Source organism: Phlebotomus papatasi, chromosome 3, assembly GCF_024763615.1.
Source record: "Phlebotomus papatasi isolate M1 chromosome 3, Ppap_2.1, whole genome shotgun sequence".
NCBI classification, from domain to species: Eukaryota; Metazoa; Arthropoda; class Insecta; order Diptera; family Psychodidae; genus Phlebotomus; species Phlebotomus papatasi.
This window is the reverse complement of record NC_077224.1, coordinates 28529819-28801660: the sequence shown is the minus strand read 5'-3', so window position 1 is coordinate 28801660 and position 271842 is coordinate 28529819. Positions and strand designations below refer to the sequence as shown.

Genomic DNA, 271842 nt, shown 5'->3' with positions numbered 1-271842 from the left:
GAAATAAATGAGTCGCAATTTTTTTGTATTGTTTCTGCTTCTACGCATAGAATCGAAAAATAATAATTATTCGTTTTGGATTCACGATTTTGATCACTTTTTAGAGCAATATTTTAAGCAAGTGCATCGAATCCAACATCTCTTACCAAATGTACTAAGTGTCGTCAAATTTTCATCAGGCCAAAAATACCTATTTCGGTAAATAATTTGTCTATTGAATATTTAATTGCACTTGTGGAATACATAAAATTTGTATTTAGTCAATTAATATTTCATTTTATATTATTTTTGTATAAAAATGAGGCATGGCGAGAAGTGGTAATATTCTGGAATTGATTTTACCACCTGTCGCCATATCTTTTCAATAGGCGACGCTAACTTCACTTCGTACATTCTCAGTTGTCAAATCTGCATTGTTTACTTTCTGCAAAGCCCCATAATTTGATTTCTCAAATAAAAGTGAAGAAAAATCATTTAAAGAGAGTAATAATAAAGTGATCACAAGGAAAGAGAAATGGTGAATGTATTCTTTTCATAGCTTTGCCTAAAATAACCGAGTGTGGTTCTTTTCAAGTGGGTGGCGAGAAGTGGTTACAAATTTTACAAAATTGGCGAAAAGTGGTAAAAAGTGGCGACGAAATGGTTATTTTTGCATTATTAATAAAAATCAGTTTTTTAAGTAGTCCAGCGTTATGTTCTAGGATTATTGTTTTCACGTATCTAGAGCCAATACATTTAAGTAACTTTGTGTCAAATTTGACTTATCTTGTAACAAGGATTCAAAAGTTATGATTAAATGAATTTAATTTTTTCCTACACATGGCGATAGCCGGTTATTCCACCCTATAATCTCTGAAACTTTTATAAAAATATGTTCCCAGATTACACTGCTACCTAATGGGATAAAAAAGTTTTGATTATATATATCGGTGATATAAAATACAAAGAGCAAAACTGAGACGTCAAAATATACAATTTTTAATAATTTTTAAAAAAGTGTTCATAGAATTAAAACAATAAAACTGAGGATATCCATTCTTTTAGTCAGGATACATCTTAATATTGTTTACGATTGAATAGTGGTTAAATCCCATTTATTTCAAAAATTAATGAAAAAATCGCCTTGTCCCACACTACCCCTGTCCCAAATCTCCCCGGTCTCCTCTACATATATATGTATATATGTGTGTGTAAACCATATCTACTTACATAATCGATTTACAATGCTCGAGATAAGTGACCCAATGCATCTTCTTTTTTAAAGGCTCTAAAAAAAGAAATATTTTTGTTTTTCTTTTTTCAAAAAATCCTTAAAAGCGTATCGTATATATTTGGTAGATTAAGAATTAAACTTTCAAGCAAAAAAAGTTGATTGTGATATAGAAATTAAATCATAACATATTCAATGTCTTATACAAAATTGTAAAACATTGGGTTGGGATGATCGAGATATCAGACTATGAGGCATTTCCAGGGCTTTCACCCTGAGAAATACCTAGGGAAAAATACACTCCCTTCGAAGTTCATGCCTTCGAATAATGTGAACTTTCTTTTATTTTTCCTAAGGAACTTATGCCCTAGACACACTTACGACTTAAGCCGAGAGGCGACTTAGTGGAAAATGATGGAAATGTACTTTAACCATTATTTTTAATATATTGCGCTAAACCGTCTCTCGGCTAATCCTCAGGTCTGTCAAGGCCCTCACATTTCCATTAAATATTAGATGATTATCATCAATTATTGATAATTTATGTGTAACAGCCTCTGCACACTAGAGAAATTTATGTCCATATTAAAGGAAATTGCCTATGATTATGTAAAAAAAAAACTATTAAATATGGACATAAATATCATTAGTGTGTAGTGGTCATAAGTCTCTTAAGAAAAGTAAAAGAAATTCATATTATTCGAGGGCATGAACGTTCGCAAGAAGAGTACTTTCTCCTACACTCAGTTAAACATAATTTTAAAACACAACTCCTGTCCATAAACACTCAGTTGAAATCACTGGCGTAATTGCAAAAAAAGAAAAGATAATTAAAAATTGGAAAAAAGATCTTCACCTAAGACCTCAAATGTTTTGATTCTGAAAATGCAAATGAACCATTGCACTCAAAATATTTAAAATTCATCTCTAAAATTGGTAAAGATGAAAATGATTTTAGTGGAACTTTTATCATCTGTGTGTTTTGAGATATAAGTCCTCATACAATTAATTATAATATTTCAAATGGAACTTTTTACAAGTGACGTAAGATCTTAGAGCAAGCTTGAAATACTTAATTTTACACAATTTTCTCTTTTAAAATCTTATTTTCGTTTTTATTTCTAAATTTGCTGAACATATTTTTTTCTTAATTTCCCTATACGTTATTTTCGTGTTCGAATTTAAATTTTAAATACTTTTATTCAATACAATTATATAAAGCATATCGAAAAAGGATTTGCAGGATTTTGTGAAGAAATTTAAATATTTTGATTAATATTTAAATATTAACTTTCTTCTGGCGTAAGGTGCCACTCTTATTCTTAGAAAAAACTACTATTTTTCCACTTAAAATTCTATAGGATTTGACTAAGTTTTTTCACAAACGCGACATATTCCACAAAATGATAAATTCAGTTTTTTTTTTTTTTGTAAAAATAAATACATAATTCTTAAAGAAATTGATTTTTGTGCTTAATTGTACCATCATAATATCATTATCTGAGTTGCGTACAAAATGTAATATACAATTGTTAAGAAAATCTTGAAAATGTCATTTAGGGGAGACAGGGGCAGAAGTAACCAGCAAATGCAATTTTTCATTACAAATTGTAAAAAAAATGTTTGTGTCAAGCTATTTAATATTTCAATGAATAAGAAGCGAGGTGTTTGTTTTATGGGTACAGTAGACTGATTAGCTGCAGTGCCCGGTCTTCTTTTTGGGACCACTTCAACATAAGTAGTAAGAGATGTGTTTACTTCTATCTGAGACTAATTCAGCTCCGGTCTTCCCTGTAGGGGGAAGTGGGGCACCTTTAAAATTGGAATTCTTCACCTATTAAATAAATTTGAGCCTTATCATAATCTAATTTAGGTGCACAGTGTGAGAAGCTATATTATGATATGGCTCAGTACCACTTAAACAAGGAGAAAAATCTCAATTTCAAAGGTGCCCCACTTCCCCCTACAGCAAAGAAGAGGGTTTGGAAAATCTAAAAATATGAAAAATTTTCAGCAATAACAAAAGAAGTGGCCGAAATTGCAAGCCGGCCGAAATATGATACACTTACCTTAATTTTGTAATAATTAAAAAATCCTCAAAATGCCACCAAAATAGCGGAAGTGAGATACGAATTTTTTTTGCTAATGTCCCTGAGTATACTAATTTTTATAGATAATTTTTGAGTTTTCTCACAAGTTCAATTGATTTTGAACAAGCTGAAAGTTGAAGCTAATGTTTCATAATTTTTTATGCCTATAGGACCAATAGACTCCAAAGTTTCATTGCGTAGCATTAATCTTTTCCATTCAGACGATCATTACCAATGTAATTCAAACTATTATCAGTTTTGCTACGTTACCATTAGATTTTGCTTAAAAAATTGTAGCTTCAGCGCCTCTTGCGGTGATTCTACGAACATCGCAAGTACAAACGTGTAGATTAATTTTTCAATTGTTAACTATCGTTTTAAGATTTTCCATAATTTATAATAAATCTATTCTCAACTTAAAAATAATGAAACTAATGAATGAAACATTTTTGATAAGTAAACTTGATTAAGTAAATTAGTGAAATTGGTAAGTAAAATATGAAAATGGTCATTTCGTAATTTTTGCCTTTACCAATAATATTTCACTACTTACCAATTTTGATTTTTTATTTACAAGTTTTTCATTTTTAGTTACTGGTTTTACCAAAATACCAATTTGCTATAGCCAAAAACTTATCCTAAATTAAACTTAAATTGAATAAAAAACCGCCATTTTTGTGAAATTTGGTTTTTATTTAATTTTTTTTCTAATTCGTTCCTTAATTCAATTACATAATTTATAATAATAATTTTATTTACTTTTTTTGCTTTCTCTTCGCCCGTTTCTTCCCTTTTTTTATCTCCTTCTCATTTTACTTAAAGATAATAATGAAAGTCTCTACTTGCATTTGGTATGAAAAATGATGAGTTTCTTAATTCTTCCACCTCACCTTTTATTATGCAATAATATTTTCTTTTATGACATAGGTATTTTAATGTTAATGTTTTATCAATAGAATTTCTAATGTGTGTGTATTTTTTTTTTAACTTTCTGTCTATTTGAATGAACCTTTAATTGGTCAGCCTTGAAAGGGCTTCCACTTGGAATTGTCTTTTTTTATAAATTTTCTTTTTCATGTCTATTTCTTTTTTTTATATTTAATGCATTTTGCAATTTTTCATTTTTCGAAAATCAGTCAATTCTTTTTTTTTTGGGTTAATAAAGTATAATTAATTTATTTTACTATTAGGAATAAAATAACGCTCAAATGCATTTATGCAGTCCATAAAATTATCTTTACCTTTTAGTACTTGTTTTTTTTTTTCCTTTTATTTTATAATCACTGTTTTAGGATTGAGAAAGTTCAATAATAACGCTCATTTTCTAGCTGAAAATTTACGGAATACGTATTGTGGATTTTCTTATCTATTTTCTTCACGTCATTAAATGCAAGTATTTCTAGAGTTTTTTTATGCGTCGTCTTTATTATTTTTCATGCAACAAGTGAATCAATGAAAAAGAAGTGAGTGATAAAAATTAACCAAAAAATATTAATTATTCCTCATGTTCTTCTTTCACTTCTTCCTCTTTTGAAATTCTTTTTTTTTATATTTACAACTTTTTTTTCTAGGGTTTTTTCCAGAGAATAAGTTAATATTATGCGATGATTTTTTTTCTCATTTGAGTATTAATTTTAGTGATGATTCTTCATTTTTTTAATATCCTTCACATTTTATCAGTATATCCCAGGGAAAATTACAAAAAAGAACGTGTAATTCAAGTTGATTAACAAGTGAAATAAATAATTCACTGGATTTTTTTTTACAATTTTTTTCTTAATATTTTTTGTTGGGTGTCTTTATTGCATCTCAAGGGTCTGTCTCCGTTGATCGAGATTTTCACATTCAATAAACAATTTTTTTGTACTCATTATTCTTCATGTTTTAGTCGAATTTCTTTTTTATTTTTGCAATTTGTTCTCACTGTGTTCTGAAATGAGAAACTTGAATTCTTTTTTCACTCTACATACAATTTTTTTTCACTTTTCACGGGTCACTAGAACATTTATTATAGAAACTAAAAATAGAAAATAATATTGGTTATTGTTTAATATCATTTCAGTCTTTCGTGATTTTTTTTTCATCTTCAATTTCGGAATTATTACACAAGGTTTCGTGTGTCAAATACTTTGTCAACACTCAAAGAAAGGTAATTTTTGTACAATTAAAAAAATGAAGCGAAAAAATTATATATTTGTTATACAGAATGCTCCACAAATGCCTAAAGGATTTATGATTTATTTTTTCACGGTACAATAATAAAGTTAACAAATAAATTTAAAAGTTATGGGCTACGCACAAAACTTTTTTTTTTCTTGTTTGGAAATAAACGTCTGTCTTCAACTGTGATTTCAAGTTACGAGATATGAAACAATTTTATTGTGAAATTTTGAGCATAAAGAATTTTCATATTAATACGCGATAATAAGCACATGCATTTTATTACCATTAAAACAAAATTTACAGCACAATCTACTTTCTTCCAACTATTTTATAGGATATAAAACTCATTTCTGTTAGAAGAATTTGGATTTTTTTTTAAATTATTATTAAATATTAAACAAAATACTAACTATTCCCTATACACAAATATATATTTCGTGAAATTGTTCATAAATGTTTGTGTATTCCCACTGGGGCCGTACGAAATGCTCGTAAATCGTATAACTCATAAAAAAATCATAAAAGTTTGTACTTATTTCAGCAACGTTTGTTCGTAAACACATAGCAAAATGATCGTAAAATTTTGTCATTTTCTCGAAAAGTTTTCCAAAACAAACAAAAATGTACGAACAAATTGTTTGTGAAAACACTCACTAGGGTAAGTGTGCCAGCTTCCGGCCAGCTTGCAATTTCGGCCACCTTTTTTGTTCCTCGAATTTCCATAAACTTTTAGATTTTACGTACTCTACAGATTATACAATGCAAAAGAATAACAAAAATGTACCTTCGACAAACGAGACGACGTGAAAAAGATATTTGAAGAATTCCCGAAGGGCAAGGAACTAGGAGAATGAAAGTGGCCGAAATAGGGCACCAAAGCTATGTATACATTTTTGTTCATTTTAAAATGTATTAAGAATGATTTTAGAGTAAATAAAGACGATAAACTCCTTACAAGGTTCCAAGCAACACTCTTACAAAAGAAAGAATAAAAAAATCAATTTGTATTCAAAATATTACATTTCAAACTTGAGACTTTGGCGCTTGCATGCAACTATGCCGAAATTTGGCACACTTCCCCTAATCTTTTTCTTAGGAACGCATGATTTACGTCGGATAATGGCATACAGGGAAGTGACATTAGCTCTGAAAAATGCGACCGGTTTTAGTGTAATTTTTTCCCTGTTTTCGTACACATTTCACGAGATATCTCCAAAACTACGTAGGTTGCCAATTTAGGGTTTTCGGTTGCCTCTTCGTTATTAAATTGGTTTTCATTTCGTATTAGTATTTTTTGCAAATTCATTCTACAATAACAGAAAACAGCTAATAAACTCAAAAGTTTTTTTGGCTCGTTAGAAACATATGGGAAACATAAGAAATGTCATGCCCCTGATGGCATATGTAAAAGAACAAAAAATGCTCATCAAGTGTTCATTTTGCGAACAATGTTTTTGAAAAAAGTACAAATTTTTACAAACTTCTACAAAACTTGTAAATATTCAAGTTTTATTAATCTAAGGTTAGATGGCGTTTCTAACAGAAATTTATTCACAGTTTGTTGTATTGTGAAGAGATTTATTGAGAACACCCTCTAGAGGCAAAGTAAAAGAAATAATAGGGAAACTGCCTGTAAATTGGAACATGTTGTAATTATGGACACTTTGAGTGTAAAGTTGGACATAATATTTTCTATCTGAATATTTATTCTTTTTAGAAGATGTTAACACCAATTCCTTCCAATTTTGAATATATTTTTTATAAAAAATGCTCTGTTGAAACTACAGTGTGAGCAGTTGCTTACGATAAATATACCAGTTCGGTTTTATTTAGCTGTGGTTAAGTATTAATAATTTTTCTTCGATATTTTTAAGTGTTCATTGAATATTGTGTTTATTCACAATAATAGTGATTTTTTCATTATAGAGTGAAATTTTCCTTGTGAATTCGGTTTTTCGTGTGAAATTAAACAATTTTGTCAGAGATTCACGAGTAAGGTGATGCTTGTAATTTTGGACAACCATTTTTTTTTAATGATTAGGTTGTATAAATGTCCAAAAACACAAAGGAGAATCATCTCTGAGAACGAGATCCAGTACAAAATGCTTTAAGAGTCCCAGAAAAGTAAGGGATTGCGTGAATCCGCGCATACTTGAATCCGAAATCAACTCCCATTTATGAATTGTATGGGAAGTTTCCTGACTTCTTGGGACATCCTACGGTTCATTTTCATAAACATGAAGAGGGCTTGGTAGGTTGGGTTCTTGAAATAAACAACAATGGGCATCTTATTGAAGCGGAATTGCTGTCCAAAATTACAAGCAAAATGTCCAAAATTGCATTCAAACTCATGCCTGAATTTAAAATCTATTCATTTTTAAACGTATTAAGATTAATTTCACGGAAAAGCAAAAACGATAAATTGCTTGTCAATGTTCCAAACAATACTTCTGAAAAGAAAGTACAAAAAACCGTCCGAAATTACAAGCACTGCCTCTAATAATAACTATAATTTATTCAAAATCTCATGGAGGTCACTGAAAATCGCAAACACGATTTTTGCGACTTTTAATTTTTAAAATTACCCTGCTTACATTCCCAAGAGAATTATTAAAAAAAAATTGATGGTATCAATAAAAATTTAGTTTTTTTATAAGATTGTATTGTAAATTTGATTTCAATAGAATAAAATCCTAAAGTCGCATTGATAATATTATATTATATTTTATTAAAGAGTAATGTGCTGTGCAGACTTACAGTTTAAGCCGAGAAACGATTTAACGTAATTATTCAAATTGTTCAGTTTTTCGAAACCATGCCTCGTCTTAAGCAGAAATGCCCTTGACACACTAAGGCCGGTTTCAGACTAGAAGTTTAACCCAGTTCCATAATGTCTCAAAATTTTAAATAGCGAGCAATTTTATTACTTTTTGAGAGCCTAATAGATTATTTGTTCTTAATAATCCAATCCTAAGTTAAATTTTTTCCAAAAAATCGTAATTGATAAAAAATTAGAGTAGTTAAGCCATATAGCTAAACCTTAGGTCTGAAATCCGTATAACTTAACTGACTTAAGCCGACAGACGGTTTAACATAATTATAATTAAAATAATGGTCAAATTGCATTTCCATAAGTTTCAGACTAAATCGTCTCTCAGCTTAAATCGAGACACGGCTGAGTTGGTAAGATATTGATGGGATTCAATTAACTCATTTGCTTACGTTAATCAGTCTCTCGGCTTAACTCGTAAGTGTGTCTAGGGCTTAGCATAAACTTGCATTTAGTTTTTTTTTCAATGTTTTGTTTGGCATAAAAAACTGATTTTCCAAAATCCACGAGAAAAAAGATCATTTAGATAATTATGAAGCAATCTGCAAAAGGTTAAATAAAATCGCTCCAAATGAATGCAATATTTCCCTTTTTCTTAATTTACGATTTTCTTTGCGCTTATTCTTGCACTTCAAAGAAAACTCTTTACTCTATTTTTTCCTCTCCTTGCATGTTATGTAAATATTAATAGTACATTAGATATTAGTAATAATTACTTGTTCATGTTCTTTTTTTTTAAGTGTTTAAAACTATTTCATAGTTCTATTTAGATTTTTTTTTCCAGTTTTTCATCAAGAGAGAATATCGAAAAAACGTAGTAAATGGAATTTCCGCTATCGGTTTGGGAATTTTTTTTCTTCATCATTTGCAAAAAACTATTTGATGACTCTTCTAAAAGGTTATTTTGGAGAGAACCGTTTTTTTTATCCTTTTAGTTTCTATTTTCTTTTTTTTTATAAATAATTCACTACGAGTTTAGTTTTTTTTGTTTTTGTTCATCATTACTATACAATTGACTGCATTCTTATCAATAAATCTATTCAATAATAATGTAATAATGTAAAATCCTAAAATTTAAACCACTATCATACTTTAACTTTTCATGGCTTTTTTTTTCCTTAAATTTTTTAAAAAAGATGTCAAAGGGTCTTCTATCTTCGTCAGAAGCAAAAATATCGAGTTTACCGAGATTTTTTTTTCAAAATCATTTCAAAACTATCCTCAGGAAATTGGAGGAAAAACTCAATTTGTTTGGAAGAATTAATTGAGGATGGTTTTTTTTTGGTATCGAAAATTGTGAAATGATGTAAACTTTATATTTTCAATATATTCCCTTTGTTCTTTTACTTTTGCTTGTTGAATAACTTGTACGGTAAAAATGTTTAAAATGCTAGAATTATCGCAATTTGTCTTATTATTCTGTATAATGATTCTATATTTCTATGTTTGGAGCATAAAATGAAACACTTTTTTTTTTTGAAAAACTCAAAATCAATTGTAAAATCTTTACACACCAAAACTGTCTACTCATCTAAGCAGTATCTTTTTTCATTTCTTTTTAATATATTTGTAAGAAGCACTTGCATATTATAAATGACTTATTAATTATATAAATATATGGCTTTATATAATTTATATTCTAATATTCTTAGTAAGTTTTTTTCCTCTATCCCTCATAATATATTTTTCATTTCTATATGTCAATATTTTTCACCTTTTTTTCAATAAATTAATTTTATTTTTTGCTTGTGTCTCATTTTTCATTTCTTGTTTTTTTTTTATTTCATCTCTATAAATAGCGAAAATGCTTTACAATGAATTTTCTTCCTCTCGTTATTCCACTCTTTTTTTTCTTATATTGGTAACATTTTCTCCACTGCATTTCTTTGCTTTCGCTCCTTGACTGAACTTTGAACAATATACTTTTTTTTAAATATTAAATAAAATACCTCTAAATATAGTTAATATATTTTTTCTTCATTTCTTCTTCCTCTTATCATGTTTATTTATTAAAAACTTCTACTCACTATGATTTTTTTTTCTTTAATAACTTGTTTTATCTTTTTAATTTAGTGCATGTGTTGGTTTGTTATTCGCTTTCAAAAAACCCAACGCTTATGTTCTTTCTTATTTACAAAAAAGAGCAAATGGTGAGAAAAGAATTTATGTGATTTAACCTCTTCTCATTTCTTTTTTTTTAACATTATTTTCACCTAGTTCTCCTAATTTTTTTTCTTTGCCTTTTTCTTCCTCATCGATTGAGATTTCACGGAAAAATATATTTGAAAATTACAATTTAAAAAACAATCAACAATGTTGAACTCTATCAACGGCAATGATTTGCTTTCGTATAAAATTCTCTTTTGACTTTCTTATTTTCATTTATGCTTTGTGCATGTCTTGTTCCTTTTTTTTCTTTTTCTTCTTTCTGGAGAACTTGCGAGGGAAATATATATTTTATGGCAATAAAAGAAAACAAAATACAGTGGCCGGTTCATGGGTGGACAAATTGGAGAGGAAATTTGTAATTTAGGTTTATGCACTAAACATGTCGCAAAAATTGATTCAATAATTCCAGCAATAATTCTTTCATAGTCACAGCTGTTGCAATTCTCCTGGTGAAGCTAACACCTTCGTCAATTTCACTGAAATTCGGAGGACAGAGACTTATGGTGTCTACACACTAGAATTTTTTTTTTCTAAAAATGCCTTTTTAAAAAAAATTCTGACGTTCTGCCTACAAGGATAGGGGAAATTTTCTTTAAAAAGGTATTTTTTTAAAAAAAATTTCTACTAATGTGTAGACGCCATTATGGACTCTGCACACTAATAGCATCTACATACTAGAGAAATTTATGTCCATATTTGACGGTTATTTCATGTTCATATGGACATGAATTTTTCTAGTGTGCAGACGCCATTAAAGATGTTCATGTCCATATTGAAGGAAATTGCCTACGTTTCTTAGAAAACCTGTCAAATATGGATATAAATTTCTCAAGTATGTAGAGGCCATTACACATTGTGGGATATTTTCCTCAAAATGGAGCATTTTGAAGTAAATTACTTGAAGATGTGCTCGAAGCCCTGGTCTAAAAGTGTCAAAATGCTTCATTTTGTCAAAAATTTCTTACAATGTATTGATGCCATTAAGCATCTTTATAAGTAAATGTGATGCACCTTTGAATTGGAATCTCTTTGAAAATGGGTTTTTTCTTTTATTTGTAAAACGAATTGAGGTTTTTAATAATACAATTTGGCTTAAAAAATGGTTTGTTGAGCTAAATCATATCATGGTGAAGTCCAGTTCCTTCTATAAAAAAAAAATAGGAGAAACACACCGATTAGGCGTTTTCTATATGGGGAGATTTCGAAAATGCACCTCACTGTGCTATGCACCGGTGAGTCTCGGGAAATCTCCCCTAGTGGTTCATGCCTGAGATAAATTTTCTCCACCCTCTGTTATAAATTCTCCAAGTGGGCTCTAACTAAAATAGATAGTCTGGAAGACTATCTATTTTATTTCAAAACGTTTCAAACGTCAATCACACAGTGTTTTACAATCAAAGATTTTGTTAAAGAGTGGTAAAGTTAATATTTATGCCTAGTGACAAACACTTTATAAGGAAGAGGAGATGGGGCAACCAGCCTCTATATCAAAACCGTCTTACCGCAGGATTTTATGCCAATATTGTTGCTAAATTAAGAAAATATCCTAAGTTTTCATTTTTCTATAAATCAACTTTATTTTATTTAACTATTTCTTTAATTCTATTTAAGGATGTCTATTTAACAATTCGACCATATTAAAAGAAGATTAAACGATACATTCAGAAGAGAGATCGATACCGTGTCCCTATTTCACCTGCTTTTCGATTTTTAATAACTTTGAAAATAGATCACGAGAAAAACATCTCTTGAAAAACAAAAAAAAAGATTTGAAATCGATTGAAATGTCAAAATATTCGAACATAAACAAAAGAGCTTTTGAAGAGGGAGATTTTAAGCGCCAAAAGATAGGCAAAAATGCACCGGTCTAAAGCTCAATGGGGGACTTTTGTGTCAAATATTGCGATTTCAAAATAAAATCCCCCCGTTTAGATGCTCCCTTGTCAAAAATCCCCCAATTCAAAGGTTCCCAACTTCCCTCTATATTGGCAGATGAAAAATACGTTTTTAGGAATTTCACTTTAAACTTTTCTCATAACCATAGTGTTATTATCATACACTCGACTCTTCGTTATTCGGCTGACGTGGGGACAAAATGACATTTTGGTTTTTTGAATCTGGTCAACGTTTTTTATATTTTCTGCTGTGGAAATTTGTTTTCTGTCGAAAAACAACAACATTTTCTTTGTGGTGTGTTTATGTTTCATTTTGTAGCACGATTGTGTGTCAAAAATTTTGATAAAATGAAAATAACACATTAATTCTTTCAAGACAAACTGCATGTTTCGTAAAAAAAAATCGTTTTGAATATATCAACCGCCAGCGTTCGGCAGCTGTCACCCGGATAACGAAGTGCCGGATAACGAAGAGCCATGTGTAGTCTATATTTGAGGTAAAATGTTTCTTGTGAAAGCTTCTAATGGCACCTATACTAATTCTGAGATATTTTCATCCAAATGGAGTAATTTGATACTTTTTGCCCTTATTGATGAGATTTTCATTAAAATGCTCTATTTGGACAAATATTCTCTCAATAGTGGGAAGTGGGCCACCTTTGAATAGAAGTACTTTTGAAATAGGGTTTTTTTGTCCTATTTTTTAAATGGCACTTGATAAGGCTCAGTTCTATTTAGAAATAGTACAAAAAATAGCCCCATTTTAATGGTGAACCAATTCAAAGACGCCCTACTTCCTACAATGTAGAAGCTTTAAAGCAAATCCAAAATTTTCACCGAATTGTTAGTTTAGTAAATAAAAGGCAACCAATTGTCAGTACTAAATTATGGGTCACTCCACTTGCCATATGGGTCATTGCGTTGTCAATTGCTACAATTGACATCGAATTGTTCTTAAATAAACCAAGAAGTATTTGGGGCCCAGTTCTTATATCGTTCATACACTGAGAGAAATCCGAAAAAGTTAAAATAACATTCCGGAAATGTTAATTTTACCCTGCAGTAATTGATCGAAAATCGGTGTAAATATTGCCCTTTTTAGGTGTATTAGGGGTTAAAGGTACCCTTTCTCATGTTAATTTTACCCTTAATAAGGTGTAAAATTAACATTTAAAAATGTTGATATATTTTTACACCTAAAAAGTGTTAAAGTTATGAGGAAAAAAAGTTAATCGCACCCTCTTTTTTTCTCAGTGTAATATTCTGTATTTCTCAAACCAAAATGATGGCATAATTTTTCGTCAAGTTTTTGATATATATCTGGAAATAAATTTTGAAACTACTGTCAAACAAAAATATATAATTATGCATTTATCAGAGGAATTATCACACAGACATAAGTTTTTTTTAAATTTATTATTCACTCGACAAATGCATGTGGATGGCAGTTCTAAACCGGGTATCTCTAATGGCATCTATACACTAGAACTAGAGCAATTTATGTCCATATTAAAGCAAATTCCCCTACGCTTGTGTACGAAAAACTCTTCAATATAGACATAAATTTGTCTAGTGTGTAGAGGCCATAAATTATAAAGTGCAATATTTAATCCCGGAAAATATTGTATTCACATTGTGTTCTCCGATTGGTTAAAACTTTGAATAATTTCACGTTTTTTGGCCTCTACACACTAGAGAAATGTATGTCCATATTGAAGAATTTTTCTTACACAAGCTTAGGTTATTTGCTTCAATATGGACATAAATTCTTCTAGTGTGTAGATTCCATTAGCCAATTAAAAAACAGGATGGAAGTAAAATATTCAGACAAATTCGCTTGCCATTTCCTAACGCAGCAAATTGATTATGAAAGAATCATTGCTCAAATAAGTTCAATAGGGCTTATCATTGCTTGTCTTAAATTTTTTTTAGGTGTGATTTAAATTATATTCCTTCTCTTCCTAGTATTAGAACTAGAGAGAAGTAAGATCAATCAGCGACATTTTCAGGGCAACAAACACAATTTATTTAAGAGAGAAAGAAAAGTCTTCAAAAGGTGTCACATCGTAAAAAGAAGATGCTATAAATTCTCAAATGGGTGGATGAATTGTTTCTGCACTTTGTAATTAAATTCAGTATTTACACGTAATTGTTTTTCTTTTTGCTATTCAATAGTATTAATGGGCTTGTTAATGCTGTCTTTTTTTTATATCATTTGGATTAAATATATTATCGTTCTATTTGCATTTTTTTATCATTTGCTCCTGCGCTCTTCAATATTTCAGTATAGCTTAGAATTAATTTTATTTAGCTTTGAAAAGAAAATATATGAGGTTTTCTCTCATATCAACTCGTTTCTTTGTCCTAAGTTTCTCTTTTTTTAATTTTTGTGTACAATTTTCCCCTTTTTTTGCATGTTACTTTTTCCTTCTATCTGCATCGTCCTCTTTCAATACGTATATTATTTACTTGTTTTTTTTTTCTTCTTAAATATTATTCTCGCGACTTTCTGTCTTTCTCATTCTTTTCACTAAATATTAAATTGTATCATTTTTTTTTTTCTTTCTTTCACCACTAAATATTTCTCATTATCCTTCGTTTCCACACTAAATGGCTATAAAAGAGCAAATTCTATTTAAAAGATTATTTAAATGTTTGTTTTTTTTTCACTTGTTTTCCATCCACGTCAACTTTAAACCGAAAACTTTGTGTAATTTAATGCATCAATATTGATTTTTATATTCAAAATTTTCATTTTTTTCCTAAGTGTAACAATATTATGCGTGAATATGTCTTAGAATTATTTTATATCATTTTTGTTTTCTTTTTTTTTATTTATTACTTGTGTTTCAAAAAGTTTCTTTTTACCTTGTATAATAAAATTTCTAATAAAGTTATTTCATTAATTTTTTCCCTTTTTTAGATTACTTTTCACTTGCATGTTTTTTTTTTCTTCCTTTTTTAGTGAGTCATTTATACTTTTAATATTACTTGATTTTTACCATCTTTGCTCTTTTTATTTGCCCAACAAAATTGGAAATTTAGTGTAAATGGGTATGAATAATGCAATAAGCACAATTTATTTTTGTTTTGTAAACCTTTTCGAAGATGCTTATGAAAGTGAACGAGATAACTTTACGCACCTCGAAGAAAATATTTACAAAACAACGTCAACTGTGTAGTGCCCAACGCACAATAACTTTTATTATGTAAACATGTTTTTGACATTTCAGTGAGAGTGAGTGAGACCTAAATCTAGTCATCTCTTTCACTCTCATAGACAATTTTGAAAACATGTTTCCAAACAAGTCATTGTGCGTTGGGCATAATGCCCGCCCAACGCACAATAACTTTTGTTTGTAAACATGTTTTCAAAATTGCCTATGAGAGTGAGCGAGATAACTAGATCTAGATCTCACTCACTCTCACTGAAATGTCAAAAACATGTTTACATAATAAAAGTTATTGTGCGTTGGGCATAATGCCCAACGCACAATAAGTTTTGTTTAGTAAACATGTTTTTGACATTTGAATGAGAATGAGTGAGATCTAGATCTAGTCATCTCGCTCATTCTCATGGGAAAATTTGAAAACATGTTTATAAACAAAACTTATTGTGCGCTGGTCATAATGCTCATAGTATGGAAATTATGGAGCATACCCAATTATTTTAGTCTTATAAAATGCTTTTAGACTGTGAGCACAATGTAAAATGAGCACAATGACTAGAAAAAGAAACACAAAAAATATCTTTATTCCTCAGTGCTATTGTTATCAAAACAGATAACGAGCGAATCCTAGAACTAGTCGTTTTGCTCATTCACAGTTCTAAAAACATGTTTATAAAAACAAAGCTCATTTTGTATACCTCATTTTTTTTTAATAAAATAAAAGTAATGCCTATATAAATATATTTTACAAAACATACAAAAATCGCAAATGAATTGCAAAAAAAATGTACAATCTATACAAAACTCCGGGGATTTTCTTCTATGAAGATAATTTTCTTTCAAAATAAAAAAAAATAGGTCAAAAAGTTAGTTCGAAAGAATTAATAATAAATGCACTATAAAATCTTTGGTTAAAAAAATCTATCTACACCTGCCTTTTCAAAATTAAAAAAAAAAAACTCATTTTCGCCCTCAATAAATATGCCTTTCTGCTCACTTTTTATAACTCACACTTTGTGAAAATTTTTCTTCACATTCTCACTTAATTTTGGAATTATCTCCCTTTTTTTCTTGTTAATAATATTTATATATAATAAAAGTTCATGTTAGAATTCATTTTTCGTCATCCCAGTCTGATGCTTTAACAACAAGCAACTCACACTCTCTTGGATCACATGTATTAGCTTTGTTACTCTTGCGGCGTCGATTTTTTCCCCCACATCTCCCACCACTGGCACCCTCGTGTCCACCCATCACGAACTCATCAATGGGAATGGTGGATGCTGAAGATGATGATCTCATGTCACAGTCACCAATGATATTTTCCATTAATAGATTATTGTGCGTCCATATGGATGATGATGACCTGTCCCTCTTTCTTCTCATCCACAAATTATTCCACGTGACATTGAGGGCATTTCTCAACTGTTTCGATGATGTCTTCACTGGTGACAATGATGTTGAATCGACGGCGTCACATATTAATCAATCGCGATAGATATAGCTACAGTTCTTCAGGCTGCCCTGAGGGCTTGGGCTACTCGATGGTGGTGCTGGACTCGAGCTACTGTGCGACATGACTGGTGATGAGCCTGAACTTGAATTTTGTGGACTATCGGAACGATGTTGAGTCGCTGTTGCCATCACATTCAGGAAAAAACCAAGTAAGAATATATCTCATAAATTTAATAAAATCTATATTAACTGACCAAAGAATTGCAACATAAAAAAATAAATTGATTTATCAAAAGGTTTTTTTTTCTTCTGTCCAATTCATGGTCCTCATTGTATGCACGTATTAAAAAAATTTCACAGATTTTTTTTTGCCACTGCTCGAATTTTTTAATGATTATATTATTTCATTGGCGATTTAAATTGATTTGTAAATAGCTTAAAAGATTGCAAAACTAGCGAGAGGGAAAGATTCATTAATTTTCAACCATTAGCAGCCTACGCTAATATACGATCCTCTGCCACTTCAGGAAGACATTCGGGTTCGATCCCAGGCAAGATCCTGAATTGGCCTTCTTGTAACTTACGATATTCTTTACTCCTAAAATTCAACGCAAAATCGAATTTTCACGCATTCCATGATGCAAGCACTCCAATGTCCACTGTGAGGATCTCAGTGGCGCATTAGGCAAAACCGCTGGCTCTTTGCGGATAGATCCTCGGCTTGACTCACAGTGTCGTGAATTCGAGTCCCGCCAGGTGCAAAGATCTGAATGCTTTAGAAAAACACATTTTCGCATGTGTGAAAGATGTAATAAAATGAACCGCATCTGCCCAAAAACTGCCGGAAACAATGAAGGGTATCCACTCTGCGAGGAAGGTGTTCCTGGGCGATCTACGATTAGGAGATTTTTCCAATACGAGCACGTTGTAAAGATTACATTGTAATACACATAAAGTGTCTCAATATGATTAATAATAATAATGTCCGCTATAAAGAATCTCAGCTGCCTATCTGCGTTTACTACTGGTTTTTGTGTTTTATTTAATTTCAATCTGATTTTTTTTATGCCGTATAATAAAACATTAGGGGGAAGTGGGAATACTTTGAGCTGTGATTCTACATTGATATAGGGGAAGGTTTTGCACTTTCGTAATGTTGCAGCTTCGTAAAAGTTGATTTTTTCCAAGTTACTGAATGAATTTCATCCATGGACATATAATCTAAAATCCTGTCCTACATCTCACATTTCCTGACAAACTTGGAAGCCTAGGCTTTTTTCCTGGGTCCAAAAGGCAAAAATAAAAAATGGTCCTAAAATCGTAATTCTGATGTGTAATATTTTATGCATTTTTTGCACACTGAAAATGTCTTTTCGAAAAAGCAACTATTCCAAGTTATAGAGGGTTTATTAGGGTTAATATTTACCGTGAAAATCTTTTGCTTGAAGGGGGTCGTTTTTGTGGGTGGAGGAAAATTCATAAAAATTAAGGGAAGATTTTGCACCTTCGTAACGTCGCAGGTTCGTAAATGTTGATTTTTTTCCAAGTCACTAAATAAATATCATCCATGGTCATATATTCTTATAGCTAATCCCACATCTCACATTTCCGGACAACCTTTGGAGCCTACGCCTTTTTTCCTGGGTTCTAGAAGCAAAAATAAAAAATGGGCCTAAAATCGCAATTCTGATGTGTATTATTTTATGCATTTTTTCACGCTTCAAGAGTCTTTTCGAAGAAAAACAACATACCAAGTTATAGAAGGTTTATCAGGGTTAATATTTACCGTGAAAATCTTTCGCTAGAAGGGGGTGGAATTGTGGGCGAAGAAAAGTTCACAAAAATTGCCTTCAATGCAGGTTCGTAAAAATATCATTCAAAATCATTGACTACCAACTCTGTGAATTCCAGACTGTTTTGGGACACACTGTGCACGACGCTCTGGATATTTTGACCCATCCAGAGATTCCACTGAACAAGTTGACAAGAAAATTGTGATATTACAACGATTACAACATTTTTCAAGAAAATCTCGAGGAAAAACACGCACTTCCACAGCAAAGTGAGACTTCATCAGATGTTTTTATTTCACTTCTTTCAAATTAAACATTAAGCCTGAATCTGCTTATGGTAGGTGTGATTCTTTCATTGCCCATGCGGTGCGTTTTGAAAATTTTTCATCCAATTTGCTTTGTTTCAAGCGGAATTTTTCACATTTTACTTTAAATTAATCACTGGTAATTCTAAGAATCACTGATGTTAAAAAAAATGTTCTGTAAGACAGATTCGAGACGTTAGAGAAAAAACAAGGATTACATTAGGTGTGATTACTACTTTCTGATTTGTGCAGTGATGAAACTAGACTGCTTATGGTAGATGTCATTCTTGAATTGCCACTTCGATGTATTTTGAGTATTTCTCATTCAATTTTCCTTGTTTTAAAGTGTAACTTCCCACATTTCACTTTAAATTGGTGGCTGGTCATTTTTGAAATCAGTTACGTCCGAAATATGTTCTGTAAGACCAATTGGAGGTGTTAGAGAAAATCTGAGGATTACATTAGGTGTGATTATGAGAGAATCATACTTAACCAAGCTCTTAACTGACTGTTAGAATTCAGGGAAAAAATGGTTTTCCGAGTGTCAAAAAACATGTGTTAGAAAAATAGCTTAAAATTGATTTTTAATGCGTGATACCTCCTACAAATGGTGAAAACAAGTAGATGAAAGTTCCATCTAAGTAGTGATGCCCAAATTTTTGTGTCCGGTGTAATGTTTTTGGGGAAAATGAGGCCTACAGAGGTAGGAAAAAGTGGTACGAAGCTGAGTTAACCAGGGCACATTCGTAAAAAAAGCAGCTACATTTTAATTTTCCTGTAGAGGAAAATCCAAGGACTTCCAGGAATTTTGTGAGGCAGAATTATAAACCCAATAAGTAAGAGTTTTTTTTTTGATATAGTGATATAATTGATTCGGTGTGTGTAGCATTCAGTAAAAAATCTTAAATCTTGGACTCCTTTTTTAATACGAACCTTCTAAACCTTCCCCTACTGTTTTTCGCATATTTCTAAACGAAACTGTGCTTTCACGTAGTCTAACCCTACAAAGCAATTGTGGAACTAAATGAAATAATGTTGTAAAGATCTAGCTTCTTTAGAAATGCAGAAAAAATCATAGGGAAAAGTACTTTTCCTTCGAAAGTTCATTCCAAAACCTTATATTTTTGTGGGTTGCTCGAAAACACATGTTGCGTTTTGTTGTTATATTTATTTTACTGCTCGAACTTAAAGAGCGAGAGAGAGGGAGAGCAGTATATAATCAGCTGTTTTTTTTAACTTGCTACCAAGCTAGAGAGGAAACCGTACGAGATATAAACTTCCGGTCTTCGGTGACCCCCTCTAAAAAAATAATTATCTAGAGATATTTTTCCATTTTTTCCCTTACCCTCTCCTCCTCAGAAAAATAATGTTTTTTTTTTAAGTTTTTTTCGAAAACGGCTCCATCGATTTCTTGCATTTTTGTATATGTTTTGGAGGTAGCCTAGATGAATATTTCGGCGGACCGGAAAACGCGATGACCGGAAGATTCTCCATTTTGAATTTTTGAAGATCAAAGTTTAATCATGCTGAGGCGCCTATTTTTCAACTGATTTGCTTAAATTTCGATATTTTGGAAAGGTCTTGAAATTTCCAACTCGGCTACATTTGTCTCAATCACTGATAAATTGGTAAAGTACTCGTAAATAATCTTGGTTGAATGTTTTTTTATTTGTAGATCGTATATATTTTTTCTATCTGGCAATTAAACGGTTATAGAGATATTAACTTCTGTTCTTCAAGATCAAATATTAAAAGAGGCTCCAGATGGTGCTTTTTTTAAATGAATGGGGATATCCTTTAGCTCGATGGAAAGGTCTTGGATTTTTTTTATCAAATCTAATCCGCTTCCAATAAGTTACTCCTAATATATTTTAAGCGTTTTTTGAGTGAACTACACTCAGTCCCGGGATTATGCACATTTTCGGGACTGAAAAAAAAAACGCGCGAAATGGCATTATGCATCGAGAAAAATTGCATACCCGCAGGGGCATTCTTTTGAATAAATCGGCCGTAGGACGAATTTCGTGCGGAGTAAAAGTAGTCAAAACAAAAAGATTCAACTGTTTAATAGAAATTCATTAACAAATAGTACTTTTTGGCCAGACTTCTCCAATAAATGGTTAGATTATTTAAAAATTTTACTTTAATAAAAGAAATTAAAGTTTTATTCTGAAAAAGAAGCAGTGTTTTCAAATTTCCCGCGTTGCAATACAGTATACATTCAGGCGTATTTCAAAAATGATTTAATAAATTGACTCCCAAAATTAGGCAAACTTGCATAATTGTATACGTGCATAATCCCGAAAGACTTAATGCCGGGACTGAGTGTAATCTGTTCAAATCGGTTGTGAACCGTTGAATGCTAAGTGATGCGAAGGTACTTATAAGGCAACATCGCGAGTTTAAGTATTTTGCAAAACATGGGACACGTTGCCACCTATTTTTTTTTAGAAATCTGACTAAAAATTTCTCAAAGAGCTTCTTGCGGTTATTATTATTAATCTTATCGGAATATTTGTTACAATGTAATCATGTTTATATGTTACTGTTGTTTTATCCCGGGTTAGAAGAATATGCTAGTCCCTTTGTAGACTCGCCCAGGGAGGAGCGCCTTCCCCGCATTGTGGATGCTTCTTCTATGCTCCCGGAATTGTTGAAAAGAAGTGGTGCATGTTTTTATTACGTTTTATTCCATGTAAAAATGTATTTTTCTAAATATTCTGTTGTTTGCACCGGACGGGAGTCGAGCTCACAACTGTGAGAGCCGAGTCAGAGATCTCATCCGCTCAATCCGGTTTTGCCTATTACGCCACTGAGATCCCCAATTGCGGTAATTTTACGACCAATGAATGTTTGAAAATTTAGTTTCAATAACTTTCCAAAATTTTATTTTAGAAAAATATGTCACAATATTAGTAGGGGAAAGTGGGACCCCTTTGAAAGTGGGGCACCTTTGAAATTGGGATTTTTCTCCTATGTTTAAGTGGAATTGAGCTATATCACAAGATACTTTAGCTTCTCAATCTGTTTGTGCAGCTAAACTGTAAAACTCAACTTTATTTAAAAATTGGTGAAAAATCTGAATTTCAAAGGTACCCGCCTTTCAAAGGTGCCCCACTTCCCCCTAACTAATCATAAAAAATTTTTACCAAAAAATTAAACCTGGTCACTTTCATTCCTACTTCCTTAATTTTGGCAACTTCTGCATAATAAAATTATTGTACGCTACAAGTGTTACGAAATGATAGGTAAATGTTTGCAATTCTTCGATAAAGATCTGTATATATTAGAAATATGAAGACTTACCAATTCCATGTCGGGGCGGCTGCCTCCTTAGTCGACCGAGACTTCTGTTTCTTGCATTTGTATTTAAGCCCTAAATTATTACGAGTGTTTTGTTATAAATAATTTAAAAGCAAAATAACAAAATACTAAACAAAGGTTTCATCGTTGTCAAGAGATAGTGGGGAGAAAATTTGTTCTACAAATGTCTCTTCGTCAAAATGTTTCTTTTTTTTTTCTAGCATGTGACTTGGAACATTGGTGACAATGTGAATAAGTGAAAGAGAGTGAGAGAGAATAGGATAGGAAAAGGAAGCAACAAAATTGGTCTTCTAATTGCTCTCAATTGTTCTCTCTTTTTTTTTGCTCAATATGTTTCTATACTTTATATTTCAGTCTAAGATTACTAATGTGCTTCCTCTATTCTAGATTTTTATTTAGAAATACATTTTCATTATTATTGCAATATGTGTAGAAAATAAATAAAAAAAAAGATAATGTGTAATATGAAGTAAGAATTAGCAAGTTTTTTTTCAAGACTTTTTTTTCAATAGTTTTTGTGAAAAAAATTAGGAGCGAAGAAACATGAAGCAAACTTAAATTTTTGACCACAAAAATATATAATAATGTGATTCAACAAAATTAAAAAAAAAGAACTATAATGAAATCAATTGTGGTGATATGGAAGGGTGTAATTGGTAAAACAATTGAAATGATTAGGAGCAACACAAGAAATTACCATATTTTGATTTATGAGTCCCTGACTAGTTTCAACCGCCCCACTCCCGTCTCAAAGATACACCTGTAAAACACGAAAAGGAAAGAAAAACGAAAAGAGCATAAGAACTAATTCATCATAAGCAGTTTAGGAGGAGAAAATTTTGTGTGCCACTAAGGAAAATTAACACTTACTTTTTTCACACTTCGAGTCGTGGAAAAACCATCGCCACGGCGGTAATTGTCGCCTTGATGTGATCGCAAAGTTCCAAAATTATCTCGTCCCCGATACGTGTCGCGTGTATTGTAGCCATCAGGTTGGAACTGAAATAAGGATTTGAAAAAATTTGTTATAGAAAATGAGAATCATGCTGTGTAGCTATTGAAGCCAGGGTTGAATAGAAAAAGCTCCATCCATTGAGTTTTCGCAGTTTTCTATTTCTTTTTCTTTTTTTTTTTCTTTTTTTCTGGTGCAGTGCTAAACTTTTGTAATAAATGGTGTTTGTGAAACGTTTTATAAGATTCTCTATATAATTAAAATGACTTTAATAGCAAAGCAAATCTTTAACAAGAACACCTAAATTCCTCATAAGTATAAAATGTATTCTGAAAATATTTATTAATATTCGAATTCAGTTGTCAACATTTCTAAATATTTACCGGAGTCTCAAGTACATTTATTTTGAAAAACTACATTTTAAAAAATAATATAACTGCTCTGTCTTTGAGTTCGAGCAGTAAAATGAGAGACGGAAATTTCTAATTGTTATCTTAATCTTCATGAACCTCCTTAATCCATTCATTCAATGTACCATTCAATCAATGTATCAGTTTCTTACAGTTTAATAGATATTTTTTGTTAAGAAAAAAATTTACTGAATTTAAATTCTTTATACTTTAATTCATTGCAAACTTATTTATAAAGTAACTATCCAAGAAACCCAATTAACAACCAAAAATCAAATCAGCAGAGGATGAAGAAAAATTTTAACAAATTCGACGTAATGCCAAACTTGTCGTGCATCACTTCAAGAAAAAAAAACTCGATGACTTTCTACGAAACAAGAAAAAAACCCAAATGTATTAATGTATATAATTGGAGGACTAAAGTAAAGTACCTTAAAATCCATTTCTGACAGAGATTCTAATATCAATTGCGCAAAAATAAATTATAAAAAAAACGCTCAAATTGAGTATAATGAGTAATGCTATTGTAAAGAATGGGTTAAAAGTCCAAAGTTTCAAAGTATTCGATTACACTGTGCAACGATGATTTTGTCCCTGGGTTTTAATGCTATTTTTTCTATTGCTAGGGTCAGATGATTTACGAAAATACTTATCATTTTGATTTCATTTGGATTTTGCGCCTGGTATTTAGGAAAAACCGTTTTTGCCGTTTTTTGATACTTGGGTGCCTATATCTCCGATTCTGCTGAACCGATTTATTTCTCACTATGGAATAATTTGGTCTCCTTTACATGCCCGATAAATCCTCTGAACAGATGAAGTTCGTACAACTGACACGAGGGGCGCTGTAGTCTCAAATATGTCAGAAAACATGGAAAAATCGAACTTTTTAGCAACTTTGATCAAAAATATCTCTGTTTTCTGGGTTTGATAGAGAATTTAATCAGCTATATTTTCGTCCATGTACAACTTTTCTCTCAGATTTTTTTTAACCTCGATATTGAGGTTCAAATGAAAAATGAGCATTCAGCCAACTATTTTCAGTATTTTCGTAAATCATTTGACCCTAGCAATAGAAAAAACAGCATGAGAACCCAGGGACAAAAAAAAAGTTCAAAATTGTTGCACAGTGTTATGGAAAATACTAAATCGACGACTCGGAATATAAGTCGAACAACTCGATTTTTTGCATAAATCGTTTTATTCGTTTTTCGGATATTTCTTTATACCCTCTACCTTCTCTGTGAATACTATAGGAGAGACTGGGGCAAAAAGTCACAAATCGAAAAATTCAAAATTCAATATCTTCCAAGGTAAAAAAGATAGCAGCTCAAATTTTTTTTTTATAGATAGCCTCCATAGACCTTCTTCAATGTCGTAAGTCTCTTAGAATTCAAACAAGAAATCTAGAAAATAAAATATATCGAAATATTTAGCCCTACTTTTTAAATATTTTCCTTGCAGAAGATAACGATTTATTTTCCATAACGATAACCTACTTATTTTCCAAAATTGATGCACTGGTGAATATTTTCTAAATAATTTGGATTTTTTGAATACGAATCCACTATCTATTTTAGAATTTCACAAAAGTTCTTTTCTCCAGAAATTCTTTTATTAAAAATGGCCACTTGAGGTAAAAAGTAACAAAACGTATAGAGCAAAAGGTAACAAAAGAGCGAAGCAATTTCTGATGTTTCACGGCGAAAAGAAACATCATTATCATATCTCGCCGCTTGTTGTTTGCATTGGTCAAACGATTTGCAGTCTTTTGTGTGTTTTTTTTTCTAAAATAGCTTGAAAAGCGTTTTTCTCGCTTTTCACTTTTCTCGCAGAGAAAACGGTGTTTTACAAAGGTGTAGATGAATAAATTATCTATGAAAATATGTCCTCTAGGTATTTTTTCAAATTTACGGAAGCCCGTAATGAAGCGAATCAAAATATGAAAATACCCAATGTCTGGTACTATTTGCCCCAGCATTTTTTAAAATAGTCACAAAATTACCTTTTAGAAATTGGCTCGATAAACGTATTTCCTTAAAAAATAGAGGAAAATTACTTTCACAAAGTTGTAGAGCGGTAAATTTCCTAAAAAACTGCGCTAATTAGAAAATATCCGTATTGTGACTTTTTGCCCCAGTCTCCCCTACTTGAAAGATAATTATTTTCAAAGTTATAGAGATTTTAAATCTCAAAAATCCTCTACTCTGCATGTAATATCTCAGCTTCAAATCGCTTGAAGCTGAGCTTGAACGAAAGATTGAAATTTTGAGTTCACTTTTCAAAGTATTCATTAAATTTCGACCAACTTATTTTCCAAAATGTATGCACTAGTATTTCTAGAAAATTTTTATATGCTCTAAATAAACTTGTTTGCATCTTCGAAACAAACAAGTAAATTTGTGAATTTATTTTCTTATTTATTCAAAAGTAAATAAAGATTTATGTATGATTTTTTTTTTAATTTGTATAAAAAAACAAGTATCATTTCATTTTTTCCAGCCAAATGCAGATCCGAAAAAAAATTCTTTAATCTTATGCCATCTAAATCTACGAAAAACGAACATGTTGTAAATTGACAAAATATAAAATACCAAAAATACAAAAAAGGTTATAAAAAGAATACTCAAGTCGCTCAAGTCATTAACACCATTTACAGAATACGGAAACTCTTCTCAAGCAGTGGCGGATATAGGGGGAAGGAAAGAATCAATGCTCACAGGGTGCCTACCCCAAGTGGACCCCCTGAACAGCTCTTTTAAATATTTTGTATGTTTTTCTGAGTTAATAAAACCATTAATTTCAGCCATTCAGCCACTTTTAATACTGCAGGTTTAAAAGTTTGAATTTACTTTTCGATTCTACAGGGTGGCTGAAAAAAATGCAACAAACTAAAGCGCTATATTATCCTCATTTTTTGTGCAATTTTTTTTTTAAATATAGAAAAAAATGGTAGTAAAAACATCAAAATTTTAAAATATTATCGGTTTTGTTTAATACGATCTTATTTTGATTTAATTATGGTCTTAAGTTTGTTGGAAGTGTTATGGCAGTTTGCACGAATGTCAGCCTTTTGAATGTCCTGCTATTCACGAGGAAGGGCTCATTGATACTTTGCTACTTTTTAGTCCTAACCTTGACCAACAAATTGCCTCTTTTGGAAAAGTCAAACGATTTTGCATCCTAGAATTGCGGAGGTCATTGTTTTCCCAAAATGAAGTGCGAAACGTTTTTTTTTTTTAGCCAAATTTTGTTCGGTGCGTGATTTCTGCGACGTTGTCGAGTCTTGATCGAACTTCCATTACTTCCTTCGAGTTATGTCGTTATGACTGACGTTATGTAGAATTTTAAAGACTCAGGGAGATCACCTCCTTCCTGGTGCGTCAGTGGTGTTTCTCTTTTCAGGGACTCGAAAAACACACAGGATTCTTTGCCAAAGCTTCGGAGTTGGCCTCTGACCAATGTCCAGTGAAGTGCTCCCGCAGAGAGATCCCAAAATTCCCTGTATACGCTTATTAGGAGTAGTGGAGATAATTTCAAGACAATTTTCAGAGACAATATCACAGTTTGGCCACTGAGGAAGGCGCACTGAAGCGCCGAAAGCTTTGGCAAAGAATCCTGTGCGTTTTTCGTGTACTTAAAAAGAGAAACACCACTGACGCACCCGGAAGGAGGTGATCTCTCTGAGTCTTTAAAATTCCATTACAATTTCCAGAAACACATTGAAATTCGTTTTGACGGTAAAGCCTAAAAAATCCCAATGAAAAGTGATAATTTGTCTTCAAAGAAGTCCAGACCTTCAAATAAGGTGGTCCTTGACTTCCGGTGGTCATTCTAACATCTAGATTATCGTATGATCTTTCCTTCAGATATACACAATCATTTTGTTTGCACATCAATTGCTCAATTGAAAATTTTTCTTATCATAATTTATGATATTCGAGAACTGACCAGGAACGTGCAAGCGAATTTACTCCTTCGTCGATCGAGCATAACTTCTTTATGAGGATCGACGATGTCTCTTCCTTTTCAGGATTTTTAAGGCTTCATATAGAGGTCCTTTGACAATATTTATTTCATTGTTATTTGTGATCTATGCGTCTCAGAGATCGTTTGTTTGCAGATGTGACGCAGATTTTGTTCAATTTGCTTCTTCACTTTAAGAACGATAACTAGCGATGAAGCAATTTTTTAGACCTCCACCAAAGCATTTTAAAATGCTACTAGTATCCCTGTACCAAGTTATGTTTCGAAAAACATAACTTGGTTGAAAAACATAAGGATTTTATTGATTTTGAAATAGTTAAATCAGAAAAGTGGACTTTTTTCAAATTCTTGAGAAAACTCATTAGGGGGAAAAGGGGCACCTTTGAATGTGAGGTAGCTTTGAAATTGGAACTTTTCTCCTAATGTTTAAATGGAACTGAACCATATCATTAGATACTTTAGCTTCTTAATCTGTGCAGCTTAATTATATCATGATAAGGCTTAATTTTATTTAAAATTAGGTAAAAAAAAATCACAATTACAAAGCTGCCCCACTTCCCCCTATCTTTTTCTTAGTGTTCCAAAAATGATTTCTGGGGATAATCCTCCAATTTGGTCCCGTCTTACTAAATTCCTGGCTATACCCTCTATACACTGTACACTATAATTGTTTTGACTATGACGCTATACTCCTATTCTGTACACTAAATAGAGCCTCTTTTCAATCCTGAATGATGGGCACCGAAATCTGTCTATATACAATATTGAACAATAGACAAGATGTAACGCTCCCCCGTTCACATTTTTTTTGTTCTTGGTATTATTCCGTTGCCATTTTAACCATTTGCTGGGGATTTCATCCTGTATCCAGGGCCGGATTTAGAAATGTGGAGGCCCAATGCCCATTTGTGGGGCCCCAAAAATCTGACGTTTTCCAACAGTGTCGCCGCTTTAATATTTTACATAAAATAACGGCATTCCGTGGTACAGGTAAATTTAAGCAACTTTAAATTTACATGAGACCTGAGACCTTGCTTTTACTACTCGAACAGACTCAAAGTCTATAAAAAAAAGCAGTAGGGGTATGTTGGCATGGTTCGCACAGAGTGAACCTTCAAACAACGCAAATTTTCTCTTTATTTGCAAAGAGCTAGTTCGTCCTTTCTCAAAAAACCCTGCTCGAAACCGTCGCAGAAATCACGCTCCAAATAAGATTTTGGACAAAAAACAACGTTTAGCCTTTCGATTTTGGAACACAATGACCTCAACGATTCCTGGATGCAAAACTGCTTGACTTCTCCAAAAGGGGTATTTTGTTGGTCAAGGACAGGACTAAAAATTAGCTAAATGTTGATGAGCTGAAGACAGTCCTTCCTTCGTCGTAAATGGCAGGGCATTCGTGCAACAATGCATTTTCTGACAGACTTAAGACCATAGTCCAGTCAAAATAAGATTGTACTGAACAAAACCGATATAGTATTTTAAAATTTTGATGTATTTACTACCATTTTATTCAAAAAAGTTAAACAGAAAATGAGGATAATGACCAACGCACAATAACTTTTGTTTGTAAACACGTTTTCAGAATTTTCCATGAGAATGAGCGAGATGACTAGATCTAGATCTCACTTACTCTCATTGCAATGTCAAAAACATGTTTATAAACAAAAGTTATTGTGCGCTGGGCATTATGCCCAACGCACAATAACTTTTGTTTAGTCAATAACTTTCAAATCTAGTCATCTCGCTCATTCTCATATGTAATTTTGAAAACATGGTTACAAACAAAACTTATTGTGCGCTGGGCATAATACAGCGTCTTAGTTTGTTGCACTTTTTTATTTTGAACAACCTATATAAGGCAGCTATTTTACTTCATGGATTTCTTGGGTGGTAATTCCGATAAAGAAAATATGTTCTTTTATGCGTTTAAAATTAAAAACATAAATTAAATCCAATCTTTCGGAGGATTTCGTAAGCTGAAAGCTTGATAAAACCACCAAGAAAAATTTTTCCTTGACGAAAATTACAGGGAATTGATTAAAAATGGAATGGTAAAAGCTCTTTTCTTTTTTTTTGTTATAATTTATATTTTGTGACCATAATAAACTTTTTAAATGTGGAGGCCCGGTGCCATGGCCTCCACTAAATCCGGCACTGCCTGTATCCGTTACTGTTCTTAAGTGAGTTGTATATTTTGCAGGGAAATGATAAAGAAAAAGTCTTCCTTACTAAGATTCATCCAAAAGAAATTTTAGATACAAAGTTTCTTTTAAAAAAATTAGCCACGCCTCTTCTATAAGGCTGCTGCTAAAAGCAAAATCAATTTAAAATTTCTTAAATTCTCTTTATGATTATAATTAAATCACGAAATTGAAAAAACAAGTTTGTCGCCTGTAATTTTCAAAAAGTAATATACTATGAAAATTATTTTATTTTAGTCTAAATAATTTTTTTAAAGTTGTAAACAGAGTAAAGGGTAAAAAGAGCAAGAAGTATTGCTTTAATTTTTTTTTAAATGCGACACTTTTTAAAATGTCCAAAAAATATTTTTCTTCAACAATTATATTGGTGTAATAAAAGAAAATAGGACAAATTCGAAAAGAAGAATCAAATTTCTTTAAAAATCATTTTGGTGAATTAATGCAACACAAAAAAAAATAAATAAAATAAAAATACTTACTTGGAAAAGAGCATCAGAATTGCCACCATGATGAAGGCTCATTGGCTTCCGGAGAGTGCTCTTGGGAGAATTTTGCATCTTATTCTGACTGGATGTTTGAGGTAGCAGCACTGGCTCAGCATATGTCACCTCATCAACTTGTGGCAGAAGTTTTGGTTCTGTCTGAATCCGATTGACATTTTGACGTTGCTCAAAGTATTCATATTCAGTATCCGGATATGGAAGATTATCATCCTCATCTTTGTGACACCGTCGACCACAGAAGTAACCAGTGAGAAAGCCAACAAGCAGAGCAAAAATCGATCCAGCCAGAACAGCCATTACAAGTGTCTCCACTGAATACTGAGCTGTCATAATGTCTGGAGTTATTTGTGGTCCAGTACCATCGAAGCTCTTACTGTCCTGCATAATATTGATCACCTCCCCACTCGGTTGATTCTTCATCAGACGATTGTGTGAGTCCATCATGTCCATGTCATTGCGGTATCCTTTCTGTTCACCTGCATTTGCATCTTTGGATGTCATTTTACCCGATGGACATGCTGCATGCTGCCCTGTGGCCACACTCTGGTAGTAATAATTCTCTTCCATCCACCTAGGTGCCCCATGAGACCGACACTTGCCCTGAATCTTATCCCACGCACAGTAGGGATCTTGTAGAGCCACACACTCACTGCAACTCGTTATTTTATCGCTATTGCACCTGTGCAACCTCACAGCAATCACCTGACTGTCTGTCACAATCACTAACTTCCCATCATCATAATTCCCATCCTTGGGTTGATCTGAAATTTAAAGACCAATTTGTCACTCTACAGCTTCTTTTTGTACAATCTTTCGATTTACGCCCTTATCTGAAGACAAAAAAATTAAATAACCAAATTCCGAAACAATTTTACTGTTTTTCTGAATATATTTTACGAATTAAATTTTATAATTTTCAAATTGAAAAAAAAACATTCAATTTAAAAAAAACTATAACTGGAGGAAAATCTACAAAATGCTCGAATCCAGAAGATTTCGCCGCAGTTGTTATTTTTTGGTGTAGGGGAAAGGCTCATAATTTTGTCCAGTTTCTTATTTTGAACACTTTGAGGATAAAATTGGACACTAAAAATAAGTTGATTAAAATTATGGATTTTTATTCCAATATTTGATGAAAAATGAATTCTATCTAAATATTTGTTCTTTTTGGAAGATTTTAACACTAAATACGTTAAATTTTGAATATGATTTGAGTTAAAATTGCTTTGTTGAAAATTCAATGTGAGCAATTGCTTACGAGAAATATGACAGAACATCGTGTTTATTTCAGTCTTATTTAGCTGTGGTGAAGTACTAACAATGTTTCTTCGCTTTTTTGAGTGATATTATTGAATATTCATTTAATATTGTGTTGATTCACGTTAGTAGTGATTTGTACATTTGACCTGAAGTGAGATTTTCCTTGTGAATTAGATTTTTCGTGTGAAAAATGGGAAATTTTTTAAGACATTTACCAGTGAGGTGATACTCCTTATTTTGGACAGGTGTTTTTCTCACGAAATTTCGTGAAGTTTTAGCTTTTGTGATGACTAGGTTGGACAAATGCCTGGAGAAACAAAGGAGCATCATCTCTACGAAAGAGATGTAGCGAGAAAAGCCTTGAAAGGCTCCCGGAAAGGCCAGGGAATGAGCGAATCCGTACGTACTTGGAGTACCGAAGTCAACTTACTTTAATGAATGATATGGAAAGTTTCCAGGCTTCTTGTGTCATTCTACGTTTCCCTTACATGAAGAGGAATAGGACTTGGTAAGATTGGTTCATGAAATGAAGAACAATGGGCATCCTGTTGAGGCGGATTAACTGTCCATTATTTACAGCCAAGTTGTCCAAATTAATAACCAAGTTGTCCAAAATAAGAGCCAAATTCACCTCTATATATCAATTCATTTTTAAACGTATTAAAAGGAATTTTAGTAAAAATAAGACGATAAATAGCTTGCTAAGTTTCTAAACAAGCCTTCTGAAAAGAGAATAACAAAAAAAGTTTTGAAAATATCGCACTTCAAACTTGGAACATCGATGCTTAGAAGCAGACTGGTCAAAATTATGAGCCCTTACCCTAAATCAGTTTATAGTCACTATATAAATCAACTTAAAACTTCACAGCTTTGAGTACAAATCGAAAAAATTAATTTGTGATAATAATATTTATTGTTCACTTGCTTCCTGGATCCAAACGAATTTCAGAACCTTTCAAAATAATCAAATTTTTGACAATATTGATTCCAGAACCTAATAAAAATAAATTCGAAAAAAACAGATTGTAGGAGTCAGTCGTTTTGGCCATAAAATAAAACAACTAATAAAAGACATTTAAAGTGTTACTTCAACACTCGTAATATACTCTATTAAAATTTAAAAATTTACGAGACCATTAAAACTTCAAAGGTGGCCAAAAGTGCTTACTCAACCCTGTATACTGCTTTCTCTTTAAATTCGAGCAGTAAATAAAAAGAACCAATAAAGTCTATTACTAAATTTATATCAATTAATTTTGAAACATTTTAATGCGTGCTTTAGAAGTAAACAGAAATAAAACATCTGTAAAAATTTCGGTTTTTAATACAGGGTGAGATTACGACTTAAATGAAAAGGGGTAGCAAAACGTCCCGTGCTTTGCGGAATGTTCAAATTCTTGATTTAGATGCTGTACCTCAAAAGTACTTTACCATTTATCGATTCTTTACCGATTTGAACTTATTCATAAAGCATTCGAAAGATCACTCAAAATAGTTTTAAGAGTAATAATATTGATTTTCGTCCAAAAATTGCTGATCGGTTCATAACCGATTGGAACTAGTTCATACTTGTTAGAAATTCCAAGACCTTTCTAATAAGTCGAAACATGACTCCATTCTGTTGAAAAATACTCTCTCGAGGTTTTCAAACGTTTAACTTTAAAAACCCGTTATAAGCCCATATGGACAAAATGTACACCTACGCATCTGGAAATTTTTTTTTTGATAGCATCTTTGGAATAAGGACAAATACAAAGTTCATGGTGGCCTCCGCAATTGTCTGGCAACAGCTATACGTCAAGAGCATCAATCAAACAATGTTCCCGATGGGGGACTACAACTTTGATATTGTTAACTCCTTCGGGGTTAGCAATCACAGCCGACAACAACATCTCAACAGAAAGTCGCGCAGAGCTACTAAAAGCCAACAGGGCCTATTTCAGTCTATCAAGGGTTTTCCGGTCTAAAAACTTAGGTATAAAGACTAAGTTACTACTGTATAGGACTATGATCCTGCTAGTCCTCACGTATTCGTCTGAAACATAGGTCTTCAGCAAACAAAATTGCGAACCTTTAGCTACACTTGAGAGGAGGATTCTACGACGGATTTTTGGCTCCCGTATGTGAGGAAGGACGATTCCGGTCCGGAGCCTACAAAACCATGAGGTGCATGATCGCTACTGAGAGGTAAATGTCGTCAAGAAAGGATCCGGTGACCTGATCATCTGATTCGCAAAGATGAGGGCGACCCAGCCTGGAATATCTTTAGAGGCAGACTCTATGCTTCGAGGAAATGAGACCGACCCAGTCTCCGATGGACCGACGGTGTGGACCAGGCAGTAAATTATCTAACTTTGTGAGAACGTGAGAAGTGCTAAAAATGAGAAAATTCCGAAACTTTCTCTATTCTCTATGCTCATTTTTGTACTTCTCACAAAATGATGGTCCACTACTCAAAAATAATTCGGAGAACAAAGTGGTCGATTTTTTCGTGAGTTGGTCACTGGTGACCAACTCACGAAAATTAGCAAGGGGGAGATATTAGGATCGGAAGTGGTGTACAGGTAAAAATGAAATGCTTGGAAGTCTTTGGAAGTGGAAGTGCTCAAATATAAAGTTTTTTTTAAATCTAATTACATATTTTTCAGACTACGTTACTTTTAGGTAAGATTTTTAATTCGAGCGACAAACTGAAAAGGTTAGTTGAAATTTTCCAGTTCGCCTATTAAAATGAAATGGAGCAAATACACTCAAATTTATTATAGCTTAATTGTGTTGTAATTTTTCCGAGGAAATATTCAGTTATACAATGATTTTCTTTAATTTTTACAGGAATTTCAAATTCATGTAATGACTCGCAAAAAATTACACAAGTATTGCAGTTCTCGACTTTGAATTGATATATTTTTTTTTCTAATTTATAGTAAATATATATGTATATTGGATGATTGCATGAATTCGTGGGAGTTTTTCGCGAATGTCGTTAAGGAGTGTCCCCATAGGTCACCTCAACCATTTTTTCTTCACCTGTTTACATATACTGGAAAGGTTTTAGTGTATTACATCTCTTTAATTCCAAAAGTATTCTTCAAAAAAGTCGATTTATGTTTTTAAGGACTTTTACGAAATTAAGGACGAAAAGGTCTAATAACAATTGAATAAATTGGTAAAATGTTAGAAAACAATAATTATATCGTATTACGCCATCATTTATAGAAAAGCTTGGATGTGTTTAGAAACTCGTTACATGGGTGCCACATTCCTCCACTTCAAGGAATTAGGGGAACTTTATAAATGTGGCCATTTTTCTCCTAATGAGGTACCAGCGATCGTTAGTGTTCCTCGGATCGAAAGGCTATCCCGCGTACTGGAATCCCGAAATAAAATGTATATTTGAAAATTATTCGCTGCATTTTAGCAATGATTTTTAACTAAATGGCTTATTTTGGTTCATATTTAATCTATAGAACCAATTTTCTCTTCCAGTTTCTAAGAAAATTGTTCTCATTTATTAAACCACTGTATTTGAGCCTTAGCCAAAAATTCGCCAATCATCACTTTTTTTTAAAATTTCACATTTTGTGAGAATATGATAAATTATGTTTGATTAAAATGATTTACAAAGCCGTGTTAATTTAAAAAAATTAATACTTAGTGATTCTAATTTCACTATCAGTGCACCTTTTTATTTATGTCGATAATAAAAATTGAAAATAATTTTTTTTTTTGCGAACAAGTACGTTTTGTTCCATTTGTTCCTCAGATCGGCATACTTCACAAGCTTCAATGAAGCCTTGTAGAGTGTAGAGTGATTTGGATGCCAAGAAAGCAGAAGAATCTTTATCGAAAACATCTGCCGATCCATGGCACACCCCTTCCGATCCGCGTAGAACACACTAATCCTTGCATTTAAATTTAAACCTATATTAGTAATTTCCGTAAATAACAAAAGTGTAAACACTCGGAAACAGTTAAATGGTTCACTAATGTATTAACTGTCATATGAAAAACTACCAAATAGTATTTTGGGTCTCATATTTTCAGCTTAAATATGGAGCATTTTTCCTGAAGAACTTTTTTCTGGATCGATTGTTGATAGGTGATGAGAAATTGATCTAATATAACAATAGCAAAAAAAAAAAGATCCAGAAAAAATAGCTAAGACTGTTGCAAAAATTCATTAATATATCATCAAAAACCGTTCCTCTTGATTTTAAAGTATTTTGAAACCAGAGTGAGAATCAAGCTTAATAAAAAGTGAAGATACGTGTGAAGTGCTGAATTAGTTGTTGCACTCGTACTTTTCGACTCTTGCAGACATTTCGGTACTTCAATAATTACAAGCGAAATTACGTTTTTTTTTTAGAGATTCTATTTTCCAAAAGTAGCTTCACTAATTTCTTAGGAAAATTCAAAATATATTTATACCCGTACATCTGGTGCTAGAAAATCAAAATATAAGAAAAATTTTAAAAATATGTGTAAAAATTATTTTTATATTTTTTAAAAGTTTTCCTAATTAGTTTGTTCATCAAATTAAATAAATTACTTATTTCTAGGTATGAGAAGTGTATGAAGTGCAAGAAGTGCTGGAAGTATTGTCACATTTTCGAGAGTGTTGCGAAGTTTTGGAAGTGCGAAGGCCTCTTCCATACAAATTGTGGAAGTGCCTGGAGGAAGTGGTGTACGCATTTTCACCCAAATATCTCCTCCTTGAAAATTAGAGAATTTACCCCAAGGACGCCAGCTCAATAGGGATGCGGAATTGGAGAACAGTGGCGCGTAACAGGCTCGAGTGGCTATGGGTCCTGAGTCAGGCCAAGTCAGCAATTGGTTGTAGTGCCGGTTAAAAACGATGCATCTTTGGATCATATCCAAATATAATCCACAACAATAGAACATATTCAAAAAAAACCAAGGACATAACAATGATCCTTAGGGTCCCCTAAAGCGGTCTTCAGAACAGAGGTTTAGCTCATTTCCTAAAGGTCTCAAAATCTTTAATAACAACCAATATAATAGGCTTTTCGGAATTTAATAAAACATTTTCCCTTAATAACCAACAAACAATGTGACATTATTTCTGAGAAACCGTCTGAAACACTGTGAAAAGTAATACCGTGGAGGTTGAATGTGGAAATTTTGATAGGTAAAGAAAATTGAGGGGTTATAAATATACTGCTCTCGTTGTAAAGTTCCATCCATAATAAGTGTAACTCTTCTAGATCATGGATTATGATATGAAAACAAATTTCGAAAAATTGTAAGAAGAAGAAGTCCTAAATCGCCTTGCAACGACGGAAAATGTGTGTGGGCCGTTATAATAATAACAGGACATTGAAAGTGAAAGAGTTCAGGGAACTTACATAGGAAAAATATTTCGTAAATACTTGTGAATTTCTACTGGGGACCTGCAAAACGCTCGTAAAACGTATAGGCGACAAACAAGTTCGTAAAGATATGTACCTTTTTCACAACAAAATTTTGTAACATGATCACTTGATATTCATTCAAGGGGGAGATATTAGGGTCGGAAGTGGTGTACAGCTGAAGATGAAGTGCTTAGAAGTCTTTGGAAGTGGGAGTACTCGTATAATGTCTTTTCTGTCTAATTCCGTTTTTTTCAGACTACGTTGCTTTTAGTTGAGATTTTTAATTCTGGCGGCACTATAAAATTTGAAAAGGTTTGTTGAAATTTTCCAGTTCGCATATTAAAATGAAATGGAGCAAATACGCTCAAATTTATTATAGCTTAATTTGTGTCGTAATTTTTCCGAGGAAAATATTCAGTTAAATAATAATTTTCCTTAATTTTTGCAGGAATTACAAATTCATGTAGTGGCTCGCAAATAATGACATAAGCTATTGCAGTTGACTTTCAATCAAATTGATATAATTTTCTTTTCTGATTTATCGTATTCGTGGGACTTTTTTCGCGAATATCGTTAAGGGGTATCCCATATGTTACCTCCACCATTTTTTGTTTACCTTTTTGCATATACAGGAAAGATTTTAGTGTATTACATTACTTCAATGCCAAAAGTATTCGATAAAAAAAATAGATTTGTGCTTTTGAGGACTATTATGAGGAAAACGAAAAGAGCATTTGTAATATTTAATGCTAGACTAATTTTGGAAAGGTCCAAGTCATGAACTTCCATTAAAGAAACATTTAGGGGGTTAATTTAGATCGCGTCCTTGCTCTAAGGATGATTATAAAGTAGCTTTGAAAATTTAGAAATAAGGATTTATTTTAAAAACTTATTTTAATATTAAAATATTGAAAGTATGCAAGAATATCTGGAGGTAGAAATTCCAAATATAAGCAAAATATTAAAACTATGTCTAAAAATAAATTTCTTGAGATTTTTTAAGAATTTTCCTAATTAGATTTTTCATCAGATTAAGTAAATTAGTGATTTCTAAGAATAAAAAGTGCATGAAGTACTGGAAGTATTGCAACATCTTTCATACAAATATTGGAAGTGCCTGGAAGTGGTGTACACATTTTCACCCAAATATCTCCCACTTGCATTTATTTTTTTGTTTTTTTACAAATATTTGTTCGTACTTTTTTATGGAAAACATTTATAAACCAATGTCAAAATTTTACGAATATTTTTCTGTGTTTACGAACATTTATGAACAAATGTTCATAAAAGAACAAATAAATGCTCGTCAAATGATTATGTTACGAACAATGACCACCTAGGCTCTTTTGAGCCCTTTAGTCTACCCGGCCAACTCAACTCCAGGCATATCAGTATTGCTGTTTGAGTTTTTAGATTGAAAATTTTAACCTGATATGTACAAATTAAATAAAATTGAATTAAATAATTGCACAATAAACATCATTCACTAAGTTCTTCCACTGAGAAAAAACGGGGATGCGATTAACTTTTTTTCCTCATAACTTTAACATTTTTTAGGTGTAAAAATATATCGACATTTTTTAATGTTAATTTTACGCCTTTTTAAGTGTAAAATTAACATGGAAAAGGGTAACTTTAATCCATAATACACCTTAAAAGCATAATATTTACACACATTTCGGATCAATTCTGCAGGGTAAAATAAACATTTCCGGAATGTTATTTTAACTTTTTCGGATTTCTCTGAGTGTCTCTACGCAGCAAAATCAACTTTTTGAGGGGGTCGCAGGAAACCAAACATTGATATCTTAAACTGAATAGTCTAAACAGTAAAGTGAAGCAAATCTTTGACTGACCTCAAAATCATTAAAAAGGGCGGTCATATTTTCTTCTTTATTTGAATTGGTTTTGGTGAAAAAACTTGACAGCCGATTGGAAAATTATTATTCGTTTCTATGAAGTTAAGCTCTATCTTTATCGGTTGAAGGAACACATACCAAAAATTGCTATCTCTTCTTAACCTTTCAGAAAAATAAGAAATTAAAAAAAATATATATAAAAAACTCTAAGCAAAACTTTCACAAATTTTAGTTTTTTGAAGTACAAGGGAGGGTCTTCATTTTCTTCAAATTCAGTAAAATACATAATTTTCCTTAAAATCTTTTGCATTCGAGCATTTAAAAAAGAACCTTAAAGCATAAAAAAATAAACAAATGACAAATAAAACCATGCCAAACTTCAACAAAAAGTTTTAAATTTTTTCTGTCGTGGTAAATTTACGACAGAAAGTTTTGATGGGATTTTTTTTTTATCTGGGTGGTTTATCAACTTGAAATTAAATGAATAAAGTGCACTTACCATACTGAACAGTTCTCACGATTTCCATATTCCTAATTGGTTCACTTTTTGCCAAAACATCAAGTTCTTCGATAACAACAGATGTTGCCTTCTTGCTTGAATCTGCTGAATCAGCATTAACTGCCTTTATTATCTTTCCATGATCAGTTCCAACGAAGATCACATCGTATGTCTTTCCGCCTGGTGTCTTAATTTGCGGATCAACCGCAATTTGGGTAAATCTGTACATTGTGCTTGTGCGTATTAGAATTGGCTGCCCAAAGAAGGCTGGCACATTTTCGTCCATCAGCGAATGCGTCTTGATGAAATTGAGCGTAAGATCAGGCAGCGTGCGTGAATCATTGTGACAAGATCCAGGACGTGGATCTGGTACTTTTGCACTATTCACTGGCAACCAGTTGGAATTTATGCCGCTCTGCTCCTTAAAATTCCCCTCAAAAGTATCCGCAATGTCTTGCAGTGAGAAAGCACAAACAGCCGAACCAGGAATTGAATTTGGTGGTGTTGTAAAAACTCCATAAATCAATTTTGAATTTGTATGTCCATATCGACCCTCAATCAAATTACTTGCAGATTCTATTACCAAAGGGAAAATTGGATGTTAAATGTCAAAAAAAAAATGTTTTGACTAGGATATTTTTTAGAGAAAAAAAAATCACTCACGTATTTCATTAAAGTAAAATGGAAAATCTCCGGGCATCGAGCAATTTAGCCGTGACTTTAAGAATGAAGTCCATCGATTTCTAAATCGATGTGGTCCACCCTTGTCCCACTTGCAAACCCGGGCAACACGTGAATATACAGATTTTCCACAATTTATATATTCCACAGCTGTTTCACGGAAAAAGAAGTACACAAAATCACCCTGCGTGAACGAACTAACAAAATTTGGTGCTGCAAAACAAAATATCACGTTATTCACAACGTCAATTAAGAAGAAAAGACATTATTGTGCAGGATAAATTGAGGCACAATTTCTCTATAGTATACACACCATTCAAGCTGAGACTGTCGTATTGTTCCGTCTGAAGAGGTTCGCGATAAATTATTGGATCACTGCCACTGAAATCAGCTACGGTGCCCGAATACAGTTCATTGTCTGAAAGGAAAATCACACAAATTGCAGAAAAAAAATCAATATCAATTTTTCTTCAAAAGCAAATCTTTCCACATTCCCACACAATCACTGTATCTCTCTTTTACACTTTTCCTTTTGCTATAAACTTAACTAAGTTCTTTTTGCTTTTTAATTTGTTTCCCCTTATCGAAGTCAAAAAAATAAAAAAAAAAAAACATAAATGAGAAACATACATAAAATAAAATCTAAAAGAGAAACTATCTTTCCACCATCGAGACACAATATTTACAAAAGAAAGGAATGATTTACCGGCAAATACTGCTGTAGAATTGTGCTGCGGATCATACGGACATACCGCTTGACCGGGTTTCTCCATTTCCAATGTATAATTGTTTGCATTTATCTGATACAAATGACACATAGGTCGAAATGAATTTGTGCCACAAACTTGCAACTTTCCTGGACTCGGAACCACGAGGACACGAATGTAGTTCTGGCAAGCTTCCTGCAAGCGACAAGGCAACAATAAAAATCAATTTTCTTCAGCTATCAAATAACATTTAGGAATAGAGATAAAGGAAGAGATACATCTTTTATATATTTTTAATCAACTTGTTTCTGGATTGACTTTATTCTATTCATATAAGCTATTTTTAGAATATTAATACAATAAACCACTAGGACTAGAGAATTTTATGCTATGCCCTAAATGTTAGTTGCGCATCATTTGTTTCGAAGAGCACAGTCATTTTGCAAAATAAACTCACTTAATCACACTGACACGTTTTTTTTTTATTTCATCTGTTATACTTATTTTACATTTTATACTGTTCTATTAGAAAATGACACGAAGACTGTTTCTCAGTAAATCAGCAAATTAAATATAGTGAATTTAGTAAGAAACCCTATTTATAATAATTTAATTAATTTTTGTGGGCCAAGCCCAGCTTTTTCTTCCTTGACATAAACTTGGTCTTCTGGACTGGATGTTTAATCCCATTACTCAATATCACTAATTTCTAAATAACAAGTAGGATCATTGAATTTTAAAAGCCACCGTGTCCCGAGTAGATTTTCTTTCCAAGAAACATAGGGTAAGTGTGCCAAATTCCGGCCAGCTTGCAATTTCGGCCACCTTTTTTGTTCCTCGAAATTCCATGAACTTTTAGATTTTACGTACTCTACAGATTATACAATGCAAAAGAATAACAAAAAATGTAGCTTCGATAAACGAGATGACGTGAAAAAGATATTGAAAGAATTCCCGAAGGGCAAGGAACTATGAAAATGAAGGTGGCCGAAATAGGGCACCAAAGCTATGTCCGCTATGTCTATATTTTTATTCATTTTAAAATGTAGACTGATTTTAGAGTAAATAAAGACGGTAAACTCTTTACAAGGTTCCAAGCAACACTCTTTTTAGAAGAAAGAATAAAAAAAATCAATTTGTATTTAAAATATTACTTTTGAAACTTGAAACTTGCCGAAATTTGGCAAACTTATCCTATATCAATATTAAAAAGATAAAACTTAACCCCTTCGTATCTTTTGAGATTTTGAGTATCCAAGGAAAAATATTGATATTCTGGAGAAAACAATTTTTTAATGAATGATTATAAACTAGGACATTTTTACAGTAATTTCATTAAATCCTGAGCTAAATCGTAAAATTGACTCACTCGATATGTTACATTTTCAAACCAGTGATAGGCCCAGATAAGCTTATGGTAGCTAAGATTCTTTACAGGCGACCTCGAAATGCGTGCAACTCGGGACGTTTGCAATCCGGAATACTTGAAAATTCGATTGTGAGTTAAATTTTAGGGGTAAAGAATCGCATAGAGTTAAACTGTTTTTTTTTAATTAGGGGTCCATCTGGAATATGATTGCCCCGTAAATTGTTTTTGTCGGTCGAAATGAATTAAATTGGCTCGACGCGATTCTTTACCCCCAAATGATTTTTCCAAAAAAAAATTGGTTTGGATCTTCGACCTTTCTAATCTTTTGTAAAATTTCAATAAAATCTTTAAATAATATTTAGAACGATCCTCATATAGCTAATTGTAAGTACATACAGTTGTTTTTTTTTATTCTTCTACCTAGCAAATTGATAATTCGATAAATTACGCGATGTACTTTCATCGCTTTTAAAAATTTGTTGAGGATTTTCATTCGGCACTCTAGATAAGCAATTTATACTACAATAATACTACTTAATAAAGAATAGAATTTTTTATTGAAAAAAAAAGATATCAAAAGTAAAAAACCAGACGTAGTCAGAGATCGAACCCGCGGCAGTCCCGTTGAATGTCCTGCGCTGCATCGGTGAGCCACCGCTGCATGCAGTCTTATTCAAATTTTCTTTACTATGTGCAGCGTAAAGTACGTAAAGTGTTATTTTCAACTTTGGGGAATTTAAAAAAAAACAAATTTCGCACTTTTTGAATATAACCACGTTTAATTTGATGCCTTTCTGCGTAGTTGAGCAAAGCCCCAGATTTTTCTGAATTTGATGACTCGAGTACTTCCCTTGTGAGATTCTTTACAATCTCAGCTTTTGTGGTCCGATGTGAAATGCGACATCGTCAGATCGGGCCCAAATTTTGGATTTACACGTTTTGACACTCATAGATCCCAAATATCTTATGCGCCAACAATTGATTTTTGTGGACGTCCCTTCCCTCCGTCCGTGAATCACTCGACGTGATTCTTTACCCTCAAAATTCAACTCACAATAAAGTCTTCACGCATTCCGAGTTGACGCATTTCGAGATCACATGTAAAGAATCTCAGCTATCATAAACTTATCTGGGCTTATCACCGATTTATATAAAGAATGAAGGATGAATGTCAGTTGAGCACAACTAGCTGAGATTTTTTACAATCTCAGCTTCTTGGAAATCAAATTGTAGTATGTTATGGCTGGGCTTAAGAGTTTTCGATTAAAAAAAAGTTTGGTCCTTCGACCCCCCTGACCCGAGCTATAAGCCATAAAATTTAATTTTCAAAAGGCCACATTTCCGGTTCCAATTGAATCAGAATTGAAAAATGTTTTCCAAAGGTGTTTTGGAAAACTGTCGTGGAGTACTACAACCATACTGACACCGCAATTTCTTTCGATGTAATAGAAGATTCGATTAATCGAAAAATCGATTTTCGAAATTTTGATGTCGAATATTTAGAAAAGTAGACAATGCTTTTTCTTTACATTTAAGTATATTATAGATAAGGTCGAGACCTTTCCAACAGTGAGTCGCACTCCTCCCTCGATGTTCCCTGACCCGAGCTATAATCAAAAATGTCTTAACCGGACTGCATTTTCGGTGTATATGAGGCGATTTCGATGAAATTTTAGTATATTGTATTTAAAAATATACATCTTTCCAATGGTGGATCCCATCCGACTCCAACCCACTGTACTCCCAAAATTCAACTTTCAATCGAATTTTCATGCATTCCGAGTTGCAAACACCTAAAGTTACATGCATTTCCAGATCACCTGTGAAGAATCTCAGCTACCATAAGCCTATATGTGTTTATCACTGGCCATTTTGAATTATAATTATTATATATATAAATGGTGATACGAGAAGAGAAATCAAGACCAAATTTTTAATCAGGGGACAAGGTTCTCTCAAACACAATATAAATGTGTTAAAAAATGTAAATGCGGAAAAAAACTAAATTTGCTATCTTATTTGATCCGTTTCTTCTAATCGATTTATTCAAGCCAGTTTCTTTATTTAATTAATGACTTCTTCAGTTATTTAATGAATAGGGCGTTTTTTAAACTTCTAAATACAAAAAGGCAGCTAAAATTGAATTATATGAAAAAATATCAAAAGTTTCTATTTCTGAGAGATATTTCATTATTTGCAAAATTTTTGAAAATATGTATAGGAGTTTTTTTTCACATTTACAATGCAAATTATCTGGACAAAATTATACAGGTCATTGTATTCTATTATTCTCATTTTTATTAAATCAGAAAAAATAGTTTTGAATCATTTGAACAAATAAACAATTTCAAAATATTTTATTTGCATTTGAAATTCAAAACAACTAGTGTATTGAATTGTAAAATAAGCGTGCAGCATTCTTTGACTTTAAATATGGTTCAAGTATTGTTGGGTAAAATAAATACTTTTTGGGATGTTTGATATGAATTAATTTAGAAACATTTCCAATATTTGTGGTTGATAAATAGCGAGGATTTCTATATGTATAGTTGTCATACTATTATTCATTCATGTATTAAGCCACTCACATCGTTGGATAATCCCATACACAAATGATTTCTATTAAATTGCAATTTCTATATGATATATACATTTGTGCAAATAGATGGATGTTCGACAGGATTTTTTTTTTAAATTTTGCAATTTAATGTTCAATGTTAGTGCATCATTTATCAATAAATGTACACGTTTGTAATGATATTAAAAAATGAAACCTTTTAAAATTGTCTCAAATTGAAAGGCGCATTGTTCAAAACATTTTGAATAGTAAATTAAAATTCATTTTATGTTACTTTGAAGCTACAAAAGTGTCATGAATATACTTTCGAAAACGGGCTGATTGTAGCCAAAGAAGAGGAAAAGGGAGAGAAATTGAATTTCGGATAAAATGTGCATTATCAATTCAATTGTATATCTTTTCTATTGAAATTAGGTATTTGCATTGCATTGCACTTTGGTGTTTTCTTTAATTCAAAGCTAAAGAAAAAACTTTTTTCATACCCAGCTTTTCTTAAATTCTTGCAAGTGAGTTAAAATTAGTGGAAATGAGTATATGCGATATTGATACGGGTATATGAGATTACAAGACAATGTTAATTACGTTCTTAAAGTATCAGTATATTTTTCTTCGATATTTATCTAGAAAGTTTTACACTGTGAAAATGCTTAATTAATTTCAACTGTAACTTTTAAATGAAAAACTTATACTTTTACTTGTACTTTTACTGCACTCTAACTTTCTCTGAATAAATCCATTATCACTTTCTGCTACTAAATTAAGCATTAATGATTTTATCTGTCAAAATATGGGTAGGGTAAGACGGGGTAAATTGTAATCATGTCTAATTCGGAACTTTAAGATATCCTAACAGTTTAAAAGACAAAAGGAAAAAAACAACGAAGAAGTACTCTCTCATGTAAAGTCTTGTACTCTCTGATTATCTGAAACTGTGAGAAAATCTCAAAATTCCAAAATAGACATGATTCCGAATTACCCCAACTTACACTGTTTAGCCAAAATTCACATTGTAGGTTACATTATTTCGATTTAGTAGTAAAATATTCGATTTTACATTATTGAAATACTTATGACATTATTCAATTATTTGTAAAGCTCATCTTTTAACCCTTTAACGACGAGACACTTTTTACGGACTGAAAATCAACAATAAAAATTAAACTGAGAAACATAATCAATGGTAGGTCTTACTTCTAAACTTGGAAATGTCCAACAGAGTCTGATTCGGTGTATTTTGTGCTTCTATGAACGATAGGGACAAAAATAGCCAAAAAATTTAAGTATTTTTTCTGACATGAAATGAAAAATATTACGTATGAGTATTGTAGTTTTTATTACCAAAAAAGTTTTGCTTAAGAAAACTTGGAAGTATAAAAAATAAATAAAATCAATTATGATGGCGCTGGCACATCCTTTCAATTTAGTGAAATTCAATCGATTGAAATTTTACCTCTTGCTCTTTTAAACTGAAATAAGATATGTTTGTCTCTTTCTGTCAAATGAAAATTGAAATTTCAATTTCAATTTGAAATTTCATTTGACAGAAAGAGACAGCTGTATCTGATTTCAGTTTGAAAAGGCAAGAGGTAAAACTTCAATCGATTGAATTTTGCTCAATTGAAAAGGTGTGCCAGCGCCATGAACTTAAAAATTCGCCATTTTTGAGCTTAAATATTTACTATATAGCAAATAGCTACAGACTTGCAAAAAATATTCTAGATTCCTTAAATCTTCTACCATACAATTATGTACAGACATAAGAAAAAAATAACTTTAGGTAGTCAGGAAAAATTATTTTCTTTATGGGACACCGGTGTTCCAATCATCCTTAAAGGGCTAAGTTTAATTTCTGCAATATATTTTATAAGCTTTAAAATAAATTTCAGTGTATGATTTTCTTCTTTTTGGATGTAGAAGTTCCCTAGTTCTTACCATAAATGTGAATATCTGTACAGAATGTCACGTCAGGATTCTTTTAAATATGCATAACACACAACACACTTATAAAGTATAACGGTACATATTGTTTGAATTGAGGCAGAAACGGAGTAGAATTTTTAATTTTTTAAATTTGTTTAGTTTTTGAAAGTCGTACTAAATTGTCTCAGTTTAGTATATCATATTAAAAATTTATTAAAATGTAACATGAAATTTTTTTTCTTTTTTATAAACAAAATTATTGATCTTTAGTAGATAATTTTTAATCTTTATCAAAATTGTGCTACTGACTGTTTCATTAAAAACCGGCACTGGTAAATTATTTTTTGCGCAATAATCGATTCTTTAATTTTCTGTTTGAATAAAGAAACAAATATTGGACTAAAATGCATAAAATTTATAAGAAAAATAAGTTAGGGGAGGGTGGGGCAATTTAACTCTAAATTGCAAAATGGATTTTGGGACCATTTTGCAAAAAGATGATAAACAGAAGTAAAACTTTGTATATTCTGTGAATTACAGTTGGGTTTAGGGTTAATAAAAATAATAACAATAATCCTTTAATTTCATTAGTCTATTGTGGATAAATTCATTTGACTTGAAAGGCAGAATGTGTGAAAGTCCCCCATAGCGGGGCAATATCAAGATAAATATGAGGCAATTTTTGAGAAAAATAAAACGTGTTTATAAGAAACTTGTGATACTAGAATTAACTAAAATTACTTTGAAGTCTCTTTTTTTGATTTTGAAGACTTTAAAATCTAAAAATATAATCGAACAAGAACTTTATAACAGAATTTGAACACTAATTGATCATACAGAAAAAATATAATATCGTCAAAGATTTCCAAGTCTATTTTTGAATTTTTATATTACTAAAAATATTTTACAATATCTTGCTGAACACATTCTGAAAAGATATTATATAAGAATTAAATTCATCATTTTTGAGCACTTAAAAAATACTGAGATTATTTTTTGTTTTATTTTTTTTATGAACTTTTAGGAAATACTACTTTCCATAATTTCGAACTTTATCGACAAAAACAGCTACAAAATGTTTTCAATTATCATTTTAAGTTAATTTTGATTAAGAAAAGTAAATTGTTACGACACTGGAAACTTCTCCGTGCGCTTGCATGAAACTGCCCCTCATGAACGTTCGGAACTCAAATCAAAATTGTCAGAATCGTCTTAGATTTCATTCAACGCTAAATGCCTTATAATAATCATAATACTACTGGTAATTTAATAACAATTATGTTACTTCATTTCATTTTATTCATTTTAATGCAGTTTTATAAAATCAATTACAGAATTCAAACGAGAAGCGTCACGAAATTAATTATTTTTAGGAACATGGGTTTCACTTATCTCTTCAATAACATAAAGGTTTTATCCCATTCCTTTCAAAGGGATAAGAAGAATATGCAAAAAATTGAAACTGCCCCGTCGTTAATCATCCCCACCCTCCCCTATATTGATTAATTTTGATAATTTTGTGCAGACTTTATGAAGCATTTCTTATTTTATTATTATTACTGCTCGAACTCCACGGATTTTTCACCCCCCAAAATGTCCACCTTCCACTTCCCAGAGACCACTTGGGTCAAGAAATCTTCACGTTTCAGAAGATTTCTGAGAAACGTCGTCACGCTGTTTGTCCGTCTGTCCGTCCGACTGTCGCCAGCTTTAGAGGCCAAACCCTGCCCTTCCCCTCCAAAACCATTTTTTTGGGATTGCTCGAAAACGCGTCGTGCGATTTTTGTCATTTTTCCATATGTTTTAGAGATTACCCAGGCGATAATTTAGATTATAAGATTACCTTAGACGAAAATACCGTTGAATCATTCCTAATAACGGTTTTTCAAGGTCAAAGGTTAAAAAGACTATAGAGCGCATTTATCAAGCGAATGGGATCATGTTTGGGCTCGTTGGAAAACTCTTGCAATTTCCGACATAACTGAACCAGTTCCAAACGGTTTTGAATCGGTAATAACCCGGTTCATAACCGATAAATAATTTTTATAAGAAATTCAATTAAATTACTCTTGAGGTGTATTTTAAGAAATATTTTGAGTGATTTATAAGTCAGTGTAAATTGGTTGTGAACCGGTAATGAACCGGTTATTTACCGATAAGTAATTTTTGTTTGAATATAATTTTTATTACTCTTCAAACTATTTTGTTGAATCTATTGAGTGATTTATGAATCGATTCTAATCGGTTGATTACCGGTGAATTATTAAATGATGCGAAAGTACTTTTGAGGTACAGCATCTGAGTCACGAGTTCGAGCATTTCGCAAAGCCTGGAACGCTTTGCCACCCTTTTTTTTAATATCGTCTTTGGTTTTATGGTCTTAATGAAATCAGTATTTTTTTTTTTGCTTTTGTGCATGCAAGGTCTTGTTTATTTACATTTTTGTGTATATTTAAAATTGTTCAGATTTTATGAGAAATTTAATTAATTATTGTTATTATTTGAGTTATTTTGTTATTTGAATTATTTTCAATTAAGTTCGGTGGCCAATGACCACCCTATCAACCCGTAGGAATAGTCTGAGGAATTTAATTTTTTAGTTCTTTTTGTAAACTAATAGTTTGTAAAAATTTTATATATTATTTTACTGTGGTATTAAATAAAGTACGTACAGATTCGCTTTCTAGAATATTATTTCTCGAACCAATAAATTTTCGGCAAATCTTTAGAATATGGGGAATGTCTAATGCTCCATTTCAGAATTAACATATAGGTGGATTATTAGTTCCATTGTGTATGCATGGATTAATCTTTTGTGTCCAATTTTCTTGTTTTATGGCGCCTATACACTAGAAGCAATTTTCGTCAAAAGTTGCTTTTAAAAAAAAAAATGATGTTTCTGTCCACTATGATAGAGAAAATTAGCTTTAAAAATCATTTTTGAATACTTCTAGTGTGTAGAAACCTTTAAGAACGAAAGAAGATTTTTTACCGCATGCCTTTGGACACATAATGGATTTACTTTCAGCGGATACAAGAGACGTACACGGATACGGAGTGTTCTTAAAACACTCAATTATGCATAAATTTCAAGAAATGAGTTTGTCAAAATACGGATTTATGCTCAACGCACAATAACTTTTGTTTGTAAACAGTTTTTGAAAATTTCCTATGAGAAAGAGCGAGATGACTAGATCTATATTATGCCCAACGCACAATAACTTTTGTTTTGTAAACATGTTTTTAACATTTTAATGAGAGTAACTGAGATCTAGATCTTGTCATCTCGTTCACTCTCATAGGCAATTTTGAAAACATGTTTACAAACAAAAGTTATTTTGCACCAGGCATTATATGCCCAACGTACCATAACTTTTGTTTTTAAACATGTTTTCAAAATTTTCTATGAGAATGAACGAGATGACTAGATCTAGATCTCACTCATTCTCATTATTATAGTTCCTTAATTGTAAAATGCTTTGCTTGGAGCATGAATAAATGTTTATTATTATTATAAACAAAAGTTATTGTGCGTTGGGCATTATTGTAAAGAAAACATTAAAAAAGCATGCAAAAACTTTACTAGATTTCTTTAATTTTCCTTGTCCAAATACCCTTAAATTTGGAAAACTTTGAGTTTTTTAGAGCATATCTGGTTATGGCAAAAGATTAAAGTTTATTTACTTTTAATGATACCGAATCTAGAAACTTTCAGTAGGGTAACGTGCGGTATTTCGGGACACTTTTTAGTACTTTCAAGTTTCAAACAGCTTAACGACTTCTCACATAATTTTTTTCTTTGTTGATACAGATATTTATGTTCCTTATGCTATCCAGAATAAGATTCTTATCGAAAAATGTTGAAAAATGCATAATTTTTTATACAAAATAGCAAAAAATGTAAAGAAGTAAGAGTGGTATATTTCGGGACAGTTGGGTATTTCGGAACTGACAAAAGTCGCTACTATGCAAATAAATTTCACAGAGCCTGATAATTTACCTTTAAGTAGAAGGTCCAAACTTCACTCTTTCACAAAAAAATTTGTTTAAATTTCACTTTTAAAGTGACTTAAATCGAAAAAAAATCAAGCACTGTTTGTGTTGACATCTGTAAAATTGGCCACACTGAAGGTTTTGTAAAAAGTGAAATGTGACACTCACAATTCACGCGTATTTCACGCTTTAAATTAAATAAAATCTCAGAAGTTTTATGTTTATCTAATATGCAAAGAGCTAAATATTTCATATAGAACTTAAAAATAATTAGAAAACAAATATTTATAGGATTTTTAATGTGTCCCTAAATATAATTTAAATACCCATATTATGTCCCGAAAAGCACGTTGTTCAGAAATACCACACGTTACCACGTTAGGTTAAAAAGACTCTAGGCAGCGTATTTTTCAACCGAATGTTATCACATTCTTGCTCCTTGGAAAGGTCTTGGAATTTCTGACAAGTCTGAACCGGGTCTAATCGATAATTTAATAAACTAACAATTTAATATCTAATTTCAATCCGAAATTCAATTATATTACACCTAATGTATTTCGAGCAATGTTTTGGGTGATTTATTTTTATTTATTTGAGTTCAAATCGATTATGAACCGGTTATGAAATGATAACTAATTTTTGTCCTAAAATCAATTTTATTACTCCTAAAACTACTTTTGGGGATTTTTTGAGTGATCCGAGTGACTCGTAAGTGATGCGAAAGTATTTTTGACGTATAGCATCTAAATCACGTGATCGAGCACTTCACGAAGCCTGGAATGTTTTGCCACCCCTTTTCTTAGCTAAGAATATTTAAAAATATTTTTGGGCATTTTCAATGTATTCTGTGCTGCTTTAATACTAACCTAATTTTATTTTTTTAAACATTATTACCAAATGACACAGAGACTTCCACCAGGATTTGAACAAAAACAAAAATTATGGACTTAAGGGGGTTTCCCTAATTACAAAGTCAAATGAGGTCTGTATTATTTATTGCTAAAATAGAAAGATAAACTACCTATGAATATGCTAAAAAATCAGAAGGTAGTTCAAAACATTTCCGAAGATTACAATAGCTTCTCAATCTTACAATTTTGTCAAATTGCCGTGAAAGATTAAGAAAAAAAAACTTGTTGACCGAATGAAATGAATAAAAGCTTATTCTCTTCAAAATTAAATTCTCTTCTAAACCAAAAGAATAGTAAGCTTATTTTACTATCAGGTTAAAGTCAGAATTTTGCAAAAAATGTTTTCTTTTTATAAATAGCAAAATAAAGTTAAGATTTCAAGATTTCCTTAGTTTAAATATGAAATATACATTATGAGAATTGAATTTTTAATTATTTTTTCTCAGACAATAATTACGAGCTGCAGCTTTCTCGTCAATTAAGGAGTGCTGCGACGAGGCGCTCCAGTGAATTATTCATTATTCCGCGATTTTGTAATATTTTTCTTTTGAACAAATTTGTTTAAGGACTTCAAATATGTACACTGAGAAAAAAACGGGGGTGCGATTAACTTTTTTTCCTCATAACTTTTTAGCTGTAAAAATATATCAACATTTTTTTATGTTAATTTTACACCTTTTTAAGGGCAAAATTAACATGAAAAGGGTAACTTTAACCCCTAATATACCTAAAAACATAATATTTACACCGATTTCGGATCAATACTGCAGGGTGAAATTAATATTTCCGGACTGTTATTTTAACTTTTTCGGATTTCTCTCAGTGTATAAACCTTAAATATATACCAAAAATTTCAAGAAGATTGGTCACTTTTTTGTCCTTCAAAAAAATCGAGAAAAACAGCTCGTTTTTAGCTTTTTAATTGGGGAAACCACCTTAACTCTTTTCAGGCTATTTATAGAACCAATATCGTGTTTTTTTTAATAAAAAATATCTTAGCTCAGGAATTAATTAGGCTGCTGGAAAAAATATCTCAAGATTTAGACATCCTAAAATCGGATTTTTATCGATTTTACAAAAAAAATGTTTTCCTTGGTTCCACATTTTCCTTGAGTACCCATCAGAGCGAAATCCTTTAATAGGTTGATTGTAAAGCCGAAATAAAAATATGATTCTATATAAATACGCAATCTACGTGGCAGGACTCTTCAAAACCTAAAACGGTATACATTAAGCCGAGAGACGGCTTAATGTAATTATATATAATATAATCAAAATAATGATTTGACTAAATTCTCATCAGGTTCCCACTAAGCAGTTTTCGGCTTAAGCAGAGAGACGGATTAATCAGAAACTGATGGAAATGTAATCTGGGGTAGAATGATAACTTTTCGACACTATCGAATCGATAGTATCGTTAAATCTATATTAGTTAGATTAAGTGAATGTTGAATTATTACGGATTGTTGGGCCATTCATTCCGACCATTTCGACATTTTTAAAAGCATGTGACTATTGATAAATATCTATATTAATTCAGGAAGTGCAGCTATCGTTTAAAGTTTTCAGAATCGACAGTCGATAGTACCGAAAATAAGTTATCATGCCATCCCTGATCTTTATTTCGATTAAAAAAAATTATTTTAAACCGTTTCTCGGCTTAAATCGTAAGTATGTCTAGGGCATTAACCTCTCTAATTTTTTATCTGGGAAGATTTATGGTAAAATTTTGGCTTAGGATTGTATATTATGAGCAGTAATCTTATTAAATTTTGAATAGTTACAATTGGTTATTATTGAGGAGATCTTAATTCTAAACTTTCGGGAATGGGGTTAAACTCGTGTAGGGCCTTGATGAGAAGGGAAATTTATAATAAGTACTGAATCTTACCTCATCTTTCCCCTTTACGACGCACATCTTCACATCATCTTCTGGTGAATACCAAATCAATCTCTGCTGCTCTCCCAGATCCGATATACTCAAATTGTAAACAATATTCCTGGATGAGGGAAGATAGGGGAAGAATTAGTGGAAAAAAATCTAGGGACAATATAGAGATTGGTGATGTCTCACCTGGCACCAATGAGCAAACTATTCCCATCACGGAGCATCAATTTGAAATTATCAATTGTCGTGTCATTGCCCTGAAACCTGAGTATTTCCTCAGATCCCAGTTCAACGTACAGCTTGGGCCTCACATTCTCCTGCCATACACCCTGAATACTCTGAACAGTACTGGACAGGACTATGAGAGACAATATCAGTGGAATTGTGGAAGCACTGAGCTGATTGCGAGGGAAAGACATTTTTTTCTATATCAGTCGATTGAAGACGTCCAACTCTCTCCCCTCGTGTTCCACACTCTTGTCAATTGATGCAGTAGCCAAAGCGACAGAATCAGCAGCCCGGAACCTCCTCTTCTCAACACGCGAACACCAAAAGAGACCGAGACTGGGGAGGGTAGAAGAGGACCCAAAGAAAACTTTTAATATCAACTCATTGATGTTAATTAACTCATTTTTTTTCTTCACATCACTCGCATCTAATTAGATATTTACTTGATATTCTTCGCTGTGTGCTCAACAATTCGAGTTGGATATTTTCTTGGGACCAGGAATAGTTAAGAGAATCTATTTGGCTGATTAACAATTTTGCTGAGGACCAATTTGATTCAATTCACTGCCATTTCCTCAAGCAACTCTTTACTATTTTATTCGCCCCTGGAATAAATGTTAGAGAAACCTTGTGAAACTAATTGGAAAATCCCAAGATGTCAGGGAAGAATTTCCTTGCCAAAAGGGTACATTTTAGAGGAAAATTGTGCAACCTCACAGAATTATCAGCAAGGACAACAGCTAGTTTTGTGGAAAAGAAATCAACGGGAAAGAATCGAAGAGTTGCAATTGTGATTTTTCACTACAATTGGGGGTAAGGACAGGGGGTGGGGAACTAAAGTTTCCCTTCAGGATGCAGAAAGTGTGAGGATGGGGTAGAATAAGAAAAAAATTCCTATAAGGACAAACTATTCATCCCACGCAATTTTTTCCCATAAAACAAATTTTCCAAATTTTCCAAAAACAAAATAATTTTTACTCACTTGGCTAGATTTTTCCAACTCAGTACGAGTTTGTGGTTTACTTTCTTGGTAGAGAATAATAAAAAGAAAATATTCACAGAATTTTCTCTCGTCTCGAATACTCCGCCATTATTTTCTTGTACACAACACAAAAACACTTCCATGCAAAGTGAAAATTTTCATACTGGGAGGAAATTTTGTTGATTTTCTATCCGATACTTCAGCAGCCAAAAGCCTTTGCCCACAGTGTTTAGCTCCACAATATACAGAAATTTCTCTATTAATTCAATTTATGGAGAAAATTTATAATTTTCTTTAATAAATAATACGCAGATCCATTTGAGACTTTCTGCACACAAAAATTTTTCTCGTTATTTGGATTTTGGGTGCCACACAACATTTACACACAAACAATGATGCTGGAATAATCACATTTGAAACAAATTATATCACACGCATTATTTGGAATATAAACGTGCGTCCACTTTTCACACCACACGGCACATTTTTGATTTGGAAAAATCGCTGTAACTTTTCTTCCATTAAAATGTATTTTTCCTTTCTATTTGCAATCGATCGATTTTCCTCTCATACTAAAATTTCTCCATTCTAATGACGCTAGAGGCGCCACTGTTACTGACATTTCCACACTGAAAAAAATTCTTAGAGATACAGCACAGCTAAGCAGTGGTGAATTTTTAAAATAGCCAACTGCTTTTATTTATATAAAATAAAACTGGCAATCTCGCTGGTAATTCATTATAAAGACTATAAAAGAACGTAAATACAAGCATTAGTTATATTTAAAAAGAACAAAAAACAAATAATCAAAAAGACATGAATCAAAACAAATTATATTCTTTTGAGGATAAACATTAAAAACTGAAAAAATTATATGAAAAAAATATTCATGTGATGTAAAAGGATTTAAAGATCTCTCAAAAAAATCATTTATTTTTATATAAATATGGAAACCGTAGATACGAGTGACTTTGTCATTTTTTCGCATTTTTTAACTTAACTCTATAAAAAAAATCATAAGATAAAGTGAAAGAAGGGGAGCGGGGTTAATCCGCTCAAAAACGCTGTAACCATGTAATCGCATAATTTAGACTGGATCATTGATGTGTTCTCAAGACCCTTACGTACCCAATCAGTCTTTGGGAATTCAAAATAACGGCAGGGACTTTAGCTCCGGGCGCGGAACCGATTAGTCTTACGAACAGCAAGGGACAATCACCCACATCTACGGAATCTGGAATCTAATCTAGTAGATTCAAGCGGATTCAACTCTGATAAAAATTCGTTGATTTTGAAAGAGAAACACCTAAAAGATGGCGCAAAAGCTGATGTGGTGAGTTTCTAATGGTGAAATTGCAACCACTGCATTGCATTGTCAGAGGACGAACGTCGGTGTTTGAGATGAAAAGTGCCGTCAGCTTTTTATTTTCCCCAAAAAAAGTCTACAAACCTTGAATTTTTTGCCTTGAAAACTATCCCAATTCTTTGAATTTAAAATCTTCGACATGGAATCACAGGAACGTTCCGGTAAGTTGCAATAAGTCATGGAATTTTGTTCACAAAAATCATTGGTTAGGTTATGTTCATACGGTACTCTTATATTTGTGCATTTTAGAAATATTACCAATTGGATCAGAAAATCAATTAGTAACATCAAATATTGAGATTGGGGAGAAACATGATAACATCAGTATTGAGAATGAAAATTCAAAGTCGCCCCATTCTGATCAGGACGGTGAAGGTGATCAAGCTGACCAGGAAGTAGCATCAATGGAGGAAACTACGGACGCTTGTCCAAAATCACCTGAAGACCCTCAATCTCCACAATCACACGGCTCAAAACCCGATAGTCCAACCCCTCAGGATGTATCCAGTGAGAATGCGGAGATTGAGAATGAAAGACAAAGTCGCTCGAGAAGCCGTTCAGCTTCCCCAAAGAGTTCCCAAGGTGATGATATTCAAGAGGTGGTAAGGGAGGATGTAGTGGATGATAATGAGTCTGTGAGATCAGGAAGTCGCTCGAGAAGTGGCAGCAGGATGTCCAATCGTTCTCGAAGTGGCAGTAGGGCTTCGGAAGTGTCTAGGACTTCTGTTAGGTCACGCAGTGGAAGTGCAGCTTCAAGGCAGTCCAGAAGCTCCAATAAGGACCGTGGAGATTCACGATCACGATGTGGAAGTAGGATGTCTATGAGATCGCGTAGTGGAAGTGCCAAATCGGGCAGATCCAGAAGTGGAAGTGCTAAATCTGAAAAATCTCGCGGTGGAAGTGTTGGATCGCACAGATCTAGGAGTGGAAGTGTCAAGTCTGGTAGATCTCGGAGTAGAAGTGTTAGGTCACACAAATCCCGGAGTGGAAGTGCAAAGTCTGCACGATCCCGGAGTGGAAGTGCAAAGTCTGCACGATCCCGAAGTGGAAGTGCAAAGTCTGCACGATCCCGGAGTGGAAGTGCAAAGTCTGCACGATCCCGGAGTGGAAGTGCAAAATCTGGAAGATCCCGCAGTGGTAGTGTTAGGTCTCGCAGATCTCTGAGTGGGAGTGTAAAGTCAGGAAGGTCTCGGAGTGGTAGTGCTAAATCGGGCAGATCCAGGAGTGGAAGTCGAGCTTCCGTGAGATCACGCAGTGGTAGCCGCCATTCATCACGCAAATCCAGGAGTCCCCGTAAATCCAGAAGTGTTTCCCGTAGTCGCTCGCGCAGCGGGAGTGCCCGAATGTCCCGTTCCAGGAGCCGTTCCCGGGCTTCTTCGCGATCACGCAGTGGCTCTAGATCCAGATCACGATCCGGATCACGCAGTGTGAGCCGATCCCGTAGTAGGAGCTACTCCAGTCGTTCCCGGAGTAGGTCCCGCAGTCGTAAGCGATCACGCAGTCGATCATCCAGTCGAAGTACTTCCCGATCCAGATCGAGATCGAGATCGAGATCTGGATCTCCGGTCAGGAAGCGCCGAGCGGCCCTGATCTCAGGCTCAGAGGACGAAGGGGATGAGGCTCAACAGAAGAAACCCGAAGATGGAGCAGAAGCAGCTGGGCTTGTGGCGGACGGGGCTCAAAATCAAGATGGTAATGGAGCATTGTACAGTTCCGGGGATGAGGGCATTGAGGAGAAGGGAGGTGGTGGTGGAAGTGAATTTGTGTCAGATTTCGATGCGATGCTGGCTAAAAAGCGCGAAGAGAAATCCCGTAGACGAAAGAAACGCGATATCGACATCATCAATGACAATGATGACCTGATTGATCAGCTAATTCGGAACATGAAGATAGCTGCTGAGGAAGATAGAGAATTAAATAAGGATAATCAGCCTGCCACTAAGAAAATATCAATGCTGAAGCCTGTCATGTCGCAATTGATAAAGAAAGACTTGCAGCTGGCTTTTCTTGAGCACAACATTCTCAATGTGCTGACAGACTGGCTGGCACCGATGCCCAATAAGAGTCTCCCTTGCCTGCAAATCCGCGAGAGCATCCTAAAGCTTCTCTCCGATGTGAGTTTTTTTTTATATATTTCTTTTTCGCAATTTAAAAATCAATCCGGATGTTTTTTTTTTTAAGTTTCCAACAATCGATAAGAGCTATCTGAAGCATTCGGGCATTGGTAAGGCCGTCATGTATCTCTACAAGCATCCCAGGGAGACCAAAGCTAACCGTGATCGAGCTGGGCGTCTCATATCGGAATGGGCACGTCCGATTTTCAACTTGAGCGCTGATTTTAAAGGTAAGTCTTCTTATCGTTTACTTATCGTGTCGATTCAGCAAATTAATCCATTTATCTCTTATCATTTCCGCGCTTTTCTTTCTAAAAATTATGAAATTAAAAATAGAAATAAAATGTAGGAAGTTCTCTGTTAGAAAATTGGTTATTATGGGATTTGAGGTTATGTATAACCTAACCTATTTTACTAATTTTGATCTATAACCTAAGATGCAAATTTTTTTCAATTTAAGTTAAATTTTGTTTTTTATGTCATTGATTATTTTATAATTTAAAGAAATTTAACTTCGGTTTTATTTATTTGTCGTGGCTAAATTAATGTTTTTAATATTATTTTGGATGACAGATTGAGAAATTCTGCCAAACAAAATGATTAAGTGACTATCAGGCTGAACCTGAACAAATCTATTTTTCTCTTTCTCCTTTAATAAATTTAAAGTGAATGGTGGAAAGCGAGACACTTAAGAAAAAATTCAATTTCAAATGCATTTATAAACTGAATAAATAATTATTTTTTACCATTTTTTTGTATCATGGGATTCTTTGACAAATATTTTAACAGTTGTTATTAAATATTGAAACCGAATAATCGGAAAATTCACGGAAATTAAAAAAAATAACACATTTTGAAAAGATGGACAAAATTTTGGAAAGTTGGACAAAAACTTTTGGAAAGTTGGACATAGTGATATTAATGACAAAATATCATACAAATGTAGAAAATCAAATTTTGAGGGTTTTCTCTGTATACTTGCACATTTGATGGTTATGCTAATCCCTCCTTTATGTCCGGGTAACAGTTGAGGAAAGTTAATTACCAAGAACTTCCTTGACGTCCAACCAAAAAGAAGTTCTGTAAATTTCACAGACGCCTCGCGCTGTCCAGCAGTTGTAGTTTTAAAACGGATGCAATTTTTAGCACATTTCAATTCCCCATCCGCCCAAATCCTTTTCCACTTGCTTTGGGAGTTCTGTAGAGGCTCCTATTTGTTTTTCTCCAGGTATTCTTGCGATTTTTACTATCCATTCTGTCAGAAAAAGTGGTCTTCGGAATCTGGAAATCTTGGCAGCTTTTCTCCACGAGATTTTCTCCTTATCAGCTGCTAACTGATACTGCAACTATTTCTCCGGATACTTAAGGATCTTTGTCGTTCTTGTTAACATGATTTCACTGCACAAAACCACCAAATTCATTCACAAAATCAACTTGTCCAAGATTTCATAAAACTTGTTTTGAAAGCAACACGAAATTAAATCACTTTTCTATCCTTTTTAAATGTAATATTTCATAAATTATGCCGAAAAATCAAACTTTGATATTTTCCTAGTAACTTCCATAAGAAACAGAGAAAATGACAACTACCGTGTGAAGGTTGTGAATATAACGCATGTAATACATTTTTAAATTCTTCTTGCAAGTCACCCTTTGAGTGTTTAATAACGACTTTTGCATTTTTAACTTCTCAAATAATCACAATATTAGGCCTAATAATCTTTTTATCGAAAATCGAATTTTTTAATTGATTTATTAACAAGTTTTTAAGGAGATGTCTCACATTCCACACTGCTTTGTCCAACATTCCAAACTGTCTCGCTTTAGGCAAATAACCCTACTTTCTGTTTCCTGTCATTTGCTAATTGTTTTGTTATCCTTAATATGTTTTAAGTTCATATTTGTAAAGGTGACAACCCTGTCTAGCCTGACTATAATAAGGTCAAAACGCCAAAATCCCGATAAGTCCAAAATGCCGCACTCCAAAATTCCGGAAACCAAAATCTAGAATAGTTAGAAACGTTGGAAATCCCGAAAAGGGCCGAAAGCCAAAATCCTGGTCCGAAAGCCAAAAGTGTTATAAGTTACCACGATTCCATCCGTGGTTGTTGGAAGTAAAAGAAAATTTTCTGTCGTGAATAATTTTCTCCCTCTCAGGGTTTTGACAATTCGGGATTTTGGCTCATACGGGATTTTGATTTTCGGGATTTCGACCCATCCGGAATTTTGAACTATTTGGAATTTTAACCCATTGTATTGGGGATTTCGGTACAGTCGGGATTTCGATTCATTCAGTCTCTTAAAAATTTGCGTTAGAATTTGAGGTTATGATGAACCTAACCAAAGAAGACTTTTAAGGCTTTGGTTTTTTAATCCATAAATTTTTTTCAAGCAATCATTTTCACAAATTTGACTAAAAAAGCAATTTTAAAAAATAGATTTTTATGTTATTTGGTTTTCTTGGAGATTTTTTTAATACGATTTTTTAATCTTATTATTCTTATATTAATTTTAAATTAATAGCCAAATAAAATAGTCTAAAGATCTCCAATTTTTTTATACAAAAAAAACGACAATAATAAACAGATTTTAAATAGTTAAATTAGATCTATTGTATGAAGTTATAGTTTGATTGGTTTAATTTATTACTATAATTTAAATAAAATCTTGAAATTATTTAAGGTGGTTACTGAACAACTTCTGCACTAAATAACGGCTTAATTTTTTAAGGTTGCAATAGCCGTAATCTAGAACTTTTCATATTGATTTATTTAGACAAAGAAAAAATAACACCCCTCTTGTTAATAATATTAATAAAAAGAAAAAAAACAAATTTGGTAAATAAAATATAATATTACATTTTGAAAGTAAAAACCGTAAAAATGATGAGAAATGCTTTAGTTAAATCATATCTGAGATATAAATATGGTTCTTAACTTCCTAATTTTACAGAATGTAGTCTTTTGAATCCCCAATTACTCCATTTCCAACAATATTTTACTACTTTCATGCGCTGAAAATGGTTTTTTAACTTCTTTGAAGTTAAGTCGTATGAAAAAAAAACAAAATTGCAAAGAAATTGAGAAACAAACTGGATTTTTAAATCCAATTGGAATGACTTTTTTGTATAAAAAGCTTAATTTATTATTGCTCGAACTCAAAGAGAGAGCAGTTATATAATTGTCTTTTTTCACCTTGTCATCGGTCCTATGTAGAGCTTAAACGGTAAGAGATATCGACTTTCGGTCTTCGATGACCTTCAATAAAAACAATATCTCTTATAGACGTTTCCCTCACATCCCTTCCCCTCCATCCGCAATAAAACCATGTTTTTATGTTTTTTTTCTCAAAATTGGCCCAAGCTTTTTCAATGATTTTCGGATATGTTTTAGAGAGGTAGTCCAGGCGAACATTTCGTCCAAACATACCTATGACCGGAAAATTCGCCATTTTGAATTATTGAAAGTCAAAGGTCAATAATTTTGGAGAGCTCATTTTAAACCGATTTGGATTTTATGGACAGAGGGGCAATTCACGAAATTAACCAGTCAAAATTTTGACTGGTTACTGCATGTTTTCTGTGAAGCGAATTTCGCCATTCTCTGAAAAGGTGCGTATCCTCGCTAAATATGGGGGGTGTACAAGGTTTTGGGTCTTGTACTTGCTGGAATTTCGGGATATACCCAAGCAATTTCACCCGCCAGCTCGAGACCGGAGGGTACAATTTTTTTTTACTAAAATCTTATGAAAAAGTTATTTATTTGCATTATTTCATTTAAGTAAAGATACCCAGACACAACAATAAGAAGAAAATATTGGATTTTATAAACGTTAAATACTTCATGCGCTCTGAAAAATAGGTTTTGGGAAAGTTCAGTGATTAAAGGAATTACTATTTAGGGATTTTCTAGGTCTCAAATTGTTTATTATTAAATTTTACATACAATATTTCACCAAGCTAAGACTTCTACAAAGATATTAAAAAAAAATTGTGATATCAAATTAACCTTCTCAAGACCACTACGTGTCAATAAATACACGCATCAAATATATTATATTTGCAACGTTTGATTGAAGTACCATTTACCACGTTTGAATGAATAAAATTTTTATTATCAGAGTAAATACAATTTTTCCGATGCTACTACTGACTCTAGAGAGCTAATTGGTCTTTACAGACTTACAACATTTATCATAATTCTTAGAAAATATATGTGACGACATCTACAATACCCAAATAATATTTTAACATTCTAATATTTAAAGTTTAAATTGTATTTAGAATTTAAAACGAACTCAAATTTATTTTAGAAAAATGGATTAAAATATAAACATTTATATTTGCACTAAACCAATATTGCGATATTTATTTTATTTGATATGAAGGATATGAAGCAATATAAGTACACCATTCAATCTTCAACAAACTATACCAAAATATAAATTATATTGGTATTTGAATTAGAATTAGAATGTTTCTTCAAATTCTTAAAATATTATAACGACTCCTAATTTTAAATACGCGCCATAAATGACCTGCCGCGTTTTGTCTACTTTTCGGCGAATAAAGATAGGGCTGACATGATGACTTATTTTCGATACTATCGACGGTCGATACTGAAATATTTAAACGATAGCTGTACTTCCTGTGACTAATATAGATATTTATCAACAGCCACAACAGATTCTTTTAAGAATGTCACAATGAATGGCTTGGCAATACGCAAAAAGTCGACATTCACTTAATCTCACAGATATAGATTTATCAATACTATCGATTCGATAGTGTCGAAAAGTTATCATTCCACCCCAGACTGAAAAGTGCATTAATTAGGGTTATTTCACTTTTCGCCACACCAAATATGTCTCCGCCATATTCGCCATCCAGTCAATTTTGACTGGTTATTTCGTGAATTGCCCCTCTGGTATTGAAATTTTAAACCCGGCTGCATCGATCTTCATCGACAATGAATCTTTTAACTACCGAGTTATTTTGATGTTCAAATGCTTGTATTGATTTATGAATCAATTTGATCTCTAGTAGACCAGTAAGCATCAAAAGATCATGTGAAAAACGAATTCACGGAAAGCTCTATCTCGTGAGCTCGAGTATTCTACAAAGCCATCTTTTTTTTGCTTATTAGATTCATAATTTTTCCAAGTTGAACTTTTTAGAAAATTTGATTAATCGAAAATCATGACCATTCATTTAAGACTATTAACTCGAAAAAATATCATTACTCTTATCTTTTCTGATAAAAATTTATATTCGTTTTTTTTCCTTCTTCAATTGAAATAAAAGCAATGATTTTCGGACTTATTTTTAAATTTTTTGTATGAGTCTTGTATGATTGTTTCATGGTGAATTAATGTGAAAAAAAAATTTGAAGTGTTTTATATTTCAATAGGAAAAAAATAATAACTAAAATTTCTTTACTACAAAGCTATGTCTCGTGAGGAACGTCAACAGAGAGATCTAGATCAAATGCCTAAGCGTCGTAAGACAAGTCCTGAACCAGGATCATCAGGTTCTAAGAAAGACTTAAATGCTTTTGCTACAGAAGAGAAGTATGATTTAAAATTATTTTTTTCTCAAGCCCAATGAAAAATATTGATTTCAATTTTAAACAAAACAGAGCTCTTCGGCCAGGAGATAAGGGTTGGGTGGGACGTGCACGAGTACCCATGCCATCAAACAGGGATTATGTGTTACGGCCACCGTCAAGTTCGGACGTTGATATGAGTCGCGTGAGTAATGAAGTTTAATTCCTCAGATTTTTCACCTTAGCTCAAAATATAAAATTAATTTTCTTAATTGATATAGACCACAAAGAGGAAGCCCAACAGGTATGAGCAACATTTGAAGAAGTTTATTGAGGCAAAGAGGCAGAAGAAGTCACGTCGAGCTGTTGAAATATCTATTGAGGGACGCAAAATGGCACTGTAGCGACATTAATAAAAAAAATATAATGAATTAAACAAATGTCTAAACCTTAAATTATATCTTTTTATTGATTGAATTCAAGAGGGAACAATCGGCGAATTGAATGAGGCACGAAATTCTCTGTCTTTTTTCACCTATTATTAATGTATTCATTGAGCATGAACAAAGTATTTTTGGATAATTAAAAGTCAGGATCTAATGATAAGATGTTGGAATAGTAATGTAAACGCTTCTACACATTTCGGAGCAAGTTTTGTCAAAAATTGATTTTTCTTGGTTTGTGATTCAAAATTGCCTTAATGCAATATAATGCTTATTTATTAAAGAGATGGCAGTATAAGCGAAATGGGGTAGCGACCCCCTCTGAAACAACGTTATCTAGAAATGTTTTGTTCTCCACCGCTCCTTCCCCTCGAAAACAGTACCAAACCTACCTACCCCGGAAAATTCTCCATTTTTTTAATTTTGAAGGTTAAGCTTTAACTCCGTTGTAGTGCTATTTTTCAACCGATTTGCTTGAATTTGGATATTTTGGAAAGGTCTTGAAATTTCCAACCCAGCTGCATTGGTCTCAATCGTAATGAAAAGTACTCATAAGTGATATACACTCGGCTCTTCGTTATCCGGCTGACTGGGGGACAAAATGACATTTAGGTTTTTTGAATGAGCAACGGTTTTTATATTTTGTGCTGTGTGAATTTATTTTCTGTCTGACAAAGAACAAGAGAATTTTCTTCATGGTGTGCTTATATTTAATTTTTTATCACAATTATTCATTAAAAACTTCGATACAATGATAATAATACTTTAATTCACACTGAAGAAACTTCATGTTTACTAAAAATAATTTTGAATACATCAACCGCCTACGTTTGGCAGCTGTCACCCAAGATAAAATAGTTTTTTGTTAATAAAATCAATGAAAACTCATTTTAAGATTTTTCTTGTTTTTTCTTAGTTTAATACAAAACAAAAAATGTGGAAATCTTAATTTGGAAATGGATTTATGAGTCCTTAGAATTGCTGTAGAAGTCTTACGAAATTAAAGAAAATTTAATTTGCTTTTTGTTTAGAATATCTGAACTCGACATTTTATATCAATTTGGTATTCTACGTGATTTATACTTTGAATTCTGTGTTATTTTACTTATTCTGAGTTTTTTTCCAAAGAACATAATATTAGTATTGAATGTTGTGACACATTTGTGATTTGCTCATATGGTGTATGGTCTGCCGGGTTTCGTGCAAATAAGTTTTGTCCAGTGAAACTTTTTTGCAAAAAAGTATGAGAAACACTGAAACAACATCAAATATTAGTTTAATTGATAATAATAGTCATTCCTATTAACAACTAAACTAATAATTTTGATATATTCCTAACATTTTATAGAAATGTATTCGCATGAGATTTTGGCGCGAATCACGAACAGATGATTTTTAACATAACCTCCAAAAAGTATCTACGTCATCACCAGCCCGATCTGGCCCACCTTATTACTTTGTTATTTGTTTTTATTCATCTTGGCTGTCACCCGGATAACGAAGAGCCGTGTGTATTTTGTTGTAGAGGGCGAACCGAAAGAGATATCTACTTCCGTTTTTCGGTGACCCTCTGTCTAAAATCTAAAAGAAACATTGTCTAGAAGTTTTTTCCCCTACTTCTCTCTTCTCCCCTTCAAATCCATGTTTTTCAGGTTTTCTAGAAAACAGCTCCAACACGATAAAGTTCCCATTTCAATTGAGATTCTTTTCAGTTTCATTTTATCCACTCACTTACGAGATTATTATGAAAATTCATTGCAACATACTGCGAAAGATTTGGAAATTAATTTATAAAATTTAGAATTATTTTTATATTTCATACAAGTCTCATTTTGAGTGTGGCGTTCACTAGAGTGTGGCGTTATAACCTGAGAAATTCAGATTATGCTCATTTCACTTTCAAACAAAGTGATCATATTTGAATTTCAAGGGGTGTAGTGTTATAATACCACTAAAATATTTCAAATATAGGTAATCGTACAACTTTTTAGAAGCGAGTACCTACACTGAGAGAAATCCGAAAAATTAAAAATAATATTCCGGAAATGTTTATTTTACCCTGCAGTATTGATCCGAAATCGGTGTAAATATTATGCTTTTTGGGTGTATTAGGGATTAGACTTACCCTTCTTCATGTTAATTTTATCCTTATAAAGGTGTAAAATTAACATTAAGAAATGTTGATATATATTTACACCTAAAAAGTGTTAAAGTTATCAGAAAAAAATGTTAATCGCACCCCCGTTTTTTCTCAGTGTAATTTTGAATAGTTTAGGAATTGAATAAAATTTGAAAGAAAAAGTTTAGGTAATGTCCAATGCACTGACTATAACTTTTGTTTGTAAACACATATTTTCAAAATTCTCTATGAGAGCAAGCAAGATAACGATTTAGGTTTAATTTATGTTTACAAAATAAAAGTTATTGTGCGCTGGGCATAATAGTGAAGATTTGCCAAAATAAATATTGCGATTTATGTTCAATTGATCTAGCTATAATCACAATAATTCATCATGGAATTCTTGGTAAGACTATTATTAAAAAAAAAATTAAAAAAAGACCCTTGTAGTTTCAAATAGTATTATTTTTCTAAGCTACACTTGCATTTCTTTTTATAAAGTTCTACACACTTAAATATTATGTGTTGTTCCCTTTTAAATCCCTGCATTTGGTGATTTTTTGATAAATCTTCAAGCTGCTGCGTGGTCTACAATTTGGCCTTCACGTTGATGCAATTTCGCACGAAAACAACTCGTGGATTGTGCCGTGGGCGTTGAACATCGCGGAAATTATTTATAATCTTTTTAGTTTGATCCTCTTTGCTGCAACATAAGTTCCTGAACACCTCAATTTGGCGTCTAGATACATAAACCTTGGTGCAAAATTTTAATTATTGTTAAATTTTCTATTCAATGAATTTTCAAATTTCCTTACCGGGCTCTTATAGACAATCCAAGTAACGGATTCGTAGTAAGGTGGAGTTGTTAAGGATCCTTTGTAAGTGTAGTAATGTCTGGAAAGGTCTTGAAGGCTCATCCAAGTAAGACAATCTGCGAAATCACACATTGCGTGTTAATATTTAAATAAAATTCTTTTTTTTTAAATACTATAGTTATAAGTTGCGTGATTCAATCAAAAAACAACTCTTCTGGGTTAAAAGTATTTTTCATGCAATTAAACTACCTTTCATGCAATTTTCAAGCATACTTATACATATTAAATAATTAAATATTAAATAAGAATTCATATTGAAAAATTAATGTCAAAAAGAGTAAAAGAAAAATAGAAATATCAAAGTTCTTTTAAAATGTATTTATGGTATTTATGATTCTCACGTGAAAAACAAAAACATAATTTATTACAGGTATAAAAGGAAAAGATAATTTTAAATCAGCGCACTACTTTAAAAGGTTGTTTTCTTTAAATCACATGCTTATAGCTTATCAAATGTTGATAAGATCTGTGTATAAATAAATCTAGGCTCAGATCATTAGGCAAGCATCTGAGATTGATTTTTTTTACCAACAGATATTTTATGTTGTTTTATAGAATTTTGTCAAAATAATATTTTAACAAAAATATTTAAGTATTTAAAATATTTAATATTTAAATATTTTAAATAATATTTTGACAAAATTATAAAAAATATATTTGATATAGAAGCATTGGAGCATTTATAAGTGTATTAAATATTCTGGTTCAATTATGAGTTATGCATTGCTCGAAGAAAAAGAGTAGGATATTTGGCTAAATTTCCATTTGTTCCATTTATTTAAAGAGTGTGAGAAGACATCGGAATGCAAATTTTTGTGAAAGTTTTTAATATGAATTTTGAAGATATAATACTTAATCTATATGAATGGTCGAACTTCTCACCGATTTACGGACAATTTTGGTTTCATTTCAATTTAAAATGTTTTGAAACTTGAAATTTTCGAGAGCCCTTGAGCAGCTTTCATTTGGTAATGGGGCGTTTAATTTTTTTACTGTATATTTAATTGTGCTCTAAATACTTTGAAAAGTTTTTAGATGACATATTAACAAGCTTAAACGGGTTAAAACTTTTTTCACTCACTATTTTTTGTATTTATTTACTTTATTTACGATTTTATTAGTTATTCTGTTTAAAAATTTTACTTCTTAAAGTTTGTTTTCTTGTTTATGCAACTTTAGTGAGTTATGAAAGCAAAATCACGAGAAACACGCTTAAAGTCCATAGGTACTATTTTAAACAATCCAAAGAAAGAAATTCATCAGTAAATGTATAAAACACTTTTATAAATTTAAGGGGTTACGTGGGTCACACAGACTAAAGTAAAAGCATATTTCCATGGAAAAGATGTCATGGAAAACGGTGGCAGCCATAATCCCGAAAGCCAAAATCCCGAATGGGCCAAAATCCTGAAAGCCAAAATCTCGAATTCTTAAAAGTGTCATAGCTACTCCCGCGATTTCACTCGCGCTTGCTGGAGGCAAAGGGAAATCTTCTGTGTCTTGGAAAATTATTCTAAACATTTTCCTCAATATAATTTCATCCCTTTCAGGATTTTGAAAATTCGGGATTTTGGCTTTCGGGATTTTGGCCTTTTCGGGATTTTGGCGTTCGGGATTTTGGCTTTCGGGATTTTGGCTTCCGGGATTTTGGCTTCCGGGATTATGGCTGCCACCGTTTTCCATGACATCTTTTGTCAACATAATAAAAAAAAAAATTTAAATTGAACCTCTTAAGCATAACATTTTAATTATATTTTCTGAAATTTTGGAGATCTGATCTTTGAAGACGGTTTTTGAAAAAAAAATGTTTCAGTAGACGAGATTTTCAGAGTATATTCATCTGACGTCAAAAAACTAAATATTTTCTGTTACATAATAATCACAACTTGATGTGCTGGATCACATATTATTTTACAAGACAAAACGTGGTACGAATTACGCCGAAAATTGTATTTTTTTATAAAATTCCGCAAAAACCCAAATTTCATTTATTAAATATGTACCGTTCAAGTATGAGTTTAACTCATCTGCTAGAAAATATTTAGTTTTTTGATGTCAAATGAATATACTTTGAAAAATCTTGTCCACCGAAAAGTATGTTTTTTCAAAAAAAAAATCTCTGAAAAATTAGGTCCAAACGACTGAATTTTTAAGATTTTGAAAATGAAAATGTCAGATAATAAAGTTTAAATGTTGTGCTTTTATATGCTTAAGAAATTAAATAAAAATAAAAATGTATTATGTTGAAAAAAATTTGAGTTAAAATGGTGTTTTCTAGTCTTTTTGATACGTAACCCCTTATGGCAAAGGAATCATTAAATAAAAAAAAAATAGAATATAAAAAGATTACGATAGTACTTTTAGAGACAGTCACTTACCTGGGTCGATTTGTGTTTTACTCTTGGGTTCGGTCACTTTAGAGATGCCATGAGTAATTTTGTTAAATTCCGGCAGATCGGTATCTCCCATAGCCTGAATGAAGAACCCTGTCACGGCGATTCCATCTGGTTTCGTAACAGCTTCTTGGAAGTCACGGTACTTGGCGTTGTAATGCACAGCATGTCCTTCCATGGAGTATCGGCATCCTTCGAGTGTGTGCTCGCAGCCCAAGTGATCATGATCACCCCAGTGAAAATGCAATTGCTCAAAGATGTATTTTTGCGATCCTAAAGGACCACCAATAATAAAAGGCTTCTGGGTGCGATCAAGAGTAATCTGAGCAGAAGTTTGGGTGTTTTCCAAATAAGCCCGACCGGTTAGATCAAAATGCCCATGGTATTCCAGGGCACCCAAATTATCCGTCAGGTTGACTTCCCTGATATCCAGGCCAATTGGAGATTGAACTGCCATGTCTTGCCTTCACGAAAGAAGTTACTTGAATAAGAAGTTTTTTTTTCGAGTCGAAGTTGTCTTTACGCACTCACCGAACTTTAGGCCGCTGTGGAGGTGGTCTCTTTATCATGAGGTTGACCAGAAATAAAGACTACTAAATCCACCACGATTGATAATCCTGATAAAGAATTTGATGGATTTTCCCGATAAATGGTCTGTTTTCGGCCGTGACCACAAACACACCTGTGATCTGGAGTGCAACTTGTGGATGAATGCCGCAATAACATATTCCTGAGAATTGTTTAATAATTCCATTGTTTCACATTATTAAATTTTTATTTGACCTTGCAACACCTTCAACATCACGCACGATCGACAATTTATTAGTGATTATATTTTCATCATTGCTTTCAGTCTCGAATATCGCGAAAATCATCCTCAAAAGATCCAATTCTGCGATTCATTTTTTTCCACAGTCGTGTCGCGTTTGTGTGAAAAACTCAAATGAATCAATTGCGCGAAACGCTGGAAGCACTTTGATATTGCTTCGTCTATTACCCATCAATTGCTGGAATTAATAATTTAGCGGTGTTTATTATTTGAGCAACACACGTGACATTGAGGATATTGATTTCCCAGTACATCTTTTCTTCATTGATCATTTCCCGCCTTTTTTTTTTGGCGCCAAATTCCTTTTTACGCCGCTCAACTGCTTTATTATTTATTCAAGCAAACGGCTATTCGACTCAAGTGACGATTTTAGTAATTCATCAATTTCTATTCTTAGCTGTACCTCACTAACATTCTTATTTAGGTCTTTTCCCTCCTTGTCTACACAAAGTTCCAATGTTAAACGGTTCAATTTTTACTAATCGATCACCTAATTAACCCTATCATTTATATCGACTATTAGAATTTTATGAACTAAAATCGAAAACATTAACACTAATTATTTTCTTTGCCATTTTCAGTCTCACACCTTTACTCCTTTAAGTTTTTTTTTCCCAGAATAGAATAATTTTATTTATTAGCACGATTTTAAAATTGCTTTGTGTTACCTATTTGTAAATATTGCTTTACCGGTTAATGCACCAAGAATAAAGATTATGCGACCATCGTACTTCTTTGTCGTTTTCTAAAAAGACATTTTGTTTATTTTTTTCTTTTAAAATATTAAAGTAGCAAATTCCATTCGTTACTGATGAAAAATGCAAACTATAGAGTGAAGTGGGGTATCTTTGAATTGGGACATTTTTAAAAGGATTTAAGGCCTAATGCAATACAGCTTCACGGTAGGGTTGTAAAGCTAAACAATAGCATGGTAATGTCCAGGTCCGTTTAAAAATAGGAGAAAACAGCCCATTTTTAAAGCTGTCCCAATTCAAAGGTACTTACTTTCACCATATCGATTAACTAGAGTTTATTGCAACAATTTTGAAAAGGTTTTAAAAACTCTTATCCAATTAATATTTACTTGACTATTCATAGCAAAATTCCTAATTTCAAAGAGAGGCTATAATAAATACTTTTATTTCCACAGAGAGAGCAAGATAGGGGAGATCCGGCATGTTTAAGACACTTTTTAATGTTTTCAATTTATGCCTTATTTCCAAAAATAACTGCAAATACAACAAGAGTCGATGCAACCGTAGGAATATCAAAGTTTAATTACTCCAAAGGGATTATTCCAACTATTTTTAATCATTTTCGTCAAACTCATATTTAAGGGATTACGTGGGTGAAGATTATTACAAATACACAATATTTTCTTTATTTCTATTTTTTTAATACGATAAAAAATATATTTAATTCACACTCTTAATAAAAGTACAAATAGAGGAAAGGTATTAAAAGGAAACATAAAATCCTTCGTTCAAGGACTAGTTTAACTCATCTGCTAAGAAGAAATATTTAGTTTTTGATTTCAGAATATTCTACTCTGAGTAATCCTGTAAACAAAAAAGTGAGTTTTTTCTAAAAAAAATTCTCTGATAATCAAATTAAATATCCAGCAGGCACACACCGGTCAGCAGTTTTCGAACAGAAGGTGCTAACCAAATATATTGAAATGGTACTGCCTCACGGATGTTGTTTTAGGTTAGCAGAATTCAGCTGAAAACAAAATTGGTGGGCATTTGGTGCTCGCTGGGTACCCAGCAGTACCATTTTCATATATTTGGTTAGCACTTTTTGTTTGAGAATTGCTGATTAGTTACGAGTAGTATATTTTTGCTGATCGAAGCAGCAAAGGTAGGTGTGATTATGAAAGAATCACACCTAAAGTATGCTAAAGAAACACTCTGCATTTCTCCGCTAACTGTGCTCGCTGGGGTGAAAATTTCAGAAGTTTAAATATTTTCTGATTTTCATATTTTCATATTTACTCTTATATGCCTAAAAGCTTAAACTAAATAAATTTTTCATTATGTTGCAAAAAAACTTAGAGAAAACAATGTTTTTTTCAAGTTTTTATATGCCTAAAATCTTGAATTATTTTTTTATTATGTTGGGAAAACATGATTTTTTTTTTAGTTCTTTGGACCCACGTTAATGCCCTAATTTATTTGTTTGGAAACTTTCAACGCATTTGCATAGGTCCCAATCAGTAATGAAACTTTCAATTACATTTTTAATTATTGTACACTTCCTTAAAAACTTATTTTTTTATTGATTCATCATTATACATAACTTCAAGAATCTCCAGAATTCTCTATTTATTATTCAATTTCACAATCTCTACTGTCTCTATTCCCTATTTTTCTAAGATATTCTTACACTCCAGATTTAGAGTACTCCATAGTAAATTTTAAAACGAACAATGTACCTATTCGTCTTCAATGTAACTGGAAACACTCAGAAAAATTCTTATATTCTTTTTTGGAAAACGAAGAATTCAGAAATTTTTGATTTGACACAGGTTCCACTAAAAAGTAGGGACTTTGAAGAAAATCAGGCTTAAATCATTCTATATCAGGGTCTTTTATTAAAAACATATCTGTGTAATAATTGTAGTCTTCGCGTGTGTTAAAATATTCAGTGCTTACATCACTAAGAATAGAAATGTTTATATGGGATCGGGATAGGGGGAAGTGGGGCACCTTTGAATGTGGGGCAGCTTTGAAATTGGGATATTTCTTCTATGTTTAAATGGAACTAAGCTATATCATAATGTAATTAAGTTTCTCAATCTACAGCTAAATTATATCATGATAAGGCTGAATTTTATTTAAAAATAGGTGAAAATCCCAATTTCAAAGCTGCACCACATTCAAATGCGCCTAACTTCCCCCAAGTATCCTTTTAATTTATTTATATTAACAATATTATATGATTAAGGTGGAATGTTAACGGTGCCAGGAGGCCAAAATTGATCTGTAATGAAGAAAAGAGGTTTTTAAATAATAATAATTTATTATTATAAACTCACTGCAATAGTAAATTTTTCTTATATAAATTAAAAATTGATACCAATGAACATATCTTCTAATTTATAAGGATCAGCATTGGGTGTACATTCAAATCTCTGGATACGCTTATTCAATAAGTATATTATTTATGCTTAAGGTCATAAATAACTATGACTAACTTCACCTGCTAATAAAAGCATCAGAGTAAGATTTAGTGTCAATAAACACCCCTTTGTACTTAAATGACTGAAACATGATTAGTTTGAATTAGCTTTTATACCCAGAATCTTAATTAAAAATAATTTTAATAACTCAAATAAGGAAACAAAGAAATCAGAATTGTAATTGATTGGTATTCAAAAGAGTTTGAATTGATATAAAAACACTGAAGTCATTAGTTTTTTTTTCTTGGGGGAGAGTTGGATAAATTTGTCAAGACGAATATTTTTTTATTTATACAAGCTCTCCGCAAATTTGATGTATTATATTTACAATGCGTATTTTTGTACGAAATTTACCTCACTAGCTTTTCTGCAGATCACTTTCGTCTATTTCCAAGGATAATATGCTTTTTGAACCATTTTATAAAAGTTATAAAAGTAATTTTTGTGGATATTCTCAAAATTTCTGGAGAAATTTTTTTTGGGTAAATGTCAGTGATTTCTTTTCTATTTTAACTAAGAGGAAATATTTGCATTTTTTATACTATCAGATTACCCTACTCTGAAAACTCTTGTCCACCGGAAAGTATTTTTTTTTTCAAAAAAAAAATCTCCAAAAATCACGTCTCAATGACAGCATTTTAAATGAATATTTCAGAATTAATTTTTAAATGAATATTTCAGAAAATATAGTTTAAATATTGTACTTTTATATTTCTAAGAGTTACAATTAAATGAATTTTTTGCTGAAAAGGATTTGAGAAAATATTCAGATTTTTAATTTACACAAAATTCCAATGTTTTTCATTTTCCACATTTATTGCACGCATCTTTCAACATTTTCTATGCTTAAATCTATAAGGACGAGAAGGTCAAAAATTCGGGATCAGAAAAAGTCATTTTTTTTTGACTTCTTAGAGCAAAATATAACTTTAGAAAACCGTAGGAAAAAAATTATTTGGGATACCGGTGTCCCTATCGTCCTTAAATGGTTAACTCTTTCCGGACCGCAGCATATGCTGCAAGCCAATTTCACAATTTTCAATCAAAAATATCTAAGCTCAGGAATTAATTGAGGTCCTACAAAAAATATCTCACATTTGGACATCCTTATAGTTTGTAATCATATACAAGAATCGGATTTATATCAGTTCTAAATAATTAAAAAACATTGTTTTTCATAGAATATGCATATGCTGCTTTGGGTACTCTCGTCCCAAAAGAGACGAAAGAGTTAAGGATGTTCAAGACATCGAACTTTTAAATTTTCTCCGTGACAAACTCTGTCCCAACCACCCCTTCTTATTTTTTTTTTACTTCGAGTTGTTTAAACTAGCACAAATTTATTATTAATTTATTATATTTTTTTTATAAATTAATAATAAATGTAAGTACAAAATGGAATGACTGTCCCATTGCCACCAAAAACAATTTTGAATCAATTTATAGGATTAATACATTTGTTTAGCGTTTCATACGTTCTAAAAAGTGTGTTTGAACTTTGAACTTGAAATATAGGTATTAGACAAGGGGTAACTCATTTCGGAGAACTCGAGTCCATCCTACCAGGCAACCTGGTAGCTCATACATTTTTGAGATAACTTTTTCAGGGGAACCCGGGATACTCATAAATTTTTCCGGGAACCCGGGAAATCCATATATTTTTTAGGGAAGCCACGGAGAACTCTGGGAACCCATATATAATTTCGGGAAACCGGGAACTAAAAGCACTCTGATTGCTTTTGAGTTACCCCTTGGGTGTTAGGAATAATTTACATGAGAGAATTCTCTGTAAGATTGGTTTCAATTTATTGACATCCTAAATGAAATGATATTATTACAATATTATAGTTACGGTAGTTCCGGAGGAAGGTAATATCCAGGAAGCCATGTTCCATCTACAAGAAAAGAAGATTTATTTTATAGTTTTTTTTTACAAAAGAAAATTTAAAGAAAGTAAGTCCTATAAATTAAATATTTCATTGGTTTTTTCTATTTAAATTGGAAATTTTAATTACAAGGAAGTTGGGCTTTGCACTCAAGTCTCTGGATGGCTTCTAAAATGGAAAAAATAAAACAAAATTAACATCTAAATATTTTCAAAACTTTAAAAATTAAATTAAATTTGTAAAATATTTATGATTTTACCAGCTAGCAATAGCAATAGAGTAAGTTTCAATGTCAATAACCACCCCATTCTATTTTGAAAAGACTGATACATATTTAGTTTGAATCAAGTATTTTATACTCAAAATCTTGATTGAAATATAATTTTAATCACTCTAAGTAATAAAATCGGTACGGATAATTGATTAAAGAGAGCATCAAATTGGCATAAAACTACATCAAGTCATTAGGTTTTAATGATTTTCATTTATTTGTAGTGTTTGAAGGGGTGGGTAACGTGTGTCAAAAAGGTTACAAAAACAGTATAAGTTTAAGTTTATTGAAAAACCACGAAATAGGTTACAATAATATATATTTTTTTCTATTTTTGTATATTTTTTTTCTATTTTTTTTATCGTAATAAATAAAATTATCGAAAACCCAATTTTAATATTACATAACCTCAATTATCTCGACACGTGCTTAACCGATCTTGATGATTACTGCGGCATAATTGTAGAGGACATTTATGTATATATTTCGTCCATACATCATTTTTTTGGTCAGATTAATTAAGCAAAATTTTTGTGAAAGGGTGAACTTTAGAACTTCTACATTAAGGCAAATAATCAGGCTCTGTGAAATTTATTTGCATAGTAGCGACTTTTGTCTGTCCCGAAATGCCCAACTGTCCCGAAATATACCACTCTTACTTTTTTACATTTTTTGCTATTTTATATAAAAAATGATGCATTTTTCAACATTTTTCGATAAGAATCTTATTCTGGATAGCATAAGGAACATAACTATCTGTATCAACAAAGAAAAAAAATTATTTGTGAAGTCGTTAAGCTGTTTGAAAGTTCTAAAAAGTGTCCCGAAATACCACACATTACCCTATATATAATTTCGGGGAACCGGGAACTAAAAGCTCTCTGATTGCTTTTGTGTGACCCCTTGGTGTTAGAAATAATTCATATCAGAGAATTCTTTTTAAGATTGGTTTTAATTCATTGACATCCTAAATCAAATGATATACAAAGGAGGGTGATATCCAGGAGGCCATAATTCGTCTATAAGAAAAGAAAATTTATATTACAGTTTTTTTCACAAAAGAAAAGTTAAAGAAAGTAAGCGCTATAAATTAAATATTTCATTAGTTTTTCTAATTAAATTGAAAATCTTAATTACAAGGAGGAGGTTGGGCTTTGCACTCAAGTCTCTGGATGGCTTCTAAAATGGAAAAAATAAAACAAAATAGACATCTAAATATTTGCAAAACTTTAAAAATTAAATTAAATTCGTAATATAGCTATGATTTTACCAGGTAGCAATAGCAATAGAGTAAGTTTCAATGTCAATAACCACCCCATTCTATTTTGAAAAGACTGATACATAATTAGTTTGAATCAAGTATTTTATACTCAAAATCTTGATTGAAATATAATTTTAATCACTCTAAGTAATAAACAAACAAATAATGGATACGGATAATTGATTAATATTTAAGAGAGCATCAAATTGGCATAAAACTACATCAAGTCATTAGGTTTTAATGATTTTCATTTATTTGTAGTGTTGAAGGGGTGGGTAACGTGTGTCAAAAAGGTTACAAAAACAGTATATTTTTTCTCTATTTTTTTTCATCGTAATAAATAAAATTATCGAAAACCAATTTCAATATCACATAACTTAAATTATCTCGACACGTGCTTAACAGATTTTTTGATGATTACTGCGGCATAATTGTAGAGGACATTTATGTATATATTTCGTCCATACATCATTTTTCGATCAGACAATGCGATCTGTTCGGTTTTGTCGTTTAAGTGTGAAAAAAAAAATTTTTTTTCCTATAATAACGCTTTGAAACCACTGAGATGCCAATTTGACTGCTTCTACTCGACCAAGACACTTAAGATAGGGTTTTAAATGGAAAGTTAAATTGGAAAGAAATACAACAATTCTTTGATATAGTTGAAGTTCATCAAATGAATACTTGCGGCGCTCTGGTCGAAAAAACGAGTTCAAAAACAAACAACGTCGATTATCTTGGCTTCTGAGTAATCGATGAGATCTAGTGCTACAGCAAAATTATAGAAAACATTCTGGTCTACATTTCACCTATATATCACTTTTCTGCCAGTCCATCCAAATCCTTGAATAAAAAAATTGTATAATTTCATGAATTTTATTCAAAATAATTGAATGGCGTCCCCTAACTTCAGTTCTGAATCGAATTTGTATGCATTCCGAGTTAGCTCACATTAAGAATCTCACCCATATAAGCCGGTTAGGATTATCTGTCCTTTTTATTTTTACTAGCTCTCCGCAAATTTGATGTATTATATTTACAATGCGTATTTTTTTGTACGAAATTTACCTCACTAGCTTTACTGTAGAACATTTTCGTCTATTTCAAAAGATAATGTGCTTTTTGAGCCATTTTATAAAAGTTATAAAAGTAATTTTTGTGGATATTCTCAAAATTCCTGGTGCAAATTTTTTTGGGTAAATGTCAATGATCTTTTTTCTATTTTAACTCATTAGCTAAGAGGAAATATTTGCATTTTTTATACGACAAAAACGACATTTTGTTGTTTTTTCTCTGACCTGTCACACAAAACTGAAGATGGTAAGAAAACGAAAGGACAAAATGAGTTCAGCTTTAGAAAATAAGTTAGTAAGACTATAACTGAGGACACTGTAGATATTTCAACTTCAAATGAGTAATATTATCGCAGTAAACGCGATTTATAGAATGACCGCCTGGAGGCGGTCTTACCCGTTAGAGGGTTAAGGTAAATAATCAGGCTCTTTGAAATTTACTTGCATAGTAGCGACTTTTGTCTGTCCCGAAATACCCAACTGTCCCGAAATATACCACTCTTACTTCTTTACATTTTTTGCTATTTTGTATAAAAAATTATGCATTTTTCAACATTTTTCGATAAGAATCTTATTCTGGATAGCATAAGGAACATAAATATCTGTATCAACAAATAAAAAAATTATTTGAGAAGTTATTAAGCTGTTTGAAACTTGAAAGTTCTAAAAAGTGTCCCGAAATACCACACATTACCCTATATATAATTTCGGGGAACCGGGAACTAAAAGCGCTCTGATTGCTTTTACCCCTTGTTATCAAGTGTTACCCCTTGGTGTTAGAAATAATTCAAATCAGAGAATTCTCTTTAAGATTAGTTTTAATTTATTGACATCCTAAATCAAATGACATACGATTACCAAGGAGGGTAATATCCAATAGGCCATAAATCGTCTATAAGAAAAGATAGAAAAGAAAATTTATATTACAGTTTTTTCACAAAAGAAAATTTAAAGAAAGTAAACGCTATAAATTAAATATTTCATTAGTTTTTCTAATTAAATTGAAAATTTTAATTACAAGGAGGAGGTTGGGCTTTGCACTCAAGTCTCTGGATGGCTTCTAAAATGGAAAAAATAAAACAAAATTAACATCTAAATATTTTCAAAGCTTTAAAAATTAAATTAAATTCGTAAAATATTTATGATTTTACCAGCTAGCAATAGCAATAGAGTAAGTTTCAATGTCAATAACCACCCCATTCTGTTTTGAAAAGACTGATACATAATTAGTTTGAATCAAGTATTAGGTGAGATTCTTAACAATCTCACCTACTATTTTATTTTCAAGATCTTGATTGAAATACAATTTTAATCACTCTAAGTAATAAGCTAACAAAGAAATCGATATGAGCTAATTGATTAATATTCAAGACAGCATCAAATTGGAATAAAACTACATTAAGTCATTAGGTTTTTATTACATTCATTTATTTGTAGTCTTTGAAGGGGTAACGTGTATCAAAAAGCTTACAAAGACATAGTATATTTTTTCTATATTTTTCATCGTAATAAAAAAATTATCTAGGTCTTAGAGACATAGGGGAAACTGGGGCACCACCAAACACGGGGTACCACCAAACACTGCGATTTATTAATCGGATATTCGTCTTCAGAGGATAAGACCTATAGGAATTTATAGGCACTATAGGGATGCTTGTCCACTGAAGAAATGATCGAGATAGTCCAGAAATAAAAATTACTGTTTGGTGGTACCCCGTGTTTGGTGGTGCCCCAGTTTCCCCTGTTTGATTGAGCGTGGTTTTTAGAGTTTTTTTTTTAAAGACTTAGTTTCGGTGGACAAGGGTTTGTCTGAAGCAAAAAAATCAAATATTTTCTGTTATAAGATGAGTTAATCTAACTGGAACGTCTATTAAGTAATGTTTCAAGGTTATTAGCATGTATGAACAAAATGTCCACCTGGATAAATTCAAAAATATACAAAAATTTACGAATTCAGCTATGTTTAGTGTACCTTAAAAAACGTTTTCGAAGGAGAAGGAGAGGATTGGAGAGAAAAATCAGCTAATAAAATAAAGCATTGCAGACGATGAATTTCCCCATTGTAAAATGGCTCTTAAACATTAACCACAGCAAATTTAAAAAAAAAAATTTCGGAAAGATAATTTATTCTGGAACTTTGGCTTTTGTTTTAGTCCAATGCGGCTTCTCGCAGAATTCTCGTACCTTCTTCTTAATTCATTATTAATTAATTCATTAAGGAGTTCACAAACCCATATCCACAGTATCGGATGGCTTTCTTCCACTTCCTCTCGAAATCCGGGAAGTGTTGGGCTTCTGGCCCTTTTTTCTGAGATTTGTCTTCAAAATTCTTCAGTGTTTCTTGATCTTCCGGAGTGCAAGACGGGTTAAACATCTTTCCCATAGCCTTGGAATCCTTTGAAAAGATTATGGTTGAGTTTCCGCGACCTTGTTTTTGGCATTTTGACGGTGTTTGTGGGTCCGATGGGCTTCAGCCTGAGCTTTGTAAGTTATCAAACCATTCCTCGTTTTGATTTTATGAATAAAGATTCAACGTATTCACATCTTTTTTGCCAACATCACAAATGGAAAGATCGGGTTGCTTCTCGAAAAGCTCAAGCAATTTCTTTTTCATCCTTTTTTCCTGAATTCCAGGCTTCTCGCCACTTCCTTCTGGCTTCTGAGCACCAATATCGAGTTTCTTGAGTCGTATTATAATCTTCCTGAAGGTGGAGCAGCACACTTCCCGTTCAACTTCGTGATCTCAGCATAAATCATATCTAGATTTTTGATTATTGTCAACTTGTAATCTTTGCATACTCTCCATCTTTTTGCAATAACTTAGTCAAAAATCAATATTTTTTAACAATAATTTCACCAAAGCTGATTAAATTCTCTTGAAACGAAACCGAAGGAAAGAAAAACTAAATCCTAAGGGTCTCGACAGACCTGAGGATTAGCCGAGAGACGGCTTAATGTAATTATATTCGAAATAATGTTTAAAGTACATTTCCATCATTTTCCACTAAGTCGTCTCTCGGCTTAAGTCGTAAGTGTGTCTAGGGCATAAGTCTAGTGTGACTGACTTTTTCAAGCGTTGGGTAATTTTTTCATCTATACGCTTTAACCCTTTAAGGAGACGATTGGAACACCGGTGTCCCATAAAGAAAATAATTTTTCCTGACTACCTAAAGTTATTTTTTTTTCTTATGTCTGTACATAATTGTAAAGTAGACGGTTGAAAGAATCTAGAATATTTTTTGCAAGTCTCTAGCTATTTGCTAATGTAGTAAATATGCCCAAAAATTGTGAATTTTTAAATTCTCAAAATCATAATTGATTTTATTTATTTTTTATACTTTCTTTTTTTTTAAGCAAAACCCTTTTGGCAATAAAAACTACAATAATCATACGTAATATTTTACTTTAAAGCGAAAAATATTATTCTGTTAATTTTCGAATTGTGGGACTATGACCACTGAATTCCTTGAACCGAATTAGGGAGTATAATGAAGTTTCATTAAAAAATTTTTTTTCGAATTGGAGGGCTTTCCTTGTAAAATAAAGATTAATTTATCGGAGTTCAGAACAGGTTCAAACTTGAGCATGTTTGTTAGGATTCCCAAGATCTTTTCAATGAACTCGAACTGCCTTTGGTTGACAAAGTGAGATTGATCTTTGAACTTAAAAACTGATGAAATGAATATTTCAGGACAGAAAATACTCTTTGGAAATTGTTTTAATTTATTGATATTTTAAAATCTGGTATAAAAATATTATACAATTAACTCCATTCTGGAAAGAAATGTCCAGGAGGCCATATGTCATCTTTAAAAAATAATATACGTTTTTTTTTTTGAAAAAAAAAAATAAAAAAGTGAAATATAAATAAAATATTTCATTCGTTTTTTTTTAATTAAATTGAAAATTGTACTAACAAGGAGGAGATTCTCTGTATTCTCTGTATTCTCTGCAGTAGGGTATCATGAAGATGACTGCTAAAATGCGAAAATAAAACGAAATAGTTGCCTAATTAGTCAAATTGTCTTTCAAAGTTTTACACATTTTAAAAATTGAATTCATAAAACAGCAATGACTTTACCAGCTAACAAAAGTATTGGAGTAAATTCAAGAGCTAAGAACCACTTCATTCTATTTTGAAAATTAGTTTGAATCAGGCATTTTATAATCAAAATCTTAATCGAAAAATCATTTGAATGAATCTAATTAGGAAACAACTGAATACATATTGGTAAATGATTAATATTCAAGAGCGTATCGAATTGCTATAAAGACTGTAGTTATAATCATTATTTTTTTAGTTTATGTAAAATATAGGCATATAAATTAAATTAATTTAAGTGGTCTAATCCAATTATTAGTTTCGACTATGATATGTCATTTTATTGGGTGGTTTATCATTCGTTTCTATCCTTAGTTGTTCAGTTTATTAAAAATATTAAAAATAGGAGTTGTGTTACGAGCAGTAAATAAAATCGATTTTTCGATTAATTATACCTTCGATTAAATCGGATGTAGTTGGTGTGTCAGAAGGGTTGTAATAGTACTTCATGAGAGCTTTCCAAAACACTAACATTTTTCAAACTCTGACAATTAGAATTGACCAAATTACCATTTGAAAATTCAATTTTTGACCATAATAGCTCGAGTCAGCGGGGGGGGCTTATTTTTTTTAATCGAAAGTTCTTAGGCTCAGCTATAACATATTAAATTTTGAGTTGGGTGGGGGAATGATCTGACATCACCAACTTGTAGCCGTCCATCCACATTTAATCTTTGTCGAAAACCACTTGACGATATCTCTCTTCGTTCTCTCTCCAAAAGTGTTTATGCTGTTGTGAAACGAAAAATAAATATCGTTATTAGGTCAGATTCTTAACAATCTCACTTACCACTTTATTATAAATCCAGAATGGACGTAGCTCGATCGTCATAATTAGGTCACGAAGTATTATTAGTGAGCGCGCCACCGATATTCTAAGAAGTTACTTTGTAGTTACTGACCAATAAAGTTAAATTCATTACTATATTACGAACGGAGTGTCACAACGTCTAGATCCAAAATTTGGATCCCGATCTCACGAGATCGGATTTCACCTAGGACCATAAGATTGTAAAGAATCTCAGCTAAGAGTATATTTTCTTTAAATTTTTAAAAACATTAAAAAAAATTTAATTCAAATTCTTGGGCATATTATAAAAGAACAAATGTTCATTTAAAAATTTTTATTCATCCGTTGGAACCCGATTTTTGAAGACCTTTTAGAAAAAACTTACTTTTCAGAGTTAGTTTTTCTTATTTTTTTTTTTACTATTTATCAGTATCATTGAGTACTATTATAATATTCCTTGAAAAATTTAACTTTTAATTTTGAAAATGTAGTGAAATTTTAATTATTTTTAATAAAATTTAAACGCAAAAGTGGAAGTTCTCCTTTTCAAAGAATGTAGTATTAAATGTTGATCAACAATAAAGAATCAAAATTTTGAAGAATGGTATTTTGATTAGGATTGTTTTGAAAACATGCACAGCTTAAGCATGACATGCTTGAGATTGTGCTGAAAACATGAACAGCGGTTAGACTTCTTAAAACAGATGGTGCTCGTCAAAACCGGTACAGCCGAGCACAGCTCAAGAATAAAATGGATAAAATTGAGCATAGTCCTGCATAGCTTAAACAAAATTGAATCTAAATTTTTATCAGTTTTCTTAATCTTAATCGTTTTATGTTTATCAGCTGTGCTCGTTTTCAGCACAATATAAACAATTTTGTGCTTGAGCTATGCAGATTCCATGCACAATATCTGTGAAGTACCAGTTTTATACTCAATCTGAACCATCTTATACTTAAGCTATGCGTATTTTCAGCACAATTTAATTCAATATTTTGAAGTTTTTTTTTATTTTAACTCGAAATCTTGAAAGAATATAAGGACAAAATGCGTTTCAGGAGCCAAGAGGAGCGCCAAGAAAGCTCTGTAAGAAATTAGACCCTCAAAAAGCACCTGAAAGAATTTAAAGTGTCCCTTTTTATCTCAACATGCAATATTGCAAAAATATAAGGACAAAATGCTTTTTGAGAGCTTTATAGGCGCCAAGAAAGCCTTTAAAACAATTGGACGCTCCAGAAAGTGAGAGAATTAAAAAAGCTTTTTCTTTACTTCAACGCGAAATTTTGCTAGAAGGACAAAATGCACTTTAGAAGCAAGTGGAGCGCCCTAGAAAGTCTCGTGAAGAAATTAAAAGTTTTTATTTATAAGAACAAAAGATTATAAGAACAAAATGCAACTTAAGAACCAGAAGGTGTCCCAGAAAGTTTTTTGAGAATATTAAGTTTTTTCTTTTAATTTCGACGGGAAATTTTGCAGAATTATAAGGAAAAAATGCATTTTAAAAACTAGAGAGGCGCTCCAAAAAGTCTCTGAGAAAATTATAAGAAATAAAGCAAATTTTGGTAGATTATAAGTACAAAAGGCATTATAAGAACTAGAGGACCACTCCAGAAAGACTCGGAGTCTATTTTATTAAAATCTTTTTTACTTGAATATGCCAATCATAAAGGGTAAGGGTTCAGATGTCTAAAATGAAAAAGATCATCGGCGCCCCTGGAGGCTCGCGCTCCGGGCGAACCGCCCCTCCCGCACCCCCTTAGGTACACTACTGTACTACCCTATGGACAGATCTTTATTACGTTATTATGGACCAAAATAGACGAAGTCGGATTTCACCTCAGACCACAGAAGCTGAGAATGGTAAAAAAGAGTAGGGGAGACCGGGGTAGAATTAGCCAGCAAATGAAGCTTTTTTTCGCGTGTGGTTTGTGAAATAATGATAAGGTTTGTCTAATGTTTTTGTGTTTCATAAGTAGCATTAGGATATTGGCTATATGAAACAGTGTAGTTCAAAGCTCTAAAATCCTTGAGTTTTTCTAGAAAGGATAATGAAAAAAGTATGACACATTGGCTACACTTGCCCCGGCCTGGGTAGATATAGCCACTTTTGGGGTGCTAATTGCCACCAGTTTTCCAGACGAAATTTGAAACTGGAGATACCAAATCAGGGGCATGACATTTCCTATGTTTCCCATATGTTTCTAGCGAGCCGAAAAAAAAATTTGAGTTTATTAGCTGTTTTCTGTCATTTTAGAATGAATTAGTAAAAAATACTAATACAAAATAAAAGCCAATTTAATAACGAAGAGACAACCGAAAACCCTAAATTGGCAAACAATGTATTTTTGGCGATATCTCGTGAAATGTGTACGAAAACAGGGAAAAAATTACACTAAAACTGGTCGCATTTTTCAGAGCTAATGTCACCCCCCTGTACCAAATATTGTTTCGCTTGATACTTTGAAGCCCACTGATGCTAAATATGTCATTTAAACCTAAAGAAAAAGGCTTTAGCAGACTTTTTATGACATTTTTGTAATTGCGGCAAAATTGATGAAAATATCCTGAAAAAATCTATTTCACAAATTTTTCATCCGAATGGCAATATTGCTTGGAATATCAACAATACTTTTTCAGGGCTGTTTCAGTGTTTAAAATCTTATATAAAAAATTGGATAATTATCATCCAATTGAAAAATATTTTTAATTAGGTTTATTAAACCAAAAACGAGGTAAAGCTATGAAATCTTGACTAGAAACTCAGAAAACCAAATGCTGGTCCAAAAACTGTACCATCAAAATTACAATTTTATACCCATTTTATAAAAATGCTTCTAAATTGTAGGATAACTGGATTAGACTTATAAATATTTCTAGCAATATGGGGATATGTTCCTACTTTCATTAAAAAATACTTTGCTCGATGTACATTTTAAGAAAAACGAGAAAAATCCACTGACTAATTCTACCCCTGGCTATAGGTACCCCGGTCTCCCCTATCCCAGCTAATGCACTGGAGATCCACAAATACAAAACGCCGAAATTTAGACTAATTAATCAATTTGCGTGATTATTTTGATGAAATGAAACACAAAATTGTTCTACTAAACTGTCGTATCTTTTTTTATTGAGACATTACGTTGTAGTTTTCTCATCCAAGTATTTTGCATCATTTTTTTTACAACTCATATAAATTAATCTCCTTGATTTTTTTTCCTCAACCGAGGTTCACTAAAAAGATAATTCTGTCTCTGTTAATTCACCTGTGCGAACAAAAAGTCTTCACAAGAATATTATGGGGAATTTTTAGGGAATTTGTAAATTAACGAAAATGCACTGCAAAGCAAAATTACGGAATAGGGGAGATTATGAAAAAGAAGGGACAATGGAGCAAAAAAATTAAGCACTGAAGGAGTTTTCCAGTCTTTTTCTTGTCACACAACACACGCTTTCCCGACTATCGGGACACACTTCTCCATGACGATGATGTGCCTTGAGATGCCTTGAGAATTATAGATGATATCTAATCATCAGATCCAGCTGCACGTTTCGCCTTTCGCTGCTTGGGACTTTGCTGATTGTGTGGCTTATTGGAACCCTTCTTAGGCGACAATTTCGAATTTGGAGATTTCTCTGAAAAACGTAAAAAATATAAATATTAAAAAATAATTCGTAATTCAAATGTCAAATACTTTTTATTTAATTATTTTTCAAATAATATTTCTCTAGGTACTCCTCGCAAAGTTTTAGACGTGTTTAGATATAAAAGAATTAATCAATCTGTACATTTTCCTGAGTTTTTAGAACCTTTTAAGAGAATTTTTCGTCAAAATGGAATATTTTAAGAAAAATTTTCAAAATGCGCAGCTGGCCTTAAAAAACATTGTAAAACACGAAATGAAACAAGTTGGAATTTCAAAGAAATTTTATAAATTAGTGAAGTTCCATTGAAACAAGTGGAGTTGTTATAATTTCTAATATCTCAGTGTGTTATGGTGGTGTTAGGGTGGTTACGAGGAAGCTTGGCAGACGCTTGGTGAGGAAGGCTGAGCTTAGTCTTTTTTCTGCAAGGGGGAGATATTAGGGTCGGAAGTGGTGTACAGGTGAAAATGAAGTGCTTGGAAGTCTTTGGAAGTGGGAGTGCTAAAATATAAAGTTTTTTTTTGTCTAATTACGTATTTTTCACACTATATATGTTACTTTTAGTTAAAATTTTTAATTCGGGCGGAAAACTGAAAGGGTTTGTTGAAATTTTTAAGTTCAATTATGACTTAAAAATTCCTTGACTTAAATTTCCTTAATTTTTACTGGAATTTCAAATTCATGTAATGGCTCGCAAATAATGATATAGCTATTGCAGTTGACTTTGAATATATTTGATATATTTTTTCCTATTTATCGTAAATATGTATGTATAGGGGAGATTGGGGCAAAAAGTCACAAATCGACAAAATTTAAAATTCAATATCTTCCAAGGTAAAAAAAATAGTCGCTCAATTTTTTTCTATAGATAGCCTCCATAGACCTTCTTCAATGTCGTAAGTTTCTTAGAATTCGAACAAGGAATTGTAGGCATATTGTCCCAACTCCCGTGAAATTCCCTGCGTGGAGAAGTAGTTTCCACTTCGGTCCAGAACCAGGCCTAGGTGGGGTACGGCAGAGTATGACAGTGTAGGAACGGCAAGTAGGTAGAAGAGTAGTGTAGCGTGCAAAAGGGTTCAAAAGGGTCGCCCCACATTGGTCGGAACCGGTTCTTCAAATTTAGGTTTATAGAGTATCAATAAACCTGCCGGGGTTTATTTGTGCAACAGAATTTAGAAAATAAAAAATATCGAAATTTTTAGCCCTATTTTTCAAATATTTTCCTTGCACAAGATAACAATTATTACCTACTTATTTTCCAAAATTGAAGCACTGGTGAATATCTTCCCAATAATTTGGATTTTTTGAATACGAATCCGCTATCTATTTTAGAATTTCACAAAAGTTCTTTTCTCCAGAAATTCTTTTATTAAAAATGGCCACTCGGGGTAAAAAGTAACAAAAGGTATAGAGCAAAAAGTAACAAAACAGCGAAGCAATTTCTGATGTCTCACGGCGAAAAGAAACCTCATTATCATGTCTCGCCGCTTGTTGTTTGCATTGGTCAAACGATTTGCAGTCATTTGTGTGTTTTTTTCTAAAGTAGCTTGAAAAGCGCTTTACTCGTTTTCTCACTTTTCTCGCAGAGAAAACGGTGTTTTACAAAGGTGTAGATGAATAAATTTTCTATGAAAATATGTTTTCTAGGTATTTTTTTCAAATTTACGGAAGCCCGTAATCAAGCGAATCAAAATATTATAATACCCAATGTCTGGTACTTTTTGCCCCAGCATTTTTTAAAATAGTCACAAAATTACCTTTTAGAAATTCGCTCGATAAACGTATTTCCTTACAAAATAGAGGAAAATTACTTTCACAAATTTGTAGAGCGGTAAATTTCCTATAAAACTACGCTAATTAGAAATTTTGGAAGCGCTCGAGTAGCTTATAAAAAAATAAAATATCCTTTTTGTGACTTTTTGCCCCAGTCTCCCCTAAGGACACTGGTAAAAATAAAAGGGTCAAATTGACCCTTTTCAGAAGGATGGATCGTATTTGACCCTTTGAAAGGTTCACTTTTGTATCTCTTGAAATTTAGTATGCACATTTATCACGAATAATCATGTTTTATTGTAAACTTATTACTGATATCATATTTCTCTCATCTGAGCGAACACCAAAGATCACTTTTTCATTGTTTTTTTATTCGTTTATTCCGGAATTAAATAGATGTCAAAACCGTGACCCTTTCGAAGGGTACCTGGTGACCCTTTCAAAGAGTCAAATATGATCCATCCTTTGGAAAAGGGTCAATTTGACCCTTTTATTTTTACCAGTGGATGATTGCATAAATTCGTGGGAATTTTTCGCGAATGTCGTTAACGGTTGTCCCATATGTTGGAAATGTTAGAAAACAATAATTTTATCGTATTACGCTATTTAGAAAAGCTTGGATGTGTAAAAAAGCTCGTTACATGGGTACCACATTCTTTCACTGAAAGACCACTGACCACTTTTCTCCTGATAAGGGAAAGGTACCAGCGATCGTCAGTGTTCCTCGGATCGAATGGCTATTCACGCTATTCAGCGTATCGGAATCCCAAAATAAAATGTATTTTTGAAAATTATTCGCTGCATTTTAGCAATGATTTTTAACTAAATGCATTATGTTGGTTCATATTCAATCTACAGAACCAATTTTCTCTTCCAGTTTCTGAGAAAATTGTTATTGCCTCATGTATTAAACCACTGTATCAGAATCTTAGCAATAAATACGTCAATCATCACTTTCTTAAAATTTCACATGAGAATTTGTGAAAATATGAGAAATTATTTTTGATTAAAATTATTTACAAAATTGTGTTAATTAAAGAATTAATACTTAATAATTCTAATTTCACTATCAGTGCACCTTTTTATTTATGTCGACAAAAAAAATGGAAAATAAATTATTTTTGCGAATAAATACGTTTTATCTCTTTCCGGACCGCAGCATATGCTGCAAGACAAATGCGCCATTTTTTAATCAAAAATATCCAAGCTCAGGAATTAATTGAGGTCCTACAAAACATATCTTATATTTGGACATCCTTATAGTTTGTAATCATCCACAAGAATCGGAATTTTATCTGTCCTGAATAATTAAAAAAATAGTTTTTCACTCAATATTCATATGCTACTTTGGGTACTCAGAGTCCCAAAAGAGACGAAAGAGTTATTCCTCGGATCGGAACACTTGGCCATTATCATGGCCATTATTGGATATTTTTGTTGTGAAAGAACTATTTACCAGTGAGAATTTCATTAAGTTAGGCAATTTTAGAAATTTTATCGTGTGAATATACAATACACGGTGTAAGGGTGACGAAAAAACTTCACTGAAGCCTTATATAGTGAGTTGGATGCCAAGAAAACACAAAAATCCTCATCAAAAACGCCTGACGATCCGTGGCTTACCCCCTTCCGATCCGTGGAACACACTGCATCCTTGCATTTAATTAGTAATTTCAGTAAATAACTAAAGTGTAAATACACGGAAATAGTTAAATTGATAACTAATGTATCAATTGGCATACGAAAAACTACCAAATAGTATTTTGGATCTTATATTTTCAGCTGAATATGGAGCATATCTCTTAACATTCCTTTCCGTGGTGCACTTCCTTTATGTTGCGATGAAGAACCTTTTCTGGATAGATTGTCGACAGGTGATGAGAAATTGATCTAATGTAACAATAGCGAAAAGATTCAGAAAAAATAGCCAAGCTTGTTGCAAGAATCGATTATTAGTAAATCATCAAAAACCGTTCCTTTTAATTTTAAAGTATTTTGAAACCAGAGTGAGAATCAAGCTTAATAAAAAGTGAAGATACGTGTGAAGTCAAGATGAATAAAAACAAATAACAAAGTAATAAGGTGGGCCAGATCGGACTGGTGATGACGTAGATACTTTTTGGAGGTTATGTCAAAAGTCATCGGTTCTTGCCTCGCGCCAAAATCTCATACGAAAATATTTCAGTAAAATGTTGGGAATGTATCAAAATTTCTAATTTAATTGTTAACATTAATAATTGTTCTTATCAATTAAACGGATATTCAATGTTTTTTTCTCCTTTTCTTATACTATTTTTCCACAAAATTCTACTTGACAAAAATTATTTGCACGAAACCCGGTGGACCATACATCATATGAGCACATCACAAATGTGTCAGAACATTCAATACTCATAAATGTTTTTTTGGAGAAACTTAAAAATAAATTAAATAAAGAAAAATGTAAAGTACAATCTTATGGCGCTGGCACACCTTTTCAATTGAGTGAAATTCAATCGTTAGAAATTTTACCTCTTACTCTTTCAAACTTTAATTAGATATAGTTGTCTCTTTCTGCCAAATGAAATTTAAAATTAAAATTGAAAATGACATTGAAATTTAATATCCATTTGACAGAAAGAGATAGCTATATCTGATTTTAGTTTGAAAGAGTAAGAGAGGTAAAATTTCAATCGTTTGAAATTCACTCAATTGAAAAAATGTGTCAGCACCATTAAAAATTAAATAAAATTTAACCTTTTTCGAAATATTTAAGTTTTGATAAAACGAAGGACACTACTACAAAGAGTCTCTCCCAATTTTACAGTATGCTAAAACTCACGAGATGTAGCTCTCCGTGAATTAAAATGTTACACAGTTTTTGGGTACGTAAGCGTACTAAATTTAATAACAATTTAAAATATATTTCATAAAAATTATCAGAAAATTATAGAATCAGAAAATTATTATATAAATTGAGAAATAACGAGAATAATATTTTAAAATTATTCAATTCTTATTTTTCTATTACAAATATTTCATAAATCTGAGTTGTCAACACTGTACTAGTCGGGTAAAAGTATCTACGTCACTGGCAGTTCGAATTGGCCCACCTTATACTTGAAACTCCTTGGTGTGAAGTGCTGAATTAGTTGTTGCACTCGTAATTTTCGACTCTTGCAGACATTTCGGTACTTCAATAATTACAAGCGAAATTACGTTTTTTTTAGAGATTCTATTTTCCAAAAGTAGTTTCACTAGTCTCTTAGGAAAATTCAAAATATGTTTATACCTTTTCATCTGGCGCTACAAAATGAAAACGGCCGGGAACGTAAAATAGCCACATATATATTCGTGATCAGGAAGTGGCGAAACACATTTTGGCCAAGTTTGAGGTCGATCGGACGACATGAAATTTTGTTAGGATTATAGTAGGTGAGATTGTTAAGAATCTCACCTAATATAAGAAAAATTTTAAAAAATATGTGTAAAAATAAATTCCTTCAGATTTTTAAAAAGTTTTCCTAATTAGATTGTTCATCAGATTAAATAAATTTCTGATTTCTTATTATGAGAAGTGCGTGGGAGTGCAAGAAGTGCTGGAAGTATTGCCACATTTTCGAGAGTGTTGCGAATTTACGGAAGTTTGAAGGCGTCTTCCATACAAATTGTGGAAGTGCCTGGAAGTGGTGTACACATTTTCAACCAAATATCTCCCCCTTGGGCTACTGTCTATTTCGTTTAGCGATTGCCTGGTGAATCGGAAATTTAGCCATAGTCTGAACCAATTATCTCGTACAACACTCTTTTTTGTATTAATCCGAGACACTTTTTCTTCTTTTAAGCAATGCGACAAAATTATCTTTAAAAAAATATATTAACGGGTAACCAGTCAAAACCTTATCTGGGAGGTAATTCACGAGCACTACCAGTACCAGATAAGTTTCTGACTGGTTACTGGTTAATATATTTTATAAAGATAATTTTGCTTCACTGCTCAAAAGAGAAAGTGTCTCGGATTAACACGTAATGGAGTGTTGTACGAGATAATTGCTTTTGGCCATGGTTAAAATTTCGATTAACCAGGCAAGACGATCGAAATAGATAGTAGCCAGTTGTGACTGGTTATTTTCAAGAATTTAACCTCTGGTTGCGTTTGTGAATTTGGTTTTTGATTTCGAAACATGACACTACCGTATACCGAGCTTAGCCATTCTGCTAAGTTATCGATCAAAGCTGTTTTCTTTCCTATTCTCACATATATGCTCATGAGATTTGGGTAAGAACCGAAAGTATAAGATCTCGAGTACAAGCTACCGAGAATTAGGTCCCTCCGGGCTGTCAAGGGAATCATTCGTTGAAATCGAGTGAGTTGCTTCTTCTTCGTGTTGAAAGATCACAACCATCATATCTTCGATGATAATAATCATGTTCAACGCATGACTGATGAAAGATTCCCCAGAAAAGCTATGCAAGCCGCATTGTAAGGAGGCATCGACCTCGGGGGCCCCGGGGCAGACCTTGAACAAGGTGGCTGAATCAAATTCAGGATCTTGCCTGAAAGCGCCTTGGGATTGACCGTGAACATCCTCTTGAAGTGGTGGAAGATCGACAAGCGTTAGCTGCTAACCTAAATGTCCTAAGCCCGCGAATCGTGTAAAAATTTAGGCCTTGTGTAGACTAAAAGATTAGTCGAAAATTGTTTACCGTAATTGTAATCGAAATCATAAATAAAATTCATTTCCATCAATTTTCAACTAATGCCCTAGACAGACTTACGACTTAAGCCAAGAAATGGCTTAGTGGAAAATTACGGAAATGTAGTTTAACCATTATTGCAAATATAATTGCACTAAGCCGTCCCTCGACTAATCCTCAGGTCTGCCGAGGCCCTAAGCCTGCTCTCGGCTTAAGCCATATAGGTCTGTCGAGCGTATTAGGTATTAGGTATTAAACCGTTTAGCCCATTCTCCTTTAAAACAAAATTTGACATTTTAATTTAAAGTTAAAGACTTCCGATTAAAATGCTTCTCAAAATTGAAGAAACATGAAGGATAAATTTTATAAGAGAACATTATCTAAGTATAGATTGAAACTTGGGACCTTCAGAAGCCCCCCATAATAATAAAGGTCTCCTTCTCCAAAGAAACATCATTTTTAGGATTAGTCGAAAACGCGTTCTATTTTTTCTATATTTTTTACTGCTCGAACTCAAAGAGAGAGCAGTTATATAATCGACTTTTTTTTAACTTTGCACTGTTCTGGAGCTTAAACGGTAAGAGATATCGTCTTCCGGTCTTCGGTGACCTTTCCTCAAATGACATTATCTCGTACCCAACCTCTTTATTTTCCCCCCTCCCCTTTCATACGTTCCCTATCCTTCAAAAATAGGTCAAAAATGAGGTTTTTCCAATTTTGTAAAAAATTGGCCCAAGCTTTTTCAATTATTTTCGGATATGTTTTAGAGCTAGTCCAGATGAACATTTCGCCCAAACATACTTATGACCGGAAAATTCGCCATTTTTGAAGGTCAAAGGTCAACTACTTTGGAGGGCCCATTGGTTAACCGATTATATAACCGATTTGGTTAAATTTGGGTTTTTTGGAAAGATATTGTAATTTCGAACCCGTCTGCATTGGTCTTCATCGGTAATGAACCGGTTAATAACCGATTTTAGAATAATTTTACATCCCCTTTTTAGTAATATTCCCTAAGAAAAATGTTTTTCGATTTTTCTCAAAATTGGCCCAAGCTTTTTCAATGATTTTCGGATATGTTTTAGAGCTAGTCCAGATGAACATTTCGCCCAAACATACTTATGACCGGAAAATTCGCCATTTTGAATTATTGAAGGTCAAAGGTCAACTACTTTGGAAGGCTCATTTTTCTTCTTGCTTAAAATTTGATTTTTTAGAAAAGTATTGCAAATTAGAATCCGGCTGCATCGGTTTTCATCGGTAATGAATCGGTTAAGTACCGATTTTTTGATTTTCAAATGCTTTTGTGATTGATTTATGAATCAATTTAATCTCTAGTAGATCAGTGATTCCAAAAGATTATGCAAAAAGCTAATTCACAGTGAGCCCTGTCTCGTGAGTTCGAGCATTCCGCAAAGCTGGGACGCTTTGCCATCTCTTTTTTTTAATTTTTGGATCTAGTTACTTTCTCCATATTCTAAAATACAGTTGAATCATTCCTAATAACGTGTTTTCAAGGCCAAAAATTAGAAAAGCTCTAAATTAGGGTCGAAGAAACACCTCTGCGACAGGGAACCCCTATTGACACTTTTGTCAAAATGTTTAAATTTATTTAATGCATTCAATAAAATCTAAGTAATATAACGTTTTTTCATTAATCTGCGTTTTTCGATAATTATAAGTGTTCTAATTTCATATTGCAAATGGTACAGAGTAGGGTGTCAATAAGTTCTGGCACGAGTTCTTAAAGTGTCAATAGGTATTTCTTAAACCCTCATTGCGTATTTCTCAACCGAATATAGAATTACGTTTGCTCTTGTTAGAAAGGTCTTAGAATTACATACAGATAAGTTCAAACCGATTCCAATCGGTTATGAGCACCGAAAATCAATTGAGGTGGCGAAAGTAGGGGAACTCTTTCAGGCTTCGCATATACTTTGGCTTTGAATAATTCATTTGTTTCCATAACTTATTCAAAAGAAGCATCCTGAAAGTATGCAAAATTTCTGTATAGGGGAGACCGGAGAGGTTGGGACAGGGGTAGTGTGGGACAAGGCGATTTTTTCATTATTTTTTTAAATAAATGGGATTTAACCATTTATTAAAATTTAAATTTTAACATTTAAATGTCTTGAGAATCAATAATTCCTTCTCAGAGGATATTCGATCTTTGCCCAATCTCGTTAAAAGCTATTTTCTCGAGAATTTCTCGAACAATATCCTCTACAATTTTTACAAGTTCTCCAGAAAAGGCAAGGTATGAGCTTATTCAGAGAAATAAGAAAAAAATAGGTACCATGCAGTTGTCGTAAAATTAAACACAAATCTGTCAATGAGTTCAAAACTAAAAGTTGCAAGAAAATCTACTCGCCTGAGGAATTTGATGATCATGATTGCAATATTTAGAATAAAAAAAGCAAAGAAAGGTAAATGGAAAATCAGAAGAAACTACTTTAAATAATTGATTGACAATAAATGACTCTACTGTACAAAAAAAAATTGATATTAATTTCTAAGTATAAAATAAAATATGAAATATTTTTATTTCTATCAGAAATATTTTTAATCTAGTATTTAAAATTAATTAACGTGCTCTATTAATGACTAAATTAATTTCTAAATATGAAAAAAAAGATTAAATATTTTTATTTCTATTAGAAATATTTTTTATTTAGTACTTAAAATTAATTAACATGCTCCAATAATGCAAATTATGCGATAAAAAATGCGTCCCATATTGCCCCATATCAGGGAGGCTTGGGACAAAGCGTCAAGTTAAATGTTTTATCTTCTCCAAGAAAACTAATTTGTTTTCCAAGTTCTATCGAGTACTTTTCAAAAAGTCAATACCCATAAGTATCCTATAGACCGCATAAAAAAAAGTCAAAACATGAAAAAGTGTCCCAAACCTACTCGGTCTCCCCTATATAGATAGAACCGTTTCGCGCGTTTTTTTTTCGGACCCGAAAATATGCATAATCCCGGGACCCCCTGTAATAAAATAAATTGCCAAAAGTCAGCTTCGTTAAAGGGGTCTGGGAAAAAATTAAAAAAAATGTTCGAAGCCGTGTATACGAAGTCCGAAAGCCTTCATCTAAGTTCATAAAATTTGACAAATTGAAAAGAGAGACTTCACTGCCCAGAATTGCCCCAATTGTCCCTAATTTTTAACCCTGAAATGTGAAAATAACGCAGACAATCGGAAAAAATGTATTATTTCTGCGAAATTTTTCGACTGCAAGGTAAAATAAAATTTCTCAAACGCATTTTTGGGATAGCTATTAAAAGAATATTCTAATGAAAACGTCGGAAATATCAAGATTTTAGAATAGAATTTTAGATGGAATTTTAATTTCCTTCTAAATTAAATTCAAGCCCAAAACGGATTCAAAAAAATCTATTAAAAGTCGAAAAGTACTTACGAAGAGCCCTCAGCGTTTCTTCTGGAAGCCAATCATAATCTACGTCATTGCTGTTGGTGCCCGTTTCGATGGTCTTTCGCTGAACATTGCCCCTCTTCCGCTTGCCCACGGATCCAGCCAGGAACTGCTGCCCCACTACAAGCAAGAGTACCACAATTCCGGCAAGGAATACGTACAGGAAGAATGTCTCCCCATCGAGGCCCTCGTCGACCTCATAGATCATCACAGTCTCATTGAAGACGGCTTCGGAGAACTGCTGCCCACTGGCATCTCGGTAGCCAAGGGCGATGTTGAGACCGAAGGGTCGTCCGCCAAAATGTTCAGAGGGAATGAATGTGTACAAAACTGTGGCCTCACTGCGTGGTTTCACTTCGCGATTGTAGGCAATGGCGGAGAAGTTCTGGATGAAATAGTTGAAATCCATTGGATACCTGAAGGATGCCTCCACAGTCTCAATCACAAAGTCGTCTGATCCCTTATTGAGGAAGCCTACAAGGAAATCTACTGGATGTCCAGCAGGGAGTTCCAACTGATTCCCTGGGCTGTGCGTAGGTTGTGTGAATAGGAGGTAGGTATCGGCATCCGGAGAGGCTGTGGAATCTCCTTCTTCTTCCGGCTCAACGTCATCACCAACAACTGCTGCATCCTCACCTTCAACATCCACCACTTCATCCTCGAGCTCATCTTCTGCCCATGTCATCAATTTATTTCCTGCACAAGAAAGTCAGCCTCAGTGCCACGTTGTGTATTGAGCCCCAAAAATTGTTGCCTAAGGGAAATTTTCAAGATTTCTTACCACTGTCCACTGTAAAAAGGATTGCTGGAAGCACCAGCAATACCACAAGGAGAAGCTTCTTCATTTTAACACACAATTTTTCTGTCTACTTCAACCGGGAAAGAACACAATCTGATCCAACTTGCGATGTGGCTGTGAAAGCCGTCTATTTTTCACTTACTCCTCACTCCAACTCATTTGACGTGGCCAGAGTGCCAGAGACATCAGCGCCATCAAATTTAAGCGGCCGATATGCTATAAATAACCTCACATTTGTGTGCTATAAAAATGTCATGCAAGGAACCGGCAACATATTTTTTCAAAAACTTGTTCACAGCTCTTGCAATCTATTGAAAAGTTGAAGTGCTGAAGATTGAGTTTTGAGCCAAGTACTAAAAAAATATTTCGAAAAATGTACTTAAAATATTTGATATTCAGGAATTATTTTTTATAGAATAATATATAAATAAAGGAAAAAAAGAAAAAAATATTAAAAGGATGGAGGTTACACTGAGAGAAATCCGAAAAAGTTAAAATAACATTCCGGAAATGTTAATTTTACCCTGCAGTATTGATCCGAAATCGGTGCAAATACTATGCTTTTTAGGTGTATTGTGGGTTAAAGTTACAATTTTTCAAGTTAATTTTACACTTAAAAAGGTGTAAAATTAACATAAAAAAATGTTGATATATTTTTACACCTAAAAAGTGTTAAATTTCTGAGGAAAAAATGTTAATCGCACCCTCTTTTTTCTCAGTGTAGGAACATGGCGTGAGAAAGCCGTAACACACATCTTAACTTTTGCCAGACACTGATTATCAATTTCTTAGTTTATTTTTTTTTAGAGATGTTTCCGCAAAAAAAAGTCCAATGAAAATTTAAGAAAATATTCAAGTGTTATTTTTTATATGATTAAAAATTTAAATGAAATATACTTTCATTATATAATTAAAATAAAATAAGGAATTAACGAATTTTATAAGCGAATTTAAACATTGCGAATCTTTATCAGAATGAAAATATACAATAAAAATTTCAGAAAAAATTCAAAGTATTTACGAATATATACAGAGGATTAAAGGAGCGCCGGGTAGATTTGCAAACACCATACATTTTTTTTTTGGGGTGAAAGTTGCATTTTTTTCTTCGTAATTGATAAATTATTCATTGACAGATTTTTTTTTAGAATTCCTATTTTCAATTAAAAATTTTCCAAGAATTCTTTTTATGAGACAGTAATAAGATGGTCAGACCATCACAGCTCTTCGAGAGCAATTATTAAAGCTATCTGATATTGTCTCTCGGTTCATATTTTCAGTAAAGAAGATCTTCAATATTTCAATGCATTCAACACCTCAAGATGACAAACGAGAACGAGCATCCAAATTGAGCACGTGTGACAAGCTCAATATTATACGCAAGGTCGAAACAGTTCATTTTTCCACATGCAAAGACACTGTAAAGGTGTCAGGATCTGGACTCGATGTCTGTGATAGAATCGTTACAAGTGTGATACAAAATAATAATTTGCACAGTCTATATTTTAATTATACACAGTTTATATTTTAATTTTCTCTTTTATTTTTTGTTCAGCTCCAGGAAAGAGTGACTTTTCACTTAGAACCCAAAATGAAAATCATTAGAATAACTAAGAAAAAAAAAGAGGTGCGATTAACAATTTTTTTCTCAGAAATTTAACACTTTTTAGATGTAAAAATATATCAACATTTTTTAATGTTAATTTTACATCTTATTAAGGATAAAATTAGCATGAAAAAGTGTACCTTTAACCTCTAATACACCTAAAAAGGGTAATATTTACTCCGCTTTTGGATCAAAACTGCAGGGTTAACACTTGGAAGGACCCTAGTGGCAGCCGCTGCCAATTTAGTTTTCAATGTTATTTTTTATAGTGAAGAATATATCATTTCGCCTGGACGCCTGATTGAATGCGTGCAGAATTTATCTGGCTATTTTTTCGTTATAAAATTTTTAATAAAAATTAAATATTAATGTAAATATATTGCAAAAACAAAAAACTGCACTCGGAAGGACCAAGTGGCAGTTGCTGCCATTTGCATTTTATATGGGAGTTTGACGTTCTGCAGATGTAATTTTCTTGATTGTTAGTGTATAAAAGCCCTAAAAGAACAGTTTGAAAGATGGTTTTTGCTAATTATTGAGATGAAATATAGGGAAAAGTGACATACCTTTAAATGCGTCAAAATCAGAATGCTTCAATTTTTCTCTTATTTCCCAAAGCTAAAAATCCATTTTGTTAAGCGAAGTTAATAGAAAATAGTTAATAGTATTAACTATTGTTCATAAAGTAGAATTTTTGCTTTGAAAAATAAGAGGAAAATTAAAAATTCAAAGGCTGCCGCATCCAAAGGCACACCACTTTCCCTGACTCCATGATTCTGATAAAGATGAAAACATCGAATGGTTAAAAATCTTTAGATACAGTACCCAAAGAAATGAAATTTCTGGTTCAGACACCAGAAAAGAACTGACTAAAGCTCCGAATGTTAAAATGTAATTAAAAATATCAAAATATTATGTAAAATTCGATAAGTGGCAGCGGCTGCCACTTGGTCCTTCCGTGACACTTTTAGTTAGGGTTCTACGAAGTGTTAAATAACATTTTTCCGGAATGTTATTTTAACTTTTTCGGATTTCTCCGTGTATAAACCTTATAACTTTTTACTTGAACTAAAAAAATCGAGTTCTGTCCATTTGTAAAAAAGTTTTATACAAAAAGTATTCTTTTTCTATTTCTTATTTATAGCTGTGTATTAATAAATATTATTTTTTTTAACTAGACTACTGATTAAGCAGCACTAAACTGAGTCAATTAATTCGCTAATTTGTAATAGTAATTTCTTTCGAATAATAAGCATTTTAAATATGTATAAATGTATATATAAAAAAACCAATAATCTCGGTCGTTTCTTTGTTTTCCAAAAAAAATCACAAAAATAGTTCTAATACAGGCACGGCCTTATGAGTCAGGGACATGTAATGTGGATTACATTAGAATCACTTGAATTTTCATAAGATTTTAGCCTTATCCGAATTGTTCTTATTTTTGTTTTGCGCAAATTTGGGAAAATATTTCCTGTAAAACACTCGTGAAGAGCCCCGTAATCATGGTGTTCAAGTGTCAGGAGGATAGTTTTCTTCGAGAGGTTGAGGAATATTCCTTAAATCAACATAATCATCCGATAACAGATGTTTTTTTTTTGTAGTTTACGTCTAAAGTTCTCTTGTGCGAAGAAGCAGAGCTAGCTCCGGCGTCCGGAAAGGGGGACACCTTAAAAGGATACAATGTTGTATGTCAAGACACCATTCTCTTCCCTGAGGGAGGTGGCCAGCCTTGTGACTTTGGATATTTAGGTGGCAAAAGAGTACTGAATGTTGTCCGGAAGGGTGACACGGCGGTTCATTTTGTAGAATCCACTGAACCTTTGGCGCCTGGCGCTGAAGTTCGCCAGGAAGTTGACTGGGAACGTCGTAAGGATCATATGCAGCAACATTCGGGTCAACATTTGGTTACAGCTCTCTTTGAGAGGGAATACAACATGGAGACTAAGGCTTGGTGGCTGGGAAGTGATACTACTTACATTGAATTGGGAGCTAAGGATGTTACTCAGGAACAATTGGATAATGTGGAGAAATTAGCAAATGATCTAATAGCATCTGCAAAGAATGTTTCTGTATCTGTCTTTGAGAGTGTGGATAAATTGTCCGATGAAGTTACCAGAGCCACTCGAGGACTGCCTAAGGATCACGTGGGATCCATCCGGGTGGTGACTATTGAGGACGTTGAGGGGAATATGTGCTGTGGAACTCACGTGAGCAACTTATCTCAACTCCAGGTGATAAAGATGCTGAATGTGGAAAAAGCAAAGAATAAACTATTGGTGCACTTCTTGGTTGGTGATCGAGTCATTAAGAAACTGGCCACGAGCTACAAGAGAGAGCTCGAAATGAACACTATACTCAAGTGAGTAAGCTTAAATTCCTAGGGGAAGTCACATTGTAACAGCTCTGATACTTTCAGTGGAGGACCTGCTTCGCACCTGGATCTAGTGGGAAAGCTCCAGGGGAATCTGAAAAAGTATCAGAGGCTCGTCAAGACTCTGCTGAAGGATATTGCCATCAATGAGGGTGAAAAACTAAAGAACACATCACCGAAACCCAAGTATTTTTTCATGCATCGCACTGACGGAAGTGACATGGATTTCTTCACAAACTTTCTCCGGGCAGCTGGTGATCTTCCTGAAACATTTTTGTTTCTAACAACTGTCGACGACACTGCCAATGGGCAAATGATTCTTCAGGGCCAAGAACAAGATATCACAAAACTCGGTAATGAAATCTGTGAGCTGCTGGTTGGCAAAGGTAATGGCAAGGGAAAGACTTTCCGGGCAAAGATCACAAACACCAAGAACATCAAGAAAGCTGAAACGTTGATTGTCAGTCACTTTGAAAATTAAATCACCTAGTATTTTGATCCAGATGACATTTATTCTCTTATCCATTGGCATCAAACATCCCACTCTGCAACTTTTGGTCATCGTCCTGGGAATTTTTCAGCCAAAAAACATCCTCCGGAGACATAACCTACAAATCAAAACAATGTCAGTAGAGGCGTTTTGCGGACATTAGAGCTGCAATTTCTAAACAGAAAATTACTTACTTAGGAATATAGAGATGTGGAGGGTCTATCTCAATCTTCTGGCCTCCCTCTCAGATTCCAGGAGTGTAAGAATATCTCCTTCCCGGACGGGACCTTTGACGTTTCTGATGATTTGTCGGTTCACCTCTCCGATAAACTCCACTTTTACTTGTGTACATTGTCCCTGGGAGCCAGTGCGACCCAGAACTTTGATAACACGAGCCAAAACCACAGGTTTTTCCATGATTTTTCCTAAAAATCAGCGAGATTTTCACACGTGTGACTGTCTGACAACAGAAACGCCGGAAGAAAGGAGGTTCAAGATGGCTGAAACTCACAGCATAATGACTTTTACATTGACGTCGCAAAATACACCATAAAAATAAAAATAAATTTATTTAGAAATAGAATTGATAAGTAAATGTATATCTCACATGCCCAATAGCGATAACAAGTGGTAAAATGTAAAGTTCTACGATATTCTTCAGTTATTTAATTGGCAATTGAATATTTTACATGATTTTTTTACTCCATATTTGCTCAATGCTGTGAGTTTAAAGTTACATGGCTGCCAACATTTGAATATGAAAAGTGGCATGGAAAACCAAAACAAACCAATTTTCTTGCGAAATGTTATAAATAAAACAGTGAATAAATTGGAATAAGTAATAAAAAAAATGGGTAAATTTACTAAGATTCCTCAACAAAGGCCTAGTTGGAGTACTGATGAATTAAAATCGATTGATGCAGCACGAGTTTTGGTTCATAGAATAGAAAAACATGAAAGTTTGGTTAGAAACTCTGAGCTAAAGATGAAAAGTTGTTCCAGAAAGCTCAAGGATCTCATGATCCGTAGGAACATTATGAAGGAGTAAGAGAATTGTGAATCCTAACTATTCTTCATTAATGAATCTTCACATTTTCAGCTACAATCCTGAGGCGAATGTTTTTCCCGCCTTTATCAATTCCCATGTACAGGAGAGTCTCAATTGGGAAATTGTCCAGAAACGGAATGAACTTGAGGACATTGTGTAAAGAAATTTAGTACATTTTCCTTGGCTCTATATAATTTTCTATATTAATTTAATTTGTTTTTCAGAGACAATCTTTCAAAATCCCTGAAGTCTACAGAAACAGCTATTCAAGATGTTGAAAAGGATCTGCAGACGGTGCTCTTGGAAGAAGAAAATTTGTCTAACCATCAGAAGGATCTGATAAATCTTCTCAACTACATTTTAGATGCTTCTCTGAGCATACATGCTTATTATACGACTTATCAGATGAATATGGAATTAAATAACGAGATGACACGAGAAGAAAATTCTGCTCAAGAAGACTTTCATAGAAAAGATGATTCAAGAGAGTTTTCCCACTTTATCAGAGACTTTCTCTGTCGGTGTCGACTGGAGAAAATATTGAACATGCCAGAGGATGCGTGTGAAGGAAACGAATCGTGATTTAGCTTATTAATTCAAAATTTTTCAAATAAATACGAACGAAAAGTTAATTTACTGCATTTTTAATCGTTATCCTAGAAGAAAACTTGCAACAACTCTCGATAGGAATCAAAGAGTAAGAGCTACAGTTTTTGATGATCATGATCGATCATAGGCCCCTACTCAATGTACAGAGGGTACAGGGATTAAGCATAATTTTGGGATCAAGGCAAAACGCACGAAATAGCTTTTATGAGAAAAAGCCTGCGTGTCCGTAGGAGACATAAGAGTGTTCTTTCGAATAAATTACAGAAACGCCGTAATGCAAAATATTTTTGGCACTAAATTCCTCGGGCTACACTCAGTCCCGGCATTATTCACTTCGGGATTATGCACCTAACGAGATTATGCACATATGTACAATAATGTAACTTTGCCTACCATTGGGAGTCAATCTATGAAATCATTTTTGAAATACGCCTAAATGTATACTATGTTGCGACGCGGGAAATTTGAAAACATTTTGCTACTTTTTCAGAATAAAACTTTAATTTCTTTTATTAAGGTAAAATTTTTAAATAATCTAACCATTTATTGAAAAAGTCTGGCCAAAAAGTATTATCTGTTTCTGTAAATGCATTTTTTTATTAAACAGTTGAATCTTTTTGTTTTGACTATTTTTACTCCGCGCGAAATTCGTTGTACGGCCGACTTATTCAAAAGAATGCCCCTGCTGGTATGCTATTTTTTCTCGATGCATAATGACATTTCGCGCCTTTTTTTCGGTCCCGAAAATGTGCATAATCCCGAGACTGAGTGTATTACACTAGATCCCGGCATTATGCACATTTTCGGGACCGAAAAAAACGCGCGAAATGGCATTATGCATCGAGAAAATTTGCATACCTACAGGGGCTTTCTTTTGAATAAATTGACCGTTGAACGAATTTCGCGCAGAGTAAAAGTCGGTAAAAGTAGTTCAAACAAAAAGATTCAAATGTTTCAACTAATTCAACAATATAAAAATGCATTAACAAACAGTACATGGCCAGAGTTCTTCAATAAATGGTTAGAATAATAAAAAAAATACCTTAAAAAAAGAAATTAAAATTTTGTTCTGAAAAAGTAGCAAAATGTTTTCAAATTTCCCGCGTCGCAACATAGTATGCATTCAGGCGTATTTCAAAAATGATTTCATAAATTGACCCCCGATGGTAGGCAAATTTGCATAATTGTGTGTGCATAATTCTATCAGGTGCATAATCCCGAAGGACTTAATGCCGGGACTGAGTGTATCAGAGCTAACAGCTAACCGCTAACCTCTTCAAAAGAAATGTTATTCAAATTTGTCTTAAAAATTTGCATACATTTAGGGGTATTTGAAAAATGATGTCACAAATTAGCCCCTAATGGTAGGCAAAAATGCATAAAGAAATTTGCGTAATTACACGGGATTCCGGGAGTATACCTGACGGGATTTTGCACGCAGCACACATAATTGTGCAATTTGCCTACCATTATTAGGAGCTAACTTGTAAAATAATTTTGGAAATCCCCTGTCCTAAATCCATATAATTTTTCTTACGCGGTAAATTTTAAATGCACTTCATATCAATCGTTGGCGCTGAAAATTTGTGCCAACTATATTTTGCCTACATCACAGCGTTCCTGCAACTTTTTGCAAAAGAAATCTCCAAGAGCTTATAGGGTGAGGTGGGGCTAGTTTGAGATGTGGGGCTACATTGTTATACGACTTTTTCGCCTATTTCTAAATGAAGCTGGAACTTAGAATTATTTTATTTATATCCACAATTATTTTGTCTATCCAAATTACATCATGTTAAAACCCAGTATCCATTAGAAATATTCGAAAAAATCGTATAACAATGTAGCCCCACAGCTCAAAGTACGCCCCACCTCCCCCTAATAAGTTTCTGGATGCATAAAGCCATTTAGGTCCGGGAAATGTGCATAATCCCGATATGCATAATCCTGGGATCTTCGGTAGTTTCTGTATCTGGTTATCCAGAAATTTTTAATCAAAAAATTCAGAGGAAACACATACGAGATAGTGTAGGAAGGTTAATCGAAAATCAAGGTTTAGCTGAGATTTAGAGTATAGGGGAAAGGCTCATATTTTTGTCCAGTTTCTTATTTTGGACACTTTGAGGATAAAATTGGACACTAAAAATAAATTGATTTTTTTGAAATGATTTTTTTTTTGAAAATAAATTGATTGTTGGATTTTTATTCCAATATTTGATGAATAATGAATTCTATCTAAATATTTGTTCTTTTTGGAAGATTTTAACACCATAGGGTAAATGTCCTAATTCAAAACCATTTCCAGACGCTTTAACTTTGACAGAAGATTTAACACATTAAATTCATATTTTTTCTGAAGAGAATTGTATAAGTTTGCTCCTTGACTCTTCTAGAATGTTACTGTTTAGTAAAAATTCTTTAGATATATTTTGAAAACTTCTTAAATACAAGAAAAACACGCGAGTGCAAAATGCTTCTATTGGAAACAAATTAATCCAAATGGAGACAAGGGAAAGTTTCTAATTGGAGACAAACAGTGTAAGTGAAACCGCGACGAAAGGCTTCCAAAACCTTGTTGAGTTGCTCTTGAGTGCATGATTTGTTTTCATTCCTGGTCTTTTCTCCTTTCCCATCTAAAACAATAAGAAAATCTCTCCAACAGAAATCATATTTCCCGGGCTTCCTATTGAAGCATTTGCAGACACTTCAGAAAACCCCTTTTTGTTCACTAAATAGGCAATTATTTCGTTTAAAAACTTCACGTACCATTAAAAATAAAGATTAGCACTTAATTTAACTAAAATTAGCCAGGAATAAGACATAAATGTTAAACAAAACGAATAAACAAAAATCACCCTATTGTGTTTTTCATTGGAAAACATGGTCGATCTATGAAAAATTCAATGGTGAAATGGTACACTTTTAATTTTTCTGAGAAATTAACAAATTAAAATTTGTGAATATGAATGGTTTTTCGCTTTATTTGGAGCAAAATTAACTAAATAATGAAACTGTTGTATAAAAATATATAAATATAATAATTTAGTACTGTATTTATCGTGAAAACAGTAACGTTTCCATTTGGAGTAGCGAAAAATTTCCATTTGGAGCAGGTTTTGAATTAGCTTAATTTACCCTATACGTTAAATTTTGAATATGATTTGAGTTGAAATTGCTTTGTTGAAAATTCAGTGTGAGCAATTGCTTACGAGAAATATGACAGAACTATCGTGTTTACTTCAGTCTTATTTAGTTGTGGTGAAGTACTAACAATGTTTCTTCGCTTTTTTTGAGTGATATTATTGAATATTCATTGAATATTGTCTTGATTCACGTTAATGGTGATTTGTACATTTGACCTGAAGTGAGATTTGCCTTGTGAATTAGATTTTTCGTGTGAAAAATGGGAAATTTTTTAAGACATTTACCAGTGAAGTGATGGTTCTTATTTTGGACAGGTGTTTTTCTAACGAAATTTCGTGAAGTTTTAGTTTTTGTGATGACTAGGTTGGACAAATGCCTGGAGAAACAAAGGAGCAGCATCTCTACGAAAGAGATGTAGCGAGAAATGCCTTGAAAGGCTCCCGGAAAGGCCAGGGAATGAGCGAATCCGTACGTACTTGGAGTATCGAAGTCAACTCACTTTAATGAATGATATGGAAAGTTTCTGGGCTTCTTGTGACATTCTTCGTTTCCCTTACATGAACAGGAAGAGGACTTGGTAAGATTGGTTCATGAAATGAAGAACAATGGGCATCCTGTTGAGGCGGATTAGCTGTCCAAATTTACAGCCAAGTTGGCCAAATTAATAAACAAGTTGTCCAAAATAAGAGTCAAATTCACCTCTACATATCAATTCATTTTTAAACGTATTAAAACTAATTTTAGTAAAAATAAGACGATAAATAGCTTGCTAAGTTTCTAAACAACCCTTCTGAAAAGAGAGAAATAAAAAAAGTAAATTAGTATTGAAAATATCGCACTTCAAACTTGGAACATCGATGCTTATAAGCAGACTGTCCAAAATTATGAGCCCTTACCCTATGTATACACAGAAAAAAATATTTTGTAAAATTGTTCGTAAATGTTTGTATAATCCTATGGAAGAGTTACGAAATGTTCGTGAATCGTATAATCCACACATAAGTTCGTAAAATTTTGTACTATTTTCACAAACATTGTTCGTAAAATGATCATTTGACGAACATTTTTTTTGTACTTTTAAAAACATTTGTTCGTAAATGTTCGTAAACACACCAAAAAATGTTCGTAAATTTTTGTCATTTGATCGTATTTTTTTGCCAGTCAAACAAAAAATTACGAACAAATACGAACAAATGTATGTAAAAGTACAAAAAATGTTCGTCAAATCATCATTTAACGAACAATGATTGTGAAAAAAGTACAAAATTTTACGAGCTTGTTTGTGGGTTATATGATTCATGAGTATTTCGTAACTCCTCCATAGGATATTACAAACATTTACGAACAATTTTACAAAATATTTTTTCTGTGTAGGAAAACAATAAAACCTCGATCTCTTGTATCTTGAAAGGTAACGATTTATAAAATCAGTCTCTGGCATTTAAAATGGAAATCAAGTACCAAATAATCCAATAGAAGTAATTTAGAATTAATCCTGCTTATAATAAACTTTTTCAGTCCCTTTGAATGAATGAAAAGAGAATGAATGAAAGACAAAGTTAAAAATATGTCTCTAGCGCACTCAATGTGCGATTTATCGATCCATCAGGAGCTTTTCTGCGCGGCCATTCTTAAAACTTGCTGGTATTGAGGGTATTTTCCACATTCTCACGCAATTTTCAGAATTATTTTGGCCTCCGTACCTGTTGGTTCTCAATAATTTTTATCACCAAATCAATGGTGAATTTATCAATTGATCAGGACAATTGGCCAAAGTGTTCTCTTGGTGTTAATTTTCCCTTTGAATAAGTCTTGCAAAGTTTCAGTTTTTCCTTGGTCTGTATAGTGAATGTGTTTGTAGTGAAAGAATGTAGAAAAAGTTCCAGTCTCAGTGAAGTGGATAGAACAAGTCTAAGAAAATGTATGAAAGATTATTAATTGATTTTATTCTTTCTGTGAGAAATTCGTAAAAATTGTGTAGGAGTTTCGATGAGATAGCAAGTTAGAGAAAGAAGAGAGAAGTCCAGAATAGAGCTTTTTCCATGCTTTTTCGAGCTTTCTCCGTGGGTTTCATTACATAACTCCCTCTCGACAACTGAAAATGTGCTCCCTGTGAAATTCTTGTGTTATTTGGCATCGCAATTGATCTCATAAAATCCAAATAATGATTCTTTTACGAGCACACAGTGTGTTGTGATTTTCCATGCAATAGTTTACAAGTGAAGAACACCCTTGACTCCTGAAAGAGGCATCAAAGACTCAGAAAGGGAATGAGGAAGTAAAGTAATATAATGCCACTGAAATGTAATTAGGAGAAAAGTTATTCATAGAAACTCACATCAAAAACGTTAATAAAAGTGTGTCAAAAGTGTCTCAAAAGTGCTAAGAAAAAAAAAGGATAATTAGAATTCAAGCAACATTGTAATCGTAAATTGAGGAGGACAATGTGAAATGATGAAGACGAAAAGCTCCACTTTTCCACACAAATGTACATATAGCTCATTCTGAAATTATGAAATATTCATTGTGTTCATATAGAGGAAATATGTAACATCTTTTATTGATTTTTTACATCAATTCGATTTAGTCTTCTTAAAAATTTTCCTCTTGCGCGCTTCATTTTTTTTCTGTTAAATATTCTTATATATATACATATCACTCCATATCGTTGTAAGGATTATTGTATCGCCATGAGCACAATGGGACCTGATTTTTCTAGATTAAGACGTTTCTATGTCTAAAACCCGAGGTGAAGAATGAACCAACCTCGATAAAATAGATAGACAGATAGTATATCAAAGACTCTTCTCTCAGTGTACAATGGTTCAATCTTTAGAATCGAAAGTGCCACTGAGGCTAAGGATACCAAGCCAAGCCAGGATAAAAATAATATACATGGATTTTTTTTTCAATAATTCCAAAATACGTAATCCTTATTCCTTTCTCGAAGATAATTTTTCCTTTAATTTTGGACATAACCTCAATGGAATTACAGCGAAATTCGTCGAAAATAGCTTTGTTAAAGAAAAATGTCACTAAAGGTTACACTACGAAGTCATATAAGTCTTTCACTCAATTATTAATTACTAACAAAAATTACATTCACATACATAGAAGCACAAGATTTTTTCCAATATGCTGTTCTAGTCATGTTGTTGCACATAACCTCAAACTCTAATGTAACCTCAGTAAAATATTTCAAAGATATGATATCGCGTTTAAGTAAGAGGTTATATAAGTTTAAAATCTCATAATTTCTATTTTATTTTGTTTCAAGAAGATAAATAAGTGAAAATAATAGCTTATTTACAGAAAAGCTTCAAAACTTCACCAGTCTTTTACATGAGAGTTTGAAAAGCATTTTGAAGGTTATATTCATTTTCAATTTTCAATCAAATTTCAAATAGTAAAAAAATAAGAGAATTGGGCTTCCAGAGATTCCTCTAAGTACAAAGTCGAAAGAGATCTATTTTTTTATTGCCTAAATTTAAAATGTATCGAGAATGATTTTAGAGAAAACAAAGACGATAAACTGTCTACATAAGGCTCCAAACAACACTTGTTTATTAAGAAGTAACATAAAATATCAATTTGTATTAAAAATATTACATTTCAAATTTGAGACTTTAGTGCTTACATGCAACTATGCCGAAATTTGGCACACTTACCCTACCTCAGGTAGTTTATCTTTATATTTTAAAGTGAATAAAAATGTAAACACAGCTTTGGTGGCCTATTTCGGCCACCTTCATTCTCATAGTTTCTTGCCCTTCCGGAATTCTTTCAATGTCTTTTTCACATCATCTTGTTCGTCGAAGCGATATATTTTGTTATTTTCTTGCATTGTATAATCTTTAGAGTATACAGAAGCTCAAAATTCATGGAAATTTGAAGAATAAAAAAGAGTGGCCGAAATTGCAAGCTGTCCGAAATTTGGTACACTTACCCTAATTTGAAGTATTTCCGAAGATATAGAGATGAAATTAAATGAGTGTCGTGCAGATTTGGAAGCGTTCGAGCGAATATTCAAGATTTTGAAGCTCGTTTTCTCCACTTCTCAATTTAACAATTTTATCGAATAGACAGGAAAGATAAAAATTCATGGGCCGATCGTAATGAATAAAGGCTTATTTTCTTCAGCATTAAATTCTCTTCTAGTTGAACTAAAAGAATTATTAAAATCCTATTTTTTACAGCATATTGAAATCAAAATGATATTTAAGTACTTTAAGTGTATAAACATTCCAAAAATTTCAAGAGTTTTTTTTTATCCTTTTTATTCTGGTTATTTTGTTACCCTAAAAAAATCGCGAAAACTATCCCGTTTTTAGCATTAATAAGGGAAACCGCCTTAATAATCTAAATTCAATTGATTTACAAACCTTTTTCTATTGTATTTTTCTAGACTCTTACGACTTAAGCTGGAAGAGAGCTTATCGTAATTATAATCAAAATAATGATCAGATTATATATCCATAAGTTTCTGACTAATCTATCTCTCGTCTTAAGCCCAGAAACGGTTTAGTTAGTGGGAAACTGATCGGAATTTAGTGAAATAATTATTTTGATTATAATTACGTTATGCCGTCTCTCGGCTTAAGTCGTAGTATGTCTAGGGCCGGTGGGCGGTGGCAGCCAAAATCCCGAAAGCCAAAATCTCGAAAACCAAAATCCCGAACGTCAAAATCGCGAAAAGGCCAAAATCCCGAAAGCCAAAATCCCTAATGTTCAAAATCCTGAAAGAGATGAAATTATATGTAGGAAAATGTTTAGAATAATTTTCCAAGACACAGAAGATTTCCCTTTGCCTCCAGCAAGACCGGGTGCAATCGCGGAAGTAGCTATGACACTTTTAAAAATTCGGGATTTTGGCTTTCGGGATTTTGGCGTTCGGGATTTTGACTTTCGGGATTTTGACCGGGACCCGTCTAGGGAATATCGGAGGGGGTTATTGTAGGAATAATGTGTACATAATTTCCATTTTATTATCTGGCTCCTTGGTAATAGCCTTACAACTGTTCAAGTTCATAAATTTTAATAAAATTAAATTTCAATTAAATGACTAATAATTTAAATATTTCGATTTTAGGGTATAAAGTCTTTTTATAGATCTCCTCTTGAGATCCATACCAATGAAATATATATATTATATTTAATTTATGTATAGTTCGAATGTTTAATTTTTTCGACAAGTACAAAAATCACATGTCACAAAAATCAATACATTTAAAAATTCATGAAAGTTTTGCTTAAGTTAAAAAAATTTAATAATAATAAAAGTGTTGCATATTTCTTTACAACTATTGGTATTTTCTATAAATTATTTTATTTATTTTTTCTCTCTCAACTTTTCTTTCAAGAGCACAAAAGCATTCGCTGCAGATGATACTATTTATACTTGTATAGAGCACTTTCAATGGTTGATTCGAGCGAGAAAAAGCCACCTCATTTAGAAATTCTTGTGTGAAAGAGCACCAATGTTTTAAAGCAAAGTTCATCATAGAAAAAGCTTTTCATTGAAACTGCACGCTGTTTTCACATTGCACAAGAACTTTTCTCTAGCACTCTGTGCACAATTGAGCGGATTGAACGACAAATTGCGGCATCTCTTTAGTTTATTCCTCTTTTTCTCCTGTCACGTCTCAAAAATAGCAGACATTTACTTGCTAGAAAAGAGTCCAAAGTATCGCTAAAGAATGGCCAACACAGCACATTTATTTCGTAGACAAAGCTCACGCGATTTGGCTCCATCATCGCCTAGAACTCTGGATAATTTAGAACTCAAGGTATGATTGTTATGCATCATTTCTCACCATTTTCCTAATTATTTATTTATAATTTATATCTCACAGAAATATTTGTTCTTTGAAATTTTTTAAATATTTTATAAATACAATAATTATTCTTTTTTGTTATGATATTAAATATTTAATACTTGACATATTTTTCACCTTAAAACTTACTACAGTGCCCTATTTAATACCACCCTGAACCCCTGAACACAATGGTGTTTTTGCTTTTTTTTAATATTGCGTTACAATTTAAATTTCTATATGGGTATTTTACATCTTGTAATTATCAAATATCGTATTATTTAAAGAAAAAGACCAATTTATATATGGTCAGATCAAATAGTGCACTACCCTTATAATGGGGATAATTTTAAAAGAAGAATTTTAAATAAAAAATATCGGCTTTGAGTCAATTACTTAATGTATTTCACATTTATTTTAACCTCATTTTAGGGATTTTATTCCATATACAAATGGGAACTAATTAATAAGATTTATTAGATTAATTAAATGCTTTAAATCCACTCAATTTTTTGCACCTTTCTATTTAAAATCCTATTTAAAATTCATAATGCATTATGTGGTATGGAAAATTAACCATAATTTTTCAGTATATAACAAAAGACAAAATATAGGTTCTCGCACGCTACATGTTTAATTTTGATTAAACATCACGTTTTATTCACAATTGTATCAAACTTAATTAAATCGAGTGTCACCCATTGTTTTTTGAAAATTGCTAATTTAAATTGAAAATTTGTCAATTTTGAAGTTTTGTGAAATATAGAACTATACAATCTGGACGGAAGAGCTTTAGAAAAATTAATTAAAAATGCATTTTTCTGTTATTTTTTAATAATAAAAGATTATTCAAATTTCACATGCAATCAAACAGTTAGTCATAAAATATTTTGGCCACATGATTGTGTATTATTCCACAGGGCATGGGACTGACAACCCCATCCTTGTATAAGAAAAAATAATAATCAGTGAGAAAAAAAGAGGCTGCGATTAACTTTTTTCCTCATAACTTTAACACCCTTTAGGTGTAAAAATATATCAACATTTTTTAATGTTAATTTTACACCTTTTTGAGGGTAAATTTAACATGAAAAAGGGTAACTCTAACCCATAATACACCTAAAAAGGGTAATATTTACACTGATTTCGGATCAATACTGCAGGGTATAATTGACTTTTCCGGAATGTTATTTTGACTTTTTCGGATTTCTCTCACAGTGATGGATGTCCCGAACTCTCCTTGTGGGAAGGCCTAGTTCCTCTATGAAACGTTGTGCCATCATTATTATTATTGCGTATTATTGGCTAGAGCTTGAAAATTTTTTAGAACTTCTAAAGGTTTAGTTAATGATAGAGCATGATGAGACTAAAATATTTTATGGAATTAAATACTCGCATTTAACTGGTTCTTGAAATAAAAAAAGATAATAAAGAATAATAAATACTTATTATAAGTATGTTTTCAGAGTTTCTTTACAATATCAGCCTCTGTGGTCAGGGTGATTAATCGTTCAACTTGCCTTCCACTGTTGTAATGAAGAAGTTTATGAAGAAGTTTCGGGAAACTTTAAAAGTTTTCCGGAAAATGTTCTTGCAAACTAATTGGTCCTGACATAGGGTTATTCTACAGAAATAAGTCTCTGACTGCAGCAGTTTATGCAGTTTTTTGATAAAAATTAAATTTGATCAGTAAATGCATAAAAATTGTGAAACATTCTTGGAAAATTGGAAAAATGGAGTTATGAACCATCTCGATATTGTGGGTTTGATTGAAAGAAATTCATGAAAGCTTTTTGTAACTACTGACCAAATAAGAAGACGGATTTTCTCTCAGGTCTAGTATGGAAAAGTACACTAAAAATTGCGTAATTTCTGGAGAAGTAGGACATCTTTTAATTCGAGCAGCTTTAAAATCAAGCCTTTTTCACCCATTTCTAAATGAAATTGAGCTTTATCATCATGTGATTCAGCTTCACAATTAATTTGTGGAACTAAATTATATTAAGATAAGGTCCAGTTGCATTTAAAAATAGGTGAAAAAAGTTCTATTTTAAAGGTCCTCCATTTGCCTTTAATACAAATAATAATGGGTCAATCCATCTCAAGACGACCGAAAAAATCGCAAATCGCGGGTTTATGGTCTCAGATGTTTTTGAATTTTACATATGTTAAAATATACGATAAAATAATATACCCCTATTTTTTTTTCACCCAAAAAAAATTCCTGGCCGGAGATACATGACGCCAAAGATGGCGTCTCGCGCTTCATTGGTCAACTGAGATTTTTAGCAAATATTTCAAAATGCTCTGTCTCGCGAACGGGTTGAGATTTCTTCTTATTCTTTTTTTTTATTTGAAAGATAATTTTATACTCTTTAAAACAATATACTAGTTTTCGTATTATCTGCTCAAGTTTTTTTGTAACGGTCTTTTGATTTTTGATCAGTAACATTGAGTACTAAATTCCCTGAAAAGACGAGCTTTCACTTTTGCGCTTATTTTTTTTTTAATATTCAAAATTTCATAACATTTTCAAAAAAGAAAAAATATCAGTTAAACTCAAAATTTTGAGTTCAACTTTTCAGGGAATACAGTACTCCATAACACTTATAAACAGATAAAAAATTAAAATTTTTCGAAATCGCGTTTTTGAATAATTTTTTTTTTGATTTTTCAAATGAAAATGTATTTTATTGACATACATTGTTTTTAGATTTATTTTAGGTTTTTTACTGTGAGATGTTGAAATTGAAAACCCTAGTAATGATGTATGAACATTTATTTTCTTTGTGGATTTCGCAAAAAAAGTGTTATTAATTTGTAAAAGAAAATGTGTATTCGTTTTTTGTAACATATGATCCCTCTGGAATTTTCTACACTAATATTTGATAAAAAAAAGTAATGAATAGTCAGAAAATATTATAAAGCAGGATCAGAATAAACGCAGAATTTGAAAATATTGATAAATTAATTGAAGGAATTATTAAATCTTTGGATAGATAAAAATCAGTGCTTAATGCTCAAAAGGAAAAAAAAACAAAATTGAAAAAATAGAGGAGAAAACAGACGAAAATTTACAAAAATTACAATAAATATAATTTATAAGTAGAAATCTCTCCATTATTTCTCGAATGAAGTCAATGTGTTCACTAAATCTTTAAAAAAAAAACTCTTAAAATCAAAACCCCTTTGGAATATGTACAATTAATTGCCATTGCCTCCTTTTCCTCACAGTCCCAGGTTATTTTCATTTGATTTAAAAAAATAAAATTTTTTAAAGTTTCTCATCAAAAATGTTTTACTTGATTTTAAGGTAATTACCTGTAAAACTGTATAAGGTCACATAAATCGTAATTTATTTCGTGAATTATATCAATTCTCAATATATCAAAATTATCTATTATGGGGGCGCGGGGAGCCGCTGTCAAACATACGTCTTAACGGTCACTGAATTTAAATTTTGTGCATTAATTCATTACAAACTCTACTGCTTTAGATAGGATAACTATCCAAGAAAACAAATTGGCAACTCGAATTCAAATCAGAAAAGAGGAAAGAGGCTTATTTTAACAAATTCGACGGGATGTCGTATTTTTCGTCCGCCATTTTGAGCAAAAATTTTGCATGACCTTCCGCGAAGCAAGAAAGCAATAACAAAATGTAATTTCATCTCTGTCGGACTATTATAAGTAATTGAAGAACCAAAGTTACTAAAAATCCATTCCCGACAGCAATTCGAATAAAAATTTCCCAGGAATAAATCATCAAAAATCACTCAATTTGCGTATGATGTATAATACCATGGTAAAGAATGAGTTATCGAATTAATAAGTAAACTGGTTACTGTGCATACCTCCTTAAATTATATTAAGATAAGGACTAGTTGCATTTAAAAATAGGAGAAAAAACTCTTATTTTAAAGGTCCTCCACTTGTCTTTAATACAAATAATAATAAAAAATACACTTTTTTTGTAATTTTATTTTTAATGAAATAAATTCTTAGTCATTTTGAAAGAGGAACATGTGATGATCAAGATTACTTTTTAAGTTAATAAATAATGTTGAATTTTCAATTTAAAATTTTATTTTTGTTTTTCAAAGATCTACTGTGAGGGAGAAAATTGTAATAAAAGAACTTGTCAATTGATAATTTTTATAAAAAAAAAGATTTTGAAACCAACATAAAAATCACAAGTCATCGTCTATTGAGTAAAGTTTTATGTGAAAATTTTCTGAAACTTTTTGAGACTTGCTTGTGGGAAACATGAAAAAGGAGGATGATTGTCTTGCTGTTTTCTAAAGGAAATCCCACATGAAACATTTGATTTTGCCTTTCTCACTCTCTCACTCTTTTACTCTCTCCTTTATTTTCTGCCATAGGATATGAAAGAAAATGAAAAACAATTGAGAGGGTACAGGGGTAGAATTGAAAATTAAACCATTTCAAATGTTAAAACATTCATTTATGAGTCTATATGGAAATTCATAAACAGAAATGTCTGCCATGAAAAGGTTCTTCACAATTCTCATCAAAAATTTAATCAAAAAAAAATGTATTTATTTTTTATTTCAATTTTTTTTTCAATTATCATTCTTGGAGGGATTCAATTGACTTTCATCATAATGGTTTTTATATTTCATTGACTGTAGGAGTTACGCGGAAGACTGGTCAGGGCTGAAAATGGTTCTAGGATCTCAATGTATGGTGCCACAAATCAGGCATTTCAGTCAGACACAAATGATCCTCAGCCAATACTGCCTGAAATTAAAGAAGCACCCGTGGATGGTGCCGTGGAGCAGGACATTTGTCCTGAGAGACCGGAGGATGAACGTGAGAGCTGGGACAGTAAAGTCACCTTCCTTTTGGCCACCATAGGCTATGCCGTTGGCCTGGGAAATGTTTGGCGTTTTCCTTATTTGGCGCAGAAAAATGGTGGTGGTGCCTTTCTCGTGCCCTACTTCATCATGCTTGCTATCCAGGGAGTTCCCATCTTCTATCTAGAATTGGCCATTGGACAGAGATTGCGTAAGGGAGCAATTGGTGTCTGGCAGCAGGTATCACCTTATTTGGGCGGTATTGGAATATCATCGGCTGTGGTGAGCTATGTTGTGGCGCTCTATTACAACACAATCATTGCCTGGTGCCTCATTTACTTCCTGCACAGCTTCGAGTCACCACTGCCATGGGCAGAATGTCCTAAGCGCTTATATAAGAATTTCACCTACGACTTAGAGCCTGAATGTGTGGTAAGTTTCTTCATATGCAAATAATTTTAGCATTTCAAACTTAAATGGTCTGCAGACCGAAATCCGTGCTAGCTATTGTAAAGAGGAAGCGATCTCGAGGAAGACACAGGATAAAGTGGCTGAAACAATTTCAGAACCTAGCCTGGAGTCATCTTGGGATCGACTCCGAATCCGGTTTTCAAGTGGCGGAGGATCGACAGGCGTGGGCTGCTAAACTGCGTGTCCTAACCCTGCGACCCCGATAGGGATAAGCGTTTGAAAATGAATAGCTTTGAGACCCAAGATTTATCTAAAAAGTGCTTGAATCTCTTTCATTTACGGGAAAAAGGGGAAGTGTGCCAAATTCCGGCCAGCTTGCAATTTCGGCCACCTTTTTGTTCCTCGAATTTCCATGAACTTTTAGACTTTACGTACTCTTCTAGAGATTATACAATGCAAAAGAATAACAAAAAAATGTAGCTTCGACAAGCGACATGACGTGAAAAAGATATTGGAAAAATTCTGGAAAGGCAAGGAACTATGAGAATGAAGGTGGCCGAAATAGGGCACCAAAGCTATGGCTATATTTTTATTCATTTTAAAATGTATTAGGAATCTTTATAGAGTAAAGGGACAGATAATCCTAACCGGCTTATGTAGGTGAGATTCTTAACGTGAGCTAACTCGGAGTGCATGCAAATTCGATTTGATGCTGAAGTAGGGAGACGCCATTCAGTTATCTTGAACCAAATTCGTGAAATTATACAAGTTTTGTATTTGAACCAAAATATCAAGGATTTGGATGAACTGGCAGAAAAGTGATATATGGGTGAAATGTAGACCAGAATGTTCTCTATAATTTTCCCATAGAACATGAACTCATCGATTACTCAGAAGCCAAGATAAGCGAGGTTTTTTGTTTCTTAACTCGTTTTTTCATCCAGAGTGCCCCAAGTGTTCATTTGTTGAACTTCAACTAAATCAATGAATTGTTGTATTTTGCGGGACTTTCCATTTAAAACCCTATTTTAAGTGTCTTGGTGGAGTAGAGGCAGTCAAATTGGCATCTGAGTGATTTCAAAGCGTTATTATGGGAAAAATCAATTTTTTCACACTTAAACGGCAAAATCGGAGTGATAGCGTAGTCTGAGCGGAAAATGATGTATGGACGAAATGTAGAGACAAATGTCCTCTACAATTATGTTGAAGTAATCATCAAAATCGGTTCAGCGACAGTCGAGATAATTGAGGTTATGTGATATTGAAATTGGTTTTTCGACTGTGGCGCCCCTGGTGTTGGTCCCACGAAGTTCAAACATTCTAGAAAGTTGTAGCAATTGGTTAGATCTTTCGTTTAAGCCCTCATTCATCAAAATCGGTCACATAGAACCGGATATGATTTTTTGAATTTTGTGAACTTTGACCCCTCATATCTCCGGTTCTATTGAAACCACAGCGCGCATACGCACCATTTTGGAAACGTCCTAGACTGGACTACAACATACTAAAATTTCATTAACTTGCACAATGCCGTTTTTGAGAAAAGTGACTTTGAATTTCGATGAATTTTGACGCTATCACAGCGCCACCTGTGGTGACTTTTTGAACTTCCATCTGAAAGTGCTCATCGAGACGAAACCAAAAAGGTAAAATTTAGGTCGCTATGTTAATTAGAACCGGAGATAGAGGCCGGTCAATGTTCGAACTTTGACCCCTTATAGCTCGGGTCAGGGGTTATGGATCGACTTAAGGTTTTTTTTTGTTTGATAGGTATAATCAACGGCTACAACATACTAAATTTTCAGCCCGATGCACAATGGAATTTTTGAGTTATTTAACTTTAAAGATTTAAAAATTTTCTTTTTAAAAAAAGCGCCCCTAGCGGTGGTTTTATGAACTTGCGATGTTAGAAGGGGAAGTGGCATTTCACGAGAGCTTTCCAAAAAGCCCTCACTTTTTAAATTCTGACAATTAGAACCGGAGTTATGGCCATTTTAAGAAATTTTTTTTGGACCCTTATAGGTCGGGACAGGGGGGTCGGGGGACCTTAAGTTTGGTATTGATGGAAAGCTCTAAGGCCCAGCTATAACATACTAAAATTTGAGTCCGCTGAATGCCATAGGGGCGGACCTATTGAGAAAACAAAAAAAGGGGGGTCTTCAAAATGGCGGAAGGAGGGGTGGGGGGTGGGGGGTCTATGCACCAAGTTGCAATTTTCACCCGATATATAACCTTTGCCGAAAACCGCAAGTCGATATCTTTTTTAGTTTAGGAGCTATTAAGCTCCAAAGAGCGGCCGGCCGGCCGGGAACGTAAATTAGCCACATATATATTCGTGATCAGGAAGTGCTGAAACACATTTTGGCCAAATTTGAGGTCGATCGGACGACATGAAATTTTGTTAGGATTATAGTAGGTGAGATTGTTAAGAATCTCACCTAATAAAGACGGTAAACTCTTTACAAGGTTCCCAGCAACACTTTTCAAGAAGAAAGAATAAAAAAAAATCAATTTGAATTTAAAATATTATATTTCAAACTTGAGACTTTGACGCTTGCATGCAACTATGCCGAAATTTGGCACACTTACCCTATTTCGGAGTTGTTGCTTAGAAATATTCGGAATTAAGAATTAATATAATAATTTAGAAAGATAAACTAGAAAAACAGTCCTTAGATCTAAGGTTTAGCCACATGGTTTAACGTTTAACCCTTTAGGGATGATTGGTCATTCGCTGTCGTAACCCATAGAGAAAATACTTTTTTCCTGACTACCTAAAATTATTTATTTCTTATGTTTCTGTTTGTATGTAATCTTAATGCCCAACGCACAATAACTTTTGTTTAGTAAACATGTTTTTGACATTTCAATGAGAGTGAGTGAGATCTAGATCTAGTCATCTCGCTTATTCTCATGGGAAATTTTGAAAACATGTTTACAAACAAAAGTTATCGTGCGCTGGTCATAAAGTAGAAGGTTTTGGAAGTCTAGAATATTTTTTGCAAATCTCCCAAATCGCCTGGTTCTAAATTAGAGCACTTTAACCATATGGATAAAATTTTGATTTTTTGACCATTTAAGTCATCAAAAATGCTTTATCTAAATATGCAGCTATAGTTTTTATATTTTCGACGCATTTCAATCCAATTTTATTAATCTTGAATAAAAATAAAAAACAATAGGGTATGTGTGCCAAATTTCAGCATAGTTGCATGCAAGCACCAAAGTCTCAAGTTTAAAATGTAATATTTTTAATAAGAATTGAATATTTTTGTTACTTTTTTATAAAGTGTGTTGCTTGGAATCTTGTAGACAGTTTATCATCTTTATTTTCTCTAAAATCATTCATAAAACATTTTAAAATGAATAAAAATTTAGACATAGCATTGGTGGCCTATTCCGGCCATCTTCATTCTCATAGTTCCTTGCCCTTCAGGAATTCTTCTAATGTCTTTTTCAGATCATCTTGTTCGTCGAAGCTACATTTTTTGTTATTTCTTTGCATAGAGTATGCAAATACTAAAAAATCATGGTAATTCGAGGAACAAAAAATGTGGCCAAAATTGCAAGCTGGCCGGAATTTGGCACACTTACCCTAGTTTGTTTTGAATATTACCAGTTAGAATATTACAAATACAGCGTTGAAATCAAAAATCAAATACAGTTGGGCTGCTGGTGATAGCTTTAAGCACTTAAGAGTTAGCAGATGTATTATGAAAACTTAACAAATTGGTTAAAAATGTTATATGAACTACATCCGAAATGTGTTTAATTATGTCTTGCGGCCTCTAACAGGGTGCGGGAAAACCTGATGGCGAGAGCTCAGTCTAACCAGCTCCCCAGCCCGCTTTTTTAAGCCCCCTTGCACAGGTCTTTGGCCTTAGGCCTCTTTTGACCGTTATCTTGGTAAATAAAATAATTTAATAAAACCATAGTATCAATAATTTAAAAGATAAAAAAAAAGAATCAAAACATGATTGATAAAAAGACCATTAAACTAGAGCAAGTTAAAATAAGGAATGATGACGTAAAGTGAAAAGAATATTAAAGAAGAATGATTTATTGAAGATTGGGGCAAACTTTTATCATACCAAACTTCGAAAAAACCTGCATTGTTTCCAGAATTTGACCAATTATCTTGTTTATGCTTTGAAGTTTTTTTTTAAACATCTCTTTAATGTTTCTTTAATTTCCAGCAATTTCAATCAAAATTTGCGACATTATTAAATATTTGAGATTATATTAAAAACAATTCCATTTGAAGTATTTATACGATCCAGTAAGATCTAACGCTGAATTAAACTCCAAGCAAAATAAGTTCATTTTTTAAACGAATAGATACCAAAAGCCCTACTTACCCCTAAATTAAATTACACTCTCATCGACTCAAATTTGTCACACCCTTCCTTTTCATTGATTTTATGTTGAATAGAAAGTTTACAGAAATGTTTTTAAGTTGTCTTTACGATTGAATAAATTTAATTGTTTCAAATGGTCAAGATTTTGCTGAAGTAGTTCTTAAAGTAGGGAACACGGTTCTCAAATAAATACTGCTCAACTTTGGTGTCTATTTTTAAATTTAATAATAATTTAAGCAAAATTCTAATATTGTGAAAGATAAAATTATATTGACCTATTCTTACCTTTCAGAGCTCATCACCAACTCAGTATTATTGGTACCGATCAACTCTCATGTCCTCTCCAAGTGTCAATGAACCGGAAGTGTTCAATTACAATATAGCTATTGCTCTGATCGTGGCCTGGTTTCTGGTGTACATGTGCATGGTGCAGGGAATAACTGAATCTCCTAAAGTCGTATACATTACTGCAATCTTTCCCTACGTTGTCCTCATCATCTTCTTCTTTCGCGGGATCACTCTCAAAGGAGCCAGTGATGGACTTAAGCATCTCTTTACACCACGATGGGAGACTTTAGCTGATCCTGTTGTCTGGTTAGAGGCGGGAACGCAGATTTTCTTCTCACTGGGGCTCGCTTTTGGGGGATTGATTGCTTTCAGTTCCTACAATCCGGCCAAGTAAGTGCATTTGTTAGAGCTACGGATTATAATCTTTTTGATCACTTTCTTATAAGAAAACAATCATATACAGTGAGTGTCAATAGTTTGTTGCCTAATGGATGTTTGAGAAATCAAGTGAAAAAAATGATAGAAAAAAATACTTTTCCAAATTTTTCTTTTTGCAGGTGAGTTCCTTGTAATCCGTAGATATTATTTATAGTTTTCAAAAAAAATAATTAATTTTATTTCATATCAAAAATAATTGTTTTCCAAAAGTTGGTCATTTTTGAAAAATCAAAAGTTTGTTGCCTCATTAAAAAAACTAATTCAAAATGGTGAAAACGCGCAATCAACTTTATGTAAACCGGTTACATTTTGAGCTTATGACATTTGATAGGCAAATGGTGAATTTGTACATTTTTAAGGCTGTCAATGTTAAATATATAGGTGTAAGAGTGATGATAAATAACAAGAAATAATCAGTTTTTTGATAATTCATAATTTAGGTTATAATGGCAAATTACAAAAAGTTGAAAGGTGGGATATTGTCCAGAGATACTGCTGGAAGGAATCGGCGTCGCTTAATTGCCAAATTTTATGGAAATTCATGAAAAGTTATACATAAAATAGTCAAATATTATAGTTATGAGGCACGAGTACATCTGAAAAACGCTACTGGTAGACTCAGGGTTTCGACTCAGAAAGTCGATAACCGCATTCTAGGTATCTCTGATAGTAACCCCATGATGTTTGCTTCAAAAATTCAAAGTCGGCTGGTTACAGAAGGCATACAGGCTTCAAAACCAACCGCAATTTAATGAAAGTGGTAAGAATAATTACTTGGTTTGCAGGTTTCCATTGGTAAACAAAACCAATCTGGTTAAAAGGTTGTAAATTCACTTGGAGCATGCTAAAAACGTAAAAATACAACCTCTTACGCAGTTTGGTTTTGCTTACCAATGGAATCTTGCGAGCCAAGTACCTATTCTTATATTTTCTTTCATTTTGAGTTTGATTTTCGAAGCATTTGAAGCCTGTATGCCTTCTGTAACCAGCCGACTTTGAATTTTTGAAGCAAACATCATGGGGTTACTATCAGAGATACCTAGAATGCGGTTATCGACTTTCTGAGTCGAAACCCTGGGTCTACCAGTAGCGTTTTTCAGATGTACTCGTGCCTCATAACTATAATATTTGACTATTTTATGTATAACTTTTCATGAATTTCCATAAAATTTGGCAATTAAGCGACGCCGATTCCTTCCAGCAGTATCTCTGGACAATATCCCACCTTTCAACTTTTTGTAATTTGCCATTATAACCTAAATTATGAATTATCAAAAAACTGATTATTTCTTGTTATTTATCCTCACTTTTACACCTATATATTTAACATTGACAGCCTTAAAAATGTACAAATCCACCATTTGCCTATCAAATGACATAAGCTCAAAATGTAACCGGTTTACATAAAGTTGGTTGCACGTTTTCACCATTTTGAATTAGTTTTTTTTAATGAGGCAACAAACTTTTGATTTTTCAAAAATGACCAACTTTTGGAAAACAATTATTTTTGATATGAAATAAAATTAATTATTTTTTTTGAAAACTATAAATAATATCTACGGATTACAAGGAACTCATCTGCAAAAAGAAAAATTTGGAAAAATATTTTTTTCTATCATTTTTTTCACTTGATTTCTCAAACATCCATTAGGCAACAAACTATTGACACTCACTGTACATAATATTCATTAATTTTATCATACAATAAAGTCACTGGAACAACAAGAATCTCTTGTTTAGCATTTTAATATTCTAAGATTCTCAAGAAGATTCTTAAGGTTTTTGAAAGTTTTTTTTTTACTTTAGTAAAAACATTTAAAAATGATTTAGGGCAGAATCACATTGACAGTAAAATGCTCGCCGTAGCTTCACCGTATTTCGTTAATTTACGCATTTTCATTGCAATTCTCCATTACCGTATTACGTTATCTCATACTCGGTGGAATTAGGTGAAAATAATATTAGAAAATTGAAGAAATAAAGCGAAAATGCGATACGGTGAGCAAAAAAAACGTACGATTCATTTCTCTTACAGATTTTTTTGCTCACCGTTTATCGAATTTTCGTTTTATTTCTTCAATTTTCTTATATTATTTTCTCCTAGTGCCACCGAGTACCGCAGTCCCAGCATTATGCACTTCGGGATTATGCACCTGACGAAATTATGCACATACAAGACATACAATTATGCACACTTGCATATCATTGGGAGTCAATCTATGAAATCATTTTTGAAATACGCCTGAATGTATACTAGTGGAAAGTACTCTCCGTTCGAACGTTCATGCTTTCGAATAATGTGAATTTCTTCTACTTTTCTTAAGAGATTTCCAAATAATTATCAATAATTGATGATAAGCTAACCAGTATTTAATAGAAATGTGAAAGTCAATTAGGAAAACTAAAAGTAAATTCATATTATTCGAAGGCATGAACGTTCGAAGGGAGAGTACTTTCCCCTGCTATGTTGCGCCGCGAGAAATTTGAAGACACTGTGCTTATTTTTCAGTATAAAACTTTAATTTATTTTAATTAAGGTAAAATTTTTGAATATTCTAACCATTCATTGAAGAACTCTGTCCAAAAAGTACAGTTTGTTAATGCATTTCTATTAAACAGTTGAATCTTTTTGTTTTGATTACTTTTACACCGCGCGAAATTCGTTCTACGGTCGATTTATTCTAAAGAAAGCCCCTGCGGGTATGCAAATTTTTTCGATGCATAATGCCATTTCGCGCGTTTTTTTCGGTCCCGGGACTGAGTGTATGAGATAAGGTAATACGGTAATCGAGAATTTGCGTAAGAATTGCAATGAAAATATGTAAATAAACGAAATACGGTGAGCATTTTACTGTCAATGTGTGAGCATTTACTGTCAAAAACTTCAAAATGGATTTTGGGAAAGCTCTTGATGAACTTTTCTTGGAGAAGCTACAAATGTTGCCTCAGAAGAATTCTTACTTAGAAGAATCTCTTAAGCTTTCCACATTTTCCCAAAATAATCAAAATCGTTTTAGCATTGAATCTTTGGCGTATTTTTGAAAGAAGCTTTGCACAAAAGCTTTTGAGTTTCTAAAGAGCATTTCCCTATGGTTAGAGATATGAACTTTCAATCTTTAGTGATCCCCTCGCATAAATCTATTCTGCCTATTTCCTCATTTTCCCTTAATACCCTTCCATACCTCTCCAAAACAATGTTTCTTTGGGATTTTCTTGAAAATTCTCTCCAGTGATTTCTTTTATTTTCGGCTAGGTTTTGGAATTAGTTCTTGCAAACTTTTCGTCCATAGACACCTAACTCCGAAAAAATGTTCGATATAGAATTTTCGTAGGTCAGACTTAAATTATACTTTGGAAAGCCTATTTCTCAATTGATTTGTTTAAATCTGCAAAATAAACGCAAGGTAGAGTGAGATGGGGTATTTCAGAATCATGTCTATTTGGGAATTTTGAGATTTTCTCACTGTTTCACATGGTCAAAAAGAAAAAGGATATCACGAAGAAGTACAAGACTTTACATTCGAGAGTACTTTTTCGTTGTTTTTGCTTTTGCCATCTAAATATGTTAGGAAATCTCAAGGTCCCAAATTGTACATGATAAAAAAGGCGCGTTAATTCGAGCATTCCACAAAGCTGAGATGCTTTGCCGTCTCTTTTTTTCGGTTTTTTTTTTTTTTTCAAGAAAAAATCTTCTTGGTGTCTTTAGCAAGCTTTTTGCTTATGAAATCCATAAAGTTAATAAAGATTTGGTTTAAATTAGATTTTTAAACGTATAATTAACATTTTTTCTTTAAGCGGAATTTTCATCAAGAAAAGCTCAATTGGAAATGTTCCAGAGAATTTTTGATGAAAGTGAAAATGCTCTCGTGTTTGTAAATCATCTAATTGGGTGAATTTTAAACAGAAAGCTTGTTTGAAAACCTTGAAAGGAAGTTTCAAAGGAAAATTTAAGGTACTATCTTTTTAGGATCTAGATCCCTTTCCCTTCACTGAGAGAAATCCGAAGAAGTTAAAATAACATTCCGGAAATGTTAATTTTACCCTGCAGTATTGATCTGAAATCGGTGTAAATATTATGCTTTTTGGGTGTATTAGGGGTTAAAGTTACCCTTTTTCATGTAATTTTTATCCTTAAAAAGGTGTAAAATTAACATTAAAAAATGTTGATATATTTTTACACCTAAAAGCTGTTAAAGTTATGAGGAAAAAAAGTTAATCGCACCCTGTTTTTTCTCAGTGTATTAACTTTAAAAAAAATCAATAATTGTTATGTGCAATCTTCATAAAAAGCGTGGTTTACTTTTAATTAAGTTGGACTTTAGGAGATCGGCTAAAAGATTCAACTAATGATGGTTACGGTAAAACTTTTCATCTGTCTTGAAGGGGTGTGGCCTAAAAAGTCTTTAAAGGTGGAGCTTACAAAATTTTTGAATATCGACTTTCCCTGAATAATCAAATTTTACTTGCATAAATCAGAATATTGATTGATTTTATGCTCTCTACTATTTTTTCTAACATTAGTAACAACTGCTACCGTGATGCCCTTCTCGTTTCCATCACTAACTGCTGCACATCGATGTTTGCCGGAGTTGTAGTATTCTCAGTGATTGGATTCAAAGCTACAGCAATTTTCGACAAGTGCATGGAAGATAAAAACAGTTTAATTGCTCTCAATAAAACAACGGATTTGCCTGTATGTGATTTGCAGAAGGAGTTGGACAATGTAAGACAATGATGAAGAAATTTCCCTTTTACAAATTAATGAGCCTTTTGCTTTTTTTAAAGAGCGCATCTGGAACTGGATTAGCATTTATCATCTTTACGGAAGCCATCAACCAATTTCCAGGAGCACAACTTTGGGCAGTATTATTTTTCCTTATGCTCTTTACTTTGGGCATTGATTCGCAATTTGGCACACTCGAAGGAGTCGCAACTTCTTTGGTTGACATGAAACTCTTTCCCAAAGCCTCGAAAGAAGTTATCGTCGGGGTGAGTTAATTGTTCTAGCCATCATTCATATTTTATAAGCTTTCCATTTACTTGGGGCCTTTTCTGACGCAGGCTCTCTGCTTCACGTGCAGCATCTTTTCTATGATGTTCGCTCACGGAGCCGGAAGTTATATCTTTCAACTTATGGATAGTTTCGCTGGCAATTTTCCACTCCTTATTATTGCCTTCTTTGAGTGTCTCTCCGTGAGCTATGTGTATGGGATTAAGCGTTTTGCCGATGATATTGAATTAATGACAGGATCTCGCCCAGGACTGTACTGGATGATATGTTGGAAATACATATCTCCTTTGGCTATGACTACCATTCTTACGGCATCTTTCTTCGACCTAGCAATACGTGGAAGCAACTATCCTGCCTGGAATAGTCTCAAAGGCGCCACAGATTCTCTGGAATGGCCTCATTGGTGTATCGCCATAGCCATAATAATGATTCTTTCCTCGGTCTTGTGGATACCTGGAGTAGCTATTTGTCGGTGAGTGTGCTAAAATCCTCTTTTTAATAGCAAATGTATAGACTAAACCAAACATTCACGGAATTTCAATAGAGGAGGGAAGTTGATGAAATTACCATGAGATTTTATCACTGACTTTACACGTTGCTCAGACAAGAGTTTGTTGGAAATTTTTTCTAGGTCAGGATTACGGAAAATTTGCATACCCATTCACAAGCTTCGAGAAGGAAGGGATTTAACGTGTGCAGTGTGCACCCTTCTTTTAATGTTTTTTTGTTGGACTATAAAATCCAAAAGTGTTCAAAATTTTTTAAATTTTAGAAAATCATTCAAAAGAGATGGCAAAGCGTCCCAGCTTTGCGGAATGCTCGAACTCACGAGATAGAGCTCTCCTTGAATTAGTTTTTCGCATGATTTTTTGGTGCTTACTGATCTACTAGAGATCAAATTGATTCATAAATCACGAAAGAATTTCAAAATCAAAAATTGGTAAATAAATGATCATTTAGGTTCTGGCATGAGTTACAAATATACAAACAAAAAATGTAAACATGAGAAAGATAAGTCACTCACGGATATTTAACCGATTCAACTGATTTCAAGATCAGTAAAACTTTAACTTTCGAAAATTCAATATGGCGATTTTTTCAGGTCATAGGTATGTTTGGACGGAATGTTTGCCTGGACCACCTCCAAAATATATCCAAAAGTAAAAGAAATCGTAGAAGCCATTTTCAAGAACCAAAAAAAACATGGTTTTGGAGGGGATGCAGGGGGGGTGGGGGAAAAGAAAAAAAACCTCTAGAGATATCGTTTTCTTTTATTATTGATCATTGAAGACCGGAAGTCGATATCTCTTACCGTTAAAACTCTAGGACGGTAACAAGTTAAAAAAAAGTCGATTAGGGTAAGTGTGCCAAATTCCGGCCAGCTTGCAATTTCGGGCACTTTTTCTGTTCCCCGAATTTCCATGAACTTTTAGATTTTACATACTCTAGAGCTAGAGATTATACAATGCAAAAGAATAACAAAAAATGTAGCTTCGACAAACGAGATGACGTGAAAAAGATATTGGAAGAATTCCTGAAGGGCAAGGAACTATGAGAATGAAAGTGGCCGAAATAGGGCACTAAAGCTATGGCTATATTTATTCATTTTAAAATGTATTAAGAATGATTTTAGAGTAAATAAAGACGGTAAACTCTTTACAAGGTCCCAAGCAACACTCTTACAAAAGAAAGAATAAAAAAATCAATTTGTATTTAAAATATTACATTTCAAACTTGAGACTTTGACGCTTACATGCAACTATTCCGAAATTTGGCACACTTACCCTATATATCTGCTCTCCCTTTGAGTTCGAGCAGTAAAATTGAATAAATATCAAACCTAGAGATAAACTTTGAAAATTTCTATAAAGTAAACAACATGACTTTTAATCTGTCTTGAGATATATTTTAAAATTATATAATTTTTTTTCTTGTAAAATATTAGGGGAAAGTGGTATGCCTTTGAATGTGGCAGCCTTTGAACATTTATTTTTTCCTCTTATTTCCCAAAGCAAAAATTCTATTTTGTTAAACAAAGTTAATAGAAAATAGTTAGTTGTATTGACTATTGTTTAGAGAATAGGGTTTTGCTTTGGAAAATAAGAGAAAAATTGAAATATTCAAAAGCTGCCGTATTCAAAGGCCAGGCCACTTTCCCCTATATTTGAAAGTTTTCGTAAACTCCAATGCAAATTCACGGAATTTTCGTGAATCTTGAATTTAAATTCGTGAAGCATCTTGCTTGCAAGTAATAGTAAAGTCGGTTTATTTTTTCTTTGCCAAAAATTGCTTGAGAATTTTTCTGGTTTTGAAGTTCATCATTGAGTTACTGCTCAAATTTGGTATTTTACTAATTAATTTTTTTTCCGCTCATTTATAGAAACTTAGACCGCAAAAGAAATCCTAATATTCTTTTTAAGCTATGTAATACAGTTGGAATTTGATAAAGATAGAACTTAAAGACAGGTCAGGTTTTATTTCCCAGCATCCTCTAGAATTAGGGTAAACCCTGAGAAGACAATGACTATTTCTAGTCATGATTTTTCTCATACTCGCAAGGATTTCCGGTTCTAATTGTCAGAACTTGAAAAATTTTGGTGTCTTGGAAAGCTCTCGTGAAGTACTGCAAACCCAATTTTATCAGATTTAATCTAAGGTCCGAAAAATCGATTTTCGATTTTGAAAACAGACGATGTTTCTTCTTTAAATTTTATAATGTTGTAGCTGGGATCGAGAACTTTTCAACGGTGGGTCACACTTCTCCTTCGATGTTCCCTGACCCGAGCTAATTAAAAATATCTTAACCAGATCATATTTTTCTTCTGCTTCCTTCTCTGTTACCTTGTAGATGGAACAAAATCTGACAATTTCTCATAAAATAATGAGGAAGAAACAGAAAAATTTTATTTTTTAACGGTTTGTTTTTCTTTTTCGATTAAATTTTAACGGTTTTGAGTTGTTCTTTTGACAATTCCACAACTTCACAACTAGAAATATGTGTTAAGATTTATTTTGTTGACTAATTTTCTATAGACTCTTTTTATGACCCCAAATTCTTTGTACTTGTTTTAGGATGAACGCCTCATATGTACCTATATCGATAATTATCTATGTCGCTTACATCTCCGGTTCTAGTAAAAGAATTTGTTCCCTGCTTGGTTCGGTTTCCTGAGTATTTGGTTGGGAAAGTAAAAAAAAAATGCCTGATAACTCTTTGAGGGTGAAAAAGCCAGTTTTTGCAAAAATTAAATATAGAAAACTAGGGTGACGGCATTACTAGTGGCCTGTCTTTAGGGGAGACTGGGGCAAAAGTCACAAATCGAAAAATTCAAAATTCAATATCTTCCAAGGTAAAAAAGATAGCAGCTCAAATTTTTTTCTATTGATAGCCTCCATAGACCTTCTTCAATGTCGTAAGTTTCTTAAAATTCGAACAAGGAATTTAGAAAATAAAAAAAATATCGAAATTTCTAGCCCTATTTTTCAAATATTTTCTTTGCAGAAGATAACGATTATTACCTACTTATTTTCCAAAATTTTTTTTCCAAAAAAGATGCACTGGTGAATATTTTCTAAATAATTTGGATTTTTTGAATACGAATCCGCTACACTCAGCTCTTCGTTATCCGGCACTTCGTTATCCGGGTGACAGCTGCCAAACACTGGCGGTTGATGTATTCAAATACGATTTTTTACGAAGCATGCAGTTTGTCCAGAGTGAATTAATGTGTTATTTTCATTTTATCAAAGTTTTTGACACACAATCGTGCTACAAAATGAAACATAAACACACCACAAAGAAAATTCTGTTGTTTTTCGACAAAAAACAAATTCCCACAGCAGAAAATAGAAAAAACGTTGACCAGATTCAAAAAACCAAAATGTCATTTTGTCCCCACGTCAGCCGGATAACGAAGAGTCGAGTGTATCTATTTTAGAATTTCACAAAAGTTCTTTTCTCCAGATATCCTTTTATTAAAAATGGCCACTTGGGGTAAAAAGTAATAAAAGGTATAGAGCAAAAAGTAGCAAAAAAGCGAAGCAATTTCTGATGTCTCACGGCGAAAAGAAACGTCATTATCAAGTCTCGCCGCTTGTTGTTTGCATTGGTCAAACGATTTGCAGTCTTTTGTGTTTTTTTTTTCTAAAATAGCTTGAAAAGCGCTTTTCTCGTTTTCTCACTCTTCTCGCAGAGAAAACGGTATTTTACAAAGGTGTAGATGAATAAATTTTCTATGAAAATATGTCCTCTAGGTAATTTTTTTTTAATTTACAGAAGCTTGTAATGAAGCGAATCAAAATATGATAATACCCAATGTAGGGTACTATTTGCCTCAGCATTTTTGAGAATAGTCTCAAAATTACCTTATAGAAATTGGCTCGATAAACGTATTTCCTTACAAAATAGAGGAAAATTACTTTCACAAAGTTGTAGAGCGGTAAATTTCCTATAAAACTGCGCTAATTAAAAATTTTTGAAGCGCCTGGAGTAGCTTGTAAAAAAATAGAATATCCGTTTTGTTACTTTTTGCCCCAGTCTCCCCTACTTTTCTGTAGAACTGTACGATTTCTCTAAATGTTAGATTTATATAGTTATTATAGTATTTTTTAATAATAAAAAAAAAAACAAGTTAGATTGTTTTTGAGAATTTATATTAAAACATTTTAAAGATGCATCAAATGACTAGGGCTTCTGCGAGATACCACTTGAATTGATCAAAATGATCAGCAACATGAGCTTCATTTTCACCCTCCCCCCTCAGCTATCAAAACCTATCCATTAAACTCGTCTAAATAACATTTTTTTAAGATATAAATATGATAATAAAACTAATAAAAGAATAAAGCATGGAAAACACCTTAAACGCAAAATTTAACAAAATATTTGAAACACCTTTGTTATAAATGAATTTATGTAGCATATATGTTAACGATGAAGGCTTAGGTGTCAGTGTAAACGATGAAACTTTAGCTGTTAATTATATAAAATACTCTGATTAAACAATATGACTGTGATAGTATCTGATAGTTTAAGTAAACTGAAATAGGATATACCCATTAAATTCTAATTACATTGAACTAATTGCAAATTGCAAAGTTCTAGATAGCTGTAATATATTTCAATTAAACTAATCAATATCTTGTCCTATTTTAGGCTTCTGGGAATCAATATAATTGAGGACACAGATCCCGCCTGGTTTCCTGTCAATGAACTCCGTGAGGTGCACGGAATTGTTCCTGTGGAGCCCACAGAGGTGGAAAGGACACTGTTCTGCATTCAACCCGATGGCTCCGAAGGACTCTGTTGTCCAACGTATTCACTGCGGGAAGAAGCTCTCGAGGAAGAAGAGTAAGCATAATTGACAATTCCCTTTCACAGCAATTTCTTCTGTGATTCTCGACATTGAATGGTATAATTAGGTTGAAATAGGAGAGACAATGGAGCAAGATTGGGAAATGGGAAAATGTGTTATTCGTTAGTGTGAAAGGAAAGACGCGCGCAGAAAAAAGTCAGGAATTCGAGTGAAAAATAAAAAGAAACTTCAGCCATATCAAATAATTCCATATCTAGCACTTTTCTTGTGACTTTAGTTCGGGACAAGCAGAATTAAAAAAAAAACTCTTTTTCGTCACTTCCTCTTCAAAGACTGAACAAAATGTTAATAGTAAGAGCGAAAAAAACTCACCGAAAGTGTGATGGAGATGGCAAAGAAGCCACTTTTTCTCCAAGCACCCGTCAACTTTCCCCCATCGTCAATATTCCATGAGTAATAATTTAATTTCGTTGGAAAATTAATTAAATTAAATTGATGCCGTCTCGAAAATTATTTATGAATAGTAGTGCTGATAAATTATTAGATACATACACAAAGTGCATAGTGACACAGAAGATTAATAATAATTTTCAAATGTGATGAGAGTTGTTTATTAACTACTAATAGGGTACTAAGGTAAATTGGGAAGTACATTAATCGAAAAAAAATGGAAGCACAAAAAAATATGCCGTTAACAGACAACACAAAAAAAATTAAAATCTAAGACACTTTTAACAACAAACAACAAAAAAAAACATTACTAGCATAGATTTACAACAATCATAACCAACGGCTTGAGAAGACAAAAAAAAAAGGTGGAAGAAAGTTTATGAGGAAAATACCCTAATGATATAAATGTGTGTTGTAATAGACATTATTTAGTCAAAATAAAATTAACATATTGTAGCTAAAGAAGTTAAACTTCTTACCCTAATTACCTCTTTTTCGTTAACAGTAAATTTCGTATGAGAACAAAAACTTTTGTTAAGAGTTCCTTTTATTATTTACATTGAATGGTGGAAAGCCTAATTATCTTGTCTATCTATTTAAAAGTAAAATAATTGCAGAGCAAACGCTAAAAGGACTAATCATGTCTTATATATGGCGCAATCTCATAAACTTTTGAAAGCATTTCAAAATTTGTTATACGACTACATTTTTTTAATAATTCAATTATTTTTTTGAAATTGTTGACTATGTAGAGGCCTAACGATAAAATATCGACTTTTAGTATTCAATGATCCCTCCTATAAGTTAATATTGATTAAAGAAATTTTTCTTCTGTCTTGGCCTCTTTATATAAAAATAAAAGATTTTTTAAGTTTTTTAAATATTCTTGTTTTTAAGTTGAGTTATGCCCAACGAACAATAACTTTTGTTTAGTAAACATCTTTTTGACATTTCAATGAGAGTGAATGAAACATAGGTCTAGTCGTCTCGCTCATTCTCATGGGAAATTTTGAAAACATGTTTACAAACAAAAGTTATTTTGCGCTGGCCATTATACCGGTCAAAAGATGATTTTTAATGTTTTAATAGGGGAATGTTGGCATGGTTCGCACAGAGTGAACCTTCAAAAACGCAAATTTTCTCTATGTTTGCAATTTTCTCTATATATATAAATATATATAGTAATAAAAAGATATTCAAATTTTCAATAGGATTGGATTGGCCTCAATTTGCAATGCATTCGTACAATAGAAGAAAGAGGCTATCTTTCAAATTTTGCTTTTTTTTGCTTTTACTACGATAAGGTTAAGTTTCATTTCTAAAGTAGGAGAAAATGCCCTATTTCAAAGGTGCCCAACTTCCTCCTACCGGAAATTGATTCTCCATTCTTTCAAAACTTCTTTTTATTGGTTTGTAGGTGCATGATATAGACTTAGAGGCTTAATGGCCTAGACACACTTACGACTTAACGGATATACGGCTTAAGGTTATAATCAAAATAACGATTACCTGATTTTCAATAGTTTCTGACTATTGAAACTAGAGAAAACTGATACTAGAGAAATTCAAGTCCATATTGAACCATTTTCCTACACAAGCGTAGCGAATTCGCTTCAATATGGACATAAATTAGTCTAGTGTGTAGAGGCCATAAGGCGTATTTCGGCTTTAGCAGAGAAACAGTTTAGTTAGTAGGAAACTGTTTCTAATTTAGTCAAATCATAATTTTGATTATAGTTACGTTAAGCCGTCTCTCGGCTCAAATAGAAGTGTATTTAAAATATAACGGTGAAAAATTTCGACTTTTGGTTTTCGATGATCGTTTATAAGTTATGTCATTTTTTTTAGATAGTTTTATCCTATAAGAACCATATTTTAGGTTTATTTTGAAAATGGCCTAAGTGGTACTTTCATTTTCGGATTTGCTCTGTGTTAACGGTAATATAACCATGAAAGATCTACGAGAGATTATACTTATCTGTTTTAGCTGAGGTTCTTTACAAGCTCTTTAGAATTATACTTTCTGATAAACTTCACAAATTCACAAATTTTGCAAAATGTTTTGTTACTTAGTAAATGCTTTTTTTTGTCAACATAATTCTATCACAGTATTTTGAAATTTATAAAATTTTGGTCAAATAGTAATTAATTTAATGATAAGAACATTTTTGGTCAGTAAAATATTCCATTAAACAATGTCTACGATATCAAGACCATTTATGACTAATTTTTTCTTTACCAACTATATTTCACTATTTTTATGCACTGAAAATGCCTTATTAAACATTTAATAATAAATACATATGAACTATTTTTACCAATATACTGAAGCTTTATTTTCTAAGTTATTAAATTTATAATTTGATTTTAATCCACGATTTTCAATAGTTTATGAGAAGTGCTAGCTCCGATAAGTTGAATGATAGCAATATAATAAATTATTCAGAAGTTTTATTTTTTTTAAACGGTTTAATTGTCATTTTGCCTTACAAAAAAAAAATGATGAATAAAAAATAATTTGCCTAAGAGATACTCTAAATATGATATGGACTTACTTCTAACCACGAATAATTTGAGTGATGGCCCAAAAGAAAATTATACATAATAATTTCTTAATCAATATTACATATATGTATTAAATATTTATCAAAAATGGTGAAATGCATCTTTAAAATGTTATTAATTCAAATGTGCGTAAGTAAAAAAAACAAGGTTATTAAAATTCAGAGATGAAATATCCATGTTCTTATAAAATGACAATAAAATGTTGCTTCTGTATTTCCTGTTCCAATGAGAACACGCATTATTTACAGAATGGTATGAGAATATTTATTGCTGTTTTTTTTTAGATAAGCGAGAATAAAGAAAAAAAAAGATATTATCCCAACAGGACAATAACAATTAATGCATTAAATATTAAATTAAAAAATTGTTGAAGAAAAACATGCAAGAAAAGAACGAATTATAAATAAACGACGATATTAACTGTAATAATAAATCGTGGATCCATGCAAGATAATGAATAACTATCGCAGAGAAAGAACAATAATTTTGCGTAGAATGAAGAGAATATTCTATATTTAAAAAAGAAACTCATGATACGTGCGAAGAAATATTAATAAATTATTATAGTTACGACTATGCATTTCTTATACGACAGACTCTTGATTCACGTCTTTTTCGTTTTATCGCTTTTTTTCAGTTTAACTACGATTTCTTATCGTAACCACTTTCCTAATCTAAACTTCTTTCTAAAACAACCCAAATACTTTACAAATGATCCAACTGTTCATTGAATTGCAAAAAAAATGTCTTGGAAGTATACACATAATGTACATATATATAGTGTGAAAGATAGAGAAAAAAAACATATATTAAAAAAAATATAATTGTTGTTGGTTAATTACTTTCATGAAAGGAAACCTGAACTATAAAAATGTTATAGCTGTAAATTAAACATAAAACTATAATGTAAAAAGACAAAAGGATGAAAAAAAATATAAGAAAATAAAGAGAAATTTACCACGAGAAATTTTGGGCATTGCTGTTTATTTGTCACTTTTTGCCTTCTTGATCTGAATCCTTTTGTGCTTTTTGGATTCCAGATGAATTTTCCACTGAAATTCACCAACGAAAGTCCGTTGACAGACTTCACAGAAGTTGGTCACCTGTGAAAGATAAGACAACAAAAAAACATAATGTAAAAATGCAAAATTAGCCGTGATAAGCCTTATACATTTATTGTAACTATGACTAGTATTAACTTAACAAAACGGTGTTCGGCAGAAAAATGTGGAAAAACCAAAACGACAACACGGTTCGACGGTGCAATCATGTTTTTCTTGAATTTTCTAAATAAAAAAAAAAAACAAAACGAAAACATGCCTTATTTATTTAAATCAGAAAATATTGATTAGGGATTATTCGCGCGATTTTAATATTTTTATGCACAAGTAAAAAGTCTTTTGAAGTTTTTTATAAAACTCATATGAATATTAAAGGATCATTATTCACTTTTGAAATTTTGAAATGCTCTTGCATTTGCGATTTTAAAACTCGGAAATATTTAAAAATATCAAGTTAATTAAGTGAATTTTTCAAATTCGAAAATTACTTTTCTATGAAGTCTATTTTTTGATAAGATAATCAGTTTACTCAGGTTTTAAATGAGCACTATGAGTTCTTTTGAAATGTAAATCTAATATATTGGACATAGAAAATAGTTCCGTGAACTATTTCGTCCTAAAGTCATTATTAACTATTTCGGCCTAAGTCAATATTTCGTCCTAAAATATGCTTTTTTTTAAGCTTTTGAAAACTAATTTCCTATTTTACAATTTTCTCCGTTTTTTCTGGTTAGTTCGCCTTTTCTTTTATTAAAAAAAAATAATTGAAGCACTTATTGGTCTTTTCCTTCTCCTTTAAAGAAAATCGCGAAAAACAGCTGAGTTTTGGCCTCCTAATTCAAGCTTTCGCCTAAATGTCCTTTCAGTTTTTTAAGCAACATTTCACGGAACATCTTTAGAATTCATTTAGCACAATATACAATACTATTTTCATGGAAATACTAAAGCATTGTAGCATTGTACTAAAGAAGAAGAGTCAGACATCTGCTGAATACTAGCCTGATTTCGAGAGAAAGTGGAACAAAGCCTTCCGAGATCGTAGAGATGGATTTGTCAAGTCCTTAATGAAGGGAATTACGAAAAAGGTACAAGAATTCGACGAGAAGGGCGAGAAGTCATTGGACTAAAAAAAGAAGAATTATTTTTCCGAAAATACATTTGCTTTTTCCACATAGGGTAAGTGTGGTTAATTCAGGCCAGTTTGCAATTTCGGCCACCTTTTTTGTTCCTCGAATTTCCATGAACTTTTAGATTTTACGTACTCTAGAGATTATACAATGCAAAAGAATAACAAAAAATGTAGCTTCGATAAACGAGATGACGTGAAAAAGATATTGGAAGAATTCCCGAAGCGCAAGGAACTATGAGAATGAAGGTGGCCGAAATAGGGCACCAAAGCTATGTTTACAATTTTAATAATTTTAAAATATATTAAGAATGGTTTTAGAGTAAATAATGACGATAAACTGTCTAGAAGGTTCCAAGCAATACTCCTTAAGAAGAAGGAATGAAAAAATCAATTTCTTTAAAAAATATTACATTTCAAACTTGAGACTTTGGCGCTTGCATGCAACTATGCCGAAATTTGGCACACTGACCCTATACCGTGTTTAACATGTGACAGAAATTTCTCAATGGAGAAAATTTATCATCATCATTGTTTTCAAAAGTATTACAATTATATTATTGCGATAGATAAATTTCATTAATTCAGGAATTGCTAAAAATTAGAATTCACGGAAAGCTTCCTTTACATTTAGTTTTATAAAATCAATTGTAAAAGTCCAACTCTAAGTAAGTGCTGTGAAGCTTATTTTGATCATTAAAAGAAGTTCAGGTAAGATGCAAGTTTCAGCGCTTTAGAAAAAAAAGGGACAGATAATCCTAACCGGCTTATGTAGGTGAGATTCTTCATGTGAGCTAACTCGGAATGTACACAAATTCGATTTAGTGCTGAAGTTGGGTTGGGGGACGCCGTTTAGTTATATTAAATCAAATTCGTTAAATTATACAAATTTTGTATTGAAACCAAAATATCAAAGACTTGCATGGAGTGACAGAAAAGTGATATATGGGTGAAATGTAGACCAGAATGTTCTCTATAATTTTGCCATAGAACTTGATCTCATCGATTAATCAGAAGCCGAGATAATCGAGGTTCCATTTACAACTCCATTTTAAGTGTCTTGGTCGAGTAGAAGCAGTCAAATTGGAATCTTATTGGTATCACAGCATTATGGGAAACATCAGTTTTTTCAAACTTAAACGGCCAAATCGGACAGACCGCATTATCTGATTGAAAAATGGTGTATGGACGAAATATAGACACAAATGTCCTCTATAATTATGTCGAAGTAATCGTCAAAATTGGTTCAGCGACAGTCAAGATAATTGAGGTTATGTGATATTGAAATTGGTTTTTCGACTGTAGCGCCCCTGGTATTAGTCCCACGAAGTTCAAATGTTCTAGAAAATTGTAGCATTTGGTGAGATCTTTCGTTTGATCATCAAAATCGGTCAAATAGAACCGGAGATATGATTTTTTGAATTTCGTGAACTTTGACCCATCATATCTCTGGTTCTATTATAACCACAGCGCACCTACGCCGCATTTTGGAAACGTTCTGGACTGGACTATAACTTGTTTGATAGGTATAATCAAGGGCTACAACATACTAAAATTTCAGCCCGATGCACAAAGGAATTTTTGAGTTATTTAACTTAGAAAATTGAAAAATCTTCTTTTTAAAAATAGCGCCCCTAGCGGTGATTTTATGAACTTCCGATGTTAGAAGGGGAAGTGACATTTCATGAGAGCTTTTCCAAAACGATCTCAATTTTTAAATTCTATTAATTATAACCGGAGTTATGGCCATTTTAATAAAATTTTTCTAGACCCTTATAGCTCGGGTCAGGGGGGTCGGGGGACCTTAAGTTTGGTATTGATCGAAAGCTATAAGGCCCAGCTATAACATACCAAAATTTGAGCCCGATCGATGCCATAGGGGCGGAGCCATTAAGAAAACAAAAAAAGGGGGTATTCAAAATGGCGGAAGGAGGGGTGGGGGGTGGGGGGTCAATGCACCAAGTTGCAATTTTCATACGATATATAACCTTTGCCGAAAACCGCAAGTCGATATCTCTTTTAGTTTAGGAGCTATTAAGCTCCAAAGACCGGACGGACGGACGGGAACGGTTTTTAGCCACCCATATATTCGGGATCAGGAAGTGATGAAACACATTTTGGCCAAATTTGAACTCGATCGGACGACATGAAATTTTGTTAGGATTATAGTAGGTGAAATTGTTAAGAATCTCACGTAATATGACGTTATGAAAAAAATTCTTGTGGTCGATCAAACTTGGTAGGTTTGACCTTAGGTCACAGAAGCTGTGATTGCAAAGAATGACAGGTAACAATAAATATAAAAAGGTGTGATTAGAAGGAATCACACACCTAATAGCACAGATTCACTTCATACCTCATCATTGAGTCCCTCTTTAGGTCCAGGAAATCGTTTCTCTGGCTCTATTTTGGGCATTCTATCGCCAATGAAGGCCTCAATTACATCTTCCGCCCGTCCATAGACATCTTCTTGCCATTTTGATGGATCTGTTGTGTCCAATTTGTACAAAGGTGGAACCTTTAATAAATCACAAACAAAAGATTTGATGCTGAATCAACGGAGGAAATACTCAAGATGACTTTCTATGTTAAAATAATATAAGAACACTCAAAAAGAAATGTTATTCTTTCAACTTACATCTCGAGAGAGATTCCCAAGAAATCGATTTCGTACCCATTTACTCTGTTTCTTCGAGTAACGCCTCGTTACTAATTTTAATTCTTCCAGACACTTGGTTAAAATCTCAAGCCCTTGCGGAATATCCACTGGAAAAATTAAAAAGAAAAAAACATAAATCCTGTTTTGAAGAAATTGTGAATAAGTACTTTTTTTTTACTTTTATCATCCTTGAGATTGGTGTATTGCAAAATTTTGTCATCTTCATCACGAGAAAATTTCTCCAAATATGGCACAAATTCTTTGAAACCTATTGTTTGCAGGATGCCTTTTGTATAGTCCTTATCACTGAAATATTGAGAAATATTATAAAGTCTTACCCGTGGGAAACGCCCCAAAAAAGCCAAGAAAATAGACTTACGTGAACGGTTTTACGAAATTCTCATGGAAGTTTCGTATTTCTGCCAAAAGACCATTTTCCAACATAGAATCAACTCGTGAGTCAAGTCGTCTATTAAGAATTTCCTGAAATATATGGAAGGATGCAATTTTGCAGAAGATACAACAAGAAGCTAGAAATGCTGTTGCGAAATCACGGTAATTTCCGTTCAGACTGAAAATATCCATTATAGACAAAGTCAAAGAGAAATAATTTCTCTTCTCAAACATGTGGGTGGTTAAATAAAGAAAAAAAACGTGAAAAATTATATCAAATCACTTTCAATGAAATGCAACGGTATATTTTGTATTAAGTGAATTTAAAACCCAGTTTACAGAAAAGGTAAAGGGAGTCATTAGGTTTAATATTATACAGCTAAAAATATTTCCGTTGAAACAACCTACACATTAAAATACATATTGTCAGACATACAATGTGGATTGTTCTGGATGTCTCTTTTATTAGAAATTGTTCTTATAGGGAGACATGTGACAATTTATAAAAATTCTGCCAAGATTTAAAAATATATTGAGATAATAAATATACATTTTAATAATGTTTCACATCTGAAAAATTCAAGTTGGCTGGTTTTATGTTCTCTATGTTTTGGATTTGGATTCCGTTACCATTGGGCAATTTCTTCTTAAATTTATTGGTTCAGAACTGATTTGCACCTATTTACAAATCACTCAAAACATCGACCAGAATAGCCTAAGAGTAATATAATTGAATTTCGGATAAAAATTAGTTATCGATTATAAATAGGTTTATTACTGGTTTAGAACCAATTGGAATCGGTTCAGGGTTGTCAAGAATTCTAACACCTTACCAACGTGCCTAAACATGATACCACTCGGTTGAGAAATACGTTCTCTAGAGCCTTTTTAACCTTTGACCTTGAAAAACCGTTATTAGGAATGATTCAATGTTATTTTCGTATATAGACGAATGCCCGCCTAAGCATATAAAGTTATAACATTTTAACTATATAGTCATTCGAGGAGAGTTGGAACAGTAGTGGGAGAGATGGACCACTTCGCCTCCTGCCTACACCCTATACACGATCTCCACCTCATTTGGTCTATTTGTGGCCTTCAACATTCTAATGAAAATCCCTAAGTTAGTTGAGGGTGGGGCAGTTTCACCCCTAAATTGCAAAATGGATTTTAGGACTATTTTGCAAAAAGATGATAAACAGAAGTAAAACTTTGTATATTCTGTGAATTACAGTTGGGTTTAGGGTTAATAAAAATAATAATAATAATCCTTTAATTTCATTGGTCTATTGTGGAGAAGATGATTTTACTTGAATGGCAGAATGCGTGAAAGTCCCCCGTTGCGGGGCAATTTCAAGATAAATATGAGCCAATTTTTGAGAAAGATAAAACGTGTTTATAGGAACCTTGCGATACCAGAATTGGTTAAAATTACTATTTTGAAGTCTTCTTAGACTCTAAAACCTAAAATATATAATCAAACAAAAACTTTATAACAGAATTTGAACACTAATTAATGATACAGAGAAAATAAAATATCGCCAAAGATTTTGAAACCTATTTCTCATTGAATGAGCAATTTTCTTTGAATTTTTATACGAAAGAAATGTCTTTTATAGTGCTAGGCCAATTCTGTACATTATTGGATCATTATATCGCCTTAGAACATGTATTTTTTAGTATAACAATTTTATAATATTATTTTAAAGTCTTGAATTTTTATAATACTAAAAAAAAAATTACAATATCTTGCTGAAAACATTCTGAAAAGATATTATAACAATTAAATTTATCATTTTCAAGCACTTAAAAAACACTGAAAGATTATTTTTTAATTTTTTTTTTATGAACTTTTAGGAAATATACTATTTTCCATAATTTCGAACTTTATCGACAAAAACAGCTACAAAACGTTTTCAATGATCATTTTAAGTTAATTTTGATTAAGAAAAGTTAATTGTTACGACACTGGAAACTTCTCCGTGCGCTTGCATGAAACTGCCCCTCACGAACGTTCGGAACTCAAATCAAAATTGTCAGAATCGTCTTAGATTTCATTCAACGCTAAATGCCTTATAATAATCATAATACTACTGGTAATTTAATAACAATTATGTTACTTCATTTCATTTTCATCATTTTAATGCAGTTTTATAAAATCAATTACAGAATTCAAACGAGAAGCGTCACGAAATTAATTATTTTTAGGAACATGGGTTTCAGTTATCTTTTCAATAACATAAAGGTTTTATCCCATTCCTTTCAAAGGGATAAGAAGAATATGCAAAAATTGAAACTGCCTCGTCGTTAAACTGCCCCACCCTCCCCTACAGCTTTCTACCCTTAAAATTGTACGAGAAAATTGAAATTTAATTTTTTGGATGTCTGAAAAATGGCCAAAAATTTTTATTTCGCCATAAGAATACGTGTATTTGGGGGTTGAGGAGAGATGGAACTTAATAGTTTTTGCAACACTTCCGGCGTGAATTTTGGTCAATGTTCTTCAAAATCTTTTCAAGTAAATCTTAGAAATTATTTTCAATAAATTTATGGCAAGACTGACTTGATACATTCACCGAAATTGCTATCGAAGTATATGAGCCACATATTCCACAAAATAAAACATTTATACTGAAAAAAAATAAAATAAACTCCAATAAATTCAATGAAATAGTGTTCATGTCTAAAATCACTTCCCTCCTATTCTAAATTAATAAAATAAACTATAAATATTTTGCTAAAATTAGGGGTGTTCCATCTCACCCTCACTTTTTTTGAGTGCCTCAAAATGCAACTTTTTTTAAATCCTATTTTTCGAAGTGACTATTTTCATCTAGGCTTTTCTAAAATTGATATCTTAAATTTAGTTTAGAGTCTTCAAATGATAAACCAGTGAGATTCGTCTTTGTCTCGCACTCGAAACGTATCCGCAATATTGAATATAAAAAAGGTCTTCCATCTCTCCTCGAATGACTATATTTTCTGAAATTTTGATTTTAAAATTTTAAAAATTCAGTCACTGGGACCCGATTTTTGGAAACGGTTTTTGAAAAAAAACATGCTTTTTCGGTGGACTAGATTTTTCAGAGAATATTCAACTGACTTGAAATTAAACTCGTACTTGAACGTTAGACTTTTTTTTTACCTTAATCACAACTTATTTTACAAGACAAAACGTTGTGTAAAATACGTCGAAAATTCTATTTTTGTATATAATTCTTTAAAAAATCTAAATTTCATTAAAAAATATATCCTTCAAATACGAGTTTAACTCAGCAGTTAACAGAAAGTATTTAATTTTTTGACTTCAGATACTCTGAGATATCTTGTCCACTGAAAAGTATGTTTTTCTTTTCAAAAAATCGCCTCTAAAAATTGGGTACAACTGTTTTTTTTTTTAAATTTGGAAATGAAAATTTCAGAAAATGTAGTTTAAATCTTGTACTTTTATATGCTTAAAAATTTAAATAAAAATAAAGACAATTAAAATAAAAAACATAGTTTTTTCCAGTCTATTGACCCAATTTTCAAAAACAGAACTTCACGAAATGCAGGAGTGCAAGTTACCAGTATCTAGGGGAAAAGTGGGGCACCTTTGAAATTGGGATTTTTCCCTTATGTTTAAGTGGAAATGAGCCATATCATAATGTAATTTAGCTTCGCAATCTGTTTTTGCAGCTGAATTATATCACGATAACGTTCAATTTTATTTAAAAATAGGTCAAAAATCCCAATTTCAAAGATGCCCCACTTTCCCCTACGGTACCAACGAATTACAATTTTTTTTGAGTAGGTCAGAAAGAAGAGAAGAAACTTCTCCAGAATTAATTAGATATTACAATTTAATTCGCCAAAAACTGTAATTGATAAATGAACATAAAAATTATTAATCTGTCATAGAAATGCAAAAACAATGTAAATTTAATTATTGATAAGATATATTTTTCATTATTTAAAACGATAAAATCTCTTAAAACAAGAAATTTTAAGCAGGGAAAAGTTTCAAACAGGAAAAAAAAAACCAAAATTGTGTTGCAATTCTAAGCGAATGAGGCAGATATCTTTAACACCAAGTCACATATAACAAAAATAATGAAATTAAAATAGACTTCTAGAAAGTCACACATTTTTCTCAATTTTTTTTCCATCCATTTTTAGTTTCAAATGCATACGGAAAAAAGAAAGCGGTGAAGAAAATCTTCCGTTGGTATTTTCCAACTTGAGCTAATTTTACTGACAATTTCTGTTCCATTTTAGATTATATTCTCTTCATGGGAAATTCCTCTGACGCATATTGTGTAGTTCAAGATTGGTGAAATGTATTGAAACAACAAGAATGATACGTTGCGCGACAATTCATCCTGCAAGGATGGAGGTCAAGTGATAATTTTGCATAGTACGCAAAAAGGATGAAGCAAATTGCAGGAGAAAGCAGCATGATAAATTGTTCTGAAAATGTCGGGGAAAGAAGAGTGGAGAGCTTTTTAGAGAGTAAATACAACATCACAATAACACGCCTTTTCACTATTAATATTTGTAGCATATTGCGACGTGATTCGAAAAGGTAGGATTTATGTGTGGGCCGATGATGCTTTTATGAATGGACTACGAATGAATGAATCATTCACACTAGCAGACTATAGCCAAATGCTGGATTATTAATTCGTCTATGCTGCTCCATTGCGTCACATGAATTAGTGGCTCAATTTTAGACAAGCTTGCAAATTGAACAATTAATTGGCTCTAGAGTCACTCGTCTTCTCATCACTATATTATTGTGAATATTATACAACTAAAAAGGGGAAAGAGCGTGAGAGAGAAAATCATTCATTGTCACGAAAATGATCACATTGATAAAAATTGCAAACTATCCGGTGACACAGAATGAAATTCATTTTACCAAATAGGAATGAATCACACAATTTATAATTGGGTAACGTGATTCATACTTTCGATTACTTGCATCTTCTTCAAATACAAATAGTCACTCACAACAGTTTATTTTCAAACAACAAAATGTCACGAAAAGTGAGAGAATTATTAACAAAATACAATCTCCTCAAAAGATCATTCACGTTTTGTTTGGGATTTTTACTGCTCGAACTCCTCAGAAAGAGTGGTATGCAGATGATTCCTCAACTTTGAATTCTATATAAATTTCGATTGCTTACCCTCAAGGGGTCATATTTTGGTACAATTCTGGAAATCTCAAGTTTTGAGTCTTTTAACTTCAAGCTGTTTACCCGTTTGATCCGTCTGTCCTTCCATATGTTACCATTTGTTTTCGTTACAGAACAAACGGTTTGAGATAGAGATTTTATCCCAAAATATTGTTTTTTTGGGATTGTTCGGAAACACGTAGTACAACTTTTTCGTTTTTGAATGTTTTTTTCCGGAGATTTCGTTTATATACAAAAATAACCTTGAATCATTTCTAATAACTGTTTCTCAAGGATAAATCAAAGATTAAAACAGTTTTAAAAACGTGTTTCTCAACCGAATAGTGTCATATTTGGGCTTGTTGGAAAGGTCTTGAAATTATGATAAATGAACCGGTTCCAAATAATTATAAACCGATTATAAATAGATAATGTAAAGCCTGATGGGGCTCACTTGAAGAACATTACTAAAGCTGAATGGGGAACTGAAGGTGCCACCCATCTTTCAACTTCCTCAGAGTGAACTGTCCACGGCGACTGATGTTCACTCACTGAAGTACTAGTGGTAATTGCCATAAGCAACAAGAGCACCATATAGCAACCTTCAGCACCCGCCTAGGGATGATTTGTTGGGTGTGTCATAGGAATGAGGGATCAGGATTTGTAGGTTTGGCCGTCGACTGGGTTAACAACTGTCGAATGGGCCGTACGCTCTACAATAAGTAATTTTTATCCGAAATTCATGCTTTTTTGGCCGACCTTTTGAGTTATTTTATAATCGTGTCAAATCGGTTGTGAGACTTAAAAACAAGTTGCGCAATGATGAAATCTTTGCGAAATTCTAAAACTCGTTAACACCATGATTTTCCCCATAAAATAGACCCCTAAAGAACTTCACTAATAGAATAATGGTACAAAAGCACCCAGAGAGCACAATTAACTAAGAAAGCATCGTTATTTTTGCTGAGTCTACCGATTGACCGGTCAGCAATTCTTGAACAAAAACTGCTAACCAAATACATGGAAATGGCACTGCCTTGCGAGCTCGCGAATATCGTTTTAAGGGTAGCAGAATTCAGTTGAAAATACATGTTTTCAGCTGAATTGAGATCAGTTAGCATTTGGTGTTCGTTGGGTATTTTCGTGGCGAAGCATCTAAGATCGAGCATTCTGCAAACCAAGCTTTGCCTCCCTCTTTTCTGTAGGGGAGACTGGGGCAAAAAGTCACAAAACTGTGAAAGACATTTTCTTCTATTTTGTAAGGAAATATATTTAACGAGCCGTTTTTTTTAAAAGGTAATTTTGTGATCATTCTCAAAAATGCTGGGGCAAATAGTATCAGGCATAAGATACTATCACATTTTGATTCGCTTTATTACGGGATTCCGTAAATTTAAGTAAAATAGCTAGATTACATATTTTCATAGGAAATTTATTCTTCTACACCTTTGTAAAACATCGTTTTCTCTATCTGAGCGAGAAAAGCGTATTTTAAGCTATTTTACAAAAAACTCACAAAAGACTGCAAATCGTTTGACCAATGCAAATAATAAGCGGCCGAACATAGCATTGACGTTTCTTTTCACCGTGGGACATCAGAAATTGTTTCGGTTTTGTTACTTTTTGCTCCATTGCTTTTGTTACTTTTTACCCCAAGTGGTCGTTTTTAATAAAAGGATTTCTGGAGAAAATAATCTTTGTAAAATTCTAAAATAGATAGCGGATTCCTATTCAAAGAATATCCAGATAATTTGGGAAATATTCACCAGTGCATCAATTTAATATAAGTAGCTAATAATTGATATCTTCTGCACGGAAAATATTTCAAAAATTGGACTAAAAATTTCGATATTTTTTATTTTCTAAATTCATTGTTCAAATTCTAAAAAACTTACGACATTAAAGAAGACCTATGGAGGCTATCTATGGAAAAAATTTAAGCCCCTATCTTATTTATCTTGGAAGATATTGAATTTTAATATTTTCGATTTGTGACTTTTGCCCCAGTCTCCCCTACTCTCAGCACTTCATCACAAATAAATTCATAAAAATTTATATTCTTATATAAAAGTTTTCTTATTTAGAAATGAAACCAAGTGTATAATTTTCAATCAAATTAATTATTGTAGAATTGATTTTTGGTCTCAACTGAATAATTCAGGAACAAAAGAGCATGAGGGTGTGATTGAGAGCTCAAAATTTGAGCAAATCAAATTGATTAGATCGCTTTGTATAACACCCGCGAAACAATCTTTTTTTACAATTTCAGTATTCTAAAAGAGATTTCACTAAAAAAAAAAACAAAAGAATCTGCAAGTTTCGATGACCCAAAATAAAAACACAAAAGCTAACGAAGAAGAAAAAAATCAAAGACAAAAAGCTCTTTCGTGAGAAAGAGAATGAAGAAAAATGGAGTACAATAAAAGAAGAATACGATTATAGGAAATGGCACATAATAAAATGATGTGTGGTGTAAATGTATAGATCTACTAAAGCTACACACATTGAATTTAATCAATTTCAATGGCATTGACAATGTCCGATTTACGTGCGGTTCAAGGAAATTCATCAAATGCGCAAAAAAATGAGGGGTTTGTTAGTGTCAAACTATTTTGAGATAGACAAAAAATAAATTGTTGCAATAAATTTACCCCTAGATGAAAGTCTGGTTCAACTTTTTGTCTTGTGTTATTTTTAAAAAGAGACTATTTTTAAAGAAGAATTTTTTCTACGATTTTCTTTTTAATAGAATTATCACTTTATGAAATCAAAATTCAGTGAAGCAGGAACCTATTTTTGTATGGTAAAAACTAGTATTTAAGTTAATAATACATGTTAATGAGTAAAAAATAGAAGAGTTCGCAAAAGTACACAAGGCGGATAAGGGATTATGGGAGACCGGGGTACAATTAGCCAGGGGTAGAAGAAGACAGTGGATTTTTCTCGTTTCCTTTAAAATGTACATTGAGCAAAGTATTTTTTAATGAAAGCAGGAACACATCCCCATATTCCCAGAAATATTTGTAAGTCTGATCCTGTTATCCTACAATTTAAAAGTATTTTTTTAAAATGGGTATAAAATTGTAGTTTTGATGTTACAGTTTTTGGCCCAGCATTTGGTTTTCTAAGTTGTTAGTCAAAATCTCATAGTTTTACTTTGTTTCTGGTTTAATAAAGTTAATTAAGAGATATTTTCACTTGGACAATAATTATCTATTTTATTGTATAAGATGATAAACACTGAAACAGCCCTCGGGGCAGATGTAGCCACTCTTCCGTGGTGGGATAAAACTATTGACGATTTTTCACTAATACATGGATAATTGTTAGATGAAAAAGTACTATTGATATTCCATGCAATATTGCCATTCGGATGAGCAATTTGTGAAATAGATTTTTTCAGGATGTTTGCATTAATTTTGCAGTAATTGTAAAAATGTCATAAAAAAGTCGGCTAAAGCCTTTTAAAAGTGTGTCAAGGATCTTAGAGCTTTGAATTACCCTGTTTCATATAGCCAATATTCTAATGCTACTTATGAAACATAAAAATATTAGACAAACCTTATCATTTTTTCACAAATCATGAGCGAAAAAAGCCTCATTTGCTGGCTATGGTACCCCGGTCTCCCCTACACAGTAATTTCTTTATTCTTCCTATTTTGTCATGATCAATAATCCCCATGTCCCGTTTTCTGATTTCAAAGCTAATCTCAGACAAATTAGAACTTATTGAGCTATATTCTATATGCTATGTTATATAGCAAAATTAGAGATATTGATAAATTATGAACTAATTCATTCCAGGGTTGACTTATGGAGGGTCCCCTAAGGTCCCAAATCTCTATCTCTGACCATTTGTACTTTGGTAATGGCCGGACAGTCAGACGGATGGATAGAATTACTATTGTTGAATTCAAAATGTAGTTCTTGCTTCCAATTTATTTCAAATGTTATGCTTAAAAAAGCATCTTTTTGGTTCTTAAGTATTTTGTAACTGACTCGAATTCCTATTTACTTAGAATGTTGAAACCATAAAAAATGTATATCTAATGGATTAACTCTTTCGCGTCATTAGGGTCATATATGACCCGGGGAAAAAACAATTTCTTTTGACTATTTACATTAATTGAAATCTATCGGTTTGTGCACGACATCATAATAGAAGGATGTAAGATTCTTGGCTAATTTTCTCAAGACTCCAGATATTCAGGAAAAGAAAATATATGAGATCAAAAGTCACTAATTTCGAACTTTGTGAAATGACTTTTCTTTTTCAAAATTTTTTATATTCATTTATTTTTTTCAGCAAAAAGTTCTTTAGAAATACAAAATAGAATATCCAAAGATTGTATATTGCATATTTTGATATAATAAATTACTCTCAATTTTCCAGAAAAGCGTGTAGAATTTTCCGGGTCATATATGACCCTATAGTCCCCAAGGGTAACAGTGTTTTCGTCCCAAACCTGCAGCGAAATGTAGTTGGGACATTGTTTTTCTTTGTGAAATGCAGGTGGGACATCTTGCTCCTGGACATTTCATCTTATATATGATGAATTATAACATATTTTGCAATATTTTAGAGTATTCTGCAAGCGTCTCATATTGTGCAATTGTATTGTGTGTGAGTAAATACGTAGATAAGTTTATTTTTGCCAAATACCACTCAAAATATTGTGACAGTGACTGTTCAAGGGATTACCAGGAAGATTCCTTGAACACCAGGAGTACAGTGTTCATCAAGACAATCCAGTTTGCCATGGTTTTGGCCAAATTAGTGACTTCAAGCAAAAAAAACTCTTAAAAAGCCCGTGATATAGATTTTGAAAATGGTAAATACACTTCCCTTGAGGACAATAGGGTCATATATGACCCGGGGTTTTTCCGAGTTTTCACGCAATGGAAAATTTTTTTCCTCTCTGAACTATTATATTTGATCATAAAGCATTAGGAAAAACTCAATTTTGCATGAATTCATCTGCTGAATAAAAGTGGGACGCGAAAGAGTTAAGATTCGATATTCTATACAGTAGAGTCTCCTAAATTCGAACGCTCGGGGGGTATTTTTGACAATTCTCACCTCTCAAATTCGAACGATTTTTTCAAAACTAACGAAATTTGTGTAAGATTAAATTGTACTTTGAATCAAATTCTCGCACTTTTTCGCAAGTTTTAGTGGTAACATACTTCCTTTTCATTTTATACGATAATAATGTATGTAAACATTAAGGAAGAAGCACATAAATATGATTTTCATTCACCTAGAATACGAACTTTCTAACATAACCTCACAATTGACATTTTGAATCCAAGCGGCGTTCGAATTTGAGAGATTCAGATTTGAGAGACTCTACTGTATTTTTCTTTGGGTTTTGAATTTCTAAAATAAACTTGTGAATGTGAGAAAAAACAGAATTTTACTACTATTTCCTATTATTATAAATTTCATAGGAATACCTAATTTTAAGAGAGCTTTTTAATGTGGTCTTTACACAAGAAATGCATTTTCTTTTTGAGTCTAATTAAAAAATATGACCAGAAATTTATAATCCTTAAGAGAGTGATTAACAGCATATGTATATGAGGTCAATTACATCCCAATAATGCTGAACGATCCTTTATAATTTAATTCAATGCAGTATTTTCATGTACTAAATAAAATTCTAGCTGTACCTTGAGTTGTGATTGGAATTTAAGAAATATGGGTGGTGGTAAGAAAAAAGTCATATAAAAGCATTATTATGCTCAAGAGAAACTTTTGAATGCAACGTTAAATTTCCACTGAAATACTTTTACTCTCCATCACTTGACATTTAAATTAATGTTGGAAAGGTGGTTTCGTTAAATTTGGTGCATCGAATACGAAACTAAGTAGAAGAAAGGTACCGAGAATCATGTGACATCATAAAAGTAATCCATCGAAGTAAATCACCACTGATGGTTAAATATTTGCATACCAAGTGAATTTATTTAATTCATTTCCAATAATTCATACGTTTTAATCTTCATCACTTCAACACTACTGGAGCATTGCTTTATAAATTCAATTATGAGATCAATTTAGGTTATGATATACTTTTCATATTAGATAATATCTAACAAATAGAAGCCAATTATTATAATTTAACCCAGAATAATTAAATAAAATATTAAGAAATATTTATCAAGTTTTACTGCTTGACCTATGTATCTAGATCTAGAGAGCAGTTATGGATCATTTTACATATTGTAAATAGATGCATGACATAAAAATTTTATACTTCTAAATATTATATTTGAAATTATTTTTTGTATATGAGTAGCTTTTATATAGTACGTTCTCCAATAAATATAAAAAAAATAATTGGTTTAACTCATATATTTTAGGTATTTACAGGAAAATATGGTCGTACTAGGAAAAACTTTCTTTTTAATTATTTAGAATCATAAAATGTAATTTAAAATTATTGTAATTTGTAATGTAAAATTTAATTACAAGAATCATAAAATGTGAAAAATTACAAAGTAAAACAATATCCAAATCTATGATATATTTTTTTTAAGGAATTTGATTAATTCCTGAGCTAAAAAATTTTATTAAAAAAATCATAAAATAAGCTTGCTCCATTATGCTGTGGATCCGGAAGAGTTAAAAAATACAAAATTGAAGTATAACAGAAATAAATTTTAATTTGATCCGAACCGGTAATGAATCGGTAGAATTCAGTAATTGCTTAATTTATTTAAAATATTTTTATTTATATGTCGTAGAGGAGACCGGGGTAGAATTAGCCACCAAATGAAATCTTTGATTGTGTATAATTTGTACAAAAAATGTATGTATGAGGCTGATAAATACTTCAATGAATAGTAAGGGCAGTATATATTAAGAATAGGGGAGACTGGGGCAAAAAGTCACAAAACGGATATTTTATTTTTTTACAAGCTACCCGACCACCTCCAAAATTTCCAATTAGCACAGTTTTATAGGAAATTTACCGCACTATAACTCTGTGAAAGTCATTTTCTTCTATTTTGTAAGGAAATATATTTATCGAGCCGTTTGTTTGGGGCCAATAGTGTCAGGCATAAGATACTATCACATTTTGATTCGCTTTATTACGGGATTCCGTAAATTTAAGTAAAATACCTAGACTACATATTTTCATAGGAAATTTATTCTTCTACGCCTTTGTAAAACATCGTTTTCTCTATCTAAGCGAGAAAAGCGCATTTTAAGCTATTTTACAAAAAACACACAAAAGACTGCAAATCTTTGACCAATGCAAACAACAAGCGGTCGAACATAGCATTGACGTTTCTTTTCACCGTGGGACATCAGAAATTGTTTCGGTTTTGTTACTTTTTGCTCCATTGCTTTTGTTACTTTTTACCCCAAGTGGTCGTTTTTAATAAAAGGATTTCTGGAGAAAAGAATCTTTGTAAAATTCTAAAATAGATAGCGGATTCGTATTCAAAGAATATCCAGATAATTTGGGAAATATTCACCAGTGCATCATATTTAATATAAGTAGCTAATAATTGATATCTTGTGCAAGGAAAATATTTCAAAAATAGGGCTAAAAATTTCGATATTTTTTTTATTTTCAAAATTCCTTGTTTGAATTCTAAGAAACTTACGACATTGAAGAAGACCTATGGAGGCTATCTATGGAAAAAAATTTAAGCCCCTATCTTATTTATCTTGGAAGATATTTAATTTTAATATTTTCGATTTGTGACTTTTGCCCCAATCTCCCCTAAAGAGTGGTTTCCTCAATATTCCTTCGAAGGCAAATTATAAGATAACCCTATCTAATACTATACGTGGCTAATTCTACCCCGGTCTCCCCTACGGCTTGAGACTTATATCGGTTACCACCCTTCCCCCAGACCCATAAGTCGATATTAATTAGGAGCTTCCTTATTCTTTTAGCTGTTTATCTTTTCTATCCCCAACAAAATCATGTGCATAGTTTAATTTTAAAACATCTAAGGATGTAAAAACTATCTGATTCTAAAATTTAGGCGAAAATATCGCCAATAGAATAACCTATAATTCAGAATCTGAGCTAATTAGAATATTTTCAGACCAAATAGGAATAAAAAATATTTTTTTAATAAACACGGAACAAATTTTTTACTTATGTCACAGCCTTATTATATTCTTAGCGCTCCAGATAAATCGCAAATCCATTCGTATTGATAACTTTTAATTAAAAAAAAATCTTTCATATGGTGCAGGTTCTGAATTAGGTTATTCTATTTTATGTCAATGAGTTTAATAAATTTATTATATCTATTTTTCAATGTGAAAATGTTTTAAAATCTTTAAAAAAATTTCACGGCCGATATAGTTTAAAGTTTTTTTTTACAAAATTTTCAAGACTGGAGTTTTTGTTTTTTATGGTTTATGAAACAGTCTCAATCGATATAAAACTGGGATATACCCAAGGGATCTTCTATTCTAGGAGTTCGAGCACTCCTCAAAGCTAATACCCTAGATAAACTTACAACTTAAGCCGAGACACGGCTTAACGTAGTTAGGGCCTTGACAGACATGAGGATTAGCCGAAAGACGGCTTAGCGTAATTATATTAGAAATGATGGTTAAACTACATTTCTATCATTTTCCACTAAGTCGTCTCACGGCTTAAGTCGTAAGTGTGTCTAGGGTATTATAATCTAAATAATGATTTGACTAAATTCCAATCAGTTTTCCACGAACTAAACTGTTTCTTGACTTAAGAAACTGATGGAAATGTAATATGATCGTCATTTTGATTACAATTATATTAAGCCGTCTCTCGGTTTAAGTCGTAAGTATGTTTAGAGCATAAAGCGGTCTTCAGACTACAGGTTTAGCCCAGTTCCCGTAGGTCTCAGAATCCTAAATGGCAACCAAATTGATTGCTTTTTCAGAATCTAATAGATCATTCGTTCTTAATAAACCAATCCTAAGTTAAATTTTCCAAAATATCTTCACTGATAAGGAATTATAACAGTGAAGCCATATGGCTAAGCCTAAGGTCTGAAACCCGTATAAGACGCTTTGACACGATTTTGTGTAATCCATTTAATTACATAAGATTTCTTATCATCTTTAAAGAGTTATCTAATTAATAGAAATTTACCTGTTCACATTGAAGCCAGAAGAGAATGACATTTTTATAGCGAAGTGGTCCACCAAGATTAGAGCCACCATCCTGACTTCTCTGTTCCTCTAACAGGGAACTCATAGACTTCCCACTTGAATTGAATATCTCAATTGCCCTGGAAGTGAGATAAGATAATATTTTAGTTAGCGGATCGAGTTTCTTTAAACATGAGTAATGCAAAAACTACTATGAAAATTTTTCAGATAAAATAATAAAAAATAAATTCGTGGAAATCTATCTAAAAGATTATTATGAGTAAGAATGATAAAAAAAAATCACAGATGAATGCTGAGAAATTCCAAAGTTTATCGAAGATGTTTCGTGGAAATTCCCCTCACAACGTTTTTTTGCTTTTTCAATTCCCGTTTCAGTTTTGAAAGTGTAATTCTCCGTCAATTTACGCAAAATGAACTGGGATTCTTTACAATATTATGTTTTTTAAAACAGAAGAGCCAAAAACTGGTTTTTGCATTGCAGTTTGCATTATACAAATTCAACATATGTTACTAAATCAATCAATTAATAGACAGAGTATTGTGCAAATTTCTCAACTTTCATTAAAATCTTTCGAACTGATCAAACAATGATCTTTAATGACAATCGAATTTCACCATTTTCCGCATCGAACCAAACCGAAAAATATTTTATCGGTAGATATCGCAGCTTCTGCCTCGATCACCTCTTTCGTCTGTCTTCCTGTCCCACTGATCAGAGAAAAATTCCATGATACATGCGGAAAAAAGCGTCTAGAGATAACATTTTGGAATCAGTTGCTGAGCAGAAAAGATCGTCACAGAAGTTGTGTGATCGCGAGTTTATTGTGATCATATGCTGTAGATCACTAAAGGAATGGTCTGGAATGGTCCACAGATATTTGGTTTCCTGGCTTTTTGCGGTTTTCAACCTCAGCAGTTTCTCTCATTTTTTTTCTTTAAATTTCCGATAGCTCTGTGGCGAACAAGTTTTGGGTGCTCTCGCAAATGTGAGAAGCAAATGATGAAAAGAAACAAAGAATTTCGAGACTTGCCATGCCATACGTTTTTAGGATGATTCTGCCCGGCGTTTTTTCTTTTCTTATGCCTGTATTTGTACTATCATCTTTCTCACTCTCTTCAATCACATACTATCGCATGAAAATACTTTATGTGTGGGATTTTTTCCAATGTGGGTCTGTATAGGAGAGCGTGGTAAGCCGTTTTGGCGCCAATTTTGCCGCGGAGCCTTACACTTTTGACTTTGCGATCACTAATCCCAAAATTTATTTTGCAATCTCATTGCCTAAATTGTATTTTCAAACACATGACACTTGAAAAGTTTGAAACAATGAAAATTTTCAAACAAGTCAATTTCTTTTGAGTCACTTTTTCATCAGAATAATATAAAACTGTAAACAGTTGTTTAACTAATTTTTAGAATTAGTCAAAATCTGAGATATAGAATTTGTGGAAATTGACTAAAACATAAGATAGCGCAGTGAAAAAAAAAAACAATGGCACAACAGAAAAGACCAAATGAAAACATTTTAGAATTTAATCCACCTTCTTTGGGCACCCACGCCAACAATCACGAAGAATTACCCAAGATAGGTGACCAAATATCCCAACAAGACAGAAAATCTGCCTTAATTAATTTGCCTCAGCACTGGAAGCGACCAAAATGGTCAACGAGTCTCACAATAGAAGCTAATAGAGAACAACAAAGTCTGTTTGAGGATGCTCTCATAAATAAAATCGAAAAGAAGATTTCTCTAAAAACGGGATATGATTTAGAAGATAATCGACCTGGTAACCAACAATCCACTCATTCATATGGATCGTATGGTAAATTAGAAGAGTTTTTAAAAAGTAGTCATAATGATAACAAAAATAAGAAGAGTTAGAAAATAAAAGTCAAATTATTATGAAATTCGAAAATTGAATTAGACAGGAAATACATGATCTCATCCAGTTGATATAAAAAATACAAACAACTGATAATTACTTTAATCATTAGTTTTATTAAAATATATATAATTTTTCTTTCAACACGGTGTACCAACTCCTTGTCCCCTTTCCCTTCAAACACGATACTTCATAATGATACGTGTAATGATTAATTTGTAGTCATTGATCACTGTTAGTTATGAGATTCGAAAAGCTGTACAATAATTGGTATAATTTCACTAATTTATCGTCAAAGTTCTAGGACATCTGCTTTTCGATTAAAATCTTCATTGAATAAAGAATTTTAACCCTCAACTAGCGTCTTTTGAAAGATTTTTGATCATGATAACTGATGACCTAGTACGTTTTGATATCAATTTTGATATTCAGTTTATATCAAAAATTCTGTTCATTTCTCCTAAGATCATATCGACCACTCAGAATAAGAAGCGAACAACTCGCAGTAGGCAAATTTTACAGGAGAGCGATTTGAAGCTGAGATTTTACATGCAGAGTATAGGATTTTTGAGATTTAAAATCTCTATAACTTTGAAAATAATTATCTTTCAAGTATAATATTCACAGGGAAGGTGGAGGGTATAAAGAAGTATCCAAAAAGCGAATAAAACGATTTTTGTAAAAAATCGAGTTGTTCGACTTATATTCTGAGTGGTCGATATAAGGGAAGAGTACCCCGCCCGGATCGGAATGTTAAGATACATGCTCCATATTTAGTTGAAAATATAATTCTCAAAATGTAATGGCAAACTTGCACTCTGTACCTCGGATCGTCAGGAATTTAATCAGGTGTCTCAGCGAAAATTGGTTTTATAAATTAAATCTGAGTTAATGCACTGTATTCTTGTGAGAGTTAAATGGTAAAAAGTAGCTAATAATTTTTAAAAAATCATTTAATTTGGAGCAACAATGTGGTATTAACCTGACGATCCGAGGAACACTGTCGATCGCTGGTGATCTTCCCTTATGGCGGTCTGCCAATCTGTTGAGAAGATTATGGAGATGTGTCATTTTTTTTTACAAAATTGACGACGATTTGACATTCGTACAAATACGTTGTGTACACCTTTTTGATCAGGAAATTTTATGAAATCGAAATTCACATTACTTTCTCCCTCAAATTTTTATATAAGTCTATTTCACTCTTTCACACTCTTCTTTTTCTTTTGAGCATCACACCAAATTCGATTTAGTTCAATAAGAGGATGGAAAGGAGAGTGAATTTTAATTTCATGAAATTTTCTTGATCTAAAAAGTGTGCTATTGAGATTTAATTTCGACTATGATCAAGATCAAAATTTCAAGTTGTCAAATATTTTCAAGATCGAGATTTCATATTTTGACTTCATTTGTGCAATTTACAGTCTCTTAACAAAGAATCAAAATTTTAAGATTTTCCGCACTTAATGCAACTTCACTTGGAACAAAAATTGATTTGCCTGTAGAATTTGTAACACAAAAATTAGGAAAATGAGTTATAGTCTTAAATATTTATAAGAAATCATGATAATCAATACGTAAAATTACAACAAAAATTGTAAACAGTGAGTGGTAAACCTTGAAATGTTTTTACTAGATGTGATTCTTTTGCAAGCAATTTTGTATGGACCTTTTTAAACAGTTTTTGAAAATTGCAAGCACTTTTGATAGGTTCTTGGAATTATTTAGAGAAAATAAGACATTTGACGTCTTCATAATGGTTCTAGAATGTTGTTCTTGATTTTTTGATTTCAGAATACCAAAATGAACGTTTATTTTATTCTGACCTCAGAAATTAGACCCTTATTAGAGAGAAAAAAACTGCAGTATTTGAAGTCTAGCGCGTTAGGACCCTGACCACCTTTTTGTAATAAGGCGTTTGGATAACTTAATAAACAATTATTTTTTATTTTAACTGATCAAAATAGGGGAAAGCGCTCTACCTTAAGACGATTCAAGCTTCGAACAACTCATATTAGTGCTCGAACTCGACAGAGAGAACAGTTATACCTAAATCCCTCGTCTTTTTCACCCCCAAAAATTCCCACCTTCCATCCCCGGGGACCACTTTACTCAACAAATCTTAGCGTTTCAGAAGTTTTCTAAGGAATGATGCCACGCTATTTTTCCGTTTATCCGTTTGTTCAACTGACTGTCGCCAGTCGCCAGTTCTAGAGGCCAAACTAAACTATGTTTCTTGGGACTACTCGAAAACGCGTCAAGTGATTTTTTTCATTCTTGGATATGTTTTAGAGAGATTATCCAGCCGGAAATTTCGTCCTTATGCGAAAATACCATTTAATCATTCTAAATAAAGATTTTTTCTAGCTTAAAGGTTAAAAAGGCTCAGATTAAAGTATTAAGATTGATTTTTTAAGAAATAGGATTTTTTCTGATAAAATTTAATATTTCACTGATCAAAGGTAATTTTATACTGAGCAAAAGAATTTAAGAATTTTTGTTGCAAAGCCATTAAGTGTTAAGAAAGAATTGTATTGAGAACCTTGTTCGTGCATTAATAAGCATTTCACATAATGAGCATGTTTCTTGTTCTTCTGGTCATAATTTATTTAAAATAATGTGTATAAATGAAAATCTTTAAAATAAGTCTTCCTCTAGAGATATCATTTCTAATTTACTCGTGGGATCAGGAAGAAGATGTTGCGAGCAATAAATATAAAGTGAGAAAATCAGGCATTTGCGAATTTTCCCGCATAATCTAAAATGAGCATTACGTTGGCAAGAATGTTTGCGAATATTTCCATCGTCTCATCTGCCACATATTTAAATAAAAGCGAAAATTTTTAATGTGTGTGCGAATGGGCCTCGAAGAAGGTGAACATTTTGTCTGAAGGTCGCTATGGCCATAAAACACTCCAACGAACCACCTAAAAATTTTGAAAAGTCTGCCAGAAATGACACAGAATTTCTACACATGTGTATAGTATAGAATGTGTTAAAGAATATCTGGCAATATAAATATTTCTGCAGAATTGATTTATTTCTTCCTGGTTTGCATTAGAAGAAAGATTGCTGATTGGGAAGTTAAATTGTGATAGAACTTTGGATAATATGGAGAAATTTGATGAGAGGAATATACTTGAGAAATATTTGCACAATATATTTCTCATCTTTGCATATCACTTGAAGACTAATCTCTACTATATCTTCATCTTCACCACACAAAGAGGTCACAATGTCTCACCCATTTTCTCACTGTGTGGGGTACGATTGTAGGTTCTGGCTTTTGTGTCTGATCTCTCATCTTTCTTCTTATTTTGTCCGACGAGCCAAGTGATGTCAGCTGAATTTCCTGGAAGTGTCGTCTTAATGTAATCTTACCATCATGATCGTTATAATTTCATTCATGCCTTTTTTTTTTGATACTATCATATAAAATACTTATTTCTACATTACTTTCGAATCGCATTCATTAAATTTCCTCTAAAAAAAATTGCAAATAATAATGGAAAATTGGTAAAGAAGCGGAAAATTCCGGCAGACACATAATTTTTGGGAATTGCTTACATATTATACTTTTACTATGTCGCCAATTAAGCTAGCGACAGTTGTCGTCATGATATCGTTAAGGTTTCTTCGCATTTTTCTTTATTCATGATACAGACACACATTTGCACACGTAATTGACCTTGGCTAACAATTTATTTGAAAAAATAAAAATCCCACGAAAATTTATGTGACATGTTATACTGTGATACTCATACAGACGTCTCCTTTTTTTTCTTATATACCTGTTGTGACTGTTATAAATTTGCAACAAAGTTGCGTAGTAGTACCGTAGATTATGTCAAACACACACGCAATTAGCTTTTCCTGGTGGTAAATTTAAAGAGCTACGTGGATTATTGGTCTGCTAGAGAGAAAAATATACTATACAGCAATTTTTCAGACAAAGACGCAGAAAATAGAAAGAATTTATGTATACTTTAGAGGAGCATCACCCGCGGCTTTAGTCATTGACAATTAGCAAGTGGCACGTGGAACATTAGAGCGCGGGAAAGTATGTTCGGTATGACGCGAGCGGGGATATATAGCAAAAGTTCAACATGAACCACTTTTTTCACAGAACATTTAGGCTCTTGAGTAAAGAATAATTATTAAAAAGTCTGCTTTAATAGTTGTTGATTTAAATTTTTTTTTTTAAATTTTTGACTTAGAACCAACTATTATAAGCAAATTTATATAACATGTTCTATAGCATATTATTATAAATATATACATATTTATTTCTTATTTCTCTCTTTCACTCACCAAAAGTTTTTTAAAGGATCAGCCTTAAAAGACCAAAAAATGCATAAGTTAGGTCAAATTTTAGGTTTGATTTTCCTGCGAAATATATCCGCTTATAATTCCGGTTTTAGCATAAAGTTTACTGGGGATTATGAGAAACAGTCAAAGTAATCTCACACTCACAATGTTGTACGATGATTAAGTAAGACGTAAAATTGGACATTTTCACTTTTAAATCATAAAATTTTTGTCCTAGTCTGGGTCTGGAAGTACCTTAGAAGCATTAGGTAGGGGAAAGTGCCCATGCTTGATACGATCCAAGCTTGATAATAACTATTTTTTTCCTACGTTAATCAATAATTGTGACTCATAGTAATATATTCTAATAGCTGGTCCTAAGACTCACATTTCCTAAAAAAATTAGGATCATAGCTCTTTTTTCCTAGTTTCACGAAGCAAAAATCAAAAATAGGTCCAAAACTGTAATTTTGATACATAATATTTTATAAGTATTTCTTAATTAATGTCGCTTTTCAGGAAAACTACTATCATAGGCACATAGAGTGTTCATCAGTATTAATATTTATGTAAAAATATTTTTACTTGGGGACACTATTTTTGAGGGTGGTGACAAATTCATAAATTCTACCTGTGTCCATCCTATATTTTAAGAAGTGTCCATGAATGATATTTTAATGTGGCAACTCTATCATTAGATGTGATTCTTTCATAATTACACCTATTGTAATCCTCCAATTTTATCGACAATTGACATAGCCTTCAATCCTGTTGCCTGAATTTTAAGGTTGCAGAGTGACATTTTCATGGACTCAAACTGAAAAACTGGTTTTCGCTAGCGCCCTAATTTCGTAAAAACATGGCTTAGAAAAATTACATAAAAGTGATTTTAAAACTAATAACTAGTCGTACAAACGATTTAAGCAGATAGATTAGAGTTCCGTCTAAATATTGATGTGCAATTTTTTGTATCCGGTGAAATTTATACAGTGAAAATGGGCCTCCGAATTGTCGAATCAATTATTATACAGGAAGGCCCCGGACCCAACTTGTATAAAAATCGCCACTGAATTTCCATTTTCTTCTTGAGGAAAATCTAAGGATTTCCAGGAACTATTTGAGGTGGGATTATGAACCTAATAAGTGAGACATTTTTGTAACATAGTGGAAGAATCGCTTCGGTTTGTGTGTTAATCAGAAAAAAATCACAAATCTTGGACATCATTTTACAGTATCAAGCATGGTAGCTTTCCCCTACATATCTGCGTTATCGAAAAATTTGACAATCATTTTAACAAGTTTAACTGGTTAAAATGATAAAGATATGCGATAATAACTTTAACAGGTAAAAAATATTCGATATGATATTTCATCAAACCAAAAAGAAATACTTTTTCGTTAAATTCCCGAAGCTCCAAAATCTCAAAAGTCAAAATTTCGCAAAGCTAAAATCTCATAATGCTAAAATCTCAAAAAAGAAAAAAATCTCAAAAGCCAAAATTCCTCATGGGTCAAAATCTTGATGGCCTATTCCAAAAAAAAAAAAAAATCGCGAAAAGTCAAAATCCAAAAAACCAAAATCTCGAAAAGATAAAATCCAGAAAGGAAAATTTCGAATGGTCAGAATCCTGAGAGGAATGAAATGACACGGAGAATATTTTGTGGATTAATTTTCCAAATTACAGAAATTCCCTTTGCTTCCAACAAGCACGAGTGCAATCGTCTGAGTAGCTTTGCCATTTTTATGAATTCGAGAGTTTGGCGTTCGAGATTTTAGCTTTCAAGATTTTGACTTTTCGAATTTTTGGCTTTATGTAATTTTGGCCTTTGGGCTTATTGCTTTTGGGATTTTAGCATTCGGGATTTTGGCTATTCGGGATTTTGGCTTTCGGGATTGTGAATGAATGAAAAAAAAAATGGATTTATGGGAGTTCACAAGTCCGCTGAAAGCTCCAAGTTACTATCTCTAACCGTTTGACTTATAACTCTGGTAACATGAAAAATAACTAACGAATTGATGTCATAATATCAAAAATTGTTTGATTCGCAAATGTATAGTGAGAGAACTGATACCTGGGGGTAAAGGTTGGAAATTTTGACAATCTAACCGGATTTAGTTAGTTTCAAAATGGTTCATATTCGTTTAACGACAGATTTTTGTATTGCCATATTGTCAGGAGTGTATAATATAATTTATGATATATAGTGAGGAAAACGCCGAATTGTATTATACTTTTGCAAAACATACTTTAAAAACAATAGGGGAGACCGGAACACAATTAGCCCGCAAATGAGAGTTTTCTTTGCCTATAAATTGTAGAAAAATGTTTGAATCTATTTGATGGGAGTTAATTACTTTGCATAAATAGTAGTTTACTGAATAGTCGTTCTAAGAAAAACTATTACACACAAGTATTCAATTCTAATACTGACTAATTCTGCCCCGCTCTCCCGTATTTCGTAAGTTCATGCAAGGTTAACCAAACTCTAAGCTACTAAGCTTAATATAAAAAAAAGATGAAATAGTCAAATGTGTATGAGATATAGCGAATTATGGTCACAATCAAAGGTCAATCAATATTAGTAATCTTGGAGAACTTTTTCGACACGTTTCATCTGATATGTCTTATCAACACACAAAATTCGGTTTATGCGACGTAAGGCCATTTCGCATTTTTCTCTCGTTGAAGGCGCGTTTTAGAAAAAATAGCCCTTGAGAATTTGTAATAAATAAAAATTACTATTTCAACAAAAATCTTTTTAAAAGAATAAAAAAATACTTTAGATTAAAAGTTATTTTATATACAACTAAACAAAAAATGTTTCTGTTATGTTATCTTGCGGAGACCTAATTTTCGCTTCCCGGCCAATTTATTTCTGTACCTAATTCTTTGTCTGTTTCCTAAGCAAATGTCAATGAGGCAAAAAAAAATGTAATTGACGTCTAAAAAAGACGTAATTAAGTAGTTTTATTAGTCTGAGATTCTTTCTGAAAGTGAGCAAGACAGCATATTAAACAACCAATGAAGACGCAATATGAATTGTGCGTTGTGAGAATTTTCACGAGCCAAATTGAGGATAGATATAGCTCTCACCTCAAGAAGTGTGGGAGATCTTTCAATTGATTGTGGGGGCAGCCTTTTCCTCCTCCTTTTCTTTCTCTTACATTCTTATACAAATGTTTTAATGTGGGATGCAAGTGAAACAGAGAAAGTGTTTCTTTTTTTTTAATTTTGACATGATTGTCAAAACTCATTATTATTCAAAATTATTAATTTGTCTTAGGTTTTTTTTTTCTCAATCTTCCTATTATTTTCTTTTAAAGTATTTAGCATAAGATATTTTTTATCCTCTTTCACTCTTGGCACAAATAAATATTAATCAGGAATTGCAATTTTGTTCGTTTTTGAATCATCCTAAGTTTTACTAAAAGTTTCTGAGAAATAAGTTGAACAAAAAATACTCTACTTTCGTAGTGATTTTTTGGAATGTCTAACTTAAGTGTAACTATTTAGACAACTTTTATGAATTAGTTGACATTTATCCTCATTATTTTTATTATATGGGAATAATCCAAATTAATACTTTTTTGTTTCCCGTTTAACACCTAATTTACATTAAAGGCCAAAGTTATAAAAATTCTACAAAAGTGTGTAGTTTACTAGTTTTAAGTGATTTTGAAAACTGTTACATATTATCTATTTTGCATTTTTCTTATACGAATTTTTTGTATATTCGCATATTGTGTATTATGAGTACTCATTCTGCCATGAACATACCTGGATATTTTGAGGAGCAGACCCAGACGTTCTACAATCATAATTATGACTTCGGAATATTGTAGTAATTATCGCAAGGCATTATAATTTATAAGATTCCTAAATTATTCTTTTAGACCACACAAAAGAAGAACCTTCAGAAGGCTTATTTACATACTTGAGCACGTTGAATGTGTGATCAATTTCCACCTGATCAAATTGTTAATTTTGCTTTCGAGGGAGATAAAGATAGAAAAGGTATTTAAAATGCTAGAAGCACCATTAAAAACTCACGCTAAGTGGTAAAATATGTATACAAAAAAAAACTCCTTCGAGACAAGAAATTCACTGTCACTCGTAAGAGGAAAGTCTATGTGAGTTTTTTTTTGGGTAAATTTCCATAAATTAAATAAAATTCCACGAGATTAATTTGCAAGTGACACTCTCTATCCGAGTATATACCCATGGAACATTCTAAACATGGATAAATTGTATCGGTTAATGATTACATTAATGGTAATTGGGTCAGTAACTTCATAATAAAAATTCTTTCATATATACAACGATATCGGTCCATAGCAACAGCCTCAACTTGATTGATACACAAATATTGCTGGTTTATTATCATAAATGCAATACTACGGAGCAACGAAGTCTTTTCCAAAGTGCTCGGTGTTTAATACAAGCCACAGCTATATGAAACTCTGTATTATTTAATATTTCTAAAAAATGTATTAAAATAAAAAATTTTACTAGATTTTTTAGTGAATCACCTTTAAGGCAGAATCACATTTTGACAATAAAATGCTCGCCGTAGCCTCACCGTATTTCGTTAATTTACGCATTTTCATTGCAATTCTTACACAAATTTTCCATTACCGTATTACCTTATCTCATACTCGGTGGCACTAGGTAAAAATAATATAAGAAAATTGAAGAAATAAAACGAAAATGAGATAAACGGTGAGCAAAAAAAACTGTACGATTAATTTCTCTTACAGTTTTGTTTTGCTCACTGTTTATCGAGTTTTCATTTTATTTCTTCAATTTTCTTATATTATTTTCACCTAGTGCCACCGAGTATGAGATAAGGTAATACGGTAATGGAAAATTTGCGTAAGAATTGCAATGAAAATTCGTAAATTTACGAAATACGGTGAGGATACGCTGAGCATTTTATTGTCAATGTGATTCTGCCCTTATTCAAGAAGAAATATTTCACGTGTTTCAGTTGTATCTTGTAGGGCAAAATAAATTTACTAGATCAGAGGTGTGCAAAAACCGTTGAAACCGAATAAACGTCAAAATAAGCTTGTTTAGATAGCGTTTTAACCATTGCTGTACAAGTTTCATTTGACGCTTGTTCGGTTTCAAACGGTCGTTGCACACCTCTGTAACTAGATTATAAAACTTAGGACTTTCCTTTAATCAACAAAGGAAATGGTAACCTTTCTTTTTACATTATTGTATGGTTTATTACAGTTCAGATAAAAGAAAAACACTTCTTCCCTAAGTGTTTTCCAACAAGAATTTTCCATGATTTAAGAAACTCTACAATTACTACACTACAATGAAAAAAAAATTAAAAGATGTGTTGGGTGATTATTATGCTATTGAATGTGCTGATTTCGAAAATGTTCTTAATTTTTAACTGCTCGAACTCCAAAAGAGAGCAGTTTTCACAATCCTATTTTAATCACGTTACAATTCTGTAAGAATTTGTATTTTTTGTCTTTTCGCTATTTTGCTTTATTATCTCCCGTTCTAGTGAACAGAATTTAATTTTCAAATATCCATTGGGAAGTTGAAGAGTTATGCTATAACTTTATACTAATACATGAATTCTGTAAACCACCCCTGGTGAAATAATGAGTTTTTCTTAAAAATACCCAAAAAAAAACCTTGGAATGAGGTTTTAAATTTTAAAAGACCATAAACTAAACCAATTATTTAGGTTCTCTCTTTGGGAAAGAATAGCTGATACTGAACATTAACCCTACCAACCGTTTATGGTCGTTTTTCAGTCAAATGAGAAACCGCGATAGGGTAGGGTACTTAACAAATTTTTCTTGGAAAAGAGCCAAAAATTAAAATTTAAACACTGAAAAATATATTACATGCATATTTTAAGAAATTCATAAGGTTTGATAGTGACATTGTACCGTTTAAATTTGTGTTAATATTTTAAACCGGTCAATTTTACCGGGTCTTAGTAGGTTTAGTGTTAGGGCTATATATTTTGTCTATAAATGACATCTCCTTTGATTTATCTAAATGTCGAATTTATTACACTTATAGTCATTTTTAGGGATCTCAGTGGCGCAATAGGCAAGATCGTTGGATCTTGAGCGGATGAGATCTCTGACTCGCTTCACACAGTTGTGAGTTCGAGTCTCGCCCGATGTAAACAACTGAATATTAGAAAAAGACATTATAGGAAATATAGCAACAAAGTATTCCGAACAAAGTAACAAAGTAACAAAGTATTCCGATACGATTAATAATAGTAATTTTTCGAGATGGCGAAAACTCTATAGTGAAAATTTCCTAGATTTTATTGAGAAATTTATCTTGAATTAGTAGGTAAAATTACCATAAGATGTATTTTTACATTAATTCAGAGAAATTTCTTAAAAATCTAATCGTTTATTTATCAACTGTTAACATCAATTTCAGGTACAATGAAAAAATCATTATTTATTTATTTATTTATTTATTATTAGAACCGTTCAGAGAATCTGTAAGTAATCTGGATTAGCGCCTTGACTGCTAGAGGTTTCTCCAGAATTCTCAGAGTTTCTCTTAACGATCTGTTCCTTTCGACGAACCAACATGAGCTAAGATAAAAGATTTGATCTGATAAGATCAAACTTTAAAGATTAAAGATAAAATTTTGAAGTTTTGATTTGATAACATCTTAAAATAAGACTAAATTGCTTGTCATTTCCTGATAACCGTCACATTCTCAGAAATATCAAAAAATCTAGAAATTGTAAACATTGCTCTCTTTTCGAAGTTCAAGCAATAAAAGTAAAAAACAATCCAAAATTTTTAATCTCAAACATCAAGATTTTTTCAATATTCTTCTTAAGATTTCCATATGAATCTGATAGCTTATAAAGTTATCAACCTCAATTATTTTTTTTTGTGGTTAAATTCTTGCGACGTGTACGTAAGAGGAGACACATTATCACTGGATGGAGTACTATATGTATTTCATTTTTACGTCGCAGAGCTGCGAAAGGGAGGGGAAAAATTGAAGGAAATATGAAGAAAAAAAATGGAAACACGCGTATTGCTATACAACGATAGGGCATCGAGAAACTTTATCAATAATACCGGTTTTAGCGGCAACAATTTCCATTCGGAAATACTTTATTGAAATAAGATTACCAGCAACTGTGTAAATCATGATAATGATGATGTAAGGCAAAGATGCTCATGAAACCGGATTAGAGACGTGCCTGTTCAATGAATGAATATTTCTCATGCACTACACCACATTCTAGACACCTCCAAAGGAACCACCATTGAAACAAGAAAATGCACACAGAGAGAAGAGAATGGATATCATCGCTTTGCATTCGTGAAGAATGTTCTGCAGAAATGGGTCACGAAATACACCGATGAAAACGAACTAAAGAGAAACACTTGAAATCGTCATATGATTAACATTTTCTACTTGGACAAGTGCGTTATTCAAATTTTTCCACTCAACAACTCTTGTCCATTTCTTCTTCCCGCCAAAGACACAAACGACTGTCTGAAAAGCCACAGTATTCCCGATTGTTATGAGATAAAAATTCAATAAGAACCTAAATCCAACTTGCTCCATTCGAACTACTCAAGAAGTAAAATGATGATGTACCTTCTCATAAGATTACACTATGTCATACCATTAGAAGAACTAAATATATTGCCTTATGTATTCTCTCTATGCCATAAGATTATCATATTAATATCCAGCACAATTCTTCCTCTTCTGTACCATTCAAATATTTCACTTTAACACTCTGAATATGTATGATGGGAAACTTCCAGTTTCACCCCAAACCAAGTTGAAGAATTTCTAACCAAATAACCATATGAAACTGATATCAACTGATTCTTAGTTTATATTTTAAAAAGAACAACATAAAGTCAATCTTTTTTGTTTCTATAAGAATTGTTAGTGTTTTATTCAATTTGGGCAATAACAATATTTATTAAAAGAAAATTGAAAAAGAAAATTTGCTGTGTTTTTAAAATTAAAAGAATTAGAACACTTTGAATTTGAAATTTAAACTCGATAGAAAGAGGTTCTGATGGATCTTAAAATCATCTAAAAATGGCAATATTATAGAGGAGAGTACTAAGCTTGGTACAATCCCAAGCTTCTTATTAGAAACATAGAAAAGAATTGTCATTGCGAAACTTGGGATCTTACGAAGAATGAGAACTTTCCTGTACAGATAAATTTTAATAAAATGGGAAGTAACATGATTCAGACTTTGCAGAATTTTTGGTTTCATGACGTCGATTCTTATGCCCTTAAAATTGATTTTACATTTTTTATTCAGTTTAAATGATTATTTTAGCTCACGATAAAAAATAAATTAGAATGCGTGCAAATTTGATTGTATGTTGTATTTTAAGAGTAAAGACTTCGGCATACACTTTAGATCAGAAAAATTTCGTGTGATCAAACTTCACATAATCTTTCCTTTTCAAAAATGTTGGATATCCCATTTAAACATCACAAATAATTCAAGATAGTTTCATAAAATGTTGAGTGCGAACGATTAAGACAAATTATGTAAAACCTTTGGAAAAGAAAGCGGTGTGAATTTTGGTGTCCAAAAGCTAAGTTTGCATGTCGAGAATCCCATCTACAATAAAGTTATCTGAGCAGGGAAAGTCTTTCAGGCTTCGCACACACTCTGGCTTCGAACACTCCCTATTTTTTCCCATATTTCTTTAATAAATCTGACCTTTAACAATATATTTTAATATCTAGTATTAAGCCACATATTTCTTTAAAAAAATTTTTAGAGTTTGTTTTTAAAAAAGGGGTGACAAAGTGTCCTAGTCCTAGGCTTTGCGAACTTCTCGAACTTGTTACTTAAATGAAATACATCAAAAGTACTTTCCCATCTTTTACTGTTTACTCAAAAGATTTCACAAAATACTTTTAAGAGTAATAAAATTTATTTTCGGTCAAAAATTACTTATCAGTTCATAAACGGTTCATTGGCCGTTCACAACCGGTATGAATCAATTTATAAATCTAAATAATTTCTAGATAATTTCTAAATGATTTTAAAGGAGAACGGGAGGAATGGCGAGAAAATGAGGGACATATTAACAATCCTTGAGTTGACTTATGGGAGGGTCCCATGAAGGTGTTGAATCTCTATTTCCAATCGTTTGAGCTCTAGGTGTGTCAACGGCCTGATGGACAAACGTACAGACGAATAGACGGACAAACAGCGTGACATCATCTCAGATATATTTGAAACGCGAAGATATGTTGAGAAAAGTACTCCCCAGGGGGTGGAAGAAAAAAGTTTTGGGGGGTGACAAAATCGAGGGATTATATACTGCTCTCTCTGTGAAGTTTGACTACTCAAATGAAAAAAATAAACAAAAATAAAATGACAGAGTAGTCGTTTAGGTAAATTCGCAATAGATGTGAGTTAAGTATGTGTTTATTGCCATCCTAATATGATACTCAAAATATTTATTGAAGAAAAGATGAAGAATCATAAGACACTATAGACACTATAATGTACACAAAATTTAAATGTTATTAAGAGAGACTCGAAGAGAGAGAAGAATTAAAAAAAAAATCGAGATAAGTCAATGAACTTGACTTTTCTTCCTCGAATAAATAGACAAGATTAGTATAGAAATATTTAAAGGTACACCAAGCACGTTTTAAATGTACTGCAGTGTGGGAAAAAGAACGACAGAGACAAACTTCTGGAGAAGAATATTTTCTCCTCACTCTATGTCTCTTCTTTTGAATCATCTCCACAACTTTATAAATTTAACAAATCATTGACCATTTGAAGACGGTAAATTTATGAAATTCTAAAAAAAAGTGGATGATAAAACCTTTTCGCAGCTTTTAAGAATAGTTTTGCAATTCTTAATAAATGTAAATGGATTTTTATATTGATAATGAAATAGAGAAGAGGAACATAAACGGTACGAATATTTCGAAATTCATTGTAGGTGGTAAAGTGGAAAATGTCGATTATACGATGATGAATAGTATTCAAAGAGTGGGAAGTATCAACCATAATCGGTGAATGATCATCACCATACAAGGTATTACTTCCTAAAAATATGATCAATAGATTACCCCTTTTCTTCGTCTCCAGACTTAATATTTCATCCGTGCTGTGAATACAATTATTCCCCTAATTTATAAGAAATCACAAGATAAATTTGAAAATAAGATAAAATTAGACATGACACTTCTTTTACAAATTGAAATAACAGAGATATACATATATATATATATAGTATAATATTAAGAAACAGGCGCATAAATTAATGTAAAAATATTCTAATGGAAAATTCCTTGAACGCGGAAAATCTAATCTCAAATAGTTTAAGATAACGTGGTGAAAAGTTAGTTGAAATTACACAGTCTCAACAGCTTAATAGACTTCTTTTTAGTTTAAATAGACGAGATACGTCACTCACAAAATTCTGTATACTGTGCCTATTAGATATATAAAATTTGGCAAAGAGTACACAAGAACTTGCCACAGAGAACCAGGGCAATAACCTTAATTTTAAGGGAAAAAAAAATACAGAACTATTTCTTCAATATAGTAAATTGGAAAAGGAAATTTTGGGTCATTTGTAGCACTTCCTGTAGTCTCAAGAATATGGGTCAAGTACTACCTAAATTAACAACCAGGCAGAAACGGTTGAAGCTTATCTATCAAGTGAAACAGTTCGATAAGATTATCATCTTTAATAGCCTTTCTAAATAGTCGCCGAAATTGAAATTGAGTACATAAAACTGCCTATTCTGTCATTGTCCAAATCACTCTTGCGTCGCCACTGCTTATCGATGTCTCTTGCTACTAAATCATAAAATACTTATGACGACTTTTTACTCAACTAAGGCATTTTGAAATTTTCAGTTATTTGCAAAATTTAATAAAATTGTATCGTCATAAAATGAATTAAGTTCGCAACTGATAACGTTCATTAAAAAAAAAAAAATTAACAAAGTAAAAGCATTTGGCACTTTTGACCGAAAGAAACTCTTGTTTTTTTGGCTTTCTAAAAGAAATCAAAAAAAAAAAGAAAGAAATAATCTTACCTTATCTAACTAGGTTACACACATTTTACCTGCACGTCATAAAAAAAAGCTTTTCATTTTACGAAATCATCATGGGTATAAATTACGTAAGAACTCCCCAGAAAAAAGACCACTTAATCAGCTGTAATTACTGGATAACTCTTGTAATCTCCCGAGGGATAAGTCTAGTCGAATATTAAATATTTAACTTTCAATTTTACTGTTTTTTTTTACTCCATACGAGTAATTTATGATCATTTCTTGTGTGTGAGTTTCTATTTGACAAAGATTACTCAGAAAAACCAAGTTGAATTTGTAGGAAGGAAAAAAGACCTCAACTTGGGGAATAGCCGAAGGAAAAACCTAGCACTAAATCATTGAGAATTCATTGAGACTCACACGATTTGATAACAAATCAATATTCCCCCACATTTCTTATGTATTCCACGAATGCGATATTAATTTTATTGTATCTAATTCGGTATTCAAATAGAATTGCTTTCTCAAACTATATAATTCTCCTCATTTTCTCTTATTGTTATGGAGCTGTAAAATATCCAATTGTACATTTTTTTTTCGGGAAGAGGGTCATTGGCCCAAAATCTGTTTCTGATACGCTTCTTCAGTGTGTATGTTTTTCTTTTTACTCTATCTCACTACTTAAACTCTTTTCTCCCATATACCTGTCTTATTTCACACATCGCAATTTTGTCTTCTCTTCATTCCAGATTTTTGGGAGTAATAAACCTTGCATGCTTTTTTTTTCCTTAACAGTCCTTCAATTTATCAGAGACATTACACAATTTTTCGCCTAATCGTATTAAAAAAATATCGCTATGTGTATGTTTATTTGAGATTTAACCAAAAGCCAAGCCTGTAATTTATTTAAAAGCGATAAAAACTCTTTACAGCAAATATAATTGATTTATGATAAAAAAAAATCCGCGTTCCGAAGCATTACACAAATAAAGTGTTAACGTGTTAACAAACTTTAGAACTTCAAATTCCTGTGATCAATTCCGTATAAGTCCTTCATGATCACCATACAAATAAGAGTAATTGAATAATTTTTGTTTTGTAAACATGTTTTTTTCATTGCAGTGGGAATGAATGAATTCTAGATATATAATATCTCCCTCATTCTCATGAACAGTTTCGAAAACATATTTACAAAACAAAAGTTATTGTGTATATGCTATTGTATTATGTGAGATTCCTCCACTGAGAAAAAAAGGAGGTGCGATTAACTTTTTTTCCTCATAACTTTAACGCCTTTTAGGTGTAAAAATATATCAACATTTTTAATGTTAATTTTACACCTTTTTAAGTGAAAAATTAACGTAAAAAAAAGCAACTTTAACCCATTATACACCTAAAAAGCATAATATTTACACCGGTTTCGGATCAATAATGCAGGGTAAAATTAAAATTTCCGGAATGTTATTTTAACTTTTTCGTATTTCTCTCAGTGTAATAATCTCACCTATTATAATCATAACACATTATAATCATCATCCTCCGAACGGCCCCAAAAATGTCTTTTACTACTTCCTGATCAGGAATATGGATGGCCTAAAAAAATTCTTGTCCGTCCGGCCGCACTTCGGAGCTTAATTTCCTAAACTAAGAAAGATATCGACTTGCGGTTTCGGCAAAGGTTATATACAATAGGGCGTTTCAACTAGGAAAAAAAATTTTTGGCACTATTCTCACGGTGCTGTATTTGATGATACAAGAAAGTTTTTCTTCTACGACCATATGATCAGACGCTGTTTAGAAGTGGCTGAACGACCCTCTCTGTCTGTAGTGTAAAATCCGGTAAAATCAGAAATTTGTTCTACAGAGAGGATCGTTTAGCCACCTCTAAACAGCGTCTGATCATATAGTCGTAGAAAAAAAACTTTCTTGTCTCATCAAATACAGCACCGTGAGAATAGTGCCAAAAAAATTTTTTCCTAGTTGAAACGACCTAATATACAAGGTTATTTATTGGGTAAAAATTGCAACTTGGTGCATTGAATCTCCACCCACCACCCCTCCTTCCGCCATTTTGGATACGTCCTTTTTTGTTTTCTCAGTAGTTCAGCCCATATGGCATCCATCGGGCTCAAATTTCAGTATGTTATAGCTGTGCATTTCAACTTTCGATAAAAAAAAAACTTAAGACCTACCAACCTCCCTGACCCGAGTTATAAGGGGTCAAATTTTTATTCTTGAAATAACTCTAGCTCTGATTCTAATTATCAGAATTTAAAAAGTAAGGGCGTTTTGGAAAATTTCATTAAGTGCCTGTTTTCTTTTGACATCAGAAGTTCGTAAAACCACTGTGATAACAGAAAAATTACACAGTGTTTGGGGCTCAAATTTTATTATGTTTTAGTTACAAATTATACCTATTATCAAACGAAAAAAAAAACTTAAGTCGCTCCGACAACCCTAACCCGAGATGTAAGGGATCAAAGTTGAAAAATTGACCGGCCTATATCTCCGGTTATAATTAATATTTTGACCTATTTTTGGATTTGTGCGTCTTAATGAGTTCTTTTAGATGACATTTACTATGGAATATGTAATATGTTTCAGAAAAAAGGCATGGATATTTTAGTTTTATAAAATTTAGTGATAGCAAAAGTTTGATGTAAATGCTTCATGGTGATATGACCTTTGATGTGTGATCCTACTGATTCCATTCATTCTGATCTAGCCCCTTCAAGATGTGATCTTTCACCAAAACTACACGTTTTATAATATGGTTTTATGAAAAGCAATTGAAAGTATTTGACCTGTGAATAGGGGAACAGCTCATAATTTTAGACAGGATGCTTACAAGCATCAATATTCTAAGTTTGAAGTGTGATATTTTCAATACTAAATGATTTTTTTGTTACTCTCTCTATAGAACGGTTGTTTATAAACTTGGCAAGCTGTTTATGGTCTTTGTTTTTACTAAAATTAGTTTTAATACATTTAAAAATGATTTGATACGTGGAGGTGATTTGACTCAAATTTTGAACACCTTAGTTGTAATTTTGGACAGCTAATCCACCTCAATAGGATGCCCATTGTTCTACATTTCAAAAACCTATCTTACCAAGTCCTCTTCCTGTTTATGTAAGTGAACCGTAGAATATCACAAGAAGCCCGGAAACTTTCTATATCATTCATTAAAGTGAGTTAACTTCGGTACTCCAAGTAGGCGCGGATTCGCGCATTCCCTGGCCTTTCCGGGAGCCTTTTAAGGTTTTTCTCACTACATCTTGTTCGTAGTGATGATGCTTCTTTGGTTTTCCAGGCATTCATACAACCTAGTCAGCTAAAACTTCACGAAATCTCGAGAAAAAAAACACCTGTCCAAAATAAGAAGTATCACACCACTACTGGTGAGTATCATTATTCATCAAATACTGAAATACAAATCCATAATTTTAATCAATTTATTTTTAGTGTCCAATTTTACCGTCAAAGTGTCCAAATTTAGAAACTGTCTAAAATTATGAACTTTTCCCCTATGTTGGAATTCTATCCAGTAAAATGTTTAGGGCTGCTGTCAATGTTTTTGAGGTATAGCATTTAAGTCACAAGTTCGAGCATTTTGCAAAGCATGTGATGCTTTTAAACCCTTTTTCTGATTGTTTTTGTATTACCTATGTGCCCTATGTGTAATGAACAATAATAGATACAGATGAGCTTAAGGTATGAGATTCAAGTTTAAACGATATCTGAGCTTTTATAACTCAAAATAAATGCAAAAACATCTGATTAATTTTATTTATTTGTCCTTAAAATTTGTCTCGTAATAGAGTTTAAATGCAAGCACCGTCTTCTGGGGTTATTGCGCGAAAAAAATCTTATAGTTACGGGGAAGTGGAGAGTCTTTGAATTGGGACAGCTTTGAAATTGGGCTTTTTTTCCTACTTTTAAATGAAATTCAACTTTATTGTGATATAATTTAGGTTAACAAACCAATTGCAAAGCTAAATTACACATCATGATAAGGCTCAATTCCATTTAAAAATAGGTGACAAAAACTCATTATCAAAATTGCCCCACTTCCCCCTACATTGAGCATGGGCTTTTAATAACAGACTGCTACAACTAAGATTTGTAAGTTAAATATCTCTCATAATCTTAAGCATTGAGATCTTCTGCAAAATCGTAATTTGTACTATAGAATTTTTATATGACCGTTCATGCTTCAGTTAATAGGATGGGTTCATTATGTTTCTTTTGCATGTGCCAGAGCATCAACTATAAAAAAATCCTTGAGAATGTCAATTTCAATAAAATTACCCACACTGAGGAAGACTGGAAAAAAGATGAAATTTGTAGTAAATCGCTACAACTTCCTCCGGCATGTTGCATGACAATGAATGAAGCGATATAACAACAGCTAAATTAATCCAAACGAATAAGAAGTGGATTTTTCATTCATAAAATCTGTGCCGATTCGTCGTATTTGTCATCGCACACATAGAAAAGGTGCTACTGTTTCTTGAATCTTTTATTTTTTTTTACGATTTTCATTGCATTTTTTAACAGCACACAGAGACAAAACAACATCAACATTATTTGTACGAGACACTCATTATTTTTGCACTTTGCATTTTAAATATTTACACATGTTGTCTCATAGTGTACCCTTTAAATCGAATATCTGCGAGAAAATCACAGAGGATATTTGCGATATGTGCTGTTTTGCACTCTAAGAAGTATCTGGTGGTGAAAAAAGAACACTTCTGTCTATATAGAATAAAATGCAAGAGTTCATCTTACCAGAGTGCACATGTCTCCACTGAAATGGAAGAGGAGTGTGAAGAATGAGAAAAAGAAGAACTAGATGCGGAGGAAGCAAAAATTCCATGAGAATATTCTCTTCTTGGAATAAGTGATTCAACACCATATTAATTCAAAGACGAATACATTGCATAGGGTAAAAAATGTAGCATTTGCCATTTAATTTACAATATGATTCCCTTGTAATTCAATTCCTTCAGCAGTCTCCTTGTCTGCAGTTTTTCTCACATAATTGCTTTTGGGAAATATTGTAATTTATTTTGGCACAAAATTCACAAAAATGCATTTTTTGTTTGTTTGTTGAAATGCCTGAACATTTTAACTCAAATATTAACCTGTTTTCAACATTCTTCAGTTTACATTCACTTCTTGCCTCTTCCCATTAAACACTCCAGTCACAAAATATCGAAATGATGAAGCGTTCTCTCATTGAAATGTTAAAAGAAGAAGAACGAAAAAAAAACTGGCGAAGAGTTCATTCTTAACGCTTTAGTGCACTTTTAAATTATAACTCCTTCTTAATTGCATCTTATTTGTCCATTCTAATTTTGTTATTATTTACAATCACTGTTATGCAACCTTTTATTTATGAAAAAGATATGTATATCAACAAAAATAATTTTCACTAATTGCTAGCTTTTGCACACTATTTAGGATTGTTTTTTTTTAACTAATTGTCTTGTTTCATGTAAGCTATACTCGTATACCTTTTTAAATGATAAATTTAAAGGAGATAGTATAGCCATCAGTATCAGGCATATTTTTAAATATTTAATCCACTTTACACTTCATTAAGCATATTTTTTTAGTTTAGATGAACTAGCTTTATCGCAAGTGAGATTTTTATAATCATGTATTAGGGTATATAATAATGAGGAGATTCGGATTAATTTCTAATTCAGGATTTTCAGATCTTCTCACTATTTCTGATGGGCAAAGGAAAAATGGAGACCATGAAGAAGCACAAGACTTACACTCCAAGAGTAACTTCTTCGTGTTTTTTGTTCTCATCTAAAGCGATATGAAATATCGAACTAGAAATGATTCCAAATTAGCCCGATTTACCCTTTAAGTATCTTTTACCTTAACAAGATTAGAAAGTGCTTTAGTCTTGAGATGAATTAGATTTCACTAATCTTTAGCAGTAATTCACCATCGTACTGTAATTCGTACTAAATTATTTCGTACCATTTACTTATTCTAATAAAATTCTTTACAACCCCAATTCACAGTGAACAGCATAATGTTCACGAATTGGAAAATTCATCAAAATTTTATCCCTTGAGCAATTTTTGAAATTTACTACCTTGTAACTAACCGAAGTCATTTAAAGAATAATCCAAAATACAACTGATTTTCGGAACCAGTTCAGATTCAGACCCGTCAGCGATCTTAAGACCTTTCCAACCAGCCCAAACATGACCCTATTTGACTCTGAAGAGTATTTTTTTTTAACTTTTTAACGAAATGTCCATTTACGCCACTTAGATAATCCCTAAAACATAAATCTAAAAATTAAAAAAAAATCGAACAAACGTATTTTCGTGCTTTAGTGTCAAAATCCGGAAAATTCTGCTTTTTTTAATTTACGACAAAATAATTATCGGAAATGAACTAAATTTTTGAAAAGCTTTCAAAAAGAAAAATAATTCAAACTATGTAACAATATAACAATTAGTCAATATAGAAATCGCAGTTCTTCTTTGATTTCAGACAATATTCTTTACATTCTATAAATTTCTGTACATATATTGATTCTAACAATATAAAAATATTTTTTTTCAGTAATTTTCATGTGGTTCTTAAAAGGGGTTTCAAATTAAAAAAATAATTCAAACTTCAAAGTGTATACCATTTGAACAATATTATCTGAAATTTTCATTTAAAAATTTAACAGTTTGACACTGATTTTTAGAGACTTAGAGTAGATTTAACTTAAATCAAAAAACTGAATATTTTCTATTAGCGAATTAATTAAATTACTCCTGAGGTGTATTTTGAGTGATTTATAAGTCGGTTCAAATCGGTTGTGAATCAGTAATAAACCGGTTATTTAACGATAAGTAATTTTTGTTCGAATATAATTTTTATTACTCTTTAAACTATTTTGTGGCATCCATTGAGTGCGATTTATGAATCGATTCAAACCGGTTGAGTACCGGAAAACGGTAACTGATGCGAAAGTATACTTTTGAGGTATAGCATCTAAGTCACGAGTTTTGAGCATTTCGCAAAGCCTGGGATCCCTGGGATGCTGTGCTACCCCTTTTTATGACTATGTTTTAATTTCTACTGACCATTGTTTATTTTTTTCTGCAAATTTTTAATTTTTTACTGATCAAATCGATTTGAAGTTTTTACTGACTATTTTTAACTTTTTATTGACACAACCTTACTTTTTACTGACCAAACTGACTATTTTTACTGATCATTTTGAATTATTTGCAGATAAAATTAAATTTTTAATTGTTTCCTATCTCGACCGTTTTCCTTAGGCTTTGCCGTGTTCTAAAAGCACCAAACAGTCATGGCAGGAACAAATACAAAGATATGTCGATTATATAGAACCACTTGAGAACAGGAAAAGTTCTAGAAAAAAAATTATTCATTTTTTATTGGAATATCATCGTAAGAGAGCAAAATGAATTATGTAAACTGACGTAGTGTCTTAAACTTGAAGGCAGGACACAAATGTCCCTTCCGGATGCGTCAGTGGAAATGGATTCAATCCAGAGTAAAAATACTCAGTTTCCCACTGAGTATTGGGAAACTGAGTATTTTTACTCCAGATTGAATCCATTTCCACTGACGCTTCCGAAAGGGACATTTGTGTCCTGCCTTCAAGTTTAAGAGAGCAAAATTTCAAAAAAAAAATTGTTTATATAATTATTTATTTTAATATTGCGTTTTGAAAAAACGATTTAAATTGATGCTTAATGCTTGGCCGAATATAATGACAGAAATGTCTAAAGTCTCTACGGTAGGGTGGAGCAGTTTCATGCAACTAAACTTTTTTACTACCTTTTTGCTAAACGAATATGAACCATATTCAAAATAACAAAGTTCCATTAGATCTTTTGAGTATGAACTATCTGATAATATACAGGACAATGCTAAATAATTATTTCTTGTATTACAAATGCTTATTTTCGAAAGTAATGCATGTGTGATACTGCCCCACCCTCCCCCATTTCATAATTTTATACCCAATTACATAAAACTATAAAAAAAATTCTGACTATACAAGGAAAAAATCTATTAAAAATTGTAAAAAAAAGATATACGGAGGAAGTGAAGTGGGACAGCTTTGAATTAGGGTACCTTTGAAAATGAACTTTTTTCTCCTATTTTTAAATGAGTCTGGTTTGTAAAGCTGAATAATATATCACGGTAAAATCCATTTCCATTTAGAAATAGGAGAAAAAATCCCATTTTTAAGGCTGCCCCACTTCCTCCGCATTTAAGAACTTCAGGAAGTATTTACGATCGCTTTTTTAAGCACTTAAGCTGTGAATTATTTCAACTTAAGTGTTCAAAATTATTCATAAGAAAAAAATTTCATGATAAAATTGAAAAGAAATTGGCATTAAATTGACGATAATATGGAATATACTGAGAGAAATCCGAAAAAGTTAAAATAACATTCCGGAAATGTTTATGTATTGATTGATTTTATGTATTTATTATGTATTTTATTATGTATGATTTTTTTTTGATTGGTTGATGTATTGATTGATTTTATGTATTGATCCAAAATCGGTGTAAATATTACCCTTTTTAGGTGTATTGGGGGTTAAAGTTACCCTTTTTCATGTTAATTTTACCCTTAAAAAGGTGTAAAATTAACATTAAAAAATGTTGATATATTTTTACACCCAAAAAGTTATAAGGAAAAAATGTTAATCGCACCCTCTTTTTTCTCAGTGTACGAGTGTATGTTTAATTTCTTCAAATGTAAATCGAAAGGAAAAATTTGAATCACTAAATTTACAAATAAATGGGAGTAAGAGTTTATAATTACAGAAATAGTAATACACATTACAAAAGTTTTGTAGTAGCTAAGATTGAAATTGCCTAATACATTTTCTTCAATTTTCTAAGAAGTGTTGACGTAAAGCTCAAATAAATTGCATATACAATGTGTGGCAATATTTGCTCTATCGAAAGTTGCGCAATATTCTAGTGCAGTTTATTATCAATTCTAATAAATAACAACAATGTAGATTATTTGTATGTAACAATGATTAACTGAAAGTGATGGGTTTATCATACTAGTCTGTTTAAATACTTCCTGTACAATGTGTTCAGAAACTGCAATATAGTCAATTCAATATGAAAAATGTGTGTCTGTATGTTAAAAATGGAAAAGAGGTTCTCATACACTTGACATTGGCACAAATAATATTTAACTAATGAATACTTACTCTTTCCTTGGCGTAGAAAGAAAACAATAAAATAAATATACTTGCCGGCTGGAGTGAAAAATAAATTGTGGATATGCAGTTTTTATTGCTCAATCTCACGTGTGAAACCTAATGTGAGAATAGCAAAACTACAAATTTATTGACTTCAATGGGCTCCACATGGAGTTTATTTTTTATTTAATATTATAAGTATATAAAATTATTTGTACAATAATTTTACAAATAATCCTTGCTAATCTGCTTTAGTTTGAACGAAATGGTTGACTAAAAACAATTTGTTAGTTGTATCTTTGCCATCTAAAATATTTATTAACTTTTTTTCCTCATAACTTTAACACTTTTTAGGTTTAAAAATATATCAACATTTTCTAATGTTAATTTTACACCTTTTAGGGTAAAATTAACATGAAAAAGGGTAACTTTAACCCCTAATACACCTAAAAAGCATAATATTTACACCGATTTCGGTTTAATACTGCAGGGTAAAATAAACATTTCCGGAATATTATTTTAACTTTTTCGGATTTCTCTAAGTGTAGGAACTTGGTTGAAAATTTTCATATTATAAAAGTGTTTTCTCTTATTATTTAGATTTTCTTTTAAATTGAATTAACGAAAGAGATTTTTAGATGTTAAACTATTTGTTTTATTGGAGTAAAGTAACCTGTTTATCTTGGAGAAACGGGGGCATTACCGCATATGGGGTAGCACTAAACAATGATTTATATTTCTAAACTACTTGGACTTGAAGATCATTATTTAAGTAGATAAGCATCCCTATAGTACCGTCGTTGCGGGTGACTTTGCACTCGGGGGGTGACTTTGCACTCTGCTGTCCGTAAGACTTTCATAAATTCTAGCACTTATTGATGGTCTTCGCCGATCCGGTCTACCATGTCAAAGTATATAGGGATATGTTATGTACCAAGTAAGGTACAATGATCCCCAAAAGGATTCTTGTAGTTTCAGTAATAGTCAATGAAATGCTAGTATAGGTATTTTGTCAAAAAACGCCTCCGTAAAAAAGTTATCTGAAGGCGCAATTCCAAAATCGATTTCAGAGTAGTAAATTGCCCAGATCCAATCTAAATTTATCTGGCTAGAATAATCCACTTCGATTTTGTTCATTATTTTTATTAAAATACTTTATTTTCACTATAATTTTCCTAAGAACGCATGATTTATGTTATAAAATTGCATATAATGGCCTTTCTAAAGGTTTATTATAGAAGTATTTGGCTAAAAATTATCCAATTTTGTGGGAACTCAAGATAAAATAACCGAGATCTACAAGATGGTATGGTCGCCATTTTGATTTGACGTTTCTGTCCGCCATTTTGAATAACTGTCAAAACAAAAATCTCATCCGATTGAGCTGAAATTTTAGTATGTTCTAGCTGATACCAAGGCCTTTTCAGAACATATAAAAATCCGACCTAGGTCAAGTTATAGTCTGGATATAGGGGCTCCAAGTTCAAAATTTTGACATTTTCATGAATACAGAACTATAGGGCGCTTCTTTTATCAAAACTATCACGAAAAAGACAGCGCTATCGTTAGGCGGTGAGATCAAACAAACAAAAAAAAGAAAAGTAATGTTTTTGTTTATAACAGTGCATTATTTAATAATCTTGAAAACTGTGTTCGGAAAGATGAAAAATAAAAAAATTAATTAAATGCACTTTTCGTTTATTTTTTTTTAAATTATGTTAGAGTAAATAAATATATAAAATTAAAGCCTCAACCATTTTTAATGGTTTCTGAGGCATTTCCTTTAGGTTTCAAATATTGAAGATTAAAAAATAAAGACCACCAAAACATGAGTATTACAAAATTTTAAACTTTGAGCCTCTATATCTAGGTAAATACTTAACGTAGACTGGAACATAGATACGTTTTGAAAAGGTCTTGACATCAGCTGCAACATACTAAAATTTCAACCCAATCGGACCAGTTTTAGGGTTTGACAGTTATTCAAAATGGCGGAGAGAAACGTCAAATCAAGATGGCGACCATACCATCTTGTAGATCATCTCGTGCATCTTACCCTTAGATATGAAGATCTTCATTGTCGTTTATTATCAGAAATTGTTGATTTTTTAGTATTTATTAAAAAGTGCAAAGTCACCCGCACCTTATCCCCAGTGCAAGCCTTTTTTCTTGATTTTTTTAAACATAGTAAAATTTTATAAAATTAATGCTACTGGCACAAAATCCATTCATTAACAACTGAATACAAATAATTTTACCCATTCACCCCCCTCCTTTCACTTTAACTATCCACTTTTAGAGGGTAAAGTTGAAAAACAGCGAAAAAACGTGCAAAGTCACCCGCAACGACGGTACCTATGAATTCATGCATAGGAACTATACTACTCTGAAGTCGCATATTTAACCAAAAAATTGCAGTGTTCCGTGCTACCTCGTGTTCGACGGTGCCCCAATTTCTGCTAATTGTAAGTAACTGCAACGGATTATGAACGGGTTGATTCCATGCAGCCAGATAATGCAACTGTACTGTAACTGAATTTTGAATATTTCAATTTATCTCTTGTTTCTGAAAACAAAAATTCTATTCTATAAAATACAGAGAATATTCTTGACTCTTTCCTATTAACAAAATTGAATTTTTGCTCCAGGAAATATAGGAGGAAAAATATATTCAAAGGCAGACCACCTTCCCCTACATATATCTTCCATTTCTCCATCATATATAGAATTGTACAGTAGGACCTCGATAGAGTCAACCCCCGATCTCTAATAGAGTCAACAGGAAATTTTTTACTCTACCAACCTCGATAGAGTCAACTTGGACCGAAATTGACTCCGATAGAGTCAACTTTTCCTTTATTATTGAACTAATAATTTTATATGATTTTATTATAATTTTTTCGAAATTAAAATCAATGTTTTGGTGTAGCAATGTAATGTTTTTAACACAAGAAAAACATTTATGTAAGTACATGGTAATATTATGATAAAATTCGTATATTAACGGTGTAAGCATTTTTCAAGGAAATAATTTTCTTTTCATGATTCTAAGCAGTTTGACCGATAGAAAGTTCTCTTGTATGTTCTCTCTTGTCTTAAGATTTTTTTTTAAAAAAATACATATGATCACAATGTAATGAGTTTTGAGCCGATATTAATTTGGAAGTGAATTATATTAAACATTAATGAATTATATTACATGAATTATATGAAACAAACAAAAAATATGAACTCGAATCACAAAAAGAAATATGTACAGGTTGCTAGATTTCTTGAGTATAACATACTGTAGAAACTTTTCCTAAATTTATTCAAATTGTTTAAAGAACTTACTTTTTTTAAAAAAAAATGTACATGATAAACGATATTAAAAATTACCCTTATAAGAAAAAAACGTGTAAATTTATTTTAAGTTACATTTATAATTTAAAAGATTAGTATGCGAAAAGAAAATTTGGATCACAAACCAACAAGCAACAGAAAATTAAAATTGGTCATCAAAAAACGGTTAAAAGTTCCTTCTTTTGTGCGTTTAAGATTTATGTGTCGAATAGTTAAAGATATTGATTTAAAGTCTTCGGATGACCCCCCCATAAGTCAACTTGAAGATTATTAATAAAACCCTCATTTCCAATCCATCCCTCTCTTTCATCTTCCAAAAAAAAAACCGTACGACGTGTTTTCTTGTAATCAGAAAAAATACGTTTTTGTCGGTGAAGGGGAGGGGTGGGGAGGAAATGAAGGTCATATTAATAATCCTCAGGTTGACTTATTAGGGGGTCATCTGAAGACTCCAATCCGATATCTCTATCCATTACAGCGCTTATATTACAGAACAAGAAGAAAATGAGAAAAATTGGTTTTATTGCTCTTTTTGTGAAGTATAGAGCCATAGTTATGTCATAACGAAAAGAACAAGTGTCAATATCTTTTTTAATACACTAAAAGTTTAAAAGAAATTCTAGTTAATAAGGTAAATTGCATCAGAATTTTCAATACTAAATATCTTTCGGAGTTCTTCTAAAAAAAATTTAAAAAAATCATCAGGACACCATTTCCTTATCTTAACATAGTGTGTGGACCTCAATATTACCACATGGAGAGTAATTTATACTCAAGACATTTACTAAAAAAATTCCGTAAAATCATTTCTTACTCCAACTTTTGCCCAAACATGTAACTTTTTTGGGCCAGAGGGTGTAAAATTTATGAGTTAGTTAAATAATATTCGATAATATATAGTTTTTAATTTATCAATGATCTAGTACAAACATAAAATAATACACCTTTCTATCAAAATTTCACATTATAAATTGATTTTTTTCGGACTCCAATAGAGTCAACAGGCCTGGAAATAATTAGTTGACTCTATCGAGGTCCCACTGTATTTAAAATCCTAGCAATAGTACACTTATACTTTATCAAGTATTTTACCATTAACATATAGTGGTTTTGGAAATGATTCATTACATCGGAAATACCCAGTTCCTATTAGTTACTTTCTTTTCAGGTATTATGGTACTACTCAAAATAAAAAAAATGTAAATAACACATTTTAGACAAGACTCATTCAGCAAATAATACTGAAAAAAAACGCGTTTATCGCAATTTGCATGCATATAAAATTTAATATTTTGCGCAAGTTACTATTTACTGATAACAGAATTTGCTGTACATTGTATTAATTCACAGTGTTTAAACTTCGTGTTACACATGTCACACAATTTCGCGCAATTTTTTCCCGCCTTAATGTGCAATTCAATGTTAGACATTAGTCCGCTTTTTTTTCTCAATAAAGTACCACCTCTTGGCCTCAAACTGAAACATTGTACTTAATTTTAAATGCAATTGGAGTATTTATTGGACAATTAGGCATGACAAAATTATTTGTCGAAGCGATAAGACAAGATATTAATTCACTATTTGCTACTTGACAATGCTATCTGGTATCACTGGTTGCGCATCTAACCTTAAACTATCTGGTATCATCCAGTAGATTTTACAAATATTATATACTCAATGTGATAATCACGCAAGTCATGGGTTAGATTTTATTGCAACACTAGAACTAGGTATACTTAAAAGTATATGATTGCTGAAGAAGCGTCCCACATGAGTTCCGACACGTGTAACATGAATTCTATTTGACTGTCGACACGTGGGAATATAAGAAATGGAGCATTTCTGCGACATAAAACATGCATTTTCTCAACACATTCTTACATAAGAGTTTCTTTAAGGTAGACGAATCTATAATTTCTGTGGAATTCGCTCAGAAATATTTCCATTAATTTAAAGCTTCTTAAATATCTTCTTTCGGTGTCAATAGCTGTTATTCATGTGATGTATCATCTATAAGAAAATTATATTTTTCATACTTTATAATTTTCTTTTTTTCTAAACTGTTTTGAAAATGAAGGAAAAATACTCAGACAATTGATGTCTAATTTTGGAACTTACAATTTTTTGGCGGGAAAAATATCAGTAAGAGGTTCATACTCATTTTTCATTAAAGCATTCTAGAAGAGTTGAAACTTCAAACAAACTAAATTTATATTTTCTTTTACTCCATCCATTCACATCTATCGTAATACTAATACATACGAAATGCAAATTTAAAATAATTTATTTCTGCGCAATTGATTTCCGATTTTTTACAGTCCTTTAATATTTTGAGGACGATAGGGACACCAGTCCGATGTCCCAAAAAAAAAATGGGACACCGGTACCAAACAGACTGTCTCACATTTGAGAAGTCGGAAGAAGTGATTTTTTCTGATCCTCAATCTTTAACCCTTTCATCCTTAAAAGGTTTCTGACATGGAAAAAAAACCCCAACAGAGATAGAAATACTTTTTTGTAAGCTCACATGGGGTTTACTAAAATATTACTATGAATAGAGATGGTAAAATTTCAGAAATTTCACAGCAGTCTCCACCTACTTTAGGCGGAAATTCATGAAAATTCTTGAAATTTACCAACTCTAACTATGAACTTATAGATAATTAGATTACACTGTGCAACGATGATTTTGTCCCTGGGTTCTCATGCTATTTTTTCTATTGCTAGGGTCAAATGATTTACGAAAATACTTATCATTTTGATTTCATTTGGATTTTGTGCCTGGTATTTAGGAAAAACTGTTTTTGCCGTTTTTTGATACTTGGGTGCCTATATCTCCGATTCTGCTGAACCGATTTATTTCTCACTATGGAATAATTTGTTCTTCTTTACATGCCCGATAAATCCTCTGAACAGATGAAGTTCGTACAACTGACACCAGGGGCGCTATAGTCTCAAATACGTCAAAAAACATGGTAAAATCGAACTTTCAGCAACTTTTATCCAAAAATATCTCGGAAACTAGGACTGTCCTTAACAATCTGTTTTGTGGGTTTGATAGAGAATTTAATCAGCTACATTTTCGTCCATGCGCAACTTTTCTCTCAGATTATTTTTTAACCTCGATATTGAGGTTCAAACGAAAAATGAGCATTCAGCCAACTAAATAAAACCTTCACAATTTCGAGTGTTATTGTTTTTTCCTCGCAATTAGGCAGTACAAGCTTATATTATATTATTTAATACTTAATTATCGATATTATGGTGATTTTTATATGACATTTTAAATGTTTAAATATTATTTTATTTATGAAAATGTAGCTGATTAAATTCTCTATCAAACCCACAAAACAGATTGTTAGGGACAGTCCTAGTTTTCGAGATATTTTTGATTAAAGTTGCCAAAAAGTTCGATTTTCCCATGTTTTCTGACATTTATGAGACTACAGCGCCCCTGGTGTCAGTTGTACGAACTTCATCTGTTCAGAGAATTTATCGGGCATGTAAAGGACAACAAATTGTTCCAAAGTAAGAAATAAATCAGTTAATCAGAATCGGAGATATAGGAACCCAAGTATCAAAAAACGGTAAAAACGGTCTTGCCTAGATTCCAGGCACAAAATCCAAATGAAATCAAAATGATAAGTATTTTCGTAAATCATTTGACCCTAGCAATAGAAAAAATAGCATGAGAACCCAGAGACAAAAAAAAAGTTCAAAATTGTTGCACAGTGTTATTTTAATTTCCATGACCAACAAGATCGCCAAATAATAGCCATAAGACAGCATCCGTAGGGATGATAGGGATTAGACATGTGAAACGAAGATATGATTTGGATAGGCAGATTTGACCGTCGTCGACTGGGTTGATATGTGTCGAAAAGGTCGTATACGCTCTACGTTTTGTTATTCTTTACATGTTTCGCGGAAAATTTAACATTTATTGTGGCGATTTTAAAAATATTTTCCTGCATTCTCATTCTTGATTTCAACTCTAAATGACATTTTTTTTAAATAAAAAAAATTAAATAATATTTTAAAAAATTGAAATTCAGTGAAATGCTGTCTTTCTGAACTCTCTTAAGCTCTTAAAAAAAAATGTCAATACGACTATGATCAAAACAATTTGAATCCTTTAAGGACGAATGAAACACTCTCCAGTATTTCTAGTAATTAGTGTGAATGAGTTAATTAATAAATTTAGAAGCAATTAAACTTAAAAAGAGAAACATTAAAAATGTCACGTACGACGAATATATTCTAGATTTAGATTTTGGTTAAGGAAATTTGAATTTACCCTGTTAAAGGTGCGTCACGTGAGTCGTGATCCGTGATACATATAATTAACATATTGCATTATAATCAAAAGAAAAACTTTTTATTATTACTCTGTCCCAAAAGGGTGAACCCTTTAAGGACGAGACGGTCAAAAATCGGTGGTCAGAAAAATCACTTTTTCTGAGTTTTTAGAGCAAAACATAACTTTAGACGACCGTATAGTAAGGCCATGTAACTCCGACGATTGCAAAACTCGGATGCCGCGACCGATTTAACTCGGATACATCCACTTAAAATATAATTTATATTTTTATTTCTGTAATTAATTACTGAAGTATCATAATATAACTATTCTACTTTAAGAAAAACCAAAAATTATATTTTTATCGGTTTAATAAGTGGGTAAAAGAAATATTTTTTAAGCTCGGGTCAGCTGGGTTGTGTACTAAAAATTTAATTTCTGAAAAAATTTTGCTGTTGACAGCTCGTCGCTGGAAAAAGTTTACTGTTTTTTCTATATAATAAAACATTATTTGCAATCAAAATTATTAATAAAAGTTAGTGTAGTTATTGATCTACAAGGTGAGTAAGAGTTTATTGATAATATATTAATAATTCATACAGAAATAAGTGATTTTTGTGAATGTTTACATTTCGATGCAAGTCGGATGCGGTGAAAGTCAATGTTTTGGTTCAGAATTTGCATTGTTCAGGACTCTTTTTCTGTTTCAGATGCCAAAGGGAACAAAAGAAAAGACATATAAGGACAAGCCCTACTCTAAGGAAGGTCTTAGGAATGCCTTGCAGTGTGTACGAGATGGTTCTACCATAGCATATGCATCCAAAACATTCAATGTCCCAAGAACAACACTGTACAACAAATTGTCTGACAGATACCCGGAAGAGTGCCCCAATGGCAGGCCAACAATTCTTTCAAAAGAACAGGAAAAAGAACTTGTCAAATGGATCCTGGGATGTGCGGATGGCTGGCATCCCATCGGGAAGGAACAAGTTCTGGACAGCGTTAAACTCATCTGTGAGGTCTACAAAATTCCAAACCATTTTACAGCTGGAAGACCCGGAGACGTTTTGTTCAGGAATTTTCTTAAGCGTCATCCAGAGCTCAGCATGCGCAAGCCAAAATCCTTCTCATTGGAAAGAGCTACTGTTACTGCTGAAGACCTCACGGAATGGTTTCAGAATTGTCTTGGATATTTCACAGAACACAACCTTCTGAGCATTTCACCAGACCGTGTTTTTAATTGCAACGAAAGTGCCTTCTTTTTGACACCGGAAGATGGAAATGTCCTGTCCAGGAGAGGTTTACGTGTAGTTCCATCTCTTAAAAATTCAGGACCGAAGCAATGTATCACAGTACTCTGCATGGTGTCAGCTACTGGCGAACTTGCTCCTCCAATGGCTGTTCATAAAACTGACATTACTCCAAAAATTGCCATTCACAACGCAGAAGGATGGAAAATGGGAACGTCACCACAGAGTGGCTGGATGGATGGGCCACTTTTCTATGCTGGTCTTTATTTCCCGAAAATTGTTTTCCAACATTCAGAGGAGTCCATTATCAATAACCAGCACGATCAGGCCACCGACAATAATCCTTCAAATGATCCAGTCATCCCTGGAAACCAACTCTCTGCAACTTCTGAGACTCAACCGATCTTCGACACACTAAAACAATGCTATTTCTGGCCAGGAGAAATTCCAAAACGTCGTCAGAAGAAGAGGGTCAAAGCCAGCAATGTCGAACACCAGTATATTGTATCTTCCGAGGAAATTATCGCGGAACAGGAGGAAAAATTGAGGCAGGATTTACAAAAAAAGAAAGAAATTGCTGAACGGAAGTTGACCAGAGAGAGGAACAAAAAAATAAGGGCAGAAGAAAAGGAGATAAAACTAAAGGAGAAACACATGGTAAAGGAAAAGGCTCAAATGCCAATTGAAGCTGAAAAGAAAAAACGTGGAAGAAACTCAGCCAAGAAAACCGAGGAAAAATCAAAGAATTGAGTGCAATCTTAAAATAAATAAAAATATATATAATTAAATAATAAATTAATGAAATAAATTGATGGAATAAAACTCTAAAAAAATGTTTTTGAAATAATATTTTCTCATTTTTATGCATTAAACTTTTCCTTAAAATGAGCATCCGAGTTTCATCGAATTCAACGGAGTTACAAAAAAGCATCGCAGTAACATTCTTGCGCATATATTAATATTATCGTAATTTTATTAATTTTCATCAATATTATTGCTAAAATTCTATTTGTATTATGATTCTAAATTAAACAAAGAATAATTCTATTGATTTGGAATGGCGAAAAAAATATTTCATCAGTCCAAAAACAAGCATTAAAGTCGCACTCTATGAAAAGTATCCGGATTACCTCTCTTTACTATACACTGAGAAAAATCCGAAAAAGTTAAAATAATATTCCGGAAATGTTAATTTTACCCTGCAGTATTAAACCGAAATCGGTGCAAATATTATGCTTCTTAGGTGTATTGTATTGGGGGTTAAAGTTACCCTTTTTCATGTTAATTTTACCCTGCATTATTGATCCAAAATCGGTGTAAATATTATGCTTTTTAGGTGTATTATGGCTTAAAGTTGCCCTTTTTCATGTTAATTTTACCCTTAAAAAGGTGTAAAATTAACATTAAAAAATGTTGATATATTTTTACACCTAAAAAGTGTTAAAGTTATGAGGAAAAAAAGTTAATCGCACCCTCTTTTTTTCTCGGTGTAGGAAAAATTTCATTTTTGGGTCACATGTGAGTCAATCGTCCTTAAAGGGTTAAAACAGAATTTCACCAAATTCACAAGAAGTCTTTTGATTTTAACATTTGTGGAAAATTTAATGGAGTGGAGAGCAGTGAGTGTTCTGGTATAGAAATAGATACAGTTCAATTGTTCTAACATCGTACCTTTAGAAAAAAGCTAATATGTTTAAATTTAAGTGCGTGTGTTCCAAGTCTCGTGAAATTTGAATACATAACGAAAATGTTGTATGGCTTCTTGCTATTTTTAGGAAATTGTCGCTTAGTAACAAAGTCTGCGACACAACTTCATATGAATAAATTCTCTACCTCACAGTGTGGACGATCAAGTGATAATGTATTACTGAGCCACAAAAAATTTTCTCAAAATCCCAACTTACACAGTCACAATTTTTATTTTACTCCAATGAGCGATAGAGGATTTTTTTTCTTTAAATAATTTTCCAGTGTGAAACACCTCTGCTATCTAACATAAAATATTTACGTACGTTAATACGACGTATACATTGGCATATTCTATATTATATCGCTCTTTACACTTTGGCGGGAAAAATTACGCGTGTTACTCTCTTTCAGCTTTCATTGTGATTGATAACCAATATGTTTACAATTGTATTTAAAATTTTCATATAATAAATTATCTTTATATACATTTAGGATTGTGTGTAATTTATAAATGAAAGTTGATGAATTCTAAAACTGTAACAATTGATAAACTGTTACATTAACAATCATCATCAGTCTGATTAATTGACAGACAAAAGAACATTATTATTTTCCTGTGTCTATTTTCAATGATTTCACTATCATAATATTTTCGTTATAGAAATTTTCATTTACCAAAAGTTGGAAAATTGCTGATATAAAACTTCATCGAATTTTAGGCATAAGGATCTACCTAAAATACAAACGGTAAGAGATGTCGACTTCCGATCTTCGTTTATCTCCCCCCCCCCCCCCCTGAAATGATATTATCTTGAAACTAAGCTCTTTCTGTTCCCCTCTCCTTACTCATGCGTTTCCTCATTCCCCTAAAATACGTCGAAAATGAAATTTTTCTATTTTTTCGCAAAGTTGGTCCTAGCGATGTTGTTAATTTTCGGATATGTTTTGGAAGTAGTAGAACTGAACATTTCGTTTATAGACACCTTTTACCGGAAAATCGTCGCCTTAAACTTAAACCATTTAAGATAGTTCAACCACCCTGGAGGAACTAATTTTCATCCGATTTGGTCAATTAAAATTTTAACATTTTAATTGATTAATATTTAAATATATATTTAATATTTATATATATTTAATAAATATATGGTATTTTTTAAGTATCTTTTTTCTTGAACAATTTCCAAGAAATGATTTATGATAGTTCATAGACAAATTTATATAGGCATTAACCCTTTAAGGACGAAAGGCTCAAAAATTGGGGGTCAGAAAAAATATTTTTTTCCGACTTGTTTGAGCAAAACATAACCGTATGTAACCGTAGGAAAAAAATTTTGGGTCACCGGTGACCCAATTGGCCTCAAAAGGTTAATCTTATATGCACTCAAAAAATTTGCAAAAAAGAATATAACGTAGAGCTCCTTCTCGAGAGTTCGAGCAGCTCATAAACAAAGCCTTTGCCACACCTTTTATTCGATATTGTTCTTTTATTCGGGTTGATCAAATTTGGATTTATTTGAAAGGTCCTGGAATGCTAAACCCGACTGCATCGGTCACATCACAATCGATAATGAATCGGTAAAGTATCGGTAATAGATTTATTTTGAATATACTGCTTTTTCTCCTTTTTCCGTCTTCTGACCCATATAACATAAATTGATTTAAATCAGTTAGAATCTGGTAAATACAAAACCGACAAAGTGGAAATGCGAAAAATTAAGCTCATGATCACGATTACTCTTTCCATTAGTTAGGTCTGGAAATAACTTTAGGCAAACGCGCGAGAATTTCGCAAAGCTTTGAACGCTCAGCCATATCGTTTTTTTTCCTAATTAGAGATTTATAAACTAACAAAACAAGTGAATATGATGTTCTTTTTTTAAGCATTTCTCACCCAAATTATAAATAGTTATTGTCATTGAAAACTTATTGTGACAGTTTATGCTATCACAGCGTCACACATTTAAAGTGATATCGTATTAGAATTATTGCAAAATTATGGAAATTCACACAATACCTTTTTTTTCAATTCAGCATTATGTTGTAGGGACATTTGACAAAATGGAAATTACATGGGTGAATTAAAAAGAGCCAATTGAATAATATAAAGGGAAAAAATGGGCAGGAAATTGCTTTTTGTGACTGATAATTTTGACGACATACATTTTAACGATTTTACTCATTTGCACTCTAAATTATATGTATTTCATAATCTTTTTAATTTAATATACATATCGTGCACAACAATGGTAATTATCTTACAATTCTTAATAACCTTTTTGTACGTCATGTCAAGTTAATGTCTTTTTTTCTAGCTGATTTTAAATTATTAATTCAGTAATACGTAACTTATGCATAAACTAACGCATACACAGTATAAATTTGTAAATGACGTATTAACAAAAATAAAAAAAAAACTTTTCTTTAATGTGATAACATGGGCAACTTAATGCAAATTATCTTGTACTTTGGACTTCATTCTTTCTTGACCCGAGTAGACTTATTTCTTGTAGGGGAAACTAGGGCGCCACTGGACATGGGGTAGCACCGAAAATTTGATTTTTATTTCTAGAGTATTTGGACTATAACGATCACTTCTTAAAAAGACAAGAATCCCTATAATGAATTCATACGAGTCTCGTCCTCTGAAGTATAATATTTAACCAAAATTCGCAGTGTTCCGTGCTACCCCGTGTTCGACAGTGCCTCAGTTTCCCCTAATTGTAAATAACTGTAACGGATTATAAACGGGTTGATTTCATGCAGCCAGACAATACAACTGTTCTAATTTACCTCTCATTCATCAACTTGAGATCACAGACCAGTCTTTTGATATAAACGCTTTAGATAAAGTACAACCTTGATAAGCATAAGAATTCACTGGTCCACCAGAATTTGCGGAAGATTATTCCCAATCGGGCATCGGTCAATCTAATATTCGCCATCTTCAGTTTAGTCTAGCACATGTCCTTCTATCAAGATGATCAGGATCATATTCAGAAAAGTGCTTAACTTATGTAAATCATCAGTTCACTACGTCAGTGACGGGGACCGTTAGTGGGCAACCATCCCGGCCTACCAATTTGCCCTAGATTTGGTCTGGGAGCACTTCGCACCTAACTTAGGCTCCGGCAACCCTAATATGGCACTTTTTCTGTGTCTTAAAGTTTTTTTTTGCATGTACCGTCGTTGCGGGTGACTGCACGTTTTTTCGCTGTTTTTAAACTTTACCCTCTAAAAGTGGATAGTTATGCCCAACGCACAATAACTTTTGTTTAGTAAACATGTTTTTGACATTTCAATGAGAGTGAGTGAAATCTAGATCTAGTCATCTAGCTCATTCTTATAGGAAATTTTGAAAACATGTTTACAAACAAAAGTTATCGTGCGCTGGGCATTAAAGTGAACGAAGGGGGTGAATGGGTAAAATTATTTGTATTCAGTTGTTAATGAATGGATTTTGTGCCAGTAGCATTAATATTATAAAATTTTACTATGTTAAAAAATCAAGAAAAAAGGTTTGCATTTGGGTTAAGGTGCGGGTGACTTTGTACTTTTTAATAAATACTAAGAAATCAACAATTTCTGATATTAAACGACAATGAAGATCTTCATATCTAAGGGTAAGATGCACGAGATCTACAAGATGACGTGGTCGCCATATTGATTTGACGTATGTCTCCGCCATTTTGAATAACTGTCAAACCCTTAAACTGGTCCGATTGGGTTGAAAATTTAGTATGTTGTAGCTGACGTCAAGACCTTTTCAAAACGTGTCTATGTTCCAGTCTACGTCAAGTATTTACCTAGATACAGTGGCTCAAAGTTTAAAATTTTGTAATACTCATATTTTGGCGGTCTTTATTTTTTAATCTTCAATATTTGAAACATAAACGAAATGCCTCAGTAACCATTAAAAATGGTTGAGACTTTTATTTTATATATTTATTTACTCTAACATAATTAAAAAAATAAATAAACGAAAAGTGTATTTAAATTTTTTTTCAGCTTTGCGAAAACAGTTTTTAAGATTCTCAAATAATGCGCTGTTATAAACAAAAACATTACTTTTCTTTTTGTTTGTTAGATCTCATCGCCTAACGATAGCGTTGCCTTTTTTGTGATGGTTTTGATAAAAGAAGCTCCCTGTAGTTCTGTATTCATGAAAATGTCAAAATTTTGAACTTTGAGCCCCTATATCCAGATAATCACTTGACGTTGGTCGGATTTTATATATGTTCTGAAAAGGCCTTGACATCAGCTACAACATACTAAAATTTCAGCTCAATCGGATGAGAATTTTGTTTTGACAGTTATTCAAAATGGCGGACAGAAACGTCAAATCAAGATGGCGACCATACCATCTTGTAGATCTCGGTTATTTTATCTTAAGTTCCCACAAAATTGGATAATTTTTAGCCAAATACTTCTATAATAAAGCTTTAGAAAGACCAATATATACAATTTTATAACATAAATCATGCGGTCTTATGAAGATAATAGGGAAAAAAATATTTTAATAAAAATAATCAACAAAATCGAAGTGGATTATTCTAGCCAGATAAATTTAGATTGGATTTGGGCAATTTACTACTCTGAAATCGATTTTGGAATTGCACCTTCAGATAACTTTTTCACGGAGCCGCTTTTTGACAAAATACCTATATTAGCAACTCATTTAACTATTACTGAAACTACAAGAATCCTTTTGGGTATCATTGTACCTTACTTGGTACATAACATATACCTATATACTTTGACATGGTAGACCGGATCAGCGAAGACCATCAATAAGTGCTAGAATTTATGAAAGTCTTACGGACAGCAAAGTGCAAAGTCACCCGCAACGACGATACGTATAGATTGAATTCTATAATTTAATTCGCAATGTACAACAATTTGTGATTAATCAAAAATATTATTTTAAAACCTGTAGCAGTGGAGCACCTTTCAAATGGGGCACCTTTAAAATTGAATTATTTTTCTCATATTTTTAAATGGAACTGGACCTTACCGTAATATAATTAAGCTTTAATTATAATTAAAGGTGCCTCACTTCCCTCCTATTGCTACAATTTAGAAGTATTTACAGTCTCGCAGAATTAATTAAAAATAATATTATATGCAGTAAATTTCCATAAGGTATTTATATCCTATTAGTCGTACGGACAAAAAGTAATTATTAAGAAACCTTTGTTTATTATTAACTGATATTTGAATGCATTTTCTAATTGAAAGAATTTTAACATGAAAACCTCTAATGACAACTTTACGTTAAAATCATAAAGATTTAATTTCTTACACTATTTTTTTTTGCTAAAGTGAGAGCAGTAAAATAAATATGATAAAACAGACAGACACCTTTTCACATCAAACCAAGTTTATATTCAAGCAGGAACATAATTTTGTGTATAATCATAATGGGAATAAATTAATGAAAAAAATACATGGCATATATATAGGGTGAAAAAGACAGAGACAATAAAAAAAGAAGTCTGGCTGGACTAAGCTACACAATTAGTCATTTTGCATATATATAAAATTCCATAGAAAATCGTCGTGAAGAAGACACAAAGCTTTTTATATAATTTACACTATATATATATATTTTTCTTTGAGACACACGAGAATAAAAACCATAATCAAAATGATTTTGATAAATTTGGATGCCGGAAGAGCTATTTCGTGCTAAGAAGCACTTTATATGCTAAACCAGCAGAAATGTACGGCCTTGACTCAGAAAAGTTGAAAATTTCGTTGTTAGCCGCTAAAGACTCCAATGAATACATTATGATTCCCCAACACAGACACATTATGCGAATAAATTCTTCCATTTGTGCTCCATCAGTGTCTTTGTCAAAATTCTAATCATTCACCATCAATATTAACTTTAAATTACATTTAATATAATATTGGGAAATATTTTCAAGGTAAGAAATCAACCGCGTGTCAGAGTTCTCTGACCCCGTTTGTTAAAATAGAAGCAATTTTAGTGTGGTGATTTTATTTGAGGAGTATTTCAATTAGACATAGCCATAAAGAGGTTAATTCTCTAAACGTGTAATTCCCTACTAGTTTGTTAAATCATATCCTATAATAATACCACAAATTTAATTACATAAAAAATTCACTTTTATGCATCAGATAGTAGATATATTGTAAATTTGATAATTTAAGTTTAGATCTTTTCCCGAGATATTATTCATTGTTTAACACCGTCTTCATTCACATTTTCAAAATGTGTAATAATTTTTTTGAACTCAAAAAAAATCTTGTAGAATTCTTCGTGTGTGTGTTTTTTTTGGAGTTGTTGGAATTGAAAACCTCATAAATATGCGGCTGGATTACTATTATTTAGAGTTAATACCATCAACATAAGAGAATGTAGAACATATAGAAGAAATACTCAGCCTATCAAAGACTTTTCAGGTACTTCACGCGCTGTTATGTTGTTCTTAATTTTTCACCAAATTAGCCATCATCAAAAGTTTAATGAACTTTTGTGTGGAGGTGCCAAAAAACTGTATAATTAACAAATGATTAGCAAATCTGATTAGAACGATATTTTTAGATTTCTTGACGTTAATCAGCAGTTCCTTAACATTCCCATATATTAAAATTGCTAAAAAGGGATATAGGACCACTCAGGTATTAATTGTAAAGTGGATTTTTAGGCTTTTCTATAAAACAAAAATAAAAAAAAAAATAAAAGAAAGACCCAATAGGGGAAAGGCTCATAATTTTGTCCAGTTTCTTATTTTGGACACTTTGAGGATAAAATTGAACACTAAAAATAAATTGATTAAAATTATGGATTTTTAATCCAATATTTGATGAATAATGAATTCTCTCTAAATATTTGTTCTTTTTGGAAGATTTTAACAACATATACCTTAAATTTTGAATATGATTTGAGTTGAAATTGCTTTGTTGAAAATTCAGTGTGAGCAATTGCTTACGAGAAATATGACAGAACTTCGTGGCTTACTTTAGTCTTATTTAGCTGTGGTGAAGTACTAACAATGTTTCTTCGCTTTTTTTGAGTGACATTATTGAATATTCATTGAATATTGTGTTGATTCACGTTAGTAGTAATTTGTACATTTGACCTGAAGTGAGATTTGCCTTGTGAATTAAATTTTTCGTGTGAAAAATGGGAAATTTTTTAAGACATTCACCAGTGAGGTGATACTCCTTATTTTGGATAGGTGTTTTTCTCACGAAATTTCGTGAAGTTTTAGCTTTTGTGATGACTAGGTTGGACAAATTCCTGGAGAAACAAAGGACCGTCATCTCTACGAACGAGATGTAGCGAGATATGCTTTAAAAGGCTCCCGGAAAGACCAGGGAACGAGCGAATCCGCGCCTACTTGGAGTATCGAAGTCAACTCACTTTAATGAATGATATGGAAAGTTTCTGGGCTTCTTGTGACATTCTTCGTTTCCCTTACATGAACAGGAAGAGGACTTGGTAAGATTGGTTCATGAAATGAAGAACAATGGGCATCCTGTTGAGGCGGATTATCTGTCCAAATTTACAGACAAGTTGTAAAAATTAATAACCAAGTTGTCCAAAATAAGAGTCAAATTCAGCTCTACATATCAATTCATTTTTAAACGTATTAAAGCTAATTTTAGTAAAAATAAGACGATAAATAGCTTGCCAAGTTTCTAAGCAACCCTTTTGAAGAGAGAGTAACAAAAAAATCAATTATTATTGAAAATATCGCACTTCAAACTTGAAACATTGATGCTTATAAGCAGACTGGTCAAAATTATGAGCCCTTACCCTATATCATGTCAGTTCCATTCTAGTTAAAAGTTAATAAAAAAAAATAAGAATTCTTGAAAATTTTACAGAAATGTGATGAAAAAAATGAGATTTCATTTGCATGGCAAAATTCTTAAAATAATGTGAGGAATTTTGAGGAAAAAAAGTTGAGGTTCCTTCCAAAATGATTTACTACAAAAATGTTTATAAATTAAAGGCCATAAGATTTGTGTCATAACTGTCACATTAATTGCTTAATAATTGTGATAACTTTATGCAAAGAAAAGATCTTTTGAAGTGTTAAAACTCATCTGAATGATAAAAGATGAATATTTTCTTTTGGAACTTTTTTGTTGTTAGTATAATAATGACATTCTGAAATTAAAATTGCCAATATTATCAAAGAGCATTATGCCCAGCGCACAATAACTTTTGTTTGTAAACATGTTTTCAAAATTTTCTATGAGAGTGAGCGAGATGACTAGATCTAGATCTCACTCACTCTCATTGAAATGTCAAAAACATGTTTACAAAACAAAAGTTAGTGTGCATTGGGCATAAATTTTGTTGTTTTAAGTTCACTACATAGAAATAAAATATTTCGTAAATGTTTGTAAATTCCTACTGGGAACATAAGAAATGCTCGTAAATCGTATGACTTACAAAAATGTTCGTAAAAATTTGTACTTTTTTTTCATAAACATTATTCGTAATACGATCACTTAACAAGCATTGTTTGTTCTTTTAGAAATACATTTGTTCGTCTATTTTTGTTTGTCTGGCAGAGAATTAAAAAAAAAAACATTTTCTGTGTGCTTACGAACATTTACAACAAATGTTTATAAAAGAACAAACAATGCTCGTCAAGTGATCATGTTACAAATATTGTTTGTGAAAAACCTCACTTTCACGAATTTTAGTGGTGTTTAACAGTTTTTTGACTTTATCAATTAGGTATTTTAGTAGAATAGTTAATTATGAAGCTGTCCCATGAGCCTACCTAAAACCTAATAACGGCTTTGACCTTAAGTTAAGGCATATGGCTTAACTTCTCTAATTACTTATAAAAGGCAAGATTTTTTTTCGAAAACGTCGAAAACTATGACATGTATAGGACAAAATAGGTGAGATTGTTAAGAATCTCACATAATATTAAGAATAAATAATAATTCATTATATTAAGAACAAAAACACTGAAATTGGTTGTTATTTAGAATTTTGAGTTCTTCGGGAACTAAGCCAAACCTACAATGTAAAATTTGAGTTTGTTCTCAGATTTTAAATCAAATTTTTTTAAGACTTTATCTAGTTTCAGATATTCAATTATTATATCATTAAAAAACGGCATTGAATAAATGAGCAGTAAAAAGTTAAAATTGATCAGTAACAAAAAATTTTGAAACAGTGATATTATCGTCCAAATTTTGGCAAAGGGAAAATAAAGGGCTTTTCACTCTATATGGAACTATTTTAAATGTTAAATATATAAAATAGACCCATTTTTGTAAAGATTTAAGTTTTTTACTGACCATAATCAGATATTTTACTGCTCATTTTTAATTTTTTACTGCCCATTTTGAATTTTTTACTGCTCGTTTGTTTTTTGCCTTAAAAAACTAATAAGAGATTGCAATTACGCTATTTTGAGTGAATGAAATTAATTATATCTGTGAACAAATTATTAATTTTATAACATAATAACAGCCCTTTCATTTAGAAAGGGTAAGAAAGAATCACAAAAGATGGAACCATTCCACCCAACTCTATTTTTTTCTGTGCCTGAGAAAAAAGAATGAGCAATAAGAGAGGCATTTTCTATGAAGAGAGATAAGAGTTAGAAATTCCCAAGATTAAGAAGGAAGTCTCATTGATCACAGAATCAACGGAAAGTACACACGCATTGAGTAGTTCCTTGATAGTGAAAACTTAAACCACAATGTTGCTGCCCGATGTTTAACCGCGAAAATTACACAGAGAGCAAAAAAAGATAAGGCGAATCTTTAACCTAGGCCCAGACCATGAAATGATAAAAATAATGTCACAACTCTTTCATAAAGTCACACGCATATTTCCTTATTTGTGCAAACTAAACAAATTGACATGTGTGTTTGACGATTGCCATTAATATTATAGTTTGTGGCAATATTTATTAAAAAAAAAACGATTATTTTTTGCACGTTTTCTTAACATATATGCCTTCTTTCTGCTGTCAAAAAATGTGAATCACTTTTATCTTATGGCGTCAAGACGTAATCTTATGGGGCTCCAGAGAGCCTCTTTACATATACACATGCATTTGTCATTCAATTTAATGACGAAATATATGGGAAAGTCATTCAAATGCCGATTAAAAACTTTTGATATCATGTATAGAATGATTGTACAGGTTTTTGCCAATCACGTGAGAATTTAATTGGAAAAATGGCAAATCGGTTTAAATAATCAGTAAATATTGGTAAATTGGCGCCAAAAGCCTTTGTCAGATTTTATAGGGTTTTTTTTTATACTAAAAATACTCACTACACATATAGTTCTATGGATTTTATATACTGAATAAGAAATTCCAGGAATGACCAAGTCATTTAGAATTTCTGGAAAAGTTATCTTAAGCATACAGTTTGTTAAACATTTACACTTAAGAACTTTTTATAGAAGCCGGTATTACTTCAGTTTGACCTTCTTGCTGCAATCTTACTCGTAATTTAATTTTGATTAGAAACTTAAGAGATTTTATTGAAGTTATAGCTGATGTATCATTTCCCTTAAAAGATGATATTTTTTCCAAAAAAAATTAAGGAAATTTAGCAAATGAAACAATCCGCTGAGATACTTCATTAAATTAATAATAATTTTCCTTTAAAATATTGCAAGAGACATCAACGAAATTGGTTCAAAAGTAATCGAATTTGAGAAGATTTGGTTATATATAGAAGCTTCAAATGGGTTGTAGAAGATTAGGCAGTTATTTTGGTAAAAATGGTCAGTATAAATGAAAATTGGGAAGTAGGAAAATTTAACTGCCAAAGAAAAACTTAATAAATTATAACTTAACCAAATTTTTCTACCCACGACAATGGATTTTTTTTACTAAACAAATGATACTTATCAAATTTGCTGACTTGTTGATGAAACGAAAATGGCAATGCATCTCATCTTTTGCGAAATGCAAGAATTCGTAATTTATATGCTATAGGATAAGTGTGCCAAATTTCGGCATAGTTGCATGCAAGCGCCAAAGTCTCAAGTTTTAAATGCAACATCTTTAGTACAAATTAATTTTTTTATTCCATCTACTTAAGGTGTGTTGCTTAGAACCTTGTAGACAGTTTATCGTCCTTATTTACTCTAAAATCATTCTTAATACATTTTAAAATGAACAAAAATGTAGACATAGCTTTGGTGCCCTATTTCGACCACCTTCATTCTCATAGTTCCTTGCCCTTCGGGAATTCTTCCAATGCCTTTTTCACGTCATCTCGTTTGTCGAAGCTACGTTTTTTGTTATTCTTTTGCATTGTATAATCTCTAGAGTATGTAAAAACTAAAAATTCATGGAAATTCGAGGAATAAAAAAGGTGGCCGAAATTGCAAGCTGGCCGGAATTTGGCACACATACCCTACCTTAAAAGTACTTTAACGTCTTTCATTATTTACTAGTTCTTCTGCAGATTTGAACTGATATATGAATCACTCGAAAATAGTCTAAAGAGCATCTGAAGAGTAATATAATTAATTTTCGGACAAAAATTGCTTATCGATTCATTACCAAGGAAGCAGTAGAATATTTTTCCTTTTTAAATGCTTTAGAAAGTTAAAATATTCTGCGAAATTCCTCGTTTTCTCCAAAGCTGTTAACATCGCTTAGATAGAATCACAGTATCTAGTCACAGTTATAACTTTTTTAAGGTCAGAAATATTAGAAGTTTCATTGTATTTCCGAAATGATTAAGCTTAAGAATTTTGAAATAGTTATATTAGAGTCAACGTACAGATACTCGAACACGTTACGGAAATTATTAGTTTATAAATAAATTATTTATATATCAGAATACCATTGTGCATCGCCGTCTTCACCTTTCCATCGTCTTAATTTACATCATATTCTAATAATTCGAGTCGAAAATCAAAAAAGTGATGTGTCTAGTTCGACTTATTTACGTGTCACCTTGTAGTGCTCGCAACTGCCAAGACTTTTAGATAAATCACTTAAAAGAATCAGTAAAAGTGACATGCTAAAGAATAACTAAAAACTTTTGAAATAAAGAATTTAGAAGTATTGTACTAATTACATTAAGTTGTATAGATTTTAGCCATGATAGCTTAAGAAAAACGGATGAGAAACAGGAATGTCTCTTAGTAATTGAGGTCACCCTGCATTCAGTCGGTGTAAATTTATCACCAAAATTTTTGAACGGAAAAGCCCTCATTCCCGATGAGAAAATAGAATATCTGAAACACACTTTTGTGCAATCACAGTGATAGAATTCAAAATATTTCCGCTTGTCTTTCTCCCACTAACTATTCCTCCTCAGTTTTTTTTTTAATGGTTATTTCAGAAAATTTCAGTTTTCTCACACACAATGTTGTCCCTCTGTGTGGAAAATTATGCCCGCTTGTGATAATTTGTTCATTTTCCTCAATGGTTTTCATCCATTTCATTTTCAAATATCTGCATGTATAAATGATCCGTGGAAAAGTCACTCATACATTTACATTTGGCCCACTTTCCCTCCCAAACGCAGGAGTGATGTTAGAGAAATTTTACGTATCACTTGTATTTTTATCTTAAAAAAAAAAACAAGCGGAAGACATGAGAAGTCATTGGAAGTGCCAAATGAGATTAGAAGATACACGGCACGATATTGCCATAAATAAAGCATTAGAAGTGTTTGTTTTCCAACATATAAATTCAATTAAAGATAAATAAGCAAGATTCTATACTCAAGATTCAAGATGAAAGAAGCTGAAGAAGAAATAGAATCTGAAGGTGAGCAATAGAATGTAATTTTTCAATTGTTCTACACATACACAGTAGCAGACTGTTATAATATTTTTTCATGATTTTCGTTATAAATTTACATAAAAAAAAATTGTTGACACTTAAACGTTCGTGCAATTTATAAAACATACAAAGAAATATTGTTTAAATTTACACAAAATGCCGTAATTATATAACGTAGGGTAAGTGTGCCAAATTCCGGCCAACTTGCAATTCCGTCCACCTTTTATGTTCCTCAAATTTCCATGAATTTTTAGTTTTTACATACTCTAGAGATTATACAATGCAAAAAATAACAAAAATATCGCTTCGACGAGGAAGATGATTTGAAAAAGGCATTGGAAGAATTCCTGAAGGGCAAGGTACTATGAGAATGAAGGTGGCCGAAATAGGCCACCAAAGCTATGTCTACATTTTTGTTCATTTTAAAATGTATTAAGAATCATTTTAGAGCAAATAAAGACGGTAAACTGTCTAGAAGGTTCCAAGCAACACTCCTTAACAAGAAGGAATAAAAAAGATCAATTTATATTAAAAATATTACATTTCAAACCTGAGACTTTGGCGCTTGCATGCAACTATGCCGAAATTTGGCACACTTACCCCTATATTTATAAGAAATTGTGTAAGTCGTGTGAACAATTTATTTTTTAATCCTTAAAGGATGTACTAGATATAAACTTTACACAAAAATTGAAAGAAACAAATAGATTACACTTTTTTACAATAAATTTTTGTAATTACAACAACGAAATTGTATAAATGAATTCTAAATTAAAACAAATACAATCTCAATATTTATTTTTTAAATAAGGAAACCTTGGGCAAAATACGATTTGATGTGAAATTTAAAATTCAGCTTCCGAGTTTAAAAAAAAGATCGGGGCTTTAATTTTTACTACAGATATCCTACGTGGACCTCTTAACACACTTAATGTTTTAAAATAATATATTGGAGGTTATTCGAGAAAGTATGCAGATATAAAATATAATACAATTAATACAGACATAAAATTTGACAGACAAAATTTATGCATAAGGGAAGACTGGGGCAAAGTCACAAAACAGATATTTTATTTTTTACAAGTTTCTCGAGCGCCCCAGACATTTCTAATTATTGCAGTCTTATAGGAAATTTACTGTTCTACAACTTTGTGAAAGAAATTTTCCTCTATTGTGTAAAGAAATACATTTATCGAGCCAATTTCTAAAAGGTAATTTTGTGACCATTCTCAAAAATGCTGGGGCAAATAGTACCAGGTATGGAATGTTATCACATTTGATTTGCTTTATTACGAGCTTTCGTAAATTTAAAAAAAAATAGCTAAGGTGACATATTTTCATAGAAAATTTATTCCTCTACACCTTTTTAAAACACAGTTTTCTCTATCTGAACGAGAAAAGTGCTTTTCAAGCTATTTTAGAAAAAAAAAACACACAAAAGACTGCAAATCGTTTGACCAATGCAAACAAAAAGCGGCGATACATGGACATGACGTTTCTTCTTGCCGAGAGACATAAGAAATTGCTTCGGTCTTTGTTACTTTTTGCTCCATTGCTTTTGTTACTTTTTACCCCAAATAGTCATTTTTAATAAAAGGATTTGGGGAGAAAAGAACTCTTGTGAAATTCTAAAATAGATAGCGGATTCGTATTCAAAGAATCCAAATCATTTAGGAAATATTTACCAGTGCATCAATTTTGGAAAATAAGTAGGTAATAATTTGTTATCTTCTGCAAGGAAAATATTTCAAAAACAGGCCTAAAAATTTCAATATTTTTTTATTTTCTAAATTCCTTGTTCGAATTCTAAGAAACTCACGACATTGAAGACGGTCTATGGAGGCCATCTATGGAAAAAAAATAAGCCTCTATCTCTTTTATCTTGGAAGATATTGAATTTTCAAATTTTCAATTTGTGACTTTTTGCCCCAGTCTCCCCTACTGAATGTTCCGAAATAATATCGATAATTGGAAAAGTCGAAAAAATCGTGGCCTAAGTAACCCAGTTCGCCTTATCTGCTTTCAATAATCCATCAGACATCTTTTACCGAAAGAATAATTTCTTTCTAAATTCTTTTCAATTACGAGAGTCCCCATAAAAGGGAATGCAAATGTCACAAATTACCTCGTACTTGTCAAAATTTGGCCTAGAATTATAAAACTGTTCTTTAATGTTCGAACAATTAATTTTTTTTCAATATGTTTTTAATGAATTTCATTCGTTATAATATTATATTTTAATATCTAAACAAATGCCTCAAATTTTCTGAAAAGATCCATGAATTAAATTCATTAAGAATATAGAAAAAAAATTGAGCTGTCCGAATCTTAAGTCATCTGAAGATAGTGCGCTTTTCCCTATAAGGGAAAGTGCCCATACTTGATACCATTGGAAGCTTCGTACTGACTAAATTTTCTATGTTTCACAATATATATGTGACTCATCGCAACCATATTTTAAAAACTATGGGAAAGTGGCCAGTTTTTAAAATATATTGCGGAGTCACGTTTATTCAGTAACATAGGAAAAATTTAGTCATTACGAGGCTTCCAATGGTATCAAGCATGGGCACTTTCCCCTATTTACTTTTTAACTCCGATTTCCCTAAATTTAGCATTTCATGATAAATGTCTAAAGTATTCTTATTTATGTATAATTTACTATTATTATAATTACATAAAAAGTCATGTGTCCATTTCGCTCCTTGGAAATTACAAGGGGCCAACTCAATCTGAGCCATTTTTCAGGAGACAGCATGAAAGATTCAACTTTGTATAAATAATTATCTCAACTAAGTATGTTAATAAAAACAATTTAATTATTTTCTATTTGTATGAGCATTATTATAAACATCGAAACATACATATTTTTACCTTTCAAAATATGTTTTTTTATGAGTTAGCTCTTTGTCATTCTAAATGATGTGGAAATTTTCATGAAATTAGAATGACACGGGATCAACTTGCTTGAGTTAGTCCCTTGTTTCACAAAAATTTGAACGATAAATCTATTTTGTTCCCCTTAACTTCAAACAAAACCGCGCAAGCAATCATAAAGAGTAAAATTTTGAAAAACTTTTCTAATAACAAAATTTATTGACTCATATCATCTGAAATTTTAATAAATTCTCTGTCTGAGTGCATTAAAACCTCAAAATCGCCAAAAAGTGAGTTGGCCCCTTGTAATTTCCAAGGAGCGATTTGTGAAACGAAAAACGATTTTCCTCAATCAGACTGAGGTGAAAACAAAACATCTGAAGTGTGATATGATTTTTTTTAATTAAGCACGACTACAGAAAAAAAATTATCTTAATATTATATATATTTATTATTTAAATTATAAATTGCATTTTCAGATTGAAAAATTGTTTAAGCATATTATTCCTCCTTATGCTAGAATATAAAATATTACATTGTGATAAATATAGTAAAAAGATTTTTATGTACCTAATGGGTAATTAAAGGATTAGAGAGCAAGAGAATAATCCAGGCAGAAAGGGTATCATGGAATAACGAGGGGTATAGTATATTGTAAATTGATTGCCCGAATAATATCACATTAAGAGTTAAGGCTGAGGTGAAAAAAAAGCAGTACAAGAACCGACAGCACGAACAGAATATGTTCAACTTAGAGAATGACTCGTGTGTAGCTTAGAAGAATATTTATTTAATATACAATATGATGGTCATGCCCAGTGAATTTAATTAAACTCTTATTAATTATGTTCAATTTTTTTTTGCGTAGAGGCGCAAATTCAACTTAAAGAACTTACACCAGGAGAGAAATACATTCAAATATTGAGGTATAGTAACACATACTCACAACAATTAAAATACAATTAAGGTGAAAAAAATGGTAATTAAAAGATAGATATAAATGAATATAAAAAAAGATAGTGACTTGGAGAACACGACAAAGACATAACTCTATTTTTTTTCTCCTAAAGTATGTATATTCCTTCATTTATCAATTGTTAATTACTCCAGAATATCATTGGAGGGAGAATAAGGAGCTCCACCTCCAAAAGTTAGCTCATGCGACAAATTAATTTGCACAGTAATCTCGGTGGGTGATAAAACAGTCATCCGGTGCAAAAAGTTAAAAATTCCATGACGATTATCTTGAGCAAATTTTCTGCGAAACTTCCTGTGTCAGTGTGAATAAACCTGCTCTGATTTATTAGATATACAACCCAAGTCGAATTATACAATTTAAAATCACTCTCTTAATTTGCCAATTTAAGTATTTTTGACCATATCCACTTCCATTTATTCTTTCCATCTTTTCCTCTACTTCCTTCACATCACCCTTCTAGTTGGATGAGTGTGAAGAATACAGTTATATAGTAATAATTTAAAGAATGTCTTATGGTTGCAGCATTAGTCTTGTGTTTTGCATCATTTAAGAGTACATAAATAAAATTACATTTTAAATTATTTTACCAATGTTATCTCTTAAGTGTCTCTTATGTCTCCTCCTATCGGTTCTTTCTGTGCCTTTTTTTTTGACCAAAATACCCTTCTATGGTTATATCTCTTAATCCATTTGAAGGGAAAGAGCGCCGACGAAATTTGGGATGGATAATAAAAACAGGAGAACGGTTTCACAGGATAGAACGTGAACATGAAATTGAATATAAAACGCCTTGGGTTGTTTTTAAAATGCCAAGTGATATTGTTTGTATGTCGCCTTGAAAGTGCAACGTAAAATCTGGAGATATCCATAAATAAATTTTACCATCCCCAGTCACCATTTAACCGTTTAATTTTTAAATACATTAAAGGACAACGAACTTTTCAACACATGAGAATGTCACAAGGCTACAAATAGAAATGAATAGTGCGATAGTAGAAGAAATAAGGCCTAAGAGACTTACGTGACAAAAAAAAACAAATGGTTATACAACCTGTAACAAATGATGATCATAGATCTGTCTATATTTTTATATTCTTTATTCAATTAATATCTATCAATTTCTTTAACTTCTTAAGTTGTGAGGCATATATATAGCATGGATTATTACGGATTTCTGTCAATAATGTAAAATGTAGTATTTTTGGACTGACATTCTCCCAGTGAGAGGAAATATCGTAATTCCCGATGCCCTACTGTGGAATTTATGCCAAATGCATAGAACTTTATTATCGAATATAAATTTAATAAATTTTAAAAGCGCCATTTGCGGAATGCTAAAACTCGTAACTTACATATTACACAAATTAGTTTTATATAATTTATAAAGCAACTCATAAGAACGATCATTGTGCTTTCGGCTTTAAGCCTTTCACTGATAAAAAATAAAAGGATCAAATTGATCCAAATTTGATCCTTTTGCAAAGGATGGATCAAATTCCAAACACTGAATGCACTTTACAAATACTTTAACACAAACATTACAAACACTTTACGATTAATATAATAATAATAATAATAATAATAATAATAATTATTATTATTATTATTGTTATATATTAATTCAGGTTGTTAACAATCTGGAATATTTTTAGCAAATCTCCAGATGTTTGCTATAAAAGTAAATATTTAAGATCAAAAGTAACGAAATTGCAAATTACCGCATTGATAACGGAATTTATTGCTTTTTGGTTTTTCCAATTTTTTGTAAACATTTTCACTGCAATATTGTAACGTTTGATACAAGTAAAGACATCATTTACAGAAAACTATCTACAAGAGAATGTCAATTTTTAAATATAAAGTTTTACCCATCTTGTATGTGTAATTTAAATTAAACAATGTAAGATAGGGTAACGTGTGGTATTTCGGGACACTTTTCAGCACTTTCAAGTTTCAAAAAACTTAATTCTGTAGGGGAAAGTAATCTCCCTTCGAACGTTCATGCCTTCGTATAATGTGAATTTTCTTTTGGTTTTCCTAAGAGACTTACACATTTCTATTAAATATTAGTTGCCTTATCATCAATTGTTGATAATTCCATGATAATTTAGTGTAAATCTCATGCGAAAAACAAAAGAAATTCACATTATTCGTGGGCATGAACGTTCAAAGGGAGAGCACTTTCCCCTAATGACTTCTTAAATTAGGTTTTTCCCTTGTTGATATGTTGATATAAATATTTATCTTTCTTAAGTAAGAATGGTATATTTCGGGACACTCACTTGGGTATTTCGGGACAAGCAAAAGTGGCTATCATGCAAATAAATTTCACTGAGCCTGATTTTATTTAACTTTGAGTAGAAGGTCCAAACTTCACTCTTTCTTATAAATTGTGTTTAAATTTCACTTGTAAAGTAGCTGAAATAAAAAAAAACTCAGCACTGTTTGTGTTGACATCTGCAAAATTGAACGCACTGAAGATTTTGCAAAATGTGGAATGTGACACTCACAATTCACGCGTATTTCACACTTTAAATAAAATAAAATTTTTATTTTATTTAAAATAAGTTTTATGTTTATCTGATACTTAAAGTGCTTAATATTTCTATAAGAACTTAAAAATAATAAGTTTATAATTTATAAGTTTTTGATGTGTCCAAAAATACCAATATTATATCCCGAAAACCACCTTGTCCGGAAATACTATTACTTTACCCGACTCGTTTACCTTTCGGAAGAAATAATATCAATTATTACAACGTGAAGAAATTAACATTTCACCAAAACCATAAATTAAATTCATTTATGTATATTTCAAAAGCAAGGTTATTAATATTCACATTAATAAGATTTCTTTGTGTGCTCACTTATTAAAAGATTCCAAGGACTATTTTCAAAAGAAATTTGTTAACGAATTAATGGAGATTTCTTAGCATTTCTGTTATAGAAAATAATTTCATAAATTCGAGAAGATGTAAGGCGCAAATCATTTCAAATGTAGGGGAATCTGGGCATGGTTCGCACAAAGTGAACCATCAAACGATGCGAATTTTCTCTCTATAAAAATATAAGCATAACACTTTGTGTTAATAAAGTATTGGCATTCATACACTGAGAAAATAGGAGGGTGCGATTAACTTTTTTTCTTCATAACTTTAATACTTTTTAGGTGTAAAAATATATTAACATTTTTTAATGTTAATTTTACACCTTTTTAAGGGTAAAATTAACATGGAAAAGGGAAACTTTAACCCCCAATACACCTAAAAAGGGTGATATTTACACCGATTTCGGATCAAAACTGCAGGGTAAAATTAACATTTCCGGAATGTTATTTAAACTTTTTCGGATTTCTTTCAGTGTAAGGTTTTTTTAACACATTTAACATTATATGAAAGCACGATTATCGGATAAGAATAAATTATAAAAATGGATTTTCATGAAATATTTCAATCCAAAATCAAATTTTCAAAATTCTCACAAGCTTAGTCTCATCTTGCGTGTTTTTTTTTCACAGTCTATCCTCAAGCTTTCTTGGCATTTATTAGAAAGGTCCAAACAGAAAGAAACACTGAGTATGTGTGAGGATGAAGAATGATTTGCATGAAATGGACAATCTCTTACAGTGGGTTCTTTCTCGTCTTTCACACATCTATCACTGGGTGGAGTGAGAGACATCGGGGGCGTGTGAAGATTGCCGTAAGAATTTTCATTATCTCTGGCAGCCGTCGACAAATCACCCGTAAATCCATACGTCGGAAATATTTATGTGACTGACCGAAGATCATTTGACACAGTTTCAGTGTCTGCCAAAAAGCCCACAAGAGCGCATGGTGATTGGATAAGAAAAGATGATGATTTTCTCCCTGTGGTGAGAATGATCAGCAGACAGAGAAGCATGTGATTCCGGCAAGATTCCCAGATCACATTCATGTAATTTAACTTAAGTTACTATATCTCAATGTGGGGGTGGATTCCCACTCTTCCTACTAGCGTAATTTTTTTTTTTTTGAATCACAAGGACGCTGATCGCGTGTCAATTTATTGCTTTTCTATTTTAGTGGTCTTTTTTTTTGCAAAATGCCGAAAAAAAAATCCCTCTCCCCTCAAAAGGCGCGAGTGTGCGAAAAAAGAACACCAACTGAGCGTGTCTGATGGTAATCTTTGACTCTATTCTTGACTCTCTATGCCACATTCCGACTTCCCTGTTACCAATTAGTTTGTCATTTTTCATGTCAATGTCCTTTTTCATCTTTTCGCGACATTTTGAGATCTCGCAGGAAGGGTAGTATAACAAAAAAAAATATGAAAGTAACATTCTTCACAAGGAAATATTATTAAAGAGATACTATTTCATTTTACGCAGAAATTTTGCATGGGCGTATGAGCTTCCGGAGAGGAAATAATTAAAATATTCTTAATGATCATCTTCAATATTTTTATCCTAAAGATAAAACTTGGTGCAAAATGAAAAATGGGAGCATGATAAATGTATTAGAATGCCCATGTGAAAATATGAAGGCGAAATTTCGGCGCCAGTGTCAATAGAAATCTTTGAGTAGTTAATCAGTATTTAATGCAGTGACTCTACTTGCCTCAATTGACTGAAGGACAACTTCAAACACTCACTGATAAGATAGCAAATCGATAGGAAATTCCCAATTAAAAATCACAATATTTCATCTCCAATCATTAATACGGAAAACTACCTTGATGTGCCAATTGAGAATGATTCCTCCGAAAATATCCTAAAATTAGTACAGGCCAAACATTTGGACGGGACAAGAGGAAACTAGAAAAAAAAGTGAGGTTGAAGTGTATTCAAAAATAGATAAATTTTTCCTACGATGTATAATTCTGGCTATAATATAAAATGATATTGGCTGGTCGACGAGACAACCACAACTTTTACTCTTTAATATTGTTGAAGACCCGGAACATTTTACACAATGTTGGGTAGTATAGAGAGAATCGCCTTAATGACATAAACACATCACTGACCTAAATTCCCCATTTTCAATATGTATGGATTTTCTACCAATTTGATCATATGGCATGAGGGATTCCAACAGACACCCATTCACTTGTTCTATTTTAAAATGTGGAGAACATTGAGGATAATGAATAGAAACCACCTTTTTCGGGCCAACCACATCATGTAAAGATTTACACCCATACAATTAATAAGAATTTATATCGCTGGAAAAACTATTGAGAAGCAATTTTCCATTTATATTCAGAAAATCTTTGTAAATAATAAACAATAACAACTTTAAATAAATGAGTCTATTCATGAAAAAAATGTAATTAGAATATGTAATGTAAAGAATTTACACTTAATCTTGACCTCATCAAAATTGACTTTTCCCGTTTCTATTTTCATACCCCAGGCCCAATGCACATAAAGTGGCAACAAAAACAGATCAATCAATATTGAACATTTGAAAATTGTAACACAGTTGTAAATTTTACACTAGGTCAACAGTAACATTTTTACTAAAATTGCAGTCTCAAATATAGCAATGCACAGAGTCATATATATTTTATTGAATTGAAAGATATTTTCTAGGTCACATTCAAAACTTTGTTGCATAGGGGAGACTGGGGCAAAAATCGCAAATCGAAAAATTCAAAATTCAATATCTTCCAAGGTAAAAAAGATAGCGGCTGAAATTTTTCTCTATAGATAGCCTCCATAGCCCTTCTTCAATGTCATAAGTTTCTTAGAATTCGAACAAGGAATTTAGAAAATAAAAAATAGGGGAGACCGGGGTCCTTTTAGCCAGCATATGAAGCTTTTTTTTCGCGCATGATTTGTGAAAAAATGATAAGGTTTGTCTAATATTTTTGTATTTCATAAGTAGCATTAGGGTATTGGCTATATAAAACCGTGTAGTTCAAAGCTCTAAAATCCTTGACTTTATCTAAGGACAAGACTTTTTCATGACATTTTTGTAATTGCGGCAAAATTGATGAAAATATCCTGAAAAAATCTATTTCACAAATTTTTCATCCGAATGGCAATATTTCTTGGAATATCAATAGTACTTTTTCATCTAGCAATTATCCATGTATTAGTGAAAAATCATCAATAGTTTTAACCCGGCACGGAAAAGTGGCTACATCTGCCCCGAGGGCTGTTTCAGTGTTTATCATCTTATATATAAAAAAGTAGATCATTATTGTCCAAGTGAAAAATATTTCTTAATTAACTTTATTAAACCAGAAATAAAGTAAAACAATGAGATTTTGACTGACAACTTAGAAAACCAAATGCTGGGCCAAAAACTATAACATCAAAACTACAATTTTATACCCATTTTAAAAAAAATGCTTCTAAAAATTGTAGGATAAGAGGATCAGACTTATAAATATTTCTGGGAATATGGAGATATGTTCCTGCTTTCATTAAAAAATACTTTGCTCAATGTACATTTTAAAAGAAACGAGAAAAATCCACTGTCTACTTCTACCCCTGGCTAATTGTACCCCGGTCTCACCTATGGAAATTTTTAGCCCTATTTTTGAAATATTTTCCTTGCAGAAGATAACAATTATTACCTACTTATTTTCCAAAATTGATTCACTGGTGAATATTTTCTAAATAATTTGGATATTTTGAATACGAATCCGCTATATATTTTAGAATTTCACAAAAGTTCTTTTCTCCAGAAATCCTTTTATTAAAAATGGTCACTTGGGGTAAAAAGTAACAAAAGGTATAGAGCAAAAAGTAACAATAAAGCGAAGCAATTTCTCATGTCTCTCGGCGAAGAGAAACGTCATTATCATGTCTCGCCGCTTGTTGTTTGCATTGGTCAAACGATTTGCAGTCTTTTGTGTGTGTTTTTTTTTGTCTAAAACAGCTTGAAAAGCGCTTTTCTCGTTTTCTCACTTTTCTCGCAGAGAAAACGGTGTTTTACAAAGGTGTAGATGAATAAATTTTCTATGAAAATATGTCCTCTAGCTGTTTTTTTCAAATTTACAAAAGCTTGTAATGAAGCGAATCAAAATATGATAATACCCAATGTCTGGTACTATTTGCCCCTGCATTTTTGAGAATAGTCATAAAATTACCTTTTAGAAATTGGCTCGATAAACGTAGGGCAAGTGTGCCAAATTTCGGCATAGTTGCATGCAACAAGCGTCAAAGTCTCAAGTTTGAAATGTAATATTTTAAATACAAATTGATTTTTTTATTCTTTCTTTTGTAGGAATGTTGCTTGGAACCGTCTTTATTTACCGTCTTTATTTACTGTAAAATTATTCTTAATACATTTTAAAATGAATAAAAATATAGACAGAGCTTTGGTGCCCTATTTCGGCCACCTTCATTCTCATAGTACCTTGCCCTTCGGGAATTCTTACAATATCTTTTTCACGTCATCTCGTTTGTCGAAGCTACATTTTTTGTTATTCTTTTGCATTGTATAATCTCTAGAGTACGTAAAATCTAAAAGTTCATGGAAATTCGAGGAACAAAAAAGGTGGCCGAAATTGCAAGCTGACCGGAATTTGGCACACTTACCCTATTTCCTTACAAAATAGAGGAAAATTTCTTTCACAAAGTTGTAGAGCGGTAAATTTCCTAAAAAACTGCGCTAAATAGAAATTTATGAAGCGCTCGAGTAGCTTGTAAAAAAATAAAATATCCATTTTGTGACTTTTTGCCCCAGTCTCCCCTACGCAAAAAAATTTAATAATTTTTTTTCAATAAATTCATAACACAAGAAATTTAGATTACAAAAATCGCTATCATCGCAGGGAATTCGAATCCTGGGCACTTGCATAATACTCTACCACTTTATCCATTTACTGCCATGAAATTCAAATAGGTTCACCACTATTTTAACTGCCCAAACTCCACGAGAGATAGCAATTTTCACAATAAAAATTTCCTTCCACTTCTCACCATTCTGGCTTCCAAACGGTAAGAGATATTGACTTCTGGTCTTCAGTAACTACCCCCCCCCTCACCAACAAGTCAACATTCTTCTGCAAAGTAATGTATTCAAATTACCCCCACCTCTACCACCCTCTCCCTTCAAAAACATCTTTTTATTGACTTATCTAAAAATTGGGTCGAGCTATTTCGTTCATCATTTCTGAATATATTTTGGAGGTAGTCTAGCTGAACATTTAATTTATAGACATCTTTCACCGGAAAAATCGCCACTTTCAATTACCCGGAGATCTATTTTTCTACCGGTTTGTTTAAGTTTGGATTTTTTTCAAAAGGCTATGAAATTCCAAACCCGACTGAATCGGTAAAGTATCGGTAATAGATTCATTTTGAAAATATTGTTTTTCGCGTTTCTTCAGTCTTTTGACCCATATAAATTCAATCAGTCTTATCGACTTCCGGTCTTCGATGACCTCTCTTCAAAAGTCATTATCTCAAAATTAATTTCTTTGTTTTCTCCTCTTTCTCTTTCATTCATATATGTAATTTAATATTGATGATGTATTTTAATACGTCAAAAATTAAGTTCTTCAATTTTTTCTCAAAATTATCCCTGGCGATTTCGTTAATTTTTGAATATTTTGGAGGCTTTTGGAGCTAGCTGAACAATTTGTCCATAGACTTTACCCTTAGCCGAAAAAATTGCTATCTTAAATTATTCAAGGTCAAAGTTCAATCACCCTGAAGGACCTAATTTTTTTTACTGATTTGGACATAATTAAAATTGTAATGAATTTTTAAAGTAGGGGAAAGCACGCTACCTTCGGACGATTCAAACTTCGGACAATTCAATTTTTTCTCTATGTTTCTTAAGGATTTCACTCATAGCTTTTTTTCTGAAAATTTAAGGCATTGGACCAGCTATTAAGATATAAAATTATAATGGCCAAAATTCATTTATAACACATTGAAAAAAAAAGTGATTTGTGCGGAGCATAAATCGTCCGAAGGTAGCGCGCTTTCCCCTACCTGCGTTCTTGAACAATTTGAAACTTCAAAATGGTTTATGATTCTGGAGTTTGAGCAGCTTGGAAAACCTCGGACGCTTTGCCATCCCTGTTTTGTGGGGAGGGGTCACCTAACACTCGAAGCTGATATCCCTTACCGTTTAAGCTCCAGGTCGGTGACAAGTTAAAAAAAAAGAGACAGTTTATATATACTGATCTCTCTTAGCGTTCGAGCAGTAATAAAACTCAACTTTCTGATTTTTAAGCTTGCGAGATTAACTCTAGTGGTTGCATGTAAGTTAAAACTAGCGATTTGAATCACTTTAAACTAATGAAAACGCAAATGTATCACCTTTTTAACACTAAACTTACCAAGACCCGGTCAAATTGACCGGTTTAAAATTAACACATATTTAAACGGTAAAATGTCACTATCAAACTTTATGAATTTCTTAAAATAAGCATGTAATATATTTTTCAGTGTTTAAATTTTAATTTTTTGCTCTTTTCCAAGACAAATTTGTTGAGTATCCTATCCTAACGCGGGTTGTGATCTGACAGAAAAACGACCAAAAACGCTTGGTAGATTTAGTGTTAATAAAAAATTTACCTAATCTTTAGTAACAATTTAGAAGACATTTAAATCTAAATACTTTGCATTTTCATATACATTTTCAGTTAGTGAATTTAAAATCTTGTGCAAAAATATTTTACAAATTTTATTATTAATTATTTTGTTATGTCAATCAAATGGCTTCTATTTAAATTTACAAATATATTTACTTCGAGATCTCTCACGATAAGAATTTGATCTACAATAAAGTACTAATCTATTGATATCTTTTGCATTCGAATTATGCAAATACGTGTGTTATGTGGGAGTTTGAAAATTTATATTTATACACGGCTGTAAAGTATTAGGGTAAGTGTGCCAAATTTCGGCCAGATTGCAATTCCGGCCACCTTTTTTGTTCCTCGAATTTCCCCGAACTTTTAGATTTTACGTACTCTAGAGATTATACAATGCAAATTAATAACAAAAAATGTCGCTTCGACAAACGAGATGACGTGAAAAAGACATTGGAAGAATTCCGGAAGGGCAAGGTACTATGAGAATGAAGGTGGCCGAAATAGGGCACCAAAGTCATGTCTACATTTTTTTTCATTCTAAAATGTATTAATAATGATTTTAGAGCAAATAAAAACGGTAAACTGTCTAGAAGGATCCAAGCAACACTCCTTAACAAGAAGGAATAAAAAAAATCAATTTGTTTTAAAAATATTACATTTCAAACTTGAGACTTTGGCGCTTGCATGCAACTATGCCGAAATTTGGCACACTTACCCTAAAGTCGAAAAGTTACAATTGAATTTTTGTAAAAGAAAAAGAATCCTATTATTTAATTCTATTGCTGATAGGCAGAATAAAGAAAAACGAAATCCCAAGACATTTTGCGTTCTAACCATCTCTATTTTATTGCATTTAGAGAGTTCTTTAGTGCGCAACAATCTTTGCACACATGCACTTTTCTCACCCATTCACGAGACAAAATACGCGACGAACCAGAAATTGGCGGCACGAGACGCCGATCCGGAATTGTGATTAATTATTACAGTAATATCCAACACTCATATGCACGATGATGCACTTTTTCTGCCTCTTCCATTCTTTACATATACATCTCGCTTTGGCATTGGCTCTATTTATTTTTGCTATATAGGTAGATATGTATGTAAAATCAGGGAGTGAAAAAAAGCACAACACACCCAAGATTCATGGGATGAAAGGAAAAGAAAGAGGTGAAAAACCACAACAAGAGGAGAATCTACAGGTGTACGTGCCTTCTAGCAATGTCTTAAGAACACACTCCATTCGATGAGTCGCATTTAAAGGGCTCTCTACCAGACATGTTAAATTACACCATTTCTTTTATCTTATACGGTTAGTCATATAAATAATAAGTAAATTTACCGTGTAATTAAATAAATAATTAATTTAAGAGGATTATAAATATGTTTTTAAATGATAATATTGAATTCAATTCAATTAATTTATTCAATGTCCTATTTTCCGACTGCCGACCGACTTCACAATGATCACTATTAGTACCAGTATTTAAATAAAATAAAAGAAACGGGGTAATATGAGACAAATCGAAAACTTCAAAATTCGATATCTTCAAAAGCAAAAGACAGCCAAACTTTAAATTTTGACTATAGATAGCCTCCATAATCCACGTTTGAAGTTACAGCCGGTGATCCAAACAATGAATATGGAAACTAAAAAAAAATATTAAAATTTAAGTCCCCTTTTTAAAATAATTTTCTCTTTAGGAAACATAAATTTTCCTAAAGAATGTTTTTGTATTCCTAAAGAATGTTCCTAAAGAATCTTTTTGTTATGTTCCAAAATTAATGAATGAGTGAATTTTTCCAGAGTAACTTGAACCTATAAAGCACGAATCAGTTTTCCGTATAAGGATTTTTTTCAGTTTTCTCTTTAGAAAATCTTTTATCGATAATGAATTAGGGTAAGTATGCCAAATTTCGACATAGTTGCATGCAACAAGCGTCAAAGTCTCAAGTTTGAAATGTAATAATTTTAAATACAAATGGATTTTTTTTTATTTTTCTTCTTAAAGAGTGTTGCTTAGAACCTTGTAAAAAGTTTATCGTCTTTATTTACTCTAAAATCATTCTTAAAATACATTTTAAAATGAATAAAAATATAGACATAGCTTTGGTAACCTATTTCGGACACCTTCATTCTCATAGTTCCTTGTTCTTCGGGAATTCTTCCAATATCTTTTTCACGTCATCTCGTTTGTCGAAGCTACATTTTTTGTTATTCTTTTGCATTGTATAATCTCTAGAGTACGTAAAATCTAAAAGTTCAGGGAAATTCGAGGAACAAAAAAGGGGGCCGAAATTGCAAGCTGGCCGAAATTTGGCACACTTACCCTACACGGACTAAAAGGGGGCAAACGTGCCAATAGGAGTGAGATAAAATATGACAAATATCTTCACTGGTAATGAAACTACCCTACTTGTCTCCATTTTGTCTATTAAGCCTTTTCGAAAACAACGAATAGACTCTTCACAGAATATTAGACGAGTACACTATTCACAGTATAGTAATATTATATGAAAAACATATTTCTAGTTTAGATAGAAAAAAGTCTCTGACACAATTGTAGAAAAATAAACTTAAAAAAAATCAAATTGGATATATCTTTAATTTACTAGAATTTACAATAAAAAAAATAATTCAAAATGTCACAAGTTACCCCATGCCTGTCAGTCCTGTCAATATTTGTCGTAGAATTTTAAGAAACTGTACAAACTTAAATATTGAATTTATTTGTGAATTTTAATTATTATGTAATATGGAGAGGTTGGGCTAGGGTAAATTTAGCTAATTCAAAACCTGTTCCAAATGGAAACTTTTCGCTACTCCAAATGGAAACATCATTGTTTTCATGATAAATACAGTATGATAATTTAAGTATGATATATTTTCTATACCTCAATTTCATTATTTAGTTAATTTTGCTCCAATTAAAGCGAAAATCCATTCATATTCACAAATTTAATTTGGTAATTTCACAGAAAAATTAAAAGTGTACCTTTTCACCATCGAATTTTTAATCAATCAACCATGTTTTCTAATGAAAAACACAATAAAGTGACTGTTGTTTATTCGTCTTGCTCAACATTTATGTCATATTTCTGGCTAATTTTAGTTAAATTAAGTGTTAATTTTTATTGTTAACGGTACGTGAAATTTTCAACTGAAATAATTACCTTTTTCGTGAACAAAAAGGGTTTTTCTGAAGTGTCTGCAAATGCTTCAATAGGAAACCCCGGAAATATGATTTTTTGAATTATTTTCATATTGTTTTAGATGGAAAATGAGAAAAGACCAGGAATAAGAACAAGTCCTGCACTCAAGAGCAAATCAGCAAGGTTTTAGAAGCTTTTCGTCGCGGTTTCACTTACACGATTTGTCTGCAATTAGAAAATTTCCCAATTGGAAATTTGTTTCCAGTTAGAAAAAATGGATTAAATTGTTTCCAATAGCAACATTTTACACTTGTGCATTTTTCTTGTATTTAAGAAGTTTTCAAAATATATTTAAAGAATTTTCACTAAACAGTAACATTCTAGAAGAGTCTAGAAGCAAATTTATGTAATTGTCTTCAAAAAATAATTGAACTTAATGTGTTGAATTTTCTGTCAAAGTTAAAGCGTATGGAAATGGTTTTGAATTAGGACATTTACCCTACATTGAAAACGTTATTTTTAGGTATATTTCTAAAGGAAGCTGGACCTGGCCATAGAATAATTTAGATGCACTTGTATTGCTTATTTAAATAATGGGGATCTCAGTGGCGCAATAAGCAAGACCGTTGATTCTTAAACGAACCGATCACCGGCTTGACTCACAGTTGTTGTGAGTTTGAGTCTCGTCCGGTGCAAAGACCTGAATGTCTGACTTAGACAGTTTCCTCACGTAATAATAACATAATATAATGCATCGCCTTCGTCCAACAACTCCAGGAGCATGAAAGAAACATTCACATTATGGGAAGGCGCTCCTGGGCGGTTTACAACGGACTTAGCAGACTCTTCCAATACGAGAATTCACATTGTAAAAATGATTATCTTGTAATACAATGTCTCGATACGATTAATAAATTTGAATAATATTACGTTTAACCATATAGCTTTCCTTATACGTAAAAATTTGCTTTTTCAATGCAGTCCCAACTCAATGTTATGTAGTCTCGCTTCTCCTTACCAAAATGTTCTAATAATAATGATAAAATTGTTTTAATATTCTTTATGATCTTTTGAAACTTTAGATATTTAAGAAGGTGTCTATTGAGAAAATTTGAAACCTAGACCTCTTTACCTTGGAAGATATCACTATTTAAGATTTTAAACTTGTCAGTTTTTCCCCAGGTTACCCTAATGCTTTAATGTTAACTTTTAAACTACTTTACAAATAAACCCTTAAGTTAATAACATTAAATGAATTTTATACATTTCCAGTGTATTTTAATACCTGTGCTTTCTACTCTGAATAAGTTTAATGTTAACCACTTGCTTTTTATCATTAAACGTAAAAAAGGGAGGGAAGTACATAATGAAGTAAGCTTACAATACCGAACTATCACACATTGTGATGCAAAAAAAAAGAGCTGCACACCGCAGTGAATCCGCCAAGAATGTTCTTGATGTGTTACAACAAACATTTATGCTTAGAAGATGCCCAAGAGTGTGTACAGCGCGGAATTATGATTATTAAAAATGCGTAATATTGCGCAAAACCCTCTATGCACACATTCCATAATACCAGTATATGTGAGTGAACTAATTTTTCATGAAATCATTTCATTCCATTTTCCTTCAGTCATTTTTTGTTCTTTTACTCAATTTAAAATTATAAGATCCTAATTATCATAATTAGTCTCCACTGCCGCCAGCTAATTATAACAAGGGAGTCTGGCTCGTGTTTATGTTTATGTTTGCATTTCCGTCTCTCTTACTCCACCATACATCAACTTCATCTTCTTCCACATAAACTACATTTCATACTCTCTTGTTATTTACCGATAAAAACGAATTTACATAATTATTGCACACAACTGTCTCTCGCACTGCACAAACACAGGAAAGACTTATGCTTGGTAATTTTACTTTCATGATAGGAAATAGCTTGCAATGTAATAAAAAAAAGAGGTAGAATGAAATAGTTTGTGATGCAGTGTAACCACACAATATTTTCTTTATTTTGAAATAATTGCTTAACTTCTTTTCTTTTGATTGAGAATACTTTCATGTCAATAGTCACGGAAAAATATAATTCTTTTCATCTCCATATAATATTTATATATAAATCTATAACAATTTATTTTAATGAAAAAAATGTTATTTCAATTATTTAAGTTTTAAGTATTTTAAATTTATCACAATTTATTTTGATTTTTACCGAGAAAATTTACTTAGATTGACTCTCAAATATAAGATATTGGTAAAGATTGTTGTACAACGAATCTATAACGTTGTCTACGAATCTACAACTGTTGTACAACGAAATTGTTGTGAAACGAAATTGAAGAGAAGTGGCCCTTAGGGCCTCGACAGACCTGAGGATTAGCCGAGGGACGGCTTAGCGTAATTTTATTAGAAATAATCGTCAAATTACATTTCTATCATTTTCCACTAAGTCGTCTCTCGGCTTAAGTCGTAAGTATGTCTAGGGCATTATCCGTTCTTGTAACAGATTCTACTGATATTGGCAATTGAGGGAAATTCCTTATTTTCTCGTTAACTGAACGGTGCTCCTTTAATGGAATCTCCCTTATTGGCATGATCAGATGAACGAGGGATGATCAGATGGGACCCATCGCTAAGATTCAGATCTTCGCTACTGGTCCCATGAAGAAGCTTTAAGAAGCTTTCGAAGAGAACGTATACTCTCACTTCACAACAAAAAAAAAGCACGACAGCAGGAGACGTATGTGCCACTTATTGTATACACGTTTTGGGGACTAAAATAACAATGAGCTTCGGATGGCGAAAATTTGGTGTTGAGCAATCTGAGCAGCACACAAAATTTCACACATATTGCAATAAATTAATCAGGATGATTCCCGAATAAATTGGAAGGAGAAAAGACCAATCTCCTAAGTTCGAGAAAAGTCAGAGAATACATCTTAATTGAGATGATCGCTATACATCTAAGAAGTCATGTCTTTGTATAAGAGATTTTAAGTAAATATAAACCATTTGCAATATGACAAAAATTACAATATATAATACCATTTCCGGAGAAAAATTATTTGAAGTTTCTGCTAGACTATATGTACATTTTTTTTTTAATTTTAATTCTGGGATAAAACTTAACTGTCCCCAAACGGTTATAAACGTATTAATAAACTACTAAATAATTTTTATCCAAAATTCAATTTGATTCATTTTTTTTAGATATTGTGGGCAATCTTTTCAAAGATTTACAAATCAGTTTAAAGCGGCAAATATTTAATTAAAAAAATAACAACACTTATAATTACAAAATGTTCGAATTTTCGAATACGATGCGTTTTTTCACGAGATAGAGCGCTTAAGAACTTTATTAACATAGGTAAAATGATGTAAAACTTCTTTGAAAGTACAGCATCTAAACTACAAATCAGGGCATTTCGCGAAGCTAACACGTTTTGCCATCCCCTTGAAGAAGTTAAAAAATCAACCAATCTAAAATTGATTTATGAGCCCATTTAAATAAATAGTAAACCGACAAATATTGAAAGGTAATGATGACGGAAAATTTGCAAATTCGCTCAAAAGACTAAGCTCAATTAATTAAGATAAAAAAAAAACTAATTATAAAATTTAAGCTCATGGGAGATTGTTTATTATTTTTTTTTAAAATGAGAATCTAACTGAGTACAATCAAGTTGCTCAAATATCTACTTTGCGATTTATAGATGACCTCCTCAAATGTGAGCAATATTTTCAAAAACGTAATAGAATTCGTGTGAAATGCATTTACTCTAAATTGTGAAAAAAAAAACTCATCATTATAATTTATTGATTAACACTAAACCTACCAAGACCCGGTCAAATTGACCGGTTTAAAATTAACACATATTTAAACGGTACAATGTCACTATCAAACTTTATGAATTTCTTAAAAAAAATGCATGTAATATATTTTTCAGTGTTTAAATTTTAATTTTTTTGCTCTTTTCCAAAACAAACTTTTTGAATATCTTACCTTACAGCGGTTTGTCATTTGACCGAAAAACGACCAAAAACAGTCGGTAGGTTTGGTGTTAATTAGTTTGTTAAGAAAGTTAACATCAGACGATAATTTTGAGAAAACAGGAGAGAAAGAGATCGCAAACCGTCCCGCGGAATGCTCGAACTCACGAGATAGATCTCATCATGAATTAGTTTCTCGCATGATCTTTTGGTGCTTACTGAGCTTTTAGAGATCAAATTGATTCGTAAATCACAAAAAAAAATTTGCAAATAAAAAAAGGCGGTACTTAAAAGATTCATCACCAATGAAGACCAATGCAGATCCCGTTCAAAATTTCAATACCTTTCCAAAAAATCCAAATTTAAGCAAATCGGTTGAAAAATGGGCCCTCCAAAGTGGTTGATCTTTGACCTTCGGTAATTCAAAATGGCGAACTTTCCGGTCATAGGTATAATTGAGCTAAATGTTCGCCTAGACTACCTCTAAAACATATCCGAAAATCATTGAAAAAGCTTGGGGCAATTTTGAGAAAAACCAAAAAAACAAACATGGATTTGGTTGGTATAGAGGGGGTGGGTTGGGGAGCGGGGAAAAACGTCCAGAGATATTGTTTTTTTTTATTGGGGGTCATCGAAAACTGGAAGTCGATATCTCTCACCGTTTAAACTCCAAAACGGTGACAAGGTGAAAAAATACAATTATATAACTGTTCTCTCTTTGAATTCGAGCAGTAAACTGGTTCTAATTAAGAGATTGCCGTAAAATTTTATTCACATAACCCTAAATTTTACATTTTGAATTTAACCGTTGTCGTTTATATTTGAGGAACTTTACTATATTATTGTGGAGCGAAATTGAATTGAATGGCTTGTTTAGTCCTCTCCTAACTCATTCAGCTTATTCTATTCTATATCGACCGCTCAGAATAAGAAACGAATAACTCGCAGTAGGTAAATTTTACAGGAGAGCGATTTGAGGAGAGCGATCACTATAACTGTGAAAATAATTATCTTTCAAGTGTAATATTCACAGAGAAGGTAGAGGGTATTAAGAAGTATCCAAAAAGCGAATAAAACATTTTTTGTAAAAAATCAAGTTGATCGACTTATATTCAAATTGTTATATTGTTTATATTCAAATGTTATATTCAAATGTTCAAGACTTATATTCATGTCCAAAAAATTTTTCCTAAAATGGCCATAAGGTTTTAATTGACAGTATTTAAAAAGTGATGGCGTTTTGGAAAGCTCTCGTGAAGGTCCATTTCCCTTTCTAACATCGCAAGTTCATAAAACCACCGCTAGAGGTGCTATTATTAAAAAGAAACATTTTCACTTTTCCTAAGTTAAATAATTCCAAAATTCCTTTGTGCATCGGACTAAAATTTTAGTATGTTGTAGCCGCTGATTATACCTATCAAACAAAAAATACTTAAGTCGATCCATAACCCCTGACCCGAGCTATAAGGGGTCAAAGTTCGAAAATTGACCGGCCTCTATCTCCGGTTCTAGTTAACATTTTGAGCCAAATTTTAGGTTTTTGGTTTCGTCTCGATGAGCACTTTCAGATGGAAGTTCAAACAGTCATCGCAGGTGGCGCTGCGATACCGTCAGAATTCAAACTCATTTTTTTTCTCAAAAACGGCATTGTGCAAGGTAATCAAATTTTAGAGTGTGTAGTTACTTTTCAAATTTTAGTATTATCTTACTGAAGAATTAGGGGAGACTGGGGCAAAATTTGTCAAAACGAAAATTTCAATATTCACTATTTTCTAAAATAAAATAGACTGAGGCTTGAAATTTTTTATTATAGATAGCCTTCATGAACCTTCTTAAACTTACAAAGTTTCAAGAAATTCGAGGAAGGATTATGTAAAATAAAAAAAATATTGAAATTTTGAGCCCTATTTTTGGAATATTTGGCTACAGAAAATATCAAAATTTACTGCTCTACAATATTGCAGAAGACTATTATTGTCCTCTATAGCGAAAGAAATGTGATTTTCGAATCATTTTCTAAAAGTCGATTTTGTGGAGATTCTCAAAATTGCTGGGGTAAATTTTGTCAGTCTTTGGATAATTTGTGACGTTTTACTCTCGCAAACGTTAAAAATATCAAATAGACATATTTTTATAGGAAATTTATTCCTCTACAACTTTGTCGAAGATAATTTTTCTCTAACTTAACGAAAAATGTGCTTTAATTGAGCTAATCAGTATTGATAATAATAATAATTATAATAATAATAATAATATATTTATTCACAAAAATAGGGTCATCCCTTTTTTGTGAATAAATATATTATTAATTATTATTATTATTATTATCAATACTGATTAGCACAATTAAAGCACATTTTTCGTTAAGTTAGAGAAAAATTATCTTCGACAAAGTTGTAGAGGAATAAATTTCCTATAAAAATATGTCTATTTGATATTTTTAACGTTTGCGAGAGTAAAACGTCACAAATTATCCAAAGACTGACAAAATTTACCCCAGCAATTTTGAGAATCTCCACAAAATCGACTTTTAGAAAATGATTCGAAAATCACATTTCTTTCGAGATAGAGGACAATAATAGTCTTCTGCAATATTGTAGAGCAGTAAATTTCCTATAAGAATATGCTCATTATAAAACGTTTAAGCTTTCTCAGAGCTCGTGTAAGAATTAAATATGCATTTTGACAAGTTTTGCCCCAGTCTCCCCTACTATCATGAAATGTTGATCTGTTGGTCAATGACCTATGTTTATTAAATTATTATATTTGTTGCGGAACGCGGATATACCCTAATTTAAATGTAGAATTAAAATATTTGTATTTACTGCAACGTCCCGATTCAGTCAGCGATATTTATCAATAATGTTAAGTCATAAATAGCACCGCAAGCGACTGAATCGGGGAGTTCGGCTAATATTGTGCCCAAATAAAGTCTAGTGCCTGTGAAGCATTGTGTTTTTTGAGCTTAAGAAGCTACATTGGTGTCAGAAGTGTAAAGTAGTGAATTAAATAAATGAACTGAGTGAAAAGTGCTGTAGATGAGCGCAAACAATCGGACCAGCATTAACTTGAGGAATAAAATCATCAAGATCACCCAACCTGCGCCAAAGAACAAACCTACAAAGCCAAAACTGACGATCCCAGTATCACAAGACACCGAAACAGCTGGGCCATCCACAAAAGTTCAAGCCTTTAAAAGAAGCACTCTTCTAAAACGAACGCCACCGCCAACTCCACATCCAAGAGAAAATCAACCGATTGCTGAACAAGGGCAATCTGATTTTGAGCAAGGAAATAACCAGATTTCCATTCCGATTACTCCATTAAACTTGCCTCCATTGAACTTGGGAGTTACACCAATATTACATCAGATCGAAGCACTGGACGATTGGCAATCATACAGAATCCAACATCAACAGCATCGTAATCCTCGGGATATCACTTTCAACTTTGACCAGTTGGACGAGCCATCCACACCAACATCTCAGCCATTACCGTCACCGGAGTCCCAGAGCAACACCGTAGAAACACCATCGTCTCAGGAATCATCGTCATCGGCATCCCAGACCACCGTAGAAACACCGACATCAAGACTTCAACGTCCATCAAACCCAGCATCTCTGCCGCCTGCATCAACACAGAGAAATATGGCAACAACACCGCTAATCCCGTTTCAAGAAGTGTACAAGAGCCTGCCAAAATGCACAGGTGAGCTTAGTGTAGCATCCCAATTTTTGTCCCTTTGTGACGGAATTTATGAGGACTACTTTAGTGCAGAAAATGGGCGCAGAGATAAAGAATATATCCGCTTATTAACTGTAAAATTGAGTCCCGAAATTTATTCTAATATTAGAGGCCAATCTTTTACTACTTACACAGAATTTAAAACCGCCCTTACCTCTATTATTAATCCGGAAATCCCTCTAGAAGACGCAATTATTTCCTTACAAAAATTAACGCTAAACCCTAAAGAGACAATAAAAGAATTCGGTGCAAGAGTCGAAGATGCTTTGCAAACGTTAAATGCAGCATATTCGGCTCATCTTGAAGGGGCTCTCCCTTTGTCTCTGAAGAAATCGAACACACATATGGCTATAGAGACATTCGCGAACTCTATACGCCATAATGAAACAAGAATTTTAGTATTATCAAGATCTTTCGATAATCTAAATGCAGCTGTTGTGTTCGCTGAAAACCGCCTGAAAACTCGCACATCCTACTCCGAGGATCACATCACCAAAAATTCTCAAAAATCCACAAATGATTCTTCGGGTAATCCATCCCAACCAAATCCTTCCCAATCGTCGCAACAAAATTTTAATCGCTCACGGACATTCACATCCAATTCACAACAGGGAAATCAATCAATGACCCAAAACACTTCAAACTTTTCTCGTCAAGGAAATTCATTGCAAAATCAAACTGGTAGTAACAATCAACGTAGCAATAACACCTTAAATAACACGACTTTTTCGAACGCCAATCGATCTTTCCAGCGAAATCGCCAAGATAATCGGCGAAATTTCAATCCTAATGAAACCACTATTTTTAATCCCCCAGGGGGAGACTTCAACTCCACGGCTATGTTCAATTCTCAAGAACAAAATGAGCCGTGTGAGGAAGAAAATTTTTCGGAAAACTGGGCGGGGTCGGCAGATCAGATGTAACAGCTGCCGACCAGAATCAAAACCCTGTACCTGCTACCTCCATTACGAGCTATACCGTAATTTCAGAATATGACCCACACATTATTCAATTAGTGGCATCCGTATCTCCGTACATGTTACATTTCCTTGTTGACACCGGATCACCATACTCGTTTATAAAACAGAATTGCCTTCACGGATATACGACAATTCATACTAAGAATAGTATTCGTATCCGAGGTATTTCTGATGAGGGGATGGTACAGACTCTCGGAACTGTTGCCACCCTGATAAGATTTGTTCCCAATAAAACAGACTTTACTGCCAAATTAAACGTTTTTCCAAACAATAAATTTCCATTCGATGGAATATTAGGTCGCGACCTATTATGCGCACTTGATGCTGTAATATTTGTCCAAGATCGGAAAATTTTGCTTAATAATATGAATTTAATGGTGCCATTCGTTATTTCACCACAAAAAATTGAAATGGAAACAGAGCAACTTTGCCCAAGAAGTTGTAAACAAGGAATTGCGAACGTTGCAAATTTAGTGGATGGCAAGAAAAGCGATCAAATACCAAAATATGAATGCAGCGACCTTGCTGAATGTGCCGTTGAAAAGAATGCTGATACGAATAATATTTCTGTCGCGTTGTTTTACAACCGTACCATTGACCTTACACCGAAAGCAGAAACATATTTTGAAATAGAAACCCCAAGTGACGATACTTATTATTGCAAAGCCAATAAACTAATTTCAAATGTAATTATGCCGGAATGCATAATAACTCCTAGCGAGAGGAAAGCCAAAATTTGCCTTATTAATAACAATGACTATCATGTTCAATTAACTAGTTTCTCACTAGAATTTGATGAGATATCTGCCTATGAAGTCCATTCACTGGATCATGTTTATAAGGCCAAATGCACTGAAGACGATCGTAGAATTAACGAAATCATGCAAAGATTGAGAATAAATCAATATTTAACTCCGGAATCCTCCCAAAAATTGCAAAGACTTTGTCAAAAATACAAGAATTTGTTCCACCTGCCAGGTGATAAACTGAGCTATTCTTTGACCAATGAATATAGAATTGACACCACTCAAGAAGGTGGGATTGTTAATGTGAAACCTTATCGCATCCCTTTCCACCAAAGAGAAGAAGTAAAGAAACAAATAGAAGAAATGTTGCAGAGCGGTATAATCCGTCCAAGTTTTAGCCCCTATAATTCTCCCCTCCTTGTAGTACCCAAAAAGCCCGATGCTTCAGGGAATAAACGGTGGAGAATTGTGATAGATTTCAGGAAGCTCAATAGCATTACCATTAAAGACCAACACCCTATTGGTAACATAGATGATATCTTTGACCAGTTAGGTAATTCAAAAATTTTTACAACATTGGACCTAGCATCAGGTTACTTTCAGATGAGAATTTGTGAAGAATCAAAACACAAGACTGCATTCAATGCACTTGGAACACACTTCGAGTTTGAAAGACTTCCCCAAGGTCTCTGTTCGGCTCCCGCGGCTTTCTCGCGAATGATAAGAAACGTGCTCAGCGATCTACTGGAAAATGATTGCATGGCGTATCTGGACGATATTATCGTTCATTCTGATACCCTTGAATCACATTTGGAAAAATTGGACAGAGTATTCCAAAGACTAGGCGAATACAATCTTCAACTGCACCCAGATAAATGTGAATTTTTAAAGACCGAAATTGCTTACCTAGGATATAGAATTTCAAGTAATGGTCTCTTGCCAGACCCTTCCAAAATCTCAGCCATAACTGAATACCCAACCCCGTTGAATGTAAAGGAGGTCAAATCCTTCTTAGGCCTTGCGTCCTATTACAGGAGATTCATCCCGAATTTTTCCAAAATCTCAAATTGTTTGTCCAATCTAACTAAGAAGAATGTTCCATTCAAATGGACAAAGGACTGTCAGGACAGTTTTACCTTACTAAAGACAAAACTCATTACCCAACCTATTTTAACATTCCCAAACTTCGACTTGCCTTTCACGCTTACAACTGATGCGAGTGAGTTTGCTATCGGAGCTGTACTCTCGCAAAATGATCAAGTTATCTCATACGGAAGCAGAGTCCTTAATAAAGCAGAGAAAAACTACTCTACCATAGAGAAAGAGGCTCTTGCTGTTTATTATTTTTGCAAATATTACCGGACATATCTTCTCGGGAGAGAATTTACAATAATAACTGATCATAAACCATTACAATGGCTCTACAGCATCAAGGATCCAACAAGTCGAATATTGCGTTGGAGACTTAAGCTGGAGGAATTCAATTTCAAAATAGTCCATAAGCCAGGAATACAAAATTCAAATGCAGATGCCCTCTCGCGTATTCCACAACAAATAGAAAAGAATTCAGAAACTATTCAAACCGTAGTCTGTAGCCTTACAGATAATGAAGTTAACGAATATCATGATTCGCAAATTATTCTTGGTGCTATAACACGAGCACAAGCTCGTAGAAATAAACAAGATACTGTAGAAAATACTTTGGAAGATATATCCGATATATCTATAGATAACCAACAGAAAGGTGAAATCGGTGACAGTTCCGTCTCAGACATGCCTGGAGATAAACCCCATAATGTTGACTACCAAATCTTGCAAGATTACGATACATTCTTAAAATTAAGAGAACGTGATGTAGAACCAATTATTATTGAAGTTGAGGATGAATATTTTTTTGCGAAGAAAAATGGTTCCAACTTTTTAATTATTCCCGAAGATGTAGGTCCTCAAGATTTACCTCATGTTGAAAAAGCGATAATTAAAGAAGTCAAAGAGAACTTGAAACTCTACGATATCATAACTCACCGAATGAATAGTTCCAATGGCTCCAATAGTACCGATCTCATAATCCTGAAAGCTCCAGAGTATCGCAAAATTGACTATCTGTCTCTTTTTAATACATTTTCCCAACTAAAATTATTTGCTATTGAGAAAGGAATAAGGGAATTAAAAATAGATCGAAGTAATGTCACTCCATCACACTTAGAGAGCTCAATAGTTAAACGAATGCTGAACGTAATTTTTCGAGAATCCGATATCACCATAAAGTTTTATCGAAATAAGATAGAACGTCTCCAAGACCCCGAAGATATTATAAAGGTGATTAAACATTACCATGAGAACCCGCTTTCTGGTCATAAAGGTGTGACCTCAACACAGAAAAGAATCAAAGAGAAATTTTCCTTTAAAAATATGCGACGTCTAATCGGAAGATATATTGGTCGTTGCGAAAGTTGCCAGAAGAATAAGATCATGAGGAACACTAAAATGCCCATGATGCTCACGACCACACCGCCGTATCCTTTCTTTAAAGTCGCAATGGATATTGTAGGGCCTCTTGCAGAAACTGAAAAAGGGAATCGTTATATTTTAACGATATATGACGAATTGACCAAGTACTTAGTCGCAGTTCCCATTCCTAATCAGAGTGCTCCTACCGTTGCTGAAGCGTTTGTTGATAAATTTGTCTGTATTTTCGGATCACCTATTCAAATATGCACAGATCAAGGTGGGTGCTTCATAGCAGACCTTTTTAAACAAGTATGCAAAATTTTAAAAATCACGAAAATTCAAGCATCCCCATTCCATCCGCAGACATCAGGTGGTATTGAAAGAGTCCATCGCACTCTGGGTGAATTCCTTAGAATATTCACACAAAATGGTAAACACGATTGGGATGAATGGATCCCAAAAGCCATAGCCTCATACAATTCCTCAGTACACCATTCTCATAATTACACACCCCATGAACTGATATTTGGAGAAAAACTTGACATAACTTCCCTTGCCCAACATTATAATGATCCCATATATACATTAGACGATTACGCGACTGATCTTAGGCGGAAATTAGCAACCACACAACATCTTGCAATGGAAATTTTAAAAACCCGAAAAGAAAAGACCAAAAATTATTACGACAAAAATTTAAATCCTACTACATTTAAAGTGGGAGACAAGGTTCTCTTAATAAATAAATCCTTGCCTAAGATTGGAGAATCATCGAAGCTCATGGAAAAACGGAAAGGACCCTACACTGTCACGAGAATTGATTCCCCTCTCAATACCACGATAAAGATAGGGTCAAAAGAAAAGACCTACCACAATAATCTACTAAAACTTTTCAATGAATAGTAAGAAAAGAGCGAATTTTGAAAATACTTCCAATTTCCAGCTAAAACTGCGATCATTATCATCCTACTGTGGGGATTGTGTATAACCATTACCTCTGCTGCCATCAATATGCCATACGAGATACTACCCTTAAATGAAAGTGAAAATGCCTATATCGAAGACCTAGGAGATGTCTGTCTAACAGGTGCACATTGGACAATAGCTGCTTCCATCGAGCTTCCCAATTTCATCGAAAATATAGTAATCTTGAAGAAACACATTGAAAGCGTAAGCACGACCTGTAAACGAATGATAATCAACAGCACATTGGAAGGAACCCGATGTTTAGAAATTGTTTCGCGAATGAAGTCTAATTTTCAAGCATGCCAAAACACTTTCAACGTGGTGGACCATCTGCTGAATCCCAAACCAAAAAGGAGACGTCAAAAAAGGGCATGGTTCAACATCATCGGATATGCCTCAAAATTTCTTTTTGGCACCGCCACTGAGGAAGATGTCCAAGAAATAGACCAAAAGATGAAGATTATCCAAGGTCAAAATCATCGTTTACAAGACTTAATGCATCTACATACTTCTCTAATAAACGCAACACTTTCACAAATTAACGAGACCCAATACGACCTAGATAATAGTAAGACTAGAATTAACGAAATAATAAATCGAATAAACATTTTGGAAGGAAAAGAAAACCATATGGCATTACTGCGTCATTTGGAGGATATAATAATTCTAGAGATTACTAAAATTCAACATGATCTCGATCAACTGTTAGTTATTACACATTCTGCTACAGTAGGAAAATGTCATCCTCTTCTTTTGCATCCTGATGATCTTGAAGAAGAGATCAAAAATCTTAGCCCCACACTCCCAGATGGAACTGATTTTCCTCCATTAACAACATCCGAAATGTATGATATCGCGAAAGTAATTATTATAGGATCTTTAGATAGAATCACTGCCTTTATCCAAATTCCTCTGTGTAGAAAACCATCTTTCAAAATGTATTTTATCACTGCTTTGCCGAAGATCAATCAAAATTCTTATGTGATGATAAATATACAACACCCATACATTGCAGTAGACAGAAGACAAGATTTCTATGCCTTATTGAGCACACATGAGTTTAAGGAATGTAGGCGAGTTAGAGAGATTCCCATTTGCCCTGTGAAAGTTTTGCGAACATCTTCAGTATCTTCCTGCGAATTTTCAATTATTCGTAATAACGCAGAAAGTTGTACGCTAGTTCCAAGTAAAGCTAATCTAAATATCTGGTTACATTTGAAAAATGACGCATTTCTCTTCATACTAACTCACGAAAGAAAAGTTCAAATAAGCTGTTTGAATACCCCTAAAATCATAGATTTGGGCCTCCCTACACACGGTATAATACAACTTAGTAAAAATTGTCGTATAAACGATAATGGCATGCATGTCTTGTCCGAAATCATGTTAAATTCACTGACTCAAACCAAAACAGTCGCAAGGTTCGGTGAAGTAAGGTCTTTGAACATGACATTAGAAACGGTACCTGCATTAACGCCCCTAACAATTGATTCAAACACGCATACAAAACATATAAATGACTTACTACAAGAGACCCAAAATTTACAAAACCTCCAGAGTTCCCAAAATTCCGAAATTATTGAGAATATAGTACCTCATATTCCAGGCTATATATCACTAATAGTCGTAGCAACTCTCGGGTTGTACATCTATATTAGAATAAAGAACTTCAGAAATAGACAGGCGGAACGAAAATCGGGAAATAAAGGGCGACCTGTCATTCAATACATTACCCAACAACCTCAGTATCCAGCACCCCTACCTCCTATGTCTCGAGAACAAATTATTACACCTACAATAACAAATCCCATCCCCACTGTGACCTACCCAGACTCTGAAACAGAGGAAGAGCCTACATTTTCAAATGCCAGACAATCAATAATAATTGCCTAAATATATTTACATTCGGATACATGCCTATCTCTGCGCCATATTTTAAGAGGGGAGGGAAGCATAATGCTAATAATAATTATAAGGATAAATACAAATTCAAAAAAAATTTATACAAAACAAAACAAAAGACACTAAAGTAATACTAAAATAAATTAGACAACGATAAAACCAATAAAACTTTATCAATTTTAAGTTATAGTAATTTTATAGATTGAAATAATATATTAAATTATTTTATATTATTATTGTATTATCATTGTATTGTTATTAGTCTTAATTTAACCAAATAACGTATATTGTAATCCGCCACTTTCTCCTCAAACAATAAAGCCTAGGTATCCTGCCATTCACTTAAGGGAGGAGGAGTGTTGCGGAACGCGGATATACCCTAATTTAAATGTAGAATTAAAATATTTGTATTTACTGCAACGTCCCGATTCAGTCAGCGATATTTATCAATAATGTTAAGTCATAAATAGCACCGCAAGCGACTGAATCGGGGAGTTCGGCTAATATTGTGCCCAAATAAAGTCTAGTGTCTGTGAAGCATTGTGTTTTTTGAGCTTAAGAAGCTACATATTGTTAGGATAACATTAAGTTTAGTAATTAACAAAACACTGTTGGGAGCGATTAAAAGTGAGAAAACATAGTTGATAAGACCAAAGAGCATTACTAGGCTTAAAAGTGAGTGATTTTTCTCCAATGTTGCCCAATTAACTTCCCACAGGTAAGAAACATTAGGGCGTTAATTAATGTGTAGAGAAACTCTTGTATGAAATTTCATCACGTTATGTCTCTCTTTTCTTCCCAAAGTGGCGGGAATTTCAGTGAGATGGAACGATTTTTTTTTTGTAACGAAAAAAATACCATGGCCCGAGACAAAATTATAAAGTAATGAAAATAAAGGGAGATGACGGGAAAGACACGAAAAATAGCATTATTGCCGCCATATGAGCGTTCATTGAGCACGAAATCAAAAATGTTCCGCTTTGGTGTCAGAGGTGATTTGCCTCTGAATGGAGTGTAAATTGAGATTTGCAAATTAACCATTTGAGAATAATTGAGCATAATAGGAAGAGACTCACCTAATTATTTTCCTCTTATTGTTGGGATGCAATCTATTGGCTGTAATTGGGTCAATCTGCTGGAGACATTTGTGAAGATCACACGATTCCATCTCATTCATTTGTTGCGTTGTAAATCTTTTGATGGTGTCTATGTGGAACATATCATCAGATTCACTGTCACTGTTGTCCAATTTTCTCTTCACACCACACTCTTGGTTTGTTGATGCCGAACTGGATGTTGGAGCCATAAGAACATTCCACAGTAGACTTTCTATGTAATAATTCGTTCCACCAACAACAATTGGCATTTTATTGCGTCCCAATAAATCATTTATCTGCCACGAATTGAGGAAAATTTCATAATTATGCAATTTTAGAAAATTTCATAAGAATTTTGCTGTTAATGGAAAATGTCCTGTGGTGTGATTTAAAATTACACCAGAAGAAATGTTAATTCCTTAAATAAACTCCATGCTCTCACGTGTAACAACAAATCGCACAAATTTACATTGCGCGTTATATAATTCAATGTCAACATTATCAGAACATTTTATGATAAAATCTGAAAACACGTGCTATTTATTTTCATATCCTTACCCTACAGCTCTCCTTGCAAAGCATGCAAACCTATTTTTAACACTTTCTAATCCCAAGTCATTACAGCAAATATCCGATAGGGATATAATCAATGCAACCGGGAACATGTTTAAAAAAAAAGTGGATAAGAAAATAATCCCACCGTTTTTTCCTTCTCCAATAGAAATGTCATTGAAGAAGAACGTAGAACCACACACGAAAATACAATTCAAAAAAAAAATTAGTCGGTGTCGTTGTACAACCTTCAAAGAGTCAGAAGAAAAACGAAAGGTTATTGCTCCATATCGAAGATGTTTCTACCAAAAACTAATATACCCTCACCAACTGGCTATGCTCAGTTTTAATAATGGTGTAATTATGTATTTGGCAATGAGAACAATGTGGCTTGCCAACGAGATTAAATCACACCTTTGACAAATATTCTAAAGTAAAACGTAAAAAAAAGGAAAAATCACCAAGTTAATCATCAACCATCTCAATGAACTGCTCCATTGATGATATTCCCACGAAAAAGTCCCCAAATATACATTGTCCAGTGAAACACTTTTTTTTTCTTTAAATTCTCGCATCCGCGAAGATGAAACATTTAGTATTTTTGTTTATTTAGCTTAAAAGTCTCTTTTTATTGTTCTAAAGTAAACAGTATTTTACTTTTTTTCATACTAAATTAATAGCAAATCAATGATTCATAAGAATATACGTAGAACAACGTTTGTTTTCTAAACATGTTATTAGAACTTTAACTGCCAAATGTGTTTAACATTTCAATGTAAATGAATAAAAACTAGATCTATTCGCTCAATCTCCTATGCCCAACGCATAATAACTTTTGTTTATAAACATGTTTTCAAAATTTCCCATGAGAATAAGCGAGATGACTAGATCTAGATCTCACTCACTCTCATTTAAATGTCAAAAACATGTAAACAAAAGTTATTGTGCGTTGAGCAGTAGGCAGTTTCTGAAACATGTTTACAAAACAAAACCAGTGATAAGCCTAGATAAGCTTATGGTAGCTGAGATTCTTTACAGGTGACCTCGGATTGTGTGCAACTCGGAGTGCTTGCAACTCGGAATGCGTGAAAATTCGATTGTGAGTTGAATTTTGGGGTAAAAGAATTCAATTCAATTTATTGATAAATAAATAGGACAAGCTGTCCTCTGTACAAAGAAGTTTCCCTAAACAATTGGTTGTGCGGGATTTAAAGAGTGCGTGGTAGCCACAAATCTGAGGATAAGCTCCCTCTTCCGCTCACGAGGTAAGCTATTCCATAAAATAATTCCCTCTACAAAAAGGGAGTTGCGGAGAATGCGACACCCCGAACGCGGCACACGGAGACACGAAGCCCTACTGGACGATCCAGCATCCAGCTATCACAAACTCCGCGAGATACCGTGGCCCACCAGTGTACAATAATCGAGAGACAAAGTCAACAGCACGAGTCTGCAGATAAGGGACAAGAGAAAGGCCAAGGATTGAGTCAACCCAAGGAGAAGTATGATCGTATTTGCGCAACCCAAAAACGTAACGCACACAAGAATTAAATGCCCTGCTCAGGCGATCCTTCGTCTCAACACTGGCGCTGAGAAATAATTCAGCCTCATAGGTGAAGAAAGGAATAATTAGAGACCTAATGAGCCTAAACACAAGTAGATTTTGATTCTCCAATAGTGTCTTGGATAAAAGGTAAATGGGACTTTATTTGCACAAAAAGTCGTTGATGATTGAAGAATTCAAATTCAATTTCGAAATTTCATACTATATTTTCGAACAAGGTGGGAAAAATTTATCAAATATCACACTAAAAAGCTCGCATAAGAGTTACTCAGTGATTATGGAATGTGTAAGTAATGGGACAAGAACAGTAAGCGTCGTTGTTCTGTTTTATTACTCACAACAATATGAAGACCGTCACATTTTGACACTTGAGCACTTCGGAAAGTCTCTTTTTTGGATCTTCAAATAGATTTTCGAATTTTTCAAGATCTACTTCTGTACGGAAAGAATAAGTAGGAGCCTGGTACCTTGTGGTGTGAAAGCTTGGAAACGTCAAAGAGTGCGCAAGGTATAGAAAACCTTTCTAGAAATCTCAGCCGCATGGTCAGTCCAAGTAAGAGTTTCATTCAAGAAGAATCGTGTCGAATTAACTGTCCTTGTCGGTCGAAATGGATTAGATTGCCTCGACATGATTCTTTACCCCCAAAATACAACTCACAATCGAATTTTCAAGCATTGCGAGTTGCATGCATTCCGAGGTCACCTGTAAAGAATCACAGCTACCATAAGCTTATCTGGGCTTATCACTGGTCATTTTCTATTTTAAAAAGTTTGTCTGGGGAAGGGCAACCTAAGAAAAAAAAGTTCATTGAAATCGGTTAATAAACATAAGAGATAGAGTCCGGTCAATTTCGATATAGTAAGGGTCAGCGTACAGTGGGTTGGGGTAGGGACGGTTGCGACCTATCGTCAAAAAAGTCTTGATCTAAGATACAAAGTAATAAAATTTCATCGAAATCGTTTCATAAACACTGAAGATATGGTCCGGTCAGGTTATTTTCCCTTATAGCTCGGGTCAGGGTAGAGCTAGGGCAAAGTGCGACCCACCGTTGGAAAGCTCTTGACCTCAGCTACAACATACTAAAATTTCATCAAAATTGAAGATGGAACTTCCGAGATATTCGACATCGATTAATCGAAAATCGATTTTTCGATTAATCCGTTTGTCGATTTAATCGGATCAAAATTCGATGTTCAAATACTTATTGTAGCATTTAATGAGAACTTTCGAAATTACCAAAATTTTTCAAATTTTGACAATTGGAACCGGAGATATGGCCATTTGAAAGTTCAATTTTTGACCCCTTATAGCTCGGGTCAGGGGGGCCGGGGGACTTAAATTTGTTTTTAATCAAAAGCTCTTAGGTCTAGCTATAACTTACTAAAATTTGAGCCCGATCGCTGCCATAGGGGCTGAGCTATTAAAAAAACAAAATTTGGGGGTATTCCAAAATGGCGGAAGGGGGGGTGGGGGGATGGATCTTATATTACAATCGAATGTCGTCCATCTGATATTTAACCTTTGCCGAAAAGCGCTTGTCGATATCTCTTTCCATTCTCTCGCTAGAAGCGTTTGTACTACGTAGAATCCTACCTATTGTGTTGTCCTACCACAAAAGTATTTAACTTCCTTATGAAGGACAAGTTCATATACAAATCGTCTGGGTGCTCAGAATTCTTTCAGTTTCATTTTTTGAAAATGGTTAGTACACTTTTTAGTTTATAAAACTTTAGCCGCAGTGTTATTAACATTACTCTAGCTAAATATTGATTAGATTTTCTGAATAAACATCGCCTGGAAATTTTTCACCACGCCCCTTGAAAAAGTTCGTGGTTTAAAGTTACCTGAATAAAATTAGTCGGTGGTTATGTATAACTTCATGTGATAACTCCCAGAAGCATCTACCTTCCTACAAGGACCTAAATAACAAGACTGTTTCTGAATTTTAATACAACTAAATTAACGTTTAATATTAACAAAAAAATAAAAAAATTAATAAAATAAAAAATAAAAATTATTAAAAAAAATAAAAGATTCCCCAGAAAAGTTATGCAAGCCATTGTGAGAAGGCGTCGACCTGGAGGCAGACCTAGGACAAGGTGGCTGAATCAAATTCAGAATCTTGCCTTGGAACGCCTTGGGATCGAACCCGAATATCTTCTTGAAGTGGCGGAGGATCGACAAGCATGGGCTGCTAATTTGGATATCATGGGCCCGCGACCCCAATAAGCGGTTTGAATTAATTAACAAAATCAAACGAAATAAATTAATTTTCCAGCGATCTATTTAATACTTAAATAATACACATAAAATAATAAGGAAAATAAGACGCAATTTATGACGATATAATACCTAAACCATAATTTTATTTTGCGTAAAAAATCGTCAAAATACCAATAAAACTATTCCATGACCACTAGAATATACCCGATTAACATAGAAGCAGGTAAAGTCTTTAATAGAGCAAGAAAAAAAATTGTCAATCCAGTGATCGAAGAAAATCAATTCCGTCTCATCGAAATGTTTCGTATATCTACGTTTCAGTATGGAGAATATCTTAGTATTCTAAAATATGTTAATGTTTCAGATGGCAAAGACTTAGACTTATGTATATATATAGTTATAGATAAATAAGGTATGTAAAGTTAGTAAATAAAATATTTCCGCATTCTCTATTCTAAATATCGATGGAGTTGACGGTATATAAAAGGCGATGACGATTGTCAACTTTGGTATGTGTTAATGAACTGGTCAACTTACGTAGATGCTCTCCCCCAATAATCTCCTTATATATATATATTTATACATATATATTTGCCAATTTTTTTTTTACATTCCGGTGAGAGATACGACTAGAAAAAGCATGTTTAAATTGCGCGTTTCATTGTCCACATGAGAGTCACAGAGATCATTCATGGAAATGCCCATTAAATGCCAAGTCAAATACGCACAAAATTATTTGGAGATAAGATTTTTTCCCATGCTCCCAATGCGTATTCAAGTTTATTGATAGAGCTTATCATTCTGCGATAAGCAAAATTAATTGAAAAAAGGATACAATTGGATGTGCAGAATTTCGAAAGTCGACTACGGTATAGGGTATTCCAGGTTGGGCTACATCAAGCAGATGATGAGGTGCAACTTGTTGTTCAGCCGTCGTAGCTTTTGCAGTGGCAATATTCAGACCTTTGTACACCTGTGATATGGAACTTCCTCATATATCAATTTTTATATTCATACAATTAATAAAAATAACAACAAACATGCCAGAAAAGAGAAATATTCTTCAAGAAAAATACGCAACATTGCTGCTGGATATTTAATTATGTAGTTTTTGTATGGTTAATCCAACCCACTCGTGATATGTTTCCCTTTATATTAAAAAAAAAAAGTACAACAATGTTACCATGTGCTACACTTGCCAACAAACATTTTTTCTTCTATCCAGTAATAATAATAAAAAAAAAGAAGGTTGAGGAAAGATGTATAAAAATACTATGTACTTAGAACAAGATACTCTCAATTTCGACACGCTGTACGACTTTCAACAGGACGTAAATTGCTTCAATTATAATTATTTTATATTTATAAATTGTTGGATATAACGATGCACGCTATATACAATTTATTATTCTTAATCATTATCATTACAAATATTATGTACAAAAAAAAAGTTATTTTTATTTTTATTTGTATATTATGAAGAACTATTTTAATAAGCATTTCCAATGCGCACTCTGGCTGCACTGAACCCGAAATACATTGCCTTCCATTCCAAATATGATTTACAATTTACCAAATTAGTATTAATATGAAAACTTGAATTCCTAATTAAGTCACGAAATCTCCCTCCCGCGCACTACACAAGCTTATGTTCTATAAAGACTTGAGCAAGAGATAAATACACCGAATATACTACTAACTTAGGGAGAAAAAAAATCATCATTCAAAAATTTATATACAATGAACTCATTTTCTCATCGAGCCTAAAGACAACTTTTTTTTCTAACGTATGAAAAATATTTTAAAGTTGAACAAGAATTATTCTTCACACAGGTCAATCACACTGTTTTTCTACTTTTAAAATTTAAAAAAAAAGTGAAAACACACGAAGGAATTATTAAGTATAGTTGAGCCTATATAATTTAACTTGTATACAAGTTATTGAAGACACCTATAATAAAGTTTAGGAGACATTTATGATAATATAATTAAAGTTGTTGAATTTGCCGAGTGCTACTATACAAAATATATCAAACGCTATGGATAAAAATGATGATCTTTAATTGCCTCTTAGGGCCCCTTTTTTACATGTAAGTCACACGCCTTACTAAACCCAGAGGTGCCAGTGTTTCAAGCCTCGGGCATTGAATGTCATCATGTGATGAGTGCTGAACAAATTCCTGGGGAGCTCCTAAGGAAACTGGGTACGTTAGCATATATATATATATATATATATATTATATATATATATATATATAAGTAGCTCCCGATGAGGGTGCTCCATCCCACAAAATCCCACCCGGTGCAAGCAACCGAATGTCAAGAAAAAGACATTTTTCACTGTAATAAAACGTAATAAAATGCACCGCCTCTGCCCAAAAACCTGCAGGAGCACGGAAGAAGCATTTACTACGGCGAAGGCGTTCCTCGACGATCTACGATCAATAGATTCTTCCAAAATGAGGCACATTGCAATGATTACATTGTAATATCAAATAAAGTGCCTCGATACGATTCATACACTAAGAGAAATCCGAAAAAGTTAAAATAACATTCCGGAAATGTTAATTTTACCCTGCATAATTGATCCGAAATCGGTGTAAATATTATGCTTTTTAGGTGATTAGTGGTTAAAGTTACCCTTTTAAATTTTACCTTTAAAAAGATGTAAAATTAACATTAAAAAATGTTGATATATTTTTGCACTTTAAAAGTGTTAAAGTTACGAGGAAAAAATGTTACACACAGAAAAATTTTAACTCTAAATTTAAGAATATATAAGATCCTGGGAACTTAAATTGGGCGTGAATCCCCGAGGCGTTTAAGTTTAAAAGCTCTGAGCGAAATAAATGGGCTAGAATCTCTACCTCTTTCAAGTTAAGAGATCGGGAACTTAAGTTCTGCATTAGCTGGAAAATGAAAAATGTCTACAGACTTGCAAATTGCAACTAAAACTAAATAATCAAGGATTTAGAATTAGGGCATTGGCATTCATTGGATGGGATTTGAAATTAAATTCCTGGGTGTTTCTGTTTAAGAATTTTCCATTTTTCTGTGTGTAATCGCACCCCCGTTTTTCTCTCAAATAACCGGAAAAATCGCCTTCTTGATTTATCCCAGGTCAAAGTTCAACCACCCTGAAGGGTATAAATTTCAACGGATTTGGTAAAATTTGTATCTTTTTGAAAGGTCTTGTAATTCTGAACCCGACTGTATCGGCCACAATCGGTGATGGATCGGTAAAGTAACGCTAATAGATCAATTTTGAAAATACTGTTTTTCACGTTTTTTTCAGTCTTTGTACAAACGGTAAATTCCGGTCTTCGATGACTCCTTTTAAAATAATATTATCTCGAAACTAATTCTTTTCTTATTCCCTCTCTCCCTTCTTGTGTTCCCCATCACACTAAAATAATATATCAAAAGTATCTTTTTCTAATTTTCTCAAAATTGGCCCTGGAGATTTTGTTCACTTGATTCTGTTCATGACACAAAGTAAATACATTACTGTTGCTGATACAACCGACGACATGTTTTGGAGGTTGTCCTTCTGAACATTTCTCGCCTTTCTCGACCATACACATTCCACTAGGAAAAATCGCCATATTGATTTGTTCAAGGTTAAAGGGCCTAATTTTAACCGTGTTTCGTCAATTAATTAATTAAAATGTTAATGATTGTTTTTATTAATTTTAATCTAATCTTTTTTATCTAATCATTATTTTGATTATAATTATGTTAAGCCATATCCCGGTTTAAGCCGTGGGTCTGTTCAACACATAAGCCTAACACAGGTAGCATACAATATAACCTTTAAGGAAAAGCATCGCACACTCACGAGTTCGAATATTTTGTAAAATTTTGTTTTCCGTACTGCACCATTTATTTACCGATTCATTATCAATTTATAAATATTCAAAAAAATTAACTAAAATAGCTTAGGGGTAATAAAATTCAATCTACGTAAATGTTGAAGCTTTAGAAGGTTAGAAGACAGAACTCTAGAGAACACAATGAATGTTGAATTTTTTAATTCTTATTTAAAAAAAATTCAATAATAGGATATAATTAATTTTTACAAACTTATTTCCCAAATTTATGTATCATAGGTTGTATCTCCACAATATTTTGGATCTACTAAAGAGTAATCTAAAATAAAGTGTTCAACAGTTTTTATTTAGAGATTTCCATTTTAAACCAATATTTTTTTTTACTAAAAAGACCAAAAAAAAAATTAAAACCCGGGGTTAAATGTGTCAGAAGGACTCTGTTCAGTAATACCCTTTCGAAGAGACAAAGCCAAGCCACACCTATTCGAAAATCTACCGAAAGACTAAACTGCAAGTTCACGTACTCGCGCTAAATGTACTTCCATTTCGAATTTCGGTATATTCTTGTCACTTCAATCGTCAAAAATGTCATCAACAGTATGTAAACGTTTGCTGCGAAAAGTGTTTTTGTGTAGTTTTGTGAAAATTCAGGATAAAAAGACGTTTAATTTGCAATTTCATTAAAATAAATGTACTTTTTATGGACATGCTGGACTTTGTGTAATCCGTCGGTTTAAATATTCGAACTTCCAACAGGTTTTTAGGTATAAGTTCTCTCTGATATACCTTCGAATCGGTAAAGGAAAAACCTCAACCGGAGAGAGCTCTCAAATGGGGTAGGCTATTACTGAACGAGAGGATTGAGAATCGTGTATTAGACCCGTTGGTTTCCAGTTCGCCTACTGGACCTTTTCTAAACCCGGTATTCGATTTATCACTTATTATCTCATACTCCCCTATTATTATCTACAAACATTTAATAGTGCTAAGATATGAAATTGGTTCAATTTCATATTTAACAGCTATGATTCTTTACAATATAAGATTTTGTAATAGAAAGTAAATTATGCAAAAGTGATTATGAATTACGTATGGTACCTTATGGTATCCTTTAAAACCTTTACCTGGTTTTAATGTAAAATTTTTCCTCTAACACTGTACATAGTTTACATTTTAGATTAGACTAGCACTCTGTGAATAATCTCTAGTTAATCAGCTATTTAGCATTCTTTTCTTCATATCTTAAAAATCATAGCAATAAAAGTATGTTAATTTCGAGCATAATAGAATGAAATGTCATGGAAAAAAACTCATAAACAGTCAGTATTAAATAAAAGTTTTGTTTATATTCCCTTTAACTAACCATATAACCTATCTACAATGCGCATCTGAATAATTTCAAACAAATATGTAAATCCATTTTTACATAATTAAATGCACATAATTGTAAATAAATAAATAATTTTAAAAAAAATCTGTTAAAATGCTCTTAATTGACTCTCCCCCAATGAATTTTTGTGTAATATGTAGTTTCCTTTCCCCCTATGAGAAGTATTATTATAAGACCAACTTCTTTGATCATAATCGCGCAATGAAATTTTCAATACTAATTATACGTAAGGCTCTCACAAAGACCCCTCAGCTTCATCGACAGTTCTTTTTTTCCCTTAAATATTGAAGATATTTTTAAGCAAAAACACTTGTAAGAAAATACACCAGAAGGTATGGGAAAGAGGTAAAGAAAAAAAAAAGAATGAAAATTGAATCCAGGGATTGGATATTGCGGCAGGAATCGTGAACGGGAGAGCTAATTCAATTAGACCCATTGAAAGTCCGAGCAAAGTAAAAATTTTTACGTGCTTCAGAGTCCAACTCGTGACTAATACCTGCAATTCGTACAATTTACTTAATTGAATATGTAAACTGACTAAAATATGAATTGTATAGAGCTTCAATTCTTTACACATACCTCGTGCCCTCCCACCATTACGTTTTTGCTCTCATATTATTTACAACACAGAAATATTCAACATAAATTTATCATATGTTATGTATAGTCAATATTTGTAGTTAAATTTTCCATGAAATCTTCTTCAGTAAATGAACATTTTAATGGAGCTTAATTTTTTAATTCAAATAATAATACATCAGATTGACGATATTTAATTTGCAGGTAAATAAAACATTTCTGCATCAATCCGCTAGACATTTACTTCATTCATATTTTGCGCTCTTATTTCAAACAAACAAGCTTTTACGATAAGTTGATATGAGATGATTCACTAGAATAATAAAAATTCTGGTAAAACACTTTTTTGACTTTCTTCTAAATAGGTTGATTTCACCTACGTTAAAGCATGTTTGCAGATAATTTTTAAAATTATAACAAATATTCGATTTAGGGCGATAAGAGACTTTTTTTTCGTATAGAAAGAAATCATTGGGGATCTGCGTCAGGGAAAGCAAGCTAATGATGGTAATTGCATATGTGCAAGGTTAACAGACACCTTCGTCCGCATAACATCTTGGGGGAAGAGTTCAACATGTTACATCAGAAGTAAATAAACTTTTGTCAGAGGGTATTAATTCAGTTTAAAAAAGTCCAAAGATCATAATAATTGAGAATTTGAAACTCTAGTGTAATTTATTTCAATTTAAGTTCTATTTGGATTAAGAATATAAATTTAGGTCACGCCTCTTTAAAAAATCTATACATTTATGAGAATATTCTGAATGTATTAACAAAGATCAACTAAAAATATTTTAAATACAGTGCCCGCTTTCTAATCCGGATCGGCGTAATCCGGATGAATTTTCGACGGTTACATTTAAAATAATTTTGAGGTTATGTATGCATGTGTGTTTAGCAATGAAAATGAATTATCCTCTGATGTTTTTGTTTAATAAATGAAGTATAATAGCATAGAATTATCTTCTATGAATTCTAATGAAAAAAAAATCTTTTCAAGCTTTTTTAAAACTTTTATTCTAATTCTAGGAAAAAAACTCGTATTATATTTTCGAGACGTTGAACAAATTCAAAAAATCCATCCGGTTTACGAAGCGGACATATGTCATATTGTGTCACAATCATTCGGATTACAAAGCGAGCACTGTATATTGATAGCCTAATGGTATCTACACACTAGAGAAATTTATGTAAATATTGAAGCAAATTCCCTATGCTTGTGTAGGAAAACTCTTCAACATGGACATAAATGTCTCTAGTGTGTAGTCGCGTAAAGGCCATAAGAGATCATAATATTGATGGAATTTTGAAATCTGCAATTTCGAGTTTTTTGACGTCACGCTGTTTGTCCGTCTGTGCGTCCGGCCGTTACCATGTCTAGAAGCCAAATGGTTAAAGATAGAGACTTGGGATCTTCGGGGAAACCCCTATAAGGGGACTCTGTGAATTTTAATATACTCCTCATTTTCCCCAAATTTTCATCAAAACTACAAAGTAAAAAAAATTAACACTATTATAGTGTTAAATAGTGTTTAACTTTAAAATTTTATCACATTTTTAAGTTTAAAATTAAATCACACCACTATTATAGTGTTAAATTTGGTAAATGTGTTTAATTTAAAATTGTTTAATTTAAAGTTGTTGAATTTCAAGATGTTGAATTTGGAATTGTTAAATTAAAAAATTGTTGAATTCTGTTTATTTTTGAATTTTCTTTTCATTTCGAAGACTTCGATTTTTTTGCCTTTAGACATTTTTATTGGTTTTTCCTGTACTCGGGATTCCCCCCTAATGCGAAATGATTACACCTGATGCTCGAATCTTCACGATATAAATATTTTATGTTCTATATAACTTTTGACCAATGAAAAGCATCTCGACTGAAGTATAAGTCTTAATTGGAAATTCAACAATTTTTACACAACTTTTGTTTAAAAATTCAACAAATTTGGTTGAAATACACAAGGCTTCACAAATACACAAAAAATACCATAAAGTTGTGTATTTTTTCACACTATAATAATGTGAAAAACTTTAATAATACTATATTAGTGGTAATTTTTAGAATTTGTCAAACAGCTTTAAATCACGAAACATTGTTGAAAAATTTTTATGATTATAACAGTGAGAAATTTTACACAGATCGCAATTAAATTATTAATTTATCCGATTTCACACTATTATAGTGTTAAAATTTCACATATTTTCAAATTAAACAACATTGTTGAAAATTTTTCAACTATAATAGTGGTAATTTTCAATCACGTGACAATAAATTACCAAAATGTTGTGCATTTTTTAAACATTTTTAAATTAAACAACAAAAATGGACGATTTTGCACTATTATAGTAGTAAAATTTTACACATTTTTTTTTACTGTGTATGTTTTGTTTTACATCGCTCGAAAAGGCATCGAGCGATTTTTTTTTCATTTTTGGAAATCTTTTAGAGATAGATTACCTATGCGGACATTTTGTCCATGTAAGAAAATAGCAATGAATCATTCTTAATTGCGTTTTTCAAGGTCAACAGTCAAAAAGTCACTAGAGAGAGTATTTCTTAAAAGAATGCTATAATATTGGGGTCGTTGGAAAGGTCTTCCTAACAAGCGAATTACTCATTTTAATCAAAAATTTATTTTATTACATTTTGGGCAATCTCTTGTGGGATTTATATATCGGTTGTGAACTAGTAAATGGTACAGTAGACTCTCTCTCAATTGGGCATTTGGGGCAAAATATCATCCGGTTTATCGATAGATTTGGGCGTCAAAGCCTTTGTAAATTCCACAAAAAGCGCTCAATTACAAAAAATCACGATAAAATACACTGAGAGAAATCCGAAAAAGTTAAAATAACATTCCGAAAATGTTAATTTTACCCTGCAGTATTGATCCAAAATCGGTGTACACTGGTAAAAATAAAAGGGTCAAATTGACCCTTTTCCAAAGGATGGATCATATTTGACTCTTTGAAAGGGTCACCAGGTACCCTTCGAAAGGGTCACGGTTTTGACATCTATTTAATTCCGGAATAAACGAATAAAAAAACAATGAAAAAGTGATCTTTGGTGTTTGCTCAGATGAGAGAAATATGATATCAGTAATAAGTTTACAATAAAACATGATTATTCGTGATAAATGTGCATACTAAATTTCAAGAGATACAAAAGTGAACCTTTCAAAGGGTCAAATACGATCCATCCTTTTGAAAAGGGTCAATTTGACCCTTTTATTTTTACCAGTGTAAATATTACCCTTTTTAGGTGTATTGGGGGTTAAAGTTACCCTTTTTTACGTTAATTTTACCCTTAAAATGGTGTAAAATTAACATTAAAAAATGTTGATATATTTTTACGCCTAAAAAGTGTTAAATTTAAGAGGAAAAAAAGTTAATCGCACCCTCTTTTTTTTCTCAGTGTAGGAAGAACTACAGCGAATTTGAGCAAATTAGCTTCATAATTAAACGTGAAAATTGTAAACAAAATGTTTCGCCCGATAGAAAAAGAGACGATTGAGCGAGAGTCTACTGTAAATGGTTTGAAAATTCTTTTGAGATGCAAAATCAAGTTACGAGTCCAAGCATTTTGAAAAGCATGGGGCACTTTGCCACCCCTTTGCAAGAGAAAATCCTTTTCCTCAAAATAAAATCGATGGACTTATAGATCATCCGAAGACATTGTATAATTTACACTAAATCCTTGTTTATAAAAATTCTTTTTTAAATTGTTTTACTGAAGTTCATCTTCAGATCATTTTTCAAATTCAGGATGTTCTTAAATATGTGTAAAATAGATCATGATGGAGAACCTCAAAATGAAGGGGTTGAAATATTATAACTTCAATAGCAACATAGTTTTACTGGAATGAATAGCCCAATGGAAAAGATCCACCAGAAGGCGATCAGAGAATGACTTCCATCAACATAACATTAGTTTTGCTATTCATAACCCTGTCGCTTGGGTTCTCCCTCCTCCAATGAGACTCCCGTCTTTTGCCAAAGTTCTACCGCTCTAGCCGCACGTGAGATTACTGACTGGTGGCAATGATGATTTAATTCCTCATCATCAAATGCACCTGTTCATCGTCATTTTGGATTCATTTTATTATACGAGTATGTTTTCTCATGTTTTTTTCATCGTCATTTTTAGAGTACTTTTGCCTCATCGTCTCTTTATTTTTCTTCGGATCTCGTGCTCAGAGAAATACTTCAGAATCGCACAGACAAATTGTATTAACACCATCGTGAAAATTGATTGTGAAATTAGGCTCTTTCTTATTCAGGGAAATGCCCTGTAAGCTTGATCGAAATTTGGAATAGAGAAGAGATTTTTTAATACAAAATATCTATATAAAGAATTTCTTGCGCTTTCTGAAGAAAATTACTAAAAAATAATCTACTGCACCTGTCGTGCCTATCTACTTTAACCTTGTGATTCAAATGAAAGGGTTTCTTGAGACATTTACCCCGAAAAAGGGGGAGAATCAATTGAAAGTGTTACGCAATTTTCTCATTGAAAAGAGGGAAGGAGAAACATGTGCCATTGGAGAACAAAAATATTAATTATTTTTAATAAGACGATGAAAAAAAGCCCAATAATAAAACACGAAAGGGCTTTTTGCAAAAGGGGAGACCTGACTAGAAGCATGAGTTCATTTATTTTTTGAGGGAGACATACTGAAAAGAAGAAAATAGACTTCAGTGACTTTTAATTGATGTTTCCTTCACACTTTACCATAAATTGCTTTATTACTTCAGAAATGTAGAATAATGACTAATAAAAATTATTTTAATGTAAATTCTTTGACTATCTGGTAATGGTCAAAGACTACACATAATCAAGTGTCTGTGTTTCCGGATACATAAAAATTCAAAATAAATCTAATTAATACTCTTTTTTTATTATTGCTACACTCTTCGTGCTAAGTCCCAATTAACCTCACCTACAAGGGGATTTCTTCTAGAAAGAAAGTATAAATAGTGCCTCAAAGAATTTGGTTTATCTTTCCAGCAACCTTCTTGCTATTGAATCTCCGGGAAGAAAATGTGAGGTTATACATACTCACCTGCATTGAATCGGCACTTATGATTTCTCCCCCGTACTTTTTCGCCAATTCTAGAGAAAGTTTCGTCTTCCCAGTTCCTGTGGAACCAAGTATCACAACTAATGGCACTTTCTTTAGCATTTTATTCACCAAAATCCACGAAACATTGCAGAAAAACACACGAAAAACCCGCATCAATTGCGAATAAATTTTGACAACACCGCCATGAGCCGCATGAAAAGCAAAACAAACTGGCTCTGAAGCTGACAGCTTTCAAATAGCGCGCGGGATTTTATCGCGCCTAATACCATAACGATCTTTATCCTCTTTTGCATAAAGAATTTTGATGAAAAATTGAATAAATTGACCTAATTTATTTCTACTAGATAAATTGATTGAAAAGAAGCATTATTGGAAAAATGAGTATAAACAATTTTAGAAATTCTCAATGTTTAAAGATGATTACCTGCAGACAGAAATAAATTCAATAAATCGCCAATAAATCCGGCTTGGAACACCCGGTAGAATATTGTCTTCTTGTTATAATTAATCACTTTAAAGACACTTCTTTACAATTAAGTTACAATTTAATCTCAATTTGAATTTGTCTTTTTCACTTGCTCCTTACTTACTACTTTTTATAATAATTTTTATTTTCTGAAGTTACTGTTTTGCAACACTCAAAAAGGTACTCCTAAAGAAATTATCTCTCTTTTGTTGCACGATGAAGGAGGGATATTTGGTACTTTCCATCTATTTCAATCCTTTTTTTCCCTGGGCATCTCCTCAAGGATTTTCATTATAAAAATCTTTCATACAATAGATTCACGGTGAACAGCTGTTGATGTGCAACAATAGATAGACAATTTGCAATTTTTGTGGGTATCCCGTGAAGAATGGCAATCAATGTTACATAAAGTTGAAGAGCCATTGAAATTGATCCGGCAACTGAATTCCTCCACTTCAATGAGGGCACTTCTAGGGCTTTCAATGTGGCTCCAGGAGAGATTGTGTTATATTAGCACGGGGGAGGAACGTGAGGTTCCCACAGGGAAGACCATGGTATAATGTTTCTTCTCCTTGAGCAAAAGAAACTAACCTGGCGCAATATTAAATAAGTTTTCCCTACACCAACCAATCAATACATGTGCGAAAAAGCAAAGAAGCGTCTCTTGTTGATTCAGGAGAAAAAAATTTTTTTTGAGACAGCCACACAATAAATTCAATCCGGATATTGAGAGAGGTTGGATAGAACACCCACTAAATAAGTTCCTCTACGATTTCTTTTGCTGTCATTTCATTTCGGAAAAAAAATTGTTGCAATACTCTCAAGAAATACTTTTTTTTATCCTGCTTTATTGTAATTCCATTTAAAGAAACTTTACATTTTCCATTCTTTCTTTTCTTCAACATACAGACATGTCCATGATGAAGAGTATTGAGTTACTTAAGAAATGTAAAAGAAAAAAAGCAGCATTTTAATACTTATCCCCGCCTTAAATTTAACCATTCTATCATGTATAAGTATAGCATTTCATTCCTTGTCTACTGAAGCGATAATTTTCACACTCTCACTCGGGAATTAATGTCAAAGCTAGTTCGTCTTTTTTGAAGTTGTTCATCCACCCCTTTCTTGTTTATCTTCATCATCTTTCTATAACAGTCCCTATGTAGGATCGATTACATTAGTAGATAGAGATATTCTCTGAGAACTACTGCATATTGATAGTTTTAGAGCAATTGCCAATGATTTGATACAAGACAGTTTGATTTTTCACATTCGAATTTAGATAGGGTGGACTAAATACTTTTCACCATACTTGAAATAAAATAGTCAATTGACTGCAGCAGAAATTATATCAGAAATTATGGTCAGCAGCAAAAATTATTTAATCAATTTAAGCAGTATACAAATACAGTAGAGTCTCGCTATAGGCCATCGCTCTATAGTCCATAATTTATCGACCGTTGATTTCAAAACACTGATTTTAAGTTAGGTTATGTTTTTTAGTATGCGAAATTCATAATTATTTTAATATTTTTGGCAAACTTTATTAAGTAGTTGTGATAATTGTGATCCACAATGAAGAGAGCAAGGACAAGTACCACAATCGCAAAGAAAGTGGAAGCCGTCGAGCAATTTCAATACTAAAAATCGTTGATAATTTTAAAAAATTACATGGACTATTAGTGCGACCCAAGCGACCCAAGTGTCAAATTTGAAACCAAATATGGACTATACTATAGCGAGACTCTACTGTACTACGCAAATAATAAATTGTAAAATATTCTTGGCAAATGAAAATTTAATAAGTCATAACTATATTGTAACATTGTCAGTTTGGAATTTATGGTGAATCTATATGTAATTATCGTCGAAAGATATGGCTGGAAAATGCTGTGTTCAACATTTAATACTCAAGCTCACAACTTTTTTGCCATTAAAATTATTATACTTTTTTTTATAAATAAAAAAGCCTGAATTACAAGATCAAAATTGATAAACTATATAAGAAATAAAATTTCAAAAATCTATTCGAAATATTTTCGAAGACACAATAGTTACGAAAGCACTGAGCAAATTTGCAAGAGATTGGGTGAACATCAAAAAACTTTGAAGCGTGTTTTGTACACTTCTATTTTTACAATTTTTTTTTGAATTGGCGGAAAAAAAATTTAAAAAATCTTTTGGGCCGAATTAAATGAATAAAGGCTTATTCTCTTCAGTAATTGATTTTCTTCTAGTTGATCCTAAATGGTATTTAAAAAAAATATTTTTAATACCTCTTTACAGCGTGTTAAAGTCAATATTTCGACTGAAAATATGCACTTAAAAAAAAAGTTCATTTTTCACAATTTTCTCCTTTTTTTGTTTCATGCCCAACGCACAATAACTTTTGTTTGTAAATATGTTTTCAGAATTTCCTATGAGAGAGAGCGAGATAACTAGATCTCGGATTCATTCACTCTCACTGAAACGTCAAAAACATGTAAACAAAACAAAAGTTATTGTGCGTTGGGCGGTCATTACTATGAAATAAACTTATGAAAATTGAAAATCTTTTCATATATTTTTCTTTCAGACAAGAATTGCGTGCTGTAGATTTCCTGCCAATTAGGGAGTGCTGCGATGAAGTGTTCCAGCAAACTACTCATTAGTCCGCCATTTTGTAATATTTTTTTCGAAAAATATAATTTAAGCACTTGTAATATGTATAAAAACCGGAGGCGGACAAAATTCCGTAAGCCAAAATCCTGAAAACCAAAATCCCGAACGCGAAAATTCCGAAAGCCAAAATTCCGAATGTTTAAAATCCTGAAAGTTACGAAATTATATGGAGGATGATGTGTGTAGAATAATTTGTGGGACGCCATTCAGTTATCTTGAATCAAATTCGTGAAATTATACAAATTTTGTATTTAAACCAAAATATCAAAGATTTGGATGGAGTGTCAGAAAAGTGATATACAGTAGAGTCTCGTTATAGTCCATATTTGGTTCCAGATTTGACACTTGGGTCGCACTATAGTCCATGTCATTTTTTAAAATCATCAACGACTTTTAGTATTGAAATTGCTCGACGGCTTCCACTTTCTTTGCGATTGTGGTACTTGTCCTTGCTCTCTTCATCGTGGATCACAATTTATCACAACACTTAATAAAGTTTGCCAAAAATATTAAAATAATTATGCTTGTTGCGTACAAAAAACATAACCTAACATAAAATCAGTGTTTTGAAATCAACGGTCGATAAATTGTGGACTATAGAGCGATGGCCTATAGCGAGACTCTACTGTATGGGTGAAACGTAGATCAGAATGATTTCTATAATTTTGCTGTAGAACTTGATCTCATCGATTAATCAGAAGCCGAGATAATCGACGTTGTTTGTTTCTGAACTCGTTTTTCGACAAGAGCGCCCCAAGTGTTCATTTGGTGAATTTCATGTATTTTGTGACACTTTCCATTCAAAACCCTAATTTAAGTGTCTTGGTGGAGTAGAGGCAGTCAAATTGGCATCTGAGTGATTTCAAAGCGTTATTATGGGAAAAATCAATTTTTTCACACTTAAACGACAAAATCGGAGTGATAGCGTAGTCTGATCGAAAAATTATGTATGGACGAAATATAGACACAAATGTCCTCTACAATTATGTCGAAGTAATCATCAAAATCGGTTAAGCACGTGTCGAGATAATTGAGGTTATGTGATATTAAAATTGGTTTTTCGACTGTGGCGCCCATGGTGTTGGTCGCATGAAGTTCAAATGTTCTAGAAAGTTGTAGCATTTGGTGAGATCTTTCGTTTAAGCCTTCACTCATTAAAATCGGTCAAACAGAACCAGAGATATGATTTTTTGAATTTCGTAAATTTTGACCTCTCATATCTCCGGTTCTATTATAATCACAGCGCACTTACGCACTATTTTGGAAACGTCCTTGACTGGACTATAACATACTAAAATTTCATTAACTTGCACAAAGGAATTTTTGAGAAAAATGAGTTTGAATTTCGATGAATTTTGACGCTATCATAGCGCCACCTGTGGTGACCTTTTGAACTTCCATCTGAAAGTACTCACCGAGACGAAACCAAAAAGCCAAAATTTAGGTCGATATGTTAATTAGAACCGGACATAGAGGCCGATCAATATTCGAACTTTGACCCCTTATAGCTCGGGTCAGGGTTTATGGATCGACTTAAGTATTTTTTTGTTTGATAGGTATAGGGGAAGTGCTTATAATTTTGGACAGTCTGCATATAAGCATCGATATCCTAAGTTTGAAGTGCCATATTTTCAATACTAATTGACTTTTCTTGTTACTCTCTTTTCAGAAGGATTGTTTAGAAACTTGGCAAGCTATTTATCATCTCATTTTTACTAAAATTAGTTTTAATACGTTTAAAAATGAATTGATATGTAGAGGTGAATTTGACTCTTATTTTGGACAACTTGGTTATTAATTTTTACAACTTGTCTGTAAATTTGGACAGATAATCCGCCTCAATAGGATGCCCATTGTTCTTCATTTTATGAACCAATCTTATCAAGTCCTCTTCCTGGTCATGTAAGGGAAACGTGGAATGTCACAAGAAGCCCAGAAACTTTCCATATCATTCATTAAAGTGAGTTGACTTCGGTACTCCAAGTACGTGCGGATTCGCTCATTCCCTGCCCTTTCCGGGAGCCTTTCAAGGCATTTCTCACTGCATCTCTTTCGTAGAGATGATGCTCCTTTGTTTCTCCAGGAATTTGTCCAACCTAGTCATCACAAAAACTAAAACTTCACGAAATTTCGTTAGAAAAACACCTGTCCAAAATAAGAACCATCACTTCACTGGTAAATGTCTTAAAAAATTTCCCATTTTTCACACGAAAAATATAATTCACAAGGCAAATCTCACTTCAGGTCAAATGTACAAATCATCAGTAACGTGAATCAACACAATATTCAATGAATATTCAATAATATCACTCAAAAACAGCGAACAAACTTTGTTAGTGCTTCACCAAAACTAAATAAGACTGAAGTAAGCCACGAAGTTCTGTCATATTTCTCGTAAGCAATTGCTCACACTGAATTTTCAACAAAGCAATTTCAACTCAAATCATATTCAAATTTTAACGTATTTAGTGTTAAAATATTCCAAAAAGAACAAATATTTAGATAGAATTCATTATTCATCAAATCCATCATTTTAATCAATTTATTTTTAGTGTCCAATGTTATCCTCAAAGTGTCCAAAATAAGAAACTGGACAAAATTAGAAGCATTTCCCCTAATCAACGGCTACAACATACTAAAATTTCAGCCCGATGCACAGTGGAATTTTTGAGTTATTTAACTTATAAGATTTAAAAATTTTCTTTTTAATAATAGCGTCCCTAGCGGTGGTTTTATGAACTTGCGATGTTAGAAGAGGAAGTGGACATTTTTTCCTTAATAAACATAATACTAAATTTTTGTTTTATTACCTCTATCACAGCCTTATTTGATTCTTTGCAGTCTGAGATAAATTGAAAATCAATCTATTTGCTACGTTTTAATAAAAAATCCTATTTTGAATTAGGTTCCGAATTGAACTATTTAACCCTATCTGAAATTAATAAGATATTATAATCTTAAAAAATCTCATATAATGTTCTAGCTGAATTTGACTTTATTGTACTTTTGAAGTGAAAATCTAAAGCTTTGTATACTAAAAAAATTAAAATCAGACTAATTTATCAGGATATGAATTTTTATGCCTTCCCTGGGATTTCTTGCAAAATTCAATTGATAAGATGAATAATGCATGAGGTAGGTATTTTGTCTATGCATTTTAATCCTTTCTGATTGATTCACTTCCTTACCTTGGTTGTTTCCTATCCCCAGAATATCATGTCTTGGTAGATTGTTATGCAAATTTCAAACGGGGTGTGAATATTTTGTGGCTTCTATATGGGGTAAAAATTCAAATAACCAACGATTTCCTGTCATGGTGCGTATGTTTTCTTTTTAGCCCAATCCCGGACTCAGTATGGGGTACAAGGAGGTCAGTTCTTTGACTGGGTGGTGGTGTGAGATCCTGGGAATTTCACAACTTTGACAATGAAAAGGATGTGCAGAGTCACCGATTGAATAATTCTTTCATTGAGTTCAACACTTCTTTTCATCCTTTCTCCACAATGATTCTGGAGTGAAATTTATCTCTTGGGTTATTTTGCTCTTTTTCTCCTTGAATCCCTTTCTTACATCTACAGAACAAAATGTCCCTTTTCCACTTTTTCAATTGCTCACTTGCAAAAAATTTCACTTTTTTGTATGTGCTTATTTTCCATCAATGTAAAAACACTTTTGGGGGTATTTTGACATGGTCAGGGAAAGGACAATTATTGTCCCCTGGAATGGGAAAGGCTTTCCAGGAAATTTTACCTGTAGTAAGAAGATCTCTTTTGATAAAAGTATGAAAAATTGTGTGAAATTATATTGAAATATATGAATATATGGTCAGAACGAATTTTCATATCCTCTGTTGTAACTTCCTTTGTACTACTTTTCGGAAAAATATTTGCAAATTCATAATCATTAGGGTACAATAGCCACTATCCGCTACTTTCCTTTCATTTTATTCCATTTCTACTCAGAATAGGGTAAGTGTGCCAAATTCCGGCCAGACTTTTCGTCTATATGTCAGTGATCATTAATCATTATTTTTCAATTTTTTTTTTCGAGATCAATGTGTTAAACACCCCTTAAGATTGTATGACATCTGATTGAAGAAAATATGAAATTAGCAACTCTGACTCGGTTCTAAATAGTTATGAACCGGTAACGAACCAATAATTAATTAATTTAGACAACCTTTTATTGCGTTCTTGATGTTTGTAAATCGGAAACATACAAAAATGGTGCAACGAAAAAAGCTTTGCGACATGCTTATGCTTTTCTATTTCAGTTGTACCAATAAACAACTCATTCAGGACAAAAATTAGCATAAGTCATAAATTCGATCATTTAGCAAAACATGGGTGATTTGTTATCCCTTTTACCCTGCTTTTCCAATAATGAGAAAAAAAAAGGAGTCTAAGTGGTAAAATGTGACAAAAAGCGATTAATATACTATAATTATTATACTAATTTCAATGGTAAAGGGATAGAGGGTGTGAAGGAACTGGAAGGAGAAAAAATTCTGAAAATGTTATCTATAACCCAAGTTCTGGGTTACGCGCAATTCTTGGCACATTCTTTTTTGGCGTCTTTTCCCTCTTCTACTTTATGAGTAATTGGCCTTGGCAAGTTCAAGCACCTCCTAAAAGAGTCGATTTATTATTCCCTTTTCGGCAATTTTTATTTGCCTCCATTTTAGGTCTCTTACCCAAAATCATTCTCTTGTCGGGGTCTCTCTCTCTCTCCTCAACCACGAAGTTCCTTGGGTATTTTGGACATGAGGGCAATGAAAAAAAGGAGGCAAAAAGAATCGCGTGCAGCATTCTGGGTGAGCTCCTATTACCTTTGAAAAGGATCGCCAGGGCTTATACATTTTTCTCAAATTAGTGAGCCGCTATGGTTTGGTGAATTCCTTCTTCTGTTGCCCCAGAACAATCAGAAATACAACATTCAGGGCATTCATATTCAAAGAACAAGTGATTGTCGCGCCACGCCACAATCGTCGCTCCCTCCGGCTGTGCAATTTTTTCTTCCAAATGCATATTCTTTTTCCTCAAGAACTTTTCTTCAGTCCACCTTCTCACCCCGCCAAAAAAAAACCCTTTTAGCCAAGGATTGCAATGGAATAAGTGGTAAAAAAAAACCAAGATTGTTGACCCTTTCACAAATTATTGGATTTTTTTTTTGTATTATGAGGTATAATACGTCTTTTCGTTTTATTTCTCAATTTATTTCTCTGCATACAATTTGGACTTCCTCGGGTCGTGAGTTCTTAAATTTTCGTGAAATTTATGCATCGTGGAAATTTTCTCACAAATTACAACTGCTGGGCCATATTGATAAGCACAATATTGCGACGGGTCATGAAATATGACGCTACAATATGCAGGAAATAACCTTCCCTGCACTCTCTTCTCCAGGAAATATGTATTTCGTTAAAGTTCAAAGGAATATTAAGAAACTAGATATCAAATGCTACATACAATTTGGTAATTTTTTATAATAATTAATACAACATTTATTCCTAACCCATTCCTTTCCATGGTATTACACATCATACGCAAATTGAGTGATTTTAGATGATTTATTTCTGGGCAATTGTTATCCGATTTGCTGTCGTGAATGGAGTTTTAATAACTTTAGTCCTTCAATTACTCGGGAAAAATAGTTCGACAGAGGTGAAAATATATTTTTTTAATTGTTTTCTTACTTCGTGGAAGGTCATGCAAAATTTTTGCTCAAAATGGCGGATGGAAAATTCAACATCTCGTAGAATTTGTTAAAATTGCCCGTCATCCTGTTTCCTTATTTGAATTTTTCTTACCAATTTGTGTTATTTTATAGTTACTTATGAGAAATCAATAGAGTTTGTAATAAATTAATGTAAAGAATTTAAATTCAGCGACCGTTAAGACGCATGTTTGAGAGAGGCTCCCAACGCCCCCATAATAGTGAAAAATTCTTTCTTTTCGAAAAAAAATCATCTATTAATCTATATGAAACTTATTCCAAAATATGAACATTCTATCTCAAGTATTTCTGGTACATTGACTGAATGGGCTAAAATTTGCACATCGACTTTATTTGCAAATCTTTGAAATCTCTATATAAGCTTCAGAAGGTTTGTCCATACGACTTAGCTTTCCTAATTTCTCATCATGCAAAACTTTTGAGGAAATTTTGATTTAGGATTTGTTAGATATAAAGAACATAAGATTTAAAAAAAAAACACTTTTCTTATTGACGATTTCGATGAGAAGTAGCCTAAAGTTCCAATCTGAAACTTAAGTTTTTTTTTTTTGACAAAAATAATTTTTAAAATAATTTCGATAAAACCTCAGTTATTTGAGGACGCTCAAATGATTGACTGATAAGGGGTTTAAAACGTCTATTAAAGTATTTAAATTAAAATCATAAGAAGGATACCTTAGCAATTTCTGCAAGAATGTTTCACGAATCCGAGAACACTTAAAGGTCTTAGGTCAAGTAAAAAGTCCTGAGGCCTTTTCGCAAGACTTTTTGAATTAGCAATGTCTCACGATATACAGTAGACTCCCACTCAATCGGCTCTTTTTCAATCGGGCAACAAATTTTGTTGACAATTTTCACGTTTAATTATGAAGCTAATTCGCTCAAATTCGCTGTAGTTCTTCCTATTTTATCGTGATTCTTTATAATTGAGCACTTTTTGTGGAATTTACAAAGGCTTTGACGCTCAATTCTATCGCTAAACCGGATGACATTTTGCCCCATATTCCCGATTGAGAGAGAGTCTACTGTATTAACCTCAACGGGTTATACTAAACAGTTCAAGGTAACAACACTCTTCAAAAAAATATCTTTGACAGTTTTGCGTTGAGAAAACCAGTTGTGTATGTTATAACTTTACAAATGAGAATAAAACAAGAGAAAATTCGATATGTTCTTCAGTAAGTTATATTATTATAGTTAATGGACCAATACACTATCTGATGCAACAGCAAAGCGGTGGTGCAAACGGTTCTGTTCTGGGAAAATGGACGACAATAAGCACGCTCTGGTAGGCCAAATTGTAAAAAAAATGGCGATAAAATCATGAAAATCGTTGATTTGAACCAGCACACGAGCACTTATTTTGTTGGCCAAGAATTGAAATTAGCCAGGAAACAATTTAGAACCATTTGCATAAGGCTGGTCTCAAGATGAAGCTAGATGTATGGGATGCTATACGAATTGTCAAAAAAGAACCTCTTTTACCGAATTGATGACAGCGCAACGAAATCGATCCATTCTTGAAACGGATGGTGACTAGCGATGAAAAATCAGTCACATACGAAAACAACAGTCGAAAAAAAATCGTAGTCTAAGAGCGTTATGATCTGGTCTAAACGATCGTAAAGTGATCCGAAATAGGTGTAAATATTACCCTTTTTAGATGTATTAGGGGTTAAATTGACCTTTTTTCATGTTAATTTCACCCTTAAAAAGGTATAAAATTAACATTAAAAAATGTTGATATATTTTTACACCTAAAAAGTGTTAAAGTTACAAGGAAAAAAAGTTAATCGCACCCTCATTTTTTTCTCAATGCAAGAGTATTCACAAAATCTGAAAAACAAATTTTTTTATTAATGAAATATATGAATGAGTTACTCCTTTGTATTAAGAGATTTTTCAAAATTTTGGATGTAGGTGCAACATTAAAAAAAGTTATGGATAACTTCAATACCTTTCTGAAATGTTCAAGTTGGTTGAAAATATAATTAATTTCGGCATTCTGACAAGTTTAGTAGCAGAAAATAAAAATTTAAAAAAATCACATTCAAAAATTAAAACCAATAAATCTTTTTCATTACTGTATTCGTTAATAGGTTTAACTAAATAATAAAACCAGTCCATCTTCGTTTCTGTGACTTTGACTATGCCAAATTTTGTTGCTATGTTGAATTTTATAGAAAATAAATAATATTATGACTACTTCCCATACCTGTATAACAAACAATATTATTATATAAAATGAAAGAGGAAAAATTAAATCTATCAGACAAAACGTATTTTTTGCAATTGTTGTAAATGGTAGGATAGCATAATGATGCAAATTTTGAAAATGACATGACAACGTTCTAACTTTAGCTAGTTCTTTATTGAAATTGATCATTTTGGTAACAACGTCATCAGGGCATTTATTTGGCATATTCTTTATGGACAAGATCAACGACAATGATCAATAAAAAAATTTATTAGGCAGTTAATAAATTCTCACAGGTCATTAGAATTGGTGTGATTATCTAAATATTTATTTGATCATCTCCTACACAAAACCTCCTAAAATACAATGTTGGACTTTGGGAGTTGATGTTCTGCATCCAGAGAATGTCGTTGCCTCCTCGAGGGTTGAATGCAATTTGGCGCGATCTGTAATTTCCGGTGATGGTGTCCAATTTGCGTGGATCTTTGTGCGCAAAAGCCCAAAAGATTTGCCCGAGATGGTTAGGAAAAAAAGGAATAATGAGGAATTGGCGCCAAATTCAAAAGCCGGCATTGGTATTTTTAGCATGAAAAACGTGAAAGATAGAACCAGTTCTATATAGAGAGGCGATGAATCTAACGCTGAAAGACAATAAAATACAGCACATGATGAAATCGTTAATCAACGATGAATTTCGCATGAAATACGATGATCCAATTTTATTGTAATAATTCGTGGAAATTTTGTGAACTGACCCAAGAGGGAATTCTTGTTTTATTTTTGAACAAATAAAAAAAAATCAGAGAATTCCACCTCATCTGCAGTCCAATCTTTTTTCACGGAATTGGCAAGATTGTGTGCAAATTGTAAATGTAAACACATCTGAGGGAATTATTGCCTTTCTCTCTGCAATCTTCCTCAGATTTCTTACCCAGATAGCATTCACGTGAAAATCACGTGAGTGTGAAATCAGACGAAATTCTCGACAATTGCAATCATTCTCTCTTTTTCAAGTTCTGCCCAAATATCTCTTTTGTGCGTTCTAAGCTGCTTTTTTTCTTTCACTCTTTTATTCCACTCTCTCGACAACTCCTTTATATTCTCGTCCCATTCTCTTCCCACAAAAAAAAGCGCCTAAAAAATGCCCAAAAAGAGAGGATTGATTGTTATCCCTGTATGATGTGAAAATTGCATCTGCTCTGATTTCTTTTTCTTATTGCTTCTCTAACTGAAGACATATCGAAGGAAATTTCGCCGAATGCTCGTATTCACAGTAACCAGTGAATTTCATCAATAGGGGAAAGTGGTCTGGCTTTGAATGCGTCAGCCATTTAAATGCTTAAATTTTTCTCTTATTTCCAAAAGCTAAAATTCCATTTTATTAATCAAAGTTAATAGAAAATAGTTAATATGTATTAACTATATTTCACAAAATAAAATTTTTGTTTTGAGAAATAAGAGAAAAATTGAACATTCAAAGGCTGCCGAATTCAAAGCCAGACAACTTTCCCCTACACTTTTTCTAATTTTGGGAGAACGATAGAATTAGTCCTCGAAACTACCCTCACTTGACTTGCAACTATTTTTGTGAAATCCTTCGAGAGGAGTGAGAGGACTCCCAAGCTCCAAAGCTGTCGACCTCTACTTCTTCCGCTTTCCATAGTTCCTCCTGGGGTTTTCGGCTTCCTTTCACAGTTCTGGGCGTATCTTTCAGTTACAGGGATTAGGGTAAGTGTGCCAAATTTCGGCATAGTTGCATGCAAGCGACAAAGTCTCAAGTTTGAAATATAATATATGTATTTAATAAAAATTGAATATTTTTGTTATTCTTTTATAAGGGATGTTGCTTGGAATCTTGCAGACAGTTTATCGTCTTTATTTTCTCTAAAATCATTTTTAATACATTTTAAAATGAATAAAAATGTAGGCATAGCATTTGTGGCTTATTTCGGCCACCTTCATTCTCATTGTTCCATGCCCTTCCAGAATTCTTTCAATATCTTTTTCAGATCATCTTGCTCGTCGAAGCGACATTTTCTGTTATTTTTTGCATTGTACAATCTCAAGAGTATCCAAAAACTAAAAATTCATGGAAATTCGAGGAACAAAAAATATGGCCGAAATTCCAAGCTGGCCGGAATTTGGCACACTTACCATACATGGTCTATTTTTTTTTTAGCACGGGAGCCAGAGATAATGCTTTAAAGAGTAGAGTTTATGAAACTTCTTCCTTATTTGTCAGAGGTTTTGATGGGCCACTTTAATGACCAAGCGATGGTTAGGTTTCCATCACAAGATCAAGAACAAATAGGGATGAACTGTCAAGAAATCATCTGTGTAAATCAATAAATTCCAAAACGAATGCACTAGTCAAAGACTCAGTGAGGAGGATTCTACATTAGTGAGTTAAGAACTTAAGCCGAAAATTCGTTTCTATGACAAATCAATTATGGAATAGGGGTTATAAAAGGATAGGATTAACCATTTTGACGGGCATACCGGTGTTCGTCGTAGAGAAAGAATAATTGTAAAAATACAGTGTAAAAATAATGACCCCGTTCCCTCTGATGCCCTGCTATAATCCTGACCTAAACCCTGAACGAGTCTCAGAGAAAAATTGCAAGACTTGACTACTGATGAAGGCTTGCAGACCGAGCCGAAAGCTCTGGAGATAGGTAATGCGTTTCCCTGAGTGATTGTTTCTTCCCGACAATTTCCGGATTTACCTATTGTTGATGGGAAGAATAAGTCAAACAAAACGTATTTCCTAGGTTTTTGGTACAGGCTCCATCAATGGTCAAGTCAATGAAAGTTTTCCTGAGCTTCATTCTTAGAATCAACAAGGTGATAAAAGTGGCTGCGCGAGCTGCGCTCTCCTTGAGTGATTTCTCATTTCGGCCTATTCCTACTGCTCGAAATCCACAGAGAGAGCAATATACAGTAGGAGTCAAAAGTTTGTTGCCTCATGTGTGTTCGGGAAACCAGGTAGAAAAAATTATAGAAAAACTTAATTTTTCAAATTTTTAAAAAACTTAAGTTTTTAAAGAAAACTTTTTGCAAATGCGATGCCTCTGTATTCCGTAGATCTCATTTTATGTATTTCAAAAAAACAAAATTAAATAATTTTAATTTCATATAAAAAATGGTTCTTTTTCAAAAGTTGATCATTTTTGACGAGTCAAAAGTTTGTTCCCTCATTTGAAAAAGTGCTCAAATTTGAAAGGCAAATGGTGGGTTTGCACATTTTAAAAGTTTTAAATAGTTAATATTTGCATATAAAACTAGACAAATACTGAAATACTTACTTATGGGGATCAAAGTGGCGCGATAGGCGAGACCGTTGGCTCTTGGGCAGTGAGATCTCTGACTTGAGTCTCACAGCTGTGAGTTCGAGTATCAACCTATGCAAGCAAGATAATGCTGAGAAAAAAATATTTTTCAATGTGATTAAACGTAATAAAATGCACCGCCTCTGCCCAAAAAAAACCTGCTGGAGCACGGAAGAAGCATTTACTACGGCGAAGGCGTTCCTGGGCGATCTACGATCAGCATATTCTTCCAACACGAGGCACATTATAATACCAAATAAAGTGCCTCGATACGATTAATAAAAATACTGACTTATGAGAAAACTGTTCTGGGCCGCCGAAATGGATAAAATTGGCTTAATGTGATTCAATTCAAAATCGAGTTTTCACGCTTTTCGGTAACTTATTGACTATACCATACGCTTATCCGGGCTTTTCCTTTTGCTTTAGTTTCATGCTTTCCGTTTTACGCGCGAATTGTAATAAAATCATATTCAAAATTTCAAAATTTGAAACTACTGATATTGTACACTGAGAAAAAAAGAGGGTGCGATTAACTTTTTTTCCTAATAACTTTAACACTTTTTGGGTGTAAAAATATATCAACATTTTTTAATGTTAATTTTACACATTTTTAAGGGTAAAATTAACATGAAAAAAGGTAACTTTAACCCCCAATACACCTAAAAAGGGTAATATTTACACCGATTTTGGATCAATACTGCAGGGTAAAATTAACATTTCCGGAATGTTATTTTAACTTTTTCGGATTTCTCTCAGTGTAACAGATTAAACCAATTTGGAATGGTCTGAGATTACAAGCGCTATCAAATAAACTTATCCTAATTGGTTATAAATGCCCAATCGAGAGTTGTATAACCTGACTTTCGTGAAAAACCGTAAAAAATAGAAAGTCAATGCCATTTTGTCCCTATTGAAGAGAAAGGGAGAATAAAGGACATAATAATATTGCGAATAGAGACTTTTGATGAGTTCCTGGAAGACCCCGTGTCGCTACGTTTAACAGTTTGACCTCAGACCTAGATGATAAACGGACGGCTATATATAGATTAACATTATTATGAACATATTACACACAGCCCTGGCATTATGCACATTTTCGGGACCGGAAAAAACGCGCGAAATGGCATTATGCATCGAGAAAATTTGCATACCCGCAGGCGATTTCTTTCGAATGAATCGGCCGTAGAACGAATTTCGCGCGGAGTAAAAATAGTTAGAGCAAAAAGATTCAACAGTTTAAAAGAAATTCATCAACCAACAGTACTCTTTGGCCAAAATTCTTCAATAAATTGCTATAATATTTAAAATTTTTACCTTAATAAAAGAAATTAAAGTTTTGTACTGAAAAATAAGCATCTTCAAATTTCCCGCCTCAGAAAATAATATACATTCAGGCGTATTTCAAAAATTATTTTCATAAATTGACTCCCAAAAGTAGGCAAACTGTATTCAATAGTATTCTGTATTCTAATTGTATTCTAATTGGAAAATAAAATAATTCTAAAACTGTATTCTAATTGTATGTTCATAATCCCAAAGTACATAATGCCGGGTCTGAGTGTAATTGTTCCCTCTGTATGAGACTAATACGAGTTTCAGACCTAAGGCTTAACTGCTATAATTTCTTATCTGTTAAGATTTTTTGGAAAAATTTTACTTAGGATTGAATTATTAAGGGCAAATGCCCAATTAGATTCTGAAAAGCCAATAAAATTGGTTGCTATTTAGGATTTTGAGACCTTCGGGAACTGAGTTAAACCTCTAGTCTGGAAGACCGCTTTAAAGTTATACAAAGATAATCTGAACATTGATAGATTATACATAATGCTTTCCCTTTAAATTCGAGCACAAGAAACAACATAAAAATGAACTTCTAAAAGAAACCAAAACAGGAAAAAACAAGCTCTTGGAGCTACTTTAACGATAACGAAAGAGCCTTTTAAGATAATTTTACCTAACCTATTTAGAGGTCTCCTTAAAGAAAATACTTTTATTCTCTAAAATTTATTTAGAAATAATAAGACATCCTTAACACAACCATACTAATAAATGCATTTCTAAAATGCTTAAGGTAATTTCTTTCGAGAAATTATAGTTATTATAAATTTTGCAATCTTTTGACTGAAAAGAATAATGTAGATTTTTGTCGCTCTTGGCATAAATCGTCGATCCAAATTAACATTACAAAATACTCTCTTCAACCACAAAATAAGCTTGATAGTTTTGCCTAAGAAATTTCTTTGTATATGGAGGATCAAGGGCAAAAGATGCACAAAATTCTCATGAGTATAAGATCACGATGTATTAAAGTAAAAATCAGGTAAGTTTTGTGAAAATTTACCTGTAATCCAACCTCTCGGGCACAGAACTCACATCTTTCGGAAATTCCATGAGCAGTAAAAGTAAACATGAAAATGCAAATATCACCTTTTTTCGTTTCGAGATCTCAACTCCTTCGACATTTCGTTGGAAACCTTCATAAAGAGACGAATCCTTCGTATGCACAGAACCATCATCCTTGGTGGTCAGGTCCAGGGACATGATTATAGCAATGTGCTAAATTACTCAAATTTAGGATCTTTTAAAGTTCTCATAAACTTTATTGCTGCTGAATTTTTGGCACCTCGAGACCCATCCGGAAAGGGAATTTTCAAGGTCTGAGAAATAGCATAAAACTTAAATATTGAAAATACATAGGTATGAGGTATTTAAACTTAACTTGCAATGTAAGAAAGATACCGTTCGATTCCAAGAGAAATTTGTAAGTCTTAAATGTTTTAATCGGTCTTTTAGTTTAGAGGATGAATCGCATTTTTCGATAAAGATATTGAATTTAAAAATATTAAAAAGAAGGAGTAAGAATTCATTGTATCATTTAAATATTATTATTTTTTAAAATCTAATGCCCAACGAACAATAACTTTTGTTTGTAAACATGTTTCCAAAATTTCCTATGAGAGAGAGCGAGATGACTAGATCTAGATCTCACTCACTCTCATTGAAATGTCAAAAACATGTTTACTAAACAAAAGTTATTGTGCGTTGGGCATAAAACGTAAGATATTCTTGCGATTTTATATGTGGTTTTGCGCAAGAGTAACGAATTTCTCGTATTTTTGTTATAATTCTTGTGAGCAATGCATTATTACAATTGCAACTAAATATAACACTGTGCAACAGTGATTTTGTCCCTAGGTTCTCATACTATTTTTTTCTATTACTACACAGAGAGAAATCCGAAAAAAGTCAAAATAACATTCATACACCTAAAAAGCATAATATTTACACCGATTTCGGTTTAATACTGCAGGGTAAAATAAACATTTCCGGAATGTTATTTTAACTTTTTCGGATTTCTCTCAAGTGCGTCTATTTCCTGCTACATTCCATCGAACCGAAATTCTTCGGAAACATATTACTACTGAAATTAATTTCTTGAAATATTGGTGAAAGGGTATGAAATTCGTTAAGTAGCAGTACCGCTGTTAATGCATGTGTACCGGGTTCGAATCCCCTTTAGTACATCAGAAATTTTCTGGTAACATTAAATTTAGAAAACCATGGCCTTAATTCTCAGACCAAGATCAAGATCAAAATTTTAAGCTGTTAAATATTCCCAAGATCAAGATTTCATATTCTGAAGCGAAGCATTTATGGAACTTAAAATGTCTTAGCTAAGAACCAAGATTTCAAGATTTTCCACACTTAACGAAACGTTATTTTTGACAAATATCTTCATTTCTTTGCCGAATTTATTGAAATTTCTCCATAGAAAATAAATTATAAAAAAAATAATTATAGGTTGTATTAAAAAATATATGACAGGATATTATCGAGAATAAAAAAAGTGGACACAAAATTTGTGACGTGTGATAAACCCTGAAATGCTTATGCAAGTTGTTATTCTTTTGTAGGTATTCTCAGAGTGTTGTACTTCAAAACGTACATCTAGAACGTTTTGAACCATTACGATTAAATTACAAGATCAAACATAGTATTTTTCATAGTCATTCTCTTTTTTAATTATTCCATATAGAAACATTCTTCATCAAAAACGATTTCTGCATGAAACTCTTCAAATTCTTAGTTCAGTAGAGTCTCCTAAATTCGAACGCTCGGGGGGTATTTTTGACATTTCTCACCTCCTAAATTCGAACGATTTTTTCAAAACCAACGAAATTTATGTGAGATTAAATTGTACTTTGAATCAAATTCTCGTACTTTCTTGCAAGTTTTAGTGGTAACATACTTCCTTTTCAATTTATACAATAATAATGTATGTAAACATTCAGGAAGAAGCACTTAAATATGATTTTCATTCACCTAAAATACGAACTTTCTAACATAACCTCACAATTGACATTTTGAATCCTAACGGCGTTCGAATTTGAGAGACTCTACTGTATCTTGAAAATTCCAAGCACCTCCGAGAGGTTCTTG

The 271842-nt window shown here is 32.5% G+C and overlaps 9 protein-coding genes across 14 annotated transcripts; 4 read left to right on the top strand and 5 right to left on the bottom strand.

Annotated features, from left to right (window-relative positions):
• Positions 1 to 7329: 7329 nt before the first annotated feature.
• LOC129807465 (semaphorin-1A) lies at positions 7330 to 55319 on the bottom strand. 3 transcript variants are annotated; one of them, XM_055856755.1, is made up of 12 exons: positions 54708 to 55319; positions 54169 to 54330; positions 53684 to 54061; positions 53501 to 53609; positions 40838 to 41033; positions 40445 to 40549; positions 40114 to 40344; positions 39451 to 40026; positions 30437 to 31221; positions 23275 to 23403; positions 22387 to 22456; positions 7330 to 17161 (listed from the first exon to the last, which is right to left on the bottom strand). In XM_055856755.1, exons 3-12 carry the CDS (start codon positions 53914 to 53916, stop codon positions 17013 to 17015), a joined length of 2583 nt encoding a protein of 860 aa, XP_055712730.1. In that variant the 5' UTR covers positions 53917 to 54061; positions 54169 to 54330; positions 54708 to 55319; the 3' UTR covers positions 7330 to 17012. The 3 variants fall into 3 exon arrangements, 2 of the variants coding, with proteins under 2 accessions (XP_055712730.1, XP_055712729.1); XR_008752285.1 differs by lacking the exon at positions 7330 to 17161 and adding an exon at positions 23102 to 23164 and having other exon boundaries at positions 22393 to 22456; XM_055856754.1 differs by lacking the exons at positions 7330 to 17161; positions 22387 to 22456; positions 54169 to 54330 and adding an exon at positions 22587 to 23164.
• Positions 55320 to 56061: 742 nt separating this feature from the next.
• LOC129807464 (IWS1-like protein) lies at positions 56062 to 64185 on the top strand. Its single transcript, XM_055856753.1, has 6 exons — positions 56062 to 56234; positions 56323 to 58187; positions 58255 to 58417; positions 63632 to 63755; positions 63824 to 63935; positions 64012 to 64185. Exons 1-6 carry the CDS (start codon positions 56213 to 56215, stop codon positions 64132 to 64134), a joined length of 2409 nt encoding a protein of 802 aa, XP_055712728.1. The 5' UTR covers positions 56062 to 56212; the 3' UTR covers positions 64135 to 64185.
• A 2551-nt stretch (positions 64186 to 66736) lies between these two features.
• Positions 66737 to 70483, bottom strand: LOC129807463 (carbonic anhydrase 2-like). Its single transcript, XM_055856752.1, has 4 exons — positions 70092 to 70483; positions 69546 to 70024; positions 67108 to 67223; positions 66737 to 67045 (listed from the first exon to the last, which is right to left on the bottom strand). Exons 1-4 carry the CDS (start codon positions 70127 to 70129, stop codon positions 66881 to 66883), a joined length of 798 nt encoding a protein of 265 aa, XP_055712727.1. The 5' UTR covers positions 70130 to 70483; the 3' UTR covers positions 66737 to 66880.
• A 15567-nt stretch (positions 70484 to 86050) lies between these two features.
• On the bottom strand, positions 86051 to 97484 carry LOC129807462 (translocon-associated protein subunit alpha). The gene is made up of 3 exons (XM_055856751.1): positions 97265 to 97484; positions 96469 to 97179; positions 86051 to 86587 (listed from the first exon to the last, which is right to left on the bottom strand). The coding sequence occupies exons 1-3, from the start codon at positions 97326 to 97328 to the stop codon at positions 86478 to 86480; spliced, it is 885 nt and encodes a 294-aa protein (XP_055712726.1). The 5' UTR covers positions 97329 to 97484; the 3' UTR covers positions 86051 to 86477.
• A 2808-nt stretch (positions 97485 to 100292) lies between these two features.
• Positions 100293 to 101764, top strand: LOC129807459 (alanyl-tRNA editing protein Aarsd1-A). Its single transcript, XM_055856747.1, has 3 exons — positions 100293 to 100432; positions 100493 to 101250; positions 101308 to 101764. Exons 1-3 carry the CDS (start codon positions 100394 to 100396, stop codon positions 101741 to 101743), a joined length of 1233 nt encoding a protein of 410 aa, XP_055712722.1. The 5' UTR covers positions 100293 to 100393; the 3' UTR covers positions 101744 to 101764.
• On the bottom strand, positions 101728 to 102244 carry LOC129807461 (40S ribosomal protein S28). Its single transcript, XM_055856749.1, has 2 exons — positions 101947 to 102244; positions 101728 to 101870 (listed from the first exon to the last, which is right to left on the bottom strand). The coding sequence occupies exon 1, from the start codon at positions 102167 to 102169 to the stop codon at positions 101972 to 101974; it is 198 nt and encodes a 65-aa protein (XP_055712724.1). The 5' UTR covers positions 102170 to 102244; the 3' UTR covers positions 101728 to 101870; positions 101947 to 101971.
• Positions 102245 to 102276: 32 nt separating this feature from the next.
• On the top strand, positions 102277 to 103432 carry LOC129807460 (uncharacterized). The gene is made up of 3 exons (XM_055856748.1): positions 102277 to 102796; positions 102852 to 102956; positions 103025 to 103432. The coding sequence occupies exons 1-3, from the start codon at positions 102603 to 102605 to the stop codon at positions 103380 to 103382; spliced, it is 657 nt and encodes a 218-aa protein (XP_055712723.1). The 5' UTR covers positions 102277 to 102602; the 3' UTR covers positions 103383 to 103432.
• Positions 103433 to 108198: 4766 nt separating this feature from the next.
• Positions 108199 to 135589, top strand: LOC129807448 (sodium-dependent neutral amino acid transporter B(0)AT3). Of its 3 annotated transcripts, none has more exons than XM_055856730.1 (8): positions 108199 to 109038; positions 112203 to 112336; positions 117015 to 117611; positions 122241 to 122626; positions 127196 to 127397; positions 127460 to 127663; positions 127736 to 128157; positions 132841 to 135589. In XM_055856730.1, the coding sequence occupies exons 2-8, from the start codon at positions 112247 to 112249 to the stop codon at positions 133037 to 133039; spliced, it is 2100 nt and encodes a 699-aa protein (XP_055712705.1). In that variant the 5' UTR covers positions 108199 to 109038; positions 112203 to 112246; the 3' UTR covers positions 133040 to 135589. The 3 variants fall into 3 exon arrangements, with proteins under 3 accessions (XP_055712705.1, XP_055712703.1, XP_055712706.1); XM_055856728.1 differs by having other exon boundaries at positions 108218 to 109038; positions 111911 to 112336; XM_055856731.1 differs by lacking the exon at positions 112203 to 112336 and having other exon boundaries at positions 108220 to 109038.
• Positions 122150 to 253214, bottom strand: LOC129807450 (tRNA dimethylallyltransferase). Of its 2 annotated transcripts, none has more exons than XM_055856735.1 (10): positions 252990 to 253214; positions 242960 to 243097; positions 237764 to 238080; positions 155527 to 155665; positions 141241 to 141344; positions 141040 to 141167; positions 140841 to 140968; positions 140559 to 140720; positions 136974 to 137118; positions 122150 to 122611 (listed from the first exon to the last, which is right to left on the bottom strand). In XM_055856735.1, the coding sequence occupies exons 1-9, from the start codon at positions 253161 to 253163 to the stop codon at positions 136999 to 137001; spliced, it is 1410 nt and encodes a 469-aa protein (XP_055712710.1). In that variant the 5' UTR covers positions 253164 to 253214; the 3' UTR covers positions 122150 to 122611; positions 136974 to 136998. The 2 variants fall into 2 exon arrangements, with proteins under 2 accessions (XP_055712710.1, XP_055712711.1); XM_055856736.1 differs by lacking the exon at positions 122150 to 122611 and adding an exon at positions 135900 to 136895.
• Between the last annotated feature and the right edge of the window lie 18628 nt (positions 253215 to 271842).

Coding starts and splice junctions, on each gene's coding strand:
- LOC129807465 (XM_055856755.1), bottom strand. CDS start 53,916: ATGTCTTTCCCTCGCAATCAGCTCAGTGCTTCCACAATTCCACTGATA. Junction 53,610..53,683: donor AGTTTGCTCATTGGTGCCAG/GTGAGACATCAC, acceptor TCCCTCATCCAG/GAATATTGTTTACAATTTGA. Junction 40,027..40,113: donor ATTTTACTTTAATGAAATAC/GTGAGTGATTTT, acceptor CTTTGGTAATAG/AATCTGCAAGTAATTTGATT.
- LOC129807464 (XM_055856753.1), top strand. CDS start 56,213: ATGGAATCACAGGAACGTTCCG. Junction 58,188..58,254: donor TCCTAAAGCTTCTCTCCGAT/GTGAGTTTTTTT, acceptor TTTTTTTTTAAG/TTTCCAACAATCGATAAGAG. Junction 63,756..63,823: donor GCTTTTGCTACAGAAGAGAA/GTATGATTTAAA, acceptor TAAACAAAACAG/AGCTCTTCGGCCAGGAGATA.
- LOC129807463 (XM_055856752.1), bottom strand. CDS start 70,129: ATGATAAAGAGACCACCTCCACAGCGGCCTAAAGTTCG. Junction 70,025..70,091: donor CCACAGCGGCCTAAAGTTCG/GTGAGTGCGTAA, acceptor TCTTTCGTGAAG/GCAAGACATGGCAGTTCAAT. Junction 67,046..67,107: donor GGATTGTCTATAAGAGCCCG/GTAAGGAAATTT, acceptor TTTTGCACCAAG/GTTTATGTATCTAGACGCCA.
- LOC129807462 (XM_055856751.1), bottom strand. CDS start 97,328: ATGAAGAAGCTTCTCCTTGTGGTATTGCTGGTGCTTCCAGCAATCCTT. Junction 97,180..97,264: donor CCTTTTTACAGTGGACAGTG/GTAAGAAATCTT, acceptor TTTCTTGTGCAG/GAAATAAATTGATGACATGG. Junction 86,588..96,468: donor AGAAACGCTGAGGGCTCTTC/GTAAGTACTTTT, acceptor TACGTTTTTCAG/AGAAATCTCCAAATTCGAAA.
- LOC129807459 (XM_055856747.1), top strand. CDS start 100,394: ATGGTGTTCAAGTGTCAGGAGGATAGTTTTCTTCGAGAG. Junction 100,433..100,492: donor AGGATAGTTTTCTTCGAGAG/GTTGAGGAATAT, acceptor TTTTTTTTGTAG/TTTACGTCTAAAGTTCTCTT. Junction 101,251..101,307: donor GAAATGAACACTATACTCAA/GTGAGTAAGCTT, acceptor TGATACTTTCAG/TGGAGGACCTGCTTCGCACC.
- LOC129807461 (XM_055856749.1), bottom strand. CDS start 102,169: ATGGAAAAACCTGTGGTTTTGGCTCGTGTTATCAAAGTTCTGGGTCGC.
- LOC129807460 (XM_055856748.1), top strand. CDS start 102,603: ATGGGTAAATTTACTAAGATTCCTCAACAAAGGCCTAGTTGGAGTACT. Junction 102,797..102,851: donor CGTAGGAACATTATGAAGGA/GTAAGAGAATTG, acceptor TCACATTTTCAG/CTACAATCCTGAGGCGAATG. Junction 102,957..103,024: donor AATGAACTTGAGGACATTGT/GTAAAGAAATTT, acceptor TTTGTTTTTCAG/AGACAATCTTTCAAAATCCC.
- LOC129807448 (XM_055856730.1), top strand. CDS start 112,247: ATGGCCAACACAGCACATTTATTTCGTAGACAAAGCTCACGCGATTTG. Junction 117,612..122,240: donor ACTTAGAGCCTGAATGTGTG/GTAAGTTTCTTC, acceptor CTTACCTTTCAG/AGCTCATCACCAACTCAGTA. Junction 127,664..127,735: donor CGAAAGAAGTTATCGTCGGG/GTGAGTTAATTG, acceptor TTTCTGACGCAG/GCTCTCTGCTTCACGTGCAG.
- LOC129807450 (XM_055856735.1), bottom strand. CDS start 253,163: ATGCGGGTTTTTCGTGTGTTTTTCTGCAATGTTTCGTGGATTTTGGTG. Junction 155,666..237,763: donor AATAAGAGGAAAATAATTAG/GTGAGTCTCTTC, acceptor TCTCACTTCCAG/GGCAATTGAGATATTCAATT. Junction 141,168..141,240: donor AATTTCGTAAAACCGTTCAC/GTAAGTCTATTT, acceptor TCAATATTTCAG/TGATAAGGACTATACAAAAG.